Below are 281,848 nucleotides of genomic sequence, written 5' to 3' on the forward strand. Positions count from 1 at the left end.
TTATGAATCAGCTTGTCTGCTATCAAAAGCTGCCTCATGGAGCTTTACTATATTGACACTTTCATGATAGGGAAATATGTATCATCTCAGTCAGTTTTGGTGAGAGCGTCTGCAGGAAGTCAGGCGTAGTTAATGATGCCAAATAGGCAGCTCTAAAAAGCACAGGCTGTGTTTTTCCCTCTGCTGTGGACCCAGAGCAAGTAGCAGTACTCCAAATCCCGTTTTCCCTTTCCATCCAAAAATCCTTATTAACCATGCCACCATATATCAAGTTTGAGCAGGGGAGATTTTACTAGGGTTAAGGGTTTCTTTTGGTCAGATGAATGGAATGGGAAAGTGATTTATTCCTTTGAGGAGAAGAGTTAGGGAAAAAAACCCTTTCTCAGTAACGTTCCCAGTTGATACTACCTTTAGTAATTATCAGGGTGCTGGCTATAGGATTCATTCCTATGTAACTAAGAATTCAGGAACCTAACTTTTTAAGACCAGGTTGGACGAGGCCTTTGGTGATATGGTTTAGTGTGAGGTGTCCCTGCCCATGGCAGGGGGGTTGGAACTGGATGATCTTAAGGTCCTTTCCAACCCTAGCTATTCTATGATTCTAACATTAGACTTGGGAAAATTATGTAGCTGATTTCCAAAGTGAAATTCTGATTTCATGACTACTCTCCAAGTCTAGAGGTGAATAAACCCTGAAGGATTCCATTTGGAGCTCCCCAGCTATCAACCTTGGCCTCCAGACTTGGATTTATGATGCTGTTTGTAGACTTTTTCCCATGTCTGCAGCATCCATCCTGCACTGGAGCAATTCTTTCCAGGGGACCCGGGCAACACACTGGGTTATTCTAATGTAGCACCATGGAAGGGTTAAAATACACTGAGTGGGGGGCAGGCTGGATAAATCTATTGTGTCATATCCATGCTGCAAAAGAAGTGGGCAGGAAGAATAGAGCAAGGCAAGGGAAAGAGTAGAAAGACCTTCATGTTTCTTCTTTCTTCCCAACCCCAAACTTCTCAGCTTGCAGCTCCCTTTTGCTGTCTATGCATTCAAGAGTAAAATTGGGCCCTAGGCAGGATGCTGAGTCTGCTGCCTGAGCCATAGCACTAGGGTATTAATAGAAGTTTCTTGGTGCCCAGCTTTGTTTCCCTAGTTCAGGGTGATTTAGGTACACACCTACAAAGTCAGTATTGCATATTGCTGAGCTGGACTGGCCCTTTAAAAATGAGTTTTGATCAGAAGCACAGAACACAAATGCTTTAGAAAGCATGAAGCCCAACTTCGGAAAGCCTCAACAAGCTTGCTCACTCCTTATAAACACAAACGAAAGAGGTGGAAAGAGGCCAAAGGAAACAGGTAAAGCAGTAAGAGGAAGGAAAAATGGATGTATGACTGTGGTGTGATCCAGCTTCTAAGGAGATCTGGGCCCCAGGAATTTGGATGGTGTAGGAAGAATTATCTTCTGCTGCTGGCTTTTTTGCAACAGCATTACAGTAATCCTAGTGAGAATTATGACTTCAGTTCCTGGGAGTGCACCCAGACATAAGTTACCGTGAATAGGAAACGAGTGACTATGCATGTGTATGTATAAATACACCTTACAAAATCCATGTCTTCTTTCCGACTCCATTTTATAACACAAACTGAATTTCCTTTTCTTATCCTTACTCTTTAGCAGTTTTGTCCTACTTGCTCACATAACTTTTCTCCAAAATCTACATGCCTTTGTTTTGACAGGGTTTGACATTCCCGAAAGGGTTATATGCATTCATGTGGAACAGGGAAAAAACAGTGCAAGAATGACCCCAAATGCCCATCTTCACTCCAAAGCATAGCCTTGATGCTCCAAGTGGCTGTCAACAAGCTGTTCTTATCAAAGTTTAATGGGATTATTTCTACAAGGTGATGTGCCAGTGCATAGGGTTGGTTTTAATTCTTTTGTTTTCATTGCAGTGGAATGGAACAGGTAGAAATCAAATCTTTTGGGTAGAAAGGGGATTAAAGGGTGGGTATAAGGTCATGTACAGAGTGAACAGGTCTTGCTCCTGTGGTTTTATGCCTCTCTTTTCATTATTACTTCATGTAGCATCATACCTGCATTCAATGGAAGATGAAACTTGCACAAAATGCTCCGGTGCAAAAGGCAGTACCAGATGAGCAAATACTGAGTGCTGATGCATCAAGATTGAAGATTTTGCTCTATACATGTTACATTATACATTTAATGTATATGCAGATCCTAAAAGCTGGAATTCTTGCTGGCTAGGCCCCCTGGTTGGTAAGATCCTGTCCCTCTCCTTCATGTCGTTCAACTGTTTCACTTTGTCTTACCCTTCAACTCCAGCTAAATGGATTCTTATTCTGAAGTTTGATTTTCTCGGGGAATTGTGGTTTTCAAACCCTGGAAACACTTGGCTTTTAGCAATTCATCTCTTTCTCATACAAGAAAAGTAGTTTGATGGTAGGTAAAGAATTAGCATCCATTCTCACTCATGATTATAATCTTGTGATTGCGCTTTATTAACATGAGATGCTGAGCAATCAAAGAGCAGCCCGCTCACTGTTACAGACTACTTACAGGGTGATCTCTTAGAAGTGGCTAACTGCTACTTCTTGTCCTTTGAGAGGCAGTAGAAATGTATGGCTTAAGAGACCAGTAAAACAATAATTCATGTGTCTTCCATGCACTAGTAACAGACACAGTGGCAGGTGGCTTGTACTACTTATGCTGGAATGATCACGGGGGTTTAGGTGTTTGCATTTGTGCCTAAAGAGATAAACTGTCTGTATTGGTTCTAACAGCAAATGCAGCAATATTTATCCTGGAAGAACATGAGCTGTAATGAACTCAAGATGTGATCTGACTTAATCTCAACTTTTATACTGACATAACATCACCCGGTTCCTTGCATCTGTGAGTCAGCTGGAAAGAAAATTGCTACTAATGCTACCTGAGATGTAATGTTTTGGAAAGCTGAATTGATGAGGATCACAGCAGTTACTCCTGCCTTGCATTAACTGAACTTTGATGACATTTTCCCATTGCCTGAATTTGTTGATATTTTGGTTTGTTAGTTTTGCACTGAGATAAGAAATGAGACTTTAGTTCCATAGAAATCAGTGGAGCCTCCTCTGATTCTTACTGACACCGGTACTGTGCTCACCACATGGCTCTGTTTAACCCTGCTTAGTATCTGTGCTCTCTTAACTTACCAGAATAACTACGTTTAGTGAAGGGCTTTTACTGTTTCATTTAAGAGTCTTAAATGAAACACATGGCACTTGCTGGGAGTGTGAATGAGCAGGGCATGCTTTATCTCCTGTGTTGTGAGAGTGCCAGAATGCTGGGCTATTTTGGGATGAGGTAACAGCAAGAATTAATGTGATCCCTGACAGAAAGGAGTCCAGGGGTTTTGCATTATTTATTGTATTGCTGAGGATAAGGGTCTCTGTTTCAGCTTTAAAACTGTCACACCCTTTTCATCTGCTCCTATTAAGCAGTTACAAGATGGATTTCATGAAAATTGGATGTCATCTCCTTCACTAAATAGCCAACTGGTGCCGGGAGCCCGAGTGACTTGGTGAATTTCTCTCCAGAGAGGGTTTCATTTAAATTAGTGGATAAAATTGATACTTTTTCGGAACATCTGTTCCTGCTTCTCGACTCTCCATCACAGAGGTAATAGTACCAAGTGCAAGCATCCAGGTTTCTCTCACCCCTCTTTTCTGAATCTTGGCTATTGATACTGTTTTGCATTGTTAATCGGTCTCTCTGCTCTTCTTCTCCATATTATGGACTTGGCTTTTTTAGACATAATTAGACTTTGTTTATGCAGCTCTTTTGTAAGCAGCTGTGTCAGTTGTTCTGGTAAGCTCCAGGCTTGGTGCTGTGGTGAGCTTCTAAAGTTCATTAAATCTTGACAGACCAAAGGCAATTAAAAACCAGCCCATGTCTATGGCTAAGTAAACAAAAAGCATGGGAAGAACTGGATTAGAAGCCTCCAATGAGTGATGTGCAGCATCTCTTCTGAGTAAGTGCCAAAACATTCATTTATAAATGCATTAAGCAAAATGTGCACTTACAGAATCATAGAATGATTGAATGGTTTGGGTTGGAAAGGGCCTTAAGATCATCTAGTTCGAACCTCCTGCCATGGGCAGAGATGCCTTATGCTAGACCATGTCACCCAAGGTTCTGTCCAGCCTGGCCTTGAACACTGCCAGGGATGGAGCATTTACCACTTCTCTGGGCATCCTGTGCCAGCGCCTCAGCACCCTCACAGGGAAGAGCTTCTTCCTTATATCTAACCCAAACTTCTCCTGTTTCAGTCTGAACCCATCACCCCTTGTCCTGTCACTCCAGTCCCTGATGAAGAGTCCCTCTCCAGCATCCTCATCCAGCCCACTTCAGATGTTGGAAAGCTGCCATGAGGTCACCACTCAGCTTTCTCTTCTCCAGGCATGGTGTCTAACTTCTAATACTTGGTCATGATGAAAATTGACCTCTTATTTCTACTCCGTGCCATCTATTTCTACTCCACAGTTGTCTTTTAATCATGACTTGAGCACTTGATGTGCTTTGCCTCACATCAAGTTCTTATCTTCCTGAAAGCCTTCTCAGAGATAGTTTGAGGAGTTTTATATTTAAAAGAATTCAGAAGCTACATTTAAAAGGGTATTTTTTTGACACTAAATTGCATCTGAGCTTTATGAGAAATAATAGGAAAGTTTCACCCTCATTCTGCAGTGTTTAAGTTGACACCTAATGTTGCCTGGTGGTGGATAAGTAGAAGACAAGTAATGCTGGAATTTGATTTGATCCTTTCTTCATCCCATATTGGTGTTGGCTGACTTCACATATGGACATTGGCCCTTCAGCTTGGCATCCTCCAGGACACGGTCTGTAAAGACCACAAATGGAGATTAAAAGTGGAAAAGACTTTTCTGAAGCATGCAGCTGGATGACAGCTGGACTTCAAGTGCCAAAATACATCCTTAAAATAGCATTCAGATAATGCTTTGTGTCAATAACCAGTCTCACACTGAACATGTCGGATATGCTCATTAAAATGATCCTGATACTTAATATTGAAGGCATTATATTTAAACTAGAGTACTTAAATCACATAAAACCATATTAAAAGGCCTATGGGCCTTCACATTTCTTGGCATAAACAACTATCAAGGCAACAAGAAGTTGCCCTTCTTTCTGAGTTCCTCCATAGCAGCTCCCCAGGATGCTGTAAAACATCTGGTACACACCTTTCCTGCAACAAGAAAATGGCATGAATTGTATCGTGAACAATTGTGTCACGAGCTCAGCCCAGAGCAGCGGCTCCTCTGTTCCTCTGTGCAAAACCAGCTTGACATGAGGTGTTGCCAAAAAAGTTGCCAAGGCAGTCCTGCCGAGTGAGCCCTGCTCGCTGCGGTGGGCAGGATTTATTGGCCATTTACCAGCTGTGTGTAGTGCACTCAGAGGATGAATAAACAGTAATGAATTGGAGCAGCTTATGCTTTATTTATTTATTTCTGATAGTGGAATTGCTAAGTGGGTTTGAGTTATCTGCACTGCTGCTGGCCCTCGCGTGCTGCTGGTACCTCCCATGTGCTCCATCCAGCTGCATCTCACTGGGGAAACCCGTGCTAGGAGCCGAGAGAGGCTTTGCCAGCTTCAGCAGAGGAGGAAGGGATAGAGCCTTGATCTTTTGAGAGCAGACAGAGCTGGCAGATTGTTGTTGTTGCTGAGCTGCTTATTTTACTGCTGCCTTGTGCTAGTGACACAATGTTCCACGGTTCGGAAATGTCAGCTTCATGGATGAGCTATCCAATGAGAGCATCAGTTCTTGCAACAGGATGAGATCCTGCCTGGAGCAAGTAACTGCCTGCACACAAATCTCTCCTGGAGGCAGTCAGTTGAAGAGGTAGAGGAAGGAAGCACCATGCTGGTTTTTCTCTCTGTTAACTCTTTATTTCCATCTTCTACAATTCTCTGCAGGTGGTGTTACTGATATACATGTAAATCCTTGTCTGTCTTGGCTTTCGGAGCCAGGTGCACACATGCCAACTGCAACTGCAAAAGCAGATGGTGCAGGTTGCTGAGGTCCCCTGGTACTGTTTGGGAGAGGAGATATTATTCTGAATATCCTGGTTGATGATCCTGTGTGGGGTGAATTTTAGCTGTGTTTCCCTTTTCCTTTGCTTGAGGAAGCTGTGTATTTTGTATAAACATCTAGATCCAAGGTGACTTGTGTCTTCAGAGCCGAACACAAGCAGAATTCCCACCTTTCCCTAGCAGTTGAAGTTTAATATGCAGAAATGCTTGATGCTTGGGTAGATATCAAGCATTTGTTGAAGATTTTGACAAAGAGCATGTGGTTAAAGCTGGTTGAAATGTAGAAGTGTTTCTCTATTGGAAATTTCATTTCAATATTTGTGTTCAATAAAATGGATTATTATTTAGGGGCAGCCTATGAGGAAATTACAGAATACACTTTCTTTGGCTTGTTTAGGTTTTCTCTACAGTACAAACCTAGGAGCAAGGGCAAAAGAAATAAAGCATTAATGTAAGAAACCACTGGAGCCAACAATTCACACATAAAGTTGGAATGGAACCTGGACCATTCACCCTTTTCTCTGCTGCAGCTCATAGTGGCTGCAGTCAACCAGTGCTATCAAGGAGGTTCTTTCCAGGCATGTATGCAGCTTCTGGCTGGCTGCGAACTCAGGTGCCCTGGCTTGCAAATTGCGTTACACATACTTTGTGATGATTTGGAAACTAAGAGTGTCTGCAAAATACAAGCATTGCAAGCTAATCTTAAGATATTTTTGTTTCCATCTTCTTTTTTTCCCCCTACTTTTCCCTACCTGATCACTAAGCACAAAATGCGATGTACTAGTGATAGAAACTAGGATGCTAAACAAACTGGAAGTGTGCATATAGGACTTGAAGTCAAATGTTGTAGGGAAAATACACAAATGGAAGGATAATGTTTATGGCTGGAAGACAGGTACTGGAAAGCATGTGCTCTTTGGATCCTGTAGAAGTAAACGTTAAATTGGTCAAATAGCATCGTATTTCAGTGAATGAAAAGATACCAGAGCCAAGACTCTCTGAACAAAATATCTATTTAGATCAAAATCAATTTCAGGAAGAATGGCAAACAATTTAAGTAAAATAGAACTGGAAGTCTTCTACAGCACCTTGCAAGCTTATTTTAGTAATGACCACATCTCTGCAGCCAGAATTGGGCCATTGTAATAGATCTTTGCTTCCTAGATACGGTCTAGAGAACAAATGCTACAAACAACTACTGTGTACAAATATTCCTGGATTAAATTCAAAAGCAGCCTTTCCCATTCATCATGGAACCTCCAGGAGGCAAATGCTAATGTTCTTCTATCAGGCACTCAAGAAAACTTCTTTGGAATACGTCCCACAATCCAAACTCTGTGGGTTCAGAAGGGACCTCCTGCTGTCCCAGCCATGGGGATTGGCAAGGTTGACTGCAAGACAGCAGCAGTTCTTTCAGGGTTTGTTAGTTTGAAGCTGTTTCCTATTTCCACAAGCTTCAAAAAGCATCAGGAAAACATCATGGGCTGAGCAGGAGATCCAGCACTGATCCAGAAGGCACAGAAGTGAGGATTCCCCTTTTCACTCATGTGCAGGTGATGTCAAAGCCAGGCTCTATGGGGTTGGAAGAAGATGATCTTAAGGTCCTTTCTAACACTACCTATTCTAGAAAGAAACCCCTAGGACCTCAGTTCTGAGACACTCAAGACCTTGGTCCTGGCGCTGAAGGCATCTTTGTAAATCTCCCTCCTGTCCCTCAATAAGTGGAGCTGCTGCAGTACAAATCAGTGGGAAGTCAGTCATGGAAGACCCTGCTCGACTAAAGGCTTTTGCTGCAATTAGAATGAGATATGAAAACACATCAAATAGAAATAGCAACCCTTTAAAATTGTATCTGTATTTGTTATCCTATCGAAATACATATGGATGAGGAAGATAAAACTCTCTTTTTAAAGACCAGTTTATTAACTGGTCATGAATTTATATAATACACCAGCTCGTGTCCTTTAGTTCATTGCAAATATCATTTTTATCAGCAGCCAGCTGCCTTTACTGACTTTTCTTTCATGATTTATTTTGAGATAAAACAATACATTTTAGAGAAGCTAAATGCGTGAATCTGCTGTTTGACCAGGACAGTGTATTCCGTCTTACAACTTCGGTTTGAAACTTATTTGGGGCCTGAAGTCATTCCTCTTAGCAGCCTTTTATTACTCATTGAACTGCTGTTGCTAGTCCTATAGTTCCTTATGTGGGTTAGGAAGGGCTGCATTCCCCGAAGAGGGTGGTGTTTATCTTGGGATAGCAGAGGTAGGAGACGCTGTCATCCCACAACACAGGGAGCTGCTGGTCTCCAGCTGAGCTGTGTGAAGGGTCCACAAGTGCTCTTGCACCCTCTGCACTAGTGAAGAGGAGGCAGCTGCGCGCATTGAGCCACCTGATGGTGTTGGAATGCTGCATCCTGGTGGGGGGAGAGAGCGGAGTTAATGCAGCTCAGATGATGAATGGTAACTAATGAAGCTTCAGCTGCTTGTGATCATCTGTGCAGACCCCAGATAACACCATTCCCAAAGTAGTTTAGGCTCTTTGTTTAGGTTCCTCGGCAGGGGAGGATGGTTTATTAGCTGCATAGTGTGGTGGAGCTGTTCTTGCTACTCATGTAATAACAAGCAGAGTGATTAAAAATCAGAAGGAAAGACAGGCTGTACTTTGGGGTTTTTCTGATTCAGAACTTGCCTATTAGTAGCTGTGAAATCAGAGGAGCTAAATGAGGCTTTTTGGAATGGGACACACGCACCGGCATTAGCTGTGTGCTTGCTTGGAAGAACAGAAATACGGCCTTGTGCATGTGTGGACTGGAAAACAAGAGGTTGGTTTTGGTGTCTGTAACATCAAGAAACCGGAGGGAATGCAGGGCTGTGACACAGCTCTCTGCCTCCCCTGGAGCTGCTGAGTGTTTGCTCTGGCTGCACAAAGACCAGGATCCTCCCCAAGAGGCTGACACGTTATTTGCCTGAGTCAGAGAAGTGAAAGAATGGTACAGAAAGGCAGTGTGGTTAATTCCCTCCCACTGCTTTTGTTCCACAGGAGATCATTAAAGCTGAAAGGTAAGAGAGACGTTGTAACCCTTTCTTCCTTGTGTCCTATAAAGTAATGGCTGTATTTAGAATAACAAATACAGTCACTTTGGGGTTTTAATGAGGCTTTTGAAAATGTACTTAAGGACCTGTCATCTCCCAGGAGTTAATTGATATTAAAGTTGGTGTTGCTCCTTCTAACGAATTGCAGGAAAGGAACAAAACTTTCCACAGTGAAACAGAAACCAGCAATTCTTCTCTTTCTCAGCTTTAGCTTTCAGCACAGAGCAGTGACTACGTGCTGCAGGTGTGACCCCAGAGAGAGAAGGGGTTTCACCGGAGCGTGGTTTTCATTCTATTCACTGACAGTGATCTAACCGGGTTTGTTTAATAACATTCCTTTTGTTCTGGCAGATAATCATGGGCTGGCCCAGATAGCATCACAAATTTGCTCCTTTCTGATAATGGGATCTTATCAGGGCTTCAGGAGCATATAGTGTTTTACAGGATATGGCTTTAATTAAAATGACAATATGGGACAGCTGAGGTTAGATTCTCCAGTCTGGCATCTCTGTAACATCAGACTGGAAAGGGACAGGGTAATAAATGTCTTTCATCTCCTATGAGAGAGAAGGTAGAGAACTATTTTGCTGACATATTAATCATCTGTTGCCTGGAGTTGCTGCTCTTGAAAGTCCTAAGGTAAGCTGTCTGTGGAGGCATATGGTAACTATAGACTCTGCTGATGGATGTCTAAATGGGCTAAAACTGAGATAGAAGGGTTTACACCTTTCTTTTCAGTCATTAGTGATGGAACCTCGGGTCTTTTGGTGTGGAATACAAGATTGTTGGAGTTCCTGCAAGACTATGGCTGTTTCTTAGATGGGGTTCAATATCTTCCGTTTGGCCTGCATAATAGGCGATTTGATTGGAGGCTGGGCATGATATCACTAAAGGAATGAGCGTTGTCAGCAGCATTTCTAAGGTAGTGGGCTGGTTTGGAAAACACAGGCAATATCTTCTACTCACAGTTCATCAACCTGGAAATTCAGAAATTAACAAGGACTAACTTTGCCTGGCTCTGAAAAAGCAAACGGGGAGACAGACGTATCCTGTGTGTTATCCAGCACATGCTGCACAAGGAAATGTGTAACTTGACTAGTTCTTCAGTGCCTTCCATCAGATGTGCGCTGATATTGAGTGCTTAGGTAGATGAGAAGCTTTTGACAGCTCTGAACGCACTCTTGTACGCCCCACGTGGAGTCAAAGCTCCAAGTTGTTTAAAGTTCACATCTCAGAATTCACAAATCAATAGTAACCCCCAGCCAGGCAAAGGCTCCTTATCTTTGTGCTAGTTAATCCTTGCTTCTAGAGGCATCGGGCAGGGGATAGTGAGTCCTGCCTTATCTGCAGCAAAATGCTGGCTATCAAAGCGTTTGACACATGAAGAGCCTCACCTCTAACCATCGGCTGTCTCAGGAACTCTGCAGTCCTTGTTCCTGCTCTCCAGTTCAGTGTCATATTGACAGCAGTCTCATCCTCTCCATCAGAGATCAAACAGGAGACCGTGTTGTACTGGTCTGGTGGTTACAGAACTTACTGAGATAGCGATTATGTTGGTGGCTGATGAAAGAGGAAAATTCTCCTCAATTCCCCCCATAATCATTGGATTACATATTCATTGTAACCCCATCATTCTGATGAGCAAGGGGAGAGTCAGTGTGCTTGAGCAGGACTGGGATGTTAAACCTAATTTGACAAGCTGCTAACTAGGTGCCCTCATCTCCTACTTCTGGAAGTTTTCAGTCCTTGAAGGTGCAACTGTGACACAGCAACACATCAAAGCGGTCATCTACCTCTAAGCAGGTTGGCACCCTGAAGGTTTTCAAGTACTAAGCATCTTCTAAATTGGCATTTCATTCTCTTACCACCCGAATGCAGTCAAGGCTACTCATGAGATGTCCTAAATAAGGAGAGATGATGATGCATGAAAAGGCACCATAAATCAGCTGACTTAAGGGAAAACAGTTACTTTGAATCAGCAAGGCTGAAGTTAATATTTTTGAATCATGAATTGCCTCGTAGAAACATAGAATGGAATGAAAAGAAGGATTTTTTTCTTCTTAATCTGTGTTTTTTTGTGCTTTGTTTTACTCCTGTGTATGTATTTTGTAGCTGTTAAAAGCTAAATGAAAGTGCTTTATATCCTGTGATTATTGGCTTTGAAATCAAAGGTTAAAGAAAGAAAATCACTCAATGTAGTTCTTTTCCTGAATTTATTAGGTTTATTTCCCTGCTGAATATCATGTTCTAAAAGCTTGATGTGATGTTCTGCCTTGGTGAGAGAATGTAATACACAGTAATTTGATAGGGTTTAATTTTTCTTCATATCAAGGTCATGTCACTTGCAGTGTAGGTTTCATTACACAGCACTGGAACAATTGGGTTTATGTCTTAGTCTGCGAAACTCCTGGATGAATTAAAATACACGTGTGTGTGTTAAACTGCATGTGAAACACAAACTTCCTGTTAAAGCCCATCTGTGTCCTGATCCAGAGAGCAGAAATAGTGCTATGACCTGAACCACTGGAGACTTTCTGTTACTGTAGGAACTTTATTGCAAGTCACAGCTTTCTTCTATGGAAGTGCATTCTCCTGGTAGTACTTGGCTAGAGTCACATTCCCAGCTTAAAATACAGGATCTGGCTTGGAAATGTGACATCTCTTTTTATCTTAGTTCATTACAGCAACCCTTTAAATAATCAGTAATTACTCTCCTTTAACCTCTAGTTCTAACTTCAGGCAGCAGTTATTTAATATTATTTCATCTTAAGCATTGGGGAACGTTAAAAATCTGTATTTCAAAGCAATTTACTTTGAAGTTCTTATCATATGAGGTGTGCTTCTAATAACTTAATAATTATTGTTACCTGGCCTGTCTTCTGCCTCCCTTCCTCACAAATCTTCTTTATAGAATGAGCAAGGAATTGTCTACTTCAGCTGCTTGTGCATGGAGGCATAAAGAAGACTCAGAGCATGAAGTGCTGTGGCTGGAGGCTGTTAAGCACTGTAGTTCTAAAAGTGATGTGCTTCCTTATATGCTGGGCTTTGGTGTCTTAGGTCTTTTGCAGTAAAAAAATCATGTGAATCGGTATGATCTAATGATCCCATTCTCTGGACTTACAGTAGTCCCAGTCAGATTCTCCAAGCAAAAGTTAGAGCCTTGCTTGATGGGAGAGAAGTGAAGAATATGTAACAGAGCCTCAAAAATGCGAGGGGAGACGTAACCAGGAGGAGGGAATTGACTTGCCCTGAAGGCTTCGTCCAGGTTAGTGGTTTCCTGCAGCCTGAACTACTGTCCTAGTGCTCCTTCTTCCTTTAATGTGTTATACCAACGGGTACGAAACATACACCAGTGATGACCTTGGATAACTTAAATACGAATTCTGAGGGAGTGTTTGACCTTGAAGCATTCAGCAGCAGAGCTTACATTTTCTTTCGTCCACAATAGCAGTGCAGTTTTCAGTGTCATAATTGTCTTTGTTACCTGTCTGGGAGTTGTAATCACTTGTAAAGAAATAGTTCTGTAGGCTCTGTTGCCTGCTATGAAAGTGAAAGCATTGTGTGTGATGAAATGCATTCAATTCTGCAAATTTCTTTTGCAATGACAAATGCCTCAACTATGGGAGAAAAGGATCCACATCAAAGGTGAGTTTTATGCAGTGATGATTAGTTCCTGTGGAAGGGGAAACTGCACCCAAGTAAAACATAAAATGGGCACGCTTTGAGTACTACAGGTATATTGTAAGTAAAATATTTCCTCCTTTATCTGCCAACACCTGGATATGGGGATGTACTTTCACTCACTAAAGCAGATGTACTTGTAAATCCTTAAGACACCTTCCAGATTAGAAGGAATTTCTCTATTTTTAGTAAGTTTTCCTGGTAAAACACCACCACATGAAGTCGGGTCTTGATAAGTAAAGCAAAAAGTGCCTGTATTCCAGTTCTTTCTTTCCTGGGCTCAGCAAGTTTTCCCTAAAGCCAGAGAAAATTGTGCTTCATCTTTCACAGAGGCCACTTCCACTGAGCTACTGACTTCACAGTCTCTTGTGTGATTACTTATGACAGAGTTCATTGTATTTTGTTTGAGAACATAATTAAGCCTTTAGTGCATGACAGTCGGGTGGCTAGTCAATGTTACAGTGCTTACTGCTTCCCTCTGCTGCATAGAGCTAGAACTGCTTGCCTGTCGTCCAGGAATCGTCTCTTGCAGAGGCGCTGCTGGTCAAGGGGAGATCACAGGGACGGCTTTGAGGGTGTACCTGTGGAGTGCAGTGATGCAGTTCAGTCCAAGCTGGTGAAACTCTCATGGCTGTCTCTTAAAGTGCTTTGTTGCCTTTTGATTCCACTGCCACTGGGAAGTTGCCAGGAAAGATCCTGCGGACACCAGTTGCTCCAGCCGAGGTTCTGTCTCGGTTGATGCAGTGGTTCACGTCCCTCAGCATGCTTGTTGACAGCATTCTGATGTAGCCCAGTCTCTAATTGCAAACCACTTGCAGGAAGGTCTACTAAACTCTATGCTGCCAACTCCTTTTATCAATTCCCACTGTATCGCATCTTTCAAACCTCAGAGAAGCATTTGTACAGGCAGTTCTTGACAGGTGGAACAGGTTAATTCATCTGAAAAAGCAGCAGTGTTTTGGCTGATGGCAAAGGGCTCGTTGAAATGCTGAACAGACAGGCTCTTCTCTCCACCCCTACCGGGAGGTTGGTTTTCTGACGCTGCAAAGCATGCTAAACATGGTGCTAGTTGTTATCCATCACAGGTACAAAGCAGTGTCATTAATGAACTGACTTCTGAGATCAAATGGGGTGCTAAGGCTGTTGCAGGGTGGGGACAAAAACATGGTTATGGCTAGCTTAAGAGTGTCTGATATCATAAATGTGGTGGGGTTTGAGGCAGAGGGCATCATCCCATTACGTGAACAATATTAACCATGTATTTTTTCCACTCGCTGCAGAATTTACTGTGTCTGCTACTAGTGCGTGGATGTTATGTGACTGCCAGGGCAGTGTGCTCTTATTATTTGATACTAGTAATAGGAATAAAACCCTGTAAAAGATAATAGGATTAAAAACCTGTGGGGCTATCTGAATCTGTCGTGTTGGGAATTATGCTGGAAAACTTACAAGTTTAACAAAATACAGGAAATCGTGTGGTTATAAAACTATCTGAAACCATCAGAAGGTTTGGCACTATCCACCTGTGAGCTCTTATTTATATTCTGTGGGAACTTTTATCAGAGGAAGCTGAATTACAGCTTTCAAATGAGAGCTTATGTCACAAAATCTGTTTTGTTGGAGGACTTTTCAGTGACACCATCGTGTGCCATGCTTCTGAACTAGGAATAGCTTGTAAGTGCAGTACTGAAGGACCACCCTTGCCCTTTCACAGGCTGAGCTGCTGCTAGTCAGTAATTAAACAGGATTTTTTGGCCCAGACTTGTCATTCCCACCCTTGTGCCACTCCTGGCACTTGTGTGATGTGGCGAACCACATCAGGACATTAATGCAACTTGCAAAATGGAATAGCTAATATCTGAACAGCTTTTCTCACAGGCATTTCCTCTTAATTCAGGAGCTGGTTGCAGTGGCTGTATAGCTGCCACCTCTCTCTGCACAGCTGCATCACCTGCTCAGCTGTAGTAAGTTCTGTAAAGTCTCTTGTCAGTGTTGTCATCCCTGCCACACAACGCTTGTTCATCTCACAGTGGAGTTACAGAGATCCTTTGATGTGCTCTTTTAAATTATACTTGCCTGAGAGATAACTTGGTTCTCCTTCAAAAACCTCAACAATTGCAGAAGTGAGTGGATGGCCGGGGGATCTGCCACCTTTCCAGATGTGTAATGTGCTAAGCTCACACAACTTGTTTCTCCACCTCTCTGTATGTGACTGTTGAGTGGGAAGAGGGCAAAATCATCCTGGTAAGAGACCTGTGTGTTGTACTAGATCCCTCCATGGCTGGACATGCTGCAGGGCGATCATTTGGCCTTCAGTGATCTCCATCAAAGAGTGAGTTACCAGGCTTGTACATTCCTGCTGATGTCCCAGAGCTTTCCATGGGCTGGCTCGCCTGCCCTTCCATGGCCTGGGAAGCAGGGCCTAAAGGACATGAGTTTAGCAGCAGAGGCAAGTCTGACAGAACGGGATTCTGGGAGTGGCAGGAGGTCAGCAGCACATTCCATGAGAATGGTGGGAGCTGTCGGTAACTGGGTTCTTTGCCTTCTCATCACATTAAATGGGGAGAGCAGCTTGTCTGGCTGGTGCTTGATTGATGCACACTAACTGACACTAGTCAGGAAATGCTATCGCTTGCACTGAAGTGGGCTTCTCTTGTTTCCCTGAAATAATGCTTCAGTAGTTAAGGAACTGCTCAGCTACTTGTTGTCTTTCCCACCTGAGATCATCAAGCAGTTGCATTTCGTGATGTGTGACTAATGATGAAAAATTCAGAGCTGTGGTTACGAGGTGGATGCTCTCTGCGTTTGCACTGGAGATGAAAATGAAAATAATAAAGCAAAGAGTTCACTTCCCCCTTTTCCTCTTGCTACTGAGGATTCATCATTATGTGGCCATTTCAGAGGCACAATTAGGTGACTTAATGATACGACACCTGCATATTCCCGGTCCTGGCAAGATTGTTCTTAATTAGGATAAAAATCATCTCCCCTTTCTCATGGCTCGCTGTGAGGCTTCAGTGCGCTGGCTTGCAAAAAGGGGAGACGGGAGCTGTGTGTGATCAGTCCTGTGCATTAGCAAATCAAATGGAGGTGAAGTGTCCCTAATCAAGCCAGACATGTTTGCAATTTAGATGACTGGTGCCTCCTTCAGCATCTTTCCTGAAGCACCCCAGGCTTCACAGGAAGCATCCAGCCTAAAACTCCTCTTGTCTCATTAACCCTCGTCTGGAGCATTAACCTCTTCCCTTGCTCACTAGCTGGTGATTTCTCTTTGCCAGTTCCATACAAGGATCCTCTGAGTTTTTCAGGCTGGGTTTGGCTTTTGGTGGTTGATTATTTCTTCTCTGGAAGGAGTTAAGGGGGAGGCTGCTCTCCAATTATAAAGTTCCTTTATATGTTTCTGTTGTCTCAGGACCTGTGTTTCTGTCCCTCCGCATGTCACGCCTGGTCTGTAATAATGCACAGTCACTGAGGATCTCTCAGCCCTCGCTGGTTAGTTGCCAGAGGAAGGTCTGAGCGAGTTGTGCTCTCCTGTGCTGTGTAAGTTTGGATGAAAACACGTGGCAATAACTTCCTGCTTGATGAGAAGGCTCTGAACTTGCTCAGTAATAGCCTTTTGAGAGCAACACTACCTCTGGCTGAGGCTGAAATAGCCAGGCACGTCACTCACTTTTTTTTCTGTGCTGGCAGAACAGAAACAGGCTTGCCCAGTGTTTCTTGTCCCTTGCCCTCTAACTCTACTCTTGCTCACAGGCAGTAGCATCCCTGCCAGCTCTGAACTGTACTGCAATGCCTGTGCTGTTTTGAAGAATCTCTCAGATAGTCTCTTACTGCTGGAATGTGTAACCTTTTCCTTTTAACCCCAAATTACAAATAACTAAGCTACGGAACTGCTTGTCTAATGTCCTGCTGCTTTGGATTTTCTTTGCTCTCAAGGCACGCTTCCTCATCCACACGCATTTCTCGCCCTTGCATCATCTGTTTCTTGTTGTGCACCTCCCATTCCAAGGGAAAATTCAGCCAGGAAGATCTGAGCCAGGATGCTAAATCTGAAATGGATGCTTAGGGAGTGACTTTAAAGGATGGGGAGTACCAGTGATGTGTTTTCTGTTTGCAGGCTGAGCTCTTATGCACAGGTTAGAGCCCACTGAGCAGCTGCCCTTTGTAACCCAGCTGCAGCCACAACAGGAGTGCCTGGATGTGTGACAAGGGTAGGTGGGATCAGAGTTTTAATTTATGTGGAGAAATCTAAAAGGGTGTGGAAATAAAATAATAATTAATGCTGAAGTAGGAATTCTTTGCCCAATTGTAGGAAATGCTGCAGGTAGAATTAAGTGCAGCTGATTTCTCCAAATTACAAATCAAGCAGTGAATCGGCTTTTAAGATTATGACATTTTCTAAATGCCTGGGTCTTAGGATTCTTCAGATCGATTAGTGAAGTTCAGATGCTCATCACCCCCTCGGCATGTTAATGCGCATTTCCTATTTGGATGCACAGCCAGCCACTTCAGCGCTTCCCTTTTTATCAGATTAACTTTGCTCTGTGGTGTCTGTCGATTTTTGGAATGAGTAAACACAGGAGAATGCAAATAGTTGTATTGTATTTCATCTTACTTTAATCAATTGGCAAATAATACAGATTTTAACTCATTGGAAATGATGGCTTCTGACAGCTGAAATGGTGACTTCAAAGCAAGTGGAATGGGGTTGTTTAAAGAACCTTCACAGACTTCTTGAAGGTGTATTTTTGCCCCATCTCTGAGGAGGCTGAAGTTCATCGTTTGGAATGAAAGGGGGTTTTAGTCATACGGAAATAAAGTAACACAAAACTTCAGAGCCACACTCATTTCAAGTTACTAAAATATAGAATAAGGAAAAACCTTTGCAAACTAAAGCTGAGGAGAGTTATGTACATTGCAAAGAATAACAGTACACTACGGATCAGAGGTAAATGTGCTGCTGGGATAGCCCAAGAAAAGGTAAAGCAGAAATCGGCATATGCAGCTGTGACTGTCCTTGTGCTTGCTGCATTCCAGGCTCTGTCAGCACTGAGCTGGGGTTGCATTGCAGAGCAGAATGATGCAGGAATCCTAAAATGCTCTCAAATAAGTCTTGCTAAGCTTTAGGAAAGTAGATATGAGCTTCCTGACAGGAAATCTAGGTAATGTATTCAGGTGCATGTATATACACAGTCGGTTATTCAGCCACTAGATGTCCTAACGCAGAGCTGTAAAGCCGGCGTGAGCAGCGGTGCACAGGAAGTACAGAGCTGGGACTCTGCACTTTTTAGCCTGTGTACTCTCAATTCCTGGAAGAATTGAGGCTGAAGAAGCTGTGAAACAACTGGGAATGAGACTGTTTGTGGAAGGCTTATGTGCAGGCTGTGGCTGGCTTATTAATTGCCATCACACATGTAGGTTATGATACTGGTGTAGCAGATGCTATGGCGACTCAGTCTGTTAGGGGTGGTTTCTATGTACCATGTGGCTGGTTCCACTATTGTATCTTGCTGCTGAAGGTTTCTGTTGTACTTGGGGTAGTTGGTCATACTGCTTTGTAGGATTTTACAAAGTCATGTAAAGAATCAGACCCAGGGTGTCAGTGCTCAGAGCTGCCTGCATGATGTGCACGGTGAAAACAGGTTGCAAACAGGCATTCCATGCCTTGGAAGGGCTTCTGGGGCAGACCTTGTTGCAGAGATGGAGAAATGATTGGACATAACTAATATCTGGACATGGTATTGCATTGTGGGTCTGTCAGAGTGCATCTTTAAAGGGAAAGGGACATGGGACTGTGTTCTTTAAGTGTCAGGCGATCCAAAGCTCTCACTGACACATCCAGCTCTGTTCTGTTTGGAGAGAGCTCTTCAGGATGGCAGAGAGGCAGCTATAGACTATCATAAACTTGAGGGCACAGGAAAAAGAACAGGCTGAATTTCAGCTGTGTTTCTGCATATTCATGATGTGGATGCGACACTCATCCTTTATCTCTGTATGTTTGGTGCATAAGATTGGCTTTGCTGGTCAGACTGAATGGAGCACTAGATGCTCAGGCAAGCCAAATGTAGCGTTCTTCTCATGCTCTCCTCTTTCAGCCAGTGGTGAATGGGCTCTTCTGAAGGTTGCTTATACATTATATTAGGTTTAATATTCACTGATGTGCTTATTGCCTGTGAAGTTGGCTAATTCCTTTTGAGCCCTGCTCTCGTGCCCTCTGGGATTGCTTCATAAAATATGCATGTACAGGACTGTGATAAAGATCTCCACAACTAAAAATACATCAGGCTGGATTTTGTCTTCATCTGACTGATACAGAGCACATCTGCATGGTACAGCAAGCACTTCTTTTACATTTGGGCAACCCAAATACAGGCCCCATTGTTAAAATACATTGAAAACTCAAAATGAAGCCATAACTGCTGCGATCAAGTAGTATCATCCTTAAACACAGTAATACCATCTCATGCTTCCTGCACAGCCTTGGGCTGGGAGCGTGTATTACAGCAGCAATCCTGTCCTTCAGGTGCTTCAGCAATTAATTTAGATTAGATTTAGACAGAAGGAGCACATTGGTTGTGTCCTGTGTTAGGTGTGTGCAGTAAAGAGAGAAATGAGATGTTTTTCTTTCTCCTGACACAGGCACACCCGGGTCTTCAGACCCAACAAATGCTGTCTTAGTGCACGGGGGTGTTGGAAACTACCACAGGAGGAATTTAATCCACTTCTACCTTTGCTCCGTGGAGTTATGATTACTTATTTGAGCCCAGACTTTCCCTTCTTCTTTCCTTATGACAGACAGGGTCCACTTCTTTAGTTGGATGCTATGAAGTAAAAGGCCAAATTGAATGGTATGTGCTTTGAGGTCAAAGGCTTGTCCCTGCATTATTTCTGTGTGTGAGCAGACTGTGGGCTCACAGGTATCACAGCATCCTCACAATCACAACTCCTCCAGGTAGATTGGATCATTTTTCAGATCCCATTTTGTTTAGGGTGCTCTTGTGAGGGAAGGAGAGAGAAGGGGAAGGATAAATGTTGGAAATATGTTAAAAGCAAGTAGGATTTCCATTTATTATTGGCTTCTGTCACTGCTACTGAGCCCATTCAAAGTGCTTCACGTGATTTGTCTACTTATGTGCTGTTACAGTTGGGTGTTCTTGCTTGCTCCGGAATTACTTACCTATTGTACAGATGTGATACTTGCATTAAAGCCAACTGATACGTGTCCAGTGTTCTCTGTGATATACATAAATGGTTTAGATGCGTTTATTCTCCTTTTATCATTATATTCATTATGCATAGCAATGGTATGTTCCGTTGGATGCCTGTGCCATTACAGGTATGTTCTTACTTGCAAAAGCTAGCAAGTAAAGCAGCTTCATCTGCTTCTGAAAGCAGTGACCTCCCCCAGCCTGTTATCATGTTCAGGTGATGTGGATTCTGATTTATTGCACATCACAGGTGGGTTACTCCAAGGTCATACATCAAAGAAGAAACAAAATGTAATCACCTGCCTGCAAATCTTTATGTAGAGATGGAGACTGAAAGCACCTTTGCAAACTCAGCTGGAACATTCTGCTGAGCTTCCAGGGTGGAGGAGGTGATTTATTTCTTATTCTTCACACCCTTCAGGCTGTAGCTGTATGGCTTATTGAAAATTATTAGGGTATTGCTGTATTCTAGCTAGAAAAATTTCCTTCGGAGTTGTAAAGTGCTGTGTGTTTAATGAGTTAATGTGCTTGAAGAGTGTAGGAATCTCTTTAGCAACCAGCTCAGCAACACAGTATGAGATGGAACCTGAGATGGAGAAAAAACCTGTTCTCAGAAGCATCTGTTGATGAGGTGATGGCAGAGCTGAAGGCCAGAGCCGAGGCTTTTGGCTACAGGTTCTGTTCCTCCTGTGAGCACTTTCCTGCTCTCTGGGCATGTGGTTGCTGTGATCAAGGTGCTCAAGAAAGTTGCTTTGGTTTTGTTTGTTTCTCCCATTTGATTTCTGCTCCACATCCTTTTTTCAGCAGCTGTATCAAACTTTAGGCTGTTGGATTCTAGGAAATACAGACTCCCTCATGTGGAATATGGACTTTGTCAGAAAAAGAAGTATTATTTAAAAATTATTTAACCCTTGAAGCGCTAGGGATGAGCAAATATCTTCCTTGCAGCATTTTCAGCTTCCCCATTCATTTTCCTCCATTAATCGCCTTTGGACCCTCCTTTGGATCCTTTTCCAGCCTGCTACCAAAGGTAGATTCTTGCTTTCCCCCTGACTTTCCTCTTGGTAAAACACTGTAAGTAGCCTCCAGTCCCACAAATACAGCAGCACATTGGACTGCATGTCCAGAGCTTTGGTGCTGTGCGTTATCAGTGTGCATCGGTGCTTAGGGAAGGTGGAACTTCACCTTTAGCTGCATTCCACCAGCTCAGAAACTGCTGCATCCTTCCCCACCCTGAGAGTTTGTCTCTGTGGCGTATTGGCTTATTTGTGTTTCAAGTGCACTGATTGAAGTTACCAGCTGTTGCCCTTTTTTTCCTACTTTTGCTCTCTTCTTCCCTGTCATATTTGAGTTATAAACAGAGAACTTGATATTTTTAGCTGAAGCACCAAACATGGACTCAGCGGCGTAGGCAAAAATAGATAGTCATTTGGGCTCGAAGCAGAAGTGGCTGCATATATGTGCTAGAAACCAGGGCTGGCATGGTCAGGCTTTAAAGGAAGGATGCTCAGTGCTCTGCCATGTGAAAACTTGCCTGTGTAGCTTCCTAGTTCTTGTCCTTGTTGGTTTGGTTTGGTTTTCTTTTCCTTTTGGAACCCACTGAACATGGAGAATGACTTAAAAGGCTGTTGAAGAAAATGTATTTCTTTGTATATTTGCTCTTTGCCTTTGCAGCCGTGCTCTTCTTTGTGAGCTGAAGTCTGGTAAGTGCATGATAGAAGGGGAATAAGAGAGCTTCTGATGTGATGGTCTTGGATATTGATTTTTTTTCTCTCTTTAAACTCAGTTTACAAATTCCTTTTCCTTTAATTCCTTGTTTCCTTCTGGACACAGCACAAAGCTGGCTATAGGAGCACCAATGGATAAGCCTTTCTCTTAAGTGTATGCAGCCAATCCAGCTGCATGTTTTAGAAACGCTTTGCAAGTGGTAACCGAGTCCCCTCAAACTTGAGGTGTGTGTGAAGCTGGGGTAGAGTGAACTTGGTGCAATTGCACAAGGTATGGACAGGACTAAACCCCGTGTTCTGACTCTAATGAGGTGACTCTAGGTCTTGGCACCTGATGAAAATGAAGCTTATTGCCAAGGGAAATGGAGAACAAATACAGTGTTTCAGGGGTGTTTTCTTAAGTGAGCCCAGAGAAGGCCAGTGGGGGCTGGAGCAGCTCTGCCCTGGAGCCAGGCTGAGAGAGCTGGGCTGGTTCAGCCTGGAGAAGGTTCCTTAAGGGCAGACCTTAGAGCAGCTTGATACCAAATGTGATCCAGTTGTCCTTGTGGTGTGCCAGAAATCTCATGGTGAGATACTTCAATGGTCTCAAATCTCATTTTGCATCTTTTCCTGGCTCATTCCTGCAGTGTTCTTATCCCACTGACACACCACATCTCCCTCTGGTGTTTTTCCTTTCCTCTCACCCTTGATCCCCGTGGTAAAGAAACACGGTTTCAGGAATCAGAGCAGTGTTGGTGATGCGTGTGAGGATAGCTTGGGGAAGAACTGGTGTTCCCGACTGAAAGTTGCTCCTGTAGCAACTTACCTGCTCTTCGAGAGGTACCTGTGTTTTCCAAGTGCTGATTGACTGAATCTGTGCATCGTAGAACAGCACCAAACTGGTCCTTTTTTGGCCTTATTTGTTTGGGTGAGCCGTGCATCCTCCTCAGGTGTGTATTAAAGCTTACACGCGATTAGCAGCGGGGGAAAGGGAGAGCGAAACAGTGACACCGCTGGTAAGAGAAAGCATTTTTGCTCACCGAGCCATGCGGTGCTCGATGAAGACGCGCAAACCGGGCTTGCTTTGGGTGGGGGGTGGCCGCTGTCGCGTTTCCCTCTAGCTACGAGCAGTCCTTGCTGCGCCCGAAGGTGTGGATTTAACACGGGGTGGGTGGGTGGGGGGGGGAGTTGCGCTCCCCGCGTAAAGCCGCGCTTGGCTCACGCGCGTTTTACGCAGCAAAGTTGGGGCGAGCCCCGCGCCCGTCGCTGCTGGGGGCGGTGTTTGCGGGAGCCCGGGCGTTATCCGCGCCCTGGGGGTGCGGGGCGGGGGATGTTTGGGGGGGGAGGGGGGGAGATGTCCGCACCCCCCCCACCCCCACCCCCCCCCGTCCGCAGATCCCGCCCAGCGCGCGCCGAAGTGGCTGCGGGGGAGGGGCGGCTCATTAGGGATGCGGGCGCGCGCCGCGCCTCGGTAGTCGGAGGTGGCCGGAGCGCGGAGAGGAGCGGAGCGGAGCAGCGCGGAGCGGAGCCGCTGCCCCCCGGCCTCGCTCCGTCCCGCACCTGGAGACAGAGAGAGAAGGGGGGGGGGAGAAGGGGTAAACGCACCCCAAAACACCAAAAAGAGGGGCGAATTCGCTGGCTTGAGCTCGACCCCGGAGGGACCGAGGGGGGCTTCGCGTCCCTCCTTTTCCCCGCACCGGCCGCAGGGGAGAGGCGCAGGAGTTGCGGGGTCCAGCATGGGCCGAGGGGCTGCGAGGAGCCGCTGCCCCCCGCGCCTGGAGCGGTGGCTGCTGCTGCTGCTGCTGGGGCTCTGCGGATGGACGGCGGCGCTGCGAGGTGAGCGGGACGCGCCGTTACCCTGCCCGCACCCCGAGGGAAGGGGAAGGGGGGGTCCCACCGGTTGCTTGTGGCAGCGGGGAGCGGAGGGAGCCGCGGTTCAGGGCTGCGGGGTTAGGGTGAAGGGAGTCCGGCTGTCCCGCGGCCGTGGGTGCGGGATCCGCGGTGACCTCTTCTGGCAGCGAGGAGCGGGGTACCTGTGGAGCAGAGCGAGGAGCGGGGGTTGGATGTGCTACACGCGGCTGTCTGCTGTTCGTTGTCCGTGAAAGGTGGATGTCTGGGGGGCTCGGGGTGCCCGTTATTTAACTTTCACCTGGTGGATCACTTGAGTGGCACGGTGTCTTTAAGGCAGATAGCCAGAGGATGCCAGCAGCGCCTCATCGTCTGGCATCCGACGCCTTGGCTGGTCTGTCTGGACTTATCAAAGTGCTTGGAGGGCTTGGGAAGCGCGTGTGTACGTGGGGAACCCGGGGTTATGTGATCCTTTCTGGAAGGCACTGTCAATAAGACGCCGATTCCGTATCGAGAGTCGGTAATGGTGCGTTCATTACAAACAGCTTGTTTGTACAGCACGGAGTAATGAGGCTTTGTAGATCGGGAAAGATTCCTCTCGCTGTGTCTGCGCTAGCCCCGCTGTGGAGGGCTGACTCTCTGCGTGCGTGTTGTGCCTGTGCTTCCATTTTCTTGTAGAGATGCGTTACTGGTTTGGTGTCCATAGAGGAGCTCGTCTGCAGGTAGCCAGCGGGTTATCCCATCGTCCCACCGTTCCTGGGGTCCTGGCTGCTGTGCTCCCGGTGACCGATCCAGCAGAGGGGAAATGGGAGAGTTCTTGCATAAGGGACAGAATACAGCCTTTAGCTGGTTCTTAAACCCCAGTTCATAGAAAAGGGAAATAGATGATGAGAGTAGAATGAAGGCTGATATTTCTGAGTTAGTTTTTAACGCTTTCATCAAGAACCATCTGTGATGGCAGAGGAATGCATGGCTCCGTCAGTGGTGTGAGGTGCTGATTGCCTTTTGTTTCACACATCCGTGGCAGGTCTTGCACTGTGCAAAGTGCAGTTGGGATCGCGCCCTGTAAGCCCCTAATATTCCCCACTGCAGTTCAGCACAGCTCTTGTGTTGCTGTTAAGGAATTAATTTCAGCTGTTCAGTTAAAATCTGCCACGCTGGACGTTTCCAGGCTGGAGCAGGCTTGGTTTTGATCAGGATTCTGAGGAGGAGCAGCGTGGGTTTTCATCAGTTCGGTGTCTGTGGTCTGTCAGTTGTACATTGCATAGTGTTTACTTGGAGCTTTGGCTTAAGCAGTTAACCTCAGTTAACAACCCCTTGAGCTATAAGGTTTTAGTTTATGAAGTTGTTTAAAAGCTGTCTCTGAAACAAATTGTGTTCCAGGATTCTGTTCTGAATGGGGGTTAAAGAAAACTCAAATTGCTGTAGATACCGTTAGCACAGCTCTTTAAGTCTGTTGAAATGAATATGCATATATAGCTTTGGGCCCTTATTTTACAGGGTAAAATGCATAGGCACATCGGTAATTTGAAAATGAGAGGAGTCTCTAATATTTATTTATCTCATTGATGCATTGAAACTAATTTTGGGTTGCATGTATTTGAATAAAGGTGTCTATAAAACATGAGCATTAGTATTCCTCTGTGTGATATTAAAGCCTAAAGCTGTGTTAGGTGGTGTTTATAGATCTGAGTACATTTTGTTCTAAATAAGCATTGTTCAAGGGTTTTCCTTTTCCAGTAGCATGGCACTTGCTGTACAGCTTGGTAGCCACTGCGTATGGCTACTGATTTTCTGATGACAAAATGCTCCAGCAGACCACCTAATGGAATACAGGTGGGGCTGTGGACACTAAGCTGTTGAAGAAAATATCTCCTTTTAGTCTGAAGAGTTTGAGATTTGTATATATGTATTTAATTTCTTTTAGCAACATAAAAAGCACTGCTAACGTTCAATCCAGAGAGCTGCATATTTAAAGTATTACTCTTCATCTAGGACCCAAGATGGCAAGCAAGCCTCCGGACAGCAGAGCTTTTCTTAGAATTTGCTATTTTTACTTCTCCATTGCTACTGAAAAATGTCGTGGTGAAGACAGGACTGATAACGCAAGTGATTTGTGTCCTCCTTGTACCTTTTGTCTTGCATTTATTAATGGCCTTGTGCAAATTAGATGAGCCTCCATTTATTTCATTCTAAGTGGGCTGGAATTTCATTCGTGTGTCTGAGAATTCTGGCCGTGTTTGCAAAGTACTTCACTGTCAGCAGCAGAGCTGTGTAAGAGCTGTCACTGATGCTTGATGTGAGGAATGGTGTTGATTTGCTGCTCTGCTTCAGAGTTTACACTGCGTTAGCAGAGTCAGGAGGTTTTTTACGTGTCCTGGTTTCTACATCCAAAAGGAAGCATATTGTTACTGTGGCTTTATTAGACTGTCTCAAGTTCTCTTTCTGTGTTCCTGATACCCTGCTGAGAGTAAAGCTGTTTGATTATTCGTAAGTACATTCAGCAGTTTACTGTTTGAAATGTTTCTGACGTGCCAGCCCCAACTGAATACACACCATGTCAGCATATTGATTTATTTGATCTTGAAGCCTGCATGTTATTAATATCTCAGCTAGGTGTAGACTTTGAAATATTCTTAGCGAGTGATACAGGAGTAAACCAAAATTAAGGAAAGACATGGCTGCTCCGGGAATCTCTGTGTGATTTCACTCAAATCACTCCATTGAGGGGATGCTCTGGTTTGACTTTTGTTAGGACAAAGCATTCATTACAGTAACAACCCAGGTGCTCTGCTTTGAACCCTCCTTCCACTCCCATGTAGCATGGAATGTCTTTATATGAGTTTCTCTGCCAATGGTTATATTATTAACTTCATAACTGCTCAGAAAATAAGCGTCCTGTTCCTGTAGGTTTGTTTAGTGAACAGTTTATCACCTTTTTCCCCATCTTCACAGTGGTACAGGCCCCGTGTGCAGGTGCTACAGCATTGCTGGTGTTTACATAGGTGGAGAAGCTACAGTTTCAAACCAGTCATTTCTCTAAAGCTGCAGGAAAGATGGGGGCTGTGAAGAGCAGCGTTTCGAAACTGGATGAAGGATGCCAAAGTTGTGGCTTCATTTATTCTGCATTTGCAGTTTGTGAAATAACTCTGACAAAGACTAAGAAAGTCTGAGCATGTCTTCTGAGTATAAGACTGACTTTGGACCTGGATATGCTCTAGTTTTGTCTGATATAGAACGCTCATCCTTATGAGGGTTGTTTAATTTGCACTCTGATGATGCTGAGGTACCTTACTGTGTTGCACAGAGAGCATACTAGGAGTTTCTGTGATTCTGCAGATGGGAATGGCAGTAAGTTTTCCTTGTGTTGCTCAAAAACCTGAAGAACTCTGGATGTGATCCTGTCCTGGAAGCGAAGTGTGCTCAGCCTCTGTCGTGTGCTTGCTTTCTAATGCATGCATCTCTGTGAAAACCTTTCCTTTTTGGAAAGACAAGAGAATTCTGTCCTTTCAGGTAGTATATTGCGGGAGTGGTTTTCCTTGGCTTGCTCATCTACATGCTCGAGAGATGTGGAATTTGTCTCTTCAGATGTAGAGCATAAAGCTTGAGCTGTACATGGGTGAAATGAGCTTTCCACGCTATGAAAAACATTTTCCATCTTCATCCAGTAAGAGGACTTTGTATTAAGATGAATTTTCACCGGAGCAGAATAGAAGCTAATCTGATGGTATTTCACAGTGAATTACAGTAGCCAAACACAAATAGTATAATATATGCTAAGATGGAAAATTACTTCTGGTGCAAAGGATTCCTCAGGGCCACTTGATGTATCTTTTCTGTATTTTTAGTCCTGCTTTCTGTTGAAAGGTGGAGCCTGAGAAAAAGAGCAGAATTTTAACACCAGAGGCTGCTGTTTCAGTTGTTTCTAGACGCTGCTGCTGTTGCAGTGAAGCAGATGGTCAGGTTCATTTGTGTAAAATAGAGAAATGTTTAATTTTCTGTGTATACTTTTAAAGAACTTTAATAGTCGTGTTGTATCATGTGGCCTTAGAGCATGAGTATCTGTGAGTATAACATTTTTTATGCTCCATCAGATCTCATTAGAGATCAATAAACCTCATTTGAGAGCATCTCTCAAGTTGGGTATCGCAGTATGCTAACTCTGCGTACAAACTTAAGTAATCTGAGCCTTGTAATTTACCTGTATAATTGTGCTCATTGTGGTTTTCATCCATCTTCCTTCCCTTCCCCACCCACCCTTTTGTGGCCTTTCATAATGCCATTCAAAAATGTTACTGCAGGCTCCTGGGCGGTGGAGTCCAGTTACCTGCCCGATACCGTTTAGTGCCAAATGCGTTACAGGAACATCTGTATCGGGGCTGTTGGAGGGCAATTACACTTAAACATCAGGTTTGCTAATGAATATTCTACCGACTGCTGCTGTAGGTGTTCTTGTCTGGTTTTGCCCCTTTCCTGTTGGAATTTTAAGAAGCTGCAGACCTCAGTGAAGCCCTGATGCACGGCGTTCATTTAGTTCCAGTGAGGTTAAAAGTATTTTTGGTAATTACGTTGCTTTTGGGTTATTGAAGAGGATGAATAGGCAGTGTCTAATTAATTTGCATATACGGGGGGGTTGTGCAATACTGTGTATTGAGGTAGAACAGTGAGAAATTAATACGGCTTCTCAGGCAAGAGTGTGTATGTGAGATCACGTGTGTGCACATAAACATAATATCAGCATACATCTATCCTAGTCTTTCTGTACTAAAAAAAATAATGTGTTAACATTCATGTTTGAAATTCCTACTGTGAGCATCTCACTGGAAACTCCTGCTTGATGTGTCATGGAACGAGAAAGATGGAAGTAGCCGATGACCTTAATTCCTAACTATTTCATGAATCTATGATTCTATGACAATGCTCTGAAGAGTTTCTAGAAGCCACAAACCCATTGCAGGCATCTGAGAGGAGCAGCAGCCCTGGGCTGGAAAAGCAATTCAAAATCCTCATGTTTGTTCCCTGCTCTGCATCCAGCTGGAGCTGCTCTCACTAGGTTGCCATCTGGGGGGGAGCTGGCCTGGGAGGTGGCTCAGTTTAGTTGCCAAATATGTGCTCTATAACAGCCTTTACAAGGCAAAGATGACACGAAGCTGTAGTGTTATCTGTGAATGCTACAGGCCAGTATTCCTGTTCTGTATGGGCTGTGAAATTCCATTCCATTCCTGGTTCTGTAATCATTATGACTAGGGAGTTTAGGGGTTGCAGGCTTGACTGGGGCTTGGATGTACCTGCAGTTTAATCCCCGCTCTGGACCTGATCTGTAACCGTGCAGAAAGGGACTCTTGACTTTTTTTGCCCTCTTTACAGTACCTCTACCATAAGGGTGTGGGTGTAACTGTAAACGGCTTCTCTGCTTCGAGTCTCCAATGGATGCTTCAGCACTTGAAACACTGTAATAAAAGAGTGTAATTAATCTGCAGATAAAGCTTATTAAATGTGTCTAAACATAAAAAGTATAATGAAAATGAATGGAAGCAATGTAAAGAGCTCTTTTGATTCTCTGTATCCATGCCTGTTTTAAATGAGGAACAGGAACAACAGTAGGAGAACTTGTTAAAAATTGCCTCTGACTTTTCCAGGAGAGCTGCTTTTTGCCTTTGTGCTGCATGTTGGATTGAAGTCGCATTTCACATGCTTTGGTATCTAACTTGTGTTGACTGTCCAAAAGCTTTTTGAAGAAAACCTGCTCCTGGTGATGAGGCTTTTATCTGTAGACGGATAATACAAAACAGTTTGGATTCTGGGGTGCGTGCGTTGTTTAGTGCTCTTTGACTCACTGCACAGGCAGCTGAAATCCCACCTGGAAGTGGTTAAAAGAAGCGTTACGTTACTCGCCCTCTGGTTGGATAGGCTTGGGTTTTGTTTTCAGTAGAAAGTGCTTCTGTGAAACGAAGCCTTTCTTGTGAGCATTTCCGTGTGTGAAACTGAATTGGTTGAATCCTGGCAGACAGTGAACGTAAAAAGAGCAAACATGGAGATTTCTTACAACTTGAGAAGTTAAGCACAAAATTGCTTCTATATTTCCAGCGTTCCTAATAATAAATTGCATTACAGAAGACCAAATTTGCTCTATTAATTGAATTGAGCCTTTCATATAAAACCATATCTGATTTGCAGTTCAGCAGAGGTATTTGTGACTTTTATGGTGACAGATGCTTCAGGTTAGCTGTGTCTAGGCCACATTGAAAACCACTGAAGACCTGTGGTAAGCCATTACCCTTTGAAATATTAATTTCAGCTTCCAATTCAGGACGTATTTGCTGGTGATGACGCATTGTGAGGTGCTGCTGCTGATGCATTTAATGCTAGTTTTCAGTTGGAGCTTTGTTTTGAATCTTTTAACTTGACTGTAAAGAGCATGGGCTGTTTTGAATGAAAAAGTGATACTGGGTCGCAGTTACCAACCCTTTGCTTGTCAAAGCTGTGCATGCAGATCAGTAATGAACGCAGTGGGGGCACTGAGAGACCCTCTTTAGCACTGTGTCCTAAGTGAAGCCCTCTAAGTAAAGTTCTGAATGTTGTTACTCATGTCATTCTTGGAGTAATTCTGAAAAAAAAACATGGACTTGTTAAAATAGCTTTATAATTCTGGAATTTTACTTTTTTGCTCTCCTGGATAACTGTGCATTCTTATGAAACTGAGCCTCCTTAGGTGGTTCATAGGCAAATGGTCGTAATTTCCTTGTTATGAAAGAGTGAAAATAGCTGACAAATATTCCAGTGTTAAATGCAGCAGTGCAAAAACCTCTCCTTTACCTTTATTACCAATAGAACCCTGATAGAATGAGTGGGTCAAATCTGTACATCCAAAATGGAGCAATTTGGTGTGTCTTAAGCTAAGATGGAGTTAACATGAAGCGAGATGCGGGAGATTCGTCCTATTTTTCTGCTTGCTGTGTCTGTCTGTGCTGATTTCGGTTGGGGTTTTGGGGGCAACATAAAAGCCTACAAATGATGTATGGTATTAGGCCTGGTAGATAGAATTTATTTATTTCTGAGCAAATGCAAGCATCTCAGCGTTGCAAAGGGGTATGCAGTAAGTAATGGTGTATAATGAACAGCTTCCAGGTGTAACCATCTAATTCTGATCAGCAGAAGTACGACTGTAGCCTTTTGAAAGGTTCTGTAAATAGAACATCAGGAAAGTCAGTAACCTCAGAGTTAGGACTTCCACACAGCACAAGGGGTCTGTGAGGAAGTTAGAGTCTGTCTGGCAGTTGCATCAGCGCCTGAGAAACATCGCTGGGAAGTGTTTTGCTGTTGCTGAAGCACAGTGGTTCCTGGAAGGAGAAGGGAGGAGGAATTGCTTGGAGCTTTCAGGCTGCTCTGTTGTTGGAGATGTGCCAGCATCCTGACTCTTAGGACCAAAGGGTTGGCGTACGTATATGTAACCCTATATTAAATACTTTATTATAGGGAAAACATGTTTATTCATATGTTCTTTTTATTAGGCTTTTTCTAAATAGAAAGCAAGTTCAGTAAAATTAATTTAATTTCTAATAAATAGTAGTAGTATGTTAAAAACGGAAACAAGTTAGGCCTTTGCAGTTGTCAGCTGGTAGCATAGTTTATAGCTCTACTGAATACCCAGAGGCATTCCATTAATACCGAATTTGCCACAGTAACAGCAAAACTCCTTTTACTCCCACTATAATATTAAAAATGTAGGACTTATTTTGTGTCAAATGAGCTAACAAAATAAAAGATGAATTTAAAGTATTTAATCTGTCAGCATCAATGAATCTAAGAGGATTATCATTCCATTACGGCTAATAGATTTTTTCCAAAGATAACTTTGCTACTTGACTTGCCTATTTCTATGAAGATTGTAACAGATCTAATTTAGACTACAATTTAAATGTTCCTGCTCTATTTTGATGGAATCTGGGAGTTAGTAATGTACAGAGTTAGTAATGTGGTACCTGGCTTATGCTAAGCTTGATAACTTTGCTTCAATCACTTGAATACAAGCTCTCACTCTTGCATCTTTAATTCTTCACAAAGATTGCTTAGTGTGTTGAGTTGTACTAAACATGACTTAAAGTACAAGTTTGAGAGCTGTAATTTAACAAATGACATTCCTCCTTTTTGAGGAATTAGTAAGAGGTTGGAATAGCAAGAATAAAACTGGGGAATACCCTCGTGATGGGTATCCTCCTCCTCTGTAAAACGAGTAGCAGAACTTCTCTTAATGTAGCTTAGTATAAGGGAAAGGCCCCGAGAGCTGGAATTCTTACCCTCTGAGCTGTCACGTCTGTGTCATATCTGAGGTTTCGGAGTGGACAGTGATGTGGCTCTTTTGAGATAGACATCCATAACTTCATTTGATGCCTTAAAGAGATAGAGCAGCAACACTTGTGTCTTCATTCCACCTCCCCAGACAAACTCTGTGGAGGAGGGAGAACAGCACACAGTAGGTGGAGAAACTTCCCAATTTTAGACTGAGCCTGGGCTATAGCTCTTGACTTAACTAAATGTAATAGTGCCCTCACAAGGGTCTTGAGGTTTAGCCATTAAAAGTACTATAGTAAAAGGAGAGACAAGTCCCAGCAGTTAAATTCCCATGCAGAACTTTTCACCAAAAGGCTGCCAGAAGATTTTGCAGCATATGTGGTGTTTCAGTAAGTTGTATGTGAAAATGAAGACAGTGGTAGTGATTCTGGCCGCCAGCGAGTCGTAGTGAGGCACTGTTGCTGTTTGGTTAGTGAAACTAACTTGGCCACATCCAGGTGGACTGATGCTCCCATTACATTTAGAATTTAGCACATCCTTAGTCCTTTCAGAAGACGGACCAAAGAAACATGCAAATGAAGACTGCATCAACCTCTTCCAGCTGTAATCATCTCCCAAATTAGCATTGCAGTGCTGTAGCTCATGATGTCAGACTGAATTACATGGCTATCGAAATGCCACGGTGTGCTTCAAAAACTGTTTGAATTCTGTGAATAATTTAAGGCCTTACAGTTTCCAGTATTATTTAGTGCTTTTCTCTAGTTTGCTGTTTCTAATCACCAGGGTTTTTTTTGATGAATACCTTAAATGCAGAACAGGTGGCGAGTGCAAGACCTAGACCCCTTCACAAGTCCACGAGCGATGGCATACCGCTGTGGGAGGGGAAGAGACGAGTAAAGCATCGCAAGTGGTGACCACAGTATTCTTAGCTCCCATTGCCTGTTGCTTTGATGGAAGTTGTGTCTGTAGCTAAGTGACGTTTCTAGCTGGTTGTACCATTTCCCATGAAACAGCTTCAGCAGTCAGGAGCTGATTTGTACCTTCGTGTTTGAAATACAGCCATGCTCTTTAGCACTTTCATCCCTTGAAGATATGAAAGCACCACTCCAGAGATTTCATATTATTTCAAAGAGCAGGAGCAATGTTAGTGAAAGGGAGGAGGGGGACAGAAAACGCTCTACCTCTATAGTTTTTGAAAGTGCTGTTACTGAAATACTCTCTATAAATGTTCTCCAGCATCTTTTGGTTGAATGAAGGGGTAGCAGAGGCGAAAGGTGAAGGACCTTCTTTCTGCTGACCAAATGTTGTTATTACTTGTCTGAAAATGCATTGCGCAGACTATTTTCTATTTCTCTTAGAGATTTACCTTATGTAAAAGGTAAACCACGACTAAATGTTCTAGAGCTGATTCAGCGTCCCGCTGCTGCTGCCTGCAGTGGTGGTGGACGGCCCAGCTGCAGCCCCCATGAATGAAACCACAGCCACTAAGAACCTGGCGGAGCTGTCTGGGGAGATTTTGTGCTTTTGGAGTGTCATTTGTAGTTATAGTCACATCAGTCCTGTAGGGACAAAAGATACACCTGTCACAGTGGAAACAAATAACAGCCGCTCTGTGGTCCCTTCTATTTGGCTATACTGAGCTCGCTGCGCTGTCACACGGCTTGAAATATTCCCTCATCCCAGCCTGTCACACTTAACCTCTAGAGCAGCTCTACATGAGCAAGTAGAAAAAGCTGCTACTGGGGAATAGGACTTTGTCTGGGTTTGGTTCCTGGTTTTAACCCATGCTTTCTTTGCAAGTGTACACAACAAAAATCCACAGAATCTAACAGCTCAGCCAGAGGAGCTGGTTTGGCTTGTTTCTTAAACCTACTAGAAGGTCTGTATTTAAAATACCTTATTAAAGCTATAACATGTTTTATGGGGATCAAGTTATTTTTCATACTGGGTAGACAGGGAGGAACTTCATAAAGCCAGTAGTTGCTATGGAGGTGGGGAAGTGATGGCTTCATTTGTTCAGCGCACAGTGCAGCTGGAAACAAACAGCTGGGTGCAACTTGCTGTTGTGGTGGTGGATGGGTTTTTTTTAAGCTGGCCTGTCACAGAAGGACGTGTCCTGTCCAGCCAGAACATTGGCTTGTACACGTAGGACTGCAGCCTTCTGCCCTGGGGGCCTTCCTGCCATGTCACGCAGAAGAAAAACGGGAAGGGAAGCAATGACTTTTGACTCAGCCCCAAATGAAACATGAAGAAAGAAGCTTTGATTAAAACTATGGGGATCCTGTGCAGTGAGTGGCTTCTCATGGCTTCAGAGGGTGCTAATCTTTGGTTAGGTACTTGTGTGAGAAGCATTCTATCTCAAAAGACATCTGAAAATTTGGGAGAGCAAAAAGCCCCACTGTTGCTAGAGTAACTGAGTGGTACTTGTTGTGATTTGGCCTCCTGTAAGCAAGCTGTATTTCTTTGTGGGGATGCTCACTACCGAGACCTGGCGGCTGCTGCTGCTGCAGGGTAATGGCTGGTAGTCAAGAGCGAGCCTGACCCAGCAGGCTGCTTAACATTCATGCATGGTATCAGCTGAGAAGCAATGTCTGAAACCCATAAAGAAGGCTGCAATATCCTAATTTATTGCCAGTGCCTCTTTTATGCCCATTGAACTGCTCAGGTCTTTCCACAGTAGATTATTCTTTTGTGCAGTTATGTTGGAGGGGGAAGGAGGAGAGAAAAAAGCCCTTTGCCACACAAGCAGGTTCCTGTTCTGGCATGTTGGTACATCTGACCAACCTCTTCTCTCTTAAAATGGGAAGTTCTAATAAGATGCTGGAAGAAAAAGGGATCACTTAATAAGGGGCAGTCCCAGTGCATGTGGAATAACTAACTTCAACAGTAGTTTGTTACAGTGAGGTCTGTCACAGCTGAGAGGGCAGTGTGCTTCCATTCGGTTAGCTTAGCAATGCTAAAGGGCAGCCTTGACAAAAAATCCAGCTCGGGCTAGTGAGTGTGCTGTGGTTTTGCTATGAATGAATTGCAGTGTTCTGCTGTCGTTCACAACGCCGCAACATGGATTGCCGAGTGTTTCTTAGTTATCCAGGCTTTGTGAGATACGAGCTGTTGCAGCATGTGTTGTGTTCACGCACCTCACGGCGTTCCTGGTAGCATCTCTTCCTTTCATATTTCCAGTGTTTTCAACAAAATGTAGTTGACATCTAGAAACCTCCAGGTGGAAACGTTGTTTCATGATTTGTTAGCTGCTTTTCTGTTGGTCTTCTAGTGATTTTCTCTCAGTTCAGGCTGAAGGTTTTCTTTTCCCTTGTGTCTGTGGGATTAAGTTGAATCTGAGTTTGAAGAGAGGCAGCTTTTAGGTAGGGAATGAGGATGAGGAAATCAGATCTATTGAAATAAAATAACCTCTCTTCCTAGGCAAAGAAACTGTGTTAAGGCCAGGTTGTTGTTTTTGCACTTCTAAACCTGCATTGTGGGCAGCAGGAGGAGAAACCCTCTTCACAGCTATTTAAAATGCTCAGTGGTTTAATAAGAACAGTGGTGAAATTCTGCTCAATCAAGTGTTTGATACCACACGTATAGTAGCAATAAAAGCTGTTGTTTCTACTTTTGATAGTGATGTGTGCCTCAAAAGAGGCAGTACAGCGTACTGTCTTGTATGTTAGTGAAGAAGGTTCTCTTGCAATTCCTTGTCCCTATTCTGTCTCATTTAATTCAGAAAACAATGGGTAATTTATATGCAGTATTTGAGCCGTTCCCCAGCTGGCCAACTATTCTGTACCTATTTGGTACAGAATAGTTGTGCTGGTTTGTGAAGGAAGCACAAGATGCTAGTGAGCAGGTAGGGTTTTGATCAGGGCAGTTGGGCATTCTGATGCTGCCCTTTCTAATCTCTGTGATTTCTGGCTCAGAAATTAGAGCAGCACTATGACTTTGTTAAGCAGATTACAAGCAGTCACCTTTGCAACCCTTTTTGTGTTGATTACTTTGTAATATTTATGGTTATGTAGCCGCCTGCAGATGATGCGTCCTGGTAGTGTTTGATACATTTGAAAACAAGGCTGTTTGTTTTGCTTTGTGCATTCTCTAGAAGAACTTGCTCAAAACCGCAAAGCAGACAGGGTTGATCAAAGGATTGTAGCCTTATTTTATTTTGGTGGAAGTATTATATTGGCTCTTGGGTGGCTTTTCAGTAAAACAGATTTGTCGCTTGCAAGCATTAATAAAGATTTAGACTGTTCCATGGAGAGACTCCTATAGGGAGTACTGAGCTGATGTCCTGTATTTATGAAAACAGATTTTGACCTCTAGGTTGTCATTAAACTATTTCTGCTGGAGATCAGCAAATCTCTTGTGGCTGTTACTGTTGTAGTAAGCTATTCCACTGCTTTGGCACCACAGATTTCTCAGTAACAACACAAGGCGAGTTATTTTAATAAAGAGAAGATAAGGTGACAATTGAAAGTGTCTTTTTATCATCTCAAGGATCTTTTAAGACTTTAATTCAGAAAGGTAGCCCTGTTGTTAGTGGTCCTGCAGACACACATCCTTGTACGTTTGTGCATGGGTTTTGTGAGACTGCTTAGAACATTAGAGACCTACCAGGTTCACAGTTACAAAGTGATGCAGTTAGGTAGCTGTGTGAGTTGCCTACATGTTTCCTGCCTTCAGTTTAGCACTCAGAGGAGGAGATGTGGATATTTCAGCAGTTCTTCATTTGCTGTGTGTGACTTTTAAAATCATTCCAAAATGGTTTGGATTTCATCAGTGACATTTGGGGCAAGTAAGACTGAAAGTAATTTCATTTACTGTATGGTTTCTTGCAGTCTTCTTTATCTTCATGCTTGTTTGTTTTCAAATGATAGACAAGCTTCTTGGTGGATGCATACGAAAACTTCATTACTTAAATAGGGTCAGTACCTCTTGGGTAAATTCAGGCTTTACCAAGTTTTCATTTCATCATGGGGTGAGCACAGGCACTGATACAGAGGGGACCTCCAGTATTGTGTTCCAGGCAGTGGAGTATAACACTTGTGCCGCTAAGCACAATTCAGCAGGGTAATACATACATGTTTGAAAAGCTGGGGTACAAGCAGGTTAATACATACATGTTTGAAAAGCTGGGGTACAGCAGAAATCACCACTGTGCTGTATTATTTCATCATTCTGTGTAGTGTCTATAGAAATCATCAAACCACATGTTTGAAACATCTTTGAAAGGCAGGGCAGTATTTCAACAAGCATTCATTTGTATTCTCGGGTTCTTGATGTCCATTTATTTTCTGGAAGGAGCCTTATGAAACATCTGTGGCAGTGTGGGCCACACGGCATTCAGAGGGGAGGCTCAGGAGTCAGTTCTTGCATTAGACGTTGAAGGGGAAAAGGAAAGCAAGTCTCAAAGCAATAGCCACTTATTTATAGTGGAAGGAAACGCTGCGCATTGCTCATCTATTCTGAAAGCAGGAAACGGGGGAAAACCAGCACTGTGTTCTTGTAGACCTGTACTTGTGCTACACAAGAGAATTAAAAAAGCATCAATTTCTTACCGTCTGTAAATTGTTCATCGCCTGAATCACACTTTGCCAACTAACAAACAGTTGACAGTATTCTGTTTCAAGTCGTGTGTCACAGCAGCGACTAATGAGCAAAGGTGTGGACTGTGAAGAGTACCACCTCCTGTCTCTCATCTTCTGCTCGTTAATAACCTGGACTGTCTCATTGCTTGCTGGTCTCACCTCTTCTTTTCCCTTTCCATTTATCTGCATCTTTTCAAAATGACCTTGTTAAATTTCCAGCAGACAAACTCTAGAGAAGGCAGGCTGCAGGAGCTGCTGGCTTGTACACAGGCTTCCAATTAGCTGCAGAAGGAATCCAGCTGACAGGGAAATAAAAGATGAAATTCATATACTCAGCTGCATGTCATCAAGACATAAAGCACCTCATAACGTGCATCAGCAACGTCTGCAACAATGGTTTTAAATATATTCCGTAGGCAGAGGAGGCTCTTTATGGTTTTACATGTGGCCTGGATTATAATCTTGCCTGATATCGTAGAATACCCTCTCTGTCCTCTACTCCATGAAGTTCAGAGTTGCTCTGCCCTACTAAAGGTCTTGGGTTATGCTGTCAGTGAGATTTCCTGAGTCTTGCACAGCCTCTGTTACAACACGTTTCATCTGCAGGTTTTCTCATCATCATTACTCTGAGATTCCTTGAGGCATGATTTTTTGCAAATACCTCTTCTGTTATGTACAGCTACATAATAACTGCTTGTTAATAATGTTTTTTCCTAACGTTAAATTTTGGGGTTGAGTTGCCTCGTGAATTAGTATTTCAGGGGGTATTTACATAACTAGACTATTAAAAAAGCAAGGTTTCCTGCTGTTCAAATGTCCCAGCGTTTGTAAATGATGTTGGGTAAGTTGCGTTTCTTGTCTTTATTAATAGGGATTCAAACCTCAAGGTCTTTGATCAGATTTACTACTGGTTTCTCTAGAAAAAATCCCACTGAAACAAGATGACAGAGCTGCCTCAGCATTGTCACCGAATTTCAGAGAGCCTCTTTCTGTTAGATTTTTGGCAAACTTATTTCTGTATATGCCAAAATGCTTATCAGCTGCCCTGTAATGATTACAAAATTCGATTAGTCACTTGTTATTCAAATGCTTTGTACTGGTTTCACTTTTGGAGCAGGGAAGGAAAGCTCTGAATGCAATTCCCCTGTTTTACTATGTTGCTATGGGGGGAGATTCACATCCTCTGCTTTCCATCATTAACCCAGAAAGGCTAATGCAAATAGAATATTTTCTTTGATTTACTGCACCTCATTTTGTCTTTTTGCATATGCATTTTTACTTCTTTTCTCTAGGTTTGTAGCATGGGGTTGCTTTTGCTGCATTTCCTAAATCTTGTACTAATTCCAAACACCTGTTATGATTACCATTAATTTGGGTGGTTATGTAGGGTGTTTCTTCCAGAAACTGTTCTAGTTTTCACCTTTATCAGACAGCTTTGCAGAGAATAACTTCCAGAGCTCTCCTAAGGATGCTGCATGGCAGTTTCTTACTCCTTTGATGCAATATCGACATCTTGCTAAGACTTTTTTTTTCCTGCTGCAGCCCTGTGAAGGAGTCTTCCTAAATATTTGTGATAAAGCGGTATATGTGTGTGTGTGTGGTCATTTATAAACCATGCAGAAGACATGAATACAAGTCCCCTCATCTGGTTTGTGTTGTGAATGTGTAGTTTGCTGCTTGTTGGGCCTGTTGTTTCCTGGGTACTGTTCTAGATGGAATTCAGGCTGGTGCTGAGTAGGCAGGTGAGAATAATTTATATTTTATGCTGTTATGAAAGGCATCTTCTATAAATACCTACCCAGTTACTACTTTTAGCTTCCAAAAAAACTATTCCTTAGAACTGCCCTGTAGAAAAAGGTTTACAAAACCTTAGCAATTGCTGAAACTCCCAGCTACCTGCCATGTGCAGGAAGATGTGTTCACTGTGAAGGAGGCTGCTCCGGCCTTCCTGCTTCCCAGCTACATGGTGTCTTTTGTTGGATAGCCTTTGTGATCCTCTCTGGAAGCTCACTCCCCTTCAGAGAGCACCGGGGGAATTCTCTGAGTCTGAAGAGGTGTTCTTCAGTTCCAGAGCCACTTGAGCCACGCTGCAGGGTCCCTGAGCACTTTAACTTGTGTGTCTGGTCCAGAGAGACGCCTTACAGTTGCTAAGTGTCAAGGTAAACATATCCGATATGTCTTTTGTCCTCTTTTGCCTTATCTTAGCCCCAGGGACTCTAATATAAATAATATTTTACCAGAAATGATTTTGCACTTGAAGGCAAGCAGAATACATGACCTAAATAGATGCCTTTCACCTATGAATATTGCTAGCAGGCAGTTCTTTGTGTCGTTCTGGCTATGAGAGATAAAAAAACACAGAACAGTGCTGGCTTTGGCAAAGTTTGCGAATTCTTAATCCTGCTGCAAACTAATAAATTATTGCTTATCAGCAATAGGAATGTCATGTCTCAATGTCTGCATTTTGAAAAGAAACATCAAAAGAATATCTTTGTCTTATGGATTCCTAGCTCTTCACAAAAGGCTGAAAACCACTTTCTGGAACCTGGAAGTGCTGTCTTCTCTCAAATCTGTCTTGACAACTGTTTAATGGTATTAGCATCACAAATGGACTTCACCAACGTTGGAGACATCTGAGGTATTTTAAATGGCATTGGTGTTCACGTAGGCATTCTGCCTGGAAGTAGCTAGATTAAAGGCTAAACTCATCTTCTCTGCTGTGGGCTGTGATGTATCCAGTGTAGTAAATGGGAGAGTTGGATGGGAGAGGTCCTAAAGACTGCAAGTTGTGGCTATGGTTAAGGCATTAAGGTACAACCCAGAGGCATGGGTTCAATTCCTAATCAGTGTGTCTCTGATGGGTGTAATTCCTGCAGCTGTGCACAGCGAGCCTCTGGTGTCCTTGTTTCAAGCTCTTTGTTTTTCAGCTTAAGCTTTTGGGAAGGTTTTCAGTGTTTGTGAGATGGGAACAAAAGCAAGCATATAACTCACTGAAATGTTCTTCCTGGCATCATTCCATCTCTTGGACAGTGGCTTTAGATACGCCTTGGAGTAGGTTGTGAATAAAACATGTGATGATCAGTTGGCTGCCATGGGGACTTGAGGAATATGGGTATGATTAGAGGGTGCTAGCAGGGAGCAGGTGTCCGTTTGCTTTCCAGTGCCATGACGGGCAGTGATTGATTTGTTCTGTAGGTGTTTCTGTGGACTAGTTCCATTTTCAGATGACTGAACAAGCTTTAGGTCTGCCGTGTTCCAGAAAGGATGGTACGTGTAAAGTTTCCGGCTGTTTATTAGCTGTCCAAATCACCTATTTTTGTTAACAGTTTTAGGCAAAGTTTTATTTTGCAGCCTTGAACCACCAAACAGTTCTGCACCTGTAAGTGGATATCACTTGCTAAAAGCCAAAACAGGTCCTGTAGGATGTCACAGTTTTCCTTAAATACCCAAACACACAAGACTGAGGCTATGGTTTTTGTTTTTTTTTTCTATGAGGTGGAGATACCTGAGTGAATGCATCTGTTAAATGTTTCTGGCTGTTACCAAGGATTGTGAACTGGTACCAGGCAAGTGCAGCGTAGTGAGGTTTTATGTGGATTGTATGCCTTAACAGGATCCAAAGTCATGTCTTTTGAGTGCCTGCTTAGTTGCCACTGTTGATCCCATTTTCTGAGAGGTAAAGCTGGCTGTTTCCAGCTAAAATACAACAGAAAGTCACTGGTCAGCTAAGTGACTTTTCTTCTTTTTGTAATAAACACTACTCATACTTTATTAATGGCATGTGATGTCCGTCCTTGTCATAGTTCTCTTTGTCTTCTCGCACTAAAGCCGGAGGATATTAGTTTGCCTTTCTCAAGGGAGGAGCACTGATCTGCTCATGAGGAGGTCTGGCTCACAAAGCTTGTGAAATCCAGAGGAAATCCTTTTGATTGGCAGGGAAAATTGCCCCAGACTTGACTTTGCCTGCTGTAGCCTCACCAGAGATTTGCTTTGATGCTGCCTTGTTTCCTGCTAATATAAAAACAAAAGTTGCTGCATTCCCAATTACTACTTTATCTGTTGTAAACATGGTCCCTTGGGAAGGTGCTTACTTGGAAATGATTTGCATGTTTGACAGCAAGTTCTTTTCCCTGTGTTAAAAATGTAGGGCAGTATCTGTCAGTAATAGAGACCCTCACTTCATTTCTCAGTCTCTTCTGTGGGTGGATAATTGTATTTGCAGGCCCAAAAAAGAAATCTGCTGTCATGCAGACAATTTTCATTAATTTTGTAATAACTTAATCTGTGTCAAGGAACATAAAATGGATCAAAACTGAAATGAGAATGACTTTTTAAATAATAAAATATTGGCATGCAGCTAAGCTTCGATGCGTTATCATTCAGACTCGAGAAGCTGTTCAAGTTGGAGCGTTGCAGTGCATCTCAAAGGAACCACTTTTAGTTTAATACGTTAAATTACATTAAAATTAAAGTATAAAAATAGCCTCTCCCAAATTACATCTGCAGCATGTGACTTCTCAGGCCTATTTACTTCCTTTTTTTTTAATCCTGCTAAAGTTATGACTGAGAATATTAGCAGCTTTCCTATTATCTACATGGTGAAAAGCAATTAGTCTTGCAGCGCTGGGCCTCGAAGCCTGCTGATGGGATGTGCTCAGTCATGAACAAAAGAACCTTATTGGAATAATTTGCAGAAGGCTGCTCTGGAAGCTGTAGAAATACATTTGGTTCAGTGGAGGCACTTTGTGAGAAGCTCCAGTGCTGTATTTCTTCCTCCATCTCCAGAAATGCAAAGCTGTGGCCTTTAGGTCCTCCTCATGGGATTGGGGAGCGGAAAAGCCTTAACACTGGTAAATTGGCTGTGTCAGGCTGAGCGAGGCAGGACCACCAGGAGCCCTGGGAGGGAAAGGACTCATCAAAAGCAATGGCCCATCACACCCTGCCCGGGCCAGGCACTGGTGAGCGTGGCTGAATGGAGGTTAAGATGACACTTGCATAGGTTACAAATTACAGTCTGAAGGTGGCACAGAAAACAGCGACTCAAGGATAGAGTGTATGTATTAAATAAAATCCCTGCCTTGCTTGGGGAATGTCTGTGTAGGGAAACAGCCACTTGCAGCAACTGGGTGTTCTTCCTTTGATACTGCCTTTGGTTTTTGGTCTGGTTGGTTGGCTTTTGAGGGTTTGGGGTTTTTTGTTTGTAACATCTAGCTCACTGGGGTTAGGCGTGGGCTTTGTACGGCAGAGCAAAGATTCTGGCATCGTTATTTCTTGTCTTAAAGCTCTGAATTCATGGAAGCAGCCCTTACTTCAAGTCCTGTTTATAGCAGTAAGAGAATCTTAGTGGTGCTGCTCATCACTGCTGTCTCCAGTCAGTGTGCCAGCCGCCTCCTCATTGGCAAGTGGAAAGGTTCAGCAAAGGACCTTTGAGGTACAGAACTGGGATTCTGCCATGGGAGAATGGTTACAGGTCATCTGTAGACCAGGCAAAGCAGAAAAATGAGTGTGCTTGGCCTCAGTGGTGAATTACAGAAGCATTTGCCAAAAGAGCATTGTTCTGCTTTGCTTTTTCCCCATTTAAAGAATGATTTAATTGCATGTGAATTAAGGTTTTTTAGATGGATTACTACTGTCGATGAATTCCGTAAACTATGACCTCTGCTCTGCAACCTCCTCTCAAAGGCTTGCGAAAACATCCAAGCTGCTTAACCATGGGCTCATAATTGTCAAATATGTGATTCTGCTCTGACTGCCTGTAGCACTTGCTGTCACTTGGAAATGTCAGAAACTGCTACTATAGGCTATGCAGTCATTTAACTATGTCTTCATAGTATATTTTTTGCCTAACGAAAAGAATTCAGTGCCTTGTGTATTAGTACCTGCGTTCTGATGACTAGGGATCATTATGGAATTGAGAAAGCATCTAGAAAACCTCTGAGTAAGCTACAGAGCTCTGAATCAATGGGTGGAATTGGCTTTAAAATCCTTTTGAAAGAATTCAGGATAGGACCTGTCATAATATGCACTTAGAAACAAAAATCTGCTCAATGCTCTGAAGTTGGCAGTGATTGCCCAGCTTCTCAATATCCATATGAATCCTGATGGCATGTTAACAGCAGACAAAGCGACAGCCCTGCTCCATTTTGCTCCATGGGTGTGCCTAATGGTGTGTCGTGAACTGCCGGTGTCGGTTCTGGAGGAGCAGATTGTTTACTGGGGTCAAGTCTGTCACTGTTGTTAAAAAAGGACCTGTCAGAATCGTCTTTGGGAGCGGATTTTTACCCTTACAGACTGGAAACGTGCGCTGCTAACACATTGTCAGCTCTTAGAGACAAAATGAAACAGTCAGAATGTCCTAAACGTGTCCCATTTATTGCCAGCGAACTCAAACCTCCACAGCCAAGTTCTGTTACTGGGTTCTAGAGCAGGAAGGTACGTGCAGGTGTTGCGCCACACTTTGAGTGGTTGGAAGGGCTGGTGTAATTCACAGGAGAGGAAACCTACCTGGAATAATTATCTTTTCCCCTTTTTATTACTTTTTTCCCCTCTTTTTTTCTGAGTTGATTGCGTTAAGCTTGGTACTTGGCTACTTCTTGCTTGACAACTTCACTTCTAAGAGTCCATCTGCTTGAAGTTTTCAGTGTTTCATGGCAACTATGGTATTTTGAAAGTAGTGGTAAATCTATATATAGGCTAATGATGAGGAGACTTTCCAAAGGTTTATACTTTGGCGAGTAGCCAGAGCTCAGGATTGCTGTCCCTCTGCTGCCCTCTACCTACCCGTGTCTCTAACTCAGGAAGTGTTTCCTGCCTTGTTTCCTTGTCCTAAAAGTTTTCCTTTCACTTGGTTTTTTAAGTGTCGTCTTCGCTTTTTAGCTTTGATGAACGTGCCCTTCCAGCTTACACCCCTTCAGGGAAGTCGGCAGAAGGAAATGGCACAACTCCAGTGCTGTCTTCCTGGTCCTTCCGTTGCGGCTGTCGAAGTCTGGCTGTTTCATTCCTCCTGCTAAGAGTGCGCCCTGAAGCAAACAGGGAGAAAACTCCAAGTATGAGAGGTTGCTGCGCACTGCTGGCAGCAGTAAATCCAGAGGAAGGCAGTCCCGTTCAACTCGGGCAGTCCCATGCCTACACTTTGTCTTTTGGAATTGCCCTTCCAAACCTCCCAGCATCCCCAGGTATAGCTCTGGCTGGGATACTGTGGAAGTCTGTGCCACAGTGTGAGAGCAGAGCTCCGTTGACAGCTGTGCCATCCAGTGCTGTCTCTCAAAACTCCATTTTCTGAGGATTGCTGTCTTTGAAAGCAGGAATGCTGCTGTGAGATAGAGTTCTAAACGGCAGGTTAAGAAATGCCCAAGTCCCTGCCTGGGCTTTGACACTCTTTTGTCCATAATCTAGTCAAATGAGCAGGAGCAGCTAAACTTACAAGCACAAGGGAAGTTTCTTGACTTTGTGTCTTTTTTCTTCCTTCTTTCTCTCTTTTTTTCGCCTTTCATCCTAGAGTTAAGCTGAAATGCTTCTTTTAGCTAATGCAGAAAGTTTCCCCTTTCTAATAGGTTCTCATTGCTTTGGTATTTGTATCTAGTTAAAATAGTGCTTTTCATTCCGTTCCTGACTGCTCCCTTAATACCTGCATTAAGGAGGAGTGTTTCAAAGTGAAATACAACTGCTGAGCTGGTGTGAATTGACATTATAGAGCACTTCCAGGAGCCCCACACCTTTGCACCCACTGAGTGTGTGGACACGACCCTCTTGATAGACAGCCTAATGAAAGTGGTGTCCAGAGTGCTGCTCTTGCTACCTTACCAGTGCTGCCTTGAAGAGGAAGGGTGTGGAGTTGGTAGTGTGACTGAAGCGGGGTTTAGTGTTCATAGAAGAGAGGTGTTGGGTGGAAGGCAGCACCTTAAAGTGAAGGAGCTGTTCCTTACAGTTCATGATCTTTGAGAGGAAGCTGCTAAGAGCTGCCAGGCAGCTTTGTGTGGATGGTGATTCTCTGCTGTTTTAACTGATGTGTGTATCTGGGCTTATCAGTGATAGTGAAACACTGCTGCTTTAAAGTGCTTTGGGACACAAACATGGCCACATCCATAGAAACGCTTCATTTTCCACTGTGCTCAAAAGAGCTAGATTTTTTTTCTTTTTAACTTTTTTTTGTCCCATTTTTAGTGGCAGGTGGCACATTCAGATAATCCTTAGAAATAACCTTTGCAAAAAGGCTACTTTCAGGTGTAGGTTTTGCCTTATAGATGTGGAAGGAACAATTGTTGTTTGGTTAAAGCATGGGATCTGTTTTTACAGATTTTAGCAATGACCTCAGGCAAGAAGCTTTCCTGTTCTGTGATTTGATTAACCTGACAAATGTGGCTTAAAAAGCACTGTTTCTCCGAGCTAGGTGTAAAGCTGCTTGTTGCCAAAGGTTTTGTTTAAGTTAGTGTTCAGTTAAAATGTTTTACAGGTGATAAGGGTGATCATTGCATTTTTTGCAGGCTCTTGCAAATGCCTGTAACACTGGTTTTTACTCTTTAGCTTAAGTTAAGCTCTTGGAAGCTGTCCTGAAGAATCCCTGCAGTCGGCTTCTCAGGAGAGCTCTGGCAGCAAAATGTTCAGAAAGCTGGAGATTTGGCAATTTATGGCAATCTTATTTCTTGGGATATTTTGTAGTAGCTAAGGGCAGGTGTTTTTGAGAGCTAAAATAGGATCTGTGCCAGAACCTTGATTTATGGACAACTGTGCTGTAAAATCTTCCATTATTGATAGCACTATTGTATGCATAAAACCTCCCTAAATAGGACTGTCCCTGTCCAATGGTGATGTGCAGGTTAAAGCTTCTGTGTTAGCAGTTATTTATGACCAGGAAATAAACTCTTTCCTTACCTATCCTATACTGTTGTATTATCTATTCTCTTTAGAAAGGCATTTAAATTCTGTTTCCAGGCCACACTTACACAAATGGCTGTCATGAATCCTGTTTCAAGAACTGCTGTTCTTTCCTGAGAAAGAGCATTAGAGCTCCAGAGCTGCTTTTAAGTAGAGGCACAATGAATGTTAGCTCAGGTAAAAACCCCTCAGACCAAAAGCTGATCCTCAGCCACAGTAAGAGAATACATTACATTGTCACTGATCTAGGAGTTAGGAGGAGAAGAGAAAGCACAATGGCAACCAGCGGTGGATCCACAGCACTTGAAAGCATCTAAATGTAGCACAGGGCTTCGAGAGCTCTCCATAAGCTGTTCAGAAGGAGCCTTGGGGCTTTTAAAGCAGGCTGTATGCAAATGGTCACTTGCACATCACCTAGTGGGTGAAGGGATGCTGCCCAGGATTATGCATTTATGGCTTCAGCAGTAACTAAAGTGATATAATTCCATTAAGATCTAATCTGAAATGGTTTTCAAGCTCTCATGTTGTGTAGAGAAGGGCATAAATAAATTATATATCTAGATTTCTAAGCTGGGCTTTGAAGATTGGAACTATACACAGAAGAGAGGATTGGTTTAGCTTTCTGATTACTGTACAGCGATAGTGCTGGGGGCTCGAATAGAAAGGCTATGAAATTGAACTTGATATGAACCATGACAGGCCTGTTTAATGTGCTGATGCTTGAGCTTTCTAGGTTTTTTTGTCATGGTGTTATACAAAATGGGGATGCAGTGATAAGTGTGTTTAAAAATTATTGTATAAATGCAGCACGCTGTCATGCAGTAAAAGCATTTACCCTGGGGGGAGCAGAATGTAGCTTGGTGTTTGTTGTTCCAGCCCTTCAAAGTGCCCCTTTTCTGCAGCTGCTGCTTCCTTGAAGTCAGTTTTTTGCTGTTTCTGTCTTCCTGTTCAAAACAGTGTTTTACTGTGAGGTGGAGAGAGAGGGGTAAGCACAGCACTGAATATAAAGAATAATGGGTTTCCTTGCAGAAGACTGAAAAGGGGACTGAGCATTTAGAAGTGGAGTGCTTTACATGCCTTTTGTTTCATCTGTCTTATGAACCAATGACTCAATTCAAGATGAAATGATGAAATTGAATCTGGACAGTATCCGAACAGTGAAAACTTGACCTGGTAACATCTAGTCTTGAAAATGTACCTCTGTACCTGTAGCTGTTTTTTCCTCTTCATTCTGAGAAGATACTTGGTATGCACAAATTAAAACCAGTTGGAATACTCATTGACCTCTTTTTCTTACTGATTTATAACATTTAAATTACCATTAAAAGCTCGTAATTGAAACAGTGTTTGTAAGAATAAGTTGCACGAACCAGTTGTTTTATCAACAACATCTCAAAAGTCAATCAGTGTTAATACAAGTTTGGATTTTAGAGCTTTATTAACTGATGGTGGCATAAAAAAAAGAACATCCCTCTTGAAGCACTGAGATTTCATTCGGGTATGAAATGCACTGTGATACAGCACTCTGGCAGTAAAGGTTTGTTAGAAGCCGAGAAACAAAGTCCTTGACTTAACATCTTTGAAGCACAAAGCATCTTTTAACATTAAAAGATCAAATAGCAAAAAAAAAATGCAGAGTGTGTGGCATAATTTGCTGATAAAAATGTATCTCATTGATGGTGTGCATTTCTAATCCAGCGTGGGTTTAGATGAAGCATCATCCTCTTTGTGTATTCCACAGCCACAGTGTGAGCTCTGAAGATGAGGCGTAGGTAGGGTGAATAAATAGGGAATCAAAGAAAACATAATGGGATGATTCTAATGTTATTTTTTGATAGAAATACTGTCTTTGCAATATGGTCTACTGTAAAAGAAGAGAGTTGCTTAAAGGATACTTCTTATTGTAAATTTAGGCAATCATTATGCTCTGTTCTTTCAGATGTGCTTTTCTGGGGTTTGCGTATTTACCATCTGGTGAATGACAGCTCCCTGTTTGTCTGCTTGCTGGACCATGACCTTCAATAGGGTGTGCAAGATCAAATAATCACTGAATTAGATTCTCAGCGTCTGTAAGGCCTCAGTGGTTTACTAATACTGATGAAATTATGTGGTCTTATACCACTCCAATGGATGGCCCATTGGCCAATACGAGACCCCCTTTAAAATGGGGAAACTGAAGCACAGTGAAAGGGCATAATTTGTTGAAGACCACAAAATAAACCAGTACCATTGTGGGACCATAGTCAGTTCTCTGGCATTCAAGCCCCCTGTATCGATCCAGTAGCCCATGTTACCGTTGTACAAGTAAACATGAAGAGGCTAGAAAGATGTGGTGTTCTGTGGATGCGTAAAACACTGTGCTCTGCTGTTGCGCAGAGATTAGGGCTGCTGTGCTGTTAATGGATGAATTTAAGGATCTCAGTTGATTTCATAAAGGTGCCATGCAGTTTTTTCCCTTACAGCACTTGGTCCAAACCAACCTATTCCTAAGCTGTTGCCATACAGAGAAATAGGAGAACAATTCCTGCATAAGCCCCTTGGGGCTGAGAGTGGCAGGTGTGATAAGGTGGAAAAACAGGCTCGGCAGATGGGCAAGAACAGGAAGAACTGTGTAGAAAGCTCACCCCCCCCAACTAAGCAGCGCGCAGCAATTTGCATCAGTGCTGCAATGAAACAAACCTCTGTTATTGTCACAATTTAATTGTAAATTGAAACTGCCTTGGGATGTCACAGCAATTGAGATTCTCTGCAGAATCATAGGACTTGAATTGCCGCAGCTCTGCCAAATGACAAAAGGTGCACATCTGTGCAGAAGGATGGGTTTCTCCCCTCAAACATACCAACTTGCTGGATTTCTTCTGGATGTCTTGCAGAGAAATAAAAGGGGATAAATATCTTGGTTTTCTCTTGCTTCTCACCAGGTTGGTTTTGCTCCTGGCAAAATCAAGCAGATTAGTAGCAAAGAAATAGAAAGGAAAAGGGAGCTGGACACTGCCAGGGTGAGCCATGCCATTATTCATCTCAGGAGAGTGTGGGAAAGAATTAATGAGTGCTGAAAAATAAAGCAGTTTGTCTCTTTCTACCCTGTTTTCTTCCACATCTGTGCACACACAGCGTTTGGGTATTTACGACATAGGTGTTGCTTTAGATTTCGATGGGTTTGATGCTGTGCAGTCTGCTATTGTACATATAATTGAGGGAGTGGACTATTGATAGAAGTGCTTCTGGTTGTGTTTGAGTGCATTTGTGATGTTACTTGCTAGAATCAGGAGAAATCTGAAGAGTACAGCCACACAACAGAGCTTCGTACACATCAGCTACAGCTGAGTGAGGCTTCTCAGTCACAGGAACACAAGCACGATGAAGAGATTTAATGAGCAATGGCAAATTTTGTCTTGTCTTGTGATACCAAAGCCTTGTGGTTGCTTTGTCTTGGGGAACCACCTCAGTGCAGCAACCTGAGCTATGAGTTCTGTTAATGTCACATCATTAGCTTCATCATTAGTAAGGAAGCGGCCGGTTTTGTGCTTTCTCAAGGCAGCAATCTCCCCTAGTTGTTTTTCTGGAAGTTTTCTGGAAAACATCTCCTACCTTTGTATTTTTATCATTACGCCTCTCTGCATTCCCTAATACTTTTGCTTTTCAACCTTCTCTTTCCTGTTCTGTGCTGTCTGCAAGGGTGCTTTTCCTTTCCCTTTCCCACCATTTGAAAGTGAATTACCAGGTCAGCATTCAGGTAGCTCATGAGAAATGGCCTGTAAAACAACCTGCATAGCAGATCTTCTATCCTTTGATGCATTTAGATTCCCTAATATGTTCTGGAGGAATTCGTCTCACCTGTGTCAAGGTTTTCTCAGCAAGCAGCCACTTCCATAGCAATAACAGTTCACTTAAACCATCTGGTTTTCTTCTTGTATTCATTTGCTTATATTAAGATGAGCATCTACTTGAAGGTGCCTCTCGATTTATGGCCAGCATAGTCCTCTTCTGTCTGTGTCTGCTCCTGCCTTTGCTTCAATGCCAATTGTCCAAGCTAGAGGCAGAGAACAAATCAAAATGGGTAGCTCTCTGCACAAAAGGATTTGTGAAGTCTTGTTCATTGACTTAAGTGTTTAGTAACCTGTGTGCTCTAAAGACAGCTTCATTCTGTTGTTGGAATATAACTGAAGTCTGTCTCCCTCCCTCTCTCCTGGATCATCGGGTCACCGGTGCATAGTGATGTTTTCTACTACAGACACTGATGTCTTGGAACAGGGATTTCAGCTTCCTGCTTGTCAGTGGGATAGTTGTGCACATGGTGCCCTTGTCCCTTTCTCCTTCTCAGGAGTTTAACCTTGTATTTGCTGTGTATCTTGTGCTTCAGCCTGCTGTTGCGATGATCTGTCACTGTGCCTATTGATTACCCAACAGCCATCTGAATGGCAGCTGTCCAGAGAGTAAAATACACAACTGGAAAATGGAGGATGGGAAGTTTGAAGGAAAAATCCGGATAAATCCAAATCTCTTTCTACAGTTCCATATCCAGGCAAATGAAGTTGCAGTGGTTTAGTGCGCAGAAACCAAAAGCATCTTTTGATGTTAGGTAGGGTAGCAAATGGCGCTCGGCTATAATAGGATTAAGTAAAGGAAGTGTCAGTTCTTATGCAGCAGATTATAGCTGAAAACATTCAGCACATGGTAGTGACCATCCCTTGAGGTGTCTGCAACGCCCATATGCACGCAACTAGATGGTAGTTGTAAACACAGCAAGGAAAGGACTTGAACAGTTCTTCAGTTCATGTACATTGAGATGTTCTGTGCTTACAAAACATAAGCAAGCTTCAGTACAACACGCAATACTGTCTCACTTACTAAACCTTTTAAACAGCCTCGGCCTTCTGTTTTCTCATTACTTATGTCAGGTAAAGGTATATCTGTTCAGGTAATCATGCTATGTAACTACAGAGGAATGTAAATGATATTTTTTGATACACTGAATAGCAGCTTCGGAATATAAATGATATTTATGAGGAAGTTGGGAGTGCTTTAAATATTGTGAAACCGCTTACTTTGACACATTGGGGATAATGATGCTGAAACACCAGGCTCTTTGTGAACTGTTTAATGGCAACAATTTTCTAAATCAAAGCAATCTGCACTTCCCCATTTACGATTTCATTTCGATGTACTAAAGTCTCATAAAGGGGTTTACAACACTGGATCTTTAGCTTCTGTAAATAGTTATCTAACACGGATACAATAGCAATATCTTCAATTGAATATTTTTTCTTTAAAATTCTGAGGGTTTTTTTCTGCTCTCTTTTAAGCAGAAATAGAATGCTAACAGATGCAAGGTTTATTTTTAAACTGTGTTGGGGCTGCAGAAGCATATTTTGTGGAGGTGTCATTTGATGCTTTGAATGTATTTTAGACTTCAATAGTAGAAGCTTTAGAAAATTAACAGTACTGATCTTTTTTGAACTAGGAAGTGACACAGATGTGAGAGTGGACACAACTTTTACTGTTGTGACTGTGTTCTTAATGTAGGAGTAATGTCACAGTTGCACTGGCATATGCACTTCCATTGCTGACCTTTCCTACCTGGATGGTTTTGGATAGTAGGTTCAGTATTGGTCATTCTTATTAATGAATGAATGTGAATGACATGAATTTTGTGAAGCTGCATCATTTCCTGTCTGCCTTAGGTCATCCTTCCTCAAGACATGCAATTGTGTGTGCATGCATGTCATTTTTAGCAGGAAAGTAGTAGTTTTGGGCCCCATTTGTAAAGTTACCTTAATTCATGCTATCAGTGCAGAATTGTTCCCTACAGAATGCTTTCTGAGGTATCTAGCCTAGTTACAAATGTCTCTGGGGTCTTCCCACCACTTTTCCCTTGAGAAACTTCCATGTTCTCAGATCTCCCTGTTGAGAAACTTGTTTCCTCGTATTCAACTGAAATCTTCCTTTTTAAGAAAACTTGCTGCTTTCCATTGGAAAGAGACCGCGTTGTTTGCTCGTACCTTGAGTTGCCTGCTCCGTTGGTGTGAAGAGTACAGTGAATCCATTTCAAACCTTGTTTGGACATCTCGCTGTCGGCTCTGCCCTGTGAAGTCTTATTTCAACGTTCTTGTGAGTAGAAACATGAAAGCTTGGGTAATGTAAAAGCTGCCTCATATTTATCTAAGACAAGCTGCATGTAAGCGTCTGATACATGTGTTGCATTAACACTTCAACGTGAAGATTTAGGTCTTCCAGTCATCTTTCCCCCGTCTGCTTGCTTCCTTCCCATTGCTGGCAGGTTATTTTTAAAGTGTATGTTTAGTATTTGTGAAGACTTCTGATGAGCGTAAACAGAAGCTCACTGAAGGCCATGTGTTTAATACCACCCTTAACATGGATTAGTACACAAACATGGAAACGTATGCCTCCAGATAATCCTCCTCCTTGCCTTTGAAGGACAGTAAAAGCCTTGCTGTAGAAGTCGCTTCCCTGCAAGAGGTGTTTTTCCATCTGACCTGGCCTTGCAGAGGAGGCAGCACCATGTCTGTTTTCACTGTAGTCCCATATATGCATCTTCACAGGCAAGAACTATTCAGTCTCAATTTAGTATTTTAAGTAAGAAGTCATGAGTATGCAGGTGTGGAGTTGCTGTTGTTTAAGCTAACAAGAATGGATGGGGACTTCTTTGGAGATGACTTTCGTTGGTTTTCATCCATACTTAAGTAGAATATAGGCTGTTCAGCTTTATCAGTTGCATGTCAGCTTAAAATGTAAATGTTACCTGGTATTGCCAAGCTGAATGATGAGAAAGAAAGGGGGTTTTTAGAAGGGTTTGTTTGGGTCAGTGGGTCATGGGGTTTGGTGAGCTGGAAGGAGCATTGGTTTGGAGTTTTGGATGGAGGAAGATGTTCCCTTCTGTCCTTATCAATCCTTTGTTGTCACGCTATAACGCTACTAGGGTTCAAATACATTCTAAAGTAGAAAAATGGTGGAAGACCTGGTATTTGGTTTTGTACTTGGCAGGAATTGCTGCCTCAGTGGAGGTGTTGCTGCTTGCACGCTTTTGGAATGCTGACTGTTTCCATAGTCTACAATGTGTCTTGCTTAGTACAGTGTCTGTTTGTCTGTGGTCATTGGTAGGCAAGAAGGTTGTCCTGTGTGTGTATCAGCATCTGTAACAGCAGCAGCCTGTATCCCACGTTCATCCAAAGGGGATTCTTATCTATTAAATGTCCATTACTTGGGAAAACATTGTGTGGCTACATGTGAATTTTTATAGCACCAGTAAAACAAAATGAACTGAGTGCAGGTTTATTAAAGGATGTTACAGAAACTTCAGGCACATTATATGTTCCTTTGTGGTGTGCAGCAGACAGATGCAGAATGAACTTTAATCATTTCAGATTAATGGAAATTATGTTCTCAGCTCATGTCATAACAGTGAACATCAGCAGTCATACATTCTTTCCTTATCACATACCAAGGAGGATAACTATATGAAACTAATGTAAGACATTAAGGTTGTCTGCTCAGCGCTGCAGTGACAGTGCCTTTACTTACACTGTAATGAAACAGTCAAAGAATCTGAGTTCCTGTGAAATAAAACAGTGGGTTTTATTTGTCTGTTGTCATTTCTGAAACAGTGCAAAGTGTCATAGTCATATGGCACAATGGACTTCTTTGATCTTAAATCATGTCAGAAATCTAAACCATTGGAGGAGGGAAGCTGTTCTGAAAACCTTGGGGTTTTGTCTGATAGCTCAAGGCTAAGCATAGTTTGCCTCTTCTTTTTCTTTGTAGTCTAACGCAAGCTTTGGCAATAGTTTTTCTATGGTACTACATGAAACAGATTGAGCACACTCGGAAAATCTTTCTGTAGGAAAGCTCTTGGCTGGAGAAGTGTCTTTCTGAGAGCAGGTAGTTCATGAGAGTTTTTCTATTACTGTTTTGACTGCGATTCCCTTTGCTCCGAGTATCATAGAATCACAGAATAGTTAGGGTTGGAAAGGACCTTAAGATGTGGATTTTATGAAGTTCTGTTTCAGAGGTGTCTTTAAAGGTTTAACCTTTGGAGCTATGGAAGGTTGGAAGAGTTGTTCTGGTGCCTGGTGTTCCTTCCCTGCAATACAAAGCTGTAAGCTGCTGGGGGGCTGAAGGTTGAGTTTCTCACTCCATGTGTCCTCTGTGCAGAGGTGCTGAACTCTTCCTGAGCTATATTCTTGTCACCAAATCATCCTGAGGCCTCTGTCGCAGACCTGTTAATGCAAACTGTGTGTTTACTACATGAAACGCTCAGTGATCACTATGTCTGCTCCAGTCCTAAACAGAGGTTTGAAGAGAATGCTTAACTGGCAGTTACTATCCCCTGGCATATGGTTACATTAAGATAAAGAAAAGGTAATTTATAGTAACAGATGGGTTTCAGCTCTTTCTGGAGCTGTTGAATACTTTTTAATTTTTAATTTACAATGAATCTTTCATTCAACATTTAACTAACTCTTGTGTTCCTTTAAAGTATGTGATGCCTTCTCAGTAACGTTGTCTAGAAATTGCCTTTGAATACTGACTGGTTCATGTTAGTTGTTAGAATAGCTAGGAAAGTAATCTCACTGCAATTTTAATGTGTATTTGCTGCTGTTCAGTGTGTTGTGTATAAAGAAAAAAAACATTTCTGTAATCTTTTTATTGGGCTGGCAGTAAATAACAGGTAAATGGCTACACCCCATGTGAAAAACCCAAAGCAAAGCCAGCAACAGAAATCCCGAAGCACCAGAGAATGTAAGGTAACAGACATGAGAGTAGAAGGGCAGATAGTATCCTGAAGTACTCCTACGAATCAATGCTCCTCCAGTACTGATGTTCAATATCTGCCTATGTTTTTTACTAACAATATACTAGAGCTCTTGCTTTTTCTTTAACTGTTTGATGTGCAGATTTCTTCAGTCAAATCCCAAAATCTTAAGTAGCTGATGCCGTATCCCAAAGCCAGACACAAAACTGGATTTGAGCAATTACTTTAATCTCCCATCTGGTGGCTGGACTTGGGAGCTCCGAGTGTCATCCCTGCTGAGGTTGTCTGCAGCCCTTCTGGTGTGCAGCCAGTGGCTGTTCCAAGGGAAATGAAAGAGAAGCACTTAAGTCTAATTCTCTCAAGCATGGCAGGAACGCTCACATCAGCAGAGTGCTAAGAAGCTCTATGATACAGAATCATAGAATCAACCAGGTTGGAAAAGAGCTTTACGGTCATCAATTCCAACGTTCCCCAGCACTGCCAAGGCCACCACTACCCCATGGCACTGAGGGCCTCCACTCCACGGTGTGTGAGCACTTGCAGGGACGTGACTCCAGCCCTGCCCTGGGCAGCCTGTTCCAATGCCTCAGCACCCTCTGGGGAAGCGGTTGTTCCTCAGCTCCAGTCTTAAACTTCCCCTGGTGCAGCTTGAGGCCGTTTCCTCTTGTCCTATGACCATTACCTCTTGTCCTAAATATTCCAAGCAGCACTTCTTTTTCTTTTTTTAATAGAAAAGACTGGTAAGGGGTGGAAAAAGCAGTGTTTGGCAAAGGGCAAGGCGAGATTGACAGAGAAGCATGTAGATGAAAGGCATCTGAAAATAACTTCTGTTCCTATCAGTTATTACCAGTGTGCGAGTGATTCACGCCAAGTGTGGTAGCTCCCAATAGGAAGGTGGATGCCCTGCGGGCATCCTGTGCTGGGATTAGTTTGTTGGTTTCTTTTTTCCTTTTTTAAGCAAGTGCCATTCATTCAAGAATTCTTTTCAAGTAGTCTCTCATTGTGCTGATGATTGTTCCTCTCGGTGTGTTGCCTCCCATGCTCAAGAGATGTTGACGCGTTAAACTTGTAACGCATTCTGTGTGTGTATTAGTGGCCTGCTGCTGGTTGCTATTCTTCAGCACAGGTGTTTGCTGTAATTGTGATATGTTGGGGAAAATAGTGTTTGATGGCTCTCCCGTACTCTTTTCCCACTTATATGCGGTGACAATAATGGAGGAGTTAGTAAACAGGTCTCCGAGTGGGGAGCTAAAGGCAGATTCTGTGAGGCCCTCAGACTCACAGTGCTGCTTTGCTCTGCCATGAATCAGTTGAATACTTGTATAAATTCACAGAAGGTCAAAATAAGTCTAAACTGATGTAAATTCGATTTATAGAATGTTTGTGATGTCTCAGAGTAATGCTGCGATTATTTGTAGGTAAAGCTCTGCTTTATGTCTTTGCATGTGAAGGGTTTATATATATCGCTAATTTCAGCAACTGGCTCAGAGCAAGCACTTTTTACTTCTTTCTTCTTATCTAACAATTGTACAGACATTATCTAACAGTTACACAGATAATTACATGCCCATTAACGAAGTGCAAAAGCAAATGGCTGTTTCCGAGTGGAACCCAGGATCTCTGTCCTGGAATTCGTTGTTTGTTGTAAGGCAATATGTGAAGTGATTCATGGAGGTAAACTGGAGAAGGACATGGCACCTTCAAGAAAGATTAGGCCATCTCAGACAGTGCAACTCCAGAAAGCTCTGAGCAGTAGCTCTTCAGTCCCATGTCACGTGTTGGTTTTGAAGGTGTTTTACAAGGCATTTAAAAGGATCAAGGTATGTAGCTACAAATGAATAATCACAATTAGATGTTACATTAAAATGATGTTGTGAAGGCATAAGTTGAAACGTAAGTAGCATTAATGAAATGAATTAACCAATTAGCCACCTAAAACTGTATCACTGAAACACTGGCTTCATGTAGCAGAAGACTGGTAGTTCATGAATGTTTCTGTGTAGCTCTTAGTTCTCTGTCAGTGAGTCAGGATACCCTCGCTGGCCACTCCTGGTACTCAGCACACACTGAAGAATTTCTCTCCCAGTGTTTTTCATAGACAAAAAAGCTCGATGGGATCAGTGAAACCATAAATGTAATTCAGGTTGTGTCTGTTTCGGCTCACCGGTATCTGAATTTGCGCTATTCACTAGGCATCATCTGTGTTTCCTCACTCTGCTCAACCACCTACCCAGGAAACATTGGTAACCTGCGTGTTTGTAGGCTTTTTAGATGCTGAAGACTTTCTGTCTTTGAACCCTCTGCAACTTCCTCATTTTAAGAAGTGAAAGGCTCATTGCAGCAGTTCACGAGGCCAAAGGCTGGGTCATAACCTGGCCAAAGTTTGCTGGTGTGAAATGTGAGACCTAACTATAAAACGCACAAACACTGTCAGTACATCAGCCTCCAGAAACAGGGATCCTAAAAATCATAATGAATTCGGTGCTGCAAATGACATTTATTATAAGGGATAGTGTTTGATGCTTAAAGGTGTGCATACTAGCAAGAGATGGCAAGTGTAGCTACAGCACTTCCTATGTGACTGAGAGCGAACAAGAGAGGTTTGTTGTGGGGAAAGCAGAGCCCTGTGTTCTACAGACGGGAATCTTTTTACATGCAAATGCTGTCATGAGGCTTCAGACTTGGATTATCAAAGGCTGCATCAACACAAGCTTGTAAGTCTGTCTGGTGACTCTTTAGACTGGCATGTGCGTGACAAGTGCTGAAACAAAGATGTTGGTCAGATTGTACATGTGGTGTGCAACTTAAAAATACATGTGAGATCCACGCTGCCAATAGTCTGCATATACACACACACACACACACTTTGCCAGCCTGGCACATCAGAGTGTATTTGGCTGTGGTGTGTTTTGTTTAAATTACAACTAAAAATATTGAGAGGTGGTTTTGGCAAAGAAAGTTCGTGTTTAAGTTGTGTAAGACACCCGTGCAGTTGGGGGGGCTGCCTCATGAATTTCTTAGCAACAGCTGGACCAAAAGGATTTATTCTATGTTAGAAATGAAGTGGAAAAGTGATTCAATTGCACCATGGAGTGAAAAGCTGCCCCTAAACTTTGTCTTGATGTGTTACATGGAACCAACCACATTTGGAATAGGAACCTGCAATTGGTGGTGTTCCTCTGAAACGTTTTAGTAGTGGATAGGGATTTTGGGTTTGGCTTTTTTTTTTTCCCCAACAAAATCCTCTTTCTCTGGAAAATCGATGACATCCTTGCCTGAGCGTTTCATGTTGGAGTAGCAGTTTACACATTACAAATGGAAGGCTTATTTCCTCTTAAATGGATTTAAAGCGGACTTAGAATCCCATATTCAAATAGCCATGGGAGGGTAATAGAGCTGTATTTTTCCCCCTTAGGAGGTCAGTTCCTTTTCTGCAGTTGCAGTCTGTCCATTAGATCCACAAAATGACCTGCATGATTTTTTATGAAATCCACAACTGGCATTATGATGGCAGAGTTCACTGGATTATTTAATCATGTATTTGCCCAGGAAGAAGCGTGTGAGTGGAACAGGCTCCTTTTGTGCCAGACAGAGTGTCCTATCAAACAGTAAGAAGTAAGTGTCTGAGGTAGGATTGTTGAGATGGACTAGTGTGAGGTGTCCCTGCTGATGGCAGGGCAGTTGGAACTGGAGGACCTCAAGGTCCTTTCCAACCCAAGCAATTCTGTGATCCTGTATGCTGTGAAGTGCAATTACAATAGCACAGAGGATTTAGTGCTCCCTTCTAAATCTTTCTTAATGCATTGCAGAGGGATCCTGCTGTCACAAATACAAAGGGATGTACACAACTCCCTTGGACCCCTCCCTACCCCAATTATGTCTTGAGCAATATAGTCCTAAATTTTGGGAGAAAATGGAGATGCAGGGAACAGCAATGTGCCACAGTGAGAGCATTTCAGCTTCAACTGAACCTGCTCATTAGAGCAGTGCAACTACAGAGCTGTTCATCTGTCTAAGGTGGTGTTGGTGTGTAGCTGGGATAATCAGAAACAGGAGGAACCAAGAAAGATAAAACACCATCAGCTCTACCAGCAGCCCTCCTTTTCTAGAAGACATCTGAAAGAGTTGTATAAACAGTATGCTGCAATAGAGGGCACAACAGGAGACAGAGCCATTAAAACAAAGGAGTTCTGAGCACACAAACTTCCCAGGAAGAGAAAACCTTTAGGCTATGGAAGCTGAAATAAGCATAATTAGCATTAGGAATGAGTGGAGGGACAGGGAGCCATGTAGGTCTCTTTGGCTGGTAAACAGAACTGGAGAGATTGGCTTTCTGTGTGTTCCCGAAGTTCTGACAGGCCATTAATTCTGGAGAAATTGCTTCAGAGCTGCTGATGTGTGGATGCCATTTCCACATATCTCATTAACTGCTATCTAGGTTAAACGCTGGTGTTCAGTAGTGGAAGTCGAGGCATGCAGCTGGTGGATATAATTGGCTTGTAATGCATTTGGGCTGGTGTCAGTCTAGGAGGGGGGGAAGGAGTCATTTCCAGTGGGATGACTGTATCACATGCTGACGTGGAAACCAAATAGCTGCTACTTGGAGAGGAGGACAATGAGGTTTCCAGCTGGTGAAGGCGTACTATTCAGATATGTTCTCTAACCACTTTAGTCCCTGTTGTGTGGCATAGTACAGAAACAGGCATGAATGTCATGGATAGGCATGTAGGAATAAGTATCATTTGGTTTTATTGTATTTCCATCTCTTCCACTTCCATTGCTTGAAAAGAGGGAGATGTGGGATGTCCTTTCCCCATGACAGAATAAGAGGTAAATCCTGCAATTCCAGAATGAAGCAGTAAAGAAGCAAACTGTTTAGTTGTGCAGGCTACCAAAATGACCAGGAACTACATACTTCTCCTTCGTCAGCAGTCAGCTTATACCATCTCTTTTGCTAGTTGCAAGCAACAGCAGAATCTAGGAGTGCACTTATTTCTGAGATAAGAACTGCATCTCTCTTTGCAAGACCTCCAGAAACATTAAAAAGGTATTGTATTGATAGTGTGAAAAATAACAGTTTCCAAACTGGGGTTGAGTTCATTGTGTGTTAGTTAGGCCCAAGAGAACATCCACTATCTCCTTCAGCTGATTATGCAAAGATGAATAAATATGTGAATACCTATTCCTACTTTTTATCCTCTGTAATCTAATGTCTCCCCTGACACAATACTCTCAAATTATCTTCAGTGAGTAATGACTTGCATTTAGCATTTTATACCGAACTGTCGTATAGATCATTTTCTGTAATGCTTTACATAAATTAGGAATCCTCCCCCATGGAATGGCTATGGCTGCCAGAGAGTTTTTACAAGATTAGAAGTGCAAACAACACAATTCTGGTGTAATTTGGGAACACATGACTGGAATAAAATGGTAAACTTGGAGGTTGCAGTGAATTACAGTGCCATTAGTCAAAATCATTCAGGGAGTCATTTGGCTTTCGCAAAAGATGGCTATTTTTTGCGGTGTTGTAAACTGGTAACACACAGTTATCATCCTGTTGATGGTTATTCGGCAGCATTTATAGGTCTGGGACCATCACAGTCATGACCTCTTACAGCATATACACGTGAGCACTGCTGGCTCTGGAGGCATCATCCCCCTGGGTAGTTCAGGGGGCTGAGGAAGGGCTCTCATCACAGCCTGCTCCTGCATGGAATCTCCACAGGCTGAGCTGAAGCAACTGGGAGCTGCTTAAGGTGTGATACCTGATACAAGGATGTTGTGGAAATAGAAAAAACACCATTCAGTGCATTTCCCAGTGCAGGTAAATGTGGCTGAATCATATGTTCCTTTGAGAGCAAGTAAGATTTTTGTTTCATCTAATTATCATTTTAGCAAGTTGCACTGCTAGGCTAAGCTTTACTGCTTGTTTTCTCTGGTAGGAATTGAGAATCCAAAGTGGGACACACATGTACAACAACTCTTAACTCACTGTTTTCCAAGCTTTCAAATATGGGAGGGATTAGGAGCTAATTTTCAGTCCTTCTGTACTCTTCACAATTCTTAGATCCCATTTTCACAGCACAAATGGGGGGGGGGGGGGGAGTTGTACTTAATTGTGGAATAAATGATATAATTGATTGCTGTGGCCTGGATGAGGAAAAGTAAATGAAATCTTGAAGGGTGCAGAGTATATTCTGTGCAGAAGACTGTTATTCACACTTGTGAAACATGCAGTACCCCAGAATTTGCTGTCTGCAGATACTTCATTCCCGTGAATACCAGGCTGATGATAAAGGCAGGGAAATGAGCAAATTTTTTGCCTGAATAAACATTTAATAGAACAAGATCAATGCTTTCCAGTTCTAAGAAACTGCAAAGACTGTGGTGATTTTGGGGGCTGGATAGAATACTGAGTGATCGAGACTTCAAGGTACAAAGAACAGGGCTCTTTTAAACAGAGGAAAATGCTAATTTTCTTCAGCTATAAAAAAAGTGCAATTTAAATAAATTCCCAATGACTGTAATGCATTAGGGAGTGTTACTGATAATACATAGAGGTGGTTTGTTAGCTTTCAGTGGTGGTAAGATACAAGGTCAGCATGAAGCTGGTGCTAACAAAAGGTGGTTGGTGCTTGTGGCTGAGGGACAGCCTTCAAGAATGGAACTTGGTGGTGTGATTCTTGAGCTTAGCTCGTGACCTTGGTTCTTCCCCATTTAATATTATGATGTCTTAAAAATCAAGACATTTTTACCCAGTCACAAGTGATAGGGCAACACAAAATAAGAAAAAGCATGCTGAGATAAAAATAAATCTGTAGTCTGATATAGCTGGTAACGTGCTTGAGCTAAATAGACCACAGTTCCCAGGCAGTGCATGTTTTGCAGTTGCCAGCAGAACAGTGACAGATGAAGTCCTTCTGGAAGACTTAAACTGTCTGCTCTGTGCTTCTGCTCAACGTTACCATCCCACAGTGGTATCAGCAGAAGGGGAAGTGTGCCAGAGACTTCAGCAGGGCCATGATGATTGAGTATAGCAGAAGGGTCAGGTCCCAGTTCCTCCTCTCTGTCCCTGCTGACAGGAAGTGCCATTCCACAACTAGGAAAGTGGTTTCTTCATGAATGAGTCCTTGCGCATATATGGGAGGACTTTCCTTCTGCACCAGGTGTCAGGGATGTGAACTGACCCATGAAATCAAAGAGTTAGTAAAAGGTGTAGGAAAATATTGACAACATTGCTATTTAGAAAAGGAATATAATAAGGAAAAAAGGTGGGGAAACCAGTTAGGACAAATTCTTGAGTGCTGCAGGCATGTAACTATTCCTGTCCTGGAGAGGAGGCCACTATAAAATGGTGAGAAATTCTCATGACCCTCGAGCAGCAGCTATCAAACCTGTGGCTCTATCAGTCAATTCAAAAGCAGTCTCAGGTTTTGGTGTGGCACTGCCCTGCTCTGCTCTCCTGTCCCTTGTGTGCTATCACAGACGTACCTGTTACTGTGGCAGCAGTTCATAGTGCTGTGCATTATTTAATTCTGGATGGATTGTAGGTTTTCAGAAGTATTTATGAAGTCTGAAAAATGCCTTTATGTGCCTCCAATTTTGTACCGATGAATATCAAAAGGCAGAAATTCTTGCATGCTTTTTCTCTCTTGCACTTCCATCCTTTCTATCTCCCCTGTTCCTTAATAGCTCCCAGCTCGATCCCTGCAATAGGTGGAGGTTTATTACCTGCTGTGCCACCACCAGGAGCTTACATTTCACAGTGATAATATAGTTCCCATGAAATGTGACTTCTGGGGAAACAGGCTGGCCGGGCCATCTGAATTCTAAGAGCATCCATGTTTAGCTGTTCCTGTTTATATCACTACAGAGGAAGAGATAAAAGCTTACATTGCTTTTAAAAAAAGATTAAAAGTACTGGGAGTGTGATGAGGAAGAGGGAGAATAACAACAGTTTAGGTGATGAAAGAACAAAGAGGAAGGCTCTATGCAACAACAGGCAGGGAGGGATGGCTCAAAGGAGCATCAGGAGAGGAGGTGTTGAGGGAGGGAAAGAACTTGGAGTGTGTATGGGGAGAAAATCTGTCATCCAACTGCATGTGCAGATGCTGAGCTTGTATTGCTGAGTCAAGTCTGTGTGCTGTGCAAGGGCTATGTGTAATAGGAAGCAAGGAATCCTGTTTTAAATGCAAGGAATGCTGGATAGCTGTATCTGCTCCCTTTTGTTTGGCCTGAGCTGCCTGGCCTTCCAGAGATTCACAGCAGCATCCAGAGGGCTCCCTCCGAGATGTGTTACAGAGCAGCAGCACAGAAGGCCCCACAGCAACTGCAGCATAGCAAGAAGCTCAGGGGGTGAGATACTGTCTTGCAGTGTGAAGAACTTGCAGTGTGAGTTTGTCTCCTACTTGCCTCACTCATTGACATAAGAACTGCTTCCAAAAGAAACAGTGCGTTGTTATCTTCAAACCCTGAAGTTGGAGCAAGTTTATAGCTGGGTATTTTTAATACTTCCTTCTAATTCTCTGCCTTGCTCTTGGAAGCTTTGGCTGGAGACCAGAAGGACCTCATTAGAGATTGCTGAACAGGGCTTTTTCTCATTTCCCTACTTCCCTACTGATACTTTTATTATTTTTCCCTATGGTGTTTGACAATGCATGCGTTTTGTGTAGTGCATTACTAAGCATAATAGGAAAGCATGTGGGGAATAAAAAGAAGTTACTCTTAAAGCATCCATAACATCAGCTAATTTATGTATCAAATCTGCCAGCAATAAGAAATCTTTCATCTCATTGCTTGGCAGGGCCAGAAGCAGCTGCAGTGGGATAGGAAGGAGGCTGGGAAGAGCACAGATTGTGGTGGGTGATGCTCATCAACTGTAGGAATCCCTTAGATGAATCCCTATCTCGATGTTTCCTCCTCTGGTCTATTTCTTTGGCATTCTGTCGTGTGCTGTGCTAAATGCCCTTTATGAATGCTCATGGACATAGAGCCCTATTAGCTAAACTCCACATGGATCACCATCTCTGCCCTCTGACAATTAGAATGCAGTTTTGCAAGTAAAACTGTTTCTACTCTAGGGGTAGGTTGTAGTTGTGTCGTTTAATACCAGGAGAAAATAGGGGCTTAATCTACTCTTATGCCCCGTCTTGAAGAAATGGCATGGCTAATGACATAAAGGATCTTTGTTTATTGGGGTCCTTCTGTAATGAAGTGATGAGCAGAGATGCTGAGAGCTTTGGAAAATCAAGGCGTTGTGCATCGTTTTTTCCTCCTTTACTTTGTTTTAGGGACAGAGTACTAGATTATGTATCAATATAAGAAAACCTTATGAAATACTCACCAGCTAGTATGCCTTAATTTAAAACCAGCTCAGTTCAACAGCCGACAAGAATGAAATAGCCGCACAGTCCTGTAAGAATTCTTGCGGCAGAAAAGCCCCTTTTCTTGCCTGTGCTGCTTAATTCATACATGGTGATTTCATGGTGATTCTTTTCCCCTTGATATTGTTCTTAATTAAGCCTCAAAAAAGAGGCAGAATGTGCCTTTTGGGGCTCAACTCAATTTAATTAACAATATATTCTACCAGCTCCTTGGATATTATTGCACTTTTGCTTCTTGCCTGTAAGACACACATTTCTTGTTTGTGTAGTTAACAGATTAAATAAAACCCTAAGAAAGGTTGTATTTTTAACTCCAGAGTTTTCTTACCCCCACATGCACCTTTTAATGCTTGGAATGAAGCAGCAGGGAGATTTAGGCCGTGTGTTTCGAGGCCATTATAGTTAGCTATACCTCTGAGATCCATTTGGGAATGCAGTGCTAACAGAGCACTTAATCTGCGTCAGGGCACGGGCTCTGGGGTGTGTGCCCAGCGGAAGGCAACGATTTGCCAAATTAAAAGCCCAGTGAGTAGAGGCCTGGGTGGTATTTAAGCATATTTTATAGACTCCTATTCTGCTCCTGTTTCCTCAAGTCCTCGCTGATGGAAGATGATGGATGAGCTGATTGCTTGGCTTTTGAAAAGGTGAAATACATCTTCTCTGATTTATTCTTCTTGCATTGACAAAACAGCTTTTGGTGTAGTTGGAGGGGGTCCAAGTCCAGCTAGATACGCAGAGTCCTGGCAGCTTCTCTCTCTGCTGTATTAACACTCAAGCTTGTGTATGTCTCATAATGGAGATTCTGACAGATTTCAGATTTATTGTCAAGTCCAGTGTTAAAGCCAATTATAGATGTATATAAATCTATAAGCCAGTCTGTGGGTAATAAAAAGATTTGTGTATTCAGTTCCTGACTTAAATGAATCTATGCAGTGTTGCACCAGAGGGGGACCTGGCCCATAGCTTCTCTGCTATGTGATACACAGTTATGTACACAAATGAGTTACCATATGTTACCTAAATGTTATCTGTGAAGAGTACCCAGCGTGTAACTAACACCCCTCGTTGGATGTCGACATTGACTTCTGTTTGTTGTGAATCTACTGAAGTCATTTTACTTGCTTTTGATTAGATCCTGGCTTAGTTGACTGGTTGAGTGTGGCTGTGCCCATAGGTCGGATTTCTCACAAGTTACTATGGGGTTTTCTGATGAAGAAAATCATTTAACCTATGTCATAACACTGCACTGTGACAACGTGAGAAGGTTAATCATAGCAAGGGCCTGTTTTCCAAACTGATGTGTTTAAATTCAGCCTAAGGTAACACCACTAATTTTACTCCATGGGCCAGAGCAAAGCCTGTAGCTTAATCTTCTAAGATTAAGTCTTTTACACAGAAATGCCTGTCTCATTTGTACATGTTGATTTTCCAAGATCTAGCGTGAAAGATGTCTAGATGGAGTTTAGATATGTATATCTTCTATAAAATCTATAAAGTATGTGTTGAACACATGTGAGAACTAGCACTTCGGTGTTCCATAATCCTTTCATATCCTTTCAGTGAGCCTTTCTTTATGGAAATGCAGATTTTTATCTAAATACCTAGTTGGTCTCCTTGTTTCAAATATCATGCTTTGCTAGGGTTTTTGGCTATTTCCTACAGCTCATGATTTTATAAATTACACTTCAGGCACTGATGTTCACTGAAAGGCTACATCAGAGCTGTCAGACTTGACAAATAAATCTTCAAGTCTTGGAACAAAAGGGCTTTCAATCAGAGCTGGTGATAAACATACTAGGTTAATAATACTGCTTTTCTTGGGGAGAGGATGACTCAAACAGCACTGAAGTAACAAGTGATTTTTATCATCTTGCAGATATGAAAAGAATATTGTTTGTAGAGCTTTTGAACATAGTTCTCGAATACTGCTACTACATTCTTCTTGGTGCTTTTCATAGGAGATACTGACAGAAAGTAGCTGGTAGAGCTTGGAGCAAAACTCCTTTGTGATCAAACCTGCTCCAGCCTGGGCTGCTATGACCACAGCTCCTGCTAGGAGCCTGCTCCACTGCGAGCTTCCCAAGGGGTCCCAGAGTCCTTCAGGCATCCCCCTGCTCTGGTGTGGGGTCCTCCCTGGGCTGCAGGTGGATGATACCTGCTCCACCGCAGACCCACATGGGCCGCAGGTGGATGATACCTGCTCCACCGCAGACCCACATGGGCTGCAGGTGGATGATACCTGCTCCACCGCAGACCCACATGGGCCGCAGGTGGATGATACCTGCTCCACCGCCTGCTCCACCACAGACCCACATGGGCTGCAGGTGGATGATATCTGCTGCAGGTGGATGATACCTGCTCCACCACAGACCCACATGGGCTGTAGAAGGGGGACAGCCTGCCTCAGATGTTGCATTGCTCATGGTGTCATGAACTCCCACAGCTCCTGTTCTGGACTTGTATTGTATGCATGAATTTTAGTTTCACAAGTCGTACTGAAATGCCAGTTCCTTTTATTACTCCATGTCCTGGTGTGGTGAAGAGGCCCAAAATACTTCTATGACTGGATTCTCATTTTTTATTCCTGAGGGTATTAGATACTTGCAGAAGCTGTTAGAGGAAATACAATGAGCATTTTGGCAGCTGTGTGATCCAGCCATCCCATCTATGCTTGTAGTTCCCAAGCAGCACCAATGGAAGCATTGATTAAAAAGCTGCAGATTCCCAACTTAAAACACCACATTAAAAATCCCCACTCAAATTCTTCTTTTCCAGGTATACGCTGCTACCTCGTACTTGTTCTCTCTGTAGTGCTCATTTCCTTCTTTACTGCTATGATGGCTTTCGTATTTGGTGTGCTGTAGTTCCCAACCATAATCACATTACAGTATGCTGGGTTAAGCAGTACAAGTCATTGTACTGACAAGAGAGCTGTACTGTGGAGAGACTGCAACATAAAAGCACAGAGAATGAAGGAAGAGAAGTGTCATTTTCCAGATCAGAAACAAGGTACTTGCTCAAACCCATGTTCATTTTCTCTTTGGCAAGCCCTGGAAGCTGAAATCTAATCTCTTTGCTTCGTACATGAAGCACTGTCTTGGGAAACTTTGTGTGATATTAAGGACAAAAAAAGTCTGATTACAGGGATTATTCCTTTTTGTTTGTGTGGGTTTTTTCCCCTATGTAGCATTCAGTTAATTCCTTTCTCCTGTAGTTGCATGAGTGTCTTTTGAAGATCTTGCCATTAGAGTAGAGGGTATTATGGTTATTTGCCTTCCTTTTCTTAAAAATTACTATTAATGATAGTACTACTGCTAATGAGACCTGCTTCCTGCTGACAAAGTGGTTTAGGGGAATTTCAGTGCAGCCCTTCCTTGGGAAGATGGTCAGTCCCATGTTACTGGAGACTGTAAATTAATGGGTGGATGTAAGCAGTGTGAAGGGGATCAGTTACCCGTGCCATCACTTATGACTTGGTTCAGTGAATCTTGGCAATATGTTCTTGTTGAGCAGCCATTGCGTGTTAAAGGGAAGGCAACAGCAGTGTCTGCAGGACTTTGATATCACTTGGCATTTAGAAGGGAAGATAAAAATCTCTACACTTTGTTCTGCTTTTTAAAAGAGAGACTGAAAATGCCTTTGTCTCTGACAAAGGTTTGAGGAAAGGCTTTGTACATTACTGATAAAAAGATGGTTATCAGCATAATTTCTCTCTGCTCTCGGTTCCCAATATGAAATATGTGAGTACTTGTTGATTTAGCAGAGCTACTTCTATGTGTATGACAAACTTTGAGGTTTTTAAGCATCAGAATAGATTTGCCATGCTTTTGTAATAGGTACTTGTCCTTTGGAGTATATTGTGTATTATGTATTGTGTTTGTATACTTACTGCATTGAGTTTCACTTCGTTTCCTATGCCATAGCTCAGCGGGATCAAGCACGGACAGGTTGCAGGGGAAGGGGGAGAGAGTATAGAGAGGGATGATGTTGGCTCGAGCTCTCATTCATACATCTAAATAAAATCCTATTGAAGAGTTAAATATTCTGTCATAAGGTGATAACAGCTGTGGGGAGGTCACTGCATCAGTCACGTTAACCAGACTTGGCAAATGAGTTAAACTCAAGTTGTAAATCAAGCATGTGCTTAAATCTCATTGACTTTTTAAAAGCAGTATGAGTGCTGCTCTGTGCTAAATTGGAAACTTAATGCTGTTTCACTGTCATGGGTTGGAATTTATTTTTAGCTGTTCACACAGTATCAGAAGAAGGTTCTAGACACTTGGTGCTCTCATGATGATGAAGAAACTAACCCAGCCGCCCTTTAAGCCTGTTGTGCTGATATTTCCTAGCAGAGCAGCTTTTCTCCTTTGGCAAACTGGTAATTAGAGGCCATCAGATAAGTGGTACATGAATAGAAATACAGACAGTGTTTGCAGGATATGAATATGTGCTGCTGCTTTAAATAGTAAGTGAATGAATGAGGGGAATATTGTTGAATTGAACTGCTGGTTTTCATTGTGTTCCTCACCAGGATGGTGCTTCACGTGCAGTGAGAGATGAGGCAGGACAGGCTGTACTGGGCTTCAGTGGGAAGGGCTGTCAGCATAATGGGGATCTTGCCCATCAAATTGCCAACTGGAAGTTGACATTTATTATAGCTAATAAAGCACTATGTCCCTTAACATTGAGAAATTGAACTTAAATATCATGTTTGCGGAGGTTGAAGGGGATGGATTTTAATGTCCTACTCCATAATATTTGATATGGGGGGGGGGGGGGGAAGGAAGTGTTCTGGACTGTTATTGCTGCTTCTTATTTTGAGGGCAGCTCTTGAGTTGGGAGTGCACAAAGGTGGCCATTGGCTCCTCTTCCCCTCCCGTTAGGAAAACCCAAGTTGGTTATGAGGTGTGTTTTGCAGCTATGGGTTTTACATGTCTGTCATGGGTGTTAAAAAAAATACACAGCATTCAACACTAGAGCCAGTGTTTGTGACCTGGTTTGGATGTAGTCTAGTACTTCAAGTTTGTATGTTGCATTACATGTAGCACCACCACCTCTGAAACTATGAAGCAGCCTCCACTTCAAAACTGAAGCAGCTTTTAATGGTAGGACCACCCCAGTACAATGGGGGCTTTCTTCATTTGCTCATCTGGCTTTTTCAACATAAAAATTACTGTCAGTTTTAGGATGAGTTATGAAGAAGAATGTCATGGCTTGCCTTGTTGGACAAGAAGTATGGCTTAGAACAGCTTAGCTGTGAATTGGGATCTGATGGGAATGCATTGTCCTCTGCAAGAAACAGAGTCCTGAGCAGGACTGCAGGAAAGTCATGGCTCAGGGGCTTCTTTCCCTGGAGTCTTTTACACATAACAGGATCATCTGTTTAAATCAGACCCCAGCCTCACCCAAAAGTGCATCTCTGCAGCATGAGTAACACGCCACAGAGCCAACAGCTGTAAATCCTTTTAGGTCTTTAACACGACAAAAACAGTGAAAGGCTAAAATGCCCTTCTCTAGGCAAAGCAGCATGGGGCAGGATATAGGAAAGCTTTTTTACCAAGTAGCATGCAATTCAGATTGGAAATGTCAGGCTTTGGAAATTATTAATCTTTGTGCTGCACAGAGCTGTCAGCTGTAGAGGCGGTTGGTGTAGGAGGTTCTCCAGAGAGACTATTTTCAAATGGAGTTTTGTTGTTGGTTTTCAGTCTTGCTTTGTTTGGGGCTTCTTTTGTTTCTTCCCCCCGCTGGCAGGTGAATAAACAGGCAGTTTAAGTCCATGCTTAGGACAGTGGCTGCCATGTAGCAGAAGTTAACAGGTAACCGAGGTGAGGTTAGCGATAGCTCCCTCAGGATCGCACTGGGTTGTTACTGCCCCTGGATTGGGGTTCATTGTAAAGAGAAATATAGGGGAGAGAGGGAATGACTTAAGAAATTGGTAAATAACTGAATGAGAAATGATTCTGTGCCAGGTTCTGACAGCAGTTTGACGTTGGTACGAGATGCTGAGCTACCTGGCTGCCGGAGCGGTGAGCTGGGATGGCTTAGTGTCTGCCAGAGCTGCTCAGGCTTTGGTTTGGCTTTAGCCAGTCACAAAGGTGAGATGGCCCCAGGGCCTGTTCAGGCACCCGGGAGGAACCATTCGCTGTCGGTGTGTCCCGTGGAGGAGCGGGATCAGCTCTGCAGGGAAGTTGCTCTCTTTCAGACTTGTCAGCTGGGTGCCCGCACACACTGCGGCATGGTCCATGTGAGCTGAGGAGGGAGAGGGTTTGCACTGGGGCTGTTACCAGCCCTCCAGTGACTCGGCTGTATTGGGCTGGGTGCTTCCAGCCTGTGCTGCGTGGTGTCGATGGCTGTTGAGTGACTTCTTAGGGTTTTCTGTTTAAAGGAAGGTTAAGATTGCACACTCGGGAAAAGCGAACAGATTTTACTCTCTCATTCCAGGTAGAATATCTTTGCTTCCGTTCTTCCAGGCTTCAGGAAAAGCTGATTGTAAGGAGGATGGAAGAACAGCAAAATATTTATGCGTTCAAACAATTAACTGGAGGGCACTACAGAAATCTTGCCATGTTCTAGTGCAGGAAGCAGCTGAGGAGAACTATAGGTACAGATAGATTGAGATGCCTCACAGGTCTGTGTGTGTAATGTTCCAGCCTGCTGGAATGTTTTACTATTTGAATTTTAACTTGCGTGGAGGTTAGGATAGCACTTCATTCTACAAAGAGGGGCGATGCTAACACTGTGTTCTCATAAATGCATCATTCTCATCTATTCTGTGATGTCTTTTGGGGGGGGGGGGGGGGGGGGGGGGGGGAGGGAGATTGTGGAGGCTTTTATGTTGTTTGGTTTTGTGTTTGATTTTTTTAATACCCACTGTTATATATATATATAAGACTGAAGATCCTGGAATCCTACATGAATGTGATTTTTCATAAGCTTTTCCTTATATAATTATATATGTCTATAGATTGTGCATGTTCAATGGAAGGAGGCTGGATCTCGTACTGGTATCTATTGCAGATTTGAAGGTGTATTGGGTAGGAAAACTGCCACAGTCATACCTTGAAATTCATTAAGGTATTAAAGTGGAAAATACCCTTTGCAGTGCATCATGAATCTGCAGAGCACATCTGCTTACTCTGGGCTATGACACTGTGGATATATTGGCTTAATCAACCCAACTAATAAAGCTACAGGATCTTTTCAGCAGAATAATAGTAAAACCCAGATTGATTTAAGTTTATGCTGTGAAAATAGGGATATTAAGGTGAGTAAACACAGCTATTCCTGGCATCTAATGCCTCCACAGTTTGACCTATTAACTGGTTACTGCTTGTTAGGAAGCATGTGAATCTGAAGGCTGGAGAGAAAAGGTTCTATGAGCCTTAGGAGCCAAGGAAAGGTGTATAATGGATCCAGGCTCAGCTCCAGATTCAGTTGGCATGGTCAATAGGAAGTCACAAAAGCAAAGACCACAGGTTAATTGGGTTCCATTTCCTTTGGTGAGTAAGAAGAAACTGCTAGATGCTGTTGAAATGCAGTTCAGCAGATGTGGGTAGGGCAAAGGCAATCTAGGCTTGAGAATGTAGTGTGGTTTTTCACTTGCAGCATGAGTCCAGTGGGATGGAGATAACTTGTGCTAATTTGAACCATTAATGATAACTGTGTCCACTGTTCCTTCCAAAGCAGCTCTGCTGTTGTTTCTTTTACCTTGTCTTGTCTGATCTTTCCTCCCCTGTTTTGGCTAACTTGGGGAATTCAATCCTTGCGTTGGAGAGGGAGCACAGGAATATGCAAGTGTGTGTTTGTTCCTGGACTGTGTTTAGTTCATAAAGCAGTGATACCCTGAAAAGCAACTAGATAGGAAATGAATAGCCAGTACAGACTTACCCTTCAACGTGGAAGCACAAAGATTGCTGTAGGGCCCACGGCACTGATTTCCACCCTGCTTTGTTACATGGTGTTTAGTTGCTGCAAACACACACATTAAAATACTTGGAAATGAAATGCCACTTGTGGGTTTGAGTGGAATTACAGAAAGATCCAAACCCCCTTGATGGCTTAAATCTCTCTACATATGTAGAAAACATCCACTAATTGGATCTATCCCATTATGGGAGATACTTCATGAGCTGGAGAGTATTTGAAATACCAAGGGGGGTTTGTAAGAAAAAGCATTACAAACTTTGCCTCCAAACCTGTGTTATTTAGCTGCAGATAAAGTTGTTTTCCTCAGTCACAATAAAATAGAATTTGAGCATAACAAGATCCATCTTTACATTTAATTCATCTCTCTGTTTAATTTGTGTAAAGTATGCATATTCTCATTAAACTCATGTCTAAGCCAGGCACTGTATATTATAGTTAAATGATGTCTATTAATACTTAATGTTGCCTGTTTTCTTATGAAGTATGAGCTGAAGAAGCAAAAATAACTGCAGCATTTTTGAGTCCAGTTTTAATTGGATCATTAGGGATTTAAGACTCAGTTGATGAGATTTACACTGTGATGGCTTAACTCCTGCCTAGTGGGTGTACCTAAACTGTGTTCTCATAGAGGCATTACTGCAGTGCTCTTAGAAGCATTAAAGGGCAGATCTGTTCAGAGCTTGCTTACTTCAGCTGGGAGACAAAAACCTCTTAGCTTAGGTTTCTTTCATAGTGTTTCCATAATCATTGTCCCAGTGATTCAGCTGAACTGAACCCAGATCTTCTCTCACTGCTGTGTTCTTTGAGCCTAGCAAGAGTGAACATCGCTTTATGAGGGGAACATGACATTTTTAGCAGCAGAAGTGTTAATTCTTACCCTCTTTTTAATCCAGTTCTTTTAGAAGTTGTGTTTGTCAGTACTAGGAACATACTTGTTCCTTAATGGCAATATGAGTAGGAAAATGAAGGGTGAATGTTGCTAGTAAACACTTCGTGCACTGAAGACTCTGCTTATTAATATGTTTTAAGGAATTTTTAATGCCTTCTGAAGAGAAATGCTTTTTTACTTTGTTTGGAAGAGTTCTTAAGGGTAATGGATTGGCTCGTTGAGTGAGTACCACAAGAATGTTAACAAAAGATGGAGTAACTGCATCTTAAGTATCATTATCAGTATAACTTCAGACACAGAGGTCTGTAAGAGACTGTTAGCTCAGAAGGAGCTGGAGAGAGCTGTTTATACATGCTGGGAAAGAAATAGGACCTCTCATTTCTGTTCCTTGTTACACACTCCACTTGGCAGAAGAGTCACTGTATCTGTTTTGTGTCAGGTCAGGTCCTGTTTCATTTACTCTATACCTTTAAATAAACCCAAAGAAGCCCCGTGATTCATGGTTTGTTCCACATTACTCATGTCTTTGATAACTGGCTATGGCTAAAATAGAGAATGGGTGGGAGGGGAAGTTCCTTTTGTATCTGGAATTGTGCTATTATCTATTCAAATATTAAAGATTTAAACCCCGTACTTGCTTTTTTCCGTGCTATGATTTCCCTGTGACAGTGACTGATGATTGAGTTTGACTCACAGCAAGGTGACTATGCAAGAAAATAACCTCAGAATGACAACTTTTCAAATGGGAAGAGCATGTGAGCTGATACCAGATGCAGTGCATGGAGGCATAAGAGCTGGTTCTGAACAGCGCAAGGGTGATGCTCTTACAGCCCTACATTCCAGTTGGGATCCGTGTTGGCATATCCCTTGTTATCACAACTCCTGTATATCAGAATCCATATGGGTTTGGATGGTTGCCTTGTGTTACTTGGGATCAAACCAAGGTCTTGGTGAGTGCCAAACCAGGCATTGCCTCCACAGTGGTGCAGCTTAAGTAATCTTAAGGCAGACAAGTACTAGAACTAGCCTTTTGACTTACTAGGTCTGAGCTGGCTTCATAGCAACCAACATTGAATCAGGTCACCTTTTCTCAAGGCTTTTCTCATTGTGTTAGTACACATTTCATCTGGATATTAAGTAGAGAGGAAGAAATTGATTTTTTTAGCTTTGATTCGGCACAAACCCTGAGGTTTCTGTGCTCTTTCTCAAAGGAATAGGAGTTAAATTACAGTATATTACACTTCTATTATGAAAACATCTAATTCTAGAGTAGGATCTAATTCTTAAGTAGGATCTCTGTCCATTTTTGTGAAAGACCATTAGTTTTATGAATTTAGAAATAATAAGAGTTGCTGTTAATATTTGCGTGTTTAGAAACTGCCTTGATATGTCTTATAGCTGAAGACAAACCCTGCTTTATCCATGGAAACATCAGCCTGTGGACAAGTAAATCCCTGGTTTTTGGTGGCTTTTGGTGTCAAAGGTGGCATATGCTCCTCGCTTTGCTTGGCTCCAGTGCAGTCCTGTGCCCTCAGTGCTTGAAAGCATTGGGGTATAGGGATGTGAGGAGTTGCAATGGACAGGCTGGGAAGAGTTTTGGCTGTGATCGTAAGCAACTGCCTGTCTTTCCTGTGCTGGCAGCGAAGGAAGACATTGATGTGCTTCGTTATGCCACGTCTGGCGTCAAGAGTTGGATGCATTGGCATCTGGTGGTGGAGGAAGGTGGGGGTTTTTCCCCTCCAGCATTTACAAAAGCAATACAACTGACATTTGCCTGCAGAACAGCTTTGATGCTGCAGGAGTTGCAAGGGGAGAGCGCTTTGGCATGTGTGGGTTATTTTTGCCCCCTCTCTTTTAATCCATAAGCAGCAGTTGTACAGCAGGCTTGTTACTCGCTTGCAAGCAAACCAAAAGCTTGTCTGCAGTCCAGTTTGAAGCAGGCTGTGAATAGTCCTGCAGTAAGCACCTCCTCCAGCAGCTGAATCGGGAGTTGAGCACATCAAAGCCTTAAGCCTTAATAATGACAATTGATTTGTGAATTAAGTTGGAGGAAAGAGCTCTGTGGCTCCTTCAGTAAATAAAATGATGCTGTAGCTAAGAATAAGCATCGTGGCACAGTGCAACTATGAACTGCTATGAATTCATTATATTTATTATTACTTTGCTACTGAGCTGGAAGCACTCGCATCAGCAGGTACCGTGTTTTGGCCGGGGTTTGTTAGGTAGATCCATTAAGTTAGTAATTGAACTTGGGAAAAATCCTGGTTTGCACTTGTTATTTGGGAGAAATTCAAGTTTTCAGGTTAGTTTTTCCCATGGAAGTTCCTCTCTTTGGTGTAGCAGAGTGTGGCTGATCCACATGATGATCAGTCTTGGCAATCGAGGTGGAGGACCCTTCAAGCAGCTGAAGAATTCCATCCTCACGATTACAAAGCTGATTTCAGTCTTCGGGGGGTGGAAATATGGAAGGAGGGCAGCAGATTCAAGCTGTTAGTGAATAGCTGGTTAGATCTGGGCTCAAATACGTTCTGCAGATTGCTGGGTCCTAAGGAAAAAGAGTCGGTGATATTTAAAAACAAGTGGTTTACATGATGATCATTTCCCCTTGACTTTCACGTTAATAACTTTATCCCAACATGGTTCACTTTCTCTTGGTGTTATTTGTAGTCCTTGAAACGAATCCAAGCGGTTCCATATCGTATTGCTGCACTCTCAGTATCATCAGTGAAATAATTGTTGAGGGTTTTATTTTTTTTCCCCTGATATTCTCACAGATGGAAAAAAATCCACTGGTTTTCCTTCATTGTTGAGGATCAAAATGAGCATTTTAGCCTTGCTGGGGTTGGGTCTGCTTCCTTTCCTTTCTGGGGCCCAGGCACTCGAAGTTCAAAGGTACTTTTTTATATGTGAACTGAAAATTGAATTTAAAAGTTCTAAGAGTGTCATTTGGTTAAAAACCCCAAACCTTAAATTTCAGTTCAGCAAGGCAGTTCATATTTGCCTTTGTGTGCCAAAGACCAGTCTACTAAAGAATTATGTGTATAGCTTTCCATGTAAAGCTTTTCATTTACAGCTAATACACATCCGTGGGAGATACACTCAAAATCCAGGCAGAGCATCTTCTCTTCCTTGTAAAAGTGTGGCTTTACCACGTATTTTCTCTCAGTATTTTTGAAGTATTTTTTTCTCCTAGTTTCATACTCTGCACATCGGATCCTGGAAGATTTTGTTACCGATTCATCTGTTTAGAATGCTGGAGAATCTTTTTTCCTTTAAAGATTTATAGTGCTTGCATACTGCTTAAAGAAAAACCCCCTAGATGTTAAATAAATATATGAAAGATTCTTCAAGTTTGTAACCCACTTAATATTTAATAAATGCAATATATCATTTTTATAAATATGTATAGCTTAGATAGAAATAGATTTAGAATACAAAAGAGATTACAATAGGATAACACATTCATCTCTGTTGGCATAGAAAAGACTACTAATGTTTTATGAACATATTAATCCTCAGTGGTAAAAATAAATGCCCTACCCTCCTGCAAGCCATTAACTACGTCTGTTGTGGCAAGTCACTGTATGAGTTACATTGAAGTGCAAGTTTCTCGTGCAGTGACTGAAGAGAGGCCACAGCAGTGTCACTGAATGGTAAATCCTAGAGGGGGTGCTGCTGGAAAGGGCTTTTTTCCTTTCCCATTTTTGACTTGTTACGAGAACCCACTGGAGCTGTGCCAGCAGGAGCTGCTCACATCCTGGGCTGGCCTTGGTTGCTCTGCTCCATAATCCCACTGGGACCTGAAGGATAAAGTGACCTGATAGTTTGTGGCCAGTGTCAAGAGTAGGTGGAGCTGGTGGAGGGTGACAGCTTTCATTTTTGTGCTGAGCAGGAGATGTGATCAGAACCTGTATCAGTTTTGTCTTAGTCACTTCAACATCTAAAAGCGTAGCCCTGTGTAAAGCTGCAGGAGTACTGCTTATTTGTGTTGTTTGATAGAAGAACTAAGGCTGGAATTCATGGCTGAAGCTGTGATGCTTTTAAACTTTATTATGTTTAAAAAATATATAGAATTAAATTGTGTTTTCTGTCACGTGCAGAGAGATTAAATGAGGACTGTGAGCTTTAAGGAAAGTACATAGCCCTCTGCTAAAGCTCATAAGGTATTAAAAGGGAAGGAAAATGAATAAATGAGGATTGATAAAATGGCCTCACTCATTAGCGTAAAAATCCTTTCCATGGAAGAAGTCCTGCTCACTAAAAGAATTGTACTTATAGAATCATAGAACAGTTCAGGTTGGAAAGTACCTTAAGATCATCCAGTTCCAACCCCCCTGCCATGGGCAGGGGCACCTCACACTAAACCATCTCACCCAAGGCCTCGTCCAACCTGGCCTTGAACACTGCCAGGGATGGAGCATTCACAACCTCCCTGGGCAACCCATTCCAGTGCCTCACCACCCTAACAGGAAAGAATTTCCTCCTTAGATCCAATCTAAGCTTCCCCTGTTTCAGTTTGAACCCGTTACCCCTTGTCCTGTCACTACAGTCCCTAATGAAGAGCCCCTCCCCAGCATCCCTATGGGCCCCCTTCAGACACTGGAAGCTGCTCTGAGGTCTCCACACAGCTTCTCTTCTCCAGGCTGAACAGCCCCAACTTTCTCAGCCTGTCTCCATACAGGAGGTGCTCCAGCCCCTGATCATCCTCGTGGCCTCCTCTGGACTTGTTCCAACAGTTCCATGTCCTTTTTATGTTGAGGGCACCAGAACTGCACACAATGCTCCAGGTGAGGTCCCACAAGAGCTTATACATGTATATATTAATATATATGTCTTAAAAAATGCTGTCACAGTGAGATTTTGTTGGCATAATAGGGTCTCTCTCAAATGAAACTGTGTGAAGAGGCGTTGGATAATATAATAATGGTGCTGCTGTTTGGTGGAAAGTGGGGGGGCAAGAAGGGCTTGTTCATAAAAGTACCGGAGCTCGGCATGTTTTTGCAATGTACAGCTTTCCTGCTCAGTTACACTGAAGGGACCCATGTGTGCTTCTTGGCAGTGAGAACCATAGGTGGTTCTGACTAGCGCATTGACTTGTGTTTGAATGGAGAAGCATGCACATGGTGAGCATCGTGGGGTTCTTGGCCAAGGAATGGTGAATTATTACAGGAGGCTCACTCAGTTGCTTACAGCTGTGGCAGGTCACTGTCATTCCCCAGACAGTCCCACTCACCACTTGTGAGGCTGTGGGAGGTCTCTTGTGTCTTTCTCTTACATGTCTTTTATTGTGGTGGAAAAAGCCTTTAACCTGTAACAGTTCATTAGTAAGTGATGTAGGAAGGGACTGTCACAGTGAGTAGAAGCACAGGCACTTGAAGTACATTATACTTCACAGTTGTCTTGATTTTTAATCCTATTAAGACAACTTATTCCCATGATTATATATTGACTTTCACTCTCCTTTCCTGCTAATAAGCTGCAGACAAAGTCATCCAAAGCCTTATAAGTAACAGGAATAGTGTGTGCCGCTTAGCATGGGTTTATTAAGTCCTGGACACAGCTCTGTGGCATTTGGTTCCTGTTTCATTGCTTGCTGTTATGCGCAAAGTCCATTTTCAGCCCAACTGCTTACCCTCCTGTCGAATGGAATTGGTGATGGGTGCTGCCCAGTTTTGTTGTGCAAAAAAGAAAGGAATGAAAGAGACCACAGTGCATTGCAAAGCAAAAAGGGGGAAAAGCAGGCCTATAGCTAATAGTTTTAAGTAGGAGCATCCAGCTTAATATCTAGTCCTATGCACACAGAAGAAGAAATGAGATTCTTTAAAATTCAGATAAGCAGAGTTAGTTTGCAGCTAAAGATTCTGAGCACATTGCTTTTGTGTGATAATATTTTAGATTTATTTCCCCAACTTATTGCACATTCATTTTGGGGAGTTTTCATTGCAGAAAATTGCCAGGAGGAATGGATTTTGTCTTCCTCAGCTGGCAGAACAATTTTCCACCTGTCGCCCAAATATTTGATGAGAAGGATTATGGTACAGCTGTGAGAAGTTTATACTTTATATCCATAGGAAGCAAGAGGGTCTGATGAAACTAATACACTGATAGCAAAAGTTGGCTTGCTGAACTGAATATTCAGCACTTGTGACTTCCAGCGTGTGCTGAACAACTCGGGAGACCCCAAGGTGTAGAGTAAAGAAAGAAGCATGGTTGTAGTGTGGGGATTTGAGCAGTTCTTCATTCCCCACTAGTGCTTCCTTTCTTCAGAGGAACAGCTTTCCTGTTAGTGCCTGACTTAGTTACTGGGTTTCCTCTCCAGAGTTTCTCCAGTACTGGTAGGTTCCGGACCCTGTCGGTGTAGCAAACTCATCGGCACAGCAACAGGAGTTAGAAGGGTCCATTGAGTGCAGCTTCTATTGCAGCTTCTCCATAAGATGCCATCCTGTGAGGTGTCAGGGTTTAACAGAGTTATCATGAGGAAACAGCAGCTACCTCAGCTGTGTAACTTAAAAGCAGGAGAAATGCTCCTGCCCATCCTAGGTAGATGTGAATGTCCAGTAAAAACGTAAAAACCACCCCCCACACTGTAACTATTGGCTTGCAAAGACATGATGTTTCTCTCTGCTTTGCTGAATGCTCTGACACCATTCAGAGCATTGGGGGTTGGTAGTCTTCCTTGCTCCCGGGTGTAAAAACACCATCAGAAAGAGCATTTTTCCTCAAGAGGTAGGTGCTTAACACTTAAACCATGAATTTTGCTGCAAGGTTCAATCCATTCTGGAAATTGAGTAGAAATAATTTAGCTATAATACTGAGTTTTATCAGCTTGGAATCTTCATTCTGCTGCTAGCCAGCTTTTTCCAATAAAGCAAAGTTGATCATGGAAGGTGATTCTGGATTTGAGTTTCTGTGATTTTCAGGTTGTGTTTCACGAGCCTGAAAACTGCAGGTAGAATACACAGAGAAAACCAGCCCAAATACACTTTAGTTTGATGTCTGCTAGTTCCAAAGGTATTTGTTTGTTCAAAAGCAGTGCCGGTCTGGAGTGCTGATTGAATAGGAATTCTATTCCTCTTCAATGTGTAGAGTTTAAAGGAAAATGATGCAGCGAAGCTCATCAGCATGCATGTTCTATTACTGACCGTTCTCACTGTCCCTGTATTGTCAATCTTTGCTGAAAACTGTGTCCCTGTAGGCTTTAGTAAATCCGAGCGTACTAGAGGAAATAACAAAGGCATTAAAGGATTTTGTGTGGGCAACAAAATCTCTTATTTCCATCAATATCTGAGTGACTTCCAAAAACCCCACGTTGTTGCATGTGGGACAGGGTCATGCGATTAAAACAACATAGCCAAATCTCACTAAGTTGCTTTTCTGACTGAAAAACGACTCAAATTTCATTATGGAAACAGTTCCATGTGTAAGCAAGTTATGTGTTCTGGCCTTCCTGTAAAAATGGATGTACACATGGAAGACAGTTGACATTACTTAGTTACAAAGGGTACAAAAAAGATGATAGATGAAAGAAAGATGGATTAAGATGCCCCTTGGCTTATGTTTTTATATGACATGTTTTCTTTAGGAGTGAGCACTTCCTCATCACCAACCCACCCTGCTTGTGACAGCATCAAACAGCTCATGTTTCCCTCAGCGTGGCTGTTGGACACAAGCACAGCAATCCCTGAGGAGGTGCAGGATCAGTGTTCTCAGGTGCTCATCAGGAACCATTAACCAGAATGTAAAGCCGTATCATTAAATCCAGATGCCACCTGGGAGGAGAATTGTGCCCTCAATTTCAGTGGGGCTGGGATTTCATCCTTTGTGTCTCGCCCTAAGTAGTGAATTTAGTGGGATAACAATGGGCTTTCTAAGTTCTCCAGCTCTTCTTCCTCAACACAGGTGTGTTGCTACCTCAAAGCACCGATGGGAGCATGGAATTTCCAAGCGTCTCCAAAATCTTCTAATGACATTTTTGTTATTTCCTACAAAGCCTGGATTTAATCAAGCCTACAGGGACACAGTATTACTGAAGATTGACAGGATGGAAATTGGCATAAATGTTCAGGAGCGAAACGCTGAAAATTAGGATAATATTTTATAAAGCACACAGTGAATGTAGTTTAAACCACTGAAGTCATTGGAAAATCAGTGATTTCCCAGCACATACACAGTGTATCTTTGCACACAAGATACACTGTGCTGAGAGATACCTATTTTTAAAGTGTGTTCTCATTATTCCATCATCTGCTAGACCTGAGAAGGATTTGAGACATACTTCATATGGCCATAACTTGACTTTCATCTAACTTAATTTCATTGGTTTGGGTTAAATCACATCTCTATTGCCCTCAGCTATTCCTCTTTCTCAGGTACTGTGTTCCCATCATCTGCATGTAGACTGTGTCCTCCTCTGTTACCGTTTGGCTACACTGTCTGTATTCAGTACTTTATAATCTGCTTCCATAAATTGATCCCTTCTGACTTAGTTTTGTTGCTGTGCTCTGGATTTTCTCACAAAACTGACAAAACTACTGAAAATAAATCCCAGTGTTGCTAAAAATCAATGGGAATTTCCTGGGTTTGACAGCAGCAACTAGTTTTTCACTCAATTAGAAGAGCTGTAGTAAAGGAACAGCCTGTATTCCAGTGCTTGTGTGTTCATGTCTGAGCACAGGAACTCAGAAAATAAGCCACCTTAGGCTTATACATTGCTGAGCAAATGCCCTCGGATCCCACTGTTTGTGATCTGAGCTGTAAAGCTCACAGTCTTGCAGTTTCTGGCCCTACAGAAGCCACTTTTCCACTTTTATGTTGCCTTAAAGGGGCTGCAGTAAATGGGAACAGTGTAAAAGCATATGGAAAACTTCCTCTAAGTGCGTATGAAATCACAGTTTGCTTATTCCAGTATTGGAGTGCTACAGTAATGCTGTTCATATCAATATACTTCGCTGTGGTTAACACTCTGATCCCTGTTAGATCTGCAGCAACTGTCTAAAGGAAATTAATTTCAGGGGAAAGAAAGGAAGATTCAGTAGTGAAGGCACTGGGCTGTCAATCAAGAGAATAAGGTTTAGTTTCTGCTTCTTCCACAGACATTCTGTATGACATTAGGTGACTCGTTTAAGCTCCCTGTGCCTCAGTGCCCCAGCTCTAAAGTTGTCAATAGTGATGATGCAGTTTGCTGATGCTTTTCTGTCAGTTTTCTTGACAGTTCTTATACTCAAATGATCTGATATTTGTGTGTGTGTCATTGCTTCAAGGCACGATTCTGACAGCTCTTGAGTTCTACAGGTGTTTTTCCAAGTAAAATTAGTTTTTAAATCAAATCCAAAATGGTTTTTAATGAATGAAATGAGAGGATACAAAGGGTGCAACAACATAAAAATGTGTGTTTTCCTTTCCTTCCCTTTCAGGCAATGATAACAGTGAAGCCCTTCCAGAGTCTATCCCATCTGCTCCTGGAACACTGCCTCATTTTATGGAAGAACCAGATGATGCCTACATTATAAAAAGCAACCCCATTGTCTTACGCTGTAAAGCTATGCCAGCTATGCAGATTTTCTTCAAGTGCAATGGTGAATGGGTCCATCAAAATGAGCACGTGTCTGAGGAAAGCATGGATGAGACTACAGGTAAGGGCAGTGTGTCCTTCGGGAGACGTATCTGGATGCAGGGTCTATTCACAGTGTGCAAAGTAGAGCAGAGAACGGGAGATCCCATCCAGAGATAGAGTCCTGGGCTGTAGCAGGTAGCTGTGGGTTTGTGCTGAGCTCAAGGGAGCGGAACCAGCTCTAATTCAAAGGACTCATGCTGAGGCTGTGCTGCCCTGAGCACAGGGAGGATGCCCCTATGGGAGGGCGCAGTCTGTCAGCATTAGCTTAGTGTTGGGCTGCTGCAGCAACAGCTTTTGGTTAGCTTGGTGGTGTGTGTACCACGCAGACACAGCTCTGCGGAGCAGGAGAGGCAGTTTCCCAAAACACAAAAGGGAAACCAAAGGATGGGAGAAGGTGTAAAAAGGACAGGGCTGACAGGCAGGGAAGGGAATACAGATCCGGCAGGAGAGGCATAGCATGAATAGGGAAAGCAGAGGGAATTAAAATGACTGTAGATGTGGGACGCATTGCACAGAGATGCAACAAACTGGACACATACCACCAGATCTGGTCATACGCTAACCATAGTCAGTGAGCTGTCTGAAAGAAACCAGCAGTTCTGGAGGGAATAGCAGTCCTCTGTATTTCAGTGGTGTAATTTCTAGTGGAAACAAGAAACAGGGACACATATGCCTTTATGCAGTTCCTGTCAGGATGAACCCTGAAAAACTGCCAGTGTGGTGGCTGAAATGTGCCTTCACACCCAAGCAGTGATGGGTGTTTGGTAGGTAATAAAGCTAAGTAAGAAAATCCACTGTGAGCATCTGAAAGAGAAGGGAGAAGGTTGAAAATGATCAACAGATTCTATTATGCTCCCAGCACACCCTATATCTTTTCTCATTTAGAAGCACCTTGATAAGTATTACAAACCAATTTAATGCTGCACCCTCTAGTCATTTCACAATTCTGCTTTGTTACTGCTTTTCTCCTCTTTCTAAATTCCCAGATTGCTAAGCAACTCCCATGCCTTGGAAATAGCAGTGTATGCATAACATCCTCTCTATCAATACAAGCGATTCCTTTCTAGGGGAAAAAAATACCATTTAAAACATCTCCTAGAGTGTGGTTTGGCGTCCTTTTTAAGTGATGCATTCTGAAGGAATTTAGTACTAAAGGCTTTTGGTAAATGCTAATCTGGATGAGTTTGAATTTTTACAGTTACCTTTATGAAATTATCTTAATAGGCACAACCTTTACTTCTAAAGGCATTGCTGAGTCAGTGTGGAAGAAATGTTCTCCCTAAAAGTTGATCTTCCATATGGTTAATGAAAACCTTGTGTCTGTCTTGTGAATGCTGCAGTTATGTTTTGGGAGCCTTGGATTAATAACCAAAAAAGATAAAGTAGCATTAGGTGGGATTTTTAAGTAATGGTGAGGTTTGAGACCTGGAGGCATGGGCTGTGCAGATGAGATGGGGCATATGAATGTTGCAGGTTTGAATTTTGCCCAGGAACAGAGCTAACCCTGAAAGCGTTGTTCTCTAAACACGAATGTGGGGCAGACAGTGCAGTGCTGAGCATTCCACAAAGTGCCATAATGGCCCTTAGGACATAAAAATGGAAGTAAAGGCCTGTTTACAGTGTGAAGTTGAAGGACAGGCATGGATAGTCTCTCACCATGATCCAGAAAGTATTTTGGAACTCTTCCTTTGCCAGTAAACAGCAGACTACTGGGTTTTATTTAGAATGAATGTGCGTATTGGCAGCGCCCTCATTTCTGGAGTCAAATCTGGGGCATAAACATGTCTGTTACCAAGTGTGCACCGTGTTCTGTGTGCTGCGAGAGCTCCATCTGTGGAAGACTGCACTGGAAGCCGTGCCAAGAACGGTGCCTGTGGTTAAAGGGGATGATTCTGGCGCGCTCACTAAGAGAGGGTACAGTACAGGAAAGTGGGGCTGTCCTTCTACATCCTTCCACTCTTTGTTATGTGATTAAAATTCTGAGATGATGTATAGAAAAGTGGTGAAAAATAGCAACAAGAAACCCAAACAAGAGGAAATTTAATGCAGAATGCAAGAAATATGTCTTAGCATCTCTATAAATTCCTGCCAGCAAGCTCTTAGCCAGGCATATGCAAGGCGAAGTTGGCAGCGGCGCTTGCGGGCACACTGTCCTGATGGATTTTACCTACAGTGCTGTATTGTGAACATGGAGAAGGACAGGAGGGACAGCTGTTGGTAGACAATGGGCATATTTTGTTGCTGTGATGAACATGGAATCCAATTTCACACGATCCTGTCTTTATAGGACAGAAACAGAATCTTCGAGTACCGCAGGAGTCCCTGTTCGTTTGTAGAGGAGGAGCAGCAGGAGGGGAAGGATTTCTGTCGCCTTGGAACTGCTGTGGCAATGGGCTGTGACATGTACTAGCTGCTTGAGCGTGGAAGCCTTGGCTTGAGGAGTTTGCACTGAAGTCTCTGCTCTTGTGGAGCTGCTGCTGTTTGTGCAGCAAATGAGTGCAGGCACACACTGCCATTGCAGCGGGTACGGGTTCCCATCGCTGCGCTGCCACACGCAGTCGCTCCATTAGAGACCACGCTATTTCATCCTCCCCTGCCTTATTTCCCGAGTTGCAGAAAAGGCAGTAAATCCATAGCCTCCCTCTTCTGTTTATCCCATGAACAGAGCTTTGCTTCGTGTCCTCTACCCCATAAAGCAAGAGCCTGAGCTAGTAGATGCTACTGTGATAAAAACATAATCATTAGGATTTGATGAACTGCCTTCTGCTTTATTTTCCTTGCCTGAAGGTTGCAGCATGCACTTCCGAATTAGTTTATAAATACTTCAACTTCAGGTTTCACCAGAGGATCAGGCCTACTAAGAGTGACTAGAGTTTTCTTGCCTGATAAATAAAAGGATTGCAGCAATAACTGCTGTCAGTGTTGTTCTCATTTAAACAAATAACGCTGACAAATGCTGAAGTTCTGTGCAGCTCTGTTATGTTTAGTACATGGAGAGCAATTATTCATCTGCTGCCAGTGTTAGTCTATCTGCAGCTACACCATCCAACAGTGCAGAAAGCTGATTAGCATATCAGTACTATAATTTTATATTCTGTAAGGCTGTGCTGTGTAACAAAAGATGATGGTTATAATTTGCACAATAATTTAAAGGGTTGCTCTTGCGGTGCTTTATTAGAGTTACACAAGTCACAGGTAAAATGTTGCTCGTGTTCATTACGTGCCTGCTTTTCTTTGCATGGGTTTTTCGTTCTGTGTCATTTCCTAGGAGCAATTTTTCTGGCATTTCTTGAGCTGCAGAGGGTTGCTGAGGGTATTTGTTGGTGAAATACAGTGATGGTAAATGAAGAATACGTGCTGCTCTTCCCAAGAGGTTTGCTTTGTGTGCTTGTTTCTAAAGCAATGAAAATAGGGGTCCTTTCCCCATAAACAAAACTTAACTTTCCCCAGAGAGAAGGTGTTCCAACCTCAGCAGTTCTGTGATTCTGCCATTTTGGCTGCATTTATTTTGTCTATTGGCAAACTGGGAGACCTTTAAAGGGACCCCAATTCCTGCCTGGCCCATTGTTACAATGCTGAACCACCACTTTCTCAATCTCACGTGCTGGTCGTTTGCCCGATTCAAACCCCATTTAATGTTGCTTCAGAAAAGAGAGGCTGATATATAGATTAATTAAATCAGGCATCAATGGAAGGAATAGCTGGGCCAGAGAATGTTCTACCTTAATAAATCCGAAGCTGTAAATGCCTCTATTCACTGACAGCTGCTTGGAATTTTACACTACCAATGAGCCCAGAAATGGCTTCTTGTTTGGTATCCGTGCAGACTGTGGTGGTGGTAGCATGGCTGCCTCAGTAAGCTGTACAATATGCAGCTCCCCTCCCTTTGCTTCTGTTTGCTGCTTCCAGAAATTCCTGAGTAGCTGAGAAATGGTGAGAGTTCAAAACACATCGTGGCAGGTCCAGGGGGGTGACTGATGGCTGCCTGCGAGGCTGTAGCTAATGGCTGGTGATGGGGAGGATTCTCTCCCTGTGAAGATACTCCTTAGCAGTCAGAGTGGGAAGGAGCTGATCTTGGGATGGAAGGAGAGCTGGAGATGCTGAGAATGCGCAGGGAAGGGTTGTACCTTCCCAGCTGCATGCAGAGCAGTGCTGTTTGCAGGCAGCACAGGCAGGATGCACCGTGTGTGTGTCAGCTAATTGAGTGCTGAGTGATTCCTGACTGGGGACCACTCAGAAAGGTCACTCTTTGTCAAGGACTTAATCATTTTACACCCTTCTTGAAGAAGGCTTTAAGTAGATGGGTGGCAACCTTGTTGGCCATGGAGACTTTGGAGCTTTGATGCTTTGTGGCTTTGATTGAGATCACTCAGGGACTGCACAGCTTGATTTGCCAAGGGTAAGTAACAGGAAAGTGTGTGACTGTCATGCAGCATGGAGGGATGCTGAATCTTCAGGCTGTCAAAACCTGCTGTGTCAGGCCACCAGGACTCAGATGCTCACAAATGGAACTTAATCCTAGCTGCTCTTATCTTTAACTTACAAAGATGACTCTGCAAATGGTTTATGGCTGAGAATCCAGGGATTCCTCACGGGCAGAGCAGCTTGGATGTCTAAATTGGGATGGTGCATTTTCATCATGCAGTCTGTCAGCAGGGAGAGAGGAGTTAGATGCAGAGCTGCCGAGTTCCACGGGCTGTGTGTGTTTCAGAAGGGCTTGTTTTCACCGTGTCAGGAAACGAAGAGACGTTTTGTAAACAGTTTTGTTGGAAACTGCATCACCATGTTTGAAAGAGCACAATGCAAATAAAAGCAACCTGGAAACCTCTGTTTGCTTATTACAGCACGAGTAAATATTTGAGTGACTAAGCTGATTATTGAGACAAGGCAGGACTCTATTGCAGGTTTGTACGTGTCGTTAAGTACCGTGGTGAAATGGCAAGCTAAATGGAAAGAAGGAAAAACCCCCTTTGCCTATTGCTGGAAAAGCAGCAAAGCTTTTGTGTTGCTTTATAGTATTTAAAGCCTGTCTGACCTTCCCCACCCCTCTTCATGAGCATCCCCAGTGGCCTCAAGTCTCCTGTGCACCAAAGGAACACGGTGACTCCCCAGTGCCTTCCAGGAGGGAAGCACCCAGCTGGTAATGGTGCCTGAGATTAAGCAGAAGCCAACTTTTATGGAATTCATGTTTAGGAGTTTCTTTATAAACTTCGCAGGCATGAAATATTTTAACATTGAGTTTTCATTCACTTCCGGTGAAGGGGAAAGAAGTATCCTGGGGGACAGCACAGGAGGAGAAAGAAGAAAGTAGAAGGCATGAATGCTTTCTAGTTTCAAATTAACATCTTCCTGACCAGCACTTTCAACTGATTCCTAATGCCTTTCAACCCACGTTTGGATTATATTTCCTCTCCCCAAGGTTATCGTGCAGATACGCAGCTATGGCGAGCATCCCAAGTGGAGGAACGTCTCCATTTGTGAGCTGTGAAGTGCATTCACTTCCCTTTATTTTCTCCTCCTTCCAGGGTGTAATGGCTTGAGCTTAGCTTTCTGTGTGCTGCAGTGACACAGCTTTACCCCCCTGCATGAGGAAGTGGCTGCTGGATGGAAGTGGCAGTGTTGGCTGGAACAGGCTGGAATTCAGTGGGACATTAGATTAGTTCCTGTCATACGTGCATAGTTCTGTCTGACTCAACTGGGGGCCTGCCAGGGTACTTCAGAAAGGTATTTAAGGGCATGTAGATGTTAGTTTGGAAGGTAATTCAGTTTTATATTATAGTATCGAAGTCCAGATACACATTCTGGGTGAAAAAGCACAAGAGCCAAGGTGTCTGAGGGAGGCATTGTATTCTTGCAAAGACCACAGTGGGTGGGTAGTTCTTGTAACTCAATGCATTATGACCTGCTCAGCTTTTAGAATTTAATTAGTGGCAATATGTTATTGTTAAAGGAATTAAAGCTTTGCCTTGATTAAAAATGGAATTGTGTAATTAAAAGGAAAAGTTTGGTTAACCTTAGCTTTATGCCCAAGCAAGAGGCTGTTATTAACTAATTTCCTCTATCTTTCCCTTTAGGATTGAAGGTTCGGGAGGTGTTCATCAATGTGACGAGACAGCAGGTGGAAGATTTTCATGGCCCAGAGGATTACTGGTGTCAGTGTGTGGCATGGAGCCATCTAGGGACCTCAAAGAGCAGGAAGGCATCTGTCCGCATAGCTTGTGAGTAGAGGAAGCGTTCTGCTATTCCAGGTTTTGTAAGGCATGGAAACAACGCTGTTCTTGTAGGGTTCAGTGTAAATAAGTGCTGCTGGTTTGCCAGCCCTCCCTTGTGAGATGCTGTAGGACTAGCACAGAAAGCATGATGGGGCTTTTCTCTTTTATTTCAGTGTGGATTGATCAGGCTGCATTTACACTCGGCAAATCTGTTTCAGAGATTCTGGTCACAGTGTCACAACAGTGCTGTGTAATAAAAAAGGTTAAAGCCAACAGAAGATCCCCTGGGAAGTGCCCTTTTCCTCCAAGTTGATCACAGGGGTCAAAGAAACATGAAAAAAACACATCAGTGTCTGTATCCTACACTTCCTTTAAAACAAAAAAGGGCAAGAATACATTAGAATCTTCTGTATTTTGTATCTGGGTTTCAGTTTTGAAGCACATCATTGGTTGGCAGGTGAGAGCCTGAAACCATCCTTCTACAGCAGTGCTGCAAGCAGACAATTGGGGAGTTTACTTTCCCCAGGTCTGCTGTGAACTCTTGTCCTTTAAATTAGCAGTTCAGGTCTTTAAAGAACTAGTCCCAGGCAGTGATGGCAATAACCTGCAAAGGGCTGGGAGAAATGCTGCTTGGAAGGAGATGAGGGCGAAGAGGAACATGATGTGGAGGTTCAAGCAAGAAACTGGATGGTAACTTGATCAGATTCCTGATAAATCTTTCTAAAATGATGCCTTTTTAACAGGACACCTTAAAATAAGCCTTGAGATAAGGAGTAGGACAATGTAACAACTCTTTGATTTTATAGATCCCAGATATTTTTGTTGGCTGCTTTAGTTTGAATGTGTAAATATGCGTACGTTCAGGTTTTTATTTTACTGCATTAACTGTCATAACCCTGAACGAGCTAATAATTCCCCTGTATTGCTAAGCTGCAGAGGACTATTAATCTGAATTGAATTTTCATCGACTTTTCTCTGCACTGTGATTTCCCAAACCCATCACATGGCAATATGAGTGAAAATCAGAACGGGCAGAAGCGGGTGGAGCTGTGTGTTGGGACTTTTAAACCCATCACCGTGGCACCAGTTCTTGTGTAAATCCCCATCCCCAGCAGCCTCCCATAACTGCAGGTACCGCATCACCCTTGGCAGGCACCCCAGGGTGCTGCACTGGTCGTGGCTGTACATTTGTCTGAGAGCTGTGCTCCTGCACTGGCCTTTTTTGTGCCACTTTCCATTTCAAAAACATGACTTCAAGGGCAAGAACAGCAGTTCTGGAGTGCGGAGATGATGGGACCTGTTAGGACTCCAGACAGGGAATATGAAGAGTTACCAACTGGTACCCGTCACCAACCCCCATGAGATTCCAGGGCTCACTCTTTCTCAGACCTGTGTCATCCTGTCTGCAGTGAACAACCCCAGCTGTTGATTTGGGGAACAAGTTTCTCCCTTGGGAAATACCCTGTAAAGGACTAGAGACAGGAATGTGTAGGTGCAGGCTGTGGTAGTGTACAGAGCCATAGCATTGATGGCACACGTCATTGCGGTGTGTAGTGTGGTGGGGTCAACTTCTTTCTTTCCTTTCTTCTTTGATCACTGAAGCCTAGAGATTCTGAATTGTGAGTCAAGACCAAAGCATTAAAGCACTTTATATTTCTCTGAAAAAACAGGTAAGTATTTCTTTATGATAGCGTGGAATGCAGAGAAAATGAGAAGATGGATCCTACTCCATTTTTCATGCTAATAAAGGCATTTGTAGGCTCAACTGCATCCTAGCTGTTAATGAATGACTTTTTAAAGAGTACTGGAAGAGATAGTGGTTATCTGTGGGGGAAGAAAATCAACATTAAGAAAGAATCATAAAAAGGATTATACATGCACTGCGTGCATCTTTCTCTAGTGACCGGCTTGCTAAAATAAGTTTTAATGTATTTTGGAATATATATTAAAGTGTAACTGACTCAGAGCCTCTGCATTTAAGGGGGTGTATTTCATGAAGTGTAAGCAATGGAGGAAATTAAATCCGTAAATCCACCTTGTGGAATCTGAGACACTGTTTGAAGAAAATGAGTATGTCTAATGGAAGCATCCTAACTCTCAAAGCACGTGTACCAAGTCACATCCCTTCCTTTTTGTTTTCCTCTCACAGCAGCTTAACTCCACGTATTCATGGGCATGGCTGGGTTAGGCCAGTGTCACTGGGGGCAGGTTTGCTTCATTCTGGTTTGCCCTCGAAGTGCTGTGACCACATCAGTGTGACTCTGAGACAGTACACTCTGTTTCTTATGCTGAATTCCTGGCTGGGCCGTGGCGTCTGAAATGAAGCAATCCTGTAATCAGCCAGTTTGGAACACGTGGAATTGCTCTCAGTCCTTCCCTTCCTTTCCCACAGCTTGCAGTATGTAGGCGAGCTAAACAAATCATCTGGCTTAGGACATTTGATGAAATACCCTGGCACTCATCTCAAGTAGTGTGCACTGGGGAAATTATTTGCCCAGTCTTGGATTCATTGGGTTGATTTAAACAGTGCCCCAGCAATGGCACGTTGTGGTTCTTGCATTTCAGTGCCCTGTTTTGGAAAGGCAATGGCTCAGGAGACAGTGCCCAAGTGGGACCATGGAGTTTGTGGGTTCGAAACCAGATTGTCTCTGCGGTCACACAGAAGTGGTTTCTTAAAGGTGGAGGAATGGAAACACAATCGAAGGTGATGGGATCTCCTTCCTCTGCATCTAGGGAAGAATGAGTAGCTCTCGGTTGCCCTTTGCTTCAGACACACATGGCAAAGCGGTGTTGGGTGGGGAGGAATGGCTTTTGTGTAATGAGTCATTGCATTGAACCCTGCAGATTTACGGAAGAACTTTGAGCAAGATCCCCAAGGGAAGGAGGTTCCCATCGAAGGGATGATCGTCCTGCACTGCCGCCCACCCGAGGGAGTCCCTGCAGCTGAGGTGAGCCTTGGTGCAGCGGCGCTGCAAGGGGAGAGGGAGAAGGGAGGAGGAAGGCAAAACCTCATGGCTTTCAAGGTCTGCTGTTGGTTACTGTGTTCTTCTCTCACAGACTGCTTTAAATAGCAATGGGGTTTATTATATAAGATTTAAAAAGGAATGGCTTTTAATCAGAATTCAGGCATGCTGCTGGGAAAAAAAACTCCTGGGTTTGGTAGTTTTCAAGTGTGAGGCTTACAGACTGAAAACAGATTGTTACTTATTTCATCAAAAAATCCTCTTTTTATTGAAAAATAAAACATAAAAAACCCTCATTCACCCTAAAAATATTATGATAAATTGTTGCTGGAGACAGAAAATCTGCCACAAATAAGAATTGGGGCTTTTTTTTTTTTTCTTTTATGCTGAGCTTTGAACATGCTTTTTGTTGAGAGAACTGCATCCTAGCAGGAAAGTAATGGGGATGCCTTAAAATGATAATAGCCCAGTTATTCTTGGAGGAAGATGTTTTAAGTGGCTTGTGCTTAAAAATCCGCTAGGGAGGCATGCAAAAAGACGATGTGGTGGTTGAAGTGAGCACGGCATCTCCTTGTTCTTACCTGGCAAAGAGCTGACTGGTGGTGGGAGTCCTGAGCCAGTGCTGCCCTGGCAGGACCCAGGGCAGTGTTTAAATCTCTTGGGTCCTTGGGTGAGCTGCGGTGACCACGCTGAGGCTGCAGCCGCAGGGCCAGAGCCGTGAGCAGCCCCAGTAACGCTGTGCTGTGCTGCTGATCACACGCTGCAGCATGCTCACTGGCTTCTTTTGATGGGGGTGAGAAATAGTATCACTCAGAAGGGATTTTTGCCCTTTATCTCCACTGTTGCTGTGGTGTGTTGCAACTGAAGCAACAAAAAAAGCAAGGAAAATAAACTCCAAAGAACAGGAATCCTTTTAGTTAAGGAGAAACATGTTGATCAGATGAAAATAGAAGAGAGGAGACGTGCAGCAAACTGATGTGCAAAAGATACTGAAAATCATGTAGAAGTGGCAAAGGTCAAAAGACAGACGGGTTAGAAATAAGAACGGTGAATAGATGAATTTGTATACAGGCATCTAATGAGCTTTACTCTATCATTCCAATTTCTGATGCCACATTCTCCTGAGCCGTGCCTTACTTTTACTCATTTTAATGGTGTTAGAAAAATGGATACTGCATTGCAGAGAATTGTCAAAATCATTCCAATATATATTGTGGTAACCACGTCTATTCTATAGACAAAGCAAACTTCCAAAGGTGTAATTGCCAAACCATCCTTTGTCTGTGTGGGATTCATTGCCCACGCTCTGCAGAAGGGATGGAAATCGCTGCCTGCAGAGATTCCCCCAAAGCCACCAGTGGGCAACCTCAGCAACCTCTTCCTCACAGACAACGTGAGCTGTTAACCCAGGTTCTGTGAGTGCACATCCCTCCAGAGCGCCAGTGCATCCTGTCTCGCATAAATGTGCTCTCTCTGTGGTAAACATTTCCGTTTTGCTTATTCCTTTAACCCTGGTTCCCCTCCTGCCACAAAACTACAGTAAAATTAGTGACTGTTTCTTCATCAAATGCCCCAAATCAAGTGCAGAATTGTAGGAGAAAGGCTGAAAACAAGCAGTTACAAAGTGAAATGAAGCATCTACTTGACTGCAGAATCTTAGCTGTGGAAATAACCTGACCTGTGGTCCTGGTGCTGTGTGTCAGCCTGGTTTTCCTGAGGAATTCTGCCTTGTCCAGCGCCTTCAAATCCTGGTTGTCTCCCCCTTAGTTCCCTTCTTCTTTCACCCACCACTTCCTTCTCTCTTCAGTTGCCTAATAACACACTCTGTCAAAACCTTGTAGGCTCAAGCACTCCTTGTATCTCTCATTACGCTCTGTTCACGGAAGGGGTGTTCTTTAAAGTGATGAGGATCCCAGTACCTCTGTCAGGAGATGGTAGGACGTTTTCCTGCCCTAACTGCTCTCATAGGCCTGTATGTCAGTTTGATGTTGTTACTAATTCCAAAACCACAGCACTTCAAGGTGAGTTTTCAAATTTAAAACTATAGAGAATCAGTGTGTTTTCTTGAAGATCAAAAGAAACCAGCGATGAGAGGTACAGTTCTACCCAACACATATGGTTTGCTGAACTGGAGAGCACACATTTGACTGTTTTCCAGTTTCTGTACAGTTTAATAGCCAAAAATGTGATTTTTATTGGAATTCAGCCACTTTAGGAAAAAAAATGGTGATTCTCAGTCATCACAGTTTGAATTTTACTGAGAATTTTAGAATGATTTGAACTATGCTGCTTTACACTCCACAATTAAACAGGCTGTGTGTCTTGTATGAAAGTTAGTGAGAAACAGACATTTTAATTGCTTTCTACAGCTCAAAGACTGTAGAGTTCTCAATAAACCCAGATTTACTGATGTTGATTGTAAAATTGTTATTGCTGCTAATACAGCCTCTAAATCTTAACAGGTCATATCTGCTTTGGACAATAAAATTTCACATAAAGGCTCAGAATCAAGGCTGATTCTGTGCTCAGGTAAACAGTCTACTGGAAATAATGCAGTGTCTTTAGAAACTGGGTACCAGGTTCACTGAGTAATAGCTCTGCTCTGCGGCAGTAAGCTTGAGGTTATAAACTCTTGCAGTGTTTTTGAGGTAAAGTCAACCTGCCCTGTTAAATGTGGATGAGGAATAACTGAGCTAGCCAGCAAGTCTTGCTCAGTAATTGTTATGTGGGTACTGAGATGTGTAGAAGGCTTCAAAAACCATTGCTGGCACCAGATCTGTGGTTCTGATCCAGGAATTTATTTCATTAGAGTTTGGATGCAGCCCGAGATGAAAACATAAAGCTGGAAATAACTGCAGACAAAGAAGCTTGTGTTCTGTTTCATTAGATGCAAAATAGATGCTAATTGTGGCATTGTTGGGGTTGGTTTGTTTAATCCGTACTCTGCGTGGACCTGGAAATGCAAACGAAAGCCAAAATGGATAGGAGACTCCAGCCCCTTTCACGTTACCATGCTGATATCTGCCTGAATCCCAGGGGAGGATTCTGATCATTCCATCAAGTGCAGAAGTTCAGGAACAGGAAGGCATTTCCTGTGCTCCCCATAGCCACGGGTTAATCTAGTGATTTATTTCTGACAAAGGCCATGAATGACTGATACAGTCAAAGCTCTAATCTTGCCGTTGCAGTTCAATAAGAGGCAGACACTTTACAACTGGAATGAAACTTCAATTGAGCTCAGTTCTTTATGTGAGCCTGCCCCATTATCAAGAATATAAATCTTCATCTCTGGAATTGTTTTTCTGCAGCTTAAAGGTGCTGAAGATTTCTTAAATCTGAGGATAGAAGCATTAAATGCTCTTGATCTACCCCATAGTTTAATGTGAAAAATCCTGTCATTAGGCCTAGAAGAAGTGAAAAGCAGGGATATTTGTTAGTGAGAGCTGATACCATAGTTTCCTCGGAATTACCAGCAGAGATTGTCTTTCCCATTATTCCTTTCCACACTTCCAGTCTTTCCTCACATGTTTTCACCTCGGTGATTCCAGCCACTGCTGGTTTCCTGGTTTAAAACTGGGTGAGTGGATCTGGGCAGTTCCTGGTAGGGAGAGATGCTTGCTGCTGAATAAATCATCAATTCCCAGGCATATTTATGCTGTTATGTGCCATCAGTGGCAACCCCTTACTGTGCTTTTGTGCAGGAAAAGTGTTTAACCCAGTAGCAGCATCAGGGGTCCACATGTGGGAACTCCTGAGCTGTGCTCAGTCAGCATTTTGGCCTCTGGGTTACCAGTCCTTTGGTTTTACAATGCATTTTTGGGGTGGGATGACACAGCTCATACAGCAACCAAGAGCAAACCTCACAGAGAGGTTCTCTAAAGAGAATTCCTCTAGATCAAGTTTAGTTTTGTTGGGAGCAATTTCTGTTCCCACCATCTGTTCCAGGATGAGTAAGGCTTCCGTATCTCATCACCAGATTGTTTGATATACCCGTTAATTTCTGCACACAATATGTATATAAAGAAGTTAGGAGAACATAGATTTAAGGTTTGGAGCTGTAGTTTAAATGCATCTGAACTGTGTATGGCTTAGTGCTTGGCTTGGATAAATTAATTTCCTGATAATGGTAGCTCATGTGACATGGTCAGTGCTTTGTGTGCTTATATTGTTCAGCTTTAGTAAATAGTCTTTAAACTGAATAACACATTAGCAAAAGCAAATGATCAGGGAGGATAACAAATAAAGAACAGCAATATTCTAACTCGGCTTTAATGTTATACAAGCATGATTCAGGAGCACCAAATCCTGCTGAGGCAAGCACTGATTTTAATGCTGCTTTGAAATGCACTGTACTGTCTTGATTCATTTAGCAGCAAATTTCAGTTGCTTGTGTCAGCTGGGTCCGAAGTAAAAGACATAGAAAGGAGCATCTCTCTCAATCTGCATTCTCTTTCTGAGAATTTGATTACACTCTTTATGGCGCCAGTGTCCATTTTGTGTGCATGAAATACTATTGAATGTGCCTGATTTTACCAATAATAAAACCTTATGTGGCAACAGCAGTAGAAAATTGAGTGGCTGAGGTTTACCCCATTGGTTTACCCTTTCATATAGTTCTGACAGCCTTAGCAAGTCATGAAACCATTCTGAATCGTGTATGGGCAGGATAGGCACCTACCCCTGAACGTGGTAATAACGCACACCATCTCCTGAGCTCCCAGGACCTGCTGCCTTTCAGGTTATGTGCAGGTCCAGGTCTGCTGTCTTGAGTCACGCCATAGCACACCCTGTGTTTCAGTTTCTGCAGCCTTTGTTAGCAGGTTTCGTGTCTCCAGTTTCTCTCTGTGAAGAAAGGAACGTGAGAAGATCCCGCACATCTCTGCTTTGGGAGGTTGCTGAGGGTATGGGACATTCAGGGTGCATTTGCCACAGCAGCAAGACAGCAAGAAAACCCAAATGCTGACACTAAACAGACTGGAAAGAGGTTTTAAATCCTCTTCTCATGCATTCACATGGCAAGCAAAAGAGAGCTGGTGAGCAGCTGTGCTTGCAGACATCAGCACCCAGCCCAAATAAATGCAGATTTTATGAGTTAAACATCAAAATAAAAAAGAAAATCCAGCATTTAAGTAGAGTATCTGATAATCCCCTGCTGTGGCAAATGCTGATTTAAATATAACAGAGTCCCTGCTGGCACAGGTTTGATGGGACCAGAGCCATTTCTTTCTCTCTGGTGCAGAGCTGGCCTAGGGAAGAGGCAGTTCTGGCTTCCAGTCCCACAACAGATTCTCCCCGTAGATAAGTTTATTAATTGTGTGTTAACAGAGGCTTCGTTCAGCTTGGAGTGTTTGCAGGGAGGCAGTTGTGGTGTAGTGTAGGAGTCAGCCAAGCTCTTCTCAGTCCCCGTCTGCTGGTTGTTGTTGTCGTCAGGCTGCCAGGTGGGTACCGTGGGCTTGGATCTCCGGGCATGCTGCTTGTATTGCTGAGACAGATATCAGAGGAAGTATTCCTGCTTCTTTCCTGCATGGTGAAAATGAGAGGAGAGGGAGGGCTGAGTTCTCCTCTCAGACAATGCATAGTTGAGTATCGGGTTTGCCAGAGGAACGTCTTCAGCCTCGCTACTGTCGATCATCTGCATCTCTTCACAAGACCAACCTTGCTCACTGTGTGCAGCCTGTTGTTTGGGGAGCAGTTTGAAGAAATTTGTGAAGGGAAGAATGGCTTCTCGCTATTAAAAAGACATTTTTAAAGCATTGTATTTGACAGTGGCATAATACATGATGCGTTTTGTCAAGCTGCATGATCTGCCAGCCTGAGCAGCAGTAGCCTTCCTTCACACGCGAACATCTGTTACTAGAAGGAAACCTTTACTGCAGCTTTAGTGAATTCAGGGTCTGGTACAGAGCAGCTGAGGTACTACGTGCCCATTCAGGTACTGTGGGACATTGGGCTAGTGCATGGCTACACACCAGGCTCCCTGAGCATCAGGTAGCCCATCAGCTCATCTCCCAAACTACATCAGATGCATCTGCAGACTCCTGCCCTGGTGAGCAGCCCACCCCACATGACTCAGCTTCTATTCAAAGTGCATCGTGTTACTGAGGTGAAATGCTTCTCATGCTTGGCGTGTATTAGGTTTTCCCAGTGCACAGTGCTGTGTGTTTTGTGCTGCTTTGTTGGTGGTGTGTAAGTTTAGTTTATTACTTTGTGCCATTCCTAGGAAGACACAGAAGTTTTCATGGTGCGCTCCTTCATCTCGCACCGAGCAAGTACTGCACTGGTTTTAGATGATTTTTAGAGCATAACCTCAACCTATAGCCTTGCATAAAACATCCTCTGCATTCAGCCAGGCTCTTAAGTTCTGTGTCTGGCTTATAAATGGCTACAGTTCAGCCTTGAAAATGTAGCATGAAGACTGGCTGGAGCAAGTGAGGCAGAGCTTAGCCTATTTTAAAGAGCAGAACGTGCTGCCTAGTGCCTAGCAGAGTCCAGCAGTCTCTGTTCACTTCCCCATCCCTGCCTCTCAAGTTCCCTGGCATTTCCTCTTCATTCATCCCAATCCTGGAAAAAGGTTTATCAAGAGGCATTTGTGCAGTCTGTCTTGGGACCAGTAGTAATATGCTGAGCTCAGAGCTTCAGTGTGTGGCTCAGTCGATAAGTGCTATAGATGGATTTTGCTTTCTGTTCATGGAATTCCGATGGTTTTGAGGTGGTGCTTCATTTTCTACAGTACAATTTATAAGACCTCTTGTTTCTTCTCTTGGTCATCATCTCAAGTGAATTTCTTGACGTTCTTTCGTTGCTTCTTCTCAGCTGTCCTTTTAGTCTTTCTTTAAGTAGTTTCTCTCTAGTCTGCATTCTCTGGTTTATGGAAACTCTTCTTTTTTTGGTAGTAATGGTGGAGGACACAAGAAACAGATCCTCCTTTTTGCTGTCTTTCACAAGCTTGCTGCTCCTTGTGTGTGTGCTGAACGTTAGCATTTTCAGGCTCCCCTCCAGTCTGTTTTAATACTTTCTTCTGCATCCTTCAGCATTTCAGTAATTCTTCTCTAAAGCACATAGTCTTTGAGGTCCTTCTTCTGTTCAGCATCAAGCTGGCTTTCCTGGTGCTCCTGTGTGTGTGAAACAGCGTTTGCATGGTCTGGATTGCCTGGCTTTGTTCTTGATGCCATGTAGAGTCTGCTTACAGGCATTTTAGATGCTACAGAATCATGTAAGACTCTGTAACCCTTTCCGTGTAGGTTCACAAAGGTGTTTAAAGGAGCTGAAGACACCTGGGGCCCCGGACCAGCCAGGCTCTGTCACCAGCCACTTCTTACAAATCTCAGCTTTAAATCGATACACAAAGTGCAAAGCAGTGGGGATGCAAGCTGCGAGTTCTAAGTGGGTATTAAGCCCTCATCCTTGAGAAATACATGTTGTACAGCTATTTCCTATGTATTACAGCCCTGCCATTAACATGATAGAGTGCCGTTCATACCTATTACCTTGACTATATATAGCAACTTTGGTAAGATTTCACATCCATAACGCTGGCAGGTTGGTAACCCTCATCATGCCTTAGTGTTTTCCTGTACTCTTGCCAAAGGGTATTTTTCTTTCTCAAGAACATACTGAGCACTGCAGTCACTGCCTCTCGGTGACACAATCATTTACTTTTGGAGTGAAGCAGTGAAGAATGCAGACAACTTGATTCTGTCATTTCATGCAGCTCTGTACCAGCTTAGGGGAAGCACTTGGAATCGATGCGACTGATAGATCCGGGTGGCTTGTGAGAGGCTCAGCAAACAGAATAAATTAGAGCATCCTTTCTAGTTCACTGATGGTAATTCCTTCTTACTGTCTGGTCCTGGGTAGTCGTGGTGTTGTGCTCTGTGACTTGTCAGACAGGTCTTGAACTGTAACCTGGAAAATACTCAGTCAATATTCATTTAATTAAATTTAGGATAATCTGTCCTGCATGTTCTATCTTATTAGGGCCTCGGACAGTAAAATATTAATTGGTTTTGGTACAGGAGCAAATAAATTGCTTGCTTTTGTACCTAGTAATCCTTTTAGACAGGTGGTGTGGTATAGTGGAGGCGTATTACTCCTGACTCCTCCATCAGTGACAAAAGGGTTTTAAATGTCTCAAGCTGTCATAGGTTGCCCCTGTTTAAATTAGTGGACTTGATAACCAGGTTTTAAATGCGTCTTTAATTGGACAGTAAGCTTCTGTATTCTGTTCTGAAATTCACCATCAGGAGGAGCTTCTATCATCCTCTGGAGACCTGTGTTTAATGGGAACTTAGTATGGCTTAATTTTGAAGATGGGTGATAATGCTGTAGAATGGATTAGCTCAGGGGGAGCAATTCCCAACCAGAAACGCTTGATGAGTAACAGAGTTGAAGTCAGTTGTGATGCATGAGGTGCAAATCCGAGCAGAACTTGACCTTAAAATTCATCCTAAATCTCTGAATACTCTCTGAGACTAAATCTCTAGATGAGACTAACTCATAGTCGAGCCTCAGGAGCAACCTGCAGCTCTTTCCACTGCTCCTGCTGCTTTTGTTTATGGGTGGGTTGGTTTGGTACTAAAAGGGCAGCTGTTGTGCTAAACTGTTCCTGACGAGTGTAAACTCGTGTGGAGTGCCCTACAGAGGTTTGTGCAATACTCTCACATATCTTTATCATTTAATACGTGCCTATAGTCAAGTTCTAAACGCGCTGTATCCAGCGCTTCTCTTCAACACAGATTTTGGCATTTTAATGGACTGTTGTGGATGTTCCAGGGAATATCTGCGTGAGTTCTGATGGTTTGTTTACCACTATAGCTTTTACTGGAAATGGAAAATCATTCCTCTTCTGGGCAGTACGTATTCCATTGCAAACACATCAACAAAATGTGAAACCCACATAAAATTCAAAAGCTGCAAGGATTCCAAAAGTAGTGAGAGTCATTGCTGCCTGTTTTACATAGGCTTGTGTATTTATGGGACTTGTACACATACAGTAAATGTAGTATGGCAGGATAATGGTATTGTCGTAAAATACTATGACAAAAAAGGCTGGTGAATTATAGACTTCAATGAGTCTTGTTTCTAGTTATGGAAAACAGAGTATGATTGCTAAATGCAAACAGCATGCATTTTATACGGTTAGTTATAGATCTTGGGTCTTGTGCCTGGAATATCAATATTTGCTTTACTTTTAGGGTATGTTAGTTACAAATACAATAAATGTGTTCCATTTTTCACTGAAGACATCTCACTTTCAAGATTGAGGTCTCAGATATGCGCAATCTGTTCAATTATTATTTATCTGCACAGAAGCTCTTCCTATAAACTGGTTTTACTTTGAACTGCTGCAGCCAGCATTCACGTATTTCAAATCATAAAGTTATGGGAAGCTGTAAGAAATCTGACAGTTAACTTCGACGTGATAAAATTAGGTGATGTTCCATTTGGAACAGTGAAATCAGTTCCTTTTGCTCTGTGAAGGAACTATGCCAATTCTTAACTCTCACTGTTAGTGATGAAAAGCAGGGTTTGGCATTTCAGAACCCCTTGCTCTTTCTCCATAGTTGGTTGGAGGTCTCTGTGGGCTGGAATCTTGTCTAACATTCAGATCTTCAGCCTGCTACTGCAGCATTGCTCCAAACTCTTAATGAGCAGTATTGTCATATTCCATATCTTACATATTGCCATATTACATATATTAATATGCTCTCAATGAGCCTATTGGTCATATTACAAATCCAAGTATTATGGTAGCTGCTAATGTCTCCAAACAGGCACCTTCACCTTGACATAGCCCAGGCCGTGTTGTGGTGGTTACCAGATCAGACATAAAGGTATTACAATGATTAATAAGGTCTTCTGAGGTACTACAGAAGACTGCTGTCTTACAGCAGGGCAGATGTAACCTTCAGGTCATTCAGGTGGCAGCCAGCTGACAGATGTAAGGACCTGTTTGAATTGGTATGTGTGCAGTATTGCTTTTTTTGAATTAGACCTTTATAATACTGAGATTTCAGGGGTATAAAAGAGTCCTTTATTCTAGAAAAGCAACGTTTTCATGACAGTTTATATATACATACGTTATGTGGATGTTCAGAGTTGTGCAAATACCTAACGTAGGAGAGTTCTCTCTGTTGAATTGTGCAGAAGATCAGTTTTGGCATAAGGCAGTAAAGAGTTATGAAGTACAGATATCGCTTTGGACGTCACTGCACACATGAGTGGAAGAAGCATTTCCAGAGTCAAGCCACGCTGTGTGCTTGAACAGGGATTTTTCATAGACTTAATTGTCTAAGTGTGTCCTTGGGGAGTGAAGGTTCTGGTAACTGCAGCACCACTTGCAGGCTGATAACTAATTATTCACTGAGCTGGGGAAAGAGGGGTTTCTTGTGGCTATCTACATCATTACTGCTTTTTCCAGGTTGAGCAAAGAGGGAGAAATGGGCAGGTATTGTGGGCAACACAGGGTGTGTTGGTATGGACTGATCAGATTAAGACCATGATAGTCTAATAATATGTAGGGCTTACATATAAAACATCTGCCCAATTAAAGCCTTTTTGTTTAAGCCTGTGACTGCTCCATGGACAGCACAAATCCAGAATCAAGATTGAGTTTATTTTCTTTTATATGCTGTTTTGTCTTTGTTCACATCTGGTATTCACTCCTTGCCCTTCATCACTGTCTTTGAGAGAAACCTCTGCTTCAGTGTTACCTTTCTGTCTTTTCTCCTACAGTATTTCATCTTCAGTGCTCTGGTTGTTTTTTTTACTCAGCCTAGATCGTGGATTAGGAATTGCAACAGGAGTTGTGATACACACAGTACAGAGCCTGCAGTAATACTCTGTAGAGGTTCAAACAAAGGACAGGTTTCAAAGGCAGAAAAGGCTTGTGATTATCAGTGCTTGTAAAAACCACTTTAATGCTATTGCTCAATATGCTGAAATAAAAAGGCTTAGATTTCACAGTTATTCTGTGTAAATGGGGAATAAAGAGGACATTGCTCTGCACAGAACTGGTAGTCTTTTAAATACATTATGGATGTTTTACTGGGTTAGCTGTATGTATTTCCAGGGAGCAGCACATTACAGAAATTGGAGTATCTGGTTGTACAAGGTAGGTTAATGCTTTGGGGTTTTTTCTGTTTATTCATTACAATCACATTTGGTTTTAATGCTGTTGCTAAGCTGCCTAACGCTGCGCTGGATGTGTTTTGGATGTTCTTTTTGGTCACTGGCAACTCCCAAATGCTGTGGAGAGCCCATGTTGTTAATGCAGTTCTTTTTTTCCTAATGTTTGTCCTTGTTTCCACCACAGACAGCTAGGGAGCAAACAAACACCCCTTTGAAAAGACACTTGAATGAGCAAAGGGGGTCAGCCAGGTGTGCTGCAGGAGGTACTGAGCCTCTGCACATCATAAGGTGCTTAAAGATGTTGAGTGTCTCATTGTTCTAAAGTGTGGTGCTCCCAAAGTGAGGTGGGCATTTAAAACAATGCCTTCTGAGTACTTGAGTCAAGAGGAGTTTCTGAGAGGGTTTTTGTAGGGATGCCCCGAGCATTTGCCATTGTTCAGTGTTGCTGCCCATTGTTGAAGCTCCTCAGAGAAGATCTGTCAGTCTCCTCAGCCTCATCCACAAAATGCATCTCATTATATGAGAGCAATCTCAGGGAGTCACAGATAACTAAGATCTGCACAAACCCCATTTATTTGGACTCCCTGTGTGTGTGGCATTAAGAGTTGTTCTCATTCTATAATACAGCTGCCACCTAGATTGAGTGTTCACTCCCGTGCCTAAGCTGTAGTCTGTTTGACTGGAGTGGTTGTTCCTCACTGGGGTGTCTGCTGGCCAGAAGAAATCCCCAGTGTACCAGTACCAACCCTGCTCTGATACATCTTTATTACTTAGTGGGAAGTGGGAAGAGAATTAACTTCCAGGTGAGCATGTTTTATGATTTCTCTTAGAAATCAAGCTCAGAGGTATGTAGCATGGTTTGAACTCAGGTACTTCACCAGGAATACCCAGAACTCTCCCAGGCTGAGCAGAGAGCTGTTTCTTTAGCTAGAAGCCCCCACAGCCTCTGCATTCCCATTTGGACCAGCACCGGAGAGAGGAGACACACTGACCCTGTGTTTGCCTTCCTGGCATGCAGTGTGAGATCATACCCCTCTCTGTTGTTCTGCCACTGCACTGACTGAATGTGTTAAATCCGTCACTTCATTTTTTGACCTGATCTTTTTAGACCTGTACCAATTATTTGAAACGGGGGCATGGGTCAGCTCTCAGCGCCTCTCCAGGTGCCTCTTTGGCTGATTTTGTACATTTTGCAGCTATTGGAAGCATCTTAGTCCCTGCACATAGACCTTATATTTGGAAAACCCCCTTGGCTGTTGTCTCCAGATGAGTGTATGCTGGGTTTCATGCAGGCAGCTGAAAAGGAGGGGAAACAAAACAGGTAACTTTGTAGTTCTCCTGCATGGATAATTCCTTTGTATGAAGACGTGCTTTGGAGCTTTTCTTCTTTTGATGCACAGTTTTGCAGTGGCATGTATTTTTCTGGTACTATTTTCAGAAGTGTTCTTACCGTTGAAGGCTTGAACATGAAAGGAGAAGTTATAAAACCTTATCATTATGTTTGTAATTATAAATAATGAAAGTAATTGCGTGAAGGAGTCCTACAAGGATTTGGAAGCTTTGCTGGTAAGAGCAAACAGGTAATTGGAGGCTTTCTCAGTGCTGGCCTCTTGTTCTGCCAGCAGCAGCTCCGACTGCTGCGGTCACTTAACTGTGGCTTGGTGTTTCTGTTGCTGATTCCTGAAGGCTGGATCTGCAGCACGTTTCAGCCTTCTCCTCGTGCTCCTTATTTGTACTCTTAGTTTTAAATTACCATAAGCTTTCTGGGATGAGTTTCTTATCTCTAAGAATTAGGGGTAATCGTGATCTCGCCTATCAGAAGCGTGTTAGCAAAGCACTGTAAACATTCCCAATAATCTTCTCTAAAACTGTTGGGTTTCAGTGTCAACGGCAATTAGAATTACTTTCCAAACACCCGTGCATTGCAAAACAAATGCAACCACCCTATGAGCACCATCCCTGGGGCCTTTAGCTGTTTGTGTCTCTCTAACCATCCTAATTCACCATAATGAGGAACATGTACTGTGCCACGCGTACTTTTAAACAAGTTCTGTGCATTACTAAATATACTTAGATTTGAGTTGCTTGGGGAAAAAGAAAAGCTCTGGATGAGTCTCATCTGCTCACTGGTGCTGCTGAGCTTTATAGTCAAGGGATTAGGAGCTGAGTTTCTGCTCGATCATTGATTTCTGCTTACTCTACAGTCGTTGAAGTCCTTTGTGTGCACTCCCCCACTGGAAAACTACTGTGGAAGCCATGTAATGACCTTTGGGTTTATTAATGCTGATTCATTCATAATCTTTGCACCAGGGTAAAAACCAGCATTCCAATTAATGTGAGATACTTACTCCTCCAGAAATAGCAGGGGGGATCTGATGATACCTTCACCAATCAGACAATGTACCATTAGCAATGGCATGTTTAGCAGTGTGTCTTTATAACAGTGTTCTAAAATAGCATGTCTGAGTCAAGTCCTTGCCCACCTTTAGTGTTACAAATTGAGATATACATACAGGCTGTAACCTTTCCCATTATAGTTATTCAGAAGCATATTTGAATTGCATTTTGACTCACCCCCTCCCATGCCAGCCTTGATTCTCCTCTGGATTTTTCAGCAATAGGAATTTTTGGCTGTGTTTTTTAAAGCACACAAAAATATTCACTTTGCTCTGAACTGGATGTAGCTCAGAGCATGAACCGTGGTATAAGGAGTGCCATGGGTGCGAATCATCCCTCCTGCCTCCCCTTGCTGTTGGAGCTTCATGGAGCAAATACACTGGCTGCATACCACGTACAGTGCAACAATAGGAGAGAAACTGAGCATAAGCAGCAAGCAGCCCTGGGCTCTCAGGTGATCCAACAACTGAGCGCATCTCTTCCAAAGGAAGATTCCTGTGCTGTTTTCCACAGTACAACCAACAAAAGCCTGGGCTGACTGATGACTGAGTCAGTGTGTCAGATTTATGTAATGAGATTATACATTCAATCTAATGAAGGAAAAATATGCTTACCAGAACGGTGTGACAGCGCCGTGATTAAACGATCGGGTACCAGTATTCCCTCAGTGGATTAATTTAAACAGAGGCAGCAGGTACAGCTGACCTGCTTCTGGTGTGCTGCTAGCGATAAGTTCCGAGCAGGGAAGATTAATGAGTTCTGATTGGGTTGATAAAATAACTGTGGGATCATAAAGGTAGATATGAATGGTTTGTACCCAGCAAAGTGGCCTTTGGTTTTTATTAATCTCCCGCAATGATTTATGCTGGTGGAGGCTTCTCCTACTTCTTTGTTTGAGTCTGAGGGTAGAAAGCAAAACAGAAGTGTAACAAAGACATGCTGCCATCTTAATGCATGGCTGTAATCAAATCATCCAAACTCCAGCAGTGAGGAAAGTTTCTCCAGCTCAGACACACCTGAAGTTTTAGAAACAGGAGGCTCCTGCTAGATCTGAAAGGAACTGAAAGGGATGTGTCTTGCTCTCTTCCACTAAAAGCCATGTTTCATAAGGCTCTTAAAGACTGTGGGATATGGGACCTAAATCAATGTAGAAAGAACTCTTTCTAGCCAGAGGCCTGAGCTGATGAGTATGGGGAGAATATTCATACAAACAAACGTCAGCATCGTGATCCAGCCTCCTTCAGCCTGCTCCAGAGGCAGTGGAGAACGTGTCAGCAGCGTGACATACCTGCTGCTAACCATGGTGTGGAGGAGAATATTGCAAACAGTTTCTATGGAAAGAAACTCTCTGTAGAAAGGAATCAGCTTCAGACGTGATTTCTTGCTCCGGTTGGGGTGGGGGAGAGGGAAGCTTTCACCTAGAAATGTCTGAGTTTTACAAGTTCTCAGCTGGTTCTTTCCTTCTTTTTTAATGCAAAGTCAGGGAAAATACAGCACTGCCCAGTTCCTTTGAATATAGAAGTGTTAGTTTTGTTCTTTGGGAGCCAAGAGCTCAAGTAGAGATGCCTTCTGTATTATTTGCATTGAATAAATTTAGTACCTTCATGGGCAACTACAGAAATGGCATTGGAATCAACATCAGCAACCTTAAACACATATAGGTACAGTCTTAAACAGATATAGGTATTTTTAACAGCTTCACACTAAATAGTTTTTTTGATAGTATTTATTAGGAGATGGAGGGTTCTGAGCCTCGCTAATGGTAGCCGTTGTAAGGCAGTGGGCACCTTCAGCAGGCAGGTGTCTGGAGGAAAGGAAGTGTGAGAAGAAGGAAATGAGAACAAAGAAAGGATGAGGAATGTGTGAGGCTATCATGAACAGTGGAGTGGGCTCAGAGGATGTTGAGGATGTGTTTGCTGCTTTCTCCATCTGAAAGAGAGCATATTTAAACCCTGTATGTTGTCCGTGCGATAGAAACATTTGTGCTGCCATAAGTCAGGTGTTGACCTTTCCCATCTCAAAATCCTGGAGCATTTATCTTGCATCGCGAGAGCAATTGATTCTCTCCTCAAGAGAAGCTGACATTCTGACTATATTGTCTTTGATGTATATGTACTCTGTTTATTGACCACATGAGAAAGCCAGATGTTTAGGCTGAGAAAGTTCGGGCTGCTCAGCCTGGAGAAGAGAAAGCTGTGTGGAGACCTCATAGCAGCCTTCCAGTATCTGAAGGGGGCCTATAGGGATGGTGGGGAGGGACTCTTCATTAGGGACTGTAGTGACAGGACAAGGGCTGATGGGTTCAAACTTAAACAGGGGAAGCTGAGGTTAGATATAAGGAGGAAATTCTTTCCTGTTAGGGTGGTGAGGCACTGGAATGGGTTGCCCAGGGAGGTTGTGAATGCTCCATCCCTGGCGGTGTTCAAGGCCAGGTTGGAAGAGGCCTTGGGTGAGATGGTTTAGTGTGAGGTGTCCCTGCCCATGGCAGGGGGGTTGGAACTGGATGATCTTAGGGTCCTTTCCAACCCTAACTATTCTATGATTCTATGTTGTATTTAAGGGGCAGTATAGTATAATCTAAAAGCAGGAGTACCAACGTCTTCTGTCTTCTGACCCACCAAATTTATCATGTGTGCCAACAAGACCTTTGTGTTGTGGTGTTCCTGTTGGGTGTTAAATCTCAGTGACTGGGCTCAAAAGCAGTTGAGGTTTTGGGGCCTAACATTCTCTTCCCACAAAAGCTATAAAATGGGCAGAGCTTTAAGGGAACCACAGCAACCTTTGCCCAAGCTTTTCTATAGTCTAACTCAGCCCTGCCTCCATCAATGTTCTCATGGGTAGCCACAAGTCCCCAAAGTGTTTGAATCCTCTGCATGGTGATGGAGGGTGTCTGTCTATAGTGTCTGTGTGGACACACACACAAAAGGGACTGACATATGTGTGTTCTTTATTTTACACATGCTAAACGCAGCGAGACTCCATCACCTGCAGCAGCTCAAGCAGCAGTTGTGCTGCTGCCGTGGGGAGCTGATGGGCCGTTTCAGTATTGGATACAGCAGAGAGAAATGTGGATGATTTAGGATTAGCTTTATTTTTACAGCAAAACCAGAGTTCACTAACTCCCATTGTAATCTGCCTGGGCTGTGGTGTATTTAACTGATTTCACGTTGATAATGCTGGGCTTTGATAATTGCTTTCTGTAATTGGAACAAATTTAGATTATGCTAATTCATCTACTGCCAGCCAGTCTGTAGCAGCAGAGTTAATCCATACCTGCCCCTGCATTTCTTGTCTACATCATTATGTGATTAGCCTTTGGTAGAAATTGATGGGGGTATTTTAATTCTGAGCAGATTTAATTTCGGGGGGGGGAAATCAGATGTCTTTATATAAACTTGTGGCATATTATAGCAGGTTTTGAACTAAGCCTGGTTCAAGATGGAAACATTTCAGATCTTCAGACAGCCTAATTCTTAAAAAGAAATGTATTTAATTGCGTTACAAGCAACTGTGTGACCTCTGCTGATGAGGAAGCTGGAGGAGTGAAATGCTGATGAGGTTTGAGTCTCCTCCTCAGGCCCTGCAGGGTGGCAGCTCAGAACACCGTGCCTCATTTCAGTGTGGAGACACGGTCTGCTTCTTTGCCTTTCATTTGCTTGGTTGTGTTTGTGTATTTGTGTGTGTGCTGAATTATTGCAAAGGTTGCATCCCTGCAAGTAACCACAACCTTTTGTCATCATGACTCCTTTATCAGTTTATCCTGTAAAGCCATCCATTGGTTCTCCATTTCTGACTGCTGGGGCAATGGCAGTGAAGGAGTCTGAACAAATCTGAGTTTTCTTCAAGGGAGGGGGAAGTTGGAATAGGAGATGAGCATTTGCAGTGTCATCAAGCCTCCAGATAAAAAGCAAAAGGCAATGCTGCCCTCCCTTACAAATCCTCTTTGGATCTCACATCTCTCAACGCGTTCATGTTTCTGTTCCATCTGTTTAATGCTCTCCCTTCACTGTGATCATCATTCTTTGAAATGCTTTGCTTTAATGTAAATGTTTTTCATTCACCAAGCCTGGCAGCCCCAGACTCAGCAAACAGGGGGTCAGTGTGAGCTCCCTCCTGGAAAACTGTGTACAGGAAAAACTCCCTGGAGCACGAGAGTCACAGCCATGGGTACCCGGAGCCCGCTGCCCCAGAGCTGCCCTTGTGCAATGGTAGCTCTGGTAGTACTAGACATGTTTGTCATTTCTTTGGACACGACTGTGTTTGTCATTACACTGCACATAAAGAGAGTTTAATTCTGACTGCGACCATTGAATTTCTGCCACTTGATTTATGCTTGTGCTGCTGTTCCATAATTTAAATTGCATTCCTAGTTTCTTTGCTGGAACCCTCTCTGATAATGAGTAGTACAGTTCACTGCAGAGGGAAGCTGAATAGTGAATGGATTACTTGATTGTTCCTCCTCTCACTCAGACCAAGGGGAATGTAATGCGTTCAAAGAAACACTCTTCAGGGAAGAGCTGAGTGTTACTGGGTTTAGCAGGGCTGGCTGGTGGCTGCTCCAGAGCTGCGCCTGGCCACCCGTGGTCAGTAGAGGTGAGGTGTCAGTTGTAGGGATGAATGTTGGCCAGGAGATTGCCTGGAGTGCTTCTAGCAGTGGAAATGAGGACACCTGAGTGTGTGTGAGGTTCATGCCAAAGGGTGATTGTGTGCCCTGACAATGCCAAAGGAGGTCTCCTCTGGCTCCCACACATAAGCACAGCTGGGTCAGGTGCTGCTCCTCACTTAGAAACTGCATGGGAATGTTTGTTGTGGTGTGCACTGGGGCACACAAAGCCTCTGGTCCCAAAACTCTTGAAACTTCTGTGAAGGAGACAGTTAAAAAGTAATCCCGGTGTAAAGAAAGTTCAGGTTTGAGAAGTGAAGCAAAGCAGCGTGGTGACAGAGCTTTGTAAGAAGGCAGAAATAGCCAGGCCTGGCTCCAGTGCCGGATGTGAGCTTTGATGGTGATATTCTGTCTCTGTTACCATTTTTGGTTAACTTCAGCTTAAGGAAGAGCATACAGATCTAAAACCTTTTAACTGCTTTCTGTATGCAGTGTGTAATGTACTTCACACTCGGGAAATGCCTCTGGTGACATGTGTAAACCAATGACTTCCTTTAATCCATAGTCGCCATGCAGGGTACCAGTGCCACAGATCTGCATTCCTTTCAGGGTAAGTTCTCAGCTGACTGGGATATAGGAAGCTGTGGGGCATGTCGGTCACACACCCAGAGTGAGGGATGCTACTGGAAGGGGAAGCTGCTGTCTGGCATGAAATGTAATTGGCTTTGCTGGTCAGCTTGTGCAGATTTGTTTGTAAACTGGGAAGTGTACAAATCGCAGACCATCTGCGCAGAGCAGAGCGCTAATGAACGCCTGGAGCTAGGAAATCCATAAGCTCATTACCACAAAGTTCCAGGTCCTTCCGCAAGTTCCTAACGAGGTTATTCGTCTGAACTGAGATGGGAAGGGGATTTGACTCCAGGGCCCAGCCACCCCTCCTTCAGGTCTGGAAAAGCTATCAAAATAACTCCTATTTATTTAGTCTTTTAACAGAACGTGTTAATTCTGTTTCTATTTTTAATGCTTCGCTTCTGTAGCAGTAGCTTACCATGCCTTAACTATTTCTTTGTAATGTTTCAAGTCAAGAAATGCCTTGGAGATAATTCCTGGGTCTCCTCAGATACATTATGCACAGCAGTTCGTGGTATTTATGTACCTTCACAACAAATCCTAATGCTCTCTGGGGTTTACGGAAACTGGGAATCTGTGACCACTCAGCCCTGTGTGATTCCATCCTTCTGTTTCTCGCTCAAAATAAGTGGAATTAATAATCCTTACTACATGTCACCCACCCTATTACAAAGGTTGGGTGATCGCTGATCACTGTCCAACTGTTTGACATGGGAAGCACTGCATATCCAGAGCAGTAGTTGTAAATAGTTCTTATTTTTTCTCTGTTGACATTTTCTTCCATATTCTTTGACTAAAAATCAGTCACTTTCTAAGTTACCAGCCCACAGCACCTTCCTCTGAGGTGCAGGGATAGGAAGCCAGTGCGGTCGTTGGCTGATTGCACGTGGGCATTGGTCAGGGTTCTCTGCTCCTGCAGTCAAAGCAGATACTTCCCAATCAGATCAATGAGGTTGTTGGCTCAAGGCATCAAGTGCCTGCGTTTGGCTTTACAGGTTTCCAGACATTTCCCTGTTTTGCCTTTCCTTAGGGAAGCCAGAAGGATCCCCTAAGCAGGACAGTGACTGAATCACATCAGTAATTTTATCATCACATCTCAGATTAAACATTAAGGAGGCCGTTACCTACCCCACCAGGGAGAGTGTGATTAATTGCTCTCCTTTTTTCCTACCTTCTTCTTCCTCTCCTTTCCTTCCTTTTTGCTCAGTAGAACAGTAACGGTTCCCTTACAATCCACACCCATACAGCTCTGAACAAGCTCTTTGCCATTTTCTGTTCTTTCATTATTTGCTACGTTGCTATGACCCAGCATTTAATTTGATGTGCTTTGTTAATAAGCTCTAGGGTCTTCACGACAGGAACAGAGGAATAGTTTCTGAGTCTGTGAATGTCTGCCTTCTTGGGAATCCCATCCTAGCTTCACTTTTAATGTTATAATAAAGATCACAATGACATTTATTAATGAAATCACTAAAATACAATTTAGCATTTCCTGCTTCCATCTTTTCGTTTCCTATTTCCTGTTCTTCTCTGCTCCAGGTGGAATGGCTGAAGAACGAGGAGCCCATAGATTCCAACCTGGATGAGAACATTGACACCAGAGCAGATCACAACCTCATCATTCGACAGGCACGCCTCTCTGACTCGGGGAACTACACCTGCATGGCTGCCAACATCGTTGCCAAGAGAAGGAGCATGTCTGCCACGGTCGTGGTGTACGGTCAGTGCGAACGTGCTGGTTACAGAGGAACATAGATGTGTGTGCTGTTAGTGCTGGAGTACTTTGTATTTTTAGCATCCAGTTGGTTCTGAATCAAACGGCTAATTTCAGTTCTGTTGCTCAAGGCTGAGATGCCTCCTGCTCTTAGAGAGATTGGAATTACGAGGGGTTTGTTTGTGATGGATTCCCAGAACTTATGTCAATAATAGCAGTCCTTGCTCCAGATAGTATGAAGATCCAATTATAAACTAAACCACAGAAATAAGCCTCGCCTGTACCAGGAGAGCCTGGAGCACAAGCCTGGGGAGGTACATAAAGGGCTGCCTTAATTGGATCTACTGAATCTAGATATTACTCAGCAAAGGACAGAAGAGCAGAACCAGGGCTTTATTACCTTCCTCTCTCAGGAAGGCAGAGCATTCCTGAATCACCCTTTTTAAAGTCAGGAAGTCTTGTTTACGATTTGAGCAAAGCTTATTTTATGAGAATTGAAATGCCTGCTCTTGCCTGCCTCCCAGGCTCTGTCAGTCATTGCACTTAAACCATAGTACTCTTCCAGAACAAATGCTTGTGTTCTCTGACACCATGGCCTTGATGTGGTTGTGTACTGATGTGCAGCGATGTTCCTCCTGCAGCTTGGCATTTGCCTGTAGAGTAAAAAAACAAACTTCTGCCTTTGAATGACATGATCTGATCAGATGTGTTGGTTGATGGCTCTTAGCCTCCGGCGTGTTGGTGTTTTGCAGTTAATGGAGGCTGGTCATCCTGGACCGAGTGGTCCAACTGCAACGCTCGCTGTGGTCGGGGCTGGCAGAAGCGTTCCCGGACCTGCACCAACCCTGCTCCGCTCAATGGAGGTGCCTTTTGTGAAGGGATGTCTGTACAGAAAATCACCTGCACTTCTCTCTGCCCTGGTGAGATACGCACAGTCTGCTAAGGACTGACCCTGGGTAACGTTCGTGGGAGAGCTGTTTCAGCCTCAAATGCCAGTTGGGCTTAGACGAACCCATCGAGGTCAAAAAGGAAATGGGAAACACTTGCATCCTTGTTTAGACGCAGCTCAGAGCCTGATGTAGGTGTGAGCAGGTCACAAGCAGCTATGGCCTGACATGCCAGGTTTGTCAGTGCTTTAACTTACACTGAAGATAACTAAATAATAACAGGAACTGGTTCAGTAGGAAAATCATGTTAGTGGGGGTGGTACAGGGAAGGGGAGGTGACATTAGGAATGCTAAAGGGAAACGGAGAAACCTAAACTGAGAACTTAGCTGGCAGAAGTTTGCTTTCCATATATATTAACCTTTGGAAGCTGAGCTTGGGCCATACATGGGGCATGGACACCTGGATACTCCATTTCCTTATTTGTTCACCTGAAGCCTCCCTTGTCTGATTCTGGGTTTGGTGTTTCACACATAGAGCTAAAGAAAGTCAGTGGAACTGTGTGCATGTGTATTGTAAGAGACTGTGTTAGTCTGTGGTCACATCATAAATTGTCTGGACTCTGACAAATCTCTCCTGGCTTTTATGAGTTTTTAAATACAACATGTGCTGAACTGGGATTTAAAAACTTCGTATGATATAAACATGTCTCTGTACATCTGACTGTTCTTTGGTTTGATTTGTGCGTGAGAGAGAAAGGGAACTGTGGAAACCCTTCTCATTATCGGACAGGGTCAGAGACAGCTATAAATCAGTCAGCAGAGCAACAGATTGATCCTCTCTCCTGCCCAGGGCGTTAGCCAGAAGTCTGCAGGGCCAGGTCTGCTCTGGTCTTTTTGTAGATGTCACCAACCCTGCTCTGGTAGGAAAATGCACAGCCTCGACGTCAGCCTGGCTTCAGGTAGAATTTGTGCTGAAACTTTAGAAGCCGATGGCCGGGTGCCCAAGGAAATGCTTCCTCCTGCCGTTTTAATTGACTCTGTTTGTAGAATGCTACACATTGGTGCTATTCTAAAAGCTCCCATGCTGCACGCTTGGGGAGGTGCATCCTAATGCTGGATTTTAACATCGCATCTGACCAAACTCTATTTATTTCTCCTCGGAATGAAACTTTACTTGCTGTGACCTGAGGAGAGATAGGAAACAGGTATTCTTGGCAGGACCTTGACTACACCAGCTCCGAACACAGTGATGACACTTGTTTCTCCTTCCTCCCCATTCAGTGGATGGAAGCTGGGAGGTGTGGAGCGAGTGGTCTGTGTGCAGCCCCGAGTGCGAGCACCTGCGGGTTCGGGAATGCATCGCGCCGCCTCCCCGCAACGGGGGCAAATACTGCGAGGGCGTGAGCCAGGAGTCGGAGAACTGCACGGAAGGGCTCTGCATTCAAGGTGAGGAACGGTCGGTGCTGGCTTGGGACTGGGAGGTATGGCCTGAGATGTGTGCTGTGAGCCAGGGAGCGCAGCGTGTGCCACACACCCGTGTCAGCGCAGCGCTCGTGCCTCAAATCCGGCTGTGAAAGAGATGGTTTTCAGGGGGCTGCATGTGTGAAAGTGGATGTCCACACAGCACACACTTCACCTTGAAGTTACGAGTCTGAAAATCCAAATGAAGGCTTTGTGCAATGTGTAACTACAGTCACATGCTGCAGCACATTTCAGTGTCCTGCTCGGCCTCCTACCTCGTCTTGCAAGTGAGCCAGCAAAGCCCCACAACGAATGCTCTTGGTGCAAGAGCTGTTTAAGGTCAAAGTTTATTCCAGTTGTTGCCTTTAACCCAGAAGATAAATAAAAGCAAATCTCCTCCATGGGGAGTTCAGGCATTCAGGATCTACATCTGCATGGCCTGCAGCTTGAGCGAGAGGTGGGTTCCTCAACAGGAAGGCAGAGGGGGATGTCAGCTGGTCCAAACAGTTCAATTCATCACAGGGGGTATGACCCACGGTTGGGGCTGGCTTTTGCTGGCAGATACCAATGTAGTGTTGGCTGTGGGACATGAAGCAGGCTGCCTTCTGAAAAGTGCTGCAGAGGAACATTGAGGTTGAAAGCAGAACTACTTCAGGCCGTAAGGAGGCAGTTGCCAGTTCACCTTCCTCCTCAGAAAGCAGGGTTTAGAAAAGAGGATAAAAATCAAATCCATCCCATGACAGCCCCATCAGTGATTGCACAGATAGTGCAGGAGTATTTATTTTTGCTGTTATTAAATTGGATGCCTACGAAAGAGGGCAAACTGACAACCCCAGAGACATAGTTCTCTGTTTATCCACTGAATAGATTACAACAAAGCAGAGCTTCCAAGCTCCTGCTTTGCTTCAGCTCCCTGTTAAGGACGCCAATAGCAAGCACTAGACACAAGCCCACAGCACCAAGTGGTGTGATAGGTAGTCCGTTGGAATAGTTACAACGTGACAACTAACTTAGTTTTAATAATTACCTGAATTATTAATTACTATTTTCATTGTGTGTCAAATGCTTTGTATAAAATCAAGCTCTTTGCATCAGGGTCTGTCCCTCTGCTTTATGTTTGCACAGCCCCTGGTGCAAAGATTATTGTTAATGAACCACTAACCTGACTAATGGCACTGCAGTAAAAAAGAAAAATGCCCCAACAAGCTGAAATCAATGGAGCCAGCCCAGGATCCACCACTGCCTCTGCACAAGAATTCCAATTCTTCTTTGCTGTGGCATTTAGAATCACTTTATAGATGCAGATTTAAGAACGTGTAACTGGTTTGCACCCCCATGTGCAAACAGAAGTCAGTGGTGCATGTCTGAAAAGAAGTGTCTGGAATAGCAAAGTCTTTCTCTTTCAGCTGCAAATCACTTTTCTACAAATGGGACTTAAAGTGCTCTTAATTGACTTAAAATGTTCTTAATATGCTGTGTGTAAAGAACTTGCTGCCTTTAAATAAATGGATCATTATGGGTAAAAAGATACAAAAAGCCTGTTTGAAAATGGGAGTAAATTTTGCACAGATGGAATCAACCTGTGTCACTGTGGCACACAAAGCTTGTAAAACGCAACTTTGATGTTGAAATGAACTATCAGAATCATTTTACAAAGGATAAGTGGCATAAGTAATAAACCCCACATTTTATGATTTAAATGGAAAGCCATTTAAAATCTAAGCCTACTCGGGGTGCATGTATTGACATCAAAGCAATGCTATTTAAAATTAACACAACTAAATTCTCAGCTTATGCTGAGTATCAGTGGGGGGGATCTGCTGCTGCTGCTGAGTTTTCCCTGCAAAGGTGAGATGGGATTTGGGGAAACTGAACTAACAACAATACTCTGCAATGAATTCAGAGACAAACAGAAAGCAAGATTCTGTCTCTGCTGCAAACACCAGCAATTTTGCACCTAATAGTGGGATCAGAAACTGATCTCCAGGTATTGGGGGGGGGTGGGGGGGTGGATTTCTACTCTGGTATAGTTTGGAGTTGAGCGTGTTGTCAGGATTATCCTTTGTGTAACAGCACTTGTCTGGAACTGAGTGAGCTCTGAGGAGTGAAAGAGGAAGCTAAAGCCCCAGTGACATGAAAGCTGCTGCTGTTGGGTAATGAGTGGAGCTGCCATCAGCTCGGGGCTGTGTGTTCTCTGTGTTCCACCAGCTCCTTTCCTCTGCTGGGGTGGGGGTACCAGGAAGTGTTCAGAGTCTCCCGTTTCTTTCATCTTGCATTGTGCTGCTCTCCCTCCTTTATGGGTCGAGCTGTATGTATCTACTTGTGTCAGAGTATTTTTAGGGCTGTAATTGCTTTCTCAGCTAACAGGAATTGATGCAATTACCCTGTTTTTTAAAAATCCTTTTCTCCTGTTCATCTTCCAGTCTGTGCCTTTTCTGCTCTGCTTTCCATCCCCTGGGGAATTGTGAAGGAAATGCAGTGCTGCGCCACAGAAAACTAATCTCCTGGAGGTTATTTATCAGGCACAACTTGTTAACTTTGTTCCTTTTGTGAGGCAAGAATAGAAATGAAACATTTCTTTGGTTAACAAGTAAGAACTTCAGTGTAAGTAAGGGTGAGAGTGTAAGATGCCAGGAAAGCACAGGGCAGATTGAACTGGCAGAAAAAACACTAATCCCTAGCATGGATTTCCAAGTTTGGAGTCAGTCGGTGAAGAGGAAATAACTTTGGGGTCTCCTCACAGGTACTTGGTCCCTGACAGGAGAGGCTGGGCAGAGCCTGGAGGTGATGCTCTTCCATCCTCAGGAACATCCTGTTCCTCGCTTCGGCATTTGATTTTCTGGATGGATCCAGACAGTCCAGTCTGGAACTGAGGAGCAGCTGAAAGTGCTCTTCTTTCAGGGAATTTCTTCTGGGACTTGTAACAATTGAATAGATAGAAACTTAAATGCAGAGGAAAGGTAGAATTAGTTGGGGATTTGATAGGTAGGAAAGATTGCCGGGCTGGGGGGAAACTGGAGGCTGACCCAATCCAAATCCCCTTCACTCACACGATTCCTGATACCTTACTCATTTCTTGCATATTTGTTCTTTCGTTGTTGATTCCTACCAGTATTCTCCATAGTACACTCTTCCATGGTGGATTTCTCTCTGTCTTGCAGAGGTGAAAGCTTTTTCTTTGCTTAACAGAAGAGAGGGTTTCACAGAGCATTTTGATTTACTTTTATCTGTGCGCTTTAATGTTATGTTTTATAACTTCAAAACCTATTGATTTCTTTTCCCAGTGCCCCCAAAAGAAACAAACAAGTAGGCCATCAGCAGATGAAGTACAAACATGGTTTTTTACTAATGCATCATAAATCACCAGTAATTTTGTTTTCCATTTCTCAGTCAGCCATGATACTGAGTATTGCCAAGAGGCTTTTGGGCCCAGCAGTCCCACCAGGCTTTCTGGGAAATGCATTTCAGTCTCTGCTGTAGGGAGCGCGATGTCAGCAGCATCAAACTGTTTGTTCCTATTGCAGAGCTCAGTGTGACACAGTTCAGTTGGTGTTTATGTCCATCATTTCCAGCAAAGATAAAAACAACCTTAAGAAGGGAAACCCCCTCCCAGCAAACTTTGGCAAAGCCCAAATCCAAGAATCTCTTGGGTTAAGTATTATTAAACTGATCATGTTTTGAGATAGTAAAAATAACAGAAGGTGCCTCATAATCCATTTGCTTTACATTTGGGTGAGATGGTTTAGTGTGAGGTGTCTCTGTCCATGGCAGGGGGTTGGAACTGGATGGTCCTTTCCAACCCTAACTATTCTATGACTCTATGATTCTACATCATCACCCAGCAAAACACTCAACTGAGCATCCTGGACCATGACGTGGTTTCCACTAAGGCACAGCATTGCAGTAACGGTGGTTGTGCTGATAACCCACCCCTGAGGAAGCCAGTCCCTGATCCTTCATCCAAAACCATCAAAAGAGAAACCGGGGAACAACTCAGTCAAAGGGAATTTCCTTACAACTCAAATATAATTGCATATGCGTAGTAGCATATTCATCTCTGTGTTCTTTATATACACATATAGATGCCATTATTATATATTAAATTATAGCTGCCATCTTTAGATACATAAATGTGAATATATTGTACATGTTTATATTTTATAAATTACTTGTTTAATTGTCCATTACCTTTCCATCTGTCAAACACATAAAGAAATAATCAATTCTTAATGTTCTTTGCCACATGAGCTGCTTCAAAGCATTGAATTTCCTTACTGCTATATAATATTCTGAATCAAAGCACCCAGTAAAACTAACAAAGAGTTGAAATAACCAAGGGAGAAACAACTGCAAAGAAACAGCCTGAAAGAAAGAGATTTAGAAACAAAAGAAAGGGGGGGGAAAATGAAGGGAAAGCTGTGGACAACATAAAATATTCACATTGTGAGCAAACAAGGAGACGATGTTTCATGTCTAGAGCTACACAGAAGCGATAGTGGAAACAGATATGCTCCATGTAAATTTATTAAGTGCAACTTTCTCTCTCTCTCTCTCTCTCTCAGATAAAAAACCTCTTCATGAAATAAAATCCCAAAGTAAGTTATTTTTTTTTCTCTTGTAAATATGATTTTTCTCATCTTCTCTGCCATTCTGTTTGCTCAGGAGCTGAATAAAGCTGAAGGTTGTGTGAAAGGCTTTCATAGCTACTGACAGCATCTTCTTAGCAACTTTGTGGTGGTAGTTTTAGCCTGAAAATAGTCATTTGTGTCTGAGTGGGAGCTCTTTCTGCGTCGTGCATGGCTTGATGCTGGCCTCTTGCGGGTCTGTAATTAGAAAATGAGAAATTAATACAGGGGTTTGTGCTTTCTTGGTTCCACCACTGGCTCTGAACTTGTTCAGCCCCTTTCAGCGTTTATCAGCTGGTGAAGGGACTTTATCTGCATTGCCCTATAGACAGTTCTCATTTACATGCTGCTGGGGCTTCTCTCCTGCACTTTTTGTTTCTGAGTCTTAGACTGATTTCAGTGGAATTCTAGTTCAGAGCAGCACACTTGGAGTGAACTGACTGAAGGATACGATTTCATCCAACCCACAGTCAGCCTCTGTGCACAGAACAGTGCTTTGTTCTGTCATAAACCCTGGGCAAAGTTTGCAGGATTTCTGACTGTTTAATTTCCAGAAAAAAAAACCATCACTGAATTCTGGCAAATGGATTTCTCAACACATTTTTGGCCTCATTCCTTTCAAGGTCTTAAATCGACAATCCACCTGTACTGAGAAGTAACACATGCAGTTGTTTGCATTGTCTGAGGTGGGTCCAGCTCCTGGAGCGTAAGAGGTGTTTGAACTGAGCTTAGGAATTGCTGTGGTTTTATCTGCACAGTTCCCATTTAATTAGAGAGTCTTGAAAGAGTATCAGTCCAATCACTTTATTTTCTGATTTATTACAGAAGTAACTTCAGTGGAATTGATTTTCTCATGTAAGAAGCCAGGAGAATTAACGGGTTTGGTTGTAGCTGTGGGGTTAGAGCCATAGAACAGCTTGTTGCTGTTCAGCAGAACAGGACCTTGGTTTAAGAGTGCATGAACTGATGCAAAATCAAAGTCAATTATGAGGATCACTGAGAAACAAACTGTTTTACTAAGTAGCCTCTTGCACAGCTCTCTGGCTTTTGCTCCTTGTTCTCAAGAACTGACTGTGTGAGGGAGCGGGAACCACAATGAGGGACAGGGAAGCAGGGCAGGGTGGGAAGCTGGAAAACCCTTCCCGTTCTTATAGCAAACTCTAATGGCAAACAGGGGATGTATGCCCTGCATAGCTCCTGAAAGCACTTATTGTAAATGAGATAATTTAATCAATTACGTTTCCTAATGTACTAAACCAAATGTTTCATTTTCTGCTCCTGCACATCTTAAATTATCTTCAGGTGCTTTATGAAACTTAATCATAGTTAATAGAAACTTCATTACCATCAAATGTGCTTTCAATAAATGTTGTGTAACAGTGTCAGGAGGTGGAGTGAAATATAGGCTACAATTACCACCGACATGTATCGTGGCACTGGAGTGGCTGAACTCGCGGTGCTCCAGCAGCGTCCCTCCGCCGCTGGCCGGGAGGATGCGCTTCATTACACAGTAATTGGTTGACTAGAAATGTTTTCTTTTCTAGTTTGTTTGGTTTTCACTTTGGTCCCTTCTGGGAACAAATGAAAGCAGAAAATGAGCCCGTTCCCCAGTTTGCCATGCTTTGCTTTTGTCTTTAATGTCTGCTCTCCCGCAGAAGGAATTAGCCATTAGATAAGAGAGGAAGGTTGAAGAGATTTGGAATAGCTCTTCCGAGTCTTCTGTGAAATGGAACAATGCCCATTTTATTAAAGATAAGAAAATTCAATCAGAATAATTGTAAGATTTTTTTATAATAACATCCTGTATAGAAAATTATGGAGCTGAAGCTTAGGGATACTTCACAGTGTTCACTAAAAGCAACATTCTCTCCAGAAAGGTTTTGAGTCAAGACTGTTCTCATGTTGAAAGTTCTGTTCTTGTTCTCAGCTTTAACCTGTGTGTGGTTATAAAAGTATGAAACTTAAATTGCCTGACGTCTGAATCAATTGAACAGAAGCAGCCAAGCTATTTATGTAGATTTAGAGTAATAACTTGCACTTACTCACAGGTGAGAACTTGAGGTGTGTTTTATATGCTGGTTCTGATGGCAAGAGATCAATTTTCTACCTGTTGCCATTATGGTGGCAGTAATTTTTTACTGATAGGTTATTTCTGCATGTTTCAGGCTTTATAATTTAGTACCCCACGAAGGTAGAAAAGGCAATTCAAATTTTCAGTACTTTTCTGTTTTAAAGTAATGATCAAAATGAAGGGCTTAAAGAGGCTTTATGGTAAAATAACCACCAGCTCTCAGTGGTTCTGTAGGAAGAAGACTCTCCCACCACATCACATCCCTTCTCTTGGCTTATTCATTGTACTAAATACCCACAAAAATGAAGCCAGCAATAGAGTTTGCAACAACAAAATAGCTTGGGGATAGAAAACTGGAAGAAATAGAAACACAGTCAGTTTCTGTACTTTTTTTATCTGCACCTGATTGTAGATGATAAACCAGAGGTAAACCAGTATGTGATTGCAGTGGACTGGGATTCAGGTTGGCCTGGTTTGATGTGCGGGATTTCTAGCCCTCCCTTAGGACCCTGTCTTTCTGCATCTCCTTTTCCTGTCTGGTGTAAGGGAATATGGGCATCTCCCGCTGTTAGTCCCATACAATTGCCTTGCCAGCTAACAGCTTCCTTTCTGCAATGTCCACCTCTCTGGGATTCTTTCCAACCTTTTACTTTGGGGCAGATGTAATGTTCTAAGTGGGTTAGAGCTGTTACACCTGGCAGAAGTCTTCCCCCAGATACTACCTGAGTTCAGTAGTTGGCTATTTATTATTTCTGTCCATTGTGGTTTATTTACTGATACTGAGGAGTCTGGATTTCCTGGTTACTTCTGTTACTAATAAATGCACTTTGTGTACCAAGTGCTTCACACTAGACAGCAGAAGCACCACATACGGGATAAGAGATGATGTATAGGGTTAATCCAGGTTCCTCTCCTCCTCTAAACCAGAGTTTGGCATTAAGGGAACTATCTAAGACAAGTAATGCCAACTAATTTAATTTCATGGTACGTGGTCCCAAATCCCAGAAGATCTCGGATAGTGGGACTGGATAATTCAATTACATAATATTGCAGGTTTCATTTGGATTCACTCAAAGCAATGAGTTCTTTTTCTCTGCTGTAAGTTTCCAGTCTTAGAAAACTTGGTTGTGAGCTTAATGCACGGGTGCCAGCACAGACATGGTTTGGGTTCTAAAGACTGAAGGTCTTTAAGTGGGATCTCCTCAGCCCCTCTGAGCAGTGAGAGATGGACTGTGCCTTCCTGTACTAAAGCTCACTAAAGGAAGAGGGGAGGGAAGGAGAAAGCTGCACAAAGGTTTATCAAGGGATTCATGACCTCCTGGATTAGCTCCAGAACGCAAACTCGGTGATAGAAAGACTCAGCCTTTAAGGGCTGTGATCTCCACATCTATGTCTCAAGCGTCACCTCCCCAGCCTCAGATCACCCCTCTGCTTGCTCCAGCCAGCACCAGGCTGAACGTTCGTGTGTGTGTTGCTGACTTGGCACCTGCTTTTCTCCTTTCAGACATTGAGACTGCCAGTGACATCGCCCTGTACTCTGGCCTGGGAGCCGCAGTCATTGCTGTAGCCGTGCTGGTGGTCGGCGTCACCCTGTACAGGCGGAGTCAGAGTGAGTACGGCGTGGATGTGATTGATTCATCTGCACTGACAGGAGGCTTCCAGACGTTTAATTTTAAAACAGTCAGACAAGGTTAGTGGTGTGATTTCATTCTCTTCTCTCCAGAGCTCCTACTGCAAAGAGATACTACGCTCATATTCAATGAGTGGTGGTGGGAGGGCGGCTTATTGCTGAGCAGGTGCGGTACAAGGAATGGGATCTGGTGCTTAGAGCTGTCTCTTACTGTCTGCTGTCTGTCATGGTAACACGGACAAGTGCATAATCTTTCTTGACCAGGCTCTTAAGTGCTTTAGAAATACTGTCACCAGCTTTTACAAGGACATTTGTGACTTAGCAAAAGCCCAAACAAATCAAAACAACCCCAGGAAGCATGTCTGCAGTTCCTTGCTGTTCTATTACAGAACTTCTATTTCCTTTAATCTATTAGAAGTGACAAGTTTTTACTGTTCATTCAAGAAACCCAACTTCAAGTATTTTATGAGCTGCTGTTAACATGCAGATGTCCACATTCTGTGGGGAATAAACACGTACTGATGTGGAAAACAAACTCAGGAAAGCCACCAACACAACCCAACGTGGCAGAAATCCTTATTTTCACTAAAAGCAGCTCTCAGGTGTTCTCTGGGATGTTATTGCCTTTGGACAGAAAGGAAGGGGAGGAATACATGTGGTGATCACTTCCCAAGAGTGTGTTTCTTTAATTTTGTGCTGACATTCTATCACAGAGACCTGCCTTACTGTGGGTATGCTAGTTGGGGGGTGAAACGTCCCCGTGTCTCTCCTCTCTTTGGGAAGATGTTGCACAGTTTGGGGGGGGTCTGTCGTCTTTACACTTGCTTTACTTTCTGGGAGACGTTCCCCACCAGGCACGTACTGCAAGAGACTGGATAAAGGGAGACAAGGATGTTTGAAGGATGTTTACTCGCTCATTTAAAACCTCAAGCCTTTAATTAGAGTCATGTAATTCCCAGTGACTGTCTCAAATAGTGACTTTTTCCTTTTAAAGCCTGGTTTTGAGTCTGGGGAATTGTTTGTTTGACTTAATGCTTCAAAGACATTCGTTCTGGATGCTCTAAAATACCTGACTGCGGCAGTTGCTCATATGCCAGGATGTGATTAGTTCAGTGCCAGGTACTCTGGGCTCTCTGTCTTGGGGGGGGTTTAAAGAAGAGCATTTGTGAACTAAACAGTTCAGCTGGAAAAAGGCCAGTTCTCAGCATTTGCTGAGAAAAGGGACCACATTCCTGACATATGGACAACACACCAGTGTGATCCACATTCTAGTCTCTGCAGAAATGTATTTCTAATGTTAGCAACCCAACCTGCAGCCCCTTACTAAAAACAAAAAAAAACACAAAAAAAACCTTAACAAAAAAGGACCAAACCAGCCAAAAACTTCAGACCTCAAATCTATCCTTTCCTTCTCTTTTTTCAGAGGGTTTTCTGAGCTAAAGTGCTCCTAAATGAGTAACTCTGGTGTTTTCTTCATACATTACTCTTGTCCCACTTCCTCGTCAACCCACTTCCCCTCACACATGAAGTTGGCATTCACAGTAAAGGTCTGCAGGTAGACGGAGAGCAAACAGGCATTCACACAAACCTGAATCCCAGACAAAGGGGGAATTCCTTTTGGATTCCTGCACTCTGGAGCTGCCTCAAGTGATGCAGACACAGTGGTCAGAGGACTTGTTAGATCTGTGGCACCATTTTATCCGTTCTTTAACATCAGCTTATGTGATTTTTTTTGAGCTCTGAGGGTATCAGGAAGGAAGAGCAAGTCTTTGATTGAGATTTCTCTCTACCACCTTGACACTAACTCCGGGTCTGGTTCCTCCCAGGTAATTCCCTGCTTTTGAACTCATCCATGCAGCCCGACCTGACGGTGAGCAGAACATACAGCGGGCCCATCTGCCTGCAGGACCCCATAGACAAGGAGCTGATGACAGAGTCTTCACTGTTCAACCCGCTGTCAGACATCAAAGTCAAAGTTCAGAGTTCATTCATGGTGTCCTTAGGGGTGACAGAGAGAGCCGAGTACCATGGAAAGGCGCATTCTGGGACTTTTCCTCATGGGAATAACAGAGCTTTTGGTACAATACAGGCTAGAAACAAGGCTACGTACATTCAGAACCTGTCTTCTATTTCAACCACAAGTGAGCTGAAGACAACTGCCATTTTTGGACACCTGGGAGGCCGTCTAGTGGTTCCAAACACAGGTGGGTTGATCCTTTCTCATGAAAAGCATATAGAATAATTTTAGATCAAACTTACTCTGCCTGATGGAGCGTTCTATAAGTAGATAAAAGAAAGGAAAGAAAAAGGGGCTCTCTTAATGCAAATTTTGGGAAGTAGAGCATGTTGCCCACACAGGAGATGACTGATCAGAAGAAAGCTTGTGATGAGTAGTAAAAGAGGCATTATGCCTATTTGAACTGTTATAAATTACTGCCTCTCTTGATGTTTTCAGCATGAAAGTCATATTAATCAAAGCCGTTGCTTACTTGGATCCTGATCCAAAAGAAGGGCTCCCCAGGAAGGAGATCGATACTGGATCAGCATCTTATATAATGGGGTCATATTCAAAGCAGAACCTATAGCATCAACATCTGACTGTGTTAACATTGTCAGACTCCATTATGTGACTGAAGGCTGCAGCATATAACAAACAGCCATCCCTGGGGATCAGCTTCCTCTCCCCGAGAGGACTCCAGCGTGCCTTTCGTTAGCATTTGCCCCTGGCTTTCTGGGTTTCTCTTGCTTTTAGCCTAAGAGCAAGACAGATTCCCAGGGTGGGGCACTTCGAAGTCAGCTGCAGTTCAGGACTGGGCTGTGCACCGGTACATCGCAGCGGAGCTGCTCAATTTGCATTAAGAAGGAGAGTTTGTTTTGTGACTTCAGAGTTCCGTGGGATGAACTTCAGACTAAAGAAGTTGTTAAATTAGCTGAAAACATACGGCACCAAATTAGAATCAGATCAAGGATGTTAAAAATCCTGGCCCTGCAGTATGTTGCACTACATCATCATGTTCATATTATGCTGAATGAAATTCCTTATGTTGGATACCCTTGCATCAGCTGTTTCAGCCTTAAGGAAACAGCTGATGGCAGCTTTTGTTTCCACAGATTATTCCCTTTCTAAGTGGTGAAGTAGACAAAGATGTCTGCCTGTACCTGAGGATGCAGAGCAGCCTTCAGCCACATCCGGTGTCACTCAGGGACACAGAACAAAGGGAATGCGAATCCAGTGTGAATCCAGTGTCACTCAGGGACACAGAACAAAGGGAATTCACCTGTTTAAGAGCTCTGTTGGAGCAAGAAGTTTTTAGGCATGAGGGTCTATATGATTCTAGATAATTCCAGGCTCTAAAACAGTTAAATATTAATAACTATGTGGTTCCTATTAATCATGCATTTTCCTTTCATCTGGTACAATGTTGTAGCAGAACCACTGTTTCAGAGGAGCATTCCTCTGCTGCTGCAGTTGGCCTTTGTAAGTGTTGTAAATCAGAGGCCAGCTGTGCACTGCTCTTTACCTCCAGAGCCTTTCCCAAAGGTAAGCTCTGGCTTTGCTCTTTTGTAGGAGTCAGTTTGCTGATACCACATGGAGCAATTCCCGAGGAGAGTTCATGGGAAATCTACCTTGCCATCACTCAAAAGGAATCCAGGTAAGAAGGACATAAAAATATCACACACATGCACACACACCCCCTTGTTCCACCATCAGGTCTCTGGTGCAGATGCTCATGATTACTCCCATTGGGAGAGTAAATACTGAAAGGCAAATACTAAATTCTTCCCTGAAATTCACTGCATCCAGAGAAAAAGAAAGGAGGATACTTGTCATAGTTTCCTCTTCACTTCCTTGCTTCTCCAGTTAACCTTCACAGTATTCCAGCATGGAATTGGGTATATTAAATGCTGGCATTTGGTAATGTTTCCTTTTCCTGCCTTGCCTAATAAATGGCTCAGAACTGCATGAGAGTCTTAATGCCATGTCACTTATTACACAGAGATGACTCTTGCTACTTGCAACAAGTGTGAGAGTTCATCTAATTAACCAATTTCAGTTCATTTGGCATTAAATAATTCCCAGAACTCCCATATGTTTGTCCAATATGTTCTACAAGGGGAAGGATCCTTTAAAGGGATTAAATAGCTCCTTTCAGCCTGGCCCATCATCGGTCACTCACGCACCCTGCTGCTGATGCTGCCTGTGGAGTCAGTGGTGACAGAGCGGCCCTGGCACTTTCCCGAACTTAGGGAAAAATAAAGATGTATAAAAGTTGGCTCGAGGGTTTCTAATTTGGAGACGTTTGTCTTTGTATTTGATATTTAAGAAATGATGAGTTCTTAAATAAGCTGTAAGGAGGTGATTTAGGGTAACTGCTGTAGGGGTTTATTTTAAGGCAATCAAATACCACTGGTAAAGGGTAGCAGCGGTTGAGGTTAAGTGATGGGGTTCTGTGTTTCCCCAGCAATGCAGGAGTTGTGAAAAACTGTTTGTTATTCCTAGATACAAACAGAAGCAGGTAGCATTCTGCTTCAACTCTTTGCTCTGAGTACTCATTCAGGGATCAGGTCAACAGATCTTGGGCATCTGTAAAGGCAGTGGGGCTGCTGCCGAGATGCTCTGTTGGGGCTCTTGTTCTCACTCCAGTCTTCACCTCATAAATACTTGCACGTGTAGTCTATAGTACAGAGTTTGTTAGAACTGTTCAAGTCTTTAGCAAGAGTGGTGGGGGTTAAGTGCACTTCTAAGCTCCTGCTACTGCAGTTAGAGTGCGGATGCTATCCCAAGGTGAGGTGAGAGATGTGCAAAGTCAATTTGCAGGATTGGAATCTGATTGATTTAAGAGCAGGCCAACACCTAAGTGTGCCTACATGAGAGCTACATTCACTTAGAGCTGTTATCCAAGGTGGTTTGGGTCACCCGGGTTTTAATGTGATAGCCACGGAGCGCTCAGGCAGGGGAGGGGTTTGGCTGTTGCTCTGTTGCTATTGTAAAGCTCTGAAGGGTAAAGTTGTTGTTAGCTTGAGATGTGACAGGGGTATTATATCCTGATTTTTAGGGAGGGTTTTTTCCCTTATTTCAAGCTTGATTTTAATATTGTATCTTATTTATATCTTGGTTGAGGTTATTGTCCTTATTTTTATCTTGGAAACACCATTTACTTTGTTTTTAACCCAAAACCAACAGGGCGAGATGCTTCAGTTGCTTGGTTTAATGTGTGCACGTCACCCAGTTTGTCACTGGTTCTGCACAGGTATTTAGTGTAAGGGGTACAGAAACACATTTAATGTGGGATGGGGTTGAATTTAGATTGGAATGAAAGAAAAGAAATGCTTCTTGTGGGATACTTCATCTTTCTAACTTAGCAAGCAGTTAATGTGACCAACCACAGGTGATTATAGTTGGATGAGATGAATCCCCAGACTTAATCGTGGTGATGGGCACTCCATGTGCTGTGGTGGAGCCCATGTGCACAAATCTACTTCCAGAGCTCAAGGTTTCAGCAGAGCAGTCCCATCCCTCCCAGCTGCTGTAGGTTGCACCGAGCTTGTTCTTGCTGCAGGATAGGAATGTGTTTGCAAAGCAGGGAGATCACGCTCAATCTGGAGAATGCATCAGACTGTGTTTTTAAACCATAATTTGTTTTATCTTCACTACTGTGAAAATATTGTTGATGACAGGCTTTGAAGGCAGAATTAGATGGTAATACTACCAGCTGGTGCATAAAGCAGGGCTGACTTGCACACAGCAATTTGAGTGGTGGATTTGGTTTCAGCAAATTGAAATGTGATTTTTAAAGACCAGAATCCTAAAGTGACCAGCCAACAATCTGAGTTAGATGTGGCCTAATGGTTCTGTTTCATCTCCAGCTACTGCTTCTACATGAGAATTAGCACAGTAATTGGATTCTTATCCTTAGATGTAACAGATGAGGGAGGGACTTAGGGGTTTAACTAAAATCCTTTAAACTTTGCAGTTCTGTTCAGTTCTCCTTATTAAAATTGCCTGACAGACGTTATTGTCCTTCTCCCCCCCAAGCCTAGAGCCAGAGGGCACGGATGTTCTTCTAGGGCCAGAAGTCACGTGCGGGCCCTCAGAGGTGGCTGTCAGCACCCCCTTTGCCCTGACCATACCGCACTGCGCACAGGTCAATTCGGAGCACTGGAACATTCACCTGAAGAAACGCACACAGCAAGGAAAATGGGAGGTAAGTTCAGACCTCCCTCACTCTTAAAAGGTGCTAATGGTGGACGCAGGGTCGCTCCTACAGGCACAGGTTATGTGACAGAAACAGACAACTTAAAAAAGAGGGAGATTTTGCATATTGTTAAGCAGCAGCTAAACTGGTTTCAGCCATTGCACTCAGATGTGCAGAACACTTAATGGGCTATCCCGTATGACAGGAGACAGTCTGGTTTCTCAGATCGCTTAATAGTGGAGCCAGTCAACCAGTCTATTGTTTTGATAGATCACAGCTCCCACAGAGCCCCATGACACAACAGATCATTATATCCAGGAATTTATCATGACATAAAGTTATGGAACTGGTTAAAAATACACACTTCGTATACATCTCATTTCTTTTTAACCTAGAAGGTTAAAAATCTCGTCTCTCTACATGTCATTTTAATGGGCATTCAGTGACCACGCTGTGCTCACAACCTTTGAAGGATTAGTGTACATGCAATGAAATATTTTGCTTTTTTAGTTGAACATGTATTTTCTAGTCCGGATTTACTGGGAAATTAAGCTTTGGGCATTTGTGACATGGGCATCTGATCATTTGGGTCTGTCCACCTGCATACTTTGAAACTGCGTGCTGAGCAGCAGTCTCCATCACTGCTGCATCCTCCTGCATCATTTGCAAGGGCAGCCTACTAATAATATTCCTGAAGGGACAGCTAAAGCATGAAACAGACTGTTGTTCACCATTACAAAAATCCACACAGGACAGAAAGGTGCTGAATTTCCCAGCTATGAAGTGTTCACTGTACACAGTGGAACCCCAGAACTCAGTAATGAGACACAAATCCATAGTTGATCAGATTTTAGTGCACTGCTGCTGATGGACCTGCCTGGTTCTTTGCAGTGTAAGGGGGAAAACAGTAGTTAACACAGTCCCAGGTACCATAACTCACTTCAGAGAAGGAAGAGGATAAAGCACTATGATGTTTGCTGCTCCCATTTAAACCACTGCAAGTTCAGCTTAGGTTTCCTACTTTAAATGCATTCAGTACTTAGTCAGCTCCATTGTGTTGGTTACAAACACCCTGGAATGAATAAGGAGCAGAACACCAGGCTGCAAACCACGCAAAAGCTCATCTAATGATGTCGTAATGCAGAATCAAGAGTAGTTTTTAGATACAAATAACATAACTGTAATGCATGCTCTGAAAGGAAGTCAAATACCAAGTAAATACCAAATACCAGTAAGCAAACCAAATTCAAGGTTTGCTTATTGACATTAGGGGAAAAATTAGCAAGTCAAGAGCACTTGAAAAAAGATGCTAAAATTGCTTACACATCATCATTATTATTAGCTGCTGTACACACTGAGTTCTGCACAGAGCATTGCCATAAATCCTAATGCTGACTCAGGGCTAAGCTGGGAGTATTTACTCACCTTCTCCCTTTCCCTGAGGTTAACACGAGTAGAGAGTTTGCAGACTGGCCCTCAGAAATGCTTTATGTTCTAGTTGAGTGAAACTAAATAATGTTGTGACTCCTGTTGTCAAGGCCTATTGGTTTTATTATTATACTTTATTTTTAAACCTGAATTTCATTTTGCAGGAAGTGATGTCTGTGGAAGAGGAAACTACTTCTTGCTACTGCCTGTTGGATCCTTATGCCTGTCACATTCTCTTAAACAGCTTTGGAACTTATGCTCTTATTGGAGAACCGATCTCTGACTGTGCCGTTCGACAGCTGAAAGTCGCCGTTTTTGGCTGCCTGTCTTGCAATTCTCTGGATTACAATCTGAGAGTGTATTGCATGGATAACACACCTTGTGCGTTTCAGGTAAACGGTTTCCCTTTACTAACTTGCTTTTATTTGTCTTCCATAGAGTATTAACATTCCTTGATTCCTGGGGACAGTCCCTGGGCTCAAACGGATGGGAATACTGTACTTTTTTATGCCACTGCTGCATGATTTGGAGTAAGTCCCTTAATTTCTCTGCACTGTTGTCTGACTTGTGGATTTATGCTGCAAGAGCTGCAGGACAGCCACAGTCCTTTCATTGTTGGGCAGGTAGAGGGAACCCCACTTTGTCCCCATTCCAGAGTAACCAGAAGCCACGTAGCCATGGGTCACACAGCACAAAGCTACAGCTGATAAGCAGAGGGTTAGGTTGGGCTCAGTGCCTTGGCTCTGTGTGGCCCAGGCAGAGCTGACTTGCATCTGAAGCTGAGTGCTCCTGCACTACACGAAGACATTGTAAGTCTTTACCACATCCTGTATAGTATTTATCACCTTTACACTCTCATTAGTCAGTACAGGATTTCCTCTCCTGTTTAAAATTTGAGCAAGAAGAAAGAGATTCCCCCCCATCTTTTAAACAAAAATTCAATTACAATTGTGTGTTTCCCCTTTAAAAAAAAGCCCAAAACACAACACAAAACCCCACAAAACAATCCCCGAGTGGCAATGAAAACTAACAAGATATTTCTGCCTGGTGTTCCAGGATAAAACAATGCCATTCACTGGCTTTTGCAGCCTTAGGAAACTCAGAAGCTTTAACAAAATGGTTTTCTTTTGGGACCTGAAATGAAGACAGTTGTGACAGATGAATTTCTGCTTCCCCTTCCTATCATACAGAATAGAAACATGAATCTTAATGGAGCAAGCACTAATGTCTGTGTGCCTCTAATAAAAGCAAAGCCACTGAAAGCATTGTTAAAGCCTTACAATAGCTTTGTAATTATACCCTTTGTAACACACAACTCGTGGGCTACTCGTGTTTTGCTGGAGGAGCCTGTAGAAAATTGTTAGAAGAATAATTACCAGATTGCCACATTCACAGAAATCAGAACAGGGTGTTTGTACATAATGAGACAAGTGTGTATTTATTAAATTATACTTCCCTTAAACACAAGCAACACTTCGTCTGGTGTAAATGTGAAGTAAGTGGTGAATGTGGAAAATACCCATTTCTTTTGGCTTAAAAATCCAAGTTGGGAATACCACGTTTGGTCTGGCTAAAATACCAGGTGATTTTTCACTTTGTCCCTGTGTGAACACTTCTCCAAGAGACAACTTTGTCCTTTATGTAATTCCTAGTGTGTTGGTAACCTCTTGGCTTACCAAATCCTTTGTCTGTTGCCGATGTTCATGGAGTTCAGGACCACATGCATTAGTAAAGGTGGAGCAGTATTTATAGAACTACAGGACATTAAAAAAAGAATTCCAACACATTCAGGGAATTCTGAGGAACAGTGATGAAATAATAAACGCCCTTTGCAGCTGGAAATTAAAACCTAAAGTCTCCTTATTCCTTCCTTCCTATAAACCCAGCCACCAGGAGTTAAACCGAGCTGAATGCCTGTAAATTGGGCTATAATGGAAATCCACTATTATAGTTTCACAAAGCTCCAGCAGTCATTATATTTTCAGAAGGTCGCAGTGATTCCAGTAGCTCTTCTAACAGTCCCTTTGCTACTGAGGAGCACCAAACCTCATGGATGTACCCAGATTTTGTATACTCTATGTGCATAAACCGTATTTTGGTCATTTTGGAAGAGTGCTCACTAGCTGATTTGTAAAGATTTCTGCAAGCTTCCCTCCCTCACTGGTGTCCTTGCTGAACACTACAGGAATAAACACGGTGCAAGTACAGGCAGGGGTGACTTTTTACTGTTCGGTTTTAAATTCACAGGTCTATAAAAGCTGAGGTTGGAGCAGACCTCTAGAGGGCTGTAGCGCAAATCCCTGCTCAGAGTCAGCCCTTGCAGCATCACTCAGGGTCTTGTCCAGTTACTATGAAAACGTCCAAGCAAGGAGAAACGAACGTGAACATTTTGTCTCTCACGTATACTTGCTGTAGGCCTTTCAGTGCTCTCCAAAGTCCTGAGAGCACTGTCCCACCAAAACTGCTGCTGATTTAATCTGTAACTGAGTAGACCACTCACCAGGCATGCCTGAGGTTCTCATGCTTCCTTTTAGCCCATTGAGTAAACACCTTACTGAGCTTCTTTTGTCAGGTTTAAGGAACACTACACAAAACCCGTAGGGGTTTTTTATCCCAAAGCTTAATTAAAGCACCATGGACAGTTGGGTTACTCCAGAATAGAAAATGGACTAATTACAGCGTTGTCGCGGTTTAACCAGTTTTCCTTTTCCTCTTTGGAGGGAAACAGCTTTACCTGGAAATGGGCTGTCGTAGTCTTGTTTCCCCTTCCACGTTGATGTTAGAGAGCTCTCCGGTAACAAAACTGCTGGCAAACTTCTCCTTTGTAGTAGGGATCCTGCGGGATGCAATAAAATAATAACAGTCAAACATGAGTAACTTTCAATAAAAAAGCTGGCTAACTTTGGCCTGAAACCCCTAAACATGACAACAGCCACCAATGCACTGCAATACCCTGAGTTTCCTTCTCAGGTTCTGCTCTCCAAGCATGACGTTCTTGGGTAGTGATGCTGAGGCAGCCAACAAGACAGTTCAGTGTCACGGGTGCTTCATTGCACACAGGGACATAGAACTGGCACTGCTGACCATCCTTCTGACTCCAGTGGTGAAATGCCAGTGTCCATCAGCTGCCCCAAGAGAAAATCCCGCATGTACCCCTATGGCTGTAGGTGAATGAGGCCCCTTTCATAAAGATGAATTTTCATTAGATTTGGTATTTGTTCCTAATCCTGAAAAAAAATTCCTTCCTCCTCTGCCATTGCAGGAAGTGGTTTCAGATGAAAAACTCCAAGGAGGACAATTACTGGAGGAACCCAAACTTTTGCATTTCAAAGGGAATACCTTCAGTCTGCAGATATCCGTCCTCGATATCCCTCCGTTCCTTTGGAGGATTAAACCATTTACTGCATGTCAGGTACGTGTCCATTTTCTCTACTCACATTTGAAGTTCAGAGGGAGTCAGAATTTTGACATGACCCAAATAAGATGATGTTCCCTTCCGCTTTTGCAAGGAGTGGGTTTAATCTCTTGAGTGTGCAACAAGAAAGCATCGCCTTCAGATTTTGACAAACACAGATTTCATGTACAACAGAATGCTTTAAGTGTTTCTCACTTCACAAACATGCAAGCTTGTACTTCCTCTCATTTCAATCACCTCCGATGGAAGGCCTATGTTCTTGTTAAATTTATCACTCAGGATGGTTTTGATATCGTTGTCAGTCTAACTTCAAGATAACTATGAATATATGGCTGAAAGGAACATTCAAATTGAACAGTTAAATGTGAGTTCAAAGAGCGGCACATGTATGCTAAGAATTAAAACTGAGAGCATATTTTTTCTGTACTGCATCAATGAAAGAGGCTGTTGAAAACAGGAAACGAAAAATCAAAACAAAATAACAATTTCTAAGTAGATGGTTCCTGAAAATGACAAGTGATGTGCTGGCACATAAAGTGGGTTAGTCTGTTAAAACACAGAACTCCGTTAGACTCATCTCCCTTTTCCCAGCAGCACAGAGACAGACAGCTCTATATCATCCACTGTCTTGGCAAAAAAGTGGTTTTAAATGTGCTACCATGTTCTCCAGAACGGCTCTAGGACAGGCAGAGGATGCCCAGATGACTGTGCTCAGTGCAGGGCCTGTTCTCTCAGCAGCCACTGAGGGTTGAAAGCAGCATGTGCAAAACCTCTGCTCACACACAGGCTGACTCAGATACTGGAGCCAGGTATTTACATGTGATAACTGAGTAGAGTTCAGGTGACTGGGGAGAGATGAGAAATAGAATGGTTGTTTCTAACAGAAACTACAGAACTGCTTACACTGGTTTGTATTTCCCTCCCTGTGCAGTGGCCCATTTCTTTTGACAGCTCTGATTTGGTTCCAGCCTTTTGATATATAGAAGAATCTCTTTTCTCCATGTGGAGTTTCTTCCCGTGTATGCTTGTTTTCTCTCCTACATACCACACTTCTTTTTAAAGCTTGATGTAGGAGCTGGCTGTTCTGGTTGTCAAGAACAGCTGAAAAGAGCCTGTTCCATAACTGTCTATTGGATCCCCCAAATGAAACGGTGATCAGATGGTACAGTGAGGGAAGATGTGTGTTAATGATTTCTCAGATAAGTAAAGATCCTGCTGCAGGGCTTGAGCAGATGAATAAAACTGGTAAAAGCAGTTAATGGCAGGTGGGAGTCAGGATTTCTCCAGCCTATACTAAGTGCCTTTGTTTGTCCTGGCCATCCTGTTGGAGCAGATGCCAAGTGCCTGGCATCCTGCCTGACACCCTTCCCACCCTGCTCACAACTAACTAGGGGAAACCCTTAAAACCTGGCTCAGTGTTAGAGAGGAAGAGGCTGTGATAAGCATGTGAAGAAGCCAAAGGGGCACCTTTGGGGGCTGGCAGCAGCTGTCCTCCTGGTGGTTTGTGTCTCTTGGAGGATCCAGCATCTCTCTGTAGCTATGAGATGATTTACGTGCCCTCTCTCTGCTAGGAACATCATTGTAAAGGGAGATTAAAACTGAAAGCATTTCTGGAATACCTGAAACATTCCTCATCCCACCCTGCTTTGCCCGCCCTGTGTTGTATTTCCTGTGGTTCTCAGCTGAGTGACTTTCCACTCTGAATGAAAGCAGAGATGATTACTCTGGAAAAATCTAATTACAGTTACTCCACTTCTAATATTTTGCTAATGTTTTTTTTTATCACTGTTGGTATCTTGCTGCTGCTGCCAGCTCAGGATCTAACCACAGAGCTTATCACTGTCGCTTAGCACATCATTACAGATAGCCTGAGACACACAGAAGAAGCAGTAAACTGCAGATCAGCTACCAGTACAGCTCTATCCTCCCTTGTTTAATCTTGTCTCTGAAGTGGAGGGTGAGGCTGGTCTGTGGAGCTGTGTTATCCCCACATCACCGGTGCACAGCTCATGTCTTCAGGGACACAAAGACTGCAACCTAAGTCAAGAAAAAACTGCTTATAGGAAAGCAAGGATGGTGAGCTTCCACATGGAAACTGATCATAAGGACTGTGTGCATGGTTTACTTGATTTAACCAGCTGAGTGTGACAAGCGACTAGTTGGTCTCTCAGTTGTAACTATCAATGTTGAATACTGAAGGGATGTGAAACTCTTTAAACTAGCTTTCTCGTGTTACAGTTGTTGCTCACTGAAGCTGTTTGATGCTGTCCTGTAATCATATGGATGAATGCTAAAAAACAGTAGAATGAAATACTAGTAGTGGTCTTTTTCTCCCTTTTTCCATCAGTCTCCAGGTTGCCACTTCTGCAGGATTTTTCAGTATTTTGGAATTAATAGAGATGTTTGATTTAACTGTTTTTGCTACTTATATGCCTTCATGACTACGTGTAGAAAACCAAAGTGGGTTTATAGCTGGTGTTAGTTTGGAAATTAAGTGTTTTGAAAGCATAAAGAGAGGAGACCAGAAAGAGAACTTTGGTATTTACAAAGTGGTCATAACCTAGAAGTTAGCTGCCCCTATGTACTTCTCCTATTTCCATACATTTTTAGGAACCCAAAGCAACCAGAGATGCCAGAAATCTCTGATGATTAATTGCTGCAGTTCTGTCTAGCATTTGATGAGGGCATCCATCCCATAAGGTGTCCTTGGCTGAAGTAGAGGAGTCACTGAAAGTAGTCACAGAATAAAACAGGATGATACTAAGAAGTAAACCAGACTGAGCACTGGTGTGCACTGGGCTGCATGTGGCTACCCAGGCAAGTGGGTGTGTTTAAACACAGATGGAACATAAATACAGAAGACATCCTATCCTGCTCCGTGCTGCATGAGTTATAGAGGAGGTACAGTTCTTGATGGGAAGATACTGTATTTGGATTCTGTAGTACAGGGTGATGGCAAGGAGACACAGATCAGAGTAAGAAAGAGTTCTGATCCCTGCCCAGGAGTAAGCGCATCTTAAGTTTCACTTTAAATGAGAGTATCTCATCATCTGTGTCACTGAATGGAATATCAGCTCTGAGTAAATGTAACCCCCCAGTATTTATCAGCTGAATCACCATTTGATAGCTTTGTCCTGCTCTGAGCTTGCAGCGTGCCAGTAAACACGCAACTGCACAGAAAAGAAGGGTTTTGTTCCTGTGTTGTGATGGTCTCCCCTTATCTCTCCCACCCCCGTTCCCATGGGATACGTCTCCCTCAGGAGGTGCCGTTCTCCCGTGTGTGGTGCAGCAGCCCCAAGCCTCTGCACTGCGCCTTCTCCCTGGAGCGCTACAGCCCCGCCACCACGCAGCTGGCCTGCAAGGTCTGCGTGCGGCAAGTCAAGGGCCACGAGCAGGTCCTGCAGATCCAGACCTCCATTCTAGAGGTAAAGCATCCTCTCTCCTGTTTGCCTTGCGAGACCCCATCCCTCCCCATTTTGTCCTTTCTATCCCTGTGTGCTTTATCTCCCGTTCAAAACTATTCCCATGTATATAAAGCCATACAGCTTCTTCCATTAGAAATCAAAGCACTAGAGATTCTGCAATTCTGCTACTACTGCTACTCTACACTAGAGATTCTACAATTCTAAAAGTAATTTATATTCAAATTGGCGACAACAGTTTTCTTGCAAAAGGTTTTGAAGAGTTTGCAGAGCACCCAGAGGTGACAATGATGGGTTGTGTGCTGTGTGGCCACTTCCTGTTCCCCTGTTACAGCGTGCTGGGTACAGCCTGTCTGGACTGCAGCTTTGCTCACAGGGGAAAGGTACCAGACTCAAACAAGCTGGGGACGTGGCCTACAGCAAAGAAAACTTTAGCTCCTTCTTTTAAATTATTGAGCCTTTTTGTTGATTAATCCAAACTAAAACTTCCGGATTAAAGGTGCGTGCCCATTGCCAAATGCACTATGCAGAGAATGCAGCAACTAAGGAAGAAACCCTCAACCACCTTTTTCTGTATGAGACCATCCTCAGAATACAGCCACGTTCATTACTGTTACTTCATAAAATACTTCCATCATTCTATAGCTATCTCAGTACAATGTTGCTGTTGCCATTACTTTTTCCTCCCTGTCTGTCCTTAAGTCTCCGGAGCTACAGCTCTGCTCTCACAGAGATCTGCTGGATGGAGGCTTTCTCGTGCCCATCTCAAAAAGTGCTCGAGGAGTGAGGAGAATTTGACTGTAGAATAAATAGAGAAATAACAACTGAATACTTGAATTACTCCTTGCTTTACAATTCCCTGAACTAACCAGGTAGCCGTAGCTTATCTCATATGTGCAGGGTATGAAAATTTACTACTGTTCTGCATAGTTAATTTAAACCAGTCAGACCATGGGATAGATCTACAGCACTATTACTCTGCATGGATGGCTTTGGGGAGGTGTCATAAATGTTGTATGAAGAGACTATAGCATCGTTGTTGTTCAGTATTTATGCTGCATTTCACTGCAACGAGTAACGCATGGAAATGTGCCTCCGTTAAACAAGACTATCGTTTCATAGGAGAAGGATGGGCCAGACCTGGCTTCCCAGGAGATTTCTAATAGGGAAAAACAGGTACTTACAGAATTTAGGTATTTAAGAAAAAAAAAGACCACAAATGAGATATTTGTGTCCATCTTTTAGGCTGTCTCAGTTCCCCATTTCTAAGCAAGAGTCTCTGGTATAACTCCTAGTGTTACTCTTAGTAGTTTGCCTGAGAGCTGCCTACAGACCAAGGTGGACAGAAGGGTGATGCCCTCACTAACTGTTTTGCTGTTGTATTCCATGCAGAATGAAAGAGAAACCATCACTTTCTTTGCACATGATGACAGCAACTTTCCCGCACAGATGGGCCCAAAAGCATTTAAAATCCCCTACTCCATCAGGCAGCGGATCTGTGCAACGTTTGACACACCCAATGCCAAAGGCAAAGACTGGCAGATGTTAGCACAAAAGAACAGCATTAACAGGTAACAAAAGACACTTTGGAAGATGAACATTTACATGTGCAGTGGGAATAATCTGCTGCTGTTCTGGGTTTTTTGTTTACTTGCTGGTATTAAAGATGTGAACACAGCGATTATGGTCCTTAGGCTCAAGGATAAGCTCTAGTTCATACAGTCTTTTAAATATGACAAGCTGCTGAAACCAGGAACTGCTTTATCTGAACGCTACCTGAGGTTTGCTTCCAAGGTCAGGTTCTTTGCTGTGGACCAGACCTCCTCTTCATTGACCCACAAGAATGGGGTCTTGGTACAGCACAAACTAGAGGACTTTGGCACTGCCGTGTACTATGAAAGCAGTGCTTTAAAGGACTTAGGAGGGTGCATGTTCTCTGAGGAAAATCATCTGTCCTGTTGCCTTGGCTTCTATCTATTTTGTATTCTAAAATGAATTTCAGGGTTTGTTTTTTTTTTTTCCTTAGTAAAAGGCATATTTAAAAAAGAAAGTCATGCTCTACTGTTGGGAATAATAATATTATGATTATTAAAACTGAAGGATGCTGTAAAAACTAATTTACTACTTATTTTGCTTTTTCCGCTTGGCTAAATTAAATTGGTGGAGGCAGTTCACTCACAGAAATATTTTGTGACTGTCACAACCACCATAAATATGTTCCCAAGAGGGCAGAGGAATACTTCAGTCAGGCAAAATAACTTTTCAGTGGTGCCTTGTTTTGCCTGGGAATCTCAATAAACCACATCTGAACTAAAGAAAACAGAGATTTGTAGTCTTGCAGCACTGAGAGAATCACAAAGTTCTGCTTTACTTACCAGTGTTTACCACTGCCAGGCACTATCATCTCCCTTGTTCCCACTCCTCATGGAGGAGGTTGCTCTTCCTCAGGAGGCTGAGAGACCGCTTACTGAGGAGGCTACAGTGACTGTGTAAGACCAGACTGGTGATAACCTGTTATCTGTTGGTTCTGCGGTGGGGACGCCTGCTGTAGGGTTTTTGCAGTATCTAGCTTGCCAAAATCAAATTCACAGGTAGAAAAAGGAAGTTGTTGAGCAGCTGAAACAACCCAGATGGTGGAGCATGAACACCTGACCGCATCGATTCCCACAGATCTGCTGTACAGCATAATCCATAATATTTCCCCATCTATTTCACAACACAGGCCACTGCTGTAGCGGTAGTTCTGCTGAAGTCAAGGTGTTACCTGGCAAGAGCAACAGCCTGGCTTCAGCTCCTCAGGGTAGACAGGAATCTGTTCTGGCAATGCACTGGAACGATTCCTATCGTGGCTACAAGGAACTTCTTCAACATTGGAATGGCACTACACATACACACACTATTCCCTGTATGTTCCCTTTCAATCTCCAATAGGGATGAATGTTCAGAGGGAAGGGAATTAGGGAAGCCCGAGGAAAAAAATGGTTTCTGCCTGATTTTGACTGATGAGAACAGTACAGAAATAGTCAGTAATAAATATTTAATTATCTTGGAGCTGGCTTAAAAAGCCAGACATTGAAGTCCAAATTCCCTTTTCTGTGCTATAGGTTTATCTGTTTCTTCCCATATTTATAGATCCGTATCTTAATGTAATACAAATGCATAATAACATTTATGCTTGTGAATAGATAATGTATTTATTCAGATCATTATGTCCAAAGCCCATAAATAAAAGGAGTTAGGAGGTAATATGCTTAGGATACTTGTTTTACCAAATTCTTTGCAAATATCACCCCTGCAAAGTCCTAAAAACTACACATTAATCAAATACAAATTCGCAAATTAAAAGATGTCTTCATAATCACAAGCATCAATTTAAGTAAGCGACATAATTCCTCTCCCTCACTGTTTTTGGGTTTTAAGCACATTGACAGTGCTAGGCCCCAGAGCGCTTTTACGTTCATGGTACCTACAGTCTATACTGCTCCTCATCCTCTCTGTTTCACCTTTTTCTCCCCTCCTATTAGGAATCTCTCCTATTTCGCTACACAAAGCAGTCCATCTGCTGTCATTCTGGACCTCTGGGAAGCCCGACATCAACACGATGGTGACCTTGACTCCCTAGCCTGTGCCCTGGAAGAAATAGGAAGGACGCACTCCAAAATCTCGGACATAACAGAAACTGAGGTTGAGGAGCCCGACTTCAACTACAGCAGGCAAAATGGACTTTAGTCACTCTCTCCATTCAAGAACTGAGGGCCAGCTTTGACTATGACACTAGAGATTCTCTTTGGCAGGGAGGAAATAAGGGTTTCTGCACATCAGGGTCTGCATGGAGACAGACACTCAGTTCCATAATGCAGTTTTCAGTTGGAGGAGCAGAAGCAGCCCTATTAAAAACAGTAATACTGATATAAAGCCTAGTGGAAATCAGTGAATATGATATGGAATATTTGAAGCCACTAGAGGTTAAACCTGGTTTAAAGCTTTGGCTTCTTGGGGCCTGGAGCCCCCTTTGTCGCACTTAGAGTGGGTTTAAGATGCCATTCAATAGCATCAGTTGTCCCTTTGTATCTGCTACAGATCTTCTCCTGTTCAGATGTTTGAGGAATTAGAGGATCTTGTAACTATTTAATTGATATTGTGTGTGTTCCGACCACTTCCTTTTAAACATTCAATCACTTAATGAATGTACTGCTGCTGCAGAGCTTATCCTGTTAACAAAGGAACAGAACAAACCCCTCCTCTGTGGAATTAGTGTGTGCCTGAGAGAGATTTTCTCAACTTCTTGGTCTGCAAATGTTCATTTAGTCCAAAAATGTTTCTTTGGGGGTGGATTTAAATAACCAAAAATCACACGGGAAATCACCAGCCCTGTTTTAGCAAGTTTACACATTTTGTGCTTACTTTAGGTACTGAGGCTAAACTCAAAAGTCAAAGTGAAGTCAGGCAGCACAGCTTGATTTTGGTTTCGTTTCAGACTGAAACAATAAACCCCACAGGCTCCTGCCAAAAATGGGCTTCATTCCATTGTACAGCCTGCAAGTCTCACAGGACGTGAAGCTCGGCTGTGCTGTTCCACGTGGTTTAGTTACAAACATGGCATTGACCACCAGATTTACCCAGAATGGAAAGCTAAGAGAATTCTCCTCGTTTTTTATCCATTACATACAAGAATAACTTATTACTTCAACTGAACCAAAAAGAGCTGTCACTGTGAGCAAGTGGAGCTGGTGCTGAGCCAAATTTAACCTTTATTCTTACTTATGTATTCTTTAAAATGAGCCAAGGAGCTGTGGCCGTGGGCTGTCAGCTTTGGTGAGAGGGACACTGTCAGTACAAAGCAGGAACAAAACTGAGATTTCAGGAGCTTTATGGAAGTGCAAGAAATGGAAATGGAGCACTCTGGGTTCTTCCCCCTGTGTTTGGCCAAGAGCAGCACGACAGGCCACAGAGTAGGTATGTAGTGTGCCAACCTGTAATAATCTGAACCTGTTTCCTTACCCGGGTTCTACTCATGAAAGGAGTGGTGAACTACCCTTGCTTTAAACCATGGCTTGTTCTCGCTGCTCTAAAACTGCAAATCTCATTGCTTGCCCTGCTCAGCAGCCTGCAATAGTGTTAGACTTATGAATACTTAAGATTTCCCCCAACATTTTCTGCACTTTCGTATTTCATGCAGCCTGACATGAGAGTTCCTGTTTGCAGTGGGAAATCATAATGGCTGTAAGCATATTTGCGACAGAGACAAAAATACCTGCTTCTTTGGCTGCAAGCTGTCACTGTTTTCAGCAGCACATGGTTCTATCTGTGTTTGAATTATATTTCTAGTGACTTCCAGTCCTCCTCCTCAGAAACCTGTTCTTCATTGGACAAAATGTCAGGAATTAAGTAAAAATAGGGAATGGCATCCACAGCAAGGCGGCAGAGCTTTACTGAGCTGTGGTTGTCTGGGAAACCAGCTCCAGGTTTAACTGCACTCTCGGGCAGTTAATTTGTGCTCAGCTTCTCCTTAGATGCTGTTTAATTTTCAGACTAGCTTCTATTCCCTACCACAGCAAAGAGCAAAGCACCACCCTGCAGGTGCTGAGGCACCCACGTCATTCCATAGAGCTGCGTGTTGTCCCTTGTTTTCCCAATGTGAGCCACACACAAGACACGGGGTCAGAAAGAGCCGAGCACAGAGCTTCAACCCAAAAGCTCTATCTCAGGAAATGCAGCGTGTTCACTTCCCAGACTTGGGCAGCTTTGAGAAACCTCCATGTACAGAGACACCCAGGGCTGCGTTTGGAATGCTCAGCAAAGCCCAGAGAGAGAGAAACCAGCAGCTGTCCAGGCTGACCTCCTCCAGAGTACATCTAAAGAGGCCTTCAGATGGAAGGGATCTGGGTTCTACACCAAATCCCAGTTAGATGCAAAACGCCCATCAAGTTGAGTGTCTGCATTAACCTACTGAAAAGGAATAGATGTCAATGTTGCTTACAATGCCAGAAAAGAAACCCTTCAGGCTGGGGCCTGAGGTAAGATTACAATTCTACATCACTCAGTGGAGTATTACTGTCCCTTTAGGTTTTGATTCCTGTTTTCACTGTTGCTAAAGCAGCAGCTTTGTTACTGAGCCTATTTTTGTGACTCTGAATCAAGAACTCTTGCTTTTTCTCTAACCTGTTTTTGTTTTGGTGTTCTTGTACTGTTTAAGTGGGCTGGAAATGCCACAACACTACTGAGTTACCTTCCTCCCTCTGGAATGGGGTTTGAAACAGTAACCAAACCACACTACCAGGAGCTTATCCAGCTGTACACCTGGAGTCCTACAAGAACGGCCATACTGTCAGGTGAAAATCCATGTAGACCTGTGTGGTGTCCTTAAGAGGAACCAGGAAACAGTGTAAGTAATGGGCCCTGTACTAAGGGAATTCCTCAGCAGGGAGTTGCATCTGAACCACTGTGTCTAAGAACCACTGATACTGTCCTTCAGAAACCTGACTGATCCCTTTAGATCCCACTGAAACACTTGGCCTTCATGAGCACTATCCAGGAGAAACAAGTGCCACGACCTTCTCTTGTGTTCTTTAAACAACCCTTCCTTTCCTGACCACATGCTGCCTGACCATTGCACTAGGTTCTCCTTGTCCTACGTAAACAGGGTACTGAATAAACCGCTGCTGAATCGCCTTGTCCATACCACACATCCTTGGACAGGCTTCCCTCATACCTCATTCCCACTCACACTTGTCTGTTCTGCTTCTCTGGACATCCTTGCTGTCATTGCTAGATAGTAGGACAGTAAGAAATGGAGACCAGGGAGTGTAAAAGTAGGCTCCAGGTTTTTCCTGTTCTCTTTGTTACCAGGTGATGACCTGATGGATCTGGGCAGACCTGCCTGTTTCCAGGTGCTCCTTCTGCTGGTTGGCATGAGTGGTACTGGAGATGCTGATAGCACTTGCCACTTCCAGAGGGTTATGCCAATTCTCCTCTCTTTTTATGCACGGTTTTAGAGATGGAGAAATAAAATGCTTTTTAGGTAAATGCTTCTGCTGCCACATGGATTTTGTTGCCATTAACAAAGAGCTAAACAAGTAAAAGGTGTTAAATGTTTGCTTCCCATTTGTTACACTAGAAAGCGACCGACTTTTGCCAGCTCCTCACAAGCTTGCTCTAAGTCTGCTTCACAGAATAAATCAGAATTTCAGTTCCAGTGCTATAAAGAAATTATTAGGAATCTCAAAATTCCAGCAGCACATTTTTAACATCTGTATTAAAAAGGTTTTTTGGAAATCTGTACCCATATATGTGTCGATACGATCTAAAACCCAGCAGTAAAGGAGCATCTGAAAAAGGGCGAGAGGCCAGGAACTAAAAACGTATTCCCATCCTCTAGTTTCTACATTGTGACTTTTGGAAAAGTATTTTTAAGATCTCTTCATAAACTATAAAGAAAATGTGATGTTATGTTACCCAGTGAGATTCCATCCTGCTGCCCTGGGTGCGATACGGGGGAATGGCCATTGTAATTTCACATCACCAAAGAACCTGCTGTAGCTAGAACCTGGTTTCATCTTCCTCAGCACTTCTCCCAGATACTCCTGTGTGAGTCATTCGGGATTCAGCCTAAGAGTTGCATTTTAAAACTGACTTAACAGTTCTGTCACCAAAATGGGGCATTTCACAGCTCTGCCAGACTGCAGCATCCTAAAAGCTCATTTACAGTCTCACCGCATTGCTTTTGCACAGTCTTGCTGGTTTACAGTAGGATCCTTTTAAGGCACCAGGAAAGGAGCCCTGCTTTGCAGAGTTAAATTCAACCTTCATCTACCAGTGTAAGAGCTATAAAACCCAGATGGACTCCCACAAAAATTTTACTGGGCTTCTTGTGATAGATGAACAGATAGCAACCCAATTCTCTTAAAATATAGAGCCCCATCTTTGTGATTATCATCAGCTCTGGCAAGAGCTGCTCTCGTCCTCCACAGGCCTGTGCACGGTTTGCCTTCAGCAGGTGAAGAGGAAAGCTTACTCAATGTAAATCACTACAACAGGGATGTTTGTCACTGGACAGAGTCTTGGCCTAGTGTGGGGCATCCCGGCCCATGGCAGGGGGTTGGAACTGGATGATCTTAAGGCCCTTTCCAGCTCAAACCTTTCTGTGATTCTATGACTCCATGGTACTAACATCATCCTAAAGGTCCATTTGTGGTTTTCACCTGAAAGCTAGCACTTTGTGAGAATAAAACATTCAGTAACTGATCAATTCCAAGGAATATTTTCCACTACAAAAAATACAGTTTATGCATCTAGTGCAGCTAAAACAGGTGAGGAACTGTTGTAGAATTCTGTTTGTGATTGGAATTTATCGCACCCCTCCCGATGTGTTTCTGCCTATAAAACACAGACAAAGGCAAAGGGCTGCATTTTATTTCCTTGAGTTGTAAATAACTGGGCAGAAACCAGGACATTATTTCTAAATCCTTAACAACTGGGAATCATCTGATGATTTCTCTTTCCAGCCTTTCTTTTCCTAATCTGAATTATTCCTAGGAAGTCCTCCCCCCTTCCCCACAGCAGTGGGCATGGTTAATGTTCTTCACTGGGAACCTCTCTCATGTTGAACCTGGTGAAGAATGTTTTCTGTGGTCTGTGGGATATGTTCTGGTACAAGCACTCCCTTGACACTATTCCTGCTTCAGAAGAGGCAGCGTGTGAAACGGCATGTGGCTCCTTCCTTGGATAGCTAATGATTGTCTAGTTACAATTCTTAAAGCATAAAGGATGCCTGAGCAAACACAGTACCTGTAGCAACAACTAAAACTCAATATGCTGGCAAAAGGTTATGAATCATTTCCTAGTAACACACAGTCTCGCTCTTTTCTCTCCTCACCAATACTAGCATAAACAGTAGCAAAAATCTCCATTCCAACATGGACAAAGAGAAATAAACCACTCTAAGATTAGAGAATCACTTGAAGGAACATTTGACAGTGACAGAGTCTGCAATGCAGAAAACAGAACCGATGTTCTACTGCCGCAAGTTAAACCTGTCAGCGTCCATGTTCACTGTTCTGTCCAGAAAGAACATAAATGTCTAGGAATTTGCCGCTATACTTTTTGTATTAGAGGTGAATAGTACAGATTCTACTAGTGTTTCTTGTCTGGGGCTTGGGGGGGGTAGGGGTGTATTGTAATTTTCAAGCTATTGCAAAAGCTGCTTTTAAATAAGCTGTTCAGTTGTATTGACTAACTGGTTTGTGCTTTCCGAGGGAATCCAGGCGAGCCGGGGTTCGGGGATAGCCTCCTTGCCTTGCTGTCACAGGGTAACTAGAGCTGAAGTCACTTGTGAAAACTTAGCTAAGGGATGTGGTGATTAGGCACCCGTCCCTGATCTGTGCTGTAGTGTACTGTAATCTAATGAGATTAGACACTCACCTACTGTAGAGCCGTGGTTTTGTCAGCAGCTACTTAGTCTGTCTGCCCCTGGTGTGATAACCTTGGTTGAGAATGTACTTCTGCAGAGTTAAGATGATGTCAAACCCCTGTGTTATCTGGTCTCTGTATATAAATATTATTGTCTAATCCCAAAAGGAAATGTGTAGCACAAAATGAAGGGAAAGGGCGTTCTGCACCAAGCCTGGTAGAAGTTTTTTCTGACGCAGCAGGAGGGGGAAGACATGGATCTAACAGCAGTGTCTGCTGCAGGCAACAGGAACGTTTCCTAACAAATCCACACTTTGAACTGACTGAAGCTTTGGTTTTGCAGTTTAAAAGATGTATTTCCTGGTATTTCCCATCCTGAAATTTGGAATATGAACCTTACAGTGATGATGTCTTTCCAAGCAATTCCTTCAGTTTCCTTCTATTTGTGCACTGACCTTAAGTTGAAGGGGGATGGAGGAATATTTTTACATGAAGCTGTAGACTTTTGCATTCTTTCTTTCCCCTTTCAGTCTAAACCCCAGATCCCACTTCTGAACCTCACAGAGTTCCCCAATCCATCAGTAACACACACACACACACACACACACAGAGATATATATGCCTCACTGGAGATGTGGCATATACATACTTCTGGTAGATGGTTGGGAACAGCCAACTGACATCATAGAATGGTGACTTGGGAGATGTAGCTGCCTCCTCTTGACTACATTCATACCCACTATGACTGATTTCAGTTCATACATGGTCCAAGAACATCAAGTGTACACCTCTTGTAGATTTGGAAGAAGTAAGATGTGATGCTGGTCAGTTGGTGGGATTTCAAACAGTGGTATGCATGACTACAGATGACTAACTGCAAAATTGCTACTGCAGCCTTCAACACTTCTGACCAGCCTGTAGGTGAAGGGGGAACTTCAACCTAAGCAACTACAAAATTAATACTAATAATTTCTTAAAGGGAAAACCCACAAGTATTCCTTTAGAGACCAACCTTCTCTTCTGCTCCTTTCTTTTAGCAGGGAATGGGTTCTGACAATGCTGGTTTGGGCTCAGCTGACTGAGCGTTCTTCCCTCCCCCGGGTTTCAGTGTGTTTAGAACTGAAAAAAGAGCAGAGGTTTGAATGCTTTCTGGAGTATGAAGCTGAAGGAGTAGGAGAAGAACATGAAATCGAAAGCATGGCCTTGGCTTCATACCACACTTTCTGTGCCTTGTTCTATCAATGTAAATTCTGAATGTTGTACAGTAAAATACTTGGGAAGGACTCCTTGGAAAAGGCTGCACTGGCTTCTTTTTTCAGCACATGTACATATATAAATATATATACATATATATATTTGGTAATGCCAAACAGCTGTGTTATATTGTACTGAAAAAGTAATAATGGACAGTTTGGATGTTTTCTGTAGAGTTTGCAATCCTGTATGGCTATGGCCTTTTGGAGATAAATGTACAGACGTAAATTACTGCCTATCAGTTATTTATGAATAAAGAGTCTTTTACTGACATCTTCGATTACTGTATGAGTGATACGTTCATTTCATGGGACAGAACAAGATGTTGCGATACGAGTGCTTTGGGATGCTTAGAGTGAGCCTTGGATGGGAGTTTACACTGGAAAACTGTACAGGGCACCTTTATCCAGAAAACCTGCAAAGTCTGCAGGAATAGGACCAGAACTGAAGTTCACCCTTTACTGACAACACTGAAACAATACAGGAATATCAGCCTGCTTTCTTACTGGTCTGAACCATGACCCCAAGAATGCCAGTTATGTTCTATCTAACACGTTGTTTCAGGTATTTCACTGAGGTGCCCTACCTGTCTGAACAGAGGTCCAAGCCCCACTCCAGGACTAGGACATCTTTGTCCTTTGCACTGCAAAAACACCATCTGTTTTGCTTTTTGCAAGACAGCTGCAGAACCTCTCTGTGGATGCATACACACTGCCCATTCCCTTTAAAGTACAGGTAACTCCATTGCTACATCCTGTAAGCAGTTGTACCTTGAATCCCACATCGCTGGGAGTTCGGTTCCCATTACCGTGTAAATGTAATCTTTGGATTTGCAATACCCATTACTGCGACAAGAACTCATTCTCCTGATTAATCCTTCCCGTACAGATGAGGTCATAACCTTATCCCACCTAAAAGAATGGAAATACCCTGCCAGCAAATAGAGCACTCAGTCCTGCAACCAGAGAGCCCCCGACTGCTATCACCAACACATCACAACCTGCACAGGTACCAGGATCCCCGGTGCTCATCTTCCTCAGGGGCACCCACATCTGCTTGTCACCAGTCTGGGGAGAAGACACCAGGAACCCTTGGATTAAGCCATAGCAACACTGGGGCATCTCGAGTAGTACACAGCCTTTCTCTGGATAGATCTGATCTACACTCCAGTTACCGCTGTGTCCCATTAGCACACGTATGTGTGCAACAAAATGAGACCCTGCAGATGGCCCCCACCTTAAGTGAGATGGTATAAAGTGTATTATTAATATGTACATTGCAGGGGATGCTAAGGCAAGCTGTTATAAATCAAGATAGCCCTCAAACATTTTATTACATGCATTAAAGTTGTTATCATCCAAGAGATACACCACGTAATGTAATGACCACCCTTTATAATAAGCAGGCCTACCATGTTAACTGCCTTTGCCATTCATTGTAGAATTATTCATGATTAATTATGTTTGCAGAGAAATAACATATGTTATTGTAAGAAGTTCATTGCACTGTGATTCATTGAACAGCCACTGAGAAATTACCCTGCAAGCGGAAGCTGTTCTTAGATGATCTCAAAGCAGAATTACGGCCTCCACTGAGCACAGAAGCATCCTCCTCCTTTACATGCCACGTTCCCCCCCGCATGCACAGTGCCCCACACGCATCTAATGCCCTGCTGCACTCACTCCATGACACAAAAATGCAAGGGTATTTTGCATGACTGAAAAGAATTTGTTTTGTTACCCTGATTATAAACTCTCTATAAGAAGCTCTGGCTCTAGTAAAAGAAGCATATGGTCATTTAATATAGGACAGCTCAGCTGCAGAGTGCTGACGTGCGTCAGCCCAACCAAGTACACACCCCTGTCTAGTTTTCAGTCCTGTTCTGTCTCCACAGAGCCTGTGAGGAATAATGAGCTGGTGCCTCGAACAGGGCACTGACTTGTTTTGTGACACCAGCTTTCCCCAGGGCCCTGTTGTATAGCCCAGGAGATGGTGGTTGGTACGTTCCCACAGCTGTTAACGGTGCCAATATAGAGTTCATGGCAGGAAGGAAAGCTTTGGTTGGTAGATAAGGAAAGAAATGGATTCTCTCCCTGCATGTGTTTCTGTTTTAAGGCCATTTGGTTGCTTACTCAAATCCTCTAACCCTTCTGTTGTGACAGGAGGCAGCGCTGGAGAGAACTACTCCTGGTTACAAACACCACAGACTAATTTAAACTAAACTGAATAAATCCCAATCTGTCCCCTGCTGAGGAGCTTTGTGCTTTTTTACATACTTTTTTCCTCTTCTACTTGCGAGGTACTGGTTTCATTTGATGGAGCTGGTATTCCAATACACCCCACGGCTTCAAGGCTATCTTCCCTTACTCTGATTTTGTTCATTTGCTTTTTCCCCTGTCAGCTTTATTTACTAAATAACAGCAGCCACGAGCAGATTCAAACTTGAAGTAATGGTCAGTGCCTCAAGTCCTGCACAAAGCTTGGTTAGTACAAACAACCCTCAGGAATCCAAATCACTGATGCATTGCTACACTTTGCAGAGATTACCAATATCTGCCATGGCAATTACCCAGCAATGGGACACCCTAGCATTGCCTGTGGTTGGAGCAGCCGGAATGTTTCTTCCCTCAGCAGGAAGGAAGGAAAATGTTACTTAAGACTTTCACCTATTTTAATCGAAACACTTCCATAACGCACTTGGAAGCGCTGCCCCGCCTGAAACGCAGGACTGCTGGCACAGGGCTGTCACGTCCTGGCACTGTGCTTCACTTTCAGAAGATGTGCTGGTTAGGAAGTGTTGCCACCAACTTCACACTTCTCAACGTGGCATCGAAACCGCCTGCCCTCGGGTAACTTCGGTTTGGTTTTCCACTGTGGGAGAATCTCTCACAAGGCAGGAACCCAGACAGGCTTTGTATGAGCTGCACAGCCCCACCACTATCCACGGGCAATCCCCCTCTGACACCGAACGCTGCGCTGAAAACATTCAGCATATTGGTTAGCTGAACCATTGGTTCATTCAATCCATTGGTTAGGATCGGCACACTCGGTCCTCTCAAAGGTGAAGCATGAACTCTACCATGAGTTGTTTGACTCCTAGCCTTGGTTTCAAAACAAGTGGATGATCCTCTGAAGGAAGCAGCACTTCTCCCCATGCCTCTAAGCACACCACATAGTGCCTTACAGATGAGAGAGGAGGGACGTTCAGGGCCTGATGGCACATCTCAGGCGCTCTGAACTCCTGCCTCCTCTGCTGGTTTCTTTACTGGAGAACTGCTGAATGATGTCTTTACTGAATGCACTGCTTCACTGGTGGCTGCAAAGTGCCAACCTGTGCAATGGTTAATTCCCTGGTGGAATGCCATTATACTGCTTGCCTAGAAAAGTCAAATGACCTTGCTTAAGGTAGGAAAAAGAGAGAAAAAGACAATTTCCAGTACTTTAACTCCTCAAAGCATGGACAGCCCTTCTTACCCAGTGGCTGGCACCTCAGGGGTTGGATCTGCTTCTGTATATAAATAGTGTATTATTCACCAGCACTGTTAAGAAACACTGTAAAAACTATGCAGTGGTTCCCTTAGGTGGCTGAGGCAGCTGACAAAACCAGTGTGGCTTACACAGAGTTCTGTGACTGCATTTATCAGACAGGACCACATGACAACTGCCTCTATAGTGTGGCACCGAGTTATGTATTATAATAGGCAGAACACATTATTAGCATGGCTGGTTTACTATGAATAAATCATTAGCTCTTAAAATATGCCTTCCAGAGTTCAAAATAAGCTTTAAAGCAGGCCCTTTAAGAAGTTTGGTACCTTCTATCAGAAATATTAGAAGTGGTCTGTTTTGAATTATCTAGGAGTAAAGCACACTTCTCTGTTAAGGAGGGTTCTTAGCTCTTAATCATGCCTGCTCTGAGCATCATTTTTCTATGGAACTAATGAGAAGTGTAACTGAAGAGTAGCTACTGACATCAATGCATGAGCTAAGAAATTGTTATGATGTGAAAAAGTAACACAGCTTTTCTGGGAGTTCATCAAAATAAAATAGTCATTTACTGAGGTCTTTTAGTCTCCCTGTACCACCATAGAGAGAGCCTAAGTTAAGTTTTGCCTACAGACACAGACATTTCTGCACTGGGTTGATTTTAGAGGCAGAAACATCACATTAATAAGGTGAGAGAATACACTGGCTAGTCACCTTATTAGTCTGTGTGTGTACACACATCCCGCCCCCCCCCAGTCCTGCCTCTGTAACCAGGTATGTCTTGGGCCAAAAATGCCTGGGATAGGCAGGCTGACAGTATTTTCCTCCCTCTTTAGTGGGATAACCAGCTCATTAAATCTTAACATGAAGGTTATTTTATTATGAAGTGACAGATGTAAAGATTTACTTCCCCATTCCTCACCTGCCTTCTCCCTTCTGCTTATTCCTTTGTATTTGGTAATGGCCTTTCTCTTGTTATATCATCCTGTCAAGAGTGTAAAAATCTCTCCCAGGACTGCTCATTTGGTCTAAATCACTCAGCCAGCACTGGTGACAAGGGAAAGCGTACATGCCATGGCTGACGCAGAGAAGCAGCTCTGTCCTATACTCCAGTAATTGTCACTGCATGATAAGAAAGTGTAAGATTTAATAAGGTCATAAAAGAGAATGGCATGAGCTGGTGTGATGGGTATTTTTTTCATTAACATTCAGGAAATCTGGATTCAGTGAGACAATAAATTACAGCAACCGAGCAGGAATGACCCAGCTGGTTATTCAACACTTCCCAGCATCACTTGGAAGCAGCAGGGCTGGGAGCACCTCTACCACCCCAGCAGCAAAAGTAAGTCTCTTCAGTCACCATTATTCCTATGCCAGCTGCCTCTGGGGATTTCAAGAACTACAATCATATTGAGCAGTAAGAACACCGAGTCTTTGCAACTAGTTTAGTTTTGAATGGAATATATGTTGTGAAACCAAGTATTTCTATAAAACATGATGTGCATCTGCTTTAAAGTGGGGTCTGTTGCTAGAAAAGCGAGGACACCCATTACTGAAAGGAGAAGTAAAAATAGTGTTGAAAAGCAGTAAAAAAGTGTTGGTTTATATCATGCTTCTTGTAAAGAAGTAAAAATCTAAAAGTAAAATGGTCGTTTAAATCAAATATGAATGGACTAATCATGATTCTATATAGCAGCACATGAAGATGGATATACACTACATGGTCTCGGTAACTCCCATCGAGGGAGGAAAAGGACTGTTTCATACTGAAGTCACAGACCTGGGAATATGAAGATCAAATCAATTCTCAATTCTGCGATACTTGGAACAGGCAGTTTCCTTGCACTGTCTTTCCTCATCTTTCATATATAAGACTATAACATTCCCCTAATGCACTCGGAGATATCCTAGAAAGAGCAGCCACAGCACTGCCGTTCTCACAGTCACACCATCACTTCCCTCCTCTCGGTAGAATCATAGAATAGTTAGGGTTGGAAAGGACCTTAAGATCATCTAGTTCCAACCCCCTGCCATGGGCAGGGACACCTCACACTGAACCATATCACCCTAACCCTAACCCATAGCTCTGCTCCCTTCGCCACTCAGGCATTATCTTTCTTGACCAGCTCTGCTCTGATTTTACCTTTTCCCCCCAAAGCAGACTTCTTTCAGGATCTAAAAACGCTCAGTCATTTCTATGTGCTGGTGATGCACCCAGAGTGCTCTCATTCCCTTAAAATGAAGTCAATCCAAAATAAAATTGACATGCTTCTCCTGGCATTCCCTTCCCCACCCAAAAACATTCTCGTCCTCAAAGCAGTCACAACCAGGCCGCTGTAACTCCCTTTATTTTACCCTACTGTGTCCTCGCAGCATCTCACAACTAGAAAGATACAAACAGACCTTAAAACCACACTGGCTGCTCCCCCAGTATAAAACATCCTCCATCCTTCCAAAGCACAGCAGCCAAGCCTTCCCGTTGGCAGGACACACACACACCCCTTCTGGTGAAATCTGACTTTTTAAAGGTGCTAATTAGAAGCTGAGGACTTTTGAGAAATGTCGCACCATTTGTGGGTGATGATCACTCCTGAAAGCAGGCCCCTCCATCGCTGGCTCCCCAGTTCATACAGACACAGATGTATTTTCCCTCTCATTACCTGGGAACATTTGGTTTTGCTCCCGAGAAGCTTCCCACGTCAAGCAATTATTTACTACTCATTATCACGATCATCTGCTTCTCACAGCCACGCACCAAAGTGTGAGATTCAGGGAACTGGGACCACGTGGGAAACAAGCAACAGAGACCCCCGGTTTATGAAAACACCAATAATATTAAAATCCAAAGGAAGAAAAAGTACATTAAGCTTAGGCTTGATTTACAAACTTTTAGAGGGAGCAACAGTTGTTCTGCAAAGGATGTGCTACAATCAAACTAATTTATGGAGCTGTAATAGAACGCTGAACTGTCTGTACTTAACATTTATGGTGAAAAAAAAAGAGCTTAGCAGTTCTGCTGCATCCAAATTCAATTAAAATCTGACTTGGGAAAAGGTGCTGTGATTTTCTTCCCATGCATTTTGTCCTTCACTAATTACTTTTTCTTTTTAATACTCTGCCACCTAACACACTTGGAGAAAGATCTTTGCAAACAGCAGCCTCATTAAAACCCTGCAATATGGTTTCCAGGTATGTACCCAAACAAAACTGGATGCTGGTCTTAAAAAGTGCCTTTTCCCTTGATACATACTGAAGAATAAGTCACCTGCTGAAAAGACTGTCATCTTCCTGAGCAGGTGAAGAAGCCATTAGAAAACAACCCAGACAAGCATGCACCATTTTTATCCCCGCTTCTTTTAATCCCACAGTCCACAATGCTATTATGCATGCAAAAAGGTAATGAGGCAGGCAAAGGTTATTACTAGGGACACTCCTGGAATGATGAGGGGCTGCCAATGCAGGAGACTAACCTCAGGCTATCTGAAATTGAAATTTTGGGTTAAATTAATAACTCAACATGAGAGCAGACGGTAATGCTGGCTGTCCCCTGCAGGGCTGAGAATGTCTTCTGACATTAATAAAAGCAAGGGAGGGTTGTGCAGGCATACACAGAAGCATCCACTCAGCTGTATGATGCCACAGAAACGTGGGAGGTGGGAAACAAATGGAGTAAGACATGGAAGTGCCCTTCCCTGACTACCCGCCAAGCTCAGTGACTGCTCCTGCTGACTGGGAGGAAGTTGCAAGAGGAAGCAATGAACTCCCTCCATTCTTCCCAGTACTTGCAGGAGGTTTTTTGATCACTAACAAGGGAAATGGCCTCATTGTCCTCATTATTATTCATAACAGCACCGGAAAGGTTCTCAGGTATTTTACAGAGCAGTTCTTAAAGAAAGCCCTGCTCCCAGAGCTGTAGAGTTCACGGTCTAATTTACATGTGCAGGTCTGGGTCACGGGGACAAACAGCATCTATGAAGATGGGTGAAGAAAGACAAAGATCAGAGTAATAACATCACACAGGTAATTTGCTGTTTCTGTGTGCAATGTTTGCTGCACTGCTGATATTTAGACACACAAGACAGACCTCTCTTCTTTGAAAGAGATTAAGGGGAGTGGATGGAAAGGGAGCGGAGGAAATGTATTAATAAACAGCCTGAAGAAATCTAATAACACTGCAATATTAACCTGGCAGCAGTTCTAAACTGGCCAACACTTGCAAACTCTGTTAACCTGGAGCCTTTTGTCCAGCGAGAGAGCTCAATGATACAGTACACAGACATCAGCAAGAACAGATTTCATATAAGTAAAAGCCAAACTGAAACAGGTTCTTTTTTAAAGGAAAAAAAATAAAGAAATTAAAATGAGAAGCCTAAAATAAGAGTGAACGTCAGCATACCACAAAGGTAAGAAGCCAGGAGAGAGCTAAGTAAGAAACTACTGCATCAGTGACAGGAGGAGGGAGTCTCTGGAGGAAATATATTGTATTCATTTTCCTTTGGAAGAAATCTGTGCGCCCGTCTCCATCATCTCACATGGGTCAGACTGGTCCCAAAGTTGTGCATGGCCATGCTTTTGCTAACAAACCCTACAACTGTCTCCAAGACCCCTTTGGATTACAGCAGCAGAAATCTGGGCTGTGGGCATTTGGAGGTAACTTAACTTGAGCCTCTGAGGGCAACAGTAGGGGACATGTCATTACGGACAGCAAAGGGATGCTGCTTTACAGACACGCTGCTGCTGTTTGTGTACTTCAGTATTAGGAAGTTGCCTTCTGTAGCCCAGGATGTGTGCAAGGTTTCTAAAGCCTCACTCATTTCTCTGCTAGACTTTAACACTGTTCAGAGGTTGTTTAGGATTAATGAGGCAAAAGTCCTCAATCAAGAAGCAATTTAAGAGTACACTGCTAATTCCACAGAGTTCTGTAAATGAACTAATTCAATACCCGTTGACCTTTTTATTTGGGGGGATGATTTGTGTCTGTATTTTTCTTGAGCGGTGCCCTTAAGCAGTGACAATTTGGAAGGGCATTTCTGGCCCATTGACTGGAATCAATCATGTTATAAGTAAGATGAACACACGAGTCGGGAACAATACACTTCAAAAACCTGCTGGCAGGCAGCCCAGTAGATGAGGATTATGGCAGCATCTATGTGGATAAGAAACACAGTTCCTTCTGATGGGCAGAATGATAGACAGAACCCAACTGGCTCATACTACCATTAAAAAACAGATGGAGCAAGTAATAACGTGAGCTAGACTTGGATGTGAAGAAACCTTTTTCCAACATTAGAACCCCATGAGGCTGGGTCAGCTGCGAGGTGTTGCTCAGTCCTGTATATACACCCTCACATGAAGGCGAGGAGAACAGCCAAGAGCAAAACAAGCCCCAGAAAGAACTAATGCTAAGAAGCTTCAGGAAGCAATAGTTTTCCCTAATCTGAAATGACTCCTTTATCCTCTGTGTTTCTCACTGTAATTAAGATGGGATGTGGTGAAATAATGGCACTGGGTAAGCAGCATTTGTGTTTGTCTCCAAGAATACCAGGAAGATGATTGCTTTGCTCATACTGAGCTTTTCTTACAGCGGTGGTGAGGGTGTGAATCAACAAACACAATTAGGGCTTCTCCTTTCTTCATTTTTGACGTTGATAAACCTCTACAAATATTCATTATTCTGTTAGCAGAAGGTTGCTAATTTTATCCTAAATTAATGTATTCCTGTTGTGATGTAGATTGTGTTTTCTAATGCAATTTAGCTAGCTTTCTCCTTCCCTTTCATGCACTGATTTCAACAGCCAGTGTGTGGATAATGTCATTCAAGTAAGTAATAAAGAGAAAGGTCTCGCAATTGAAGATACACTCTTCTCCTACTGAAAAATGTTTACCATTGTGTCTTCACTTCTCACGTAGCAACCAGAAAGCCAAAACTTTGTTCTGCAGGCTCAACCCCTTTTTGGGCTTTGAACCAAAGCAAAGCAGCTGCAAACACTGGCCAGCTGGTGCCTGAGGCAGAGGAGAACCAGGAGAGTCCATCTACTAGAAAGGCTTTTCAAATCCTACTATAACACAAAGTGAAATTTATGGTGGCAGGGAGTACACAAACAGTTTCTATCTTCTAGCTCCAGAAAATATATATTATACCAACCGACTTCTCAAGCAGAAATCTTACCAAGCAGTGACCCTCAAAGCACCAAGTGACACCACTCAAAACCAACAGCTCAGGCCCACTTTCAAAGTCAGTGCTTTGTACTAGTGCATCTTCACCTCACGTTCCTAACTCGTGGAACACAACTGCTTCCTTACGACCAGCCAGCTCCCAAGGTGCAACCTGTGAGCCTTTTCTGCTCCTTCATCAAGCTAAGAAATCCTAGAGAATAGTTTAAATGAATAGTTTTTACTCACTTCTCATAGTTATGTTCTATATGGGATGCCTTTATTAGATGTAACTCGGGAAGAGCCTCTCGCAATATGCAGTCGTATCAGATTACTACACCTTGAAGCCTATGAAACAGACACATCTTCTGTTTTCATTCTACACTCTTGCTTTAATTATACACATTGTCTGTTATGAAACCTTGTCATGTTGCCACCAGTGGCCTCTGTGCTGAACTTTGCCTTGTCAAGATAGCTTTATCATTCATAAATATTTCAATGAGAACCAAAGACTGCTTATGAAAGATTGATTTCTTACAGTTCCCTGACCCTTCCTTCAAGGCCTTTTATTAAAATTAGAGTAAACCCATCCTAGATATCTGAGCATTAATTGTTAATATTACAGAACACTGAAACATACAGTCCTCAAGGAAAAGAGATGCACTGCTGGCTTATAGTGCCACACCACTGTAGAAATTAAAGCAATCAACAGCGTTTGAGTTGTTAATTTTCACATTCAGAACCAAACTGAACAGTCTTTACATTAAATCAGCTGGTAGAGCAACCTGACCAAGGCAACACAGGAGAAATTCTTTGCAGAAGGAAAAGGGAAAGCCAAGAGCAAGGTCTTGAGTCTGGAAGTGTCTCAGACCCAGGGTGCACTATGCACACAGGTGATGCTACATGAATAACAAATCCTTCAGCTGATCAAAAGCACTGCAACAGCAAAGGTCTGCCTGTTTTCTTCACAGTAACAAGTAACACCTTGATAACATCTTGGCTCTGCTCCTCCAGGACATTTGGCTTTCCCAAGAAAACCTCCACTGTTATCACATACCTCAAGGACAAACCCCTGCAACATGTTTACCTAAATGTCTTCTTTTGGGTATATCTCTGATCTATGGGACATATTTATGGTCATGATCTGATCCCTCCTTTAATTTCACATCAGTAAACACAACTAGGAGTTCACTAATGTCATTTAGTACTGTATTTATAACCTGTGTGCCACATCCAAGGAGGATACATAAACTACAAATTAATCTGCTATTACTCCATCGCTAGACATTGTATTTCATCACTGTAGGGGCAATTGCTAATTTACATAGAACTGCTATCAAGACCCTAAATTCAACTGATCCTTGGTTGTTAAATGGGGTTAGAGAAAGACAGGGACATCATTACCAGTTTGAATGTCTTTTATTTACTTCAAGTCATATTTTAATGGAATTCTGTCCGGAATGCAGACCTGTCCTTGTACTCGATCTCTCTACTACAGCTATGCCAGATGGCTTGCCAGCCCTTTGGGGAGCTCTGTATGCCAGTATGCCCACCTGCAGGAGTTACAGACAGCAGGGGTGAGAATTTTCTGCCCACTTTCACCTTTAAAAAGAGTTGAGCATTAATCAGCTATATTCAACATATTGATCGTTGTGCTAATTTCATCAATAAAACCCCTCAGGTTTGGGGAGAGGATTAAGCCAGGTGTTGTATTGAACCTGTCAGCACTGACATGCTGAAATCTAGATGAATGCAAACAGAGGAAACGGTTGGTTTGTTAGAAACCCCACATGGTAACTTTTGAACCTGGAGCAGAAGTTTCCTCGCAGGTGGATAAATAAACAGGAGCATCTTTCCTCCTCTCCATTACTCATGCAGAAAATCTCTTTTCCAGAAGAACCTGGAGTTTTTATGATGAGCAGCAAATTGACACTTGAAAGTCCTGATTATGGGCAAGTTCTGATTTCACTGAGAGATTATGAATAAATTGCAGAGCCCAGCATTATTTAATATGTAGCTCATTTCAGGGGAAACGATTGCCCCATGAAGATAAATCTGAGCTGCATGCCAAGTCTTCAGTCTTCCTGGGGAGGAAGCTGGTCCCCTGATTACTGAACCTGAACACCACAGCAAGAGATTCAGGACAAGCATTAAAAGAAAAAGGAGGAGGAGAGAGAGAATGCAAGAAGCTTACACTATGTTAGCACTGTTGATTGCACCAGGGCCTTTTCTGCTTAGACCAAGAAAGACTTCAGTGCTCTTTGTCTCCTTGGTGCACTACCCACACAACACAGTAATTAAATTATTATGGGGGCTTCTTGTGAATTGGGGCACACTTTGTTAGTACAGGGCTGCACACAGTTCACTGTCTGCTGGCACATTAAGTGCACTTCCTATCTCTGGACTCCTATCACAGCCTATCATAAGCACATCACAAATATAAGTTAATTGAACTGTGCTAACCTGCAAAGGAGGGCCACCAGATGAATGAGCCAACAGTTCAAGTGCTAAACTGAGACCTGGGTAATCTATTTTCATGCCCTTGCTCCCTCTTGTCTCCTGGTTGCTTTATTAACTCCTAAGCAAGTTACAAAGCTTTTCATTAGCAGAGTATGCTTGCTTCTCCAGAAAATTCCAAATAAATCCACATACTAAAACCCCATTAACTCCATGGCAAAACCCCCACAGTATCTTATTCCTCCCCATTTTCAGAAGTGTCTTTTAATAACATAATGTAGCTATAGACTACAAAAGATACAGGAAAAAAAAATGAGATAACCTCCTGGCAAACTGCAGAGCTCTCAGCAGGGGCTGTTGCATCATTTCAGTCCCACTTAAGACACTGCTGCAAGACCTCTGGAACCAATGCACTCAGCATCTTCCAATACTACAGTTAATTCAACTGAGTGAACCTCAAAAGGTTTGTTAAATGGTCATTACTATTTACTTGGGTCATTAACTTCAACAATGGCAGTGTGTTTGCACCATTGTATTTACTATAATTAGACTGCATATTATTTAATACACACAAAGGAAAGTATTTCAATCTCCAATCAACAGTACAATCCGAAACATAGCAGTGATTGAAAGCCAGATTCCTACTTATATATGCTCCGCCCCCCCCCATACATATAAAGGGCTTCTTCTACACTGCATACTAGTCTACCTCCTTTGGGAGGAGGCAAATAAAGCAGCAGAGCTGTAGGAAACCAGCCATGAGGAAGCTGAATTGGGTATTTTTAATAGAAATGCCAAAAACCCAAGAAGCCTCATTTGAAGACAACTTCTCTCTTGCACACGCAAACCGTGTACAGTGACACCCTCTCCTGCACCCCTTCTTTCAGTCTGTCGCCTATCCAGGAGTTAAAAACATCCTTTCAGTCATAATCTGTCAATGTCATCATGGTCCAGCACCTTCCATTTGCCTGGCAGCGCTCTCCAAATGCCACTGCTGTTCAGAGCTCTTCCCTTGTCTTAGTTTCTAGATTCTGTGGTGGCTGAACACATGGAACAAACCCAGGGTATTGCTCTGGATGAAGATTCAGAGTTCTTTCCCTGCACAGGAAAATGCTGGGATGCTGCAGCATGAGCACAACCCCAAGAAGATAACCCCCAAAGTGGTCATTAAGTGCCTGGATCTGGGAAGAATCATATCCACCTCAAAATGGCTTAAGCTGAGACAAGCCAGAGAGTCTACACATTCCCTCTGGACACACAGCAGCTGGCAGAAGTGAGCTCATTGCTCTTTGCCCGCAGCATTCCACAGCTATCTTGTCAGCAGTCCAGCACTAACAAATTGCATCTGCTTATTTCTGCTCTTGTCTTTAAGGTGGCTGCAGATTGTTTAAACCTGTTCTCCCTGCAAGTACATTTGAGCACATTCATGCACCCTTTGGGTCTGAATTTGCAAGGACCTTTGGCATTGTAAAATGCTCTTATGGATGCCATGACAAATCAAGCAGGAATCCCTCAAGCCACCTGTGAAGACAAGTAGCAACTCTTGAGCAGATGCCATAGCTTCAAAGTCTGCTGTATTTTCCTTTGTGACTTTAAATGTCTAAAGTTTCTTTCAAATTTGAACAAACTCATTCTGTGGTTATTAAAATCACTGCCCCTCCTACCAAACAGGAGAGTGGCATCACTCAAAGACATGGCTTTCAGCTCAAGTCCATAGGCTACATGTCAAATGGAGAAGAACAAGAACACTATAATACACTTTTAATCTGTCACTGAAGAGGTTACATGTTGGGAGAACCCAGAAAGGACAGTCAAGGGCTCAGACTGCTAGAGAATGCCAGAACTTAAAGTGGCATGTGCTAAACTCCTGATCCCTGGGGACGTGGACTCAGGTCAGGTTAAAGGAATAAAGTCATGGATGCTGTGAGCCTTGGTGCAGTGACTCTCAATGAAATGGGCAGGTCTGTTTAAAGAATAATGCATCAAGATCCATTTCCCATAGGCCACGGATCACCCGTGACAGGTTACACACATCAGCAACTGGACAAGATTTTAGCTGGTGGCTAAAAGGCAAAATAATCCCACAAAGAGCCCCTGACCAAATCTTCCTGCTCTGGGTGCCTGCATGTTGCCCACTGATTGTTTCACAGTCGTGAGGAAAAGAATCATAAAACATGGTGAGGGATTTATTTTCCCTTCCCAGAGTAATAAGCAGTTGACACCCATTTAAATATTCAACAGTGCAAGTGTTCTGCCATTTAGTCTCATCACGTTGCCACAGTGTGGAAACACTGGCTCAGTTCACCTCTTAGATTTCCCAGTAGAAATAACACAAACCTGGTGTGAACTGAACATTTGTGATAAGCAAACTTCCTCCTGCTGTTCATGAACTGAAACCTGAACGCAGGCAGCAATGCACAGCCTCCGCTGTTTTCCAAATGGCTCTCGCTTCCATACCTTTGCAGAGACCAAAAGCTTAATGGCTGTGCATTTGCTGTCTTGTTTCCTAAATTCTACCCCTTACAGCTACTCAGAAATACCCTATGAATATCCATTCCAGTAGACTTGCAGGCAAAGCTGGACTGAGGTATGTGGCAGAAGGCAGGAGGGCTATTTATTTAGCTATTCCAAATGCCAAGGCACAAAGAAAATCTCTGGGACCTAGAGCAAGAAACAGTGCTCCTGGTTGACACCCAAGATCAGGAAAGCACCATTTCTGCTTATCGCTTCAAGTCTCACCAGCAGGGATTGTTATTGCTGCATTAGGCTGACATCTGGCAGAGAGGTTGGGAGAAAGGGGAAATGGAGAAGAGCAAAGCGAGAAGTTGCCAAGAAGACGTAATAAATTCATTTCTCTGACGCAAGACCAAGCTTGTCATTAAATGTCAAGTGCTGGATTAACAGCTGTGGGGGACCAAATCTCTGCTTCAAGCCATAGGCTCTCAGCAATACATGGTAAAAATCCTCCCCCATTAACACTGCCTCTAAATGGCAAAGTATTTTGCTCTGGTTTCAGTACAGAGTTGGACTGACAGTAGGTTGCAGATAATCATACCCAGAGCACCTATGCATAAGAGATGGAAATACCAGTTTGCATTTTGACAAGTATGAGCCAAATGCAGTATGTCACTAGTAGGTAACACATGAAACTACGCAAGACCTGGCTTTAGATGTCAAATCGGGCGTTTCTGATTTGAGTGTGGAATACCCGAATCTCAGCCCTGTCCCACATCAGTCTTACATCAAGCTTTTTAGCCTTAAATGGGGAAAAGAAAATTCATGATTCAGCCAACTAAAAGGCTAAAGGAGGCAGCACCTGGAAGTGACCACATAAAGGATTTTGCTGTGGTTTAGAGTTCCTATCTGCACCCCTTGCCCCTTAAATGCAGCTAGAAGTTTTGCCCACTGTCCTACAGAGAGTCAGGCTGGTCCCTTCTATCTTTGCTCCTTCTCTGTCCTTGTATTTCGTTCTAGGTGAAATGAGTAAACAGCCTAGGAACATGCTCAACTTTGCAGTCTATCTTCCTATTCATAGTCCAGGCACTGAGGCCAGCCTGAGGCAATGCTGCTGAACATGCAGCAAATGCCAAGAAAACCATCATGGACTTTCCTTTTTTTTTTTCTTCTTTCTTCCTTAATTTTTATCTTTTTTGCCAACAAGGTACCCATTGAAATTCAACAGCCATTTTACTGAAGCACTCTTGATGCTGGGTGACCTTTGTTTGACATTTTCTTTGCATATGTGCACCAGGAGAGACCAATCCACCCTTTAACAACTCCATAATAGAGCAGCATGGCCATGGCAGGGAATGATAAAAACTGCTGTGATGAGTGCTAATTCTTGTGGCATTGGAAGGTTCCTTAAATCAAAGCGCTGGAACTGAGAAGTGAGGAACATAACTACAAGGTTTATTGATCATTCCTTACTACATGAGCATAATTCTACCTTCAGAGAACTCCACAAATCCCTGTATTTATGGTATAAAGTAAAGGTAACAACTGTTGAGGACAGCAGATATACAGGAAGAGTTACCCTTACAGGTACTTGCTTTGCGTGTTTAATATACCTAAATTATCCCTTGCTATTCTACTTCCAAACTAGTCTTAATGCTAATAAGTGACTGTCCCTGCTTCAGACAGGAAGGAGGTAAAATACACAAGCAGAGAGGACTGCTGCAGCAAACCCACCTATGAAACAGTACAGAGAAGGATTTAAGTGTATCACTATTTGGGGGAGTTCTGCGGGATTCTTGATTTAACAGAAGAAAGGTAATTAGAAGAATAAAGCTGTATAGCAAGCTCCCACAGCTTGTTTGGGGCTTTAAAATACTTCTGTACGTAGAATTATCTGCTTCAGAGACATTAAATGCACCAGTGAAAACTCTTGTACATCACCACATTGTGAACATCTGACCTCCAGCACTGGGAAATAATGAAAAATTAATGGCTCCAGATGTGCCAATCCTGCCAGCAGACAGATGTTCATTTTACACACCATTTAAAAATCCCCAGTGCATTTGACTACATGATGATAAAACGACTAAATAGGAAGAAATGGAATAGTGCTCAGGAAGGGAAATCTGCACTTCTTCAAGATCTGAAGGTGCACAGAGACAAACAAGATTACAGAACGACACGTCACACAGGGGGCAGAAGCTTTAACTTGGGGATTTCTAACAGGACAATTAGAAATTGCCACTATCAGGGACAAGCCCAACAACTTCACCCATGTCATAGCTAAAGATTCCAGTATAGAAAAGTGACAAGTAATATGAAGAAACACAAAACACGCTCAAAAATCATCCCTCCGTTAGGTATTTGACCAGCCTGAATGTATTCCTCTGCCATTAACTAGCATTTATCTTCTACTCTCTTCTTGTTTCTGAAGCTCTTCTGGCTTCTTGGAGATTATTTTTTGCTATCGTGCTTGTCTAACACAGCACTTACCCTTTAATGAGATACAGATAAAACTGTCCCTTGTCAGTCTGTGCTTGTCGTGCCTAGAGAGAGTTTTACTGCATCATAAACCCACAAAATGCCCCAGTATTTAAAAGAGATCTATCATTCTACCACTATGTCATCTAGGTTCTGCACAGAATTCTTTGCAACACAACAATAAATCCCTGCGCAGAAAAGCAATGGAAATACCTCCTGTGTCCTTCCTCTTCCACGTGCAGCCACCACCACCTCTCGTCCCCATAGGGAAGCTTTCAGTCTGCAAACGAGCATCTGTCTATGTGATACTGAACAATTTGTTACATTAGGTTCTGAAAGCATTTTACTAAGGAGCTTATTTATGCTTGGTGCTTTGATAATGACTGTGATCAACAAGCTTCCAGGAGCAGAGAGAGAAAATGGAAGTTGATGGCGTTTGAATGTAATTTCAATGTTGACTACACAAAGCTCCACTGTTCAGTAGCAATTGGCTTTGTTCCTTTGATTTTGCAAACAGTTGACAAAGGCAATTCTATTGACCAGGTAGATTTGATTAAAATAATGTATTAAAGTGTTCTGTGGGGTTCTCAGTTATACCCTCCCATCACCTATAGGGTTCCTCTAGCTCAGTCAAGTTGTACAGTTTCATCTTAGTAACTGAAATATAGACCAGTTCCCTGCCATATCTTGTTTACTACTCACCTTGTCTCTCACATTGACTGCTTCCAAGTACTTCCAAGAAAGAAGGTATCAGCAAAAAAATGTCTCAGCTGCAAAGGAATACACATGTCAGACCACAAATAACCTGCACAGGGAAGTTTCTCCACCATCCAACAGAGCCAGTGATTGCTTTTCAGAGTAAAAACCAGAAGTGATACTGTCATTGATAGGAAAATAAATGAAGTCTGATTGCAGTGGTTTGAGAAGGATAGTACCAAGACTCACACACTTCAGCTCTAAATGCAAGTTACAGGGGAAATGCCTTGTCTTGCTGTACACAATTTTCTTCCTTTGTAAAAGGGAGTACATAATAAATACCTAAAAGTGCCCACACAAGGTCATGTTACGTTACTTCCATTATCAGTGCTACTGCCTTCAGATTTCAGATACCCCTTCATATAAAAAACACAGCAGCAGAGAATCCCCAGCACCCTCTAAACTCTGGCAGTAACGCAGAGTGAAAAGAAAAAACAGACTCAAGCCCTTTTTCCATTAGGTAGTGACTTCTAAACCCATCCAGCTCTGTACAACAGCAAAAGTTGCTGGGCAGTAAAGGGTCTGTGCATTAAACAGAAGTGGTGCTTCTGCACAAACAGTGCTGATGTGCAAGTTTTGTTGGGAGGAGGGGGATTAATAATTATTAACATCATCCTACAGAGGAAATGAATCCTCAGCTCTCCTGTTTATAGGGCTGGGACCAAGAATACAGACAGAAACCCTTGTACAAGAACAAGCAGTTTAACAAGCTCAAAACCCAATGCCCTGTATTTTCTGGTCTTCCAGTTTCCTTATCACACATGAAGCCCAAAGCTCTCCATGTCTGACTGGTGACTCTCCTTGGAATCATCACCTCCACCTTGTCTGCACTTCTGGCTATACTCACACACTGCAGTCTAATGCTTCCAGCTGACAAAAAGTCCCCCTCCCTCCCAAAAATGGCCATCAGAAGAGACGACTCAGGCAGGACTTGCTCATGAGAATGCCCCCCTCTTTTTCTTTTAAATCGTAGAGAATGGAGCTTCCACTTGTTGACAACAGCTCCTAAAAGATGCAGAACTTGTACAACAACACCAGCTTCAGTCTTAGTGCTATCAGTGTGTCAGGGATGGGATCACGGCTCTGTTGTCAGTTGTTCCACACTGACAGGAAGCACAGCTAGCTAGGATGGCAGCCCATGACAAGTGACTTGTCCAAGGACACACATTTAGGCTGGAAACACGCTGAAAAGAGGCTGCCTGTGCTTATTCTGTTCGAGTGGAACTGCAGACCTGATACGACAGAAAAATGAGCAGTGTGCCCATGTTATGCTACCATAGGGTATGAGAAGATAGGCATGGACAGTGGTCCAGTTTGCTGTCCTCACAGCCCTCAAAACGCTTGCTCCCATGAAGAGCATAGAATCATAGAATAGTTAGGGTTGGAAAGGACCTTAAGATCATCCAGTTCCAACCCCCCTGCCATGGGCAGGGACACCTCACACTAAACCATGTAAAACGCATTTGTCTTCAATAGCCATTAACTGCAACAATTTCTTTACAGAGTTTATGGGGAATAACACAATGATTTGTCAATCCCCAAAAGAACAAAAAAAAAAGGAGCCCAATTTCTCAGCTGAGATTAGAGGAGAAAAAGAGGGAAGGGGCAAATCCTTTGAGCATAAACAGATTGTACTATTTATACACGAAACTGTTTTCTGCATCTCTAAACTTCCCATGCCCAAGTACTTTAATTAATTGCAGTGGTTGCTATGGTAACTTCCTAACTCAATTATAGAGCTACAAAGAGGTGCAGTGTATTTATGACAGGTAACTCTTGCTGAAGCACAGAGCAGATATCACGAAAACAAAACCATTGTGCAGGCACTAGCAGAAGGTTCACAACAGACAAAATGGGCTTCTGCTTAACCACACGTCACCCCCCAGGTCCCTTCCAACTCAGATTCCACCCACTCCGTAGCCTCTTGAGGGATGATACAACACGGGAGCATCATCAACAGATTTGTGCCAAACCAACTGACTAAACAAAGCTGATTTCCTGGGCTCCATCCTGAGCTGAGCAGAATGGCAATGTGACAGGGGGGAGGAAAAGCATTTTGGCACAAGAACTGTAGCTTTTGACAGGCTGAGCGAACTCACAGGCTTTACAGCTCCTGGGGAACTCAGCTTTCACAGGAAGCTGAACACCTTAACAGCTCTACCTTTACCAGGAGAGCTCAACTACTTGACCCTAAAGACAGCATTCTGCTCTGCTTGACACTGCAAAAAATCCCAGCTCCTGTTTGTGTCTCAGTTCCCCATCAGTAAAATCAGGACTGTATTTCCCTATTCCTAAACAACATAAAGAGACCAAAACTACCAGCTGCTCCAACCCAGCATGGATAAGGTCTGGTTTAAGGTTACTATCAGATTAATGATGCAAAAGATTGATGATTTATGGCCAGTTCTCTCTGCCACCAGGTACAACAGGAGATCCTACTCAGCTGCAGAGGCTGGGCACTACAGAAGACTCAAAAGCCTAATGAAGACCTAATTACATCCCTGCATTAGAGCAAACAGCGTGCATCACAGTCAGTATTCTGCCTCCAGCAGTGATGGAGATGTTTCAAAAGCAGATGCAATCTTCCCGACTTGTGCCACAGCACTGAATGATCAACAGAAAAGGAAAGAAAAAGAAAGAAAAAGAACAGCAGTATCTGTTTGCCTTATCACCTAAAATCTGAGGACTGATAATCTGTACATCTATTATGGTGAAACCCCTCGCCATGTGAACTAGGTTCTAGTCTTTTCCATATTTGTGTTGCTCCTATCTCCATTTCTCTGGCATATTTCTCAGGAATGGACTCATATGACAAAACAGACATTACTTTTTCCAGCTCAGCCTCTGTCGTCTGTTTTCCTAAATGTGACTTCTAGCCACCATGGCAAGATTCTTTCTTTTTGTCCCTCTACAGATCCTGTCACTTACATTAAGTGTCCTTTTCTCCCATTTTAGATTAAATGGCTTGTTAGGTATTTCTAAAGCTGTCTTTAGTGAGACATAGTGATATTTCTTTCCCTCTCTGGCCCCATCCTTCAAGGTCACGCACAGAGACTTCAGCTTGTTTCTTAAAGGTTAAATGCAAGTTCCAGAAGAGCAACTTGAACTTTGGAGAGCTAAAGCAGAAAAAAATCCAAACCTTCAGTGACTACAGTATTGTTATGTGAGAAAAGGTGAATGTGAATGATAAAGTAGCAGTCGGAGAAGCCGGACAAAAACCAGCAGCTCCCTTCCTGAACAACTTTATTTCTCTTTGCAAAGCAACTGCTACTGTTTTATACTCTTTTCCAAGCCTGCCCTGCTCTGAAGAACATTGCAGCCTGCAGAGCAGGAAGTTGCCAGAGGCATTTTATTTCGGCAAAGCCCCCCACCAGCTGTGACTGTACTCCCTGAAGGATCCTCAATGTTAACTCTTCAGAGATGGGTATTTTCCAGTCTGCCAGGCAAGGAGACGCTTACTCAGAGTCAGACTCTTCAGAGGTTGAACAAATGCTTCTCAACAGGCATTTTAAATCAATTCCTGCTCAGCTTTCTACACCCTGCCTGTTGTTCCAGTTAAGTCTGCACTGTTCAGACCCACTAAAAGTGGAAACTACTTGAAAAACTACTTTCATTCTGAGTCTCACAACTGAAAGTGTGTTTTCCCCACGCACGTACTCTTGCATCAGGTCACCCTATTTCATGTTCTTCCACTTAGAGGAATCCTATCTGTAGCCCCATCTCATTACAGATGAATTTGCCACACTCGTGCAAATGCCCTGTCAAATGAGAGCCTGGAATGACAAAAACCACAAACTTCTGCAAGTTAAATCATTACAAAACCAACAGACTTTACAGCAAGAAACTGGCCAACAGGCTCTAAGTAAGGTAGTATCGTAAGTGGGCTACAGGAAATACAGGCAGAATTTGCTTCTGCCTAGCAAGGCTCCATCTTCACAAGTTTTTTTTTCTCTTTGGCTTTTGTACTCACATACAGTCTGGTAATTGGGTGTGAGTTTTACCTTGGCAGCATTGGTGGAAGCAGAGTCTAATAGGGAATTAATCCATGCCTCACTAGCATAGCAGCAGTCTCCAAGGGCCTGGATTATCAGGGTTAGCTTAGCAGCTCGCTCCTCTGTAGCACATTTTACATGACTGGGCATCTCTATGGGCCAGAAAGCACTGCTGAGGAATTCCAAAACCATCTTCCTAGAAAACACTGCTAGAGAAAGGCATTCTGCAATTAAAGACACAGAGCAAACCTGTTGGAGGTGTCAACCACGGTGTTCAGCTACTTCTGCAAGTTCACGGATGACTACAGGCTTACAACTACTTTACTAAACTACATGAGATTTCTCCTTAGTAGCAAATTGATGATTACAATGAACATCATCGTAGACAGTGGGCCCTTTCTATACATATTTCTATCTATTTATACATGTAAATGTATGTCTGAAAGAGACATTGGATTAAAATATATCAGAAAATGGTAGCTCCCTTGCTTCCATTTCCAGTTCTCACTACTCAATGTGCAAGGGAGATCAGTGGACCAGAAACAGAGAAAACTTACAATAAGAAATATTCTGTGCTCTGTGCTGAGAAGCACTAAATTTGGTCTCAAAATTCTAAACAGATGAAAAAGCAAACTAAGTTACTTACTATATGCACAATGAGAGAATTCCACCCTTGCACTGATTCAAGAAGAAAAACTGACCTTGCTTCAAGGCACAGATCGACCTCTAATGGATTAGGATTTTTCCTGCAAGCCAGTCTTAATTAAAAAGTGTCCAAAATCACTTTGCAACATAATTGTTAGTGGTAGCCACTACTGGAGAGGTTATTAAATTAAAGTACTACCAGACTTCATAGTACCATATGGCCATTCCCATGCCACTAAAGCAATCATTTTTACACATCCAGAGTGTAAATCGATTGCAGTCACTGGCTGCTATCCTTACCAGACTGACAATCTGGACAAGCCCCACCTAACCACCCTCTACATAGAGATTCCCCAAGGGAAGTGGTATTCTCAGAACTAGCTAGGACTATGCAGTCCATAGAGTAATACAAATAATAAGGAATGAAGCGACACTCCCATTGGTGGTAGCTGCAAGGCTTGGTTTGAAACCAGATTCATGTGATTCATGAGCAATCCTTGCTATTCAACACTATGGCCATGGGTTTAACAAGAGACATACAAGCAGTGCATTAAGAAGCCCAAACACAATCATTTCTGCTATTCACAGTTTTGCGTTTCAGATTTCCTCTCTTGCTATTGCTCTGATTCTTCTCCCAAGGGACAATAGATGTGGAAAACAGCAGGCTGACCTTTAACACTGCTCTAACCATTCACCTTCTTCAAGCCCTTTACAAACCAGCTAATTAAACCTATTGTTCACCCCGGTACAGAAAGCACCATTCCTAGCACTGGAGATCCAATTCTTCTCCTAATTGCATCCTGTGCAGGTCAGACTATCTCAATCAGCACTGCTTCACTGAAGCAAAAAGAGCTTTGCCAATTTACACCATTTGAGGCAGACTGGGTCAAAGGTATTCCTTGGAAGTATGTACAAAATCATTACAATATGAAGCATTGAACACCTTTCACATTTGACCAGGAAACTTTGAGAAGCAAATATAGAGATACTGAGATCCACCTAATGCCACCAAAGTAAGGTTGTACAGGAAGCTGAGATCACAGCCCGTGTTGGGATTATCCCTCTTCCATCTCCATTTCAGTTCTGGTTTTTAAAGTAACAAAGGCTGTGGAAACTTGGCTTAATACTTGATGTAAAGATGCTCACCTACAGCAACAACACTGCTTTTTATAGTATCAATCTTTAGTATAAACCACTATGCAAACCAGACACTTGGGCTCACACCTTTATTTAGTAAAGAATTACATGCACAGCATCATCACCTGCAGATTTCAACAGGTTCTGTCAACGGATATTAAGCAAAGTCAGTAAATAACTCTGCAGAAATTGTCTCAAACTCAGGTAAGACGAAGGCACATGTTGGTGAGCTCCCGTAGCAAATGCTAATAACCTAGAGTGTCTTTGCCCTCTATGAATTGACCTTATTACGTACGAACAGTTCATCTATAATGCATTTAACTCAAGTTCTTCCTGTTCTAATGAATTAACTGCACTCCAGTGGACTGCTGCTGAGAACTTGTTTGGGAAAATAGCTCCAATAAAAATCACATCAATAAGAACACCTCCAAACCATTTAACAGTCAGGAAATGCTCAATGATTTTCTTTCCCTTCTCTTGTCAGAAAGTCTTCAGAGGATATACACATTCTGTGATAATCTTTTGTAAACTGAGTACAAGCAATGCTTTTTTGTGAATAAAAAAAAAAGATATCTATCAATAAGTAAGAAAAATAGGCCCACAAGGGGATGCACTTTCTTCTTCAGGCTTAGAACATTATGTCCTTACACCACTTCATTACTCCACCAGAGTAAATTCTCTCTCAATGGCTCCTGACAACAGATGCCATTTGCATGATGGATCCTTACAAACCTCTTCAGAGGCACTCAGATAACTAGTAACGCCCAGCTGGTGTTTAGATGATACTACCTAGAACAATAATGTCTAATGGTAAGCAAACCACTGCCTTTATGGACAGCAGCCAGCTCTTGAGGATTTCTTGCACAATTTTGGGGAATATGTGGGTTCTCGCCAGCAGTCATGTAATACCTGCACAAAAGAACGTGCTAGCACCAGAGAAACACAGTGAACCTGATGATCATGGCTCCTTACCACAACGTACTGACTCTGGTTCAGTTACCGCCAGATCAATGCAGTGAAAGAGCAAACAATAAGGCAAGGATCATCATTAGTTACTAAAAAGAACTAAACTCAGTGCAAAAATCCAGCAAGAATGGGGGTGGAAGAGCAACTGGTGAATAAACTTGGCAGGCATAGACATGGATTTCATAGTTATTCCTCTTCTCTCTCACACACACCCACCCCAAAGCTGGGTGATTACAGAAACAGATGTAGAGTTCTAGAAAGCCAATGAATCAATACACAGTTAAATTACACAACCAGTAAAAAAAAAAAATCAATGGAACCACAAGATATAAGAGTGGGATATAAAAATCCTGCTAACAATAAATAAAGCAAAGCCATATTTAGGGACTGTCTTGCTATCTATCCAACGTAGAGCTTGGGCACACTGTCAGCACCTTAGCAAATTACTATCAAAGAATAAAAGCCTACAAACAGTGTAGCTGTCTGGATCCATCTTCTGCTCAACTGCCAAATATCCCCAAACTTACAGGCGTTTCCTTTGTATACTACAGAGTTTCTGAACACAGCACACATATAACTACCATTTCCATTAGGATTGATGTTTGAGAGGACTGGATATGCCTAGCAACCAAGTTGGACCACACTCAAAAGGTGCATGCACTTTCAACTGTATCATCTCAAATATTTCAGAAGGATTATTTTAAAGCCTGCTTTTTCTTTGCTCCCATTTCTTTTTCAAGACAAAAGGAGAGAAAAGAGAACTGCAGTCAGATTAATGTATATTTATAGAATGTATTGATTGCACTGTTTGCTCATACTGCTTCTGGAAACCCAAAGTGGACCCTATATCCTTAAGGGGCTCGATTTCCTCCTCACTGATTCATCTGTAACCATTTACTTAACTATGTCTCTAAGCATCAGTGGTCACCCTGATTGCAGTGGGACAATTTATTTCCACATCACACTCAGCTCTCGGTGCTCCTATAGAAGCCATGAGTTTCCTACATGACATTTGAAAGGGCTGTATGATAATATTCTTCTTGAGAAGCTAATATTCAGTATCCAAATCCTAAATAGTAGTCAAAATTCAATAAAGGCAATGAGGTGCACATGCATGTTGTCATCTGGATGAGGACACATGGAAACAGCGAGCATGGGTGTACACACAGAAAAGGACTGGGGCTCATACTGGAGGTCAGTGGGTTGTTTTCTCTCCCTTTGCATTATACAAAACTGAAGAGCTAAAGATTAGTGATACTGAACGGCCCCAATGCCTACATTCAGCTCCTGGCAATCCTTCTACTCCTTCCACAAAGGTCCCTTTGTGTACATTGTGTATGCACATACATACTCCTACATTCAGACATGCGCCCTTCGTGAGCACAACAGAAATCGTGGATCCTTTCCTCATTATCATTTCATAAGTTGCAGGATTTAAGGCTTGTTTGTGTTAGAGCTGCTGATGTTAAAGTAACACTTACCCTGAAGCTTTCATAAAATTTTCAGAACTGCTATTATTTTTAACCTCCTGCCAGAGGCAAATCTTCCAGCAGAACACAGCTGAGAGGGGTCATCTGTTTCCTCCTAGTAAGCAAGCTCCATTTCCTTATCAGGGCAATAAATATTACCACCAATAATGTAAGTGCCAAACAGTTCCCACTTCCATTGCCACCATGGTAGAACATTGTTTCAATGATGTTTGAGTCAAACTGCACTTAGCCCTTAAAACCTTACCTTGGTTTTTAAGGGAAAAGAAATGACAGTAAAATTAAACCGTTTCCCATTCAACAGTGGGGGTTTTTTTTATACACATTCTGGGTAACAGCTCCTGTTCTTGTCAGGAGCTACACTCACATCGTCACAATTAGTCATTTAATTCAAATTGGTCTACAGAAATCGTAGGTTCTTTTGAAAGCTATAGCATAAGATCATTAAACCATACAAAAGACTTCATCTGTTGGGGGAAAAAATATGTATACAAAGGAGGGGAGAAAAGGAGATCTCAAACACAGCAAACTGACAGTATTTTCTACCTTAACCTCTTCAGCTATAGTTGCTAAGTAACCATGACACACCACTGTGTATTCTCTGCAGTGTCTGGTCTACAGCCTGACAGTTTGATTAATTCTTCAGAGTACCAGCCCTGCATGGTGAATATTTTAACTACTTAAGCATTTATGGGGGGTACAGGGGGTGAGGAGAGGGAAACGTACACACAAAAACCCCCACAAATGTCTATGATTTATAACTTAAGTTTTATTCCGAAGCTGCTAGGCAGGAAACTAAAATCCTCTTCCAACCAAGGAAGGTCATGCACATTTATTTCTTCCTCTATGACTTTTTGACTCACATATCAGTAAATACATTTCTCCATCCTCAAAAGCATGCCTGTTTAATTATGGATCCTGGGTGTCAATATTTGTAGAGAAACAGTAAAAAAAAACCCTACAATGTCACTGCATTGTCCTCTAAGTGTCCACATTTCTACACTTCATGAGGAAGTTTGAAAAGCAATGAACGTTCCTGTGTCAGTGTACAGGTAAAGCAAAACTCGCGGGTTCTACCTGTTCACACCAACTTTAGTTTCAAGATTTCCACGTACAGGAGATTTAATTAATACAGACTTTAATAATCCTTTCACCTCTAGTTTCAAGCTTTTATGGCATTCTGCCTCCCTTCCCTTTCCCTCCCCATTTGGACACTCTTTTGGGAAACAGAAGAAATGCAGGACTAGCTTAGAGTAACACTCTGCAAGCCATCACTACATCAGCTACTTGAGAGACAGCCAGTGCTGGGTGAGGTGTCACAGAAAGGCATGGCCACATGCAGGATGGTGGAGGAAGAAGAAACTTCTTCCACACGGGGGGGGTCCAAAGCCAGAAATTGACTGTATTCAAGCTAGAGTTTGAGCAGGTACTGGGACCAAAGTAGGTGTCTGCTGGATCTTCAACAGAGGAGACTCTCCGGATGACCAACAGCACTCACAGCCACCCCAGGTTATCACGTGTTTGCTCCTCTCCTCTGTGCCACTGCTTCCATATCCAACTTTAAGCAGACAGAGCAGTAATAAAATATTGTGTCTTTTAAGTTGCTCCACCATTTAAAGAAATTATGAATGGAAAGTAAAGACATTCACAAAACAAGCCTTTTCCTAGCTACTCCCACCTCCTATTTTGCAAAGAAAGCAGTGTTTCTCCAGAGCCACTGACCTTCTATATGGTAATAAACCCTGAATTCCCTTTGTGTTTCCATTGTAATGCAATTGTGTCATGCCTGCTAAGTACAAGTTGACTTAATGGACTAATTAGGCACTGCAGATTACTACTCTTTGAGCAATCAGTCTGTCTGGTCACATAAAATATTTCCTCATTTAAGGAACTCTTCTAGACATTAGGGTGTATCCCCCATCCACAGGAACTGCTTTCCTAATACAGGACTTGAAATGTGCTGTGGGATTTGCTAAAACCAGGCAAATCTTGATGCATTCTTATTTTGAATGCTCTCTGGTAGAAAGATAATATTCCTGTAAGGATTTTTCCTCGAAATGCTCTGTCCTACCTTTTGCTCCAGCAATTACCCTAATCCATTGACTCAGACATCTCCTATAAATATTGACAAAATTAAAACACTTGATTCAAGTGTGTTCAACATTATATCTAGGGTATATTAATGCTGTATTTCATCTTTCTATCACAACAACCTAATAGTAGCTGCTGAAAGGAAGAAAGGCTAGTGCCTATGTAATTACAGTTAGAAATCTACCTTTTGATATTACAGAAGGCCCAGAAGCAGAAACACTCTTATCAGAGACTGTTCATTAACAGAGTGATATAAAGAGAGAGACCTAATACTACATGTCTTAGCTACAAGCTAACACATCTGGTATCAAGCAGCATTTCCTGGCTAGACCACATCTCTATCCTTTAAGAGCTCTCTCCCAAGCAGCCAGAGCCTCTCTGCAGCCAGGCTTTCACAGAGCCTGCAGGTCCCCCCTCCAGCAAGCACTCCCCGCTCCATGTTCCTCTCCCCACACTACATCTCATCAGCTGCAGTCACGCTGTGCTCAGAGCTGGCAGCTCTTGTGTATGGTCATACCTCTTCCTTCAGGAGCTTTCCCAGGGAGTGAAATGAAAATGGGATTAAACACTTAAGACCTCAGAATCCCAATTTAGATAAAATATTCTCCACTGCCTTATACCCATATGTACTCTTCACATATATAAGAGAATGAGGAGCTTCTTTATACGCAATTATAAAATGATAACATATAGGAACACTTGGAAGTAGGCAAACTTCAAGGTAGCTGGGTTTCTGAGCTAGTGACAAACTTTCCATGGTGCTAGAGGACAGGCCCCCACTGTATCACAGCTTTGTAGTTCCATGCTCAGGCTTGTCCTGGTTTTCACTCCCTAATGCACATGTTTACAGCAGATTTTTGTTTTCTAGGCAAAACCTGAGCATTCAGTCATAGTACATTCACTGTTATACTGTAGGAGGCTCCTAGTGGCTTCAGTACTCCCGAATTTTGTTTATGCTCATTTTACCCTGTTCTCTAAAAGCAGCTAGTCAATATAACATAGAATGTGCTGCCCAGAACCATCCTCACCTCATTTTTGCTTAGCCCTTCATTATCCCTTGTGGCTGCCTGGTGATGCCTCCTCTCTGTCTCCCACTGCAGCTCAGGTTTGTTACTGTTTATTGCAAGGGGTATTCCTTTGGTTTAGTTCACAGTACCACAGTATGCTAGAGATTGGAAGGGACCTCGAAAGATCATCTAGTCCAATCCCCCTGCCGGAGCAGGAACACCTAGATAATGTTACACAGGAATGTGTCCAGGCGGGTTTTGAATGTCTCCAGGGAAGGAGACTCCACAACCTCCCTGGGCAGCCTGTTCCAGTGTTCCGTCACCCTCACTGAGAAGAAGTTTCTTCTCAAGTTTAAGTGGAACCTCTTGTGTTCCAGTTTGTACCCATTACCCCTTGTCCTATCATTGTTTGCCACTGAGTAGAGCCTGGCTCCATCCTTGTGACACTCCCCCTTTATATATTTATAGACACTTATAAGGTCACCCCTCAGTCTCCTCTTCTCCAAACTATAGAGACCCAGCTCCCTCAGTCTTTCCTCATAAGGGAGATGCTCCACTCCCATAATCATCTTGGTTGCCCTGCGCTGGACTCTCTCCAGCAGCTCCCTGTCCTTCTTGAACTGAGGGGCCCAGAACTGGACACAATATTCCAGATGGGGTCTCACCAGGGCAGAGTAGAGGGGAAGGAGGACCTCTCTCGACCTACTAACCAGCCCCTTTCTAATACACCCCAGGATGCCATTGGCCTTCTTGGCCACAAGGGCACAGTGTTGGCTCATGGTCATCCTGTCGTCCACTTGGACCCCCAGGTCCCTCTCCCCTACACTGCTCTCTAATAGGTCGTTCCCCAACCTATACTGGAACCTGGGGTTGTTCCTGCCCAGATGCAGGACTCTACACTTTCCCTTGTTATATAGTTCATTCATTTGCTGAGCACAACTCAATCCTGTGTCTCTGAGATGCTTACTAGATGCAAAAGCCACTTTGGCTCCCTCTGATTGGATTTCTCAAGACAAAAAACTGAGTGCTTCAAACTCAGTTCCCTCTTATTTAAAAGAATACTTTTCATTAATGCCACTTTTCAACAGAACACCTCAAGTCCTTTTGCAAACACTGAACTACATACCAGCTGTTCAAGACCCTTAGTAATAAACCAACTTTAAAGGGTAGGTATGTCCTACACAGCAAGGCTTCGAATGCAGATTTTCTTTACTAGGTTTTATTTGTATATGATCCTCAGTCACAAATCAAGATTCCATTACATTTGTTGGCACACAAGCACAAATTAAGACCAGGCAACAGCCTTTCTCCACTCCTCAAGCTGAATGTTTAACCATCATTCAGGATACAGCTGCAGAAAGGGACAGGGATGTGCGGGCACATGCACTAACAGCGTTTAATTCTATTGAAATAGGTTTAGGATTTAATAATACTTCAGCCTCTTGAGTTAAAGAGACTTTCCTCAATGAACAAGCATGCACATCCCTGTAAAGGATTTGATACAGGAAGTGTGTGAGCTCTGAATTCTGAAAATGACTTCCCAGTGTATTCTATTCCAGTCCAGTTACAGTGTCAAGTGTTTAACTTCTGTCCATTAACTTCCCGATCAGAACACTCCCTGCTTTCATGTTACCTAGTTTGGATCAAAGCATGACTTTGCTTCTGTAACTGCATGTTCAATTATTAATAACTTATTGGCCTCACTACGGCTTAACACAACAGAGCTGATGACATTTATGAGAAGTGACATGTATAAATGCATGTAACCGAGTTCTTCCCTCTTTAAAGGGATCATGATGAAGGCATCTGTTGCACAGGGCAAAGAATTACTTTGATCAAAAGCTGTGGAAGAGCACAAAGCCAGAGTCTAGAAGTCTCCAAGGAAGAATAAAATTAATAGCTTTGGAGCCAGATTAATCTCTTGATTATTGTTAGCAGCCTACTCCAAAGAAAAAGTGATGTTAAACATCATATGATCTTTACTTGTTCTTGTAAAACAGCTAAGCCATGAAGTTCAGATCCCTATTACCATTTATACTTGCAGGTATCCTGGATATACTCCATATTTAGTTAGATTACTCCAAAACACTTGAGCTGAACTTGGTTGAACATTACATTTTACTACCAGACCTCATCTCTTATTCACATTATTCATTAACCTTGATGAAACTGCTCAAGCCTCCAGCATGTTAATGAGAACCCAGTTCAACCCAACACTTACATTATTTGTTTTATCTTGAGGGATGGACAAAGAATTTTGGGCTGAAAGACCAGAAACTATTCCAAAAGCAAGAAATCACATTCATTCATTCCTCAGTGTTCACTCTTAAATCAAAATCTCACATTAAAAATAAAATAAGTAAATAGTTCTTTTACATGCTCCAGATCACTATATTTTTTACACAAATGGAGAGTAATTCTTCAACCAATTGGGAAGCAAATCTTCTCTTTGGTTCTTAGGTTCATAAGTATGCACTCATCCAGAATTAAAATAAGAAAGGTTGATAAAACCCCTGTACTTCACCTATAGTTTGTAGTTACAGATAACAGTAACGTTACCAAAATGGGCACAACAGAGGTAGATCCTTGTCTGGGAAGCCCCGTCAGGGTTACATTCCTAATGAAACAGAACCTCACCCCTACTCCGTCCCATCACATTTCCAGACCATCTCAGTCATGCTTCCAAGTACCAAGGCAGTGGAGCTTCATAACTACAGCCAAGATTCTCTGTTCTGCATGAAAAGGGGTTTTTCTCACTGTAACAACCTCCTACCTGACAAGCGCCTTAGCTGTCTGCCATTTAATTATGCTTTCTAATATATGTATTGAAATCCTCACCGGTTGATCAATCAAGTACAGCACCAGTAAACACAAATTTCACCGCATATTTCAAATGCATAAGGTGGAGATTATCAAATTGCAGTTTTATTCCCAGAAATCGCCAAGCTGGGTGATGAATGCTGGAATATTGTGGTGACATGCTCCTCTGATTAATGAGGTGACAGTTTTATGCTGTGAAATGGCAAAAGCACTCGACAAGCCTCACAGTTTTGCTCATTGACTCTAACAGCTGGAGTGATGTTTCCTAACATCCTCTCAAGGTTTGTCACTAATACATTGTCCTTGTCACAATCTTCTCTGAATGGATCGTCACACTGGAGCAAGCGGCAGCAAGGTGAACAACAGAAAGCAGAACTGAGAGATGGTCAGCCACCAAGAGCATCTTCTCACCAACCCAATCAGCTGAGCTATTGTTGGTTTAGGTCATAGCACACGTCTGTCTTTATTTGCTTGATGTAAAGCAGGATATAAACAAGCAACTGCATGGTACATTTCAAAACGGACAGTACTGTCCCATCACAATTCCCGGGCTCAATTTTCCTTTGAGTGGGGAAGCAATCTGGCAGCCATACAAAAGGATTCAGCACAGACCATATCCCTTCATAAAGACTGCACATATCTGTTTATAAGGCCTTAAACATTCATGAGGTCAGCTTCATACTATCCTCTTCCTGAGGCACTAGGGAAGGAAACCTCCAGACTCAAATTGCACCCAGCTTTCTGAGGCATGTTCTGGCAGGCAAAACCTGAGGCTTCCTTACAGCTCCTGAGTGATCCCAATGTGCGCCAGAATATACATGCAAACCAGCATGCTAAGAATTGTTCTAATCTAGAGGAAATGAAGCAGAGAGGCTAATTAAAAGAAACAAGTTCTTAATGACCGAGTCAGTCCAAATTAGAGAAACGGAATGTTTCACTCTAGTCACTGGGATAATGGGTAATTCAGGGGTGGAATTCAGTATTTCATACTGTAAATTACTTTTACCACCACCACCAAACTACTGAGAAACCAGCAAAGAGCTCTGTGTGACAGGACTCATTTCCCAGCATATGGAAGGTACAGAGAAGGAGAAAAGGTTCTGAGCAAGGTTCTGTTCTGGTTTGGATCATTACCATCCAGGCAGCCCATGGTAAATCCCTCTCTGATGAAAAGAGCTAGGCTGAGTTTCTTAGGCAGATACTTAACTAGGGGACGTGGGCCCTTGGAAGCTGCAAGCTTTATTTACCATAGTGGCACACAAGTGATGCAGCATTCTAACATGGAAGTGTTAGCTTTGGCTTCAACACATTCAATGTTTGCTTCAGAAACAGCCATTGCACTCTTTAGGAATTGCAAAGGATATGCCTGAAGCTTCATTGAATCAGGATCTGAAGTCATAGGCTTCACTACAAGGTGTGTAGCACTTAGAAGCTGCAGTTCCTGTTCCATTTCTGAAGGGCATTGAAGTATTTTTTTCCAACTATCACAAGTAACTCCACAGAACTCAACATCTGATTACTGTGGGGCTAAACTTATACAGAGGTTCATTAACAGAGCACGGTTGTATTCACACTGGTATAAGTACCCTTCGATATCTATTAGACATACTAGCTAGATCTAGTAGAGGAGACCTATTCACTAATAAAACCTGATCATTTCTTAACGCTACTGATCCAAACACACAAACCCCAACATAAATATTGTCTTATTATTTCTCACTGCTCAGCTGAAAGGTTTCCAAGTAATTAATCCAATGCCTTACACCTGTTTTAACTGATCCCCCCATCTTTCATCCTTGAAAGAATAAAGTACATTATATTAAATCTTAACCACAGATGCTGCAAATCATCTTTGCTCCAGCATGTTTCTGTGCCTTTCCTCAGGGTAATGAAGGCAGCTTAGAAAAGCAGCAGTAATCCATTTACATCAACTGCAGGTAAAAACCACAAGGTGCCTTTAACTAAGAAGAGCTGGAGGTACATACAGGTATAGCAAGCTGTGTAGTGCTGGATGTGCTGCAGTCCCTGATTTCTTCAATGTTAAATGAATTAATCCAAAAAATAATTAAACATCCTGGCCACATTTGTGTTCAATAAGTGGGACATGCTTAGTTTTACCTCCTTGTGAATTCCTCCTGATGAAGCACTTTCTGCTGCCACACAGACATAAAGCCATGTCTCTTGGTGATTCAACGCAGATCCAGCAATTAATTCCACCTCTCTGGGATTTTGCTTTAGAAGTTTAGTTTTAGGGAAAAAAATATCTTAATGTAAAGCTCTCTGTGAGGACTGATAGTGAGTTTCTTTTCCCCCCACCAGGGCAGGATGGAGAAAACCAGAGTAGTTAATCTAAATAGCTTCAGTGCTTAAATTCTTTTTATGCAGGTTGCAGATGTATTGAGGGTATTGCAGATGGATTTCACCTCTGCATAAACCAGCTTTCTGATTTGGGGTCCTGATTGATGCAGGGCTCCTCACAGCTCCTGTTCGGTGTGGAGCACACTTTTGTTTTCTTCATTACTCTAACAGTTCCTAGACACACATCTCCTTTTCTGGATAAAAAAGGTTAAAGCTGCATACCATATAAGTGTAACTGCAGGGGAGTCTTGCTCAAGAAGGTTTATGATCAGAATAGGAAAGGCAAACCAAAAAGGATCAAAACCAGTGGTATACACCTAAAAATGCGCAACTCCTCTCCCTGGCACCACAGGAAAGCCTTTCCAGGCTTTGCACTTGGGGTAAACATGCACTTGCAATTTTCAGGAGATGCCATCCTAGAAATACCTGCTGCATTTCCTACCAGGTCAGATACTTGCATTTGTACCAACAGCTGGTCTGTGGCTGGATTTACTAGTAACAATTAAACCAGTAAGAAAACCTTGTAGGACTTCATTACTTTTGGCTTTAAGACAAGCTCTTTCTTCAGATACTTGATACTGTTTCTGCTACTTACTGAACAAATTACCTTCAATGCAGTAACGCTAGGCTGAGCAGACAAACCCACCTGCGTTACATTTAGTTCTGCGGCCCCATTTTCCTTGCTATCTATTGTAAAGGCACACATACTGTAAATGGAAAAGTTTACAAAGTGTGTCCAGAAAGATAATAAACGTAATGACATGATATTTTCATTAAGCACTTGATGCAGCCAAAGTGATAATTATGCTGCTTTCTGTGGAAAACAACCTTGTTTCTTATTTGATACGGACTGCAGCAATGTCAGGCTTCAGGTAACAAAGCATTTAAGGCCTGTAAATAGCATCAGAGATAGGGGCAAGTGAATTCAAATGGTTGAGGGGTTTCAAAGGTTGCAAGAACATCTCTAAGCACATCAGAGAATGGCTTGGGTTGGAAAAGATCTTAAGATCATGCAGTTCCAACCCCCCCCACCACGGGCAGGGATGCCTCACATTAGACCATGCCACCCAAAGCTCTGTCCAACCTGGCCTCAAACACATCTGGGAAGACATGATGGTATGGTTGGGGTTTTCAAATACAAATAACCAGAGCAGTACAAAACCTGCTCCTACTCATATGAACAAGAAGGATTCTACTGAACAATTGGTATTATTCATATTTCACTAAGGCATCTGGGGGAAAAGAGAGGGTGGGAAAAGAAATATTTAGCAGTCAATGCTGCCAGATCATTCTAACACCTCCCCCTGTGGGAGGAATGCAGTTCATATATCCCTGTGCTTAACTCTGCTCACCATTTCCCAGAATCACTGTGTTCATCATGAAATAAACCCTGACATTGGCTTTATTATAATTATAAACCTCCATATTAGATTCTCTTTAACTATTTCTTATTTTGCAATTTCAGGTTCTGTCATTCCCCTTGGTTATTCGAAGCAAAGGTTCAGATGCAACTGTCTAATGCTGGCAGCCAAGAGAATGGATCAGAGGATCATTAAATACTTGATTCCCTGTAACCCTTTCCATCCACATCTACTCCTTGCAGTTGCAGTTCTGAACCCATAGTTCAGAAGCCTTTAAGCTGAGAGTTTCAGAAAATCTATTCCTTGTGTAACCCTTTTAGTTAGCTACATAGTTCCAGAACTAATATTCAAAAAGAAAAGAGAATATTTTCGGTTCCAACAGGGGGAAGAAAAGGCAGAGAAAAATAAAAGGAATTGCTCTAACTGAAGGAAATGTGTGTCAAAAAAAGCTAAAGCAAGAGGAAACAGACTCGCCTTGCACTAGGTTTATGTAAATAACAAAGGCAACAGAAATGAATATTCATCTACAGCATGCTGCTTAATGGGCTACTACCGTATGTGCTACGAGTTCTCACTCTGAGCTAAGAAGTTTGAAATGTTATGTATTTGTAACTATTGAGGTCTCACTAACACCGCTGAGGAAAGGCTCCTGCTGGTGCTAATGGGACAGCCAAAACCCTTTCTAACTCCTGACAGCAGGAGAAATATCTGAACCCAAACATTTCTTTCCCCTATGGTCACACCTGCATTAAAGCACTACCGTGCTTAGGAAACCATGGGCTTTGCCACAGGACAGAGCTGACACAAAGCTGTGTTTCAAGATGTACAACATTTGTGTGACCTTAACTGTTAACTGCAGTGGTGGCCTGTGTCTTAGAGCTAACTAGTACAACACTGCTTCTGGAGACCAGATAGTGCCAGTGCCAGCCTTACCTTACTGAATCAAAGCACCTTTGCCAGCCGCAGTAGGTCACGCAGTGACTAGCCACAGTGAACACTGAAGGCAGAGGAATTGTCACCTCGTTGACTACTTTATTGTGTCTAATCTGGCAACAACCTCAGCAGAGCTCAGGATGGACAGAGCGGATCAAGGACCTGGATGGAAGGAGCTTCAAAAGGAGTGGGGACAAAACCTAAAATCATTACACAGAAGCAAGTGAAACAGCCCCAGTTCAGGTGCTGACATTCTGCCTTCCATGGCAGCAGTGTTCCAACACCAACCTGTGGTACAATGCAGTGCTATACACAGAAATGATTTTTAATTAATCTCAAACCATAGCAGCTTGGCATCTCAGCAACGTCCAACATGTAACTGAAGACCTATGAAACTCTTAACTTACCACTTCATGCAACCAAGTAGCCTGACAAAAAGCCTGCTGCATTGACCAGTGACTTATATATCCACAAGAAATGAGAGAGCAGGAAAAGGGTTGCTCATGTTTACTATCAGAGTAATCACAAAAGGCCCTAAGAGCCAGAAACCCAGCAGAAACCAGGAATTTAGGTGAGCTAATCACAAAAACATTCAAGGCACTGAGAACTCCTGATTATCAGGACAAGGCTGGAGTAGCTAAAGCACAAGCAGGCTCAATTAACCCTAATTAGTTCAGAGCCATGCTACAAAAAGCCTTCATTAGCAGTTGCTGGATACAGCGAAGAAAAGAAGCATAAATAACCTTTGGTTGTGAACTGTATTTAAGAATCTTAGAACTAACTGCCACTAAAAGAGGAGGAAAGGAAATGAACGGTTCCTTTTTGGGGGACCAAACAGGAGCTCATGCAGGCCTCACTTCAGGGCTGTGAATATTGTTCTGAGAGTTGGGTACAGAATGCTAAAGGTCTGAAACATCATGGAATCACAGACTGGTCTGGGTTGGAAAGGACCTTAAGATCATCCAGTTCTTAAGATCATCTAGTTCTTAAGATCATCATGGGCAGGGATGCCTCAGACTAAATCATGTTGCCCAAGGCTCTGTCCAACCTGGCCTTGAACATTGCCAGAGATAGAGCACTTACCACTTCTTTGGGCACCCTGTGCCAGCGCCTCAACACCCTCACAGTAAAGAACTTCTTCCTTATATCTAACCTCAACTTCTCCTGTTTCATTTTGAACCCATCACCCCTTGTCCTATCACTACAGTCCCTGATGAAGAGTCCCTCTCCAGCATCCTTGTAGGGCCCCTTCAGACACTGGAAGGCTGCTCTGAAGGCTCCACACAGCTTCTTTTCTATAGAAAGTTCTTCTGAGGATTTTATCTGTCCGATTTGCACCTTCTTTCATATCTAGCTGGCTACTTCAAAAACTCTGCTTTTTTTCACATGCATTGAAATAACTTAGTTTAACTTCTTTTGCTGAAACCCTCTCTCTGCATGCCCAACTGCACCAGCAGGGCCTTGAGGGTCCCCTACTTTCAAAGGGCTGCTACTCATCTTGGCACAGATGTATGCCTGGGCTTTACAGAATAAATGAAAGCTGATTCTCTGCCCAGGAGTGCTTACAGCATAATGTCCTGCTTGTATATCACACACTGAGAAAGGGACTTGCATCACATTCTTTAACATCTCAAACCAGTATTGCTTTAGTTCCGCTCTTTAGAAGCTAACAACATTTGTTTCTTTCCTAACAGAATAGGAAAATATTACAGTTGAAGATTTTCAGTACAGAAAGAAACTGGTTTTCACCCTGCTCAACAGATACTCATCCCTTTCCAGCAGTGGTTATGTTGCTATTGTGTACACTGAAAGAACCATGCATCCATCCTCTCTGAAACACTTGAATTTCTTTAAAAAGCAAGAACAGAGGTTTTCTTTATTATGAATTATACCCGTTAAGAGTTCAGACTCCTAAGCTTTGCCCTGCAAGTTGAATGGACGGGTGCCTCTGTTACAAATGAAAAGCAGAGGAAACACCAAATGTCACCAGTTATCGTTAGAATAAGGATGCTCTTCTAAAGCAGAGCATAAAATCCTTCCAGCCTCAAAAGATTCTCTTCTCTGCATTTAGCTAAACCTGCTATCCTGGTTTACTGTATATTTATCCACCTGAGCACACATTTCCTATTAACTTGTATTAAGCTGTCTAAACATAATTTTAAGGTATAAAAAGATTTTCACATGAGGGAGAGATGCCATCTGCAAAACCCTTTGCTGATATGGTTGTTCTCTGTTCATCTTGATGCCCTTTCCTTAATCCTGTTCAAGGCTTTTGAACAAAAGGCAGCAAATGAAGGGGTTTAATGACACAAATTTGCTTTTACCAATTTTACCCAATTCTGCCTTAACACTGCCCAATTCTACAAGTCGCTCTTCTGCAGAATAGTCAGGGCTATGGAATTTGTGGAGTCCCACTCAGTAAAGAATAAAATGAGGTAGCAGGATTGTTTGTGCACACACATATGTGTGTGTACGTACAGCTCCTCACTGTTAGACATTCCCCCTTCTATACTGCACAGAGACTGACATGACAAACACCGATTTGAAGGAATACAACCATGCCTGTGTGGAGAAGCAATTATACTGGATGAGGAGAGACCCTTTGGACTTGTATTGGTTCATATGCCTCTGTCTTCCTAGCACACCCCATAAGGAAAAGTACTGGATGGGTCAGTCAAACAGCAGCAGAACAACCTTAGGATACATTGTCAATATTAATAATGAGGATTATATTTAATGGGGATAACCTGCTAGACTACCTCTAGGCAAGTTAATCCCATTTTAGCTGACTCATTAGCCTGGTTACAGCAGCACAGGGATGGTGTTAGGCTGATCCGAGTTTCAGGAGTGGCTCCGTTAGGGTTAGTGTGCAACATAACTCAGTCTGAAAGTCACAAACTGGGCTCTAAATGCAAAACTTGATGTGATTCTGGATGACCTTAGACTCAAAGACAGAGCTTAAAAAGTGATCCATGTTTTCTCAGCATCTCTCCCAACTGACCTACCTCCAAAACGGATATAAGCCTCTTACTTGATACAGATCTCCCCAGTTTTGCATAGGCAGTTCAAGTGTGCCTTTTTTCCCCCCTTCTGTCACTATGCTTTATGGGATTAGAAAACGACCTACTTAATGTTCAGTGTAACTTCACTTATAAAATTTTAAACCAGATACAAATTTTACACCTGTTTCCATTTCATGGGCACCCATAAACCCCCCCCCAAAACTTCTGCTGTGTTAACACGACTTCAGCCATGACTGAAATACACCACACTGACTGCTATGCACATTTCAATTTTATAATCTCAGCACTAGTATATTAAAATACTTCTGAAAAAAGCCCACCCACTTTAATCTATGAATAGAAGCCAGGGAATCTCTATTAATTCTCAGGCTCTGTCTTTTATTATTTGGCATTATCAGCATCGTCTCCATAGGTCGCAATTCCATTCTGCAAGGATCTGCAGTGTAAATAACACCAGCATAGTTCCATTCCAGGAACTGTATACAAACAGTACACAAATTTTACAAAAGGCACCTGAAAATCATCTAGCACCTCCAAGATAAATCTGTGTGTTCTTAAATTCAAATCCTCCTGGTACTGGTATCAAGAGAAAATTAGGTGTGCATTAATTGGAGCTTGAAAGATGCTCCGATAATGCTATTGCAGGCAAAATGCAATTACATGCAAGACTATTAAACAGTGGAATATTTTTCATTTGAATTTGATTTGTAACACTTGCAAACATGCAGATACATCGTTGAGAATACTTGAAACTAAATCCGGATTCATTTACTACACTAGGCTCCCCGGTTAAGACTGTGCACCACCTCCTTGGAGAGATCATTAAATGATTACAAGAATTACCAGTCACACCATCTGTGATTTTTTTTCCTTTCCTTCTCTTTTATTTCTTTAGAACTACCCTAAAGATCCCAGCTGAATAACTGAGGGGTATTTTTAAGTGCTGCCTAAACCCAGATGCAAACACTAGTTTAGATCCACAGCACATTCCATGTTCTAAAGGAATTCTGTGCTTTAGACAATGCTGTGCTGGTATAGGGTATACCTGTGCAACCTTAAAAACACAGAAACCAGAATTCATTAATTCTGCTGTTTATTTGGGATAAGACAACATCAGGACGCCAAAGCTCTACCATCAGATCCAGAGGGTTTATGTGACATAGCTACTACAGTAAATACCAGACACGATGGATAATCAAGACCCTTGGGCTTTGAACTGTAGTTCGATCAGTCACGATTTGACTTTGGACAAATTGCTCTGTTCACTTTAATTGACCTTTTCATATAGGAAGATTAAAAACTTCATGACTCCCTAGTGTTTATAACAGGAGTTTAATAATTTCAATGCTTCCCAAAGTCCTCGGCTAAAAGGTGCTAGGCAAGTTGCAGTCAGCTGTTACTACCCAAAGATTAATTTTTGACTTCAATATGAAGCCACACAAGCTCTAAGGAGATAGCAATAAGCATGGAAGGGAACTATCTACAAAAAGCAGTATGAAAGTCAGCTTTTTTCGTACAAGCAAAGAAACATTTAACCCTGCAGTTTCAAAGAGTCAGCACACACAAAGGGGAGATCACTGATATGCAAGTGGGAACCTAAGAGCCATTTGACAGGCACAGTGTGATGATTTCCAGGTACCTCACTGGCCTAGAAGCTGCACACGAGGCCGACAAACCAGACCATATGGCAGCTCACCACAGGCTCCCTTCTTTAGGACTGTGGAGACCATAAATATTGCTGAGGTCACTAACTAAGCAAGCCAGGGTCAGGCAGCAGCTGCAGCATTGAAAGTCTACCCTTCCCTAGCTTATGTTACAGACTGGCATTTGGAATAAGCTTCAGGGATTCTTCCAGCTGCCCCAGCATGAATAAGGAAAGGATCAGTTGACTCAACAGTTTGGATAAAGAAATGTTTTAGCTCCTCTGAGCTGGCTCCCTGTCCTGCCTTCATGTTTCAATCAGTTTAGGAAGCACAGGAGAAGTTACATTTTAAGAATAGGCAAGACTATAATAAAAGGAATGTCTTCCCTATACAGAACTTGGCCATTTTATCTCAAGAGTTTTAGTTAAACCTGGGCAAACCCCTAAGGCGGACACATTCAGTTTAAACCGATGACCTATCTGGGTTCGTCTTGAGTCAAATGAAAACAAGCTATGGGTAAAATGTCAGTGAAACCTTTTGTAAGGTTAATTAACCAACTTTAATCACACCTTACTCTATGAGCAAATAACACCTCAAACTACTCCATCTAAAACTGCTAAAGCTCATCACCCTCCACTGTTCACGAATAGTTGAGGCAGTCACCCACTGAAGACTTTTGTCAGTGCTTATAGACAGCTTGATCACAAAGTCAGCTGGTTAACATTACTCAGTGCTACCACCATTGTCACAGTAATAGTTTGTCTATACTAAACGTATGCAACTCTGCACACAAAAGATTGCTCAGCTCTGATTAACTCATTTTCACAGAAGTTCCACACCTAGCAGTTTGCAGAAGCCAGGTATTTCTCCTGGAAGCAGAACTAAGCTGTGATGATTTCTTTCAGTGCTTGGTTCTATGAATGCCCTATTGAAAATTCAAGTTGCTTAATTTGTCTTTTTTTTTTTGATTACTAGCACACCAAAAAACTCCACACTTGAAGTCCCATTTCATTTGTTCTTCATCAGCTGGTTGCACAGATGCCTGAATCATTTGTTCATTAGAGGCACAGGAGACTTATGGCTGGGTGCACATTTGGCCTGCTTTCCCTTGCCTGGTCAGCATGAGTGCAAGCCACACAGCACAGGAACACTAACACCTCAGTTGATGGAAATACTTGTCCCACACATTACCTGAAGTTTTTACCTGGTGACTTTTCAGCTTCTGCTTTTCTTTAAAGAAAGTAATTCCAAGGCTGTTACTTCTAATGAGCATTACACCAAGGGTCAGAAAGGCAGCACTTTGTCACACAGTGCATCTGGTGGTATGACATGTGTGGTTTTGTTCTGTTCACTTACATTTTCTGGTGTGCAGTCTGTGGGATGCCTGGAGTCCTCTTTCCATGAGCGACAGCAGTTGAAGATGGTTCCTTTCAGGCTGAAATCAAAGATCCTGTAAAAACCTATAGAGAAAAGGCAGAGAAAAGATGAGGATATGAGTGTGATTCCTCCAGGAGCAAAAGCAGCACAATGATATAGAGGTGTTTCAGGTTTGTTTTCATGACAATATTAGCCCCTACCATCAGCAACATTCACTTATTCGTAACCAAGAGGCTAAAACATAGAACATCAAAGCTTTGACGACAGCTTGTATGGTCTCCAGGGGCGCAACTGCTCATATGTGGCTAAAAACATGAGTTCAGTTCAAGGCCAGCTTGGTTTGGTTTCACAACCCTATTCCCAACTTTATTTGCTCATTTCTTTGTAAAGGAGGTTTTAATCTGTGTGTGTCGGAGACTAAGGTCTTGCTGCTAATGTTGCTATGGAAAAATCCTGCCAATAGACACTGGAGGTTTGCTGGAGCTTTCATAAGCTATTAAAATTGAAGTCTAAAAGGTACATGGGACTTGAGAGGGAGAATGTAAGCAAGATTAGTACACTGAGTTAAAAAATAAGTAGAGAAATTAAAGGGTTAGCACTGCCCTGTTTCTCCCAGGTATCTGCTGTGACATGCAGTCACCCATCAACCAACAGAGTCCTCTGGAAAAGATGTGATAAGGAACGGAATAAGTAGAGCAATCTCCTCCTCCAGACTTTTGTCACACATGGCAAAAACATTCATTTATGTACAGTTGTCTACAGGAAACATACTGGGGGCTGGCTGGGATTTTATTAGGAAAATACAACCAGGATGACATGATGCACAGACACAAAGAACTTCTTCTTCCACACAAAAATAAGAGTCTTACAAGAAGAGAACACCTGGGAGGTCAGTTTGTAAATAGAGCCCACTTGGCATGAATGTCAGCCTTAAGCAAGCTCAGATCCTGGGCTGAGTGCACACCTGAATTTAAATACCCTCAGGCTGAATTTCATGTCTGGGCTCCCCTATTTCAGGTCTTCCAAGAGTTGAGTCAAGCACTTTTGAAAACGCACTTGCCACCAGCCTCACGAAGCTCTTCATAGCAGATTCATAATTAATGAACATGTGAGGTTGTGGCAGCTTTAATGATCTCCGACTTCCTCGAGCTTTATTTATTTTCTAAGGCCTTCCCTCTTCAGTGACTGTCATCCTAGTCAAACCCCCGGTTTATAAATGGGATGTGACAAGGTGAAATAGAGCCTGAAGTGACGGCTCTCATAGGAGAAGGCATTGCGGAGCTCTGCGGCTGCGAGCACGAGGGAAGCACTGCTAAAACCCTGACGTGTACTTTGCATGCAGAATGCAGCAATGGTGGGGGGGGGTCGGGGTCTTTACTGCTACCTGCCTGACCCCAAACTTGTGCAAACCTGTTTTTTTTTCGACTCCTAAGCCCAGGAAAATAAAGCTTCATTTAAGGCTTCCTCTTAATAAGTCCTGTTCTGAGGGAATTTTCCTAACTGGATGTTAACCAAGTTTCCTTCATTTGGAGGGAAGGAAATACTACATGTATTAGTCAACTGATCAGTGCCTCGGCTTTGTTGGGGTTTTTAAGCCTAGCATCCTTTCAGGATTATTTTACCTTCAAAAGAATCAAAATGCCTCCCCTTACACATATCAAGGAGCAGGAGAACTTTAGGGTGAATCTAAAAACAACAGGAGGCTTTCAGACTCAAGAGAGACAAAAGAAAACCAACAGAAGCTTCAACATGCACAGCAAATCCATTCTGCTTATATAAGCACTAAACAGTCACTACCTGAGCAGCATATGCAGCAAGCTTGCTTCAGCAAGAACTGCTTTCCAAATTACAGAAAATGATGATTTCTCAGGTCAGGGAAACTAGATTCTAACTGCTGCTCCTTGAGCTCTGAAGCACCTTGTTGTCACACAGCAGAATGGTAGTCAACAGACTTTAGGCTACAAATAACCTTACAGGTAAAGAAAGCAGATGCTTACCAAAGGACAAAGGCAGGACATTGTTCCCGAAACCTGTATTTTCTTTTGGCAGGATGAATGCATCAGCAACACGGTATTGATTCTAGCAGGGTTTGAAGTGAAAATTATGTAGCTTCTGGCCTAGGCAAAGCAGCACCAGCCACTTATTTAAAGAAGAAAATCCCAATCCCCAGACTCTTAGGAAAAATACACAGAAATTCCAGCCAGAAAGCTGTTGAACATTGTCTGCCTTTTCTTTCTGGTCTAAAGAGAACCGAAGGGAAAGAGAGGTGTGAAAAGAGGTAATAAAGAACACAGGACTAATCATTGCCATTGGCCAAGCAGTGCAGAACAAGAAGTTTATGAGCCTTCAATGTTGCTGCACTCCGAGCAGTGTCTCTAAATAAAGAGTACTGCGGGGGTCCACATTTGTCAGAGACTCCCAATAAAATGCACTGACCTTAAACATCAAGAAGTGGGCTGGATTTCCCTCTCCACTCCTTATTTACTCACTGTTAGAAACTCAACTCTGTATTACAAACCAAAACAACATTCTGTCCAATCTGAGCGCTAGAAATAGAGATAACAGGATCGAACCTGTATTCTGCTCCAGTTTTTGTACCAGAAGCCTCAATTCCAAGGAAAAGCCAACAGGACTGTATAAAATGGCCTTCTTTTTGCCCCATTCTGCCTTTCATTACACCTGAGCAATTCCATTTTAACTGAGGAAGTAACATGCGTGTAATTGAAGACATAATTTTGCCTGAAGGTCCTCAAGTATCAAGAGACCCGAGTGTGCTGAGCTTTAACCACATGGTTAAACATTTTGCTGAGCTCAGACTTTATCTAATGGTTCTGTTGAAGATATACCAAGCACTAGACTCCAGCGAAATGAGGTGTGCAATTCAAGTAGTTCAAAGGTTCAAGCATGTGGACTTGCATTTACTGCAAAATATAAAGCTGCACCTGAAATAACATCTGTGACCTGCAAAGCTGACCAGAGGGTTCTCAAGGTCTTTGCAGATATAACCCTGAAATATATGTCATTTCACCATTTGAAAGCAAGATAGCCTTACAGCAACATTGTTTTGTTATGACAATATCCTCTGCCTTCCTGATATAAATGAGATTCAAAACCAACACTACGGCTGAATTTAACATTCAACAACTTCTGCTTACATCTTTGCACGGTGTTAGCATGCTGGAATAAAGATCTTGTACGCTCTCAGAACACAGTAACATGTTGTCCTTACTATTATAAACATCTGACAGTGGGAAATGAGGCTCCTTGCTCTAAAACCCAGCAAATTCCAATGCTACAGAGCCCCCATTTCCCTAGTCACTAAATTGGAAACTGTATTCCACTGAAGCAGGAAAAGCCTCGAGAGCCAGAACACAATCATAACCTCTTGCGGAGGCACAACTGCTTCTGATGCATTGTCCATCACTGCTATTCAAGACCCAGATTAACTAAGACTCCTAAATACACACTGCAAATAAAGGCAGTACTCATCTCACACATTTATAGGTAGGGATATAACTGAAACATAGTCTAAGTGCTTGGAGACTGCTTAGCTGACAGCTCATTTGCAAAATACACTTGATTCACCACCACAGAAAACAGTTTTTACATTTCTAGCACACAAAGACTGAATTCTTTATGCAAAAAGAACACTGACTGCAGCAGGTAGTGATGAAATCTCTCCCATCTCTCTAAACAACCTCATTCTACTGCCTCATCATCTCATTAAATCTCAGATGATTATTAATTATTTATTCAATTATCAGTCATTATTATTGCAGGGGAGAGGGAGGGTTTAGCAAGAAATGAAGGAGAGTTTTAAGCTCACTGCTTTAAGATTTCTTTGTCTTTAGCAAAATTACTCTGACATGAAATCTCTTTATTTGACATCAAATCGTTATTTATGGGAAAAAATGGAATTTCAGAACTACACAGAAGTTCTTCGTGAAGCATAGAAACATAGGAGCCCCCTTTTTCTGTTCTAGCATTAGCTTCAAATCGGAACGAAGCCCTTGCAAAATACACTAACCAAATGAGAAATAAATAGGTGGTTTAGACTTTGTAACAGCATAATACAACCACTTTTATGCTGGGTGCCACAGTATTTGTATAATGATCAGTGAGTACTACTTCTACCCAACCCTCAGAATAGTAAAGACATTTTCTCTTTGTGCATGCTACCCATTAACATCAAGTGTCTCCCACACCTCTTTCAATACAAGGCTACAAAGATCTGCACATCCAGGCTCCCTGGAGTTGCTATACTAAAAATACATCATAGCATTACTTGGTAACAGTAGTAACAAGAAGGAAATCGCACCGATATACAGGATTTTCATAGTGAGGATTCGCACACGTGAAAATTCACGTAATTCTGACTACTTTTGCTCTGCTGTTGCTACTTCAAGAGTATTTCTGGGACTCTCAGGGCTTCTAGAGTACACATGGACAATCTGTACTGGAACAGGAGTCCGACTGCTCAGGCGGATTTTGTCCAGAATGCAGTATCATACTTTGCTTAGGCTGGTTCTCACTTTCTTCCCTGGAACCTTAATGAATGGATTTCCCATCCCATCCAAGGACATTCATTATTCCAGTTTACAAGTTAGTTATGCTTCACTCCATACAGCTAGTTTGTTCCTTTCCTGCAGGCATCTTAATTCCTATTATTCAGCAGGCTAGCCCAAATGAAAATCACTATCGCTATGGTTAACATTTAGAGGTTTAGTATTGATTTATGCCTTCGGTGAAGAGGTTAATTAAATGTGAATTTTAAGCTGGCAACATGATGAGGGGAGTGAGGAAAGCTGAATTCATGAATACTTCCAGAGCTGCTTACACCATTTAAAATGAAGAATAACTGGAAAAACCTTGCCTGTTACTGGCAACTGGCTTAATGTGATTCTGAGGACTGTAAGGGAAATAACAGGCGGACCCAGGTGTTCTAGTCCAGCTGGGGGTTTGTTTCGTATTGACATTAGCACTGAATTTAACACCTTATTGTAAACTGCTCTTGTAAATTCTGCTTTTGTTTCTTGCCTTTTCCTCCTTTTGCCCTTTCAGCAATCAATCCTGGAACTGTACAGACTACTGGCTATACAAACCTTGAACTCTGTCTCACTGCAGACAGCACATGCTCTAGAACAAGCTACTGAATTACCCTAGCTGGAAGCTTGGAAAGATCCTGGATCCATAGCTCCAGCTAACAGATGCTCAGCAAAGCCAGAGGAACCAGATTTGCTCATTTATTTTAGAAGGAATCCTGTTAAGATAGTCTACCTCCACCAGGTAGTTCCACCTAGTTAAAACCACAAAACTATGCTCTTGAGTTCAAGCAAACTAGGAAATGATGAAGTTAATGCATTCTTTCCTTTCCTATGTGTATTCTGTTTCCTTATTGCATCTTTACAGAAAGCATACAAGAGTTTGCTGATACAAGCAAAGAGGAAATTCTATTTAACTTCACACACTACTTTTAGAAAGAAGCAGTAAACTGAACAATACCTAGAGGTGAGAGAGGAATGAACATATAAAGCAGCAACACTTATTACAAGAGACATACACCCTGACACAGTAAGATTCAGCACTGGAAACAAGTAAGATTTCAACTGGGGAAAGGAGAAGAATAGGAAAAACAAAAAAGGCAGCTCAACTGTGAGCAGCCCCGTGCTGCCTCCTGCCATCCATCCAAAGCTTGCTGTCACTTAGCACCACCACTGAGCTCTGTGGTGGCAAGCAGAACAGAATTCCCTACCAAACTGGACTGGCTCCCCTCTCACTCAGACTTCTCACCACTACACTACAGTCTGCAACACGGGTGCGTGTAGTTAGGAAAACAATTGCACTTCACACCACTCATTCTGCACGCCCCTGGCAAAAGACCTCCTCGCAATGCAAATGCTCCATCTCCTGCTATTCATTTAAACTGTCCTTGTCTTTCCCTCTCCATCCTTCATAGCAGCACATTGCTAATAACAAAGGGCAGAGAAAAGGCCAAAACTGGTTATTTATGCAGTACATTGGCTCGACTAATTGAAAGAAAAATGTGCTCAACTGCCATTCCTTTTCCTTCCCTCATCACATGAAGCCATAGGCTTGTGCAGCTTCTTCTATTAGTGCTATATCTGCAAATCTCTTTGGAACATTGCACGACAGCGATCAGCAGTGAAGTGTTACATTCAGTCTTTGCCCTTGGCATACTGTGCATGTCTTGATAGAAAGACAGAGACCATGCCTGAACCCCTGAATATTTGTAACAACCTGTTGATATTTGCTTTCGGGTGACTAATGGGGGAAAAGCCAACAAAACATTACTGAGGTGTTTTTAATTCCCTGTCCTCTCATATTGGGCTGCTTATCTATTCTTTTTAAAGGTTAAGCTGAGAAAGATTAACCTGTGGAGAGGCAGTGTCTGATTAAGTACCAAAAAATGAATACTTGCACTGATTTGGAATAAGATCAGAGGCAACACAACAGTGTCAGCATGAACAGACAGAAGAAAGCTTGAGCCCCTGTGCCAGCTTGCCAAACTAGTGATAGAGATCCTCTAGTGCAGTGCTCTGTCCAAGCCAACAGAATCTGAGCAAAACACAAACAACGACAGAAAACACACAACCCCCCACGAGAGAAGCTGCATAAACAGGAGCAGAGCTCTGATTTCCCTTATCCCAAGCCAACATCTGCCTATTCACCAGTTCTGTGCCCATCAGGGCATGCTCATTGCCATACAGTACCAAAATTCCTTCTAAATCAATCACCCAAGATCCCAAAAGCAGTTTACCTGATACATTTGCCTGTATGCAGTGCTACTACAGCTGGATTGCTGAACCAACACAGTATATTTAGGGCTGTATATGTATATATAAATACACACACCCTTACCAGTCCCAAAGAATTCCCAAATAAATAGCTCACTCACTGCATTAATCCTGTTGCAACAGGAACAACTACACTGTAAACTGGTGCCACATCAGCGCATGCATATACAGCTCTCCATCCTGATTATGCATGTGCTGCTTCTGTAATTGTGTGTGAATACAGTAAGACAGCAGCTATCTTGAGATTCTCGTTTCTTTCAGAATACTTTTAATAGTCCTCTGATATTTATTTTCACACCACACATTCTTCTTAATAAATTCAGGTGTGTTTTTTTTAACTCAAAATCCTACTCCATCAGCATGTCTGAAATCAGTAAACAAGAGTTATTGTTTTCTGTAGTGCTCTTTGGGCACCAGGGCTGGTTCTGCTATTTGCTGTCATTTATCATAGAATCATAGACTGGTTTGGGTTTGAAAGGACCTTAAGATCATCCAGTTCCAACCTCCCGCCGTGGGCAGAGACACCTAACATGAGACCATGTCACCCCAGGTTCTGTCCAACCTGGCCTTGAACACAGCCAGGGATGGAGCACTCACCACTTCCCTGGGCACCCTGTGCCAACACTTCACCACCCTTACAGGGAAGAACTTCTGCCTTATATCTAACCTCAACTTCCCCTGTTTCAGTTTAAACCCATCACCCCCGTCCTATTGATACAGTCCCTGATGAAGAGTCCCTCTCCAGCATCCTTGTAGGCTTATTCTGTCCCATTTAGCCCTTCTCCCTGTATACTCTAGAGAATAAATGACACTTGATTTTATTAATTTGCTTTTCACTCCCAATTATTCCATGAACACCATATTAAAGCATCAGTTGACAAAATACCTTTTCTTATATATGTAATGTTTTACCTCAGTCTGTTCATTAATTTCCTGGGCTGACCACTGAACTTGCAAGTTGGGTTTTGTTGGTGGTGGTCATTTCTATCACACAACTAAACTGTTCTTTTTCTGTTGTCCAAAAAATTTTCTTGTGCAATCGTTCTATTTCATGAATAGCAGATTACAACTTTGCAGGACACTTGAAGTATAAATCCTGGAAAGACACACCAATTTATTTGGGTGGGTTTCCCTTCTGTCCATGTTCTGTGTGGGAAAATTTCTCACTGAAACATGGAGAAAAGAAAGGAATTGCAGATAAGAGAAATGTGTCGACAATGATGGACTTTGCTAAGGCTTTAAGCACAGTAACTGGTACAGGATTCCTTGAGGTTCATGCTGATTTTAACTTCCTATCCTGGGCATGCAGCTTTCATGCTCAGAACACACCTAACTCCCACCTCAACTCCAAGTCTGAAAAACTCATGTGTGTTACCAGCATTCCTTTCCTTCACCCTACTAAGATACTGATCCTTTACAGCTCCTCCATGATCTTGCCATGTTTTCACACTGAAAGTCAAACATACCAGATTCTGACTCACTAAGAGGAAAAAAGAGCAAATCAGATCTATTTTGCTAGAGCTTAGTGCATGTACAAGTCTTGTATTAAATTGAAGCGTACCAAACCACACAAATTAAACTTGTGTAAATGTTGAGATGTCCTTACTTCAGCCTAGTTCAGATACTCCTCAGCTGAACTTAGTTTTATTAGGTGTTAACATTCTATATACTACTTTAAACAGGTGGAAAGAGAAAGGTAAGTCATATGGTGCAGCGCTCCTGGAAAAGAAGGCTTGAGTGATGACAGCCCCAACATAGAACAGCAGAGATTCTAAGTATTTCAAATCAGGGAAAACTCATTTACACAATCTTATTATGCTTCAGCTTTTCCTGTCAAGCTGGAGACCTCTGCTCTAAAGTGCTATTTCTATTTAATCTTTTCAAGCAAACCGAATAGTTTCTCTTTGCTGAGCCAGATCAGTTCAAACCTATACAAGAGCTATCCCCAAAATTACATTCCTTTTACTTCCAGCCTGCTGTTCCACAGAGAGCTGCCTGACTTACCACCCCAAGAGAGATCCACAAATGTCACCAAAACCTGCAGAGCACTGACCTTTAAAGTCCTCTGCTAAACTGTGCAACATGTGGTACTCTGAATAACCAAGTGGGAGGTAAAGTGGAAAACAGCACCATTCTCTTCCTTACTTTGTGTACACGTATAAATTGGGTGTTAGTAAGTGATGATCATCATGAACATAGCAAAAATATTCTTCAGTGTCCCAAACCTTTGTTCACATGCCTCATGTACAATTTTCCTCAGCAAAAGAGGAAAAAAAAAAAGCATAGGATAAACCACTATTCTAAAGCATATACAATTTAAATAGAAGATGAGACAAGAAGCAGAAGTGAAGTACAATAGTCATCCTGGTGATGCTTTAGGGCAGCATTAAAATAGAGATGAAAGAGAGCAGGTTTTAGATGCTTGAGGAATGGGCTCCAGCTTTACTAGTTCTGCCTTTGTCACTGCTCTGTGCAAGACATTGTGTGCTTTATTTTGTTCTGTTTTGTCCATTTAGACTGTAACCTCTTCATTGTAGGAAGCACTTCTCAGAGTGTAGCTCAGCAGGATCTGACACGGTGGGCAAAGAAAGAAGAAAATATGTAAGCAGTTAATTTACCAGAAAGCTCCAAACCCTCAAAGTTCCAGGCATCTTTTTTCCCATGTTATGAATGCTGCAGAAAACGCGTTTTCTGGGCATCTCCAGCATGCAGTGAGCTCACATAGCACTGTGTTAACATGGAGGCTGTGATTTTTGTTTTATAAAGAAATTAACTTTGTAGTTAATCTGAACTTTTTTGAACTTCCAACACGTTATTTATGATAAGCCTTTATTACCTACAGTCAAGATTTAAACAACAACAAGAAATTTAACAAATTAGATATCAAAACACCAACTGTTAATACACCACGAATAGCTGACCAGATTGCTCTAGTGACAGAATGGGCACAAGTTGTCACAAGGCTAACAACTTATCATATGTTTTCCATTTTTTCTTTCTGTGCACGATGCTACTAACAGTGGGGGAAGTTTCCATCAGCTTCTAGGGGCAAGAGATGAAATGGAGTCCATCTGGGTAGGAATTCATTAGAAGTCCGATAATGACTCTGATCAGATGGATGAGGCCGCTGTTTGTAATGTAGGGCAGTTTAAAAACACTGGGAATCATAAACACGCATCCTTGAAGAAAGATAACCCCTAACTAGGCAAATTCACAAACACATAATAGTAAGATGAGGCTCTCTTTTTGGTGTGTACAAACTCAAAAGGAATAAAATATAGTGAAAGAATTCTTCAGGAATTGCTTGCAAGGTGTTTCTTCAACTGGGTCTGTCCTCAAATGCTGCTGCTCTTTATCCACAGTTACAATAATAAATTAACATAAAGATACCTTCACTCCAGGAAGGAATTTGCCCCAAGTGTAGTTTGACCCATAAGATGCAACGAGGATAATCAACAGGTAGGTGATGACCCATAAGCCAAATGTTTAAGCACATTTAGATAGCTCATGCCTGATAAACTGAAGAGCAACCCATTCATATATACTGAATAATCTGATCCCATTTCCATACAGATGTCTGAATTCCTTCCCTAAACACTTGGCGCTGGCACAGACCTCTGCAGTGTCAGTTCCAAAGCCTCTCTGTAGCTCTACTATGTGATGCCAACAGTGCATTTTGTTCAAGGTAAGATTTATCCATAGGCTTCTGTTTAAAGTAGAACAACAGAAACAGTTTGCAGATGTCCTCCATGTTAGCAGCAACACAGAGTAGGAATACTAGCCATAACTGGCAAACTTCAGAGGTTTAATTTCCCAGCATATTTATTTACTCAGCTATCATAAAATGCCCATCACCTTGACAACAAGGCATTTATTTGCAAATCTGGAAGCACAGAATGGCATAAAGATACCTATGCAGAGTGCAACGTTATGGGGAATGGCTCTCGCTGCTTTCTGAAAGGTAACTCCAAAAGAGTAGTGGGATGGAGAGGAAGAGAAGGAGAGAACATCACACAGGAGAGAGATTCGGAGACAGTTTGTTGCTTCTACCATAGCAGGAATTTGTTTGTGGGTATGTCTGAGAGTTGCAACCATCTGTACTTCTCAGTAACATGCTACATGCCATGGGCTTCAAGAAGTGTAAGCAGCAAGTACAGAAAAAGGGCCTCTGAAGGATGAGGCAAACCAGCGCAAAAGTAAAAACACAAGACTCGGTGTAGACCTTTGGCTGGTGATTCAGGACAGATTCACTCTGCAGACTCTATTCAGGATGATCCATGTGGACAAAACATAAACCTACCTGTGTCTAATCTACCAAAGATTCCATTAATCCAGAGCAGCTTACTATCACTCCAGAGAAAGCACCAAAATCAACAATCTACGTTTGAAACAAGGTTCCCTTTTCAGTGACATTTTTCTTTTTCTAAAATGAGACTTACTATGCTGATGAGAGCAACATCCAAATGGCAGCTAAGGCCTGAAGATCTTAAAGTCTTTGTGTGTGAAGACAGTGTACATTAACACATACGGGAAGAATTTTTAAGCTGATCTAATGAAGCACTCACAACCCGACTCTGCTGAGACACACATCCAGTACAAACAAGAAATCAAATCCACTAAATCTACAAGTCCAGCTGTCAATCCCCTGCACATCAGAACCAGCAGCTGTTCAGCACGTTATCACACACAGCCTTCCAGGAAATGAAGAGGCTGCTCCTCACAGGGTCTGTCACTCATCTGCTCTGACAAAGTAGTTTCAAACTTGGCTTGTGTCATTCATTTATCTGCATGAATCAAAACACTGTCCAAGGCATCTACTGCCTTTGGGTTGTGCAGCACCACAGACAAGCTGATCCATTATGATAAAGAAGGAAGAGGGACTCAACCTCCAATTCGTTTTCCACAATCACATACAGTAGAGGCAGGCCCAGGAGTCCCTCCATCACATCACTGCATCTCTTACTTGTCTGAGACCAGTATAGTAGCAGTACTTACTAAATGGCAACATGCAAAAATATCCAGACCATCTAAGCAACCTCCCACACACCAAAAATGTTAAAGACTAGTAATTTGGTTCACAGACATTAGCAGAGTATGAGCTACAGAAACATCTAGTTTTAAATTTGGAAACTCTCACAAGGCAGTTTTTGCAGCCTTTTACCCTCCCCTTCAAACCCAGGTTTTGTTCATCTGCCACATGCTGTATGTAACAGAGTATGATGTAAAGATAGAGCTGGTCAAAGAGGATCCCCCTCCACAAACACAACTTTGGGTTTTGATCATTATTTTAGATTTGTGGAACAAAAGGAAGGAAGAAATAAATCAGGACCCACCAATACATTCTAGTTGCATCATGACCTCTTCCCTACAGGTGGGAGGAACAGCCTTCCTAAAATGTGGCGCATTCACATGAGACATCTCTGTGATTACCTCACTGGTTTACACAGGGTCATTCTGGACACTGGAAGCTCAGAGAAACAAGTAGGGCTCTTTGAATTTTTACCCAATGTTATAAAATACAACTTCTTGCCATTAATAGCCCCCATGTAGCATCACCTCGGTAAGTACATAATATTGGTGAGCTTGAAGGGACACCTGCTGGCAACAGGTAACATTACAAACACTTGTGTTAGTACTGGCACAGGGAAAGACCATCAAATATTACAGCCTGTGATTGTGCAGTGATCAATACTGATCATAGCAATGATCAATACTTTGCTTAATTGAGGATTCATTTGCAATTGCATCAGGGTAACCCTATCCACCTGGGTTACAGAATCATAAAATGGTTTGGGTTGGAAAGGACCTTAAGATCATCCAGTTCCAACCTGCTGCCATGGGCAGGGACACTTCACACATGCCACCCAAGGCTCTGTCCAACCTGGCCTTGAACACTGCCAGGGATGGGGCATTCACCACTTCTCTGGGCATCCTCTGCCAGTGCCTCACAGTAAAGAACTTCTTCCTTATATCTAACCTGAACTTCCTCTGTCTAATTTTAAACATATTACCCTTTGTCCTATCACTACAGTACCTGTTACATGGCTGTCTTAAAACATGAATAAACGGAGCACTGCATCTTCAAAGCAGGCAGATGTTTAGCTAGAACCCAAAGGTATTGCCATGCTTCTCAGAAGGGCCCTGACAGCCAAGCAAAGCAGCTGAAGCAGAGGTAACCTTGGCAGGTGAAGGCAAGATTCTGCCTCAGCAGGAAATGTCTAGAGGTGACGTGGGAGAAGAGGTACACATCTCAAAGACATAAAGACATAGAGGAGTGAATTTCAACTGGAGTTAGCATCTTTGAGGATTTGGACAAGGAAGGAAAGAATAGGATGTACAAGACAAGATGTTAAGAGCATCACTAGGATATTTAGATGCCTCCCCACACCGAATTACTAAGAGTCAAAGGATCCAGAAATACACAGCCTGTCCTCACCACTGAGACTCCTCAAAGCAGGAACTGGACCATGCCCAGACACGGATGAGGATCCCCATGCAAATGTGAACACTGCTTATGCCAGAAGCTAAAAAAAAAATAGCACCAGGTCAACAAATCAGGGATGTGAACTCATCCTGCAGACAGTGAAAAACTTGCCTCACCAGACTGTTTCTGCAAGCCACAGTACTGGTTCAAAGCCTTCACTTTCCACCCCATCTTCAAAGCTATCAGAACTTTTCTATAACATGATGCTGTGCCTTGTCACATTCAAATGATGCAACACCAGTAGAAGGATACCTCCCTCTCCTAATTCAGCTTCTCATGCTTGTCTTGTAATACTGTACAGTGGGGAAGAAGCAACTTTTGCCTTAGATACACAGGGTAGCAGACATGACACTGTTGTTAATGAAACTATTTCTTCTAATTCTAAAAACCTAATGTAACTATATTTCTTCTTTTTGTCTGTATAAAGGGAGAGACTTTAACTCTTTGAATGCTCACATTTGCCATAAAAGGTCAACCTGCCTCAAAGCTGCCACATCCACACTCCTTCTTATACAAATCTATTAGCCAGGCTGCAGAAATACTTTGGATGTGGGTTTCTGCTATGAAAATAACAATCCTGACAGACAGCCTCTTGCACTGAAAACCCAAAGGCAAGAAAGCAGAAGTCGTCACCATGGTAGCACTAACCAACTAAACCACTAAAACAACAACCCTGCATGTAGCTGGGACAGGTAAAGGGACAGTATTTCAGAGGTACACCACATTTTAATGTCATGCTCTCTACCAGCAAAAGCAGGCAGAACATTAGAGAAAATGATGCAAACCCACCCAAACAGTGTGCCATATGTGTAGCTGTGCTTTAGAGTCTCCTTCAGCGCTTGTTCTACTGAATTATTGGGTGTCAACCCTCTTCCATGAAACCATCAGGGGTAAGGGTAGATTTCAAGACCACACTTGTCACTAAGGCTACATTTCTCCCCAATTTCTGCTTTAAATATTTCTCCAACCCTCAGAATGATGTTGATGAGCTGCTGTTTGTGCAGGTTTGACCTAAAAGACAGAAACTGAGAGCACAATGGTCCCATGCAATTAACAGGAGGAAAAAACTCCCCAAACCCTCTTTCTTAAGGTTTTTATTTCCAAATATAGTTGCAGGGATTCCTCCAACATCTTTTTTTTCCCCCCCTTAAATGCAAAGCTTTTTAAGTCCTTTTGCTTCAAGCTGATCCTCATAATTAAAAGAGCTGATAAAAATGCTTTTGTTAAATGGATCTGTGCATATTAGAGTTCATTAAAATGTAATTCCCACAAAATAGGACATTTTAATCTACCCATACTTGGGAAAAGAGGAAGGAAAATGAAATATTCTCCCCCCCTCCCATCTATCTGTAGGCCACGTGTTAATTACAATTTACTTGTCTAATTGAGAAAAATCAGACATTAGTAAGTAGTTAACTAGTTATTAACTCAGTTACTCTTCAGAGATTTGGGAGAAATTATACTCTCAACTAAGGTGCCTGTTCCAGCCTGTGTATTATTATTTTGCATGCTCCTCAATCTACTGAGTTGTCATTTAAAGGATTAAAACCATGTTAAAATCACTCCTTAAATTGCAAGTTGCACAGAGGAATACTCCTATAACCATTTTACAGGCTGATAAACCATGGTAGAGTTTACACACAGACAACACTCCACACGATATTTGTTAGAATTCTGGTTATACATTATTAACACAGAAAACCCTTCTGAGCAAACAGAGGCAGCGTACGCAATAACTACAAGCAGATGAGCCAAACCAGCGCATGCCTTGCTATGTAAAAAAGCTGCGTGAACTCTTTGAGTGGATGAGGATACAGCAGAAGGTCCCTAGGAGAGATCAGAATCAACCCCAACATGTTTTAGCATCAATACACTTTAAGAAGAGTCACATTCCAAGCTGCAGTTTTGGGGTGGTTTTTTTCAGCCAAAGGATGCTCCTTGACCAATTGAAAAAGAAAGCGTCTTGAGTTAGACCTAGTAATTCTCTTATTTTCCCTCCCGTTTCCCCAGCTCTGAAACATAATAGAAGTAGTGATACTGTTCTTTGAGATACACAGATTAAGATGATTATGCAGGTGTTAGATACTGCTTTTTATAGTCTTTCCATGCTGTTATCAGCCCCAGCATACACATTATGAACCTATACTCACATCATTCCTAAATAATAGCAAATTGGTAGTAAATTATTTGTAAATGGGAAATGTGCTTGAAGTGACTGTTACCTGGGGATTCCTCTTGTCATCTTTACGCCTAACTCAGATTTTCACACTGCAAGTGGAAAAAACGGGGCTAGGCAGACATATGGGTTCCTTTGCAGCTCACCTTTTAAACTTAATGCAGTTGGCCTAACAGGTGCTTCTTAGAGTGCAGTACTTCACTATTTGTTCTACCACTGATCCTCTCTATTTATGCAATCGGTTACTAGCTGTTTTAGCAACCAAAAGGAATCCGACTTCCCTTGCAAATAAATCCCAGACATGTCAAACTGGCAGCTCCCATCTCCCCAACTAGTTGAAGGTTATTTGGCTGAACTCCTGAGGCAAAGCAGAGGAGACACATCAGCAGTTTGGCAGATACATTCTGAAGAGATGAGCTCCTAAGAAAAATTATGCTAGGAATCTTATTCGCATCTGGTTAGTGGGAAGTGGGAGTAAAACACTGTTTTCCTTCTGTTTCACAGCTACCTTATACTGGTGTGAGTCATTACGTATAGTAAAGCACCATATGGAGTAAGATGGTCCAGAAGAGGCTTAATCCTCAGCTGGGGTAACTGATTCCTTGGAGTGGCACCATTTTCTACTACCTTATCTGTTCAGTATATCAGCAGTTTCACTTGATGAAAAGCACTCAAAGTATCAGACACCCAGTCTTGCACAAAAACAAGCTTAGTATCTTTATGTATAAAGTTGATGGCTTTTTCTTTTCAAACTCTACACAGTAATAATCTTCACAAATGGTGTATCCTCATTCTAACCGGCATGTAATGAGCTGTTGATAGATGACAGCAATCAGGAGTGACTGCTATTATATCTTGTTTTGTGAGTGGCAGAATGAATAGCAGGAATTCATCTCAGAGTGAATGAATACGTTCAAAGCCCCTTTCAGAAAACAGGACCTTCAAAGCAGGGTTACCATCATTTCCAAAGATTCAATATAGCTCCAGGGTTTTTTCAGGTGCTGGGCCAAACTCATCCCCATCACAAGTCTTTGGAAAGCAGGCACCAAAGCTGATTTTGGTTCACAAATTTGAACACAGAGGTCATGCTTCGAAAACAACTGTTTCTGTACCTACTAATTGCATTGCTCTGTATGGCACATAGGACAGTTTAACCCTGTCAGCTGGTGGTCGCCCTACTTAAGATAGGCTTAACCCACTGCTTCACAGTGCTGCTCAAACACGCACTGCAGAGCGCTCACTAGTCCCAGGCTTGTACATGAGGAGCTCCATGTTTTATTAAATAAGCTGCATCTTCAGGTCTGGTAACTTCCCACTCCTCTCCTGCAGATACTTTTGAAATCCTCTTCTGACCACTACAGTGAACCAGGTAAAATTCACTAGGAATTCAAACATTTGCCTCCCACTGTGTGTATTGAATGTTAGATGATGAAAATAAATAAATAAAAAGCCCTCGAGTTTCCATCTGAACTGTAGTGTAAATACTTCTTAAGAGTTGAGCAAGTGGTTTGAAGAGCTTGTTTCACTTGTTCCATGCAAATATCAAGATTAACAGAGAGATTAATTATGTCCCATTTTTCATTTTACAAAGGATACAGGCAGATTTAGAATAACAAAAATAAACCCTCTGGATTAATATTCATAACACAATGCTGAGCAGTACAAAAGCAACTCATTTTTTATGTAGAAAGGGGAGAAAAACTGTCAAGAGTGCTCCAGAAGCATAAATGCATATTAAGTAAGGAAGTCTCACAGGATGTACTTTCTCAGTCGGTTGAAAGAGGGTTGGGGGCTCAAAAAGGGCGTGCAACATGTCATGGTTTCAGGAAATGAAACCAAGTTAAAGAATCCCCAATCAAAATTTTATGTGGATCACATCAAAACTCCAATCTCTTCCTATTAAAGTTTTCTGTTCATCCTTATGAGGGTTGTAACTGTGGGTTCAGGTCCCTTAGCTTCAAAGCTCAGTAGGATGTTGGGTTGAGGTCCTGGCACAAGTTATGTCTGTGTTATGTCAAGTTCATTCCACAGGAAACACTGGACAAGTAAATCAAAGAACTGCTGCCATCATTGCCCCACCCTTTGGTGATAAATACAAGCCCAATTCTGAAACATACAGCACTGAAGATTTAAATTAGAGGAATTAAATGCTGCCTGAGAAAGAAACTAATGTTGCCCTTTACAGCAGCTATTGAAGTAGAACTTTGTGACTTTTCAACTTCTCACTCCACCTAAACATACACTTATCTGAGAACTGCACATTAGACACACAACTAAAACATATTACTACACCAATAATAACAGCAGCATTAATTCCTAAAACTCTGACAAGTTTTGAATTGGGATAGTTTGGGATAAAACCTGTAGTTTTTTCTAATGGAGTCGCAGTATTAGGGAGACTCAGATTTTTTACGTTTTCAAGCTTTGTAAAACTAACAGAGCTTGGCAGTATCAAAATGTGTTATTTAAAATTATCATTACACTTAATATCCTGATCATTAGAGGCACTGAATCACAGCCTCTGCATGCTGATGGTCTGCAACGCTGTCTTGCGTAGGTGGCTCAGTTATTCAGCTCAGGTTATATCAAATACTGGATTATTCAAGATCATGAGATGACTCTTCAAAACCAGCAGGTTTAGGAGATTATGGGCAGAGAGTACATGATGCAGGAACATGGAGATTTGCAAAGATTCATTCATTTATGAAAGGAAGAAAGCCTGACAGCTTGAATCGTACTGCCAATTGTTGAGAAAACATTTACTTCTTGCTGGAGCAGACCTGGGTGTTTGCTCTTTGAAAAATGAAATCAAACAGAAATTCCAGCATTCCTCCTGGCATCTCCTGAGCCCTCTTTTAGACTCTTCCACCGATTTCAGGCAATTCTGGAACTTAGACATGGAAGGAATCTTCTACATAAAAACATCCATGATTCACACAATTTGCTGTGTAAAGTTTCTTTCACTTGCATCAGTACTGTGCATGCAAGATGTTGAATGATGGTTCCCTAGCACAGATACTAAATGAACAACAGAACACTGGTTTATGAAGCAGACTTTACTGATGCATAAGGTTAAAGAAAAACCAAACAAACCCCAAACACAAACCACATAAGTGACCTCAGACCACACTGGAACTCTTGAGAGAAATACCAGCAGATCAAGGCATAACTCTTGTGCAGGAATTATGCTGGATAAAATTGGCACTTGCACCACCTGTAGATATTGAAACCACTGTATAGTTCAGTGCATAAAAGATTTAGGTCTTCAGCTGCTAATTCAGCTGGATGAGGAATAGTTACCTTCTGTGCTTCACACGTGATGGGGGTCAAGCAACCAAAATGCCATTTGTCTTTCTGCAGCTGAATCCCATTTTGACTTTCTCCATTTGTAATACCACATCCTCTAGTTCCCACTAATTATTCCTTATTAGAAACTGTGTATTTGCTTCTTCCTTTCTTCTTGTCTTTATTAAATGTCATCTTACTGATTTGGAGGCATTTTCCCAATGAATCAAACTTATTTTATGTTATATTCCATCTTCCCAAGCACCGACAACACCCACCTCTCCCTCCAGGTTTGTCTAAGCTCCAAGTAACTGAGAAACCTCTAAAAGTTTAATTTAACACGCCACACATTTATAATCACTTAAGATTTCATAGTTGACATTATTCAATATGCTATGGCCTCCCCAGAACAATTTCACACATTATCAGCAAGGTTGCACTCAGATCATCCTGTCTGGAAAAAGCTGCTCTGTCTAGATCAGGAGTCATACTGCAAAACTACGTGTGGTACAGGATCTCTTGACATTCAAAGGAGGATCTGTACTACCAGTAACTACAAGGCAGGGGGATTTATAAATGCACATACACACACATACATGTACACTCAGATTTGTTATTTTCAGCTCACCATCTATTTATGAATTTTATCAAGTATATTTTAAAGAGACATTTATTTAGGCAATTTTTTTTTCTTTCACTTTTACTAGCAATCAGGAAAATCAAGGAGATTAAGTCAGCCCTTTAATGACATTTTGACTTCTTTTGCATCAGCTTAAGGTAACAGCCCATTTTATATATTAGATGCAGACAGATCTTAATACGTATAATTATGCAGTTTGCAAATGTGACAGCTCTGATGTTGCTGCAGTACAAGTCTATGCAGTTAAATTAGAATTATAATGACAGTAATTACACTAATTAGTCTTTTTTTTCCTAGTTTGTTACCAGCAAAGTTTTGCATATTTCTGTAACAGCTACTTCTGCTTTCTCTAAAATTCCACCATAACCAATTCACTAAAATGCTAATTTATCACAGCCATATAATACACAAGTAACATTCAGACACAAAAATGCAAATGCCAAAAGGGTAAGACTTAAAATCCATGCAATGCTTTTCATAAATTATTTACATGGATGGTCTGCAACTGTAATGCTTAGAAGTTTAGACAGGCAGAGGGTGAAATATTTAACGTAATCCACAGGCAGCGCCACAATTTCTATGCAAGAGTACACACACAAGAGACGACATGGAAACAGCAAGGCTTCCCTTCTCTGGCAAGGCAACAAGGCTTTGAGCAAAGTAAGTGCTACAGAGCTCATGGGTGCAGACTTCACTTCGAACTGGATCCCCTCCACATTGTTATATATATAGGGGCACAGGACAGCATTTCACTGTTGTCATCAGCTGGCCATTTGCACTGCACATACTCTAGTGATAACTGCCAAGAGCTTTAGCTGAGCCTGAGTCGGCAATTTCCACACCATCAGCATGTTTTCGGAAGTTTATTACTCAGTTATAAAAGTCGGCTTCAAAGCTGAAGCTCAACAAACAACAGGGAATGAACTGGGGCACGTTATTTGCTTTTGTTCTCCCTGGTTTAAGATGACAAATGGGAAGAAGCTGGAATTGATCTGATTTCAGCTTTTTCTTTAATTGCTTTTTTAAGTATTTCTGAAGAGTAACAGGTTGTGTTTTTTTTAAAGCTGCTTACAGCAAATGAAAGCTCAGTCATGTAGTTCTTTCAAATCCACAGGTTGGATCCTCAGCTCATTCAAATTGGTAAAACTAACTAAACGGGAATAACTAACCAAGCCTTAAAATGCGTAAAAGACACATTGTTTGTCCTCTGTTCTAGCCGACATTGCTTTCAAAACTGTAAATGAACTATAAATCCATCCCATATATTTGTACACTGCCTGTCACAAGAACTCCACTGAAGACTCCAAGTCATGTAATAAGACCTTTCAGGCTATATGTCATGCAATTTCAGAGCTAACCTTTGCCTGTCAAACAAATAACCATTTTCTTACTTTAATGTCCACATCATCATCGCCCCATCCCGCGTCTCCCCCCTTTTCTCCTCCCTCCCCTTCAGTCTAGTGGGTGGCAGACCTATCACTGAGGAGACTTGAAATCCTTTGTGCACGTACATGTATGAACAACTGAGCAATTGTAGGGAGTGCTGTACCATTACAGGGATGATGCATTATGATTAGCAAAGTTTTGAAGAGAGTCAACCTCATCAGCTTCAATTTGTTTGTGCATCCTGCAATTCAATAAGAACATCAGGTGAGCCCAAGTGAAAGATTTTGTCATCTATTTCTCAGAGAGCAAGGAAAAGCCATTTGTGGCCTCTACCCTTTGAAAGAAGTTATGCCAAGTAGGGATGCTGGCTGCACCCAAACTGCCTGCAGCTTCCTGAGCCAGCCCTTAGGCCAAAGCAGCATCCCAGCCATTTTGCCTAGGGGTTTGGCATGTCACTGGGACTGGTTCTGGAATGATTCTGCCAATATCCTGCAGCAGAGGGAGTAGGGAGGAGAGCAGAAGGACATAAAAATTGTATAAGCCTAACTGCTCATTTAAGTGTAATAAATTGAATGTTAAAAATCTAATTTGGGAAAGAAAAAAAATCCAGTAGAAATGGTTCAAGGCATATGAGATTAACAGTATAATTCCAGATTCTTCCTTGTTTGTAACTAGAGACCTGGCCATGAAGAACCTACTCATCCTGCATTGCAACTCCATTTTATTTTAAGTACCGTATGCTATATGACTGCAATGGTTTAAGATCTCCTTATTACTGCCTGATCACCTAAAATGCTGTTTCATCAAGCTGACAACTTTCCTGCACAGTCAATGTTAACTTGGTCATAGTGACCTTGTTAATCACCCTAATCCACAGAACCTCTTGCTCAGTCCTTGTAAATGGCTCAGAATCACTGCTGTCAAACTGCATGGCTATAGACACCTGGACATGAAATTATAGCACCCAGTAGTCCTGAATTTGCAGGACACATTGAGGCCAACCAGACACACCAATGTAATTGCTCTGGGAGATTTTAAACAGAGGTTCTACCCATTTAGGTGTTATTTTAGGTAAAAGTAGAAAGAAAAATAAAACCATTCCCTTGCAGTTCCATATTCTGTAACTGCCATCTGATGGGTTTTTTTTGCACACCATCTCAGAAATAACCAGAGCTCAGAAACAGCGACTGCTGAAGACAACAGTAATTTGATCAACATTAGTTTCTTTGTTCTTAAGTGTAAAATAAAGGCCAAGGCACAATTATGCCAGGTTTCTTGCAAATATGCATTGAAAAGGGGCAATTCTTAGCTCAAAGAACTCACCAGTTAATTTGTAGAATGCACTGAAAATGGGTCAGACACATAAAGCACGGAAAGGAAGATCACAACAACAGGGAAATAGGATTAAAGCCAGACAGCTAACATAGAGTAACAGCCTCAGCTTCTTGTCAGTTTATCCTTCACTGAACAACAAGGGTTTAAGAGTTCTTTAGAGCTGCTTCTATGCCAGGTTTATCCTTTCAGTAAAAAACACTTCCCTGAAAGATGGTCCTCAAAGAAAACCATTTGTAAGACAAGTTTAAACATTTGCTGTAGTTAGTATGTCATTGAATGACCAAAGCTCATTCACAGATTGACACACGTAATTTTCAGGTTTATCTGTTTCAGATGCTGAGCTCCTACCAACCCCAGAACATGCAACAGAGAAGATGCAGAGACATCCAACTTCAACACACATGCAGCAATGCAATTACAAGAGAGCAGAGCCTTCTCTGCTGAGACCTAAGCTCTGCCAAGCAAATAATCTAGTGTGCAGCTCACTGTGAACCTCTCCAACACCAGGGAAAGGCATTTGTTCTGACTCAACCTAAGAGCACATAAGCAAGCAAATTACAACTGCACGTACTAGCTATCAACACTGACAGCAGCCTTCCAGTGCCTACAGGGGCCAACAAGAAAGCTGGAGAGGAGCTTTGGACAAGAGCCTGCAAGGACAGGACAAGGGGGAATGGCCTTAACCTGCCAGAGGGGAGAATGAAATGAGGTTTTAGGCAGAAGCTGCTCCCTGTGAGGGTGCTGAGGTGCTGGCACAGGGTGCCCAGAGAAGCTGTGGCTGCCCCATCCCTGGCAGTGTTCAGGGCCAGGCTGGACAGGGCTTGGAGCAAGCTGCTCTAGTGGAAGGTGTCACTGCCTGTAGCAGGGGGTTGGAACTGGATGAGCTTCCAACCCAAATGATTCTATGATAATTTAGGAGATGGATAATGACTAATGTTATGTACTAGAATGTAGTAGTTGGAATTGCTTAAAAAACACCTGAAAACATCACTGAAAGGATGAATTTGCTACCAGTGAACACTCACAGAAGTTTGATACTAATCTGTTTAGAAAGAAACAATTTACTCTGTATTAGGTTCACTGCGGAACCACAGAAAAATATTATGAACTAGGGGAAAAACACACATTGAGACAAAGTAAACCTTTAGACAGCATGTCCTCATGCACCTTTCATGATTCAATTTACAAGCAAGCCCTCAATTTGAATTCAAATTACATTTCAGTAGTGACATAGGATACAAAAATCAATGGTGGAGAACTGGCAGTCAAGTATTCATGCTTTTCTGCAAAAACCTCTCAGAATCTAAACAACAAATGTACTTTTTTTTTAATTAAAATATTAGAACCCCTTTAAAGTCACTTTCTTACCCCCTTCTGCAAAGACAGGAGACTCAATTAAGCAACAGTTTCAGCAGGGGTTCCCAAGATCCTTCAGAAGGTAATAAAAAAACCACAGCATCAAACCGCCACACTGCATTAGAATTTGACCTTTTTTTTCCTGATGAAGCTTGTTCAAGGTTGCCTAGAATACTGCTAAAATGTCCTGTTGTACGAAAACAATTTGTAGCATAGTCTGTCACCTCTCTGCTACAGGCACAATATGAAAAATCTGTTAAAGCCTGTAACAACACTGGGCTTTTCAGTCACAAAACTTGAAGCAAAAGCTCGCTTTATATGACTGCAGTAAATCCATTTTTACACATAGCACTGTCCACTGGAACTTACTGACCTCTGTAATATCCACTTACAAGGGAGAGTGAAGCCCAGTGCACACTGTTGTACAGGATGTTCTCCACCAGCACTCAAGCTCAACCCACACTCTGAAAGCTCAGCAGAACATGCATTATGAGAACACAATTTTCATTGAAAGGGGTGTGGCATTGTGTAAATGACTTTGTAGAAATCCTCAGCTCATGCAATGCTCCATTTAAAACGTGTAACCCATTAAATAAATCTGCTAACAGATCTAATCCAAACATGATCTGAAAGACAACTAACATACTACACATTTAAGACTAAGTCTTTGCATTGACACAAAAACATCCTCTCAGAGACTCTGAAAACTAAAGTAAACATAAGAATGTGCATGTTTTGGGTTTTAATTAAAGTAGCAAAGAAATGACACTACAAAATTCTATATATTCTCCATGTTCTAGAAGGATCACAAACGAGAAAGAGGTTCACTCCAAATAATGTGCTTTTCCTCAAACGGGGGGGGTAAATTGGAAAAAAACCCAGAAGTTTAGGTCTCTTGAATACTGGTAAATACATTATACTATAGACCAAATTATACCAGTATACTCAATATACCACAGCATTTCAACAAAGCCTGTGAATATCACACACTTATGAACAGTTGCTCTACCTTTTTGATAACTCTATTACTTGAGTTCAGAGAAGGTTTACGGACTAGAAAGCCTCAGACATGGTCATGAATGTTTGATGCCTTCACATACACTGTTACTGCTGTTAACGTCACTCCCTGCTGGAATTCGTACATACGGACAGCCTGTGGTCATTACAGGCCAATGGGAGCAGTCTGAGTATTAAAATTACGTACCTCCTACACTACTGGATTATTTTTCACACTGGAATTGGTACTAACTCATTCAGCATGTTTCTCAGAGGAAAGGTATGGTCTTGGAAATTGCAAAAGAAACTACCAGCTATCAGTGTTTGTACAATGCCTAAAATCAAGCCTGTTACTGTGAGGTACCTTCGGCTTTTTTACAGTCTATTTAGAAAGACTGAGAAATGGACAAATTCCAAAGCCACACAGGGTTACTGTAGTAGGGCAAGAAATTTGACATATATGTCTTTGTCATACTGACGAGAGTAGTTCAGCAGACCAGTGGGTTATACTTGTTACAGTACTTCTGTAATGCTCAAGTGCAAGTCTATATACAACTAATCCTCACTACCGAAGCACTGAGGAATGCTTTACCCCTTAACCTCTCTCTCACAGTGCAGAAACACCCCACACAAGTGTCAAAAACTGTTTGCCTCCCTTTTTCTTTCTCCTACCAAATTTCATTCCCTCATTCACATTTCCAAGCCCTACTCCTTCCACTTCCACAGATGAACAAGCCAGGAGACAGAGAAGCAAATTCCCAAATTGTAACTTCCAAAACAATATGCTGTGAGAACAACAAAGGAATGAACAGAAACAGCTATCCAAATTCTAGTTGCAGTGGGGAACAAAAAAAGAGTGCTCCCAGAGGAATTAAATTCAGGAGCTTTTTACAACAGCTTTATCTCCCTCTCTGCATCTGCCAGGTCACACACTGCTTGTGCATCCTGCAGAGCAGTCGCTCTCAGCCCTAACAAGTGCTGACAGGGCCCAGCCCAATTATAACCAAGCAGCCCACAGGATTATTTTTTTTATTGCAACATTACCTTTAAAATGCTTCAGTCACATTTTTGTCACCGCAACAGCAGTAGAGGCTTTTATTTCCTGTCCGTCCCGTCCCCCACCCCCAGTTTTGCTCTAAATTCTCTGCTCATTCTGCCATTTGAACAAGAGGAATGTTGATTTGCTGTCCTATTGGCACTTCAGAAAGGCCTCAGCTCCCTTCTTGTTCCAGTTTCAGCCAGATCCCAGCAGATTTTCCACCCCATCAAATAAAGGAACTGAAGAGGGATTGCACAGGGAACCAGCCAACACATCACTGCAGACACAACCAATGTTCTTCCCATTACCCATCATCTCTCCTTACATCCACTGGAACAGGAGGGAGGACCAAGAGGACCAGCAGCAGCCATACTGCTGCATCCTCAGCCATTTAAGCCGCAATAGCAGGGAATAGGTGAATCCCAAGTCTCTATTGTGGGCATCCCTCAAGGAGGATTTTTCTTTTATGAGCTTAGAATTAGATCATGCTGCATGGCTTCAGGGCAACTCTTTTTAAAATTCCTTTATTTTTATTTCATCCTGGGAGATACAAAATTACCACAGCACTTCATCTACCCAGCTCACCTTCTTCAATCTTAATACCAGACTGCAAGGATATTAAAACCCACTTATACAGAGGTCCAGAAAACACTGCTTGCACTTTAGCTTTATTCAGGCATTTGTCTGGTCATGGTTTTTAATCTCAAGTGGGACTGAAAAAACTTAACCAGATTAAAACAAACCAAACCTGCATTACCTGACTGCACAGGGCTGGATCCAACATCACAGGCTGGCACTGCCCACATCCAGCACAGGCTATTGAGAAAGACACCCCAAACAAAACCACCCCTGAAACTGACACCTTCAACAGCACCGACAAACACAAGCTTCCACGAAATAACACTGGATTTGTGGGGGGCTGCTGATGCAAAGGGTTAACCGATGTACAGGGGGTATAGGGTTAAGCCACTTGCTTAACAATGCTACTGCTTACTCAACAAATGTGTGCTCAACACTTACTGTGCTTGCTGGAACAGGGTGGGAGGACCAAGGCTATTGATAGGAGCCTTGGGGGCTCTCTGAACCCCTAAATCAGCTGAAATCAGCTTTGCAGTTTGGACAGTGACTAAATCACCAGGGAACATGCACAACGACTGGAGACGAAAAGTTCAGGGAAGACTCGTTTACTTCATCTTGAGACCCTCGCCCACGACCACCAGGAGACACTACACAACCAAGGACCTTTTACCTCATTATCATATGAAGCGGGGATAGGTCATGACTATGTATAGGCATGCTGCGTAACCTCATAAATATGTAATAGTTTAGAGGATAAATATGAAGGAGAACAATACTGAGGTGCGCATGCCTTTGGAGGAGCAATCCCCCATGTGCCTCAGCACTGAATAAAGCATACCTACTTTACAGCTTTAAGGAGTTGTGGAGTCTACCCGCGTATCATTGCGGCAAGCAAACGGACTTGGCTGGGTTACCATTAGTGAAAGGGTCTCTGTAAGGTACACGTACACAGGGAGCAGATGGACACCGATACACCCGGGGCTGGACCTGCCAGAGGTCATGTTGGCTTTAAACCCTCCTCCTCCTGTAACTGATGCAGTTTCATGCAGTGAATTAACAACACAACCCCTCAACACAGTCTCTGAACTGCAAAGTGCAGCTTCAAAAACACTCTGGGTGACTTCTGAACTCAAAATCTCGACCTTCTCCCTTTCGCTGCCAAATTCCCACCTCATAAAATTAAGCCTCAATTAAAGCAATTGCTTCTTCTAAACGAGTATTGCTCCCCTGAACTAATCTTCCCATAAAGGCCATTTTATTTACGCTTTTAACGTAACAATTATTTTCTTTTCCATAGGAATTCACCACACTTTATAGTCACTGGAGTCACATTATCCCAGTTAATGGCTCCTGCTTGGAACTCGCTTTTCAAATCACCAAGGTCAAAACCCAATCACACTGTCACTAATGCTATGACCAATAAACACGTTTGCTTTGGGCTCTCCCCTCATGCATTCTATTACAGAATTGAAAAGAGGACTGTTAAGGCAAAGTTCCCTTTTCCTTCCACACCAACAGGCTTGGATTTGAAAAGGGACCACCTTTTAAGCCAAAAAAAGTTAAATTTGCTTATTGAATACTTAAAAAACGCCCACAAACCGATCCTGGACCATAAAAGACGGTATATTACATTATAAATATAAATAAAGACGCGTATGTGCCATTAAACGTTGCTTACCGCTTCCCCCCCTCAGCTCCGTGACCTTCCAGAGCCGTTGGCTCAGCCCCCTCAGCCCTTAACGGCCCCTAACGGCCCTCAGCGGCTCGCGGGCGCTAGCATCGGCGGCAGGGCACGCGGCCGGCCGCGTTTTAAGGTCAGAATACATTAAATCATCTTCTTTGGGGCTTTATTTTTCTCTCTCCCCCTCATCTCTGCGGGACCAGCCCTAAGGAGGAGCCGAGCCCCGCGGGGGTTCGCCGCCTCAGGAACAGCTTCGTGGCTGAGGGAGGCCAGTCCTCACCCGGGGTCGGCGGCCATCATGGCTCCCTAAAGAACCGCCACCACACGGTGTGGCCCAAAAGCAATCCAGACGGAGCTCAAGAGCAGCACCTTCTGCTTTCAGTAGAAAGAAGGCAAAATAAGGATTTGTACCTACCCTTCCCGTCTCGCCTCCTTTCTGCTGCACGCGGCCACGGCAGCAAGCCCGAACTGCATGAATCCTTTACGATGAGCACCAGTTTTCGTCATGGAACCTTCTCCTCACACCGAGCTGTGTGCCTGGGATACGGGAGAGAAGGATACCGCCCTCACTGCCACAGGTGAGCCCCTTAATGAGTGCTAATGAGGCGGTGATGAGCACAGAGGAGGCCTCATCACCTGGTACCCAGCGCAGGTGCTTATTGTTGCCATCCCTATGGCTTGTTAGGAACTGGCATGGGCAGTGGCGGCCTGTAAATGTCCACAAACCCTTCCCCTATCAGACTAACCCCTTTTCTAAGATCCATTTTATCTTCTATAATCGCAGAAATCTGAGTGCTCCTGGAGTAACGCCCTCTTTTAAATACCAGGAGATGCAGAATAGAGCTCCATATTCCAGGTGGTGCCTAATGTGGAGTATATTATCAAAAAATGCAAAAAAACGCACCCTAAATAAAAACACAACCACCCAACTATCAGCTCCCTGTATGCCATCTGTTCAGGGCTGTGCTTATTCCATAGGGGGTTACAGAATTGTGTGCAGAAACTGTGTGATTCTCTTATTAAGACAGTTTGATGTAAGAATGTAAGTGCATCTGCTGCGTGCAGAGCTTTAAGAGTTAAATTAATCTGGTATACATTTTAAGTAACAGCAGTTTAGCACCTTACTGTGCTATTGATCCTATTTTCTTCAAGGAAGTTCCATAAATGGTATTTTTTTTTAGCACTGTGGGAGTCTTTTATTACTGCTGTAATGCAAATCAAGCAGTTATGATCACCACAGACTGATCTTGCTCTTTAGAGATTGAAGCCCCAGGGACAGAATTATCTTCTGATGAATTCGACCAAATGGATTTTGAGGACTTTGATGATGTTGCTTGTGGGTGTATGTGTGTGCATGTGCCACTTTTCTCTGTCAGAATTTACATTAAGACAAATGAAGAACGAAAAAGAAAAACAGGATTGTGGATATAGTTGTGTCAGTATAAACATACTTTATAATTAGATAGCTATTACCATAGAGTAAGGGAAGAACTAAACCAGTATAAATCACTTTTATACTAACTTGATTGCATCCACCAAGGACTTCATAGTAGCATAACTCTTCTATAAAAAAAAACCAGACCCGTTACCAACATTATTATTCCAGTAAAATGTAAATGCAGACTAGGCCTTAGATACCAATTAAACTGCAGTTGACAGAAATGTTATTGTCTAAATAGAATAAATGTAACAGAACAAAGAGCAAGATAAATAATGAAGAAATAATAGAAACAGATATCTGATATTGTTGAATTGTCCAAGGAGAAGATTTGAAGGGAAATTATTTTATAAATCATTTAAGGGACTTCTTTGCTAAGAGGATGCTAGTAGTTTGGAACCTTAAATGTAAAGCAGCTGAAATGGATTCTTACAGTCTTTTATGTATATATCTATATATATAGATATATCTTTGTGAGTCACTCTGAAAATGGACCTCTAGAGCCAGATTCATCACTCGCCCACCAACCAAGTTCACTTCAGTGAATTACAGTTATTCCAAAAACTTCATGTAATTCCATTTCCTTTAGAACATGTGGCTACTCAGAACACCGAGTGATCTCTGGGAAGAAATCCATAATGAATTGAAATCTGTCCCTGATATTTTCTGTGAAAGAGCTTATTGCCCTTGTATGGTCCTTTAACAATTCCTAGGTTGCAGAGTATTTAAGGCAGAAGGACTCTGTATGCAGAGTCCATTAATTTCTTACTGTGCTCACCTTCAGGTTTCCCCACAAAACCTGATACATTGGTTCATGCTTTTTTTCCCATTTTCTCTTTCTTTCTGGTGGAACCACTGGACTTCTTCACAGCAAATAAGGGCAAGAAAAGGAGAGGGAAAGGGAGTAAAGGGAAGAGCATTAAAAGAGCCATGGAGAAGAACGTCAGTAAGATTTATGGGTCATATATTGCCACAGAAAGGCTGTAGATGGTAAGGAGCATGCTGTTTTGGCAGTAATTTATAGTTCCTTGCTATGACAGACTCCTAGACGGAAGATGAAAAAGGTGCTATTAAAGCAAAAGCAGGCTATCTAGAATGTTGTAAACAAGGATCTTCTTATCACAGCTGCTACAACCCGTTGATCATTGGCTGGGAAATTAGCAAAGCTGTAACCTTTTCCAGGTTCAGTCTGGGACCCTTAGAGTCAGAATTCATCTGGTTGTCTGCACCCCTTTACTGGTATGACTAAAGTGATGGAGCAGAATAAAGATGGTTTTGCTGCTTTGCTATTCCTCTGCAACAGGAATGAAAATAGACTGGTACAAATTACCTTTTAGTCTTCCATAACTAGGAAGATACAGATTTAATGTTTTAGTTAAAAACAAACTCAAACATCTTCTTTAAAAGAGCTGTACCAACACACTTTTTAAGGCTTGAGCTCTGAATTTGGCTGGGACATAGAGGTTATGAAATTCCAATGGGCATTCCCAGGATTTTTATGTTAAATTTAGTTTCCAAATTTCTAAAATCTTGCTGTGCTATTCAGAGAGCTGTCTCTAGTTCTAGGCTAAGCAGTTGTTTCTTGAAACATATCATAAACTAGAAAGAAGTTTAGTTCTTCAGAAGTGAAGTGAATCATGAAACTAAGACTGTTTCTTTTCCATGCTTTTCTTAGAGATTGACTTGCTCACATCTCAAGTAGGGTGCCCTAAAACTGTTCGGTGTCCTGAACTTCACAGTAATGACTTTCCAAGATGCCAGTCGCAGAGGAGCAGTTAGGTCTCCCAAAGCCCAGTCTGCTGTGCAAAACTCTTACCTATTAGGTTCTGCATACATCCTTGCATCTTTTTCACCACTGTTTGAAATGTACAGGCAATATCTCCCTAGATGTATTTGGAGCTTGGCCCTCCCAAATTTATTCCAGAAGTAGCACTTAAGCAGCTGTGGCTGTTGTTTGTTAGCAGATAAGCAGAGGATTTCCTTTCCAGGGAGTGTCAATCCAACATCTTTCTGCCAGCATGATGTTCACTTTAATTAAAGTACAAAGTTCTGACAAACTCTTTAACAATGGAAGCACTTGCAGGCAACTCTACTATTAAGTGAAAACCGTTGGCATGTCTCTACTGTTAATTATTATTACTACTATTAAATATTCAGTGCAGGGAACACATTTACAGTAGGGCTCTGTACTCTGCATCAGTCTGCAATTAAATTCCAAGAATAAGCACTACTACAGTGAAGATAAACTGTGTACACCCCCAATCTTTGCATCAATCCCTTCATGTCCCACCACAAAGTGACACTCTAAGGTGTTCAAATACTGCTATCTTCAAAGCACATTAGCATCTCAAAGCCAGGTTTATGTCTCTGAAATCAGCTCTTCCAATTTCAGCAACTCTAATGGAACACTTATGTAAATGTTCAGCCAAAGAATGCGCCTGAAGTTAGGACCTGCCCCACAGACTCCGTTGGTTTGTAGCATACTGCCCCCATTTTGGCTAAATGAGTTTGCAGGTTTGGGATGTCTGTTCTGAATTTATTTTTCTTGAGAAAATAAGATTGCTAAGAGAATGTCTGCAGTTTGTAAAATGCAGTCACAGCCATGCTGTCATTTTAACTTGCAAGTTCTTGCAAATAGTGTAACATCTCTGTGCATTTGAATGTGAAGTCCCCATCTCTAAACCAAAAGAATCTCAACTGGGACTTGAAAAACACTAGCTGTAAGCTAGAAAGTAAAGCATATTTGGAAATGTAGTACTGTGCTTCTCCTTCCTTAATGCATTTCATTTTCTAACAGCGAGAGCTGAGACGCAGCAGATGCCAGCTTGTCCTAAGTTTCCTGCACAGACTTGTGCTCCATGGCTGAGACCTGCTGTGTGCCAAATTAAAACACAGCATCCTCAAAATTAAACTTTGACAACTGTGAATGGGGGTCTGTTTTGGTCTTTGCTCCTCTGGATATCCACACTTAGATGTGCTTTGGATCAGACTTTTCTTGGTAATCTGTGTTTCCCTCCTATTTCCCAAGCACCTTATTTGAAAAGCCCTCCCTGGATTCCACTGAAGAAGGATTAGAAAGCATGATAAGGCACAGCATCTAAAATAACACAATCTGCAGAGAGATTAGGAATCAAAGAAATTAAATTGTCAGTAATCTCAAAATCTTACTTTCTTTCCTGTGGCCCCAAAGAATTTTATAACTAAAAGTCTCCTATGAAAAGGTTGTGTGTTGTTTTCCTATAGCAGCACAGCAGTAAGTTAGGGCGTAGGGTGCTGTGTTTCATCTACCCCCATTCAAATTGGCAAAACTTGTCTGACTAAAGTTGGCTCTTCTCTTGATGCCTGTGTAAATCACATGAAACTGTACCCATTTGTCTTTATATGTCAGGGAAAAAGCAGGAAGCTATAATAACTGACTGACACATAAGAAGTGACTCCCCTTATTTCAGTATTTAAGGATAAAAGGTTAACCAGTGGTCTAGCTATGCAACCTACAAAAAGCCTTCCTCTCTGACTGATAAATGGGTTTGCTGGTTGGAAACACACCTCTCTACAGCAGGCTGATGAGCCAGCCTGGCCTATTCAGCTAGACTTATGACTGCAGTTTGAATGCTACACCTACTTAGATTTTTATTTCCTGGTGGGTAATCCTCATTCAAAATATGGAAGAGTCTGAGTAGTTGCTTCAAGAGCAGTTATCTGGACATAGATCATTTAAATGCTGGTATGTGAAGTTGTTTCTTTAGCTCTTTGGAATAAAGTCTAGTTAGTACGCTGCTTCGTGCCACCCTGCAGAATAGGCACCTCACAAACACCCCAGGACCATTCTCTGGTGCTGTGTCAATAACCCAGAATTCACAAGGCTTTAATAAAAGAAACTGAAAGGGAGGAGCACAGAGGTGATGGATGAATACCTCAAGGGATCCAGTTGACAGCAGAAGTGCCACATTTCTAGGAACAGCAAATATGTATTCCAGCCGCACATGGGAGTAGCAAGTTTTCACAAGTATTGTGTAAGAAAAGAAGAGGAGGAAGCCAATCTTGTACCCCTTGAAATTAAGATTAAAGACAGTCTGAATGAAGCAGCTTGTGGGAGCCTACATAGAACAGTGCTATGTAAAAAAAAGTATCCAGAAGCAGTCAAATGATCTATTTATTAACGTGCATGTTGGCACTAGCTGAAGTGCTATATTGTGAATGTTCTGTAATTTGTAATAACAGGAGAAGAAAAAACCTCAGAAGCCAACTCTCAGCTCTGCTGTTTCTATGTTCTTATATATAATGCTATAGAAATTTGGTCCCTTTTTTATTTATAACAAGCATTAAGTGAAGAGCCTTGAATAAAAAGTGAGGGAATAATAGGAGAACCATTGCCATCATAAAAAATTAAAAGGGGAAGAGCTCAGAATAGATGAGCAAGCAGTTTTTTTAATAAAAGAAGGACCAGAGGTACCTTTTTTTGGAATATCTGTTGAGCTGCTCTTCACAGTGAGTTAGTGGTGCAAGTCTGTCACCCCTTGGTGAAAAAGAAAACTTGATAAATCTTCTGTTACATAACAGCATATTTGCCTTTCTATTACATTATCTGCCCACATTGACCCACATAAACTGGGTCTCCTTTTGTTCCCTGTTCAACTGAAGTGTGATACATTCAGCTTACACTAATTTCCAAACTGCCGTAAGTAGGAAGAAGATAGGTCTTTGACAATAACATGCAATCTCCAGCAACCCCAGAAAATACATTGAAAACCCAAAGCCAAGGACCTTTCAAATGACCAGGCGCAGAGAATCTGAGAGCATACATTCTGATCTCAAACACCTCTCCAGCAAAAATCTTTGAGGAAAAGAAAATGCTGAACTGTAAATACAGCTTCTGCAAACAACTGCTGCGATCAGACAAATGTGCTTCAGCAAAGGATGATTAAAATCTACAATTATTGTTTAACTAAAGTAATTACTTCATTAGCTTGGAGAATAAAGGGCCTGCCATCTAAGAAAGAGCCGCTATTTACAAAAGGTGTTTCTTTCTAATCCTTCTTTACATTAACTAAAAATTTTGATGTATTTTGCTTTTTAGAAGGTTTAATTTTGTATAGCCTGGTGCTTTATAAAGAAATGAGAGAAAGAAAGAAAACCTATTAAGCAAAAAAAAAATAAGCCCAACAACACTACTCTCATCTCCCAGGCTCTAAGTGAAGCAGGGCTCTCCCCCTCTGTCTTATTTGACCTGGGCCTCCACCCACAGGCCCCTCCTTGCTGGCTCAGGAGCACCATATAATCTCAGTCCTGCAGGCAGCTCAATTTTGTAGCTTTGCTTTTGATGTAGGTTTTACTGTATGGGGGAAAATCATTAGTCCTGTTTTTGAGTTGTTGCTTTGCGTTAACGCTTGCTGAGCTGTGGCTGGATCTTCTCTAGTATTATGGATCTGTATTCTGCTGAGGCTCTTATTTTTGTGTGCATTGCAGTTAATTATTTTTTATCTCTTGCTTGGTGCTGCTCTTGTAGTTCTATGGGATTCTGAAAGACAATGGAGACTTTCTGTAGTGGAAATTGCTTTATTTGAGGTGGAGAGCTGTGTTGCTAACCCATGTAAGTTAACTTGTAAAAACTTTCCAGATGATCTGTCCTTCTCTTTGTCTTTTTTTTCTCTTAGTGCTAGTCCATAAAATAACCAGAGCAGTGAGTTTCATCTGGCCAAGACTTGCTAATCCATTATTCTGTGTATGTAAATGGAGCCCTTCTGCTAAATGTACAGTTGTCATCTTTTCACACCAGCTCATAGATTTTGTGTTCTGCTGTACTGTTAATTTTGCTGTGTTGCCTGATTAATTAAACCAAATACTGTATCCCTTTGCTGTTATTTATTTTAGGGCTTGGATTCTGTTTGAAACCAGAGCTAAAATACCTAGATTTTATTTTCAGCTCCATTGTTTAGGCTTCTTGAATTCAGGAGGACTATTTTTTCTGTATGCCTCTTTTCCCCCCTCATCTGTCCAGTTGCTGAATATAATGAATGCTTGAGAGAAAGGAAGCTTCCCCTGCCCTGTATAGCACTTGATGTATTAGCTGTTTGAGCATTCTTAATACATCTTCTGTGGAGACCTTGCTACAGCTTGAAAGCAAGAAGGCTCAAATAATTAAAATAAGGCATTACAACACTAGTGAGACTTGAGGTTTTGAGGTCGAAAGCTAGTATGGGACTTGACTATGCTCATGAGATCTCCTAATCACTTTCCCAGATTCTGGGGTGGGGTGAAATGGTATATTCATATTCAGGCACTCACTCAAGCTTTACATTTGTCTTTCAATAAAGGCTGAATTTCAGAGCCTTCCACAACATGCAATTACAGAAAAACAGAACTGAGAGGAATCTCTTGAGGTGATATGTTCAAAGGCAATATCAGTAAGATTTAACACTCCTCGCATGTTTTTCTAATCTCTCTTTAAAAATCTCCAGTGGATAGAGATCCAACAGATTAAGTATTACTCCCTGGATACTGTATTCTGCTTTTTCATTAGGAAATGATTCCTGAAGTTTTTATCTTTGCAAGTTTTAGCTTCTTCTCTAATTAATATTTCACTGTTGGCTTCTCAGTGTTTGGCAAGAAAGGGGCTGAGATGGTTGTCTCTGCCTCATGACTTCTCTAATAACTAGGAGAGTGACTCATGCACATATTTGTGTATTTTGTTAGTCATGTTCTTCTGCAGTAAACTAGAGCTTTAACAGTAATGATGCCTGAAGTTGAAAAAGTAGCTTTTTAAGCTCTTCCATGAAGAAGGAGCTGGCCCCTATGATGCCTGTAGTTGATGAATTACTTTGTGAGGTGTGATGGATGTGTGCTGGACTACTGGCCTTCAACACAGTTGCCTTCTGACTGAGGCAGTACTTTGATGGCTTCCTAAGCAAGCTATGCATCTGTTTGTGTACATGAGTCATCTTGCTCTCTTCAGTAGTTCTTGCACTACACTACTGCTCTGTAGCAGAAGCTCCATGGAGGCAGAGGAAGAGCTGCTTTCCCAGTTAATGTGAGCTGTTCATTATTTGCCCCTGCTTTCCTTTCTTCCTGATAGCTTTTCTGGTTGTAGTTTTTCTCTAGCCCATTACTACCTAAGAAGACCCCGTGACTTCATCACACACATTTTTTTTCCTCTGTGGACTTTAACAAATAAGTCTTCATCAAGTTTTTGTTGCTTCCTCTTAGATAACAAAGTGCAAGTCCCTAGTTGTTGTGATTATTAGTATACTCCTGAAGAAAATTGCAACAGTCTACATTAAAGGGCTCTCTGCAGAAATTTACACAGTAGGTAACCAATTTCTCTTTAAGTAAAAGGCACTTGGAACAGTCAGGAGCATAAAATGAGAGAAGGGAGAGGGAACAAACAGGATTTTGAGGAACAGCAGGATGATTTGCAGTGGTCAGGAATATAGTCATGTTGGATTATTTGGGTAATTAATCGTCAACAGCAAATTGGAGCAAATTGTGATACAGTGCCATGGTTGTATAGCACGCTGGAGGGAGAGTTGGAGTCCTTTTTTTAATCTGGGTGTTACCCAGTATAGAATAATACTAGTCTTGGGTTTGACTGTTCTGCCAGCAGGTTAAGGAAAGGTGATTTATAATCTACTCCCGTTACTACTGCTGTTTTGTGTGGCTGTATCAGGTAGAGCAAACATTTCCTATTCTGCTAGCCTTCCTTTCATGAGGGTGTCTAGAGTAGCTTCAAAAGATAATGGTGATGACTGGTTAGACCCTGAACTCTTTCTGATCCCTGATAGACAAAAAGCTTCATTATGTAATAGATACATTTCTGAATTTTGAGGGGGAAGGATTTAATAGGCAACTTGCAGAACTGTCTATTACTGTGCATGCTTGTTATCTATCCATCTAATGCATTTATAATGCACTAGTATTAGGGTACTATAATATCAAGCCCTTGTTTCACAGGGAAGTGCAGTCTCTTGTGTGTTCCCAGCAGAGGGCTGTTACTTATCTGATTTGCATCACAGTATTATCTGGCGGATACCCTAACAAAGACAAGAGTGGTGTGTATTAGAGGTAAGGTACAAGAAACTATGTAGACAGTCTTAGGGGAGGATACTTGAGAATAAGCTTCTAACTTCGTAACAGTGAGTTACTGATCATGAACATGAAGTTTATTACAGTCTATACAAGATTCTTGTGTTTAACCATTTGTTATATCTGAATGCTTTTAGTGGGACTGTTTTCACAGCTCCATCAGGGAGATCGCTTTCAAGATGAAGGTAGCCTGATGTGGTTTACTGTGAACCAACTTGCTTTCTCATGCTTTAATGCCAGAGCAGTTTCAGTGGTCTCATACTGGTCAGTTGCCAGAGATGAGATGCTGAAAAGCAGAGAAAAATCTTGCAGCAGTCTATAAAAATGCTGTTTGCAAAGGGAGTTAAACCTGTTCTGCAGTGATGGTTGCTTTTCTGTTCATAGCCATTATGTTTAAAAAGTTGCTAGGCAGCACAAAGATAAAGCACTTGGCATAATGCTTTTAGCAAATCTATGATTTTATGGTAAACCATATGGAACTGGTTCTAGTCATTGCTTTCTCTACACCTAGGTGTGCTATAGTAAGAGATTGAGAATCATTGTGGTGAAGCATAAAAGCCAAGACAATAGTGAACTTTTCTGCTAAGTATGGTTTTATCATTCAGCTTTCTTTGCTGGCTCGTTGCAACAGGAACATATTTATCTCCAACCAGTAATGGAGATAAGGAAAGCAGAAGGTAGCTCTAATGAAGAAAAAATTCTTTACAGGATTCATTTAAACTTAATTATGACAATTTCATTTTGTCAGTGAAATTATTATTGCTCACTGTTATGCTATCTGTAAGATAGCAATGTAGATTAGACTTCTTGTTAGATAATGGGTTTAATGAAACAGATTGTCCAGTTGGTAAAGCAAATGAAGACAATAACATAACCTTTTGGGGTTAATGTTCCACCTGGAGCAGGCCCAGATTCTGTATGATGGCTTCAGAGCACCAGGGTAGCAAAAAGCAAATAACTATTCTACCAATGTTTCATCTGCAGATGGACTCAGCTTTGGGTAGATATGTAGTCAGATAGAAGCAGTTGCAGACAAAGTGGAGAAAGGATGAAAAATAGACTATTAACCCAGGGTTGCTGAGGATTTTAGAGCTGGTGACATAAAGTACAGGGTTGTCAAGTCTGAGCTCTTTGCTGTCTTCAGATTCTTGGTCATCTGGTAAGAAAAGTGATATTCTGAAGCTGATTTCCAGTATGAATGATGGTTAAATTCAGAACTCACCTTTTGTGCACATGCTTCCTAAAGTGCTTGAACAGCCTAGAAAAAGGTTTCATTAAAGTGCTTTAGTTTTTATTCTCTTCTATCTAAACAAACCCTTGTAAATGCAGTGTCTGTTCTCCTGTCTCACTTTATCAAACTGTATTAACTGAATCAAACTAGAAAAATCAAGGGAAAGTCCAACTTTCAGACTTTATTAGCAGGTGAAAAGGAAGGGGAGAGGAGGAACCCAGCCAGCAGGTTAGAAGCTAATTAGGAGCAGTGCTAAGGGATTGCTGTTTTGACACTGAAGCTTATGGGGTGGTTTAAAGCTTTTTATTGGCACTATAAAAGTTTGTGTCCTGGCAAGTCTTCCAAATCCCTGGGTAACTGTGAGCCAGGTTGCTGTCAGCTGGGGTGTTCCTGACTGCAGGGATGCTAAAGCTGCTGAGCAACACTTGTTAAGTCCTGTATTTCGTTTAGTCTTTTAAGAGATTTTGGGGGGAGGGATTGGTCAGGATTGCACTGTTTCAGTAAAAGTGCTCAGACAATATATTCTAGCTTCAGCTAGAGTGCTGCACTGTTTGGAATAGTAGAAGATAAAGAGCTCTTAAGATGTAAAACCATGTACAAGCAATGCAAATTGGGAAGCTTTTTGTATTTGGAACAGATAATAAAAAGAAATGGCTGGCTGTGGAAGAAATGTTCCTGATGGAGTGAAGTCTGAGCTGCAGGGATAGTTACCCCTTCATCATTTTTTTGGTGAACTTCCACCAACAGATGTAATTTCTCCTAGTTGGCACTTTCTCTTAATTTAATCTGGTACTAGGCATCCTAAACTTGCCATGCTGTGCAACAGCATGTCACTCTCTTTTGGGTGCTGTGTGCTTCTGACAGCATTGGCTAAAGTTCTTTATTGCCAAAAGGACTCAATACCAGCAACTAAGAATCAAGAAATAGGCAAACCTGTTGTGCATTTCCTTTACAGAAAATGTTATTTATTTATTTATTTATTAGCATATAGAGAATGTGGAGGTTTCTTATGGGGAAAACAGATCTTTGTGACTTCCAACTAACTGTAGGTTTGCGTCAAGAATAGACTATTACAAACCAACTGTTTGAAATACACTGCACTTTATTGTCCCTCTTTTGCACAGTTGCTTGTAGATGCACTGCAGCCCTGATAACTTTGTCCAGTGTGCTGTCTGCACCTGCCACTACCATGCTCCTTCTGGTGATTCTGCACATGTTCAGTTAGATTTTAATGCTTCTGTTGTGGATTTCTCGAGAGCTGAGTGCCATTCAGTTTTCAGCTAGAGCATTTGCACTTTTCCAGAGATGCTCTCCAGTATCCACACTCCCACTCCTAAAATTCCTGCAGCCTCTTTGACCTATACTTCCTGCATGAGAGGTACCATAAGCATGGGGCTGTGAGAGGGTTAATGAACCCAGCAAAGTTAACAAGGGATGGGCAATAAATGGTTCCAGCTGTGTATAATTAACTGTAATCCTGTGAAGTAAATGACTTTTATTGGCAAGCATGTCATAACTTCATTACAAGTCCTATTTACAGCCCTCTCACATGGAATGAGCACTTGTGGAGTCTGCGATTTAATGAGTGCTCATTTTCACCTTGTTCCAATTATTTCTCACCCACCCCTCCCTCTGTGTGGGGGCTGTGGAGGTGAAATACAATGGGAGTGTAATTAAGGCTGGCACAGATTCTTTTAGGAAATGTTTTTCTATTCTAGAACAATCATTTCTATTGCTTACTACTAATGATACTTTAATGCTTAAAATATATAATTTTCTTTGGTCCCTAAAGCATTATTTAAATAACAGTTATTAAAGGAGGACTCTGTGGGAAAGATTTCCCAATGCCTGAACCCCTAATAGGTGGGCACCTGAGCTGCTGTGGCTAATGAGGCATGGTGACCTGACCACAACAGTGTACACAAAGGGAAATTAGTATCACTTAAAAGAGGAAATTTGCGGTTTACCTTAATTACACCTGTGAGCTGTGAGGACCAGTGGAAAGCCCCTGCACTAGCCAAAGAAAGGGCCTTTTCTCCTTCCACAGGGAATTGTGTTCTCCAGCCCTGTGCTGCCTCCTGTCATCCTCCTCTTTGCTCATGCAGTAAAAATGAGTTGTGAATTGGGAAGTTCTTGAAGCTCTTGTGCTTGTAAATGTACCAGGGAGGTACTTAAAGGAAAGTAGCTACCACAGCAGGAAGTCCAGATTAATTTTTTTTGTCTAATCAAGGGTTGCACAAGACTGGAGATGTGTTTGAAGAAGAGGTGGTCAGACATAGGCTCCATTGTAGACATTGAAGTCCCTAGCCTCTAAAAGCAGGTTTGCAGTAAGCTACCTCAGTCTGGGACATGACTCAAGCATTTTCTTAACTTAGCAATTTACTGTTCACTTTAATTTTAGAACAAATGGCGCTTCTTGCCAGGCTGTTTGTAAAATTGTGTTCTCTAGGCCAGATCCTGATTTTTCTTCTTTTTTTGGTCTAGACAATTTCCCATGTACACTAAGTTTAAGGAGACTTTTCGCAGCACCAGTTATCTTGTCATAGTTATTGCCTGACACAAATCAGGTTTAATAGCCCTGGATAATGCCATATGTGCCCTCAGTACAGCTCAGTGAAGGTTTGTGATCAGGTTTTCTGTAGACTCTACCCACTGCAGGCATTACCCTACAACTGTAGAGGCTCATTAGAGGTTTCAGAGTGGAGACAAAATGCTGCCTGTTGTAGTAGCCAGGCAGTCTTTGGTAAGAAGGGGGATGTATTTGCCTGACAAATACGCTAACAGTTAATATCCCTTGGGATCTGCTCAAGGGTTCAGAATGAAGTAAGGGTTATGGGAGATTAATTACAGGGCACTGTGGAAGTGACATGGTTAGAACCACATGATAAATACAGTGCATCTCATGGAACAGTGTGACAGTGGTGCAGTCATTCTCACCAAGCACATATACTTGCTACTAAGAAAATGAATTAGAAATTTAAGAACAAGGACTAGTTCCTTTACAGGTATAAATCAGCTGAGCAATTGCAACTGATGGCTAAGAATTTGAACCAGGTATTTATGAATGTCCCTTTATAAACAAAAGGAAAGCTGATAAAACTGCTAGCACAGTTTGGTTTTGACCCAGGTGTGAGTGTAAATGAGCTACTGGTGAGATAGCAGTGGCACTGCTTGTCTGCTTGGGAAGCACTGACTGCCTGTCAAAGAAAACCACCTTCATGCCATGCAGCCACTGACTCATTTTCTTCCACTTAAGGGGACAGTGATGAGGCCAATTATTTTTTATATGAAAAGCCTGAGTAGGCAAGCTGTGTCTGTAGGTGCTGACAGCAGTTGTAACTGACCAATGAAGACTAACAAGGTGAAGTAAAATAGAGTACCTGCTCTAGCAGAAAGGGTACCCTAGCTTGATTACTCAGCTCTTGCCTCACATTTAATACTCACCAGCCTACGAACTATTAGCTGTTTATGTGACTTTTAGACTAATAAAAGGCTGCTGTATCAAAGCAAAAAGACCAGATAGGTCATGTTTAGATTTTAACAGCTTATCTGAAAAAGCAGTATCTCTGTAAAGTCTTTAAGGATGGGACAGCTGTCCTAAAACACTGTCAGTGTAGATTACCATCTGTATTAGTGATGCACCAATACTTCTAATGAGGTACTTCAGAGCCAAGTGACACCCCTCCCTGTGGTATACATCTTCTAATCCAAAGAGCCAAGGTAACTGCTTACCCTATCTTGGCAGCCTGTGCTTTGGCTGTACGATAGGTAGATAGCACTTGCCCAGCTGCGACAGCATAGGCAGTTGCCATTGTATTTATCTGTCTTTGTGTAGTGGTTTCTGCCTTCTGTAGAGCTCTGTGCTGACTATGGCTCTCCTTGTGCTAACTTTTGCGCTAGTGAAACCGCGTTGTGGTTGTCCTTACCACAGTGCCATCAAAGCAGTGTGTGTGTAGCACAAGTGACTTACCTGAGGTTATACAAAAAAGTCTGAGGAAGAGCAGGAAACCAAACTCACAGGTGGTTTTTTGCCTGGTGTTTTTTGTGCAGGAGGCTTTGGCTTCTCCCATTTATTTCTGTATGTGAATCAGTGTCCTGAGCTGAATTATGTGGAGCTGCTGTCCCATTCTGAACAGAATTATCAAGGTAGCCTTTAACACAGCAAAAATAATTCCTAATGACAAATAAAAAATGTACTTTCTAAGAAGTTCAGGTTGAGATCTGACTTTTTGGTGGAGGTTGGCTTCAAACTCATCACAGGACAGCACCTAGAGAATGCAGTTTCCATGGTGGGTCAAGAAAGTGGGTCCCATGAAGTCTTGACGTGACAGAGTATCCCTACTGCTATGCTCTACCATTGAGGAATGTTTTCCCATTCTTGCCTTCAGAAGACTGTACAGTAACTACCAAGTCTTATTTTGTAATTAAGATACCCTCCTGCTTCATGAATAACATTGATGATTGTGTGATACAGTAATTGAAGATAGCAATGATTAATTCTGGTGATAAAAGTTGTCCTTGGCACAATTGATTTCACTGCCAGAAATGTACAAACTTCTCAGTGGAAATACTTTCACGTAATTATTGCTATTAGTTTAAGCTTGTTGGAGGAGGAAGGAAATGGAAAAGAAATCAATTAGTTTGTATTTATCACTAATCTGTTATGATCACTTTAATACAGAGGAGTTATGACTCAAGGCATGGCTTTTTTAACTCATGAGCTATTGGAAAAGCTTACAGAAAGTGTAAGGGCTGAAGCAACTGGAGATCGGGAGAGATGATTATAGCTATTGAGCTGTTGGGAGCTTTTATTTCTAATGCCTCTCTGTTCTTAAATCAGCCGTGAATGAGGGTGGTGCCAGCAGCCTGGTCATTTGAGTTCTTTGTTTGTTCCTAACAGAGCTTCAGCAGTTATTCTGCTCTTATGCTGGTTCATGCAATTGCTTTAGGCCTGCTGAGGAGGGGTGAGTTTTGGAAAGCCCTTAAACTCAGAGCCCTGATTTTTATTATTCAGACAGTGAAAGTTAAATAGTTGAAATTATTGTATGCTGGTTTCTGAAGGTTTAGAAATGGGCTCTTGCTGCAGAAGTTGAACTTATTTGGAGAGTTCAAATTAATTACATTTGAGTAGAATGACTTGGTGCAAATTAAAGGAAGTCACTTTGCTGTTCATATTCCTGGAGCATCTCATGCGCTGTTCTATCCTGGTATCATGTGGTTAGAGACCAAGGTAGCACAGAGTGCTCTTGCTCACTCTTAAGCTTGATGGGACATGCTGATCAAAGCTTTCTCCCATGAATTTTCCTTGCAGCTTTCCAAAGTTACTCGCTGAAGTTAGCTAACTTGTGTCTGCATCTTCACTTGAGCTGTTACTGTTGTTACAGAGGGTATAAGCTTTCAGGTAACATTCAAAGTCTATCATGTTACACTTGGGCTAATCAGAAAGAAATGTAGGAGCCCCTCCATGGGATTCTCCTGTTTGATGTCACCAGCTTTTCTTGGCTTTTCCTTAGTTCAGCAGTTAACTGATTTGGCCATATGGAAACTCATCTCACTTGTGGCTGTTTCTGGGATACTGATGATTTAGTGATATAAACTATGCCTTTCTGCTGTCTTTTCCTTTCTAGATTAATTTATGGTTTGGAAGGTGATGAAAGGTTGCCTGAGGGAGGTAAGAGTAATTCCCAAGGGTGGAACAGACCAGTTTCATAGAAAACATCAGTAGTAAATCTGACTATTCCTCTCAAACTGTTATTTTCCTTCACCTACCTTGGGAATTGTAAGGAAATGCATCTAAACTTATGTGCTGCTTGGATATTGGCAGTTACAGAAAATTAGCAGTTCATTCTGCTAATGCTCTGAAATTTCTGTAGTAACAGAGCCATTACATAGAAACTCCTTTCCCTGCACCCACCCTCCCTACTCAGTAAGAGTGGGAAAAGTCTGATCGGTCTGAGTCTAATTGGGGAAATAAATGGTAGCAGCCAAAGCTCTAGCAGTGCATGAACTCCAGGCTGTAGCAGGCAGCAGTTGTGTGCTTCTGGGGCAGGTATTAAGCTGATAAATTGTGGATGAATATTCTGTGGGGCAGCTTTTTAAAGAGGCGTCAGGAGCAGGAAGCACACTGTTAGGAAAAGGAGTTTCTCTCTGACGGCTACTGGAGGAAGTATTTATTAAGAGCTGTAATCAGTGCTGTGGAGACCAGTGCACAGGGGTGCCTTTGTAAGGTTGCTGGTGTGTTGTGGCGTGGGATGGAGTGCAGCTGACAAAAACCTGGAAAATTACCTGATTTTCCCTTGGGTGGTGAGGAACAAACTGTATCTCTGAAATTTGCACTTAAGAAGTAAAAACCGGTTTTCCAGATACTGAAACCAGAGAAGAGTCTTCCTATTGTTGCATTCCCTGCAGAAAACTTCCAGCTCAATAGGGGCATTGAGTTGGGGCTTCAGAGGGGCAGCGGTCTAGATGGCTTTTTGAACTGATGAGTGTCTGATCCACTGGCCACAGGCTCTAGACGTGAACATTAACACCTGCTTTAGACCAGAGTACAGTTGTTTGTGCTGCTAGTGAAGTTCCTCTGAGGTAACCCCCAAAATACCAGAGAGCAGAAGTTAGCTGTGATCTGTGAGGTGGCTGGATAGTAGTAAGTGCCATATCTATCTGGACTATCTTGCATTAGCCCTTATTTTCAGATATTAAAAAGAGTACTGGCTGTGTCCACGTTATGCATCTAACTTTGTGCTATATTTGTTAGTAGTATTATTACGTACTTAAGACCACTGTGTATGAGTACGTGTACCTGAGGCTACTGCTGTATTTTTTCCTGAGTGAGTTTTGTTAGTAATCCTTTTAACTACAAGAACATTAAACTGAATCCAGTTATTTACTGAGCTGGTGAAATGAGCCCTCTATCCACTTGGTAGTAAGAGAGCCTATGAGGGGTTCAGGTTGTTACTGGCTCTGTCAGAATTTCTTTCCAGAATGCAAATCTATGCTGGTTTTACACACAGATTCTGTGGCTAATCAATGTTTTGTGGGCAATGAGCCAATGCTAAGGCCAAGCTGAGCAATGGGAAAAGCAAAGAACATACGAACTTGATGCTTGAAAGTTCCACTGTCAATGTGAAGACTTGGGGTGCAAATATTTTAGGCCTTTACAGCATTAATGGCTGGGCAATCCTGCTGAAAGGCATTGGTAAGGACACAGTGACTACAATAAAGTCTTTCACCACTGAAATGAGATGTTGTGGCATCAGGGAACTTAAAGTATTTGGGGATGCTGAAGATGTTTTTGAGTATTGAAAAGTGATGTTCTGTAAATTACTGGATACTGGGGGTTTATGGAGTTTATACTCCAGGTGACCCAGGCAAGATTTGGGATGGCACTTTACAGCAAGTCCAAACTGGGAACATCAGCCAGGCCTCTGAAGAAGATCAGCTGCTATTCTAAAGGAAACTGCGGGGGAATGGGGAGACCAGGATGATGCAGGTGGTCTCTGTGGCTGCAGGATATCCTGCATGGCCTTTCCTGGCTGGGCTCTCCCAAATTCTGAAAGCTTTGAGGCAAAGTTTTATGAACTTGTATTGATAAATTGTTATCATAATGCCAGATGTGTCAGCCTGTGCTGTGGAGTATCTGCTGTTTTATTAGTGTCCAGATTAGGAAAAAAAAAACCCCAACCAATTTCTAATGTTATAGAAACATCATATATATGATTAAATTATCATTATATATGTGATTAAATGATGGTTACTGCTTGGTAGAATGTTCATCATAAGAGTTATTCTTTTCGATAACAAACCAATGCCAGAACATACTGATGTATTTCTGGAGGTGTATTACACTACCATATATGTGGTCACCCCAAGCCTTTTGGTTGTATGCAGCCCTTGTGTGTTTGCTGAACCTGCAGTGACTGCGTGACTGTGCTGCCTTGAATGGAAGATCTGTAGTATGATCATGTGCGGAACTTGAAAATGCACCTGATAAGCTTAATGAATGCATCCCAGTTAGACAGAATGAGTCCTGCTCTTGGGGATTGATTTGGACCACAAGATCGGGAGCATAGCTCCTAAGGCAGCTTCCCTTAGTCCTGAAAACAATTTTCCCAGCAATGAAGATTAATCCCTTTTTATTGTATTGATGAAATAACATGATCATAAAGCATAAGAGAACAAGGAGAAGTTGACAAAGTATGTCTTTGATTAATTGCCATATTAGATTGCAGGTTGCTGACTGAGGAAACTTTTTCAATCCTCATTTTTCAGTCTTTGAAACTTTAATGCCCAAGGGAAAGACAAAGAAAAACCAGGTAGTGAAACGCTGTGCATAGTTCTGTGCCTGTGAGCCACGTATCAAAGCAGCCTAAAGAACAGCTGGCAACTTGCTGGGAGTTCAATGAGATGGGAGGACAGAAGGATGATGCAGTGGCTGAAGTGATAAAACAGGGCTTCAGACCGACCTGCAGTTCCTAGCTTCCCCTTGAGTATCTGTAGCTACAACTCAATTGTTACACCTAAATTATGAGGTGGTAATTTACTTAGCCTGTAGTATGTATGCGATGTTTATATTTGCTGAGTTTGGGAAGAGATCCTCCTTCACTGAGGAACTCCAGCCTGTGGTCATCTGTAATGTTTGGAGGATTTTGGGACTGAATTTTTCAGCTTTTTGGGGTCATGATAGAACAAGTGGTACCAGGGTGAGAGATGTTACTGCTGTATGGTGAAAGTGGCATTGTTTTGTTAGAGATTGGGAAAAAAAAGACCTGTTCTTCCTCTTAGTCATCCACTGAAATTCTCTTTGGTCTGTGAAAGTCTGAGGAGTCAGTAAGATGTTTGCAATGTACAGATGGTGAAATTGAAGGATAGGGAAATGAACTTCTACAAGCCCAGCTCCATTGTTTTCCAAAGAGCTCCTTCACTTCTGACCCCAACAGGGCTATGACACCTCAGAATCTCTGAGCTCACACCTCTAAGTGCTACTTCTGAACATTAGTGGAAGTGACTGACTTGACTTGTCAGGGAATTGGAGGTGCAGACAGGTCTAAATCCAAGGTATCCTGACTCTCCCAATTAGCTTAGTTAATGACTAACAAAGCTTCCCCTAATTGGACTGGCTTGTTGTTCAGGTAGGGTATGGTATGTACATTCTCAGAGGAGTAGGGAATGGATCCCCAGGAGGGACAGGTCTTTAGTAAAGACTCGTGTAGCTGTTCCAAATGATGCCTCATGGAGCTGTAAACTTAAGAGTCTCAAAATGAGGAAAGAATCTGCTAAGTGCTGTCATATTAGAATCAGCTCAACTATTTAAGATCTTCCCCAGAGAGACTAGTAATTAAAGCACATTTTTCCCCTTCACTTGCCAATCATGCAATTCTAAAGTGGGTCATCACCTATCTTGCTAAACAAATCTCCCTGTTCTATAAGCAATGCAGTTTATCTTGGGGAGGGCACGCGTAGGAAATCAGAAGCCAGGAATAGACTGAGGTGCTAAAACAGTGCCTGCCTTAGCTTAGTGGACCTCCAGAGACCTCTGCATGCGCTCAACAAAGCCCCAGTCTCCTGAAGCAGACAAATCATACATACCATGAAGTTAAGCTATTTGCAAGTTGTACTGCTTCCCTGAGCTTGATTCATTACCTGCCTCTGGCCCCTAGAAAAAGGAAGGAAATGCAACTCTAGTTAAAAACTTGCTACTTCAGGTGTCATCTTGTGTGGTGTTAAAAAGAATACAGGTAATAACTGTATCCCAGCTAACCAAAGGGAGAGCTGCTGAAGCTTGCTCTACAGACATGGTCTGGCTTCTCTGGGAAGGCAACTGGGAAAGGTAGCGCTTGCAGTTACTAAAATGGAGTGGAGAGGGTTCTGATACCAGTACCCAGGGCTTGGCTCCATACTGCCTTAGTAAAAGCTGCTTGTCCTTGAGCAGAACAGAACTAATGAGGGAGGGCAAATGAGCTCCCAGCCATGAGAAGCAGTGATTGCCCTCCCCCTGCACAGCACTGGGAAGTGGTACTGTGAGGTACAGGTGATGTTTTCTAGTATATGTTGCCTGTCTAAACTGTTCCCAAAGATGCTTTGGCCATGTGAAGAGTTGACTTTCCTGCAGCGGGCTAATGCTGTAATGAGCTGCCTGTCTCCTGACATCAGAATCCTGGGAAACAAGGAGCCTGAGAGCACAACCTCTGCCAGGGCTCGCTTCTGGCAGCTTGAGCTGCAGCAAGCTGACGGCAGCCTTGCTTGTCCTCTGCAGGATGGTAGCCTACAGTACCATCTGCTGGCTGACACCACCTCTGCTCTGATGCTTCATCTTGCTTGATATTAGTAGGGAAATGTTCCATGCTAGATTGCCTTCAGCCACAGGAGAGAGCAAGCTGTGTAGCTATGGAAAAAGATGCATTTTGACACGCTGCTTTTACTGGACTGTCGGATAGAATTCTATTTAACAGACCTTAGATGGGTGCAAGTTACCAGGCACTACATGCTTTTGAGAAAGAAACTTGGTACTATGCAAACCCAGCAATCTCATTCAATAACTTAATGGCCCATCATGTTTAACTGACTCCTTACTGTAATTTTTAAGGAACTTAATGGATTTCTTTAATTAATTTTTAATTATGGTTTGGTGAGATGATAAAACAAATGAGAGGTAGAGTGCTCAGTTGGAGCACTTATGCAGTAAAGCAGTCCTAAAAGGGGTCTGCATTCTCTGAGAATTCAGCAGTGCAATAAAGCATGTGTGCATACTTAGATTTTCCCATTCCCCTTTGCTTGTCCTGAGAAGTGGTTCTGTCTTTGGAGCTTTCCAGTAGATTTTTACTTCTGAAACGGTTTTGTCTGCCTTCAATTTGGACATCAGTTACTTTAGATGTGCTCACAAATTTTCTTTTCATTCAGGATGGTTGAAAACTGTATTAAAGCTTTGGAACATGACTGTTGTAGGATTAGGCATGCTTACCTTGTACTGGGAAGAAGGATGAGGGGAAGCAGAAATAATCTCTTAAATTCTCACTGAAATTAACTAATGTGAATGTTAAAGATATGGGCTTCAATGTAAAAAGACTACAGATTCCACTATAATGCCTTACCAAATGCAGAGGATAACAAAACTCAGTGTTACATGCTCAGCTGACTTGTCCACGCATTATAGCTCTTTCACGATCTTCAGCTTTATAAAATAGATTACCATTATTAGTGCTATTATAGCAGTGCACATATCTGGAATGCTTAAGGATTTAGAGTAATTTAACTCAACAGAATGGAAGAGACTTCATTTCCTTTGCCTATAAGGAATCCTTACTTACCATCTACTGTTTGTTTGTGAAATAGCTGTACTTATGTCAAGAGTGGAAGTGAAGCAAGTGTAATTCTTAATGCAAAATGTCCATATCATATGCATAAAGCCACAAAACGAGGACTTGTGAATTCCCCTTGTGCATCAGAGTACCTGCAGCTTTTTACATAATGTAATTCCTTGTTTAGCTACATGAAAGAACTTGTGGTTTGATTTTTAGATGATAATACATTGCTGTTGTATTAAAATTGCCAGTACTATCTGTGAGAGTGTTTCTGCAGCACATTTTTAGAGATTTTTATCATTATTCTTCATTTTAAATGTCAGCTTTGTTCTGACAAATCTAGTGTGCTTGGTTTGAATAGCTTTACAAGTGTCAGCCTGGAGTTGTCAAATAGTGATGAAGACTGCATCTTTTTTTTCCTGTGAGAGCAAGCATAAAAGATTTCTGTGTAGAATGACTGGATTGAGCTGGTATTGCAAATCTCAGGTTGTTCCTGTACCTCAGCATTCCTCCAAAGTAAAGTCTAGGGAAGACTATTTTACTGCAATCCAGAACTCTGGGATTCAACTGTCAGTAAGCTTTTAAGCAAATAGTGTTCTTCCTTTGTCAAAGGCATCTCACTTGATAATGCTTTTCTTTGACTTCCTGTCTGTCTGACTGGGCAAGCAGATACGCATACGTAAAAGGGGATGTGACAGGAGAAAAATGTTGACTGCTCTATTCCAGTCAGGTTTGTGTTCCAGGAGCATGGAACAGTGTTCTCCAGGTACAGGAGGAATAAATAGGTAAGAACCAAATCCTGATAGAGAGTTCTGAGTGATGGGGTTAAGGAGTTTCTTCTGGTTCTAGTTCCTACACTTCTGCAAACTTGAGTACTTGGGGAGGGGTGATAGTGTCAAGAAGGAATACCCTGCTGCAAATTACTGCACAGTGGCTTTAGCTTGATGGAGGCTTAGCTGCTTCTCAAACATCAGTTAGTAGCCATGGATGGAGTCAGTGTAATGTCTTGGTGGGCTACTGAGTTGATGTAGCTTGGCAAAATCCTGTGTTGATGAATTCTTAGTTCAATTCACCCCTAGGCAATAATGCTTCCAAGCAAAGAACTTCTATAAGAGCAAAGTATGGGAAGTTGGAGTTGGGCATCTGTCACAAGACTAAGGAGGAAAAATCAGTCAACGCTGGCTTTTTGGAATGAATGTGACATTAGCTCGAGGATTCTGTTTCTTTGCAGAGGTAAGGGTGTGCTCCCCAGTAACAAGAAGTTTCTGGTCTTCCATTTCAGTGTAGTCCTGTGGAAACCTTTTTCTGGTGAGAGCTATGAATAATTTTGGTGCGGGATGCATACTCTGAAATCTGTCTGTTAAACACTTCAGTGTACACATGCAAATACACAATACCCCGTGAAAAAGTTGTGGTAGCTTCCAAAATTGCCTCAAATGTAAAGTCTCTTCCCTTGTTTTCCCCACTGAATTGCATTTACAAGGGAGAAGCTGATGGAGACAGTAAGAGCTTCTGAAGAAAAACAAATCCAAATAAAAAGCAATTTAAAAATCAGTGCAGTTTCCTCAATTCCTCCTGCCTGTTCTTGTTGCTGGTTCTCAAGGGACAACTGCACTTTCTCATCAGTACAAATAAAAAATTCATATTTGTCTGGGCTATTATGTGTAAACTAATGTGTAATCCCTTAGGTTAGAGTGAAAAGCCGAGTCAAATATTACAGGAGACCCTTTAATTTTGTAAGGCTTCAGAAATGAGCACAATACAAACATGAAGGGATCCAATTGTATGTAAACAAGTTGTTACTGCAGTCTTCTGCTTAGTAAAACACAATTAGATTGCCAGCAAGATTGCTTTTGGATTACTTGGATTAGGTGTTGCATTCAGAGGCTTAGGAAGTACCTGGAATTTTTTCCCCTGCATCTTCAAGTTGTAGAACTCAGTTATACAGGGCTTGCAGGCTTCCATCATGTGCCAGGATGCTTTTGCATGGTCTCAAGTGCATGTATTCTTTGGAATGGATGTTTCACTAGTAAAATGTGGTTCCTGGTGATAAGGAAATGGTTAGTTCATCTCTAACAAAGGCTATGTAATACTGAGTTTACTGCGGAACCTTAAAGTTAATTCAAAGAACCCCATAGATGTAAAGGGATACAGAATTAAACCTGTCTCCTTCTGATAAAATTCTGAAATCACTGACTCTGCCACAGGGGAAGACATGTCTCCTTTCTTTGCATGTAGAGGACCTAGACACAGAGAAATCCCAGAGTAAGTGACGAAGCTGGAGTCTTCCTCTCTCCATCAGCATTTACTAGTAAATTGTTCAATAGAACAAAACTGTGGCAATCTCATTGAGGGGGAATGTAGATATACTGGTCTTTTCCCCATAGACAACTATGGTTAGCTTAGGTTTGTTACAGTTACAGTGGTTTGGGCCACTGAAACCTGTGGGACTCCTATTTGCTTCAGTTGCAAAGGATCTGGTCAGTTCCTGTCCTGCTTCTCTCTCACTGATGGGTTTGCTTCAGATCTGAATACAAATCTTTCCTGCAAGCGTCACTGACAGAAATGGTGGTTGCTTTTGTCTCTGCATTGCATCACAAGTCTTGAAGTAGTAAATCTGATGAAAGTATGGTCAGAACAACCGTATTGGGTTTGGGGGTTTTTAAATGGCTAGTAGTTCTGCTGGTGAAATGAGCTCTCGTCTGAAGGGCAGAAATGTAACTTAGTGCATTGAGAGCCTCTTCAAGAAAAGGCAAAAAGCAGGGAGCTTGTCTAAAATAATTAATGTGGCTGAAGAAAACACATAGAATCCTTAATAGCCACAGTTGTCAGCATTGTAGGGCTTCTCAATCCTGTATGGGTCCATCTCTTTTGGGCAGCTGTGAAATTACTCCTACTTGAACACCAGTGATCACTAATGGTGCAGTGATGGTGAGAATCAGGCCTTTGGATCTTACAAATGGAAATGAGAGCTCCTAACTGAAGTAAACGATGCAATATCCACTTTGGCTATCCCAGAAGCTTGACCAGTGCTTGCTTCTAAGCTTCTTTCTTACTCTGTTTCAAAATATGATGTATTTTCACTGCTCTATCTGTAAAATATGCCTGTATTTCAACATAAGGCTTTAAAACAGAAGATTTTTAGGATTACTTCCACCTTCTACTCATTTTTCAGTAACCCAAGGACTGTAGCTTTGTCCTGGCTGCTGACAAGAAATTGCCTGTTCTCCTAAGTAGGAATGGAGTGGTGTAGAAGAGAATGATGCCTCATTTAGCCAGAACAAAAGCAGGTGTTGCATCACTTATCTTCTGTGATCAGAAAGAATGAAGAAAAATTGAGCAGATGCTTGTTCCATCTCTGCAAGTCATGTATGTATTAGTGCCAGCAGGACTATTGATTTTTCTTCCTTTTTCTTTTCAGGATGTAAGACTCGGTTTCATTGAAGTTAAATGAAAATAACGTTAGAAAAGCCCTGCTCTATTTCTGATGTGATTTAACCAAGTTTAGGCTGAGCTTGTTGCCAGTGAATAAACAGCAACAACCGAAAGGAGAGATGGGGTTGTGCCAGCTTTGCTTTTTTTTTTCTCTCTCCATATTTTGGTTTCTTCATAGAAGCTTTTCTGGAGCTGAACAGGGAACCTGAATGAGGAGTTCAGATTCACACATCAGTGGTGAATGATGGGGAGTAATTACATAGGTAAAAATGGCATTTCTGTACACAGCTGGTGAAGATGAGGGTTAACTTTAGTTCCTCTATTTGTCCTCTTGGTATTGTCTAAAGCAATACTGTCTTGCACTCAATGAACCTAAGACTAGAACTGGATGGTGTGGGGCTGAAGAATATAGTGAATCAGAATTTTAATGCTATTAAAACCTGTTGCTGATGCTGATTAATTACTATTAGTGATGATGGGAAGGCCGCACTCCCTAAGCCAGTTTAATTATTTTCCAGTTAGTGTTAATCTCAGTTAATGAAAACTCCCAAAGCTGGAGAAGAGATGACATGGGAAATGACTGTTATTCATGAGAGACTCTTATCTATAAAACATCAAAGATGTCATTGCAACTGTCTTTGCTTTGCCTGTATTTTCTTTTTTTTTCAATGATCAAAACACTTTGTTCTCAAGCTCCTGATGAATCTCTGTGTGACAGTTCAGGAAAGAACTAAATAGGTGATCACTTTTCTTAAAGAACTGAAGCACAATGACTTGAGTGCAAGCCCTACATAAGCCCTGGTGTCTGGGTAATTGTATGATGCTTTGTTATGTGTATCTGTGCAATACATCTGTCAGGAAAAACAAGCCATTTGAAGTGAGAACAAGTCTCGATTCTGAAATTTATTCACATGCCTAAACCCCACATCAGGGGCAGTTGGAGTGCCTGAATACCTGCGATAAGCAGCCTGAATGACCAGCCAAGTGCCCAGTGACCTGAGTTGCCAAGTGCTTACATGTCTTGTGAAAGAAGGAAACAACTGCTGCTGTTGTGAATTTGTGTCTGTTTCTGCCATCCTTCTAAAGCTGCCATTTCTTAGTGTACTCAGTAGAAGCTAAGGCAGAAGAATGATTAGGGAAGGAAAACAAGACTTGTTTTTCTCTTTTTACAATCAAAGTGCAATAATATCCTGGTCTAAATCAGACTATCAGCATAACAGCTACATTTCCAGTTTGCAAAGGCAACTTCATTCTACCTTTTAGTAATAATGCTGATGACAGCACTGGATTGATCTTGCATTGCCCAAGAGATCTGGGAGAACTTCCCTTTACCAAAAGACTTCTGAGAGATTCCCAGCTGATCAGCACCTAAACCCTCCCCGCCAAGCGTACAGATGAGCTTAGCTACTGCCCTGGTACCTTGCTCAGAGTTTATTTAAATAGATGTTGAATTCACTTGCACACTTCAGGTAGAAGACAAGCAGCAGCCTCTGTTTTATTCTGTTTCCTCAGAACAGTCTTGGATATTACTGGAGAGAGGGAGAAGCATCTTCAGGTGTGCTGGTTAATAGGTGGTATCACTGTTGTTATTGTCACATCATGAATGTTTAGGCTTGATGGCCCAATTGGTCCCTTCCAGTGTAGTGTTTCTCCATTGCTTTGTAAATCACTTCATACTGGAAGCTAACTGGAGCTGCCACAGTTCATTTTGAACAGTTTCTTGCTTTTACAGGCACCTTTACTAGGTTCTGCTATTACTTTTTTAAGTCGAAGCTGATCTCTTTGCTGAAACACTGTCTCAGTGAGACTTCTCTTCGGAAAAAGAATAGTAATAAACAGGCCTGGTTTTGAGCTCTGCTGCAGATCTGTCACCTGTGCCTCAGCCCAAATGACACGTGAGGCTGTCACTACAGTGGGGCTTTGCAAAGTTCACACCATATTGTATAGCAGATGCTATGATACTATTATTCAGTAAGTCCACACAGGCTCCCCATTGTCATCTCCTGCCCTTGCAGCAATTTATGACCAGCTCTCTTTGCAGTGTTACATTATGACTACATTAATCCTAAAGATGCATTAGCCCCACCTCTGGCTTTACAAATGTTTGTGAAGTTTACTCTACCCATCTCACCAGCTTCATGTAGTGGATTTGTTCTACATTGTTTTCTTATTTGATCCAAAGTGATCAGCATGATATATTTTAGCATTTTCCCTTTAAATCACTAGTTCTGGTCTTTCCAGATTTATTTTCCTATAAATCTGCAGTAGCATCCTTAGAAGGAAATGATAGTTCTCTCCTTCCTATTGTATCTCATTTCTTAGTCTTGCCTTAAAATTGTTTGGCACATCTCCATATATGAAATACGAAGTAGCAGCTGGGGTCATTATTCCAAATCTGTGGAATTACTGATATTTGCTTGGGTGAATGTGCACCCAGGAGTTGTCTCCTCCTGGTTCTCCAGCTCTGGTTATTTGCTTACCTTAGGTGATGCTCAGTTTTCTGAACTAATGAGAAGTTGGTGGCTGCTCACTTCATTCTCCACCTGACAACATTGGTTTCCTGTCTTGTCTATTTAGATTCTATGTTCTATGGTTCAAGTACTGTGTTTTGTACTATGTACATTACTATAGGATATTATTCAAGGCCTTTGAATCTTGCAGTAATGAATACATTTGGAGGTTTGCTTTGAGTACTTATCCACATATTACAGAGATGCAACACTGAACTGAATCATCCTGACCAGAAGCAGGAATCAAGACTGAAAAATAACTGAATGTTAAGGTTTTGATTAAGAATTCACCTGAGTGTCCCTAGAGGTGTCACAGAGTCTGTGAATGTCTCTGAACTGTATCACCCATTCCTAATTGAATCCCTCTGTACCAACACAGCTGAAATTTAACACACCAACCTCCAGGTGATCTCAGGAATGGTATTATCCTATCCATTTCCTAGCAAATTACCCTTCTTTGCAGGAATGCATTAAACTATCAGATCTTTCTCATTATGGGTTTCTCATAGGGCTTTTAGCTCCAAATGAGCTTTGAGGCCAGCTAAATCTCTGGAGCTGTGGTCTCCTTCACTGCATGAAATGAAAAATGCATCTTGTATGCTGTAATGTGAGAGCAGGTTTGATTTTTTTTGAGTTAGGCAGGAATAGGCGCAGATTGTTACAGCTGAGATGGAAAGACTCAGCACTGCTAAATCACAAATTGGCTCAGGCTCTGGAGCAGTGCTGCTATGATAAAAAAATATTGACTACAGTATGTTTAATATTCATTTTCTCCTTTTCCTCCACAGAATCACCCATAGGGGAGTTCCCAAGGTATTTCTGGCAGTCTGGAACTCTCACTGAGTAATTATCAGGATGTGCACTAACATAAATACCGCTACACCAAAGGAGACATGAATCTTCTCTGATCAGCTCTTGGTATCCTTATGATTCTAGCAATATTTAAAAGGTAGGAAGTCCCAAATTAACCATGGAGATTAATTTAGGATCCACTTTCTATATGAGCTTTATTGCTTAAAACAAAAGCTGGTTCTACATTTGTGTGAACAGATCCATTGCTATTCTGCAGAAGAAGCAAGAGAAGTGGTGGAGGGGAAGAGGGGACCTTCACATGTCCCGGTGTTGGTTCAGGCAAGTGCACCAGCCCAGAACTGACATTTTTTGCTGGAAATTATGAGCATGAAGGCTACTTATTTTCCAGTGCTTTAAAGATAGAGGAAAAGGGAGTTCCCGGTTCCTCTGGGACTGATCCCACATGGGGCTGAACTCCTAAGAAGCTGGAAAGATTTAGCACATTTTCATTATCAGAAGTAGACAGCAGTATTGAAAATCTCTTGCATTTTCAGGACTGATATATCCACCCTGCCCTGATCTGGGAAGGTGAATAAAGTAAAGTGGTCAAATACACTTCTGAAAGCCACGGAGGTGGGTAAATTGAGAGAACGGGCACCTAGGCTGTTTCCTTCTGTAAAGTACTTCCTGGGTGAAGAGAGGCTGGTGCCAAATTTGGTATTTAGGCTGTTAAAATACTCCTTTGTTTTTTTCCCTGCCGAGTCACTGGTGAAGTTCAGTACTTTGAGATATATATATAAACTAAAGGTGGAAAGGTAGATGTGTCTAATTTGGTGGTAACTAGCTATGAAACGTAATTAAAAATAGCTCTGGTTGAGGAATTGGGCACCTCTGGGCTCCCAGGCTTTGCCTTGAAAAGCTGTTTCTTTCCCTCCCTGGGCTGTGATCATTGTGTTTTAAAGACAGTTTTTCTTAATCTAAAAGCAGAAGTGAAAGTGAGCAAAATGGAGGCTTTTCCCTTCTGGAACCAGCTAAAAAGATTGATGAAATAACAGATAGTCTTTAACAAAATAGCAAGTCTACCTGACAGGAACCACACATCCATTCAAAAGGTTCAACAGCAAGACTGATGCATTTTAGTCATACTCCCAGCTGGTTTGTCAGTAACAAATTAGACTTGTCACATTCTCTAAACAGTTTTAGTGAGAACATTAACAATGTTAATGATCTATGGGCTCAGCAGGAAGAGGTTGGGATCTCGTTCCAGGAAGGCACAGAATGGTTTGCAGTGGTTTTATTCCTGAGACTGCAGGCTTTAAAAAAATACAGAATGCAACAATTGCTCAGTTTGGAAATGTAAAATAATTGATAGTTATTATGTCCCCGATCATGTCATTATGGCAGCGTGTGTATAACTTGACTCACTTGCAGCCAGATCTCAAACATACACCAGCTCCTTTCTGAGCAGTCACAGAAGGGCTGGAAAGCTTTGGCACCCAATTCTGCATTCAGAGCTGCTGTGAAAATGTGAGGCTTTGCATATGTCCATGTGTGGATTTAATTTACAGAACTGAGGCTGTGTGTGCGTGCATGTGAAAACAAGGGAGAAGGCAAACTTCTATGGGATTAGTGTTTAGTCTGTCTTGATGCAGGTTTCTGCCAAGTTCTGTTTGAGGAGATACATTGTGGTTTTTTCGTACCCAAATATTTGTTCAAGAAAAGATACTGTTACAAGGGATTGCTAACATTCTGTGAGTACAGTCATGGTAACGGTGTGAGGGAGTGGAATGAAATGGTTTTTGTGTTGAGCTTTCATGACACATGTAAGCAGGAGAAGTTCAGGTTAGATATAAAGAAGTTGTTTATTGTGAGGGTGCTGAGGCACTGGTATGGGTTGCCCAGAGAAGTGGTAAATGCTCCATCCCTGGCAGTGTTCAAGGCCTTGGACAGTATGGTCTAGTGTGAGATGTCCCTGCCCATGGCAGGGAGTTGGAACTGGATGACCTTAAGGTCCTTTCCAACCCTGACTGTTCTATGATTCTATGTTCCTCAATTTCCCTGGCTGTTGAAGAGTATTAATAGGACAGAGCTTTCTCCTAAATGGAGTAATGCAACTGAAAGGCTCTGAGATATATGCTCCCCGATCTCTGTTGGGATGCATTTCCCATGCAGGGAATGTTCCTGTTGGACAACTGTCGATCTCATAAAAAACAGAGCAATCTTCTTTCTTGCTGCTGTCTTACTACAAGACTGAGCACAGAGAGGCTCTTCAACCAGTATTCATGTAAGACCTACTACAATGGGAACCTCACTGAGACATTGTAGTAACAGTAGTAATAGCATTAAAAATCCTCATAGTCATCTTTCAAAGGCTTTCATTCTTCCTAATACAAAATACAGACAGAATTCCTGTATGAGCTTCAGATGCTTAAGCCTGTGCAAAAAGAGACTCCAGTATTTTGTTTTTAACTGTCATTTCTATTACCCTTCTTGTTCAAAGTCTAATTCAAAGTAGAATATTTGATGAGGAAATATGGTTTTTGTCAAGTAAACAAGAGAACACAAACAAATCTCCCTCTTCATCTCTGGTTATTATGCAAATGACCCAGACCCAAAGCCAGAGGAGAAGCCTGGGATGCTGGCTTCAGGTTGAAGCTGGTAATTAATTCTGCGAAGCAAACACTGCCATTACTAAAAAGTAATAAAACTTTACATTACATTAAAGTGTATAATAGGTTTTCTAAGAGGATTCTATTAAGTTTAGTGCATTCTAAATACGCTATTTATAAATGTGTGCCTTGGAAAATGTCAATAGCCTGGTATTTACCTAGCAAATTAGGCAACTACATGAAGAATCATAGAATCATTTAGGTTGGAAAAGACCTTTTAAGATCCCCTCAGCGTCCTTTCCTCCAGCTGAACAACGCCAGTTCCCTCAGCTCATAGAACTTGTGCTCCAGACCCTTCTTCACCAGTTAGCCTGGGCCTCCCCAGAGAGCCAGGATTGCTGATGAACCATGGAAAGTGACTCCCAAGAGGCCATTCCCCCTGGATTATGGGGGCTTCAAAGTTCAGAATTCAAATACTTGTATTTAAAAACACATTTAGAAGTTCTTTCATTAGTGAAAATAGCATCATCTTAATGGGGCCTTTTGTGCATAATAGTCCTAATTCCTGAAGCTGTGAAAACAAAAATGATCAACAGAAAATGAAATGCAGACCAAGCCAAAGAGCTTGACAGAGAACTTGGAACTCCTTCAGAGGTGTGGGTTAGGGATGGGGTTTGGAACCACTAGGTATGGTTTGGTGATTAGAGGATGTTAGCACTCTGAGATCTGGTGACTGATGACTTCTTGCAGTAGCTTCAGCTCACCAGTTTTACTTTGAATAAAGGATTCTGTTGATCAGAAATGGGACAGTTAACTGTTGGGATGATGGTGTATGTAGTGGGAGTAGGGATGAGAGAAACTGGGGCCGAGACTACAACCATCATCTCAGACATGTTTATTTGTGTCTCTTTAATAGAGCCCCAGGTCCACTAAAGGCAATTCAGGCCATTTGCTGCTTTGGCAGGCTGTGTATTTCCTGTGAAGGAAAGTAAAGCTGTCTTTGACCTGGTTCAAATAAATAGCAGGAGAAATGAAGCACAGTGCCTGTACAGTCAAAACACTAGTTTGCCATGTACCACTCACCCTGCAGTTTATCTTGACTATTTAAACCTGGGTAAAAGCATGCTTCTTGCTGGGATTTTGCATTAAAGCAGCTATCTTGGGTCAGCTATTTTGACAGGAAATATTTCTTCTTTCTCCTGCCCTGAAAGTACTGATTTATCCAGTCACAAATACGCAGTTGACGGCGTGCCTTTATCCTGACTGCTTCTGGGGGGGCTTGTGCTAAACTGTGCTCTGAAAACTGCAGTAAAGGGGAGAGAAAATGAGGAACATAACACAAATACCAACAGCACTGCAACTTTTGTTCCTGCATCTCTGAAGTCCTCTGTAGTGCTAACATAGAAGTTGAATTTCTGTGGGACACACTTGCGTGTTTCATAGTTACTTCAGGCTGGTTTTTTGGTCTTGTCTCTCTCATGCTGCGTGGTTTTTAATAGTTGTCAATTCTAATCACCCTACTGCTTGTGAGAAGATGCTAAAGCTCAGCAGAGCATCTCATGGGGCTGTTTGGCCATATGAGTTTCAGCTAGAATTCGATTGCATCTCTGACACATGACAAAGCTTAAAGCAAGCTATTTTTCACAGGCTGGGCTGGCTACATAAGGCAGAGTCCAGCATGCATAAAGCAATGAAGGAGAGTGATGAGGGCTCACCTGCATGTGATATAATGAGGTGTGATATAATGTGAGTTCTCTTAATATGGTTGACAGGAAAGTAACTGAGGATTATGGCTGATGTTGTCTTGTTCTCAGCTATTGATTATTTTACGTTTGAGCTGCTAAATTGTATCTTTAGTGAGGACCAGAAACAGGCTTCAATAGGATGCAGATTCCTTCCTGTCCAAAATTGTTGCTGGAAAATGTAGAAAACCCCACAGAAACCTAAAATTACATATTTGTACCTCTGATTCTTGCAGGACCACCTCCAACCTGCTTCAGTAGGAAATGAGTATTTGTACCTTTGCCTCCAAAAGCTGTCTTCAGGGTGTCATTGCAGGTTTCACAAGAGATCCAACACCATTGTTAGCACTTGGTCCATATCTTTCTGAAGCCAGTGGGTTTTGAGTCAAACCCCTTAATTACAACAATGAAGACAGGAAAAAAATAAGGGCAGAGAATTTGTGTGTTGCTGGGGAGAAATGGAGGGAGGAGTACAAGGAAGTAAACTGGAACCACCAGGCTCCATTCTTGCATGTGTATCATCCAAGTGGAGTAACTTTCAGCTCCTGCTCAGAGACAATAAATGTTACAGCTTTACAGTGAGGAAAAAATGGCAAGTGCCATTCCCAAAGGATACAGAATACATCTCTACCTGTGACAAGCAGTTAACAATATGGATAGCATCTGCCTGGGCTTATGTCTTGATTTAAATTTGTTTTTCCATTTACCAGGCTCAGCTGTGGGAGAGGAATATTGAAATGTGCATGAACCACTGGCTGCAGATTTTATTACCACCTCTGTGGTGCAACTGCTACATGGAGAGGAGCTGGAGTGCAAAAGATCACCTGCAGTCCAGTTTGGAAGAAGTCAGGGAGTCACTGATGTGCCTTATGGGCTGGGCTGGCAGGATTACTTCTCAGGAAGCTCACAGGGGATCTGTCAGTGCTGCGGCTTTCCAACCATTAAAGTCCTTCAAAAAATGCATTCCCCTTTCTCACAGCTACAAAGTTGTTGGCCCCTTTTGAACGGTGCTACAGTCCTGGAGGCATGAAGTGCAACTTTGTGCAGGGCAAATCCACCTGAGTATCACTGAGCCCTGGTACTGATAAAACAGGCACTGCCGTCCTGGAGGCAGGGTGGGACAGGCTCTTCTGCCCCCATTCAGTGCAGAGGTTGCCTAGGGCTGCAGAGCACTGTACCAGTTAAGGATACCACTGCCTCTGTGGAAAACTGCCTCTTCCAGCAATGTTCCTTAGCCCTTCTTGGACAAAAGAGCTTTTGTTTTACCAGTAGATCTGTCTGACCTGTCTGCATCGTAACAGAAACAGATCAGGAAAACAAATGCTCTGATAATACATTTGAAGAGGTGGTTACCTCTAGCAAGAGAGAAGAAGCTGGAATAGCAGATACAGTGACTTCTTAACATGGGGTAGCTGCCTGTCCATGCTGGGAGAGGACCAGAGGTGTGATGGGGAGCCAAGAATAGTATTCAGTGCACTGTGGGGCTCTTGATTTTCTAGATACAAACAACTAATGTCTTTCAGATTGATTACTTGTTTTGGTAAAAGCTGCCAGTTGGGGGAGAGAGCCTTCTGTCGTACTGACTGATTTCCGTGTCTGGGGCACAGTCTCAAAAGATATGTTGCTGCTTTTATTCTGAATCGCTGGTATTCATGCACCAAAAATATACATGCCACGTTACAGAGGAACCACAGCAGGTCAACCCAGCAGTGTTCAAACAGATTCTGAAAGGCTTTCGGAGGAATTTCAAAGGGCTTTGGATCCAGTTTTCTGTGAACTGCATCAAAAATGCAGCTTGGGTCAGTAATGTTTGTGGGTTTTCATAATATTTGTATTGAATTATTGCACATTCTCTGTCACTTCACTGTCAGTTAAGAGATGGGAGTTGGAGCCTAGGAATGCCCATGTACTCCTCATTCTGCTGTGTGGAGGTACCAATTCTCAGTGATCAAAAGGCAAAGAAAAAATGCTTATGGTAATAGTGTCCTAAAGTTAGTTTGAGGCTCTAACTACAAAACACAGCATGAACAATTTGAATCAGTTTTTGCTCACGAGAAGATCATTTGGCTCAAAATAGGAGCTTAATTTCTAGTTTCTATTCTTAAAACTAGCCAGCTTTGTGGGCTGTAACTATGCTTAGCATCTGTAAGACAAGAGGACTCAAAACAGAGTTCAGTGTTAGGTATATACGGGTCTCCAGCCCCTACCTGTGGCTTATTCAAGTGGTGAGAGAGGGTGTGAATCATGAAAGCAGCTGGCACGTAGAACCCCATTTGGAGTTTTGGCTTTCAGTTCAGAAGAATAGATACAATTGCTTGTAGTCTATTACTGAAAATAGCCAGCAAGATACTCATGGAGGGAAGCAAGAGATGCAACATCAGCCCCTTCTTTTATGCATCTCTGAAAAATCATGTCCAGAATATCTGTCTGGTAGGCAGCCATACTAAGGACTCTTAGAAAGAATTGCAGAGCAAATGCAACATAGATACATTCAGAAGAGTTGCAATTACTTTTAACATCTTGATGGAATTGCGCTGGCACAGAGCTCAGAGGTCTCCATCCGTGTTTCCTTATCTTAGCCAAAAACCTCTGGCTGTGGGACCTCATCAGTATTCCTGCAGTAAGACTTGCTGCCGATGTGGTCTTTGTTCCCTGAGCTTAAAACCCAGCCTGTTTTTTTCCTCACTGCTGACAGCTTTATGGAAGCAGCTGTAAAGTTTTGCCAGTGCTCCCTCTGCTTGCACCAATGAATCTACATTTCCCACTACAGGAAGATTGATAGTGAGCTATTTTTATATTCTGAGCCAGATTTATGCATTCTGCAGAATCACGTGAAGCCAACCACGTAATAAATGCATGTATTGGTGAATGTGCAAGAAGTTATGCCAACTCTTCCTGAATGTCTCCCTGCATATCACTAATACTGGAGAAAAGGACTTTGGAAGGCAAATAATGTGGCAGTTTTAATTCTTTTTTTCTTATGGGTGGTTGTCTTCATGGAGGGGAAATGTGGATGTATGCAGAGAGGGGTGAGAAGAAACCTAAAGCTTAATCAGAGGAAATAGTTGCAGTTGTCAGGGGCAATGCTGCCCTTGGGGGCTGTCTCAACTGAAAATCCCCCTCGCTCTGACAGTGCTGCAGCTTTGACAGTGCCTGGAGTGGAGCTGAAAATCTTCCACCAGAACAAAATGGATGAAAAAATAGAGGGAGAATGACAAACCACTTTTTCTTTTTCTGAGCTACTCTCCCAGTGTGATTTCCAAAAGGATCTGTTGACAGAAGTGCAGCAGCTGGAGATGAGAGGATTTGAAAACACCCTTCAGAGGTATACAGTTTATACTGGTGTAATAATTATTCTTCAAAGATTCCTGAGAAAATAGTGTTTAAGGTGTTCAATGATTAAAAACCTGGTGTCCTTGAATCTGAAAGTGAGATGAAAGAACTGCCAGGGTCCTTAATGCAGCTGAAATGATAAACAGAAAGGGAGCAATAATGATCAAGCCTGAGGTGATTACGTTCTCTAATTAGAACACATGTATCATTTAGGCATGTTAATCTTTGTCTAATGTGCTTTGGGTTGACTAACCTATATCCAGCTTCTTGCAGTTCAGTTTTAGTTCTAGAAAAGAGATTCTTCATCAGTTTAGGGGGAAGTCTGGCAATATTCTAGAACTTTTGTATCTGAAATACAGCTGGTGGTATTTGGCCTCCAAATGTAGGCTAGACAGTAGTGAGGAGTGATGGGAAGAGAGAGTACTCCATGGACACCTCAGAGTTTAATTTTCAGCTACACCACCATTGGAATTACCTTTAGTGGTGTGTGAACTGTAATCACACCTCTTAGTGTATTTTGGTGTCTTGCAGTGAACACCACAGTAATGAAGTAGCAAGGATCAGGCCTCAAACTGAAACTAGAAGCAGAAACCCCCTAAACCAAAGAGAAGTCTTTGGTTAAAAGATGTGTTGAGATGCCATCAGCCTGGCTGGTTGCAGAGGCGTTTCTCCTTCTAGTAAAGGGGAGATAGCTGAGAAACTCTTATGTTTGGGAGACAAGAGTTTCAGTTCAACTCACCTGCAGACCTCCTGTTTGACTTTGGGGCGAAACAGGAAAACAGTACACTGCTCCTTTTGTTTCACCTCCCTGTTTGGAAAATGGGATGTGCAGTTTCCCTCCCACACAGGCATGCTGTGAAGAGAACGCTGCAAATGACTGATGTGCTCTTGTACTGTGGAGATAAGGACTGGACAAACAGCAAGGGCCCAATTTATCCCTGTACAACCGTCTAAGATGCATCATTTACATCCTCCATCCTAACTCCCAGTTTATGCATCAGATGATCAGTAGCCCCATGAGGTTCATTAAATCTAGGGATTGCCTTGGAGTAGATCCAGTCCTCCTATGTCCTTGTTTTCTCTTGAGTACTTTGCGTGTGGCTGCTCCCCCACAGAGGGAGTGTTTGTGAAGGACAGGTGATTTCTGCTTTAGCTGAGAGTAATTCACTGCAAAGCTTTAGTGCACAGTTAGCAGAACACAGTTGTAGCACAGGCATTGCAGAAGAGCTTCAGCACAGACAGGAGAGCAAGAGAATCATGTCCCATTTCAGACAGGGATGAGCTCTTGGGTGTGCTGCATGCCACATGTTAGCAGCTGGGGAGCAGAACTGGGAACAGGCTGCTTTGAAAAGACGAAGATCTCTTGAGGTGCTTCCCACCCTGTGAGAGCCATGTGGGTACGTACAGAGGTTTCTTGAAGGACACGTTGGGATTCCTTAGGATATTCTGTCTACTAGCATATGGGTAAGACCTTTCTGTGCCTCTCCTTTTACAGCTTATCCCAGGCTTTGAGAAGTATCTCTTGGGGCCGTGATGTGCTGGGGTGTCAAACTGTCACTGTTCCTTTGGCATATGGTCTTTTCTCCCAGCGTGTTTTTTGCACTCTCCACCTGTAAGGTACAACATGACTTCCACACCAGCATGGCTGAGCGATTCCAAATGGTTGCATAAGGTTGTTAAGAGAATTCTTCATTCACCTCAAGTACCCCTCAGTAATGAATGCTGTTGATAAGGAAGCTTTTGAAGGCCAGTAGCAAGCAGAACTTTGATGGGCTGTGTTTTGAATCGGTGTGTGGGGAGGGAGAACAAGAGCCAGGCCAAAGAGACAAGCAGGTGCTTGGGTGAGCATCTGGTAATGCTGACTTCCAGAACTTTCTAGGTCTCAGCAGTGTTGGCATAAGCTGAAAGCTCCTAGTTAGAAAGTGGCTGCACCTCAGGTGTAGATGGAGGCATGTCTGGCCCATAAAGCTGCCTGGGGTCTAGCTCTAGCAGAGGAAAGCACAACAGGAAGCATGAGATTATTGTCCTTATTACGAGAAAATGAGAAATGATCTTACTAATAAATGACAGGCATTATATAAATACAGAGAATTCCTATGCAGTTTATTCTCTTCATGGGCACGTTTGATTCTCTGTCATATGAGGTATATGTGCATTAATCTTAGGCAGGGAAATGGCTTTTCTGAAAAGAGTTTTGCTGCAGGTGGCATTAAGATGAGAGGCCTTGCCTATGTGCTGTCAACGTGGTTAATGATTATTAGAGGAGCAGGTGATTTCTGTTAAAGGGAAGTGACAGACTGTCCATTAGATCTAGATGCATGTTTATTAAATGGGAAGCCTGGAGCAAGCAGCCTGGCTCATTTGCTTCCAAATTCCAGACCAATCTGTTTGATTTTGCACCTGGAAGGTTCAGAGTGCAGGAAGAGGGAACTATTTACAAAGCAGGGAGGACTGTTGTGTTCATGCACATGCATTCACTTCCATCCCAAATGGAGACTGCATTTAGAAGGAGCCTGGGAGAATACAGGCTGTAAGACATGCCTCTTACTTTAATTTCTTAGCCTTCTTTCCTAGATAGGCTTGAAAGAAGAGAGGCATGACTTAAGGGTTCAATCTTTGAGTGCAAACCCTTTGTCTCCAATCTGGGTGTGTGTCTTTACATAATAGAAAGATGGGCAATTTCCCTTAGACCCATTTATCCTAGTGTTGTGGGTCTGCTGGTGGCCAGCTGCTGCAGTGGGAGATGAAAGCTCTCTCTACAGTGAACAATTACAGAAGAATCTACTCAAAGGAGGCATTTATTTGTAGTCCTCACCAGCTATTGGTTTATGGTCTGAAGCAGCAGAATTTATCTTTCTCTTTAATCCGGTCTAATGTGACTGGGGATGTTCTCATTACCCAGACAGAAGTTTAATCCTTTCAGGAAACGTCTCCCCAGATCAGTGCTTCTGATATCCTTCTTTCCTCTCAGTCAAACTGGTGCACTTTAAAATCACATCTTTCCTTTCACAGGTCTAATGTAATAAGCTTACCACTCCATCCACCCCCATTAACCAGATCTTCACTGGGATAGTGATTCAGGTCTGGTGTCTGCGGATCAAAGAGGGTGCTGAAAAATTGGAAGGGCTCATAAAAGAGCCATATAAATGATTCAGAGTCTGGGGAGCATCTTTCTAGTGAAAGATGTAGGGAGCTTGATCCATTTAGGCTATCAAAGAGGAAATAAAGCAGAGGCTCCATCACAATGTGCAAGCACAAATACAGGGAAGATGACTTCTTCTAATGGCTCCACGAGGCAGCAGCAAAATGTACCATGGAATTTGGCTGGAAGGTCAAGATTCAGCTCTCAGTTGAAGCTGGAGCTAGCACAAGAGCTGGAAAAAGTACATATGCTTTGAGGGGAAGATAATTAGCCTTTGGAAGAATTGACTATCAGAGCAACAAATGAGGAAGCTCCAGAACACGAGCCTAATTGAGGAGGTCTGTAATGCTCTCTGATGAAAAGCATTTATTCTGCTGATCAGAGACTAAGCTAAATGATGTGTCCCAGTGGGCACTGAATGTTCTGCTTGGAGCCTGAGCATTGTGCTGCCATGTTGCAGTGGTGTGGCTGCAGAAGGGAATCAGCTTCAAGCACAGATTTCCATGCCAGGAAATCATGCAGTTGGGTTCCTGGTATCCTGCTGAATTCCTTTGGGATCTTAATTTTTCTCATTCAGTTTTCCTACTTGTAAATATCAGTAACGTCAAGCTGTTGCCCATCAGGAGGCAGTGTGGCCATCTTTACACTTACAAAGCACTCTGAGGATGTATCGGTGCAAAGACTGGGCAGTGTGCTACTGCATGCTAATAACTGACTTTCTTTTCGCAGCTCTGCACTCCTGCTGAGTGGCTGTGCTTTGTGAATGACCTGTTTCTGCTCTGGGGGCAGCTGGACTGAGAAATCAACTGGGAGTTAGTGGATGTGCTGCCAGCCCCGGCTCAACAGCCACGAGTGGGCAAAGGCTGCCATCTGCAGTCAGAATCTCCCTACAGCAGTGGAGGGGAAGAACTGGGAGAAGTGGCAGCCCAGGGAGATTTGAGACAGAGCAGGGATCAGGTGCAAGAAGGGTGTTAGGAAAGCACTAGCTGTGGAGCAGAATTGCTGACTGGTGTCTCATCCCTTTGAGTTCTGGGTGAATTCCTGTCCCACACTCCAGGTAAACACTTCATGACTGAAGCTGTGGTATGTGCAGAGTGAGGGAGCTACTACTGCTGTTCTTGGTTCCTGGGGGAGTGAACCTGCTTTTCTCACCCTTATGCCTTTGGAAACTTAAAGTTCTTTCTGTGCTGGGCTCAGGTATCTTGGGGCCTTAGATGAGCTGGCTGCAGTTGGCTTACAAGAGTCTCCATGGAAACACAGGCTGTCCCCAGGACCACCCTCACCATTCTGGTCCCTCACACACCACAGTGATGCTCAACAAGGGAGGAAAGGGGGGGAGGGCTGACATTCAATATTGCTGTATTTAAAGGCTACAATAACACATTCTTTGCCTTCCTGCTAATTCCTTGCTGGCTGTTATTTCACCATTCTTTTTCTGTTTTTTTTTTTTTCCGTTGTGTTTTTTTTTCCTGGGCGCATGTTTTCCCCAATTCAGGCAAAATCACTGCTTCCATCCTCAGCTGTCCTGATTGCATGAAGAAGAGTCTGATTGCATTATTCATCTGCAGTGCTCATGAAAGACTTCAAAACTCTTGACTAGACCTAAAGCTTTTGATGACATTCTCTCTCAATAGAAAGGCGAAAGCTACTGCGTGAACTGGTGGCATCTGATTGCGTTGCCACCCCACCAGCTGTGGATGGGACAGGCCTGCGTGGTGCGACATGAACTGTTGCTAGTACTGAGCAGTTGCTGGCAGATAGCTTGCTGTGCTTTGTTTTTTCTTTGTCCAGGGCTGCAGGGAAGCAAACTGGTTTTACATATTGGTATGCAGAAGTAGCCTAACTCCGAGGAAATGCTGCCACCTGCGGCCATGAGAGCGCAGTTATCCCAGCTTGGCTACTGGCATCTCATTGGAAACTCGACTTAGCTTAAAACTCTTCTGATTAAAAAGTTCATTAAACTAGAGAAAAGAGGGTAATCCAGTGAAATGAAGAGAGCAGCGGAAAGGTCACACTGTACTTCTTCACTGACAACAACAGCATCTTCGAGTTGATTAACAGCTTTTGGATGTTGCTATATTTCCTCCTTTAAGAGGAGGGGGTGATACAAGTTTGTTCTTACCAATGTAGGTATTTTTAGCTGCACAAACACATACATACAGAAATCTCAGCACCTCTGTGTGTGTGTAGATTGGTGCACACAAGAACACTAATGCTGCCTTTTCAGTCCACATTTGCATGCAACATCTTAAGCGCACAAGCACACAGATCTCAAAACACTGAAGACAGAGTTCATAGCAGAAATGATGAATATACATGTGTGTGGTCAAGCAGCCTTTCAAAACCAGAACTCCCCATTCTGTGTACTGCAGCTGTCGGAAAAATTGGCTGAAGTTGTTTTTCAGTGGTTTAGATTAGGCTTGAAAAACATGCGGAAATATGGTCCAAACAGACTGGACAAGGATGGGGTTAAGTGTGCTGAAAACGAACCCAGCACCTATGATCTTTGATCTGTGATCTTTTGGCCCTCACCCTTCTTGTGTGCAGTGTGGAATTCTTGAGACGGTATTAATGGCTCCCAAAGAAATCGCCAGGATGGTTTATATGACATATCCAGGTCACTTCCATAATTCCTTACAATGTGATTTGCAGGACTGAAGAGCTCTTCCCTTGTTTCACTGCGAGTTGCCTCCAACAACTGGCACAGGCAGTTTCACTCCATCATTGCCAAGGGAGGGCTTGACATCCTCCTCGGCTCACCTGGATTGTGTGGGCAGGAGATGAAGAAACACCTGTGCTGCTGCATCTTGGGGTGCCAAAATGTTAAATTGAGCTGATTCTCTGCTCTCCTTTTGGCTACTGAGTAGAAGTGGCTTTAGTTCTTGTGTTATAGCTTCTGGTGTCTGGGAGGTGGTGTAACAGAAGAGGCCAGCGCAGTGTCTCACATTACAAGCAGTATTGGTCTTTTTTTTCTCTTTTCCACCCCCCCCAGTAGGCGTTTACAAGTTTTTTGCCATTGAATAATCTGTGTAAGTTGTTACAGTTATGAAAAGCTGTATTTGCAAGAAGGACAGAATCCTACCTCATAGCAAAAGCTATTGAGAATTAACTGAAGCTATACAGTAAATCTGGGGCTGTTACTGGGATGCATAAGAAGAGGTAACAGGCCATGTTAAACCAGAACATTGGAACTATGATATTCCAGGGTAAATGCAGGGGGAATGTTTCATGTGGTCAGAACTAAGAAAATCAATTCACATCTGGCAGAGAAGATAGGAATTGCATTCAAAGCCCAGCTGTTGCTATTGCTTAGAGAATGCTGGATTCTTAACAAAGCTCACCACCCACTACCCAGAGCTCTTCTGGAAGTCCAGCCATCTATTTTTGGTACCTAAATGGAAATGGAGCCCTTGTATAAAATCCAGCCTTTGGTAAACAACTTGATGGGAATAAAATAAGCAGAGTGAGTAGGGAAGCACACTGTAGCCTCCACCAGTCTGCAGCTGAATACGTATATTTTGTAAAGTGTGCTCAGGGGAAAAGAGCTTTTAATGTGTAAACCCCTTTGATTTAATATGCCAGAGCATTGTTCTCAGTTCTTTGCTTGGGCTGGTGTATAGCACTGGAAAAATAAAATGGAATCATAAAAGGAAATAAATAAAATCTAAAAGCTGAGGAGCACTCCGAACTGAATTCAGTCAGCAGAGGTAAACCTGAGAAGCAGAATTATACATCAAGAGCAGTCCAATATTGTGTTTAATCCCAAGACATTATAAATCTGACAAACATCCAGGAATAGCTTCAGAAGGGGAAGAGTTGGGTTTTTAAGCAGTAAACAGGCAGTTAACCCCGTTTACACAGTTCTTTCCATGAATAGCATTCCACTTGTGGGTGAGGGTAGATGTTCACCTGGGCTGACCTATGGGACTTGTTTACTTTGCTGTGTTTCTGCTTCCAAAATATCCCCTGCATGAGTAGAGGAGATGCCTTTGGTTGCTCGTGGTTGATGCTGTCAGCCTCACACAGGCAGTGTGCCAGTGAGTGAGGGTGAGGATGTGGCCTGTAATCACTTGAGCACTGTCAGACATCCATTGCTGGACCAGGGGGTGCCAGTGGGAAAAGCTTGTTCCCACAGCTTTCTGCTGCTGGATTTTACCATTCCTATCAGTCTGCACTGTTACACTCTGAGCACTCTAAGCCTGTTTCATGCAAGAGCAGTGGGGCTGGCCTGGAAAATGTAACTGGCTGTTGTAAGCAAACCTGGCTGATGGAAACTGCTCCCTTGGGAGGGAGAAGTTCACCTTCTGAAGGGGTTCAGTGAGAAACAGCTACAGGAGCTCTCTGTTCTGCTAAGCTGGGTATGGAAGAGGTTAGTGGGCCACAGGAGAAAGGGGAAACTGTTTTCCTGAAGAAGTCAACAGAAGGATTTGCATAAGCACTCTATAAATAAGTGAAACCCAATCTTGCCAGTCTATTTACATGATAGATAATGTCATGTTTCAATGTACTAGCTAATGCTAATGAAAACCTGTTATTAACAGTCATTTATTCTGCCTAACTCACTGAGGAAGTAGAGGTTTAAGTTGCACAGAACTGTGAATACATTTAAATTTGGGTTTAGTGATTATTTCATAATAAAAACCTGGACCAAATGTAATTTTATAACCATTCTGTTGCTTTTTGTTTTCTTTTTTTACCCTTCCCTCCACTGGCTGTGATGTCTGTTTCCCAAATAAAGGAGAGGAATTCAAGATCTCCTTTCCAGACATCATCCTCTATGGATATGGGCTTCAGTGCTTTCTTCCTCCTTCACTTGGGATTACAGGTAAGGGCACTTGATTTAAAAGTTGAACTGAAAATGAACTGTATTTGGGAGCAGTTCACTTGTGTGGGTAGAGGTGCTGTGTGGTACAATGCTTGGTTGCCTCAGCTCAACTCAGAGCCACTCTGGTTTTTCACCTTTTCTTGTAATTAGTTTTTCCCTTTGGAATCTGGTTATTTCCAGCATTTCTGCAACATTTCCCAGCTCACACATTAGCCTTGTCTGTCGTTCTCCAGGTCTTTAAACCACTGAATGAATTAGGTCTCTCTCTGGAACAAACTATAGCTGTGTGCCATCTGTTCTTCAAATGACATTAGTTGCACTGGTGTGAAATACATTGTGATTGTAGCTTTTGACATTAGAGTTTTTGTCTAAGTCGTTAGAAAACAGGATATTCCCTCCTATAGGGGGGTGTAATGAGGATGGGCTCTTGCCTGCCCTGTGGTGGTGCTGTTCTTTCAGCATAGGTTTGGTTTCACTGGGGAGTTCTGTTTGCTTTGGCCACTCACTGCACTGGGCAGGTACAGCTTTCACCAGGTCTTACAAAGTTCCCTCTATGACTCTGGGTTTGGAATGTCTACCATTCCCTGCTGCTAACGCTTCCAGTTCTTTCCAAAATAACTCCTGAAGTTCATAGCCGCGATGGATGAAATTTCCATCAAACCCAAGGCACAAACTGTCTTCTGCATTGCTGAGATGAATATAGCAGAAGCAGGTGTGTAGTTTCATACAGTGTCAGCTTTGCAGCAGCCATTCTACTGTTTTTAAAGTGACAAATCTTTCTTCATCTCCTCCTGTAGCTATATTGTTGGCTGTGGTAATATCACTCTGGAGAGTGTCACTACATTCCTACGAGACTTTTTGCTTCAGGACAAGGGAAATGTTTGCACAGAAATCCTTCTTCTGGGAGAGCATCCTGATTTCTGAGATCCTTCACTTTGATTCCCTGAGCACTTAAGGGAAATGTAGGAGATGTGAAGGAAAAGGAGAGCGCTGCTGTGTAACCTGTTAATGGGAGTAACAGACCAAAGCGTAGCACTGAAGCTTTCAGGCTGGAATATTCATGGTAAAATGTTTGCTGTTGTGATCAATTAGAAGGAAATATGTTTCCCTGCACATTGCGCAGTTACGCTGTTGTTGCCAGATAGACCCCACTTCAAGTCTTGCCAAGTCTGGCAATCAAAATGACTGTCAGCTGGCTCCATTCCTGCTAGATTTTTTTCATCCTGGGGAGAAAATTTGTAACTTCCCCTTGGTAAAAGGGAGGGAAGAGGAGCCCCTTTTCTGAGCCAAAAATAGCAAAATTTCAGCTGTCCTGTCAGACCCCCTTCTTCTGCCCAGCTGAAGCTATTAGACTTGTTCCTGAAAGCGAAAGCTTCAGAGGGAGGTGGCAGCTGGGAGCACAAACAGGATTTGCCTTGGAATGCAGTGGAGGTGGGGCAAGAGGTGAGCAGAATATTATAGGCACCTCTTTTGAAATACCATGACATTTTGAGAGAGCTGTTGAATTGAAGATGCATGAAAATGAGGTACAGGAATGGTTCAAAGACAGGGACAAGTGCTTTAGAGGAAGAGGTGGAGAGTGCAGTCTGGTTAGCATAACAGGAAGAGGAGAGGCAGTTCGGTTCAATTAAAGTGCCTAAGTAGCTTCACAACCAGTATAAAAAATCTTCTTTAATCTGGAAAAGATAGGCATAACAAAAGGTAATAACAGAGCTCAAAGCTGAGCAAGCTCAAGTCAGAAGCAAGGTGTGTGTGTTTTCAAGAGGGAGAAGATTAATCGCTGAAACAAACTGCTCAGAGAATGGGTGGATTTTCCAGCTCCTGTCTTGAAGCCAGGATTGGATACCTTCCCACAGGGCATGCTTCATTACTGGGATTGATGTAGGAATATCTTGATAATGTATTGTACAGCTCATGTAGAAGAGAATGGTACAGAAGTTCCTGGGTGAAATACAGTTTGCATAAATTGAATAGGAAAATAACACTTGAATTGAAGAGAAAGTTGAAGTTCAGCAGTTTCAGTTGAAAAGAGAATGCAGAATCAAGCCCTAGGAAGTGTCATTTCCTGACTCTTGTGGAGTAACAGTGAGCTGTAAAATTAGTTGCATGGATGGCTGTAGAATGATACTCATGAAAAATTAATGACAATAGCAGAAGACAGGAAAAATCCAGAAAACATTTCCATGACTGTTAAGTTTTATAAAAGCTTGTTTTCATTAAAATCTAAACTAGGCACTTTAAGTGAACTGCCAAAGCTTGTTTTAAATAGCAAGTAGTTATGGCAAATAGCTTCTCTGAGAAATGGAGACTTGCAGAGAATGTAATTATGAGAGACTGATGGATTTTTTTTCTCTCCCCTGTTGTTTGTATTGAGCAGGTCTCTCAGTCTGGAGCTGGAAGCTGTGTTCAAATGCTATTCAGCCCTACATGACTTTCTTTTATGGCTCTGCACTAAATTCTGAAGATCTGAAGAGAGCTGGGGTAAGAACTTCATCAGTTCCCCTTTCTTGTAGATAAGCCAACCTTATGAAGATATTGTCCCTTATGAAAGGATGCTTGAGCTGCCTTTACTCAATTTATGTTGAGATTTGCACTTCAAGCAGCTCCACTGATTTTAGTGGTACTTTCAGCATACCATCATATCATGGGAACTGTGAATGCAAGAGTCGAGTATGACTCTTCAGACTCTTTCAGACTTTTTAGGCTGTAAAGTTTTTCAAGGATTCAAATAGGAAGAATAAAAGGGGAAGACAAATTGTGGTCACCTGGGTTCGGAAGAAGAACATTATGGAGAGCAGTATTTCTGGAAACTGTGTTTAAATAACTGGACTAGCCCTCAGTTACCTCATCTTCAGAGCATGCATCATATGTGAGTCTCATTCATGGATGTCCAAAAAAGAAAAGGCCTCCAAGTGATAGTAGTGACAGGACAAGGGGTAACGGGTTCAAACTGAAACAGGGGAAGTTTAGATTGGATCTAAGGAGGAAATTCTTTCCTGTTAGGGTGGTGAGGCACTGGAATGGGTTGCCCAGGGAGGTTGTGAATGCTCCATCCCTGGTGGTGTTCAAGGCCAGGTTGGACAAAGCCTTGGGTGAGATGGTTTAGTGTGAGGTGTCCCTGCCCATGGCAGGGGGGTTGGAACTGGATGATCTTAAGGTTCTTTCCAACCCTAACTATTGTATGAGTCTATGATAGGATTGTGATGATCTTACACAAGTTTTTAACCCAAGACATGTGCCACTAAACCAGCTCACTGTTAGAGATTGTTGTACTTCATCTGGGGTTGAATCCGGATTTAACTTTTCTCTCCTGGAATGCAGATGGAATCTGTGGATGCTCATCTCATTCTAGAGGGTGTTCACTCTCCGCAGCCTTATACTGAAGATACTTCCAATATCATGAGGTAGGATAAGATACTCCAGTGCTTTTGTTCTCTGTCTGATTGATATTAACAGTGACACAGATAGTGCTGCTGGCAGGGGAACATATTTGTCCTGTCACATTTTTTTCTGCCTGGAGAACTCAGAAAGCCAACTGACTGCTTTCTGCTGTGATTTTATCAGATGTGTTGAGGGATTGAGACAGGTAGCAGCTGTGCAGCCTTGCAACCCCATACAGAATATAATGTTACTAACTATGGTGTAATTACCTTCTTCAATATCCTGAATATTAGCAGTCGAGGAGTCTGGAGACAGGAGAGAGTTGCACAATACCTACCGTCTGGTGCAGCTCTGCTGTCAGGTCTGATCATTCTACATGTCTTTGTACTGGGCAGACTTGAGCTGGGGACTCCCTTTGTACCTCTGGATTGTGTAAATCTGATGGCATTGTTAGTATATCCCCCAAACAGTCCAAAAGTCCAAGTTCCAAATTAGATTATTTTTTATTTGTATGGCATCTACCAAAGTGGAGATACTATTTTATGACTTAAATTTACAGGTAGAACTGGCAAAGTAAATAATATTCATTACTGTTGTTTGTCTTAGCTCTAGATTTTCAGTGGTATATGGGTACAGTTCTTCACACTGTACAAGCCATGTACCATTTTTTGGTGTATTCAGTTCTATTGATGGTGATGACCTTGCTCTCCAGATAGTGAGACAGTGAGATGTCTGTTGCTATAGGTTCAAAAGCAATAGCGTGATGCTGGTACTCCACTGCCTCTGAGGGAACACAGTAAATCAATTTTGATTGCTGCACAGTATGGAGCCTGTGAGTTTCTCTGTGTCTGTGCTTGATTCTATTCTGCCTGCCTTCATAATTTGAATCAGAGGAACCACTTGTGCTTGACACCTGCAAAAATGGGCTGAAAACCAGTCCAGTGTGCCCTTTCCAGTTAAAAGCATGCTTTTTTTCAGTATCCTTTTAGGCTTATTTCTTTCTTTGGGTGGGTCTTACAGGATTAATTGCGCAACAGCAGTAACAATCAGAAATCCTGTCATCTCCCTGCAAGGGAGGTGATGCAAATTCGTCCTCCTTGTATCCATCTTCCCTCATCATTTGCTACAATGCCGAATTGATAGACTATATACTAACTTTACTGTCATAAGGTGCTCAGATATTTCCAAGTCAATACCAGAAGATTTAATAAAAGCATAAACAGGCAGAAGTGTTTGGTGTGAAGTCTGACCAAATCCCTGCTTTGCTAGTTCTGCAGTGAACATGCCTTTACTATCACCTAGTGGCTGTATGTGATACTCACATTAATCTCCTGCTCAGCAGGGTTTGTAGTGCTATTTCCCTCTTTAGGGACTTCCCAATCACAAAATTTAGACAAACTAAATAGATATTGGCTGAAGTAAACCGAGTTTATCAGTGCAGAAGTTGCATGTACAATTGGGCTGCTGCTTCTGGTGTGTTTGCATTGCCACATGCTGTTTCATTCAAGTCCAAATATTTCACAGACATGGAAAAACTGGTATTTTAGGATTATTTTAAAGCAGACTATAAAAAACTCAGTAAACTTTTTAAATGGAAAAGAAACCTGTCAAAATCCATTTAATAACTTTTATTTGGAGCACACCACTTTTTTACATGTTTTAGTAGCCTATTAAGTTTGACATGGAAAGCATTCATATGCCAGAAGAACAGCACGTGCTGTGACACAGTGAGTGGCAGTCTAAAACCTGAAGGAGCTATGAGCAGTAGGACGTTTTGCTGTTTTAACTGCCTTTGTATAAAGAGCCCTTCCCATGTCAAATGGGAGAAAAAAGTGCTTATACTGGCATAGACAGTCATAATTCAGCAATAAATGACACCTCTTGTAACTGCGCTTATGATTGGTAAAACTTAACACAAGATCAGTGCTCAGTTGAATAACTAAGGAGCAGGTTAATCTTATTGCAAAGTAAGGTGTAACTTTAACGTGCTCCCAGGACTTTGCAGACTTGAAATTTCCCTGTAACTCTACTTGTATGCAGCGATGAGTCCTATTCTTCGATGGTAATATGAATAGGGAGTGTCTAGAAGGGTTGAGACTTCCCCTTGGCTGTTGTTTATTAACTCTGATACTGTCTCTGACAACATAGTTGATGTCATTCTGCTTTCAGTAACTAAGGGCCTTTGATCTAACACTGTGTAGGGTTAGCATATTGGCCCAGTGCTTGATTACTTACCCTGTTTGCTTTACCTTTCAATAAATGCATTATCTTTATGGTTGATTCTTTTAGACAAAGAGAAAATATTTGAAGGACAGATTGCTTCTGGAAGACAAAGACTACAAAGTAATGACTTTTCAGCTCTCCAGTGATTTTGCAGACTTGACTTTTATAGAGGTATGTGGCACAGATGTGGTTGGGTTTCAATTATTTCCTTCCAGATGTGTCTTTTCACAGTACACAGACATTGTGACTAACTTGCTTTCCCCAGGTTGTGCTTTGTAAAACTGAACCTTATCCTCTTGGGAACTGAACTCAGATTTGACAGTCAAAGGGAGAGGTAATTGTCTGGAAGACTTCTAGGAAGAAGTCAACTAATTCCAAACTGCCAGTTTCCAAAGAGCTCAGAAGAGACATGCCCCAGGGTCTGCACAGGTTTTATACACCTCTTACCCTCTGTGTGGTGTATTGAGGAGACGGGAGCCAGGGCATCATTTGGTTACTGAAGCGCTGGGGTGAATTTTACTATAATAACAATCTCTTCTGCCTCCTCTTTTCTCATATATAATCAGGCAAGAGCTGGGAGGTGAAACACTGTTCTTACCTTCTATTCCACATGCAAACAGCACAGGGCTCACTTTGATTTGGAGTGACTTGAGCATATTTATTTTCGTTGGTAAAGGAAATGCCTCCTCATATTTTTTTAGCCACATGAGTTTGCAGAGGCTCCTAAATGCTATAAAGCATTGTCATAAAGGGATAATTTGTCAATGCTGGCAGCAGAGTTTTGCTCTCTGAAGCTGGTCTGGTCCTGGGCCAGATAACACTCTGTCTGTTCTAATGATGAAATACAAGCCATCCTAATGGGGAAGCTGGAACTAGTTCAGAAAGGGGAATAAATAAGTGCTATAGATCTTTAAAAAACTTGAGAAATTGCCCAGAAAATGCAGACTATTGAGTGCAATTATTTCTCTTTCCACTTTTATAAAGGAAATGGTTGTTTTGATGAAACTGTAGAATAGAAACTCAGAAAACAGAGGCTTGTAGGGAAACACTGCTGTGAGAAACACACTGGGGCTCTTCCAGAAGTGTTGAATGAACTCTCCACTGAAAGAAGTCAGTAGATGTAGTTGCTTAGCACTAATGGAAAACAGGCCACAACTCGATCTATTCTTCCTTGAGTTCATACATTGTCTGGCTGAAAATAGAATGATGGAAGACACAAAGCAAGAGGGAAAGGGAAGCTGCGTGCTCTTTGAGATATAGAGACTATATTTTTGCTTTCTTTACACAACAGTTGGCACAGAATAGATAACTCTTCTAAAAGTGAGACCTCTGGATGTTGCTATAATGTCTGTAGTAGTAATTATAGTCATTCATATTTCGTTTGTCCTCTGAGCTATGAATCTGGAGGAGCTGAGTACAGCCTTTCTCTTGTGTGGAAGGAAAATGTTAACAGCCTTGTCATCTTTCCTGAAGCCATTCACAATGCCAATATTCATTAAAACTGGTTGAAAGCACAGGAATTTGGACTGAGCTGGTCCATTGATTAGTCTTTGTAGGAGAAACTGGTAAATTTAATGATGTTGCAGGGGATTCAACATAGATGTGCTTAAAGTAGCCCAGCAGGGATACTCACTCCAGATCTGGAAGGGCAAGGAGTTAGAAAATACGGTTTCCTCCCCTTTTTTTACCTGGCATATTTAGCATTAGAGCAGATACCTCAAACCCTGCACATCTGAGTATCTTCAGTTGCACGGAACTGGTATTTTAAGTGTGAATATTCAGGATTTTCAATGACCCCATGCAAAAATGGTCCATCCAGGCTGCACTTTCTCATGTCACACACAGAAGCTGTAACAAAGAGGAAGTACTGTAAGGTTGTGAGGTGAGAGGAAGCTCTTACGATCATGTAGTCTGAATTCTCACAGCAGAGGCAAAAAATGGCACCAGATAGACAAACTGTGATTGCTCTTTGAATTGTTTATCAATACAGCGCTATCCTGATCAATCCAACTGTGCAGATGAAGCTTCAGTGGAATACAGTGGGATTTCTTATTGCTCATGCCCTGGCAGAAGTCACAAGGTAAGATCCTTTATTACTGTGGTGTTGAAAAAAGATCTAGAACAGAAAAACTTCCAAGAGAGCAGACAAGTGCAGTTATTATCTCATCAACTAAATACAATTCAGTTCTAATTCACTTCTGTTTTCTAGGGCACAGTTCTATTGTAAAGCCTGTCAGATTCATGTACAGAAACCAGAGCAGATTAAAAGATGGCAGTGGAAAAGTAGACTCTGCTCAAAACCTTTCTTAGGTAATGTAGAAAAACTTTGTTTCTAATGAAAAAGAAAAGATGTCTGAATAAGTATCTGTTAAATGTACTGTTCGTAACTATCTCACTAGAGAAGAGGTTGGAATATACAGCCATTTACTTACCTGATATCATCAGAAACATCTTACTTTACTAGTAAGTCTTACAGATGGTGATTATATTTTAAATGCATTTCTAATTTATGCTTTTCTGTAGAAGTTAAAACTTCTTTGCTAAAAAAAAAGAAAGAGTAGGACAGGATATGCCTTATTCAATATTTTCACTCCACTTGTTACCTGTTTATCACAGAATACTGTTCTTTAATGCAGAGAAGAGCTGCATTTTGAAGGTGTGGGGTTTGTTAGGTGTTGGGTTTCTGTTGCAATAGAGGACAGCCTCATGTCTGTGTGTCACTGCACCAAATCACAGCTTGCTGCATTTTCATGAAGTATTTAAGGCACACCTCTTCCAGGCTCCTGTGAACTTTGCTGCCCGTGTCTCCCCTCCACGGAGGTGGTGCTTTGCTTTAAAGGGTAGACAAGGAGCTTTCCACTGAGTGTGATGTACCCATGCATGCCTACTTGTATTTCAAACACTTGCAAATCCTGTAAGCAGCAGATGGCAGCCAAGCCCCACTGCAAACCGTGCCTCAGCCGCAGATGGGGGAGAGTAAGGCAGAACTCATTCACACTGTGCTCAGCCAGACCGAGTGAACAAGCACAAACATGCTGACACCTGGAGGACTCCATGTAGTAATGTCATGTAGAAAGAGAAGCTGGAGCCCATTTTCAGTCCAACACGTATCAGCAGAGATGTAACGAAGGTCTCTTGAAAGCCAGCTACCTCCCAGAAAAGAGACTTGGCATAAACTGCAAAGACATCTTAATAAAAGTCAATGGCAAATGAATAGAAAGACATTGACACTGTAGGAGCTCTCCACCTGGTTGGTTTTCTTCTTGTTTCCTAGGCAATCTTAGATCTTAAAAGGACAAGATGACATTTCAGTATAAATGTGTATTAATAAAAAGCAGTTGTTTGCAAACCTGCAGTTCTGCACCAGTTATATTGTAGAGAAAGTGGTTGCCTGAGGTGGATCAGGAGCTTTGCCAAGCATAAGACCTTGCCATCAGTTTCCCCTAGGATTCTGGATGTATCAGAGCAAAACAGAGCTTAATTATAAGCACTTTGGTTCATGCCTCCACTCTCCATATGATGTAGGTTAAGTGGTACATGGTGTTCTGGATTCCTTCAAAGTCATTGTGAGGGAGGTAAGGTCAAGGTTAGATGGAAGAGACCCCAGGTAGTGTAGATGATTATGTCTCCAGTACCTGCAATGCTGCAACAGAAATAAGGAGATTTAGCTGGCAAAAAAAGCAAGTTCATTGTCATGAGTCTGCAAAGCAATACAGGAGCCTCACAGATTGCCAGTGTTAGTCAAAGGAGCTACTACTGTCATTTAACAGGAGTGTAAATGGTGTTACCAGGGTTCAGTCAGAACAAAAAAACAAAAGCTACATTTTCTTTTATCATCCAGATATAATCAAAAGCTACTACTTGATTATTAGCTTTTAATCCTCAGATACGTATTAAGAGGTAATAGGGCTTCTTGAGACAATGACACCCTGGTCAGGCAGGGGAAGTAAATGAGAGTTTTTCTCCCTGTTCTGTCTCTCAGAGCACCTCGGAGCTGCCCTGAGCAGTCAGAGCCTGCACAGGTTCTTCACAGTAACCCAGGAAGTCTGTGATAAAGGTTGCAGCTGACCCAGCTCTGTCTATTTGGCCAAGTGTCTTGGTTTAGAAGTCTGTAAGAGAATTCTCTCACATACTTATTAATGTCCAAGACAGACTGCTCTGACTTTTCATTTTCTGACTTATGACACTTCCACTAAGCTTGACCAGAGGAACTGAGTAGCACATGGCATCCTTAGAGAGCTGCTCCCATCCAGCTCCCCCTTCACTGAACAGAGAGCTGTAGAAAGTGGTGTCTTGTTGCCAAGGGCAAGTGCACCTGCTTTTAGCACACCTGCACAGCACAATTACAGCTTAAGGCTGACAAATCACCTATTCAGAGAGATGTCCCCTTTTCTGCCAGGGGTATGTTTGGAATTGCTGGGTTAGTGTGGTTTGGCACAATAGTTACAACATCACAAGAAAGTTAAGGGCATGTGAGAGGGTTCATCTGTCAGTTTGTGAGATAAAAAGATATGTGTGTCTGAATGTTCCTCCAGTCTTAACCTTTCCTTTCCCATCTGTATGCACTGGACATGTTTAGACACATGTGATACAGGGAGCTTTGCTGTGCTTCCTGTCAAATGCTGACAAGGGGAGGAATGCAGATTAGCAACAAAGATACAGACCAGGGGAGTGCGAGGAGGAACATTGTACATCCTAAACCAGCTACATCACCGTGGAAAGCAGGATATGTAGGTAGGCTCTGGTGCTCTTAAAACATCTCAGAGGGTGCTGCTGTACATCCTCAAATCACTGCCTGGTGTTAAAATGCTGGGTTTAATGGCCCATGACCTCAGATTATGGCCCAGAAAGGACTAGATCGAGTGTCAGAGAAAAGATGTTCCAGCTGTTAAATAGCTACTTTAGGACTTGGGAAACTTGAACTAATTTTCTTGATCTGCTTCCTCAGATTCGATCTGGGACTTTAGGCCACTTAGCCTTTCTGAATTTTGATTTCCTGATGGGAAATTGAGGAAGTGAAAAATGGTTTGCTTTTGACTCTGAGAATAGTGTCGTAAATAATCACAACTCCCTTACGACAAGTATGAGGATAGTACAAGTGCAGAGGATGAGCTCTTCCTACCCTCTGGCTTTTTTTTCCTACCCTCTTACAGCTCCTGAAAGTGCTCACTGCCTTCCAGACAGAAACCAAATGATCCCAGCACCGAACAGCTCAGTCATGAGCACATTTCATTTGGAGAGAGCATAGTGCAGCTCAGGGTAGGAACATGAACAGCCAACACCAAGATTTGCTCTTTGTTGCAGGTATTTAGTTGTAGTGTGACACTGGCAGCAGCCTGGAAGATCAGCAAACTCTGGTATACTCTAAAAGAAGTTTGCTGTAAAGGCACATGGAGACCCAAGAGAAATCATTCCACCCATCCTTGCTCTCTAGCATCAGTAATGCTAGAGGAGTCCTTTCTAGGCTGTCTAAATTCTTCCTAGCCAGCAGGATCTGATTGCCCAGCAGGGTTTGCAAACTGGTAGCAGAGCATAGTCATCACCAAGGCAAGGTGTGAGTGCAGTGTTCTGACCTACAGTGTTTGCCAGCCCAGTTGACTTGCACTGGGATCACTGGGGCTCCTCCAACCTGACCTGCTCCAGTCAGCATAAGGAAGGGTATCATGGTCTGGTACTGAGCTGTCAGTAATAGCAAGCTGTTATGCTCTTCTGAAGCATCCACCAGAGAGGGTGACAGGACATATTGGCAAATGGTGTCATACCAGCATTTGCAGGGAGTAAACAGGAGCCTAGCAGGGGAAGAGAGATGCACAGACTACTATTTCTTGCCTCGTTTCTGCTTGTGAGCAATTTGCAGCCACTATAGAACTGAAGAGACTTAATAAATGTCTCCCCTCCCTCCAAAACCCTATCTTGTGTTCAGCAGCAAAGGCAAATGTCAGTATGGCAAGGACTCAGAGGTGTACTCTGGAGAGCTCTGCATCTTAGCAGCTGTCCCCAGCGCATACGTGCTGTTGGGACAATAAAACGTTGCTCAGTGCTGCTGTCCTACAACTGATTAGGTCAGCTGTAAATATTGGGGCTGCACAGTAAGTACATACATGCATGTTACCAGATTGTGCTGACTTGTTAAATAGAAACGAAAACATCATTAGATTTATAATGTGTCCTTCCCCCTCCTCATGCCCAGGAACATAATTTACCAAAGCGGGTGGGGGGAGAAGAACAAGCCCTCACAACCTGCTGAAATATCATTATTAGCATGCACATGAAAAGTCAATTATGCCAGAGGGAGGTATTTAGGTGAAGTGAGTTTCCATACTCCAGGATTACACCTTGGGGATTATAAATTTCTTATTTATTTATTTATTTTCCCAGAGATCTCTGCTGCTGCTCAGCACCGAGGAGCAGAAATGTTCCTGAGATACGTTGAAATCCCCTTAAGGATTAGCCAAATATGCAGATAAATAATTGGTCCCAGCCCCATCAAGATTCTCCCTCATCACTGTATCATAAAGACTCTCTCTTCTATCCTGTCAGTGCAGGTATGTTTTCTGGTGTTTAGTTTTAAATGACACCAGGGACTGGTCTTCCAGTCACTTCCCTGGGGAGGACATTTTACTGTGCTGTTATTATTAGTTGCAGTATTTATTATTTGTATTATAGCAATGCCTTGAGGCTTCTACTGGGACTGGGATCCTGTTAGGCTGGATGCTGTATATGTGCATGGTAAAAGGTAGTTTCTGCCTTAAGCAGCTCTTAGTCTAAGTAAAAAGAGCAGGCAAAGAGTGGGAAGGCAAAGGGAAGGAGGAAATGGTGAAATGAGTATCAAAAGTCGTAGAAGAAGCCACACAATGCAAATTACAGCTCTTTGGGCCTGACTCTTCCTAACATCAGAGCTCTCAAATTAATCCCAAATCATTTATTATTATTAACCCAAAAACAGATTTGGATCAAATTGCCCAATTTCAGATTAAGGTTAGTTTTTCCACCTGGGGTGTTCTGCTAATAGAAAAGCTAACACTGACCTTTTGCTTCCAAATGAGGATGGTTTGGAGCGTGGCCAGAGGTGGCTCCATTTGATGTAGGATGGTAAGCTGCAATCAGGTAGACATTTTAATGCAAGTCTCCTTCTCAGAGCATTCTGGATTACCATAGGGATTACTTCCACTGTGTCCAGCAGGCAGTGCTTTTAAAATTACTCTGATACTTACCCTCTTGTCCCTTTTCAGGCTGCTCTGAAAACACAGAATCATGGAATGGTTTGAGTTGGCAGGGATCTTAAAGCTCATTCAGTTCCAACCCCTGCCATGGGCAGGGGCACCTTCCACTAGAGCAGCTTGCTCCAAGCCCCTGTGTCCAACCTGGCCTTGAACACTGCCAGGAATGGGGCAGCCACAGCTTCTCTGGGCACCCTGTGCCAGCGCCTCAGCACCCTCACAGGGAACAACTTCTTCCTTATATTTTAACCTGAGCTTGCCGATATTGGTGGTGTCCTAGACTATTGTAATGAAAGATATCTTCCATTGTACTGCATGTATTAAGTTTTGTGCATTTGTTTCTTCCACTGAAAATTAGCAGATCTTTATATCCAGGAGAAAAGCTTAATTAGCAGCATTGAAAAGAAAACCATCACAAACCAATACAAAGAAACCCTAAGATCTATAAAGCCCATCCAGAGGTGAATACATAAAGACCTGTTAGGATTCCTCGAGTGGTTCTGAGCCCCTGCATGGGTACACTTGCTTTCCTAGTCATGGTTTCTCCATGCATTCCTGCCTAAGGCATGGCAAATTTAATGGTGTTTGGTTTGCTGAGTTGTTGACTCTTGGTTTTCATTCCTGCTAAGTTTCTAGTGAGGCATAAAAGAATGTTTGTGGACAAGAGTCCGTGTGTACACAACTCTGCAGTGTCTCCTTCCTCCTTCTCCCCTTGTGTAGTCACTTCAGCCAAGCCATGGATTAGTAGAAACTGAATTAGATTAAACGGGAAACCAGGTTAAAGAAGCAAGTTTTAGCTCCCTGTTAATTGTAACTTACCTAGTGCTTGGATAATTGCTTGTAAATACCTGCTGAGTTGCCAAGCCTATGTTAAGGCTTGTCAGTCTTAAAGACTTAAGATCCTACTCTCTGATGCTACCCATCACTTCCCAATCCAAAGGTAGGGCAAACCAAGGCAGTAATGCTGAGCACTCCAGCTCAGCTAATCTGGCAGAATGCATCCCAATCTTTCTAAATGTGTGAGAAGAGCTGTGCAAGAGCTCCTGAAAAGGTCATTGGTATTTTTGGAGCGATAAATCATGGAGGGAAAGATTTGCATTTTGGTTGTATAAAATCCAGGGCTGGATTAGAGAGAGCATACTTTGCAGTAATATTTCTCTCCTGACTTGTTTTATTAGCTTCCTTTAAACATGTTACATTATTGCTTATAGAATTTCATTTACTTGGATTGGCAGCTTGATAAATATGTCTATTGGCGATGATTTGGATTGCTCTGGGCATTAATATTATTAAAACCTGTCACAAGGAAATGTCTGAAGGATGACTTACTGTAAAGATTACAGCATGAAATAAATCATACAATGGTATTTGTTACCGTTTATGGCCTCTTGGAGCCGAGTCAATCCCTTTTTATGTTGCATTATTTTTCAAGTTTTTATAGCCTTACATTATATATCGCTGTCAGAAATGAACAGATGGGGTGTCAAACACGAGCCTTCTGAATAATTCCCACCCTCGGGTTATTTGTATGAAGGACAAGTGTAAAACTGTGTTCTCAAGAAAAGGGAGATAGATAGAGGTGGAGAAAGTGTTGTTACAGTGAGCAAGATCCCTTTTGTCAGCAGGCACATTGTGCTTTTGATCACTACCTGGTATTTACGCTACAGGGTGGGGGCTCTGTGGAAAATTTAGCAGTCTGTTGGCATAGCACAAAACCCTCACAAGTTAGACAAGTTTCCTGTTCCTTCAGCATCACTTTTATTCCTAGAATGGGAGAGAGATGTGGACGGGGTGTTTCAGCAATAGCCAAACCTCAGAGGGTGCGGAGGAATACGGGAAAGCGTGGATGCCTGTAGGTGTAGGTGCCTATAGGTACCTCTCCAACACTTCAGGGGTGGAATTCTGAAAAGAGTCCCTGCTCAAGTACCCTAATGGCATTTCTGGAGTTTGGGATGCGTAAGGAAGATGGGGAACAGGTATTTTGGACATGGAAGTTTATGAACTGACGTTAGTTAGGGAGTTCCTCTAGGAAGAGGAGATGGTCTTTTGCATTCTACTACTTGTTGTGTTTGGAAGTCCCGTTTTTCTTGGTGTGTGCTTGAAGCCTGCTTCACAAGAGTCAAGGTGACAGGTTGGATGGAGGTTAAGCTGAGTTAAAAATTCAGGTGGAGCACGTTGTCCATGCATGCGTCCCCCAGGCTTTCTCTCTTCAAACCTCCAGTCCCCAGAACCCTATACAAGTGCACAAAAGATGTATCAGCATTAGTTTTGGAACATGCCTCTTCTTGGTATAAAAGGATGTGTAAACACTGATGGGTCATTGTGATGGAGCAGGTATTGTAGTGATTTCTGATACAGGACCTACCTTCCATGGTGTGCAAAACCTGCCCAGGCTTGTTCTGTACAGGCTGCATTGTCTCTTTGCATGAAAACCAAATCTGTTTACTGGCATGGAAAGTGGAGTTTCACTTTAGGAAAGCCCACGGTAAGCAAAAGCATCCTTCATTTGGGCTTGGAGTCACTGGAGATGTTACTATTAACTGTAACAGGACTATTCTTCCATCAGTGATTTACTTCTTGATTTGATTTTGGTTGAATTTTGTATATAGGCTTCCAGTTATTTATTTCTTGTTCCCTTCTGGAGAGTAAAAAAATACAGAACACTAGGAAGAAAAAGTCTCAGTCCTTGCCTACACTTATATACAGAAGTGTTTCTTAACCTTGGTTTGTATTCACACTGGCTGGATTTGGCATCTGAACTGCCTGTGATTTTAGCCAGCCACCATTCCTTAGTCAGTTGAGCCTGAAGCTGTCTTCCCTTGTGTTCACATGGCTCTCTTGTTTCCCTGAGACTTAACCATTACAGATCAGAGAGCCTTATCCTTTGCGGCCTCTCCCTGGGTTCCTGGCTTGTCTATATTTCATGTGAAAACGCACCACCTCTCTCTTCCCCAGGCCCTTGTCCCACATCTATCATCAAGCTTGCATTAGAGTTTTAGGGACTCCCCGTCACTGTGCAAAGCACAGTTGTACTGCACACTGTAACTGGAGTTGCACCCACCTGTACATACTAATCCCATTCCACGTTATACAATGGTATAATCACTGGAGGAATTTGCATGACTGATGGTGTGAGTTCTGAGTGCATAAGGAGAAGTTTCATAATTAGCTTTCCCTGTGAACTTGTGCAAACCAGTCTATTTATAATTTGGTCAGCTCCTGATTTTTAATGAGGGCGCTGAGAGGGCCCGAAGCCTCTCATGCATTTTGTATTTTAATTACCCACAGTAATTCTGACAATTACACCAATGGCATAAATCACATCATAATGACCCATTAGAAATAACACACCCATATTTAATGATTGGATGGGGATTTAAATTAAACAGATATGCAGTGGTTTAACATGAAGTCAGTGGTAAGTTTTGAAGGCTTCCAGATCTTTTCCTTGAGCTGTGAAGAAGCTTTGTGCAAAATCTCTTTCACGGGCCAGGTCCTGAGTTCTGATTTCCTTAGCAGGGAATTGCTTTTCATGGGATGAAATCCATTCCTGTGTGCCAGGCTAGAACCAGTCTTCTCCATGACTTGAGTCTTGGTCACTAACTGGCCATTCTGCTCTCTTGGAGTCCAGGAGAATTTAGGATGTCACTTGCTCACAAGCATCCCTGGATGTCATGCGAGAATAACAGCATTGGGTTTTAGCCAGCAACTTGTGTTTTAGTAGGGATAGCATAGAGCTACAGTTCACTTCTATCTGACAGACAGCTTTTGTTACACTGTCCGTGGTTTAATGAAGTGTAAATTTATCTACCTTGTGTGTGGTGCTTAATGCTTTTCTTACCATTAACTGTTGTTGAGGAGGGCAATTAGTAAGGGATGGTCAGCATCACATTGCTTACACAGCACTGTCTTCTCTGGTTCAGTGTCACCATGTGCTGCCTCTTACAGAGACCTGAAACAACAGGGCTGGGCTGGGTCTGCAGGTAAGGCCCTTGAGGACCAGAGTCTGCACAAAGATACCACCAGTTCAGCCAAGGCAGTACTATGCAGTGTAGCCTATTGTTCAGCAGGGTCCTGGCTCCCTGGGTTTGACCCTTAGTGAAAATCACTTCTGTTATCTAAGATCTTGAGTAAGCCAAGTTCTGCTCTTTCGATTATTGTGCTATTAATAACGTCACAATAAGTGGGTGGAAGTAGCTAACGGCTCTGAGCTACAAATGATCCCAAATGTTCCCAGTCTCTACTCTCCTGGAAACCTTGACAGATTGGGAGTGCTTAGTAAAATATTGTAACACTCAACACGCATTTACTAGACAGCGATCCGTCCCATGACGGCTTCCAGATGTGCGAGTGTGTGCAGTTTCATCAGTCAAGAACACATTTTGTTGCCCTCTGCAGATCCCCCATCAGGCTGTTCAGGAATGCTGCTCGTAATTAAATTAACCCACTAACTAGCCATGCAAATTTTGATAAGCACTGACCAAAAAAAACCCAAAAGCAGGGAACTGTTGAGATGCTCACAAACTGACAAGGTTGTCTTCAGAGATTATTTATCATTATGAGAAGATTTGTTTTTTCCTTTCCCGTTTGCCAAATTCTGCTTTGTCCCTTCACACATGACAACTGTTTCAAGGGTTTAATCTAATAATTAGGAACTGAATTTTGCCACCCTTACTCAAGCTGTCTGCTGTCTTCCTCTCTGAGCAGCCTTTCTGGAATCAAAGCAAGCCTCTACTCTGTCTGTGAGGAGCAGGATCAGGCTTTGGGTTTTAAAATACAACCTGCACCCAGCCAAAGGAGTAGTGGGAGAATGAAAACATGCACATGCACTTGTCTGTGCCAGGGAGAAGAAGCTGTGTCTCTTCCGGCCCTCCTGTGACCTCGCAAGGGGAGAGGGAGGCTTCAGCAAAGATGTCACAAGGGATGTTCTGAATAACGAGCTGTTGTTTTCTGTCAGAAGCAATGGCTCATAGCTCTGACACATGACATCTGCCTGCAGAAGTAGGATCCAGCTTCCCCACGATAACTGGGCTATGTTAATTTGCAAAAGCGGTGGAGTTACTACACCTGGTTTCTGTCTGTGGCTGAACGATGTGTCCTTACACACTGAAGTGTTAGCTGAGGGAGGCGGTTTGGATGGAGGTTGAATGCAGAAAGGGAGAGCAGGCAACAAAAGCAGGTGATGACTTTTCTTATGTGTCACTCGGAGGTTTCTTCAGTGAAGTAGATCCTAATGCGTCTGGATCAGTGTTCAGACACTTCAGTCCATTTACCCTATGCAGTCTGAACTTCTCCAGTGCTGCCAACTCTTCAGACTTTGCCACGCAGGTAGCAGGAGCTCTTCTCAAGGCATCATCACTTGGAATCCTGTCATTAGAGTATCTCGGCTCCGTTTTGAAGTGTGGTGTCAGACAGTGCCTATTAGACGAGGATTCAGCCTTTCTGTTTGTGTGTTGTGTAAGTCCCAATGCTACATCTCTCCTTCCATGCTGTTTTCTCAGCTCAACTTAGTTTACCTTTATTGTTCATGTTTACAACTCTAAATAAAGCAGGAGTCCCTAAACTTAGTGGGGGAGTGTAAGTATTGCAGCAATATAGATGATAAGCACAGTCTATTTTTATTCGAGTGTATTCTGTACGAGCAGGCTGACTTCACTGGGATTACATGTGCATTGCTTAGGGGCAGATTTGGTTCAGTGGATGTAATTAAGAAAAATTTAACTACTCATTTTTAAGAATGGTTCTACTTATAGCCTGGCGTA

General features: G+C 42.5%; 1 protein-coding gene and 2 long non-coding RNA genes across 6 annotated transcripts; 1 reads left to right on the forward strand and 2 right to left on the reverse strand.

The window, feature by feature from the left end:
* The first annotated feature begins 8,606 nt into the window (after window positions 1-8,606).
* Window positions 8,607-141,779, forward strand: UNC5D (unc-5 netrin receptor D). 4 transcript variants are annotated; one of them, XM_062621005.1, is made up of 17 exons: window positions 8,607-9,175; window positions 82,784-83,002; window positions 89,058-89,201; window positions 92,040-92,143; window positions 112,458-112,638; window positions 113,385-113,552; window positions 114,801-114,965; window positions 119,543-119,575; window positions 123,181-123,366; window positions 125,133-125,510; window positions 126,875-126,959; window positions 129,344-129,512; window positions 131,096-131,323; window positions 134,194-134,343; window positions 137,607-137,771; window positions 139,161-139,339; window positions 141,293-141,779. In XM_062621005.1, exons 1-17 carry the CDS (start codon window positions 9,103-9,105, stop codon window positions 141,495-141,497), a joined length of 2,832 nt encoding a protein of 943 aa, XP_062476989.1. In that variant the 5' UTR covers window positions 8,607-9,102; the 3' UTR covers window positions 141,498-141,779. The 4 variants fall into 4 exon arrangements, with proteins under 4 accessions (XP_062476989.1, XP_062476988.1, XP_062476990.1 ...); XM_062621003.1 differs by lacking the exon at window positions 8,607-9,175 and adding an exon at window positions 23,425-23,639; XM_062621004.1 differs by lacking the exons at window positions 8,607-9,175; window positions 119,543-119,575 and adding an exon at window positions 20,714-20,786.
* Window positions 132,857-200,461, reverse strand: LOC134164828 (uncharacterized). The gene is made up of 3 exons (XR_009965282.1): window positions 200,319-200,461; window positions 191,037-191,140; window positions 132,857-133,767 (listed from the first exon to the last, which is right to left on the reverse strand). It is a non-coding gene; the product is annotated as an uncharacterized LOC134164828 (long non-coding RNA).
* Window positions 200,462-218,961: 18,500 nt separating this feature from the next.
* LOC134164865 (uncharacterized) lies at window positions 218,962-224,787 on the reverse strand. The gene is made up of 3 exons (XR_009965293.1): window positions 224,721-224,787; window positions 220,352-220,392; window positions 218,962-219,366 (listed from the first exon to the last, which is right to left on the reverse strand). It is a non-coding gene; the product is annotated as an uncharacterized LOC134164865 (long non-coding RNA).
* Between the last annotated feature and the right edge of the window lie 57,061 nt (window positions 224,788-281,848).

Source organism: Pezoporus occidentalis, unplaced genomic scaffold (genome assembly GCF_034315485.1).
Source record: "Pezoporus occidentalis ecotype Australia unplaced genomic scaffold, CSIRO_AGI_Poc_V1 ctg226, whole genome shotgun sequence".
In the NCBI taxonomy this organism is placed as follows: Eukaryota; Metazoa; Chordata; class Aves; order Psittaciformes; family Psittacidae; genus Pezoporus; species Pezoporus occidentalis.

Coding starts and splice junctions, on each gene's coding strand:
- UNC5D (XM_062621003.1), top strand. CDS start 23,540: ATGGGCCGAGGGGCTGCGAGGAGCCGCTGCCCCCCGCGCCTGGAGCGG. Junction 23,640..82,783: donor ATGGACGGCGGCGCTGCGAG/GTGAGCGGGACG, acceptor CTTCCCTTTCAG/GCAATGATAACAGTGAAGCC. Junction 125,511..126,874: donor TCTAGTGGTTCCAAACACAG/GTGGGTTGATCC, acceptor GCTCTTTTGTAG/GAGTCAGTTTGCTGATACCA.